We start from the raw sequence: 288,358 nt of genomic DNA, 5'->3' as shown, positions 1-288,358 counted from the left end.
TGTTCCCACTGTCAATTATCTGGACAACTGGAAGGCCTTTCTAGAAGGCAAACTCTTTAGGCGCTGCACAAGGAGGTGGGAGAAGCGATGTTTCCTTAGCCTTATAATAAGACTGTGAGGAGATGTTTAGACTTAACCGTGCCCACGGGGAAGTGGGCCCACAGCCAGGTCAGCAAATCATGAGTTAGTCTTACGCAGAGCACATGGCCCAAGTTTATAACAGTTTGGGTCTTAAAATACCAAAAACTCTCCATCGCTTGTATCTATTATGCGTTAGACACCTTTTTAAAAAAATTTTTTTAGGGTTGTTTTTTGGGAGGGGGGAGGTAATTTGGTTTATTTACTTTTTTATTGGAGGTCCTGGGGATTGAGCCCAGGACCTTGTGCATGCAAAGCACATGCTCTACCACTAAGCTATGCCCTCCTCCCTGCATTAGGCACTTTATTATAAATGCTGTCTCATTAAGTTTTCCCACAACTCTGCATGACAATCTATCTGCAAGGTTGGTGATTATGCTCACTTCAAAGATAAAGAAACCAAGTGCGAGCAGCAAAGTGACCCCTGCTTCTGCTCTGAGGTTTTGTGGCTAATGGAGCCGTGATCCTATTTTTTATCAGCTCACTTGGTCAGTAGTGCGGTCTTGCTTGAAAGCTCCAGCCTCCTCTCAGTTCTGTGCAGGGGCCCGCGGGCAGGGCTGTGAGCTTAGGGCAGAGCCACGGGGTATAGACACAGAGCATCCCCTTTGCTTTGGCTCGAGCTTGCGGTGGTTGAGCCTGGGGTCATTGTGAGGGAGCCTCAGGGGACAGGCAGCCTCAGAGGACCAAGAGGTCACTCCTCACAGAGATTTCTGGCCCAGTTCCAAGTTTGGAGTAGCCAAGTGTGGTTTTTAAGTGAGGAAGCCAGTTTTTCCTTTCCACTTCTCTGCGCTGAGAACTGAGACATTCTGAAATCGACTGGCAGTTATACGTGGCACCTGCGAGATGTGCAGCTCCCAGTTCCCTGTTCCCTTACACGTGGGATGCAAATAGTCCCACCTCCATCAATGAAGTCAAAATCTCTGGGGGTCAGGCCTCAGGCGCTGGTGCTGTTTAAAGTTCCGGGGAGAGTCCACTGTACAGTTAGGGTGGAGGACCACCCCCCCCAAGACCATCTGGGGAGAATCTTACGTATGACAACTAGACTCCCCAGACACTGCCCTGTTTTCTCAGCTTCCTGTTCTTTCCTGCCCTTAACTACTCTCTCCGGCTTTGCTTCACGGAAACCTCAGAACCATCATCATCAACTCCCCCATAAGCACTTAATCAAATACGTCGATTTCTATAGAAAAGACTATTTAGTCACAGCCAGAAACTGGTGAAGTAATTTGGCAACTGTTTTGAAATATAAAAAGAGTGGATCTTTAGGGACAGATAAAAACATCTCAATTATGGACTCATAAAAGGATCAGAAATAGTTACATAATTGTATAAATAAGTAAATCTATCATATCACCAAGAAATCTAATTACCTAACTAGGAAGAAAATAAAAGAACCTTGGGTAGAGAATTGTGTTGATCCTAGACAACATAATATGTTGGAAAAGTAGAGAATGGCATTTCTTCCCAGCTTTCATATTTAAGATAACAGAAAAATCGACTGCACTATGTTGCATACATTATGTTTGAAAACCAGGCCAAATTATAACACTGTATGTCAGGGTATAGCAATAATGCTACAGCCCAGAAAAAGAAGAGAGCAGTAAGTGCGCATAACGTCCCCAGTGTAAACAGCAAAGCTGTAAGCTGCAGAATAAGTAGTAAGTGGCATTAACCTCCTCTGCCCCAAATGCCCAGCCCACAGAGAGGAAATTATTAAAAATTCCACAGATGCCCTTTGGCTAGCTGAACCCTTAGAAAGAAGTTCCATACCAAAAAGCCCAGAAATGCTGTTGAGCATAATGAATGAAGATAAGCCTCAAGGTCCTTTCAAATCTGTCACTGGAGATATTGCAGGACTGTGATTGTGACTGCAGCCATATTTTTAGAAAATAAAACTTCTAGTAAATTCATGGTTCTAGTGAACCAAGAAATGTGAAGACTTTCTGGGAAACAGGGTAAGAATCGAATTTACCAACTGTGCTGTATCCCCTATTTTGTCCCGTAAAATCAGTCAGGCTGGGCAAGGAACAAGCCAGACCCCACACACGGGGGGTTTGCTGCACCATCTGCACTTGCTAATCCTAGAATGCAGTTGCGGGCTGGTTCCAGGCTGTGAGCCAAGCTGTGAGTGGGTGATAAGTGTCCCTCTTCCTGATTTCCAGGTCCCCCCACCCCCCGACGCCAGTGCATATGCCAAGTGCCCTGTCTGCCATCACTACCTTTGGCCGGGCGGACAGAGCCTCTTGCATCCTTCCCCCATCACATGCCCCACCCCTCTCTGCCTACTGCCAGCCTCCAAGACCAAGGCAGTAACTCCTGACGGGGATAAACTGGCTGTGTGATCATGACAGAAGGCACAGAACCTGTCCTAGCTTGAGTAGCGTCCCCACCCCCCAAATTCGCTTCCTTCTTGGAACCTTGAATGTGACTGTACTGGAAATAAGGTCATTACAGATGCAAGTAGCTAGGATAAAAATCATCCTGAAGTAGGGTGTGCCCCTAATCCAACATGACTGGTGCCCTACTGAGGGGAAGAGACACAGGGACACAGACAACACAGAGGAAGACAGTGTGAAGAGAGCAAGAGATGCCTGCCGTGTGAGGACACGGGCAAGATCGCAGGATTGCATCTACAAGCCAGAGAACACCAAGGATCGCCAGGAACCACCAGAAGCCAGAGGCACCCAGAACCTTCAGAGAGAGCATGATGGCCTGACTACACCTTGACTGTCGGACTCTGAGCTTCCAGAACTGGGAGAGAATACATTTCTGGTGTTTTAAGCCACCAATTTGTAGTACTTTGTCGCCCCAGCCCGAGGAACTACTGCAGAGCCTTTCAAGGTAAGCGTGTGCTGGGCTGCTAACCACAGTCTCCTGCAGACTTGGGGTGGAAAGTAAGTTTCATCTCATATTGTGGCTCATGTTGCTTCCCGGGGGCCACTTAGTGCTCTGCTTGGAGTTGGGCTGTGAGGCGGTGTCCAGGCTCTACAAAGAAGAATGCCTTTGGACACTAGTGTTCTCTGCCGTGAACCCAGAAGAGGGAGTGACAGCCCTAATGCCAGCTCAGGGCTCAGAGCCTCGGTACCCACATTATAGTCAGCGGCTCCCACGATCACCCGCTGTCCTACTCTGTTGAAACATTTTCTGGTTTTCCACTTTATGGGGGGAAAAAAGGAAATAACTACAAATAACACACTCAGAACCTTTTTCAAATAAATCTAATCTCTTAAAAAGGTGGAATATGAATTCTTAAACAAACACACTGAATATCGGTTAATTTCATCAGTGGAAACTTGGTTAGGAAGCCAAAGAATGTTGCAGAAGGGTCTTGCGAGACAGGACCAGCTTATAAAAGTTTGAATATTTAAGATATAAGGTTGATGTGTGAATATATGTATGTGTATGTATGACTGAAACATTATGCTGTATACCAGAAATTGACACAACACTGTAAACTGACTATACTTCAAATAAGTAAGTAAGTAAGTAGGTAAGTAAGTACATAAATAAACAAATAAATGTGGTTTCAGAAAATGTGTGAGGCTGGAAAAAATGGTTTTTAACCAACAGGATTTAGATTATAAGATTTCAGAAGAAAAACAAAGGAGGATTTGGCTCACTGTGTAAGCTTGATTTCCCTAGTACCTAGCTCGGGATTTGGCAAGCAGCAAATTCAGTGAACAAGTACACGACTGCATATGTTAATTTAAAAAAAAAATAAAGGTATTTAAATACCAAATGCTATTTGGACATAAGAAATATCATCTTGATAAGCTGTAACTCCTCTATACTCTTTTCCTCAGCTTATTAAGAGAGAGACGCAGAACCATTTCAACATTCTGAAAGTCAGCATTCAAGAATATTAATACTGCTACTGTAATAACAACAGCAACACATGGCACATGTAACCCTACTAAATGCCAGCTACTGTCACCGTTGCTTCTGTTACATCTACTAACTGTTTAATCCTCACAAAAACCCATCATTTTGCAAATGAGGCAATGCGAACACAGAGAGGTTAAGTAACCTGCCCAAGTCACACAGCTAGTAAGGGGCAGAGCCAGCCAGTGTAGCCCCCTACATCATGCAGCCTCTCGTGAGGAGTCATTCCTTCAGCAAAGGTTTATGAAGTATCCACTACATGCGAGTACCCAGTTTAGCCATCACACGGAGTCTCTTTGAGATCACCGCCCACTCACATTCCTCCAAATCCAAGCTTCTGACACTGCACAGCCTCCTCTGTAAAGCTGATGTTCAGACTTGGCAAGCTGTCACTTACTCAGCTCTCTCTCCCTCAAGGCAGGTAGGTATGGAGAATCCTTTCAGATATAACACCCTATATCCAAGGTGTGAATCATGGGGCATTAACTAGGAAGGACCTAGTGCCAGTGGCTTGTCTTCCTAAGGGGGAAAGTCAGTGTTTGCAAATAAATTCCTTTAGCCTATTTTAAAAGCCAAATTGTCTGTTTGCTTAAGTAGCTATCTTCCCAGATGTCACATTTCCCCTGGACATGAATGGAATGGCCACAACCGAAATTACATTTTAAACAGACAAGCAGGAGGCCAGCAGCAATGATTCTGTTTGCAGGATCAAGACTGATGCCTTCCTTTTGCCAAACCTCCTGGTGATTTTAGTAAATTTTCTGAATACACGTGAGAAATCAGAATGAGAATGAGGGATTTTTGCTAATGGGGATCATTTGCTTGATGTGGCCAAGATAATATGTGGGTCATGTTTCTTTATGGACTCCCTACACCATCCCCAGGATACCTCCCAGGCTCTAGCTAGTTAGCAGAGCTTTTACTGGCATTAAACGTTATCTTGAAACTATTCAGAAAAACTTTAATCCATACATTATGTTTCTGGGAAATAAATATCACACATGGATTCATGCAGCACTCATTTCCATCTGGCCCCTGAGCTACACGCTCTGCTTATGCACCTGCTTGTGTATCAGTAACACAGCGTGTGTTCATTAGAACAGCTAACTGCTATGGCCAAGCCCCAAAATGTGTACCAGCCCCACCACTACAGATGTTCAATCTGTGCTGACATATTAATCCTGGATGGATGAACAGCCCTCCTCCCTGGCAGCCTCCTCCATGCAGTCACTTAAAATATACCCAGACCCATGAGAGCTCTTCCATGCTCAACTCATGACTTTCAATGTAGCCCTAGGTTTGGAATCAAGCCAGGCCAGGAAACGGTACACATCATATTCCAACAGGTAAGACTCGGTCATGTGGGCCACTCCTAATTGCAAGCTGTGATGTTGTGATTTATGAGAAATAAATCATTCAGGTGACCAGAGTTACATTTCTCATTTATATTTGGCTTCATCCACAGTTCCTAGTTCATAGCTCCTGAAACCGTTGGAACTTTGTTTCAAGTGTTGAGAGTGATTAAGGTGTCTTTCGTTAGGTTAGTAAGTTGACTTCTGGAAAGCACCTAAGGATGGGGGCTGGTTGCCAGTACAGTCAACCCTGTTATTAAAAGGTTAGAATTTTCAGTCCCACCCCCAAGGTCCAGGAAGGGGAAAGGGGCTGGAGGTTGAATCAATCACTTGCGCCCAATGATTTAACCAATCGTGCTCATGTAATGAAGCCTCCATAAAAACCCCAAAGAACTAAGTTCCGATAGCTTCCAGGCTGGTGAGGACGGGGCGGTGCTGAGAGGGTGGTAGGCCTGGAGAGGGCACAGGAGCTCTGCCCCTCCACCATGCTCTGTGCAACTCTTCCTTCTGGCTGGTCCGGAGGTCTATCCTTTTATAATAAACAGTGCTCTGGTAAGTAAAATGTTTCTCTGAGCTCTGTAAGCCACTCTAGCAAATTAATTAAACCCAAAGAGGGGTTGTGGGAACCTCTGATTTACAGCCAGTCGGTCAGAAGCACAGGTAACACTATGGACCTGTGATTGGCATCAGATTCAGGATTGAGGTGGGGCAATCTTGTAGGACCGAACGCTTAACTTGTGAAATCTGATGCTGCCTCCAGGTAGACACTGTCAGAATTGAGTTGAATTGCTTGCTGTTGTGTGGGAAGCTCCTCGACACATGCTGGAATTGGGTCCAGAAACTCAAAAGATGTGAGGACCTGGGAAAAGGTGTTGAGCTGAGAACTTTCTGGGAAGGAAATGAGAACACAGGTTTTGATGAGCCCTTAGCATCTTTGCTATACAACAAGTTGTCTGATTCTGGACAAACCCTGATCCTTATTTTCCACTTTCAGTAACAATGTACCATTCTGATGCTGTAGGCTGCATGAAGACTTTCAGTTAATATTTTCAAGTTCGGTTTTTAGGGCTTTTCCAGACAAATAAAAACTGACAAAAATCTGAACCATTGCAGTAATCCATATTAAGCCCTGGAGTCTGAAAGACCTGGATTTGAATCTGAGCTTTGTCCCTTAGGAAGTAGCTGGTTGATCTGGGCGAGACATTCAATTTCCATAGCCTCAGTAAGACAGGTGCAAGGACAGCCCCTCTCTGGTGGAGGTGCTGGGAGCAGGGCTTGAGATCACACCCTTATGACAGTGATGAACCGGGCCTGGCACAGAGTGAGCCCTTGTCACAGGATTCAATCATGTTTCACGGAGACCCCAAATGACAACAGATACCAACTGCCAAAGAAAGGGGTGCAACCACCGTGTAACAAGTAGGATTGTGGGGGAGGGGTCATGTAACTCTCCAACCCCTCTCTCCCGTTAAGGGTATTAATAGCAAGGGGTTGGAGGGGAGCGCTGCTGCTGAGAGACCCCCTCACCCACCCCCAAGAGGACAGGTGACGGCGCTTGGCCCCTAACTTCAGAGCTGAGGGGGGGTGTTGGGGACACGGTGGGCTAGTGCCTGAGTCAGGCCTAGGAACTTAACTGAGCCTGGCTGGCCAGCTGCTGGGTCAGCAGAGCAGGAGGAGAGGGCTGCGCGGGGATCAGTCACTAGCCCAGAGTCTGTCCAGAAAGCATGTGTTTCTGTGAACCGAAAGTCAGCATCAGTGAGAACCAGGGGCAGCGGAGAGAGAGCTGAGGCAAAGGCTGGCCCCTCCCTGACTGGAGGGCCCTTGGGGAGGGTTTGGGAATCTCAGCATAAAGCAGCTGAAGAAGTACTTCCAGGGATCAGGGGCCATGGAGCAAAACTGACCAGAGGCCACAGAGGTGTTTCGCCCACTTTAAAGAGCCGCGAGTCAGAGACCCCAGTGATATGAGTTTGGGACTGGGCTGGGGGAGGGGGAACTCCCACCAAGTCACAAAAAAGCATAAAAATAAAAAGTTAGCTTTCCAAGCTGATCAAGTTCAGAAAAGTGGTGCATTCCTTTTTAATTCATACATTCCTTCAACAAATGTTAACTGAGCACCTATTATCGCCAAGAGCTCTTCTAGGTGCTTGGGGCACATCAGTGAACAAAACACTGATCTTGCCTTTGTGGAGCTTATCTATTAGTGGGAGGAGACAGAAAAAAAAAAATAGATATAGCAAATAAGTAAAATAAAAAGCATGTTAGAAGATGATGAGTTCCAAGGAGATAAGATAGCTATTAACATAAACAAGAGTAGGGCTGCCATTTTAATCATGAAAAGTCAACAACAGATAAACAAGTTTCTTCTGTAGAGCACAGGGAGCTATGTTCAATATCTTGTAGTAACTTATAATGAAAGAGATCATGAAAAGGAATATATGTAGGTATATGTATGACTAAAACATTATACTGAACACCAGAAATTGACACAACACTGTAAACTGACTATACTTCAATTAAAAAAAAAAAAAAAACTGAAGTTTACTCATGATGCCAAAATTTGGGGAGCTTAAAATGAGATACAGATATCAAAAAATATAGAATGCCTCTTTTTTTTATTCTAAATCTAGACATCTAGAAAGGACTAGATTTACCCAAAAAGAAAAAATATATACATCTGAGGAAAACCTATATATTCTAGGTTGGATTCCTCAGGCTGCTGTAACAAAATACCACAAACCGGGAGGCTTGAGACAACAGAAGTGTATTCTCTCACAGTTCCAGAGGAAAGTCCAAAATCAAGAGCCGCAGAGCTACAGCCCTCTGAGATCTGCAGGGAAGAAGCCTTCCTGCCTCCCCCACTGCTGAGGGGAGAGGGGGCACCTAACCTTGACACTCACCGTCCAGTAGCTGGAGTGCTTCACATCACATGGTGTCGTGAGTCTGTGGTCTCTCCTCTTCTTATAAGGACATCAGTCACATTGGATTAAGGGTCCTTCCAACTCCAGTGGGGTCTCATGTTAACTAATTACATCCATCACACCCCTATTTCTAAACAAGATCACATTCTGAGGCACTGGGGGTTAGGAGTTCAACACACGTTTTGGAGAGGACACAGTTCAACCCATAACAACCTCCCAATTCACTTCATAATTACTATAAACACTATATATAAATTCTGATATTTAGCACGAGACTCTTAGATAACACACTTGCAGAAATATTCCATTTGGGGGGTTTAAATTTTGAAAACATTTGGTTGAGTTAGCGCTGAGGAAGCCTGACATTTATGCTGCACTCCTTTGGAAGGAAAGTAGCAACCCTGAGCAGAATACTTCCCAGAGGGTTCCAAAGCATTTACTTACACATGAAGGCTCTGAGGCATTGCTGCTTCCCACCACCATTGCTCCACATGTGGTCCTAGCTGGCTCTGGTCCATCCTTCCAACAGAGGAAAACCTGTATGTTCTAGGTTGGTTTCTGCAAAATACTGCAAAATTTCTTAAAGCAGAAAAGATGTTACCTTCACCCTCCTTGAGACAGCAGTAGCCTTCTGATCACTTAACAGTGTGTTCAGTTATTCCCACACTCTCCTGGAAACACTATCTTCAAACAAGTGGATGCTCTAATTTCACTGATCAGCACAGTATTACACAAAATTACTCTCTGCTCAGAACACCAGAGCTACAGGGCATCCATCAACATTTCAAGTCTCTTTAAAGCAACTCATTTCAAAAATATCTTCTTGGTCAGGTGGGGGTCCTGCTTTGGGTACTGGCTACATAATTCGGGGAGGGGGCTTAGTGCAAATGAAACTGGGATCCTTGTTCAAAACTTATCATTCACTTCAAGACAACATTAGCGGAGTATTAAACCACGTCTGAGGCCCAGCCTAGCACGGACCCTGCACATGTCACGTGCCCCCTGAGGCCAGCCTTGAGCTCCACCCAGCCTAGGAACTTCCTAGGCAATACAGCCTCTGAGTCGGTTAGAAGCGTTGACATCAGTTTCATTGTGAAACCATGTTTAATTCAGGTGCAAAGCCATTTGTCACCTCTTAATTCTAGGCATGCAGGTTCTGAGCAGAGAATCCTGACTCCAACTTCCTCCATTCTTTCTTTTTTTTTTAATTTGTTCAGCTTTTTGGTGGGGGGGGGAGGCAGGTAATTAGGTTTACTTGTTTTTTTTTAGAGGAGGGACTGGGGATTGAACCCAGGGTCTTGTGTATGCTAAGCATGCGCTCTACCACTTGCGCTGTACCCTCCCTGCCCAACTTCCTCCAAATGTAACAGAAAAGAACAAATCTGACTCCGTATTAGATCTGTTTCTTTGGCTTTAATCCTGTGCCCTGTTTTCTAGGCTTGGTCTTGCTGGCTCTGCACCTTTTGTAGAGGAATGTTGCCTTTAGCCTGAAATATACAGGAAAGCCTATCCTCAAGGCGTTGACCTTTAAGGATATTAACACTTTTGTCCTTATATAAAGATAACAAGTTGCAGAATAGAAAATAACATTTGTTTTGTTAGAGATTTTACAGGGGCACCATGACCTGACCCACGTGGACAGCTACAAGAACAAAGAATTCAAACACCAAGGAGTTTACAACAACCAACCACACTCCCTCCACTTTTTAGTATAAAAAGAGCCTGAATTCTGACTTGAGTAAGATGGTTCTCCAAGACATTAGTCTGCCATCTTCTTGGTGTGCTGGCTTTCCAAATAAAATTGCTATTCCTTGCCCCAACACCTCGTATCCCGATTTATTGCCCTTGTCGTGAAGCGAGCAGAACGAGTTTGGACTCGTAACACAAATTCTCCCCAGGCACCAGTTACCTGCCAGCAAAGCCGACCCTGGCAGCACCTCGTCCCTGCCAGCAAGAACTTACCCAGCCGGCAGCCCTCAGGGCCCCAGGAAGGGAGCATAGCAGACCGTGTGTATATTAAATTCAGCTAGAAACCAAAAATAGATTTTTTCATGTGAAATTTCCTATTTTTAAAATATTGTCCACTGAATAAAAATTTAAGAAAACTGTGCAAGCAAAACAAAAGATAAGTCCTATTCAGTCGTGAGCTGCAGTTTACCAATTTGTCTCATTGGAGGGTTACTTCCACAGGACCTACACAGCCCCTCCCCGAAGCCTGCCTGTGACAGTGTCCCCTCCTTAAGGCTGCACTTTCTTCTCCAACAGTCACTCCTGGGTCACAGAAAGGTGTGAATGTTACCCATGTGCACACAGAGCATCATAGGATGTGTGTCTGCTCCCTCAAATGCAGAAAAGGTTTGGAAGGTGCTGTGGTCTCTGACAGGGGCATGAGCGGGGAGGACCTTACCAGGTTACAAGCCTGGAGCAGAAGGTGAGGAGTTGAAGCCTGGGGTGTCTGAACAAGCCAGGGAGACTGGCCTTGAGTGAAGCCAGCTGGCCCCGGGTGGTTGGGGACCAGTGGTGAGAAGGGTGTGGCCGGTGGCACAGAGCTGGTGAGAGGAGAGGATGGGGAAACTTGGAAAGGATGCGCCAGAGGAGAGAGGGCCAGAGGAGGGAGACAGTGAGATGAGCCCACCCACAGCACAGCTCACCAGGCTGGCCCCTGGTGTCCAGGCCTCATCAGAGCACTGGTCACAATGAGGCTGTGGTCCTAGTTGATGGATAGCTCTCCTGGAGAACAGTGTGCCCTTGCAGACAGTTCTAAACATGTCTCGTGATTGTGACTTAGAGTCAGCCAGCTGGGCAGCCCAGTGTCTCTCCAAGAGCAAGAAGCACGAAGTGCTTTCCTTCCCTGGCAGCACTCAGGGGAGCAAACACTTGGGGAAGTTGTTCATACCTCTCATTGTGGGTTTCTGTTTGATGAATTCCACGTTCCCAGGAAGTTTAAGTAACACAATAGCTCTTGTTGGGTATGGGTGGGGCAGGGTGGGGGACAACTTTGTAAAGCACCTGGTTGACACCATGAATAGAAAAAGGCAGTCGGACACCAGCCCATCCCAGAATGTGCTGTGTTACCTGGAGCTGTCTGAGTGGGCCAGCTCTGAGCAAGGGAGGAAGAGGAGGCAGGAGCTGGAGGGGTGGACAGCTGACCCTGCCCCGACAGGCAGACCTGGAGTTGACCGTAATCCTCAGGGAAGACCTGAGCTTCCAAGGAGGCCTGAAAGGACCAGAATCATCCTCCGTTAGGCCCTGGGGCTCAGGTAAGTTACCAGAGTTGCCTCAGACCACCAAAGGCCACTGTCAAAGGGCACTTAGCCAAGTCCAGCCTGTTCACAGCATGAGCATCAGTGCATTAAAAGCCTCAGTGATCTGAGGTGGGTAGTGACGGGTGCTGTGTGTATCCTTCTCCAGGAACTTTTGAGAACATCTTTCCAAAAGTCTATCCACGTGATATGGAGCCAATTGAAAATTTGGCAGCTATGGTGTCTTGCAGGTTTAATCAAAGTAGATGAAGTATATTTTCTTGCCTAAATTACCCAGTATGGTTTCAAACACTGAATACATTAACCATGTAGATTTTAACATTCATTTCTCCCTAAATTGTTTGGATCCAGGGCAAATATTTAAGTTGGAGATGGCTTGTGTTCTTAAACATTTTACAGGAAACGTGTATATACTTAATATATATTCGCTTCGCTTTGATCTTTATCAAGTAATAGAATTAATTCTTAAAGAATTTTCCACAGTTTTCCATACTCATGGCCCATAAAGCAAGACAGAATTTCCACTAAATAACTAAGTGCCTTAAACACACTATTTAGAATGCTAAAGATGGGCTGTATAATCAGTGCCAGTGTATAAGAGTGCAGAGAAGGAGGACGGCAGAGGGAGGAAGGACAGGGAGGAGGCACGAAAGGTTCAGTGTCTCATGCAGGTGATGCAGACTGCCCCGCATGGCCAGGGGCCCCTCCTGAAACAGAGAGGAACGGCAAGGCCAACTTTTTCAAAGCCAGAGGGAAGCAGCCCACGACTGGACTCCAGCTGTGGTTGTCTTAATGACACAGCTGAAGTTATTTACAAAACAGAAACAGACTCACATAGAAAACAAACTTGTGGTTACCAAAGAGGAAACGGGGTAGGAAGGGATAAATTAGGAGCTTAGGATTAGCGGATACACACTACCAAATATATACCAAATAGATAAACAGCAAGGACCTACTGTATAGCACAGGGAACTATATTCAATATCTGGCTCACTCAGGCATGGGGTTGCCTGTGTCTGGGGCTAGTTTGTTCTGATGAAGTAATGAATGACTCACGTTCACTTCCCCAGTGAAATGCAGACTTCACTGCTTTCAGTGCTTTCTTTCAGTTGCCAAGAGAAGATTTGGCCTCTTCTGTGATTTCGCACTTGCATCCGTGTCTCAGCATGCCAGCTCTCCTTCTGGGGTTGATGAAGAAAATATTTCACTAAGTACAAAGTCACGGCATCCCCATCAGAGCCGTCGGGATGCTGGCAGAGGTAAGGAGCGTGGAGGTCCACGTCAACCTGGGGGGTGGTGGCTGCCTCTGAGTCCTGATGGCAGTGATAGTCACTGGTGAGAGGGGTGAAGGGGGCTGAGAGCAGGCAGCAGAGGAGCGTGGGGTGGAACAGGACAGGGGAGCACGTCTTGGGGCAGTTCCAGGAGTGCAGACACCACTGAAGCAAGAAACGGATGCAGTCTCTCTACGCGGAGCATTTGACCAAACCATGGTGATTCTCCCTTTATACCACAGACTTTTACTTCTACTCTATATGATGCTGAAAATACTGTTAGAACTGAAAACACAATACTATGGATTCTCAAAGAACCAGTAAAATGAAACTTCCTGTGCCATGTATATTATTTATTGCTGCACAGCAAATGATGCTGACAAACTTAGCGGCTTAAAATAAATATAAACATTTAATGTCTCACATAGATTCTGGAGGTCAGGATTTGCAGAGCAGCTTGGCAGGGCTGACCCAGATCCAGTCTCTCATGAATTAGAGTTGGGGCTGCAGTCATCTGAAGGTTTGACTGGGGACAGAGCATCTGCTTCAAGATGGGTCACTCACGTGGCTGTCAGGTTGGGCTGGTGCTGGCCGTCCAGGAGGTCTGAATTCTGCCATATGGATCTCTCCACAGCATGGCTCAGGTCCTCACAACCCAGAAACTGGTTTTCCCTAGGGCAAGGAATCCAGTTGATTGGTGGAAGGTAGAAGCCACAATGTCTTTTATAATTTAGCATTGGAAGTCACACCCTGTCTCTCCTGCTATATCCGACTGTTTAAACAGGATTGCTCCCCTATTTACTGTGGGAGGGGACCAGACAAAAGCATGAATGGCATGAGGGGAAGATCCCGGGGGCCATGTCAGGGAAAATGCATGTCTACGTAAGAACATGGCAAACACAAATACATTCTTGGGGAAAATGATAACTGAAATCCTCAGAAAATCCAATTGTTTTCACGTTTCAAATCCATCCTGCATCTGAACCAGAAATGCTTGTGGCAGAAGTGACAGAACTCCACTTTCCTTTCAACCTTCAGTCCATCCCTGAGAGATGAGGACTAAAGGCTGCAGAAAAGGCTCAAAGGGGAGACCTGCAGGAAAGAAGAGAGGAAGGAACACTATTCTCTTCTCTTGCAACTGATTGGAACGTATATTACCACCTGCTTGAAAAGTGCCACCAGGATAAAAGACTGCTCTTAATCAATAAATCAAAGGTAAGAAATAATTGAAATCCAGTGAAATTCAGTTCTACTATAAAGACCAAAGGGGCAGTTTGCTAACATGACACAGATGAGAAGGGATAGCATCAAACTCAGAGAAACGAGCGCAGATAGAAGAATGAAGGAAAAACGATTTGATGTTAACAAAGTCACTTTCACACAATGTGACTGGGAATCCTAAGTCATGGTGGCCAGTGTGAGAACAGGTAACATTAGTATCGTTTGTTAAGTAGCAAAGCATTCAGGGAAACTTTCCTTTCACTTAATTGCAATTAAGATTTATAACCCAAGGGTTGTGTGTGTGCACTGTGCTCATTGCTTGCAGAAGAGATTTGGAGACAAAGAAAAACATGCCCCCAGTGCTCAGGGAGCTATTACTTTAGAGAGAGAAATAGACACGTACCAATAAGTGACCCATGAGTTCCTACAGGGAAGTACAGGCAAAGGACTATGGGAGTGCTGAATATAGATGATTTAAGGAGGGGTTCCCAGAAGAGGTGGCTAATGAATGGGGCATTGTAGGATGCACAGGTTGTTGATAGGCAGAGCCAAGGGGGAAAGAGAATGGGCAATAGAGCAACACTAATGAAAGATCTGGAACAATGAAACAGAGGTTGGCAAATGCAGGATTTATCTGGAGAACAGAAACAATCTACACTGTAACTAGAGTGAAGGGTTGACATGGTCAGTAGTGGATGGTTGTCCTTGATGGGAGAAGAGATGGAGAGAGTACACTGGGACTAGGACTGGAAGGGTCGTTGCTATTAATTTACTTGAAAGCAATGGAAACCATATTACTAAGGTTCAAATCCTAGCTTTGCCACTTACCAGCTATGTGAACTTGAACAAGTTCCTTAAAATCTCTGTTCCTCAATTTCTTCATTGGAAACAGGGCATGATAATAGTATGTAATTCATAGGTTATAAGAGTAAATGACTACATATACATAAAGCAGAAGAACGGTGCCTGGAACAGTGTTTTATCTTCATCATCATCGTCATTGTCATCATTTGTTTAGGGAGAGAACTATGGCAGTTCTGTGAATGGCAAGTGGGGGTAGGTCTGTGCAACGTTGTGAAAGTAGACTGGAAAGGACTAATGATCAGTCAGATGTGAAATTATGAAGTTATGAGTCCAAATATGTGCTAAGTTTACACTCCCAGGTGAACTAAGGCTGGAGAGTGTGTGGTCATGATAAGCAAAGCTAAACTGAAGAAACAAATTAAACCCTCCAAATCCCAGACCCAATAAAGTAATGAATTATTTCTCACATGGGACATACCCTACATTGGCTGGGGGGAGGTTCTGTTCTGCTCAGTCTCCCAGGGACCTGATGGAAACCCCACCATACTGGAGCTCCCCTCTGGAACAATAGCCTCCTTGGTCACTGGGACAGGGCTAAGGCTGTAGATGCCCACAGACCAGAGCTAGCGCACAGCCCCACCTGACGGCAGGTGGACAGCTCTTCCAGGGGGAATTACATGGATATTAAATGCGCAGGAAATGCCTCTGCTGCAGAATGAATGGCTTTGAACAGAAAAATAACAAATTTGGCTTTGGATGTGGTATTAGGTTGCAAGGGCTGCATAAGAGATTACCAAAGATTGGATGGCTTAAGCAATAGAAATTTATTTTCTCACAGTTACAGAGGCTAGAAGTCCAAGATTAAGGTGTCGGTAGGTTTGGTTTTCCCTGAGGCCTTTCTCCTTGGCTTATAGACAACTGCCTTCTCACTGGTTCTCACATGGCCTTTCTTCTGTACCCAGCCCTGGTGTCTCTTTGTGCATCCAAACTTCCTCTTAAAAGGACACCAGTCAGGTTGGATAAAAGCTAAGCCTAATGGCCTCATTTTAATTTATTCACCTCTTTAAAGTTTCTATCTCCAGAGAGTCATATTTGGAGGTACTGAGGATTAGGGCTTCAACATATGAATTTTAGGGGACACAATTCAGCTCATAGTAGATATGTTCAGTTTGACCTATCTGAAGGAATTACCTAAAGTTTGTCTTAAGAATAAATTATTTTTGTTAGATTTTGGAAAGTTTTACCCTAAGTCAAATGAGTCCATTCACTCTAAGAAACAGTGAGCATGCTTGTTATTTCTGTTCAGTTTTTGACAGAACCAACAAGTTAAACATCCTAAACATGAAACAAAAGGAAAAATTCCTCTTTTGTAAAGAAAGAAAAAAACCTGACCTCTGGAATATACAAATGTTAGCAAAGAATGGAACCATTCATAGCTGCGAAATGAATAATGGATTTAGCCTGGCATTCATTAAAAAAATGGAGGCCTCAGTAATGATCCTAATTAAAATAAAATTAATCTCAACGTCATGCAGTAAACACTGACAGAAGGCAACATGTCCACGATTATCTCCTTACAGCTTTCATTAGCGTATGATTAGAAGCTATCATTTGCCATGTCTCAGTCTACATGCTGCCAACATTCAAAAGAACAGTTTAAAATTCAATCCTGCAAAGTAAGCTAAAGACAGGCAGATGACTGAATTTTTCTCTTTGTACCCATGTCTCATCACCACAGAAAAAAATAGCCAGTGACTAGAATTACAGTAAAAAGTGCTTTATGAACTTTCAGTGAAACTCCAATCAGGTCAAATATGTTCTCACCATACTACTTTATGAAAACCAAACAAACAAATACACTGGATATGTTGTGAGCTACAGTTCTAAAATACAGGGTGGTTCCTTCATAGATTTTTTTCCCCATGATCGGCTCCTCCGGGTGTTGTAAAATCTTCTCTAACAGTTCCATCTCTGCCCCATACAATTCAGCACTTGCTTCCTTGACCTTGTACTAATGGTCCATGCATATACATTGCCTCCTGCATTTTGAGAGGGGTATATGTCACATGTTTTAAGTCACAGTGCCCTGTGAGACTGAACAGAGCTGGCCCTAGGGAAATCCTCATTACTACAACATTAGGGGATAGGTTATATGTTATAAAGTACAGGGCTATTCTAGGTCAGTGGTTTTTAAACTTTCAAACAATGTGTTCCAAAATCCACTCTAAATTTTCCCTCCTCTCCAGAGTTTGACAAAAACCATCTTTTTTTCCCTCCCTAACCAGGGAGACAGGAACTCAAGGCTGGGTTATGAATTAGGAAGGTCCCTGATCCACCTTCCTGTGGTATTTGCGAAGAATGTTCTGTGTTGTAGGTCTAACATCATCCCCAGACCTCAAACCACCAAATACATAAATGTAGTCACAGCGGCAGCATGTCATAAACCCTTGTGGGAGATTAAGAACAATACTGAGTGTCCAAGAGCCCACCCCCCAGAAGATACAGGTGGATAAACCACGGCAGCAAAGAGGAGCAGGAATCCTATCACACTTACTGTTGGACTTAGAGCACAAGCAAGAGCAATTATCTTAATTGACAGAAAAAACTCAGGTCCCACCTAGACAATTTCATTATTTTGTTGGTTGAGAATCACCAGACCATATGACTCCTCATGTCATCCCCTAGTCTCTGGGCAGTCAGTAAATTCTTCTCAGTGGATTGGCAAACGAGAAGACCAAAGGCAGGGAGATGAGGTAAGAGGCCATCTGTGGCTACAATCCAAGCAGGAGGACATGAAGCCCTGAACGATTCTACCCCAATGAACAGAAAAGAGAGGACAGACTTGAAGTTTAGAAGGCGGTAGAGTTGATAGGATTTCACAGCTGGCTGACACAGGGAGGAAAGTGGGGAGTGAAATGGCTCCCTCCCAGTTTTCTGACTCTGTGGGTTCCGTTTATAAGTCCGAGAAGGGAAGAGGGGAAGATTCTGGTGTCGATTTCTGTCTTGAATAGGTTATACTGGAAATCCATAGTGGAATCTTCTAAAAGGTAATAAAGTTAATGGACTCTCAGTTCAGAAGAGAGGCCGAGATAGAACTTCAGAGTTGGGAACTGTATAGATACCCAGGGTATGGATAGGATCTCTTGGGAAGAATACATACCTTGCAAAGCACCATCATTGGACGGCATTCAAAAGTGAGACCTGCTGGTAAATCTTCACACAACTGGAACTTTGTATCCTTTTTCCTAGCTTTGAGCAGATTAACTGAGAAGAACATGCTCTACTAAGATCCCTACTGAGAAAAATCCAAAACCAAGGCTGAAGCCAGTGTCTAGGTATTGTCATTCTCTATCTTGCTGACCAGAATACTGTCCCCCAAAATAATGCTGTGTGGTGTCACTGCTTCCCCATCTGAATCGGACATCTCTCGTTTACCATTTTGGATTCCCTCAGCCTCACCTACATTTTATTTCAGCCTCCACTGGGGAACCAGCTCTGGGACAGCTCAGTCAGTTTCACCTACACCTCAAGGCTCTCATCACTCAAACCAAAACCTCTTTGTTGACATTACAGGGTGGGATGCCTCAGGAACCGACTTGGTGCCTGCGCATTTCCAACCTGCAAGATGAATAAGTTAACACCTTACAGGACAAACCTATGATCTGCAGAGAACAGCAGTGGGTGCATAGTCCTTTCTCCTTTCTTCCCCTGATGGACAGTCCTGAGATGCATTACATATGGCTCCTCAGGTGGTCCCAGTGAACCAGTGGCCACTGCTGCCGGCAACTCAGTAACACAACCTTCCTTCCTTCCCTGGGATCACACTCCCCAGTAAGATCCTCATACACAAGCCTTTTATTTAGCCTCTGCTTTCTGCAGAACCCAAGGTAAAACACAACGGAAATGAGCAAGTGAAGAAATAAAACTATCCATCTGCTTTTAAATATTCAACTATGTGGAAAAAGGAAAGAAGATGACATACTTTTGGAACTAAGTACTACCAGCCCATTCTGAAAACTGGTTTTTATAATCTAGGTCAAATTACTTCCAGCAGAGTCAACAGCATGGTTTATTTTAGATTTTATATCCTGACATTCATGATTTCAAAATGTATTTATCAGGAAGTCAATTCAACACATATTGCCTAATGACCCCGTTTATAGAATGTTCAGATACTTCCAGTCATTTTCAGGAATTTGCTCATCCAGCATTTCAACCGCTGTTCATTGGTACAGTCAGTACACACTCCTTTTCCTTCACCTTCTGTCTTGTGCACAATAATCATCTATTCTTTATTTTTCTTTCTCTGTCAATTTCTTCTCTCCTCTGACTGGTCATACTAAGAGCTAGCAGCTGCCACAAAGTCCCTGAAAATAGGATCCAGGGAATCACATATTTTGGGGGCCCACCTATGAGGCTCCAGCCACTACCCCTTTGGGAAAGAAGCAGGTAAGGTGGGAACCCAGGAACAGAGAGGTCAACCACCAGCCCACCATGGGCTGGGCCCTGACCTGCCTGAGGAAGCACAGAGAGGACTTCCAGGCAGAGGGAGACATGTCAAGACCCTTTGGTGACAGAAAGGCCACATTCACTTATTTGACAGGTGGTTACTGTGTACCTACTCCATGCTAGAGGACACATCACTGAACAAGACAGGAAACTTTCTGCCTTCGTAGATCCTACCATTGAATGAGGCCACAAGATGCTGCTTGCCACAGTCAAGACCCCCAAGAGGAAACAAGACCCACGGATGATGACCCCCATGGCTGTTGCAGAATTCAGCTTCTTGCCCTCTGCCCTCAGGTCTCGCCCTCCACCCACTGGCCACACTAGTCAGCTCTGTCTGAGGCCACTCAGCCCACCCATGCAAAGATGCAACTTGGCTCAAAGGTAACATCCTGATGGAGAGCTGTTGCCTCATCCTTGTGCGTGGCTACAGCTTCCCCATCGAGCCCCTCACCTGGTCTCCTCTCTTGTAGGTGTTGTCCCAGGATGAGAGAAGCCCCTGCAGCCCTGCTTCTGACCCCTGCAGAGATCGGTGTCCGAATCCAGGAAACTGCTGAGTCCCACGAGTCCTGCCCCATCCATTGGCCATGGTCCTGCCCCTTTAAATCAATGACCTTCAGAATTCTTTGATCCTGATTCACAGAAACATATATAACATATTGTCAAAGAAACTTTTCATCAATCTAATTCTGAACACATTTCAAAGTTGTTTTTACAATCCTGCTGCAAAGGAAAGGCCTCCAGGAGCCCACTCAAAGATTTGTGGTGGGAACATTTTATAGAAAAAGAAGATGGTTACTATTAGACTAACTACTAAGAGAAAATAAATCTTTGGGAAAAGGTCACTAGACTCTTGACTGATACTGACAGTCAACTGGGTAAGTAGGTAACCAGTTTCCTTGAGCAAATCTTAATCCCATTAAGTTCATCAGAAAACCATAGCAGTGTTCCATCAGGACTGCTAATTTCTTCCCAGAAGGAGGTTGTGAATTCCATCATATTCAAGGTTTTATCCTGAAATTTGAGACAATTTTCCCTTTACAGTTGCAACCCAGAAAGCACAGGCATGTATCATTGAAATGGAAGTCCTAAGATATGTTTCTTACTCTTCCCAAGTCTAAAGAATTTGAGTTTTCCTTTTATTTTCTATTTCCTAAAAAAAACCCCAGCATTTTTGTCTTTACTATATACTGATAGTTCCCAGTCTGCAATATGAAAAACACTGCTGTGGACTATTCTGTTTGTGTGCCAAGGGGAAAGATAATGACAGAGACTCTGCCTTACAATGTTGTGATTTACTTACAAGAAAGATGCCATTCAAAATTATCATCATTCTTTACACTTGAAATGTTTGATGTTCCGTTATTACTCATCAAGGTCCAAATGCTTTCCAGGAAATACATCTGAAAGTTTATAATAGGAACCAACATTAAAAGGTAAGAAAGTTCATAGCAGCTTTACTTATAAAAGCTAGAAGCCAGAAACAGCCCAAATACATTGAGACTCAAAAAGATCAAGAGGTTTTTCAAAGGTATACAAATAATTCATGACTAAGCCAGACTAGAACTCAGATCACCTGAATCCAAATCAAAGAATCCTTCTGCAACCATCAGCCATGTCTCCTTCACGCAAGGATTAAAGGAAAACCCTAGGAAAACTCTCACTGCCATCTCCCTCTGACTCCCCCTGAACTTACACAGAGGAATGACTGCTGAGTGATAGTTAACTGGTAACTTTAAATAAAGCTACCACATATTCCATGTATATTGCACGCAAGCAATGTGTTCCCCATTGTCACAACTGGTTGACTCCTCTCAACAAACTCATGGTAAGTGTATCTGTCCCCGCTTTGCGGGTAAAGTAACTGAGACTTAGAGAGATTCGGTAACTTGCCCAAGGTCATACGGCAGGTAAGTGGAAGGCCTGACTAATTCAAACCAAAGTCTGTCTGGCTCCAAAGTCTGTGAATTTAAACAATAACACTCCTGCCTCCTCTACCAGGTTTTAACAGAAAGCATTCTTCCTTAAACGCATGCAACCACATCCCATCTCAGACCTGCTTGTTGCTTCAGCCAGTGGGCAGAAGGGTCACCCGGTAGTTCTGTAGTGTTTGGATCCCAAGAAAAGAAATCCCTCACGATGCACCACGAAGATGCTGAGGGGTGTGGGAGGAACAGAGAACTTAGAAAGGCAAGGCTCTTGTCATCATTTAAATAAACCCAGACCCATTTATTTGGGCAAAGTTAGAGAAAAAACATATTTCCACGTTCCCATACAAGCAGAACCGACTAAAATGTTAAATGCAAATTTTACCTTCATGAAAGAACATTTGTGTGTTGAGAAAGTAACCTACATTTCAGGACCAAGTGTCAAGGTAGGTTTTTTCAGTTTGCAGCTCAAATGTCATTTATCTGCCTCCTGCGGTTACACCCAAATCAAGGTTGAGGCCGCCCTACAGCTCTCTGTGACATGTTGGTGAGAAAGAGACAAGCCCTGGACCACCAGGAGCTGGCCTGACACCCACAGCAAGGCCCTTCCTGATGTTTTTCTGTTGAATAAAAATAATTTTGCAGAACATCAATGCTAGGTGTGACCAGGATGGATCAAGAGAAAACAAGGCTCTCTCATAATCATATCTGAACACAAACAAACATGAGAACATCGCTTGAACAAAAGGGCCAACATCTCCCTGTCCTAGTTAATATGAAGGGAAGCTGTTTCTTTACCAATCACAGCTCTAGGCTCCTGCGTTCTTCCTGCCTTCTAGGTAAGAATTATTAAGATACCCAACCATAGAATTTCCCCCACTTCCTGACAGCATCCATTGCAAAGCAAAACCATCCTTCCTCTAGCCCTCCCCAGTAGCACCAAACACAAGCCCAAATCCTATCAGTTCTTTCTCACACCCCATTGTGGGTGTCCTCCCCCACTGCAATGAGTAAAAATTCCCATCTCTTCAAATATAGGTGAGTTCCTGATGGATTTTGGCCAAAGAGTGATGTCACTGGCTACTTGCCATCCCACGTCATTGAGAAGTATCATAAATTTAGAAAACCAGAGGAAACACATTTCATAATTCATAAATCAATTAATCCTTCTTGAAAGATCAGGACTTCTGTGTAACTACATTATAAACCAATGTCAAAGGGTGTGAGTGGAAAGGTAAGTGCTTTTACCTGTGAACACAGATTTTAATGTGCACTTAAATAGGTACATTATTTAATGCTTAACATAAGATGAAGGGCAAGGGGGCTGATGAAAAGTGTTCACACCTAGGGGTCAGACCCACGGAGAGGCATGCAGAGGCCCTGCCCCAGCAAACGGAAAGAAGGAAAATGTTAAGTTCCCCACTATTCCAGGCATGAACTCAGCAGGAGCGGATGAACCAATGGAGGTTACATTCTCAGCAGGTGAGACAGAAAACCAAGAAGCAAACAAATAAACAGAATAATTTCAAACAAGAAAGGTGAATGAGACTAGGGAGTAATGAAAGAGAGTCTCCCTTCTATGGAGTAAGCTTGTAAGAGGTCAGTTCTAAGTAGCTGAAGGGTTATCAAAAGATGATGATCTGTATCTTTTCCCTATGATGCACAGATAACTGGCCAGATGCCACCAAATGTCTGGGAATTTCTGTGAAGGATCAGCCACATGTTTTAAAGCCGTGGCTTATCACGTGGCTACTTTGAGCTGGTTGTCGACTGGGAACTCTACTGGCGCCATCAGCCAGGGACCCAGAGTGGTTGACCACAGCTTTAAATACACGTGTGGACGACCCTTCCTCAAAAGGAGCATGGGTGCTGATGTGCTGAACTGCCATAAGATGCACAAATCCTCAACTGCTAGATAACACTACTTTATTGTAGCTACAGGATTGCTCACCTGGGGTGGGGGTGGGGGAACAACACTTAGGAACATGCATGATTTGGTCATGACGATCTGGGATTGTATCTTTCCATACATTTGCTCCAAATCACTTAGTTCTTCAGAATTCCTCAGCCTGGAAGGTTAGTATGATGGGGAGGCAAAGCCACCATCCCAAGAACAGTGACCATCTGTGTCTGTTTAAAGGATACGTGCCGCCAGGCCATTCTCTGAAGCTTAATGTGCAAACTCTCCACAAACGAGGTTGTTCAGCTTCCAAATGGTAATAGAGGGAAGCATGAGCTGAGCTAGCAGGATTCAGAGCAAATCACAACTGAGAAGCTACTTGATGGGGTTGGAAGTGTTCATCATTCACCATCACACAGAGTTGCCTGGCAACGTCCTTGACTTTTATAACTTCTTTCTCACTCATAGTTCTTTTCCCATCAGCCACAGCCACTTGCAGCCTGAATCAGGTTAATGCTGCCTGGCTCCACTGATAATCACCCCCACAACGCCATCATTTCCAGTAAGCAGGAGAGGGGCTTTGCAGTCACCCTAGACCAGATCGTTACCCACAGTCTGCACGCTACTCCTTCCAGCCACCTTTCGACAAGTCCAGGACTTCCAATGACTCCCCAGTGACCATAAAGGAATTCAGGCACCTCCACATCTTGGTTCTGAACTTCCTTCCAACACGGGTTTCTTCCGGCCAACATCAGGCCTCCTTTATTCCGGGCTTTCTCCTCTTCCTGAGCCCTGCACGGCCTCATTCTGTGCCTTGGTCCTTGCTAGTCTCCCCCCACCCCCAAGGATGTCCCTCAACCTGGACAACAAGACCAAATCCCACCCACCATTCATCAAGTCCTAGTTCTCGGGCTTCCTTCCCCCAAGGCTTTCTTGTACTGTCCCAGCTGAGACAGATCTCACCACCTCTGAGCCCCACGGCACTGGCTCTGGGTTTCCATTTTCCACTTATCACCATCTACCTATATTACCCAATTCAGCTCGCCTGGCAGACCCTGGGTTCCCCAAGTCTAGTTCACGTATGCTTCATCCATAGCAAACAATGCAGTTCCTTGTCATGGCTAGAGTATTTAACAAATATTTATTGCATAAATGAAAGACTTTAAAGTCACTGCATATAAGACATGTGATATTGGAGGAATGTATATGTGTTCTATTACTTCCTTCTTTGTTTTGCTTATTTATTTGTTGTTGCCCGCATTTTAAATTGAGCACCTCTGTCCCCAAAGCTCCACTTTTAAAGTCCACTTGTTCCAAGAAATCTGTTTCCTCTTCTTCAGTTTTTTTCTCTAAATGTAAAATAACAATCTTTGACCAGAACAGACAAAAATACAAAGAACGAAAGAGCCACAGCTCAGGAAGAGGTGTGATTTTACCAGGGGCATGTCAGGATGCCATGAACTCTACTAACGGTTTACAAATGTGTTAAAGACCCTGGTAAGATTCATATCATCCCTAATGGGGTCTTCCTGCTGCTCAATGTCAGGAGTCTTTCTAAGACCCCAAATCACTCCCCACGTTTTAACCTCTTTATCAGTTGAGGTGGCCAAGATCCAGGCTGCACCCTCTCCCGACAGCAGCCCCCTCCCACCCTGCTAGGGCTGTTCTCTCCCCCAATTTCCTAAGTCAACTCAACCATCCCTCTGCTACCTCCCTCCTCATTTTGTTGCATTTTTGCAAGGAAGTAAGGACATAGAGCCTTTTTTTGTAAGTGCTCTCATGATGGGAAGGCAGGGAAAGCAGATCCCAGCTCAACAAACATAGCACATTTATAAGGATTCGAGAAGTTCTGCAGTCATGGTTCCTGATCTTCAGGACTCAAGCTCCACACCTTTTTAAAAATACTTATTTTATTTTTCTAAATTTCTTTTGTTTAATTTGGGGGGATATAATTAGGTTTGTTTACTTATTTTAATGGAGGTACTGGGGATTGAACCGTGCATGCTAAGCACATGCTCTACCACTGAGCTATTTCCTCTGCAGCTCAAGCTCCACTTCTGAGCTTGCACATAAGGCTTCCTCCTCCCATTACCCTCCTCCACCTTTCCATGAAAACCAGTGAGTCCTTCCTCCACAGCAGCCCCTGCTCCTAAGATAATAAAGCAGCACAGGTGTGACCCTCTCTATCAAGTGGGTGATCCTTTGTCCATTTCCACTCAAGGAAACATAATTAGAAATGCAGTCAAGATTTCCAGGTGGGGAAATTTGATTAGTTGTTAGAAATAATAACCCAACTGTTACACAGCAGTTACAGAGAACAGTGGAATCTCCTTCTCCAGGCAGCTTTTAAAATGGGTAGAATTCCATCTGTCAGGAGCAATTAGGTATCTCTCTCCAAAGCCAGGGAAATAAAAGAACCACTTGTTCAAAGTCCTCCCACCCTACAGCAGCCACTATCTACATTGACAGTTTTCTTTTATTTATTTGAATATTCATTCCTTCTAACCTTCTAGGAATGTGTCTTCTTCATCACTAATTTGTCAGAACATGTGTCAAAGCCGTTGGGACTATACCAACAGAAACACCTTTAAGAAACCAATGGTCACAAAGCAACCAATTCACTCTGGCAGAGGGGCCAGTGGGTGGGCTGTCAGTTACTGGGGAAACTGTTTTTTCACCTGGAAGGCTTCCCAGGGAAATCAGGAAACCAGGCAGAACAGCACAAAAGTGGGGCAGCTGCCACACCTGAGAATAGCAGGATCTACCTCATCACTTAAGCCACTTAAGAGTGGATTAAAGGCTCCACTTCCTGCCAGGTTGAAAAGAGAGAGGGGTTCTGTATGTAAGAGTCCATCTTCTCCCCTGTGAGCAAAGACTTGGGCGATGCTTTAGAGAAATTAGCTGTAGGAACAATGCATTTTAAGGGGAGAGAGAGCTTCAATAGCATAATAGTTAAGAGAAAAAGGGCTTTGGGCTCAGAAAGCCTTGGCTTGGATTCAAGGTCCAGCTCTACTTCACAACCTTGTCCCAGCTGGTTAACATCAATAAGTTTCATTATCCCAATTTCTAAACAAAAATAAAACAGTTCCCAGCTCACAGCATGGTTATGGACCTTTATGAGAGGAATCCATCTAACATGCTTAGCCCAGCTGCCTGCACATGGTTGCGGTAAATAAATTTGGCTATCATTATTACAGTGATTGGTGTGATTGTGACCTTGTCGTGTGTATGATGCACAAGTAGATGAGGACTATTGGTATTAGTATGACTGTTATAATTATTATTGTGTCACATATATGATGCTCCCAGGAAGTTCCACCTTGTGGAGGGTGGCAGGGAAAGGATTTGTCCTTGGACTAATTGGGAAGTGGTAGTGAACTAAGAAAAATCAAAGTGGCCACACGTGCTCATGCACAGGTCACCAGTGTCTTGATCCAGACATTCCACAGACTTCTCAGGACTCATGCTGATGCCATGGGTCCAGAGGAAGACCTGGACAATAGCCCCAGACCTTAAAGGGGTTTCTAAGCCTTTTCCTCTCAAGGCACTGATTGCCAAGTTTTAAAACAATAACATAGACCTAACTGAGCACAGCATCGAAAGACTTGCATTAAACTAGACTTTGAAGTCTCAGTAAATAACCCAGCTTTACCCTGCCCCTCTTTGGTGCTAGCGAGCCTTGGTTGAAGTAGCTGTCTCCCTCTCCCTGGTAAACACCAAATCCAGCTTTGTTTTAATAAAAAAATAAATGAAACAAACTCAAAGAAACAACACAACAGTTGGCCACGCATGGACTTTGGGGCATCTTCCTCCCTGTATCCAGACTGAAGAGAGTCAGGGTGTCACGGGCTCCTGAAATGCCCCACAGGGGCCTTGTGAGAAATATTTCCACATTCCACATCATTTTTGACACTTTAATGATGAAATCTGTGGGCAGATTGAAACGGAGACCCCAAACTGGTTGGTTTCCAAAGAAAATCACCATAAGTTGGAAACCTGAATATAGCCATTCATCCTCTAGCCTTGGGATATGAATGGATCATTAATGAGAGCCAGGAAAAAAATGGCGCTGTCTCAGACAGGCTGGCCAAAAGGAAAAGTCTTCCTGACCAGCGTGTGTTCCTTGCAGGCAGGGGCCATGGCCAAGACACGGATCCCTGGCGGCCAGCCCAGCTCCAGGCACATGGTAGATGATCCACAAATGCAGGATGAATGAGTACAAAGTTGCTGTCAAAAGATGTGGGTTTGAGCTCCTGCTTTGTTTCCAGACAGCACAATCTTAGGAAAATTCTCCCCAGATTTCAGATTTTCATCTAGGTAAAGCATAGATTAAAAACAACACAAAAGAAGAAAAAAGAAAAAAAAAGTTTTTTAAAGGGGGGAAGGTATAGCTCAGTGTAGAGCACATTCTCTGTAAGCCTGAGGTCCTGGGTTCAATTCCCAGTACCTCCATTAAAAAAAAAAAAATTTTTTAAGACTGTTATAAGAAATAATACTTAAAAAAAGAAACCAGCAACACACTTCTCTTAAAATCTTTGTAAGAATTATATAACCTAATACAGATGAAATTTTTTTACAAGCCACCAAAAGAGTTTGTCTAAGAAAGGGAGAGGGGAACTTAACTTTCCCTTAGGACCCGTTATTTACTAAGCAGACTGACAAAGACTGGTCACACTTGTGACTTCATGTAAAAGAATGTCAAATAGATTACTATTAGGTATTCATTAATGAATATGTCTTGATTGGCTTTTTTTTATTGAGTTATAGTCAGTTTACAATGTTGTGTCAATTTCTGGTGTACAGGACAATTCTTCAGTCATACACACATGAATATACATATATTCATTTTTACATTCTTTTTCACTGTGAGCTACAACATGATATTGAATATATTTCCCTGTGCTATACAGTATAAACTTCTTTATCTATTTTATATATACCTGTCAGTATCTGCAAATCTCGAACTCTCAGTTTATCCCTTCCCACCACCCTCCCTTCTGGCAACCAGAAGTCTGTATTCTATGTCTGTAAGTCTGTTTCTGTTTTATATGTAAGTTCATTTGTCTTCTTTTTTTTTAGATTCTACATATGAGTGATATCCTAAGGTATTGCTTATGGCTTACTTCACTTAGAATGACATTCTCCAGGGACATCTACATTACTGCAAATAGCATTATGTTGTCATTTTTCTGGCTGAGTAGTATTTCACTATATAAATATACCACAACTTTATCCACTGACTGGATTATTTTCTGATTGGATTTGGTTACTTCCTCCAAAGCCACCATCACTTTGCTGGTGATGGGGGCTATTGGGGACTGGTGTCACTCAGAACTGGCCTGTGGTTCCCACTGCACAAGGTGAGCAATGTCCCCAGGATGAGAGGCTCCGCAGGGATGCTCAGAGCTGTGGGCCTTGCCTGGGTGTTTCATGCACCTGAATGTCAGGAGACCAGGGACGACACAGCTAACCCAATCCAGGGGACCTGTATCAGGGTTTATCATCAAATGCTGAGGGGCCTTGGTTTATAAATCTAAATTTGTCTGAGGTATTATGCAAATTACATGAATAGGTCACGCTAACTATTGACTAAGAGTTCAATCATGAACCTGAAAACAGACACCTCAGATGACATCTTAGGCTCAAACCAAACTTTTATAAAGAGCTGTGTGGCTTCCTCCTCATCTCATCTGCTCCTCGCCGACTCCCACGTCCCTTTTCTAGAAGAAGATAAGAGGATCTGCCGACAAGGAAGATTCCTAAACTCATTCAAGAAAGGACAAATACCCACCTACCAGTATTGCTGTGAGAACTAAACGAAGGCAATATATTTAAATAAAAATAATTACTCCCATTTACTAAGCACTGTGCTAGGTGCCTTATGTGTGCTGCTCTGAATAGGTATTACTGTCCCCATTTTACAGATAAGGAAACTGAAGTCTGAAGAAGATAAATAATTTATCTTAGGTCACAAAGGTATATTAAATAGTAGACCTAGGATTGAAATCAAATCTGTCTGACTCTTAAATCTGTTCTTAACCAATATATGACTTCTGTAGCCTACACATCACCACTTGTGCTTACAACCACCCAGTGAATGTTATGTCCACTCTTCTCCTTTGGAAAGGCCAGCAACATACAGCTGCAACAATTTCTTTCCAATCAATTTAAACGGGGGGTGTGTGTGTGAATGTGAATATGTGTGTGTGAATATATCTGTGTATGCGATCGCTATTGATCTATTTGCTCACTGATCTACTGGTAAATCCATTTCCCATGAAGCCTTAAACGACAAGATTTGGCAGTCACACACATTCCAATCACTTTTTTGGGTACAGAAGAATAAATTATGGGCTTACAGTATCTGACAGATTCAGTTTGAATCCTGATTCTACCCCACACTGGCTGCATCAGTTGGGTTTTCAACTGCAAACAACAGAAGCCATGTTTAGCAGAAAGAGTCTGTTGAAGTCTCGGGATAGGCAGGAGGGCTGGAGATCCAGGCTTGCAAAACCGCAGGGACCAGGCCAAGCACAGCCCAGCCAGGATGACCCCAGGAGCATTCTACTTAGAACGCCACACTTGCCTCACTGGACCTCGCTCCACGCAGCTGCCGTGAGTAATCCCTGACTCTCCCTGCGTGTGGCCACACTGTTCGAGTCGGAATCCCAGGCAGAAGCATCCAGGCATCAGACTCAGGCCACAAGCCTGCTGCCTGGTTGCCGGGGAGCTGAAAAGAGATTCTGCCCTCCTTGGTCCACTCCTCATCCTGTGGAGCTTAAGGGAGAGCCGTGTTTGTGTTCCATAATATTAACTCCCTTCTCACCGCTCCCCGTCCGGCCCACGGCCACTGATGGCCGAGGCTCACTCTGTCTACCGGACTCTTGCAGACAGCCCAGTCGCTGGCCCGCCTCTCAGAAGCACAAGCTGGCTGACAGATCTTGACACTCCACCCTCTCTTGTTACAGTGGTGACTTGCTTTCCTGGGGCTTTGCTTCCTTGCTTTTCATGCAAACTGTAAGATTTTCATAGTCTCTAAACTGTTTAAACCACCAAGTCACAGAAGATGTTAACTCTCTGCTGGAAGTTTAATCACGGAAAGGCAACAGATCAGTGCAGGCCACATTCTGAGAATTTTCGGCCCTCCTATCTTGACAGTTTGCCCCCTCTTTGCTAGAGAGGCCGTCTGCTTTCCTGTGGCCACAGATTGTAAGATTTTCATGGTGTCTTCTGAACTTCCTTCAGAAGTAACAAGAATGCAGAGAGAGCAATGCACTTGACATCGAGTGATTTGGTTTCAAATTCAAGATCCCTTACTTGAGCCTGCCAGTTCACCTTTCCATGTCTGTGCCCTCACCTAGGAAATGGAGGAAATAGTTTTTCTTGACCAACCTGCAACACAAGAACCAGGTAGGGACCATGGAAAGAGCTGCCTAAACAGGAGTTTGGCTTTGCGAGTGAGAGATACAGTTGTAGAAAGGAAGGACAGAAAGGCAGAAGGCATCAAATTTCCCACCTCACCCTTCTTGGCTCAGTCAAAAGACAGCCCGGTATAGGCTTCCCAGGCCACGTGCTCAGCCTGCCTGCAAGGACACACCTCTCCCTCCCTACAAACAGTGGTGCCGGTGCAGAACCCTCCTCCTGAAAACTAGAGTCACTCTCTCCACAGACCTTCCAATGGCTTGTTCTGATGCACAAGCTTTTTAAAAAAAAGTGTCCTTTTGGTATCTCTTTTCTTTTGCTCTGGATATATCATACTGGTCTCACCTTGGAATAGTTAACACAGCTAACACATTAGAAGAGAAATTGCTCCTACTCCCAGAAGACCACAGATACATTCTCATCCATTCTCACATAAACAGAGGGGTCACCCTGTAAAAAGAGTGAATTTATGCCACCACCTCCCCAGCCTGAAATGAAGTAACCATGTTCACAGGAAAAAAAAAAAAAAAAGGCACAAGAGTAACTTAAAAAAAAAAAACAACTCACAACATCAAGGTTTGTTTCTTTCTGAAGATAAAATATAGTTTAATAAAATAAATAGCAGCTCAAATTTGAAATGTTAGTCCAAAACACACACTGCAGTGGAGCAAAATATTTCTTCCCTTCTTAAGATATTTTGGGTCACCTTTTTTTTCAGAAGTCTTAAGTTTTAAATTAAAAGATAAGAATTTATATGCCCATCAACATTGCTTAATTCCAAGAAGCAATTTTCATGCTTATACTTTCTCCTGAATTTTCTACTGTAAATCAAATAACTTGCCAGCTGCATATCAGAAAGGAACTACTGAGGTGGGAAGCCCCACGAAAAAGTCTGGCAGGACCCCCAGGCAGGGCCACTACTCTCCTGCCAGCACCATCCGCTTCCCTGTCCCCTCCCTGGGGCATGCTCGCTTCTTGCCTCTGAAACTGCTTGCTTCTAGGAAAGCGGAACTTACCCCTAAGATTCTATTGGTTCCCTGAGCTAACTACTGATTGGGCCATTTGTAGCACCTCATTTGCATGGAGCTCACTCCTGATTGGTCCATTTCTATCACTCCCGATTGGTCCATTTCTATAAAGCTCATTCCTAATTAGTCAATTTTGTTACACCTTATTTGCAAATGATGTTGCAAAAATCTAGACTGGCAGCCTATAAGAGCCTGTGTAAACCTACAGATGGGGTCTAGAGCTTGGAGTGTTAACTCCTCTGGGCCCATCAGCATAATAAACCTGAGTGCTCCAACCCTCCAAGTGCTGCCTGGTCTCTCATCAGGATCCAGGTTGCTGTCACAACTGAGCTGTAATCCTGAGCTGTAACACGCTTTGTTGCAACAATACAAAGAAAAGAAAAAATCCACAATTGTTACTGAATCTCCACTGCCACTCCAATGACTTTTTAAAAACACAGTTTTTAACAATGTGAATCTTTTCAAAATCCAGACATTAAAGGTCAACAATGATGATAATATAGAGATGGGGAAAAAATCACTTGCTGAACAATAATTTTATAAACCATCTTCAGAGAAGCTCAACTATAAAACTTAGCTGTATACATAGGATTAGACTTTCAGAGCCTCAAGAAGCCTTGTTCCACCCCCTTATTTCATATCCAGATGAGCGAACTTGACTTGTAGAGGTCAAGTGACTTGTCCAAGGTCCCCCAGCAATAGTGACCAAGAGAGAAAAGGAACCCACCCACCTCTTCTGACACTGGTGTTCTTCCACTGCCCCACCTGTATGCAGCAGGAATTAATTTACTACCACCCTACTTGCTACATGGAAGGTAAAATATATAAGAGGCACTATACCAGGACACATGAAGCTTACTTAATAAAAAGAGTGTCAGAAAACATTTGGCAGGAAGAGAGTCATTTCAGGTGATGACAGGATGTTGTCTAATTTATTTTGCAGGGAGAAAGATGCATCGATTTATTCTTTCTCTCAACCCAGTCAGGCCACTGGCCTTTCATCATCAGACATATCCATTTGCTAAATGTTCCTGCCAACCATAATTTTTGTTTGTAAATATTTCATCAAAGTTTAAAAATCTGCTTTGATCATTATCATTATTATAACTTCAACTTACAAATAGGTTGCATTCAAAAGTCCTTTTGCATGTCATTTTAGAGCCTAGAACTTGCTTTCTATCAGAAACAATCCTACACATGAATTAGGTTCCCAGCTAGTCCTTCCCAGGGCTCTAACCCATAACGCCCACGAAGTAGCTTACAGCACATAGCACGCGGGACCCTGGAATAGGAAGTCCTGTCTTTCTGACTCCTCCATCACTCCTCTGAAGAGCAAAACTATTCCATTCCTTTCCCTCTCCCAACCCCTGCTAAAACAAACAAATAAACAAACACCAAATCTGAAATTTAAACTCTACCATCAAACTAAGAGTCAACTCTGCAATGATCATGCATTTTTTTTTTTTTTCAGTTTGGATTCCTTGTGCTGCTGGGTGAGAAAATCCCCAAACCTACTGCTCAGACCAACGGGCTGTGGGCCTTTTGCATTAGAAATTTAGGCAATGATTGTTTTATAAATCTGACACTGAAAGTCCTAAACATGTTACCACTTTCCTTCTAATTTCAAGGTATCTCGTTAAGCAGTTTATGCATGCTTCAGTGTATACAGGCACCTAGAGGCTTTGGAGTCAGACCAAACACGAGTTTACATCCCTGCCCTCCCACTTTCTAGTGTGCCTCCTACGTAAGATATTTAACCTTTGGAAACTTTCAGATCAAGTGTTCGGTGCTTCCCGCGGTACTGCACTGATCTCCTTTCCCGCTTCACCTTCCATCACTTTCCTGCAGTGGCTGTTTCTACCTCTTCCCCAAACCCTCCATGCCTCTGGTCATTTCTTCATTTGGGCTGACACCCCTGCCCCATCACGTCTCATCTTCCAATTCCCACTTCACGTCTCCCTCCCGCATTCAGCATTTCTGACCCTCAGATGTGATTTCAACACGGTTCTGATTGCACTCTAGTTGCTGGTGTTATTTGTGTTATTTATTTACTAAAAATAAGCTTCTGGAAGACAGCCTGTGGCTTGAACATCTTGTACTTTCTGCTGTGGCTCCCACACTGCATCTTTGATGCCAAGGGTGTTCACTAAATATTTGTTGAACTGAATGAATCGTGATTCCTAACTTAGACTGCAGCTGGTAAATGCCTTGTCTCCCATAAATTCAGCCAGTTAGAAAGTAGAGGAAGGTAAAATAATAAATACTAACCAAAGGAAGAGCAGTCTTTCAAGGATTTCTTCTAAGTCTCAGCTGTTCAGTCTGGTGGGGAGGAGACTTGAAGAGGGCGGTGGCTCTGTTTCATAGAAGGATGGAGGAGGAACGAAGGAAAGAAGGGTTCTTCTGTCTCACCCTCATCCAGGACTCCCTGTTCACCAAGCCTCATTCTCATTATGAGACTGGTTCCCCAAGTGTGTTGAAAAGAAGGATCACAAATACTCTGTGCATCCCTGGCTCACTGCAAACCACTATCTGCCTGGGCTTCACCCCACCATCAAAGGGATTTTAAACATCAAGGATTTTCCCTGTGCTAACGTGGAGGGGTGTACATTTAATCACGTGCATTTGTTTTACACAATTATGCATTCACTCCTTTCCTGGTAAACTTATCCCCTGATTTGTCAAGACCCACCTCAAATGCCACCACCTCTGTAAGGCCTTCCATGATTCCTCATTCATTTAACAAACATACAGTAAGCCCCTACCATGTGCTAAACCCTGTGCTGAGGGCTAGAAATACAGTGCTGAGCAGAACAGACATGGTCCCTACTCTGTGGAGTTCATGTCTCATACAAGGTGACATAGAGGCTTGTAACTGAGAGATCCAACTGCGGGCAGGGAATTAAAGCAGGCTTCTCTAAGGAAGTGGTGTTTTACACTCTCCCCTCCCCCCCTGTATTGCCCTTGTCTGTTATATCTGTAATTGCAGAGATTTGGGACTATCTGTATGTGTTAAAAATAGGGATATATGTCAGTAACATCCTGACCACAGAGCCTGGCACGGGGCCAGGGCCAGTAAGTGAAATGAGAGAACCAGCTCTGAGGCCCAGCCCTGCTTCCGGGAGTAGACGATGGTCACTTGGTAAGGACAAACATCAGCACATCACATCCTAACAGAATCAGAGAGGCCACGGGTCAGCTCTTCGGGAGGTATTTAGAAACGGCCCTGTGTGACCTCTCAGCAGACTGAGGTAAGAGTGACCCCAGTTACTTAGCTGTCAGATCATCAGCCTCTTGTCCTGACAGAGGCAGAGCCATGACTCTGGTGATAAAGTAACACCTTCAAGTAGAATGCTCTGAGTTTGAGATGAGAGGGAGCCCAGAACTCAAAAGCATTAAAGTGACTCTTCCCCAGCACGTCCCCTCCTGGTCACTTGCCAGCAGGTGAGGTGTCAGAGGCAGAGCTGTGCCTTCTCTCCCTGGCATGACTGCAGGGGGTGAGGGGTCACACTGCTGCCCTAACAGACCTTGCAGACCAAGCCAGTGTGCGTCAGGGTGTTTATCAGCCTTTCTAGAGGAGGTCCGGTTCTGGTCACAGTTATTTTATCCCGCAGAAGGAGAGAACTCTTGGGGACCGTCACAATCTTCTCTGAGACCGGCACGACCTGCAGAGTATTAGCTGTCTTTCCAAAGGGAACAGAGAATTAATTAGTATGACATTAATTATGGGAAGGCTGAAAACAATTGCCCACCGACAAGCTGCTTTAAACTGGCCTATTCCTACACAGATCGTGCGTTTTCTTCACAAGACCCTGCTCCATCAAGGAGCTTTCCCGCATGAGGCTCAGCGACAACTTCAGAAGGGCTGGCTGGGGTGGAGCCAGCAGGCTCTAAACAAATTTCTAAATATTGTCTCAGTGATATTTGAACCTCTACCAGCTGGGATGGGGCCAAGGCTGTTAATAGCTATAAAGAGGGAGACTTGACAAGAGGTTCTAGAGAATCATAAGCCAGAATGAATTTCTCATCTGGGGCCTTAGTATCTTAAAGTATTATTTATTCATTCATGCATCCACTCTCTCGTTTATTTACAGACTTCACGAGTCAAATATGCATGGCTTCTAATCTCATGGTGTTCTCAACCCATCTCAGGAGACAGAGGAACGGGGAGGAAAGTGAGGAACCCCGGTGTGCCACATCACAGGAGCACCACGGAGGGGTCCCTTGGCTGGAGGGCCCCTGGGGGAGGTGACACAGAGCTGGATGGTGAGGGACAGGAGTTCACCAGCCAAGGCTGGGGGAAGGCATGCAGACAGAAGGACACTCGAATACAGCTCTTAATCTCTACACTCTTCAATAGCTTATCTATAAAATGAGAGAAGGCACAGCCCCACGCTAATGACACTCCTGAGAGGACTGGAGAGCCTGGCTGAGATGGCGCCTGACAACCACCCCGCACTCCCAGGTTACACTCCAGCAGACGCGGGTGCCCAGCAGTGGGGGTGCATTGACAGAGATTCCATCTACCTTTTCCTCTTCCTCTTTCCATCTAGTGGCCCGGGAATGCCTTTCTACCTTCCATGGGCCAAAAGGAGGAAGTGCAAGTCTGTAGCCAAGGAAACAAAACAAAACTTAGCAGTGGAGGGAAATCGATGAGTCACCAATCACAGACCGTGCAGATAAAACAAGTACACTCGCAGGAGAGTAGAGCTGCTCACAGTAAGCCCACTCTCACCCCTTATCAAAGTGCCGTCAAGCACTGGATTCTAGCGTCTGGATTCTGTCCTTCTCTCTTTCTTTTCAATTGTGGCAAAACACACAGAATTTATCATCTTACTTTTTAAGTGTACAGTTCAGTGCTATTAAACACATTCATACTGTAGTACAACCATCACCACTATCCATCCCCATAACTCTTTTATCTTGTAAAATTGAAATTTTATACCTATTAAATAATAACTCCCCACTCTCCCCTCCTCCAGCTCCTGGCAACCACCTTTATACTCTGTCTTTATGATTTTGACTGCTCTGAAGTTCCTCATGTAAGTGGAATCATACATTTGTATGTGTGTGTGTGTGACTGGCTTATTTCACTAAGCATAATGTCCTCAAGGTTCATGCATGTTGTAGCATGTTGCAGAAGTTACTTCCTTTTTAAGACTGAATAATATTCCATTGTATGGATGTAAAATATTTTGCTTATTCATTCATCCATTGATGGACACAGGTTGCTTCCATGGCTTAGCTATTGTGAATAATACTGCTATGAACGTGGTACCAAAATCTCGAGACTGCTTTCATTTCTTTTCAGTATATACCCAGAAACGGAGTTGCTAGATCATACAGTAATTTTATTTTTAACTTTTCAAAAAACTGCCATACTGTTTTTGACAGTGGATATACTGTATATATATTTATATATGTAATATATATATTTTATATTCCCACCAATAGTTCATGAGGGTTCCAATTTCTCCACACCCTCACTAACACTTGTTGTGTTCTGTTATTTTGATAGTCATTTTAATGAATGCAAGATGATTAACTCACTATAGTTCTGATTCACATTTCCTTCAATGATTAGTGATGTTGAACATCTTTTCATGTGCTTTTTGGCCATTTGTATACCTTCTTTGGAGAAATGTCTGTTAAAGTCCTTTGACCATTTTTGAATCAGGTTGTTTGTCTTTTTGTTGTTGAGTTTTAGGAGTTCTCTATATAATCTGTATTTTAATCTCTTATCACATACATGATTTGCAAATATTTTCTCCTACTTTGTGGGTTGCCTTTTTACACTGTGGATAGTGCCTTTCAATACACAATTTTTAAAAATTTTCATGAAGTCTAATTTGTCTATCTTTTCTTTTGTTACCTGAGACTTCAGATATCCAAAAAATTATTGTAAATCCAATGTCATGAAGCATTTACTCTGTTTTCTGCTAAGAGTTTTATCGTTTCAGGACTACAATTAGGTCCTTGAGCCACTCGGAGTTAATTTTTGTATATGGTGTTAGTTAAAAGTCCACCTTCATTCTTTTGCATGTGGATGTCTAGTTTCCTCAACACCATTTGTTGAAAAGTGGACTCTCTCTCTTTTCATAGCACTTCAAACTTCACCTCACATCTGTTATCTGGTTTGATCTTTCTAACAGCCATACGAGGCAAGTACAATGGGTATTTGTATTTCTTTATTTTTAAATGCATTTCTTTTTCATTGACATATACCTGATTTACAATACCATGTTAGTTTCAGGTGTACAGCAAAGTGATTTGGCTATATATATACATATATATGTATGTAACTATATTCTTTTTTTAGATTCTTTTCCATTATAGGTTATTACAAGACATTGAATATAGTTCCCTGTGCCGTACAGTAGGGCTTTGTTGTTTATCTGTTTTATATATGGTAGTGTGCATCTGTTAATCCCATACTCTCAATTTATCCCTCCTCCTTCCCCTTTGGTAACCGTAAGTTTGTTTTCTATGTCTGTGAGTCTATTTCTGCTTTGTAAATAAGTTCATTTATATCACTTTTCAAATTACATATAAGTGATATCATATAGTATTTGTCTTTCTCTGTCTGACTTACTTCACTTAGTATGCTAATCTCTAGGTCCATCCACATTGCTGCAAGTGGCATTATTTCATTCTTGTTTATGGCTGAGCAGTATCCCATTGTGTGTGTATATATATACACCACATCTTTATACTACTCATCTGTCGATGGACACTTAGGTTGATCCATGTCTTGGCTATTGTAAATGGTGCTGCTATGAATATTGTAGTGCATGTATCTTTTTGAATTAGAGTCTTCATCTTTTTCAGATATATGCCGAGGAATGGGATTGCTGGATCATATGGTAACTCTATTTTTAGTGTTTTAAGGAATCTCCGTACTGCTTTCCATAGTGGCTACACCTAATTACATTCTCACCAACAGTGTAGGAGGGTTCTCTTTTCTCCACACCCTCTCCAGCATTAAGTGAATTTCTTTATTGCTGAAGGACTGAGATATTAAATCCTTTGTTCAAGTTACACAGTTGGTTAGTGGCAGAGCAAGGTCTAAAATTATGGACAGCCCTGCGTTCTTCATTCCCACTAGATTGCACTTGCTCTGAATTTTCTAGTTGGCTATGGCTGGGTTTGGGAGTAGGAAGAAATAGCCAAGGTTAAAGGAGGAAGGTATAGAAGCCCAAATCACAACATAAATTAAGTTTCCTCTTTGTGTTTTGGTTTCCTTTTATGTCAACTGAGATTGTTAAACAGAAACTTCAAATGTTTCCCCTTTAAATACCACTAATGGCAGAAGAACATGAGCAAGCATTATGCTTCACATCTAAGGACACAGAAACCCAGCCCAAAATAGCCCTCTGCAAAAGATAAAGTTCTTCGAAGTTCTTTATTTTCACTAAAAAATACTCATGTGCAGTTCTGCATTTTACTTCATAATATCCTCAGATTTGTTTTAACATAAACATAAATTAGTTCAGCTTATCCCATACAAATTTTTTACAAAAATGGGTTCTCTAAGGCAAAGCACAAGCTTATCCTGTGGTTTCTTGTACTCCCTGTCACTCAGCACTGGACCAACAGGTGCACACACCCCAGAGTGAGATACAGAGAGTTACCTCTTAAGTTTCCATCCTCTACGTCTTATAGTCCTACATCTGGGCTTCTAATAAAAGGTGTGAAGTCACACTAAGATTTGTTAATGAGTACTGAAAAGTGAACAATTAAAAATAATGATTTTTACATTTATACAATCCCCAAAATGGGACAGACCCTCGATTTGTACCCACTCCAGGCTAGCCCAGACCCCAAGTAGCCCCTGAAAGAGGATCAGTGAGGTAGCAGGCAAAGAGTCACCCACCTGATTATAACAGCTGTTCCATGCTGAACAAAAGAGTACACCACAGATCACCAGGGTAACATGCAAGGGCTAAAAATTCAGATCCAACGCGACACATCACTCCATCATTTACTCGTCACTAAGCAAGACTATTGTCAGCTTCTAATGAAAAGCATCCATGCTTCTTCTGATAGCTCCTGGTAACCAAAAGGATTTTTTAAATTGTATTTAAGCCCTTCCTTTCATGGAAGTAGCTACTGCACTGTATAGGTATCTGCTCAGTTTTTGGAATGTTCATATGTCAGAGCCTACAGTTACAGTGAGAGAGACCTCCCAATTTTCTCAATATGCAGGGCTGAGATTAAGATGGAGGGTGGTACTTAATGGAAACCTTTTGTTATGTACGAGACACTTCATTTGCCTAGATTTCCATTATTTCTGAACTACAGGGCAGTTTACTGTATTATAAAAGGCCATTTGCAAAAAGATCTTTATTTGTTCCCTTGGACTTATGTTAACTGGCAAAAAAGAGTACAGGACAGAATATAAACCCTTATCACATAAACAGATATTGAGAGATAATCTACAAGTCCCATGTAGAATTTAACATCTAGTCTGTATGGAGCTGCTTGTGTTTCTAATTTTGTAAAATTATCATCTCTGTGAGAATTTGAAATGGTTCAGTTAATGAATACAATTTCAATGAATTATATTTCAGTTATTACCCATCCATCCTTATTCATCTCCAATGTTTATTATAGTCTAATGTGCATTTCTTTAAACCTGCATTTTCCTTGGGGACTAGAGTCACTGTGTGTATACTGCCACAAGGCTGAGGTATTCCCAGGAGTCCTCTCCCTAAGCCATGTGGAAGTCTCCTGTCTTGACACACTGGAAGCAAATACCACACACCTGGAAGCGCTTCCTATTGCATAAGAATCCACAACAAAAGATGGTTTTTGCTTCTATTATTTGTTTTTGTTTTATCAACACGACACTTTAAACTTGATACCAACAATCCAGGTGAAATTAACAAAACTGAACACAACCTCTCTTCCCCATCATGCACGTCCTGGTAACTGAAGACTAAATTAAGTAGCCTTTTTCCACGTGGTTTTCATGACAGACAAACATCCTGCTACTTTCACCTCTTCTGCTCCCACTTTTTTCTCACCCCTTAAAAGGACTGTCAAAGCTTAGCCTTACTTTCTCCCACCTCACTCTTTAACTCAAGTGCCCTCTGGTGTTATCCTTGATTTTAGCAACTACAGTCTTGTTTCAATGGTGATAGTTCTATCAGGCTTCTCTTAAGTAGCAGCTAAGGCTAAATTAGACTATAAGACTTTGTTTTTAAAAAAAGAAATTAAAAATTAGAATGTCTATTGTCATTCTAGGTGAAGTAAGCCAGAAAGAGAAAGAAAAATACCATGATATCACTTATATGTGGAATCTAAGAGGGGGAAAAAGAAGACAAACGAACTTATTTACAAAACAGAAACAGACTCACAGACATAGAAAACAAACTTCTGGTTACCATGGGGGAAAGAGGGTGGGAAGGGATAAACTTGGGAGTTCAAGATTTGCAGAGACTAATTAATATATATAAAATAGATAAACAGCAAGTTCATACTGTATAGCACAGGGAACTATATTCAATATCTTACAGTAACTTATGGTGAAAGAGAATATGAAAACGAATATAGGTATGTTAATGTATGACTGAAGCATTGTGCTGTACACCAGAAATTGACACAACATTGTAGACTGACTATACTTCGATAAAAATATACCAAAAAATTAGAACGTCTAGATGCCAGACACTCCAACCTGCTTACTTAGTACAATTCTTCCAGGGCCTCACTTTCTCCGGTCGTGGACTTCGAGAGTGTTAGCGCAGAAATTCACCTTACAGCGCATGTAAGACAACGCTCATCTGAAAAACAAAGAAATCAAGACTCAGAGAAATTAAGAGACTTGCCAAGGTGAGAGAATGAGGGTTTAACACCTAGATCTTTTGCCACCATATAATGAAAAGAGTTAAAATTTCTTCAGTACTTACTACGAGCCGGGCACCATGCTAAATCCATTATGTGCATTATCTTATTTGAACCCCACAAAGATGTTTTAAAGTAGGTAATATTCAATTATACCTATTTTACAGATAGAGAAATACAAATTTGAGAGAGACAGTGGGGAAACGTGTGCTCCAGATCACACAAATACAGGTTTTAAACCAGGCAGCCTGATCCCAGAAACCATGTGAAGTCACAACCAATCTTACTGCCTTTACAGAAGCTGGAGACATAGATGCAGATAGACAGGTATATAGGTATAGATGGATATGCATGTACTAATGTATATATAAGAATAAGCAAAATATAGAATTATTTTGCATATCTTAAAACTTTGAATAGCATCATATTTTAGAATGAAAAATGAAAAACATTTGGAAGACACAGTTTCCTAAAAAATGGGTGACTCTAAACTATAGTGGCTAAGAATTTTGCACTTGGGTGCAAACATAAGGTAGTGGTTACTTTTAGGGGAAGGGAGGAGGTTCCGTTGGGATGGGGTACTTGAGGGAGCTGCTACGGTGGCTGCAGAATTCTGTTTCTTAACCTGGATGGCGGATACATGGGTGTTTGCCTTATAACAACTTGTTAAACTCATTAAGCAATACCAATTTTTCTCTATATGTTTCCATCTTCCCTTCTCCTCATCTGAGCAAATAGCTTTCTGAGTTCTTTCCCTCTGGGGAGATTCATGGAAAAGCAGAAAATAGAAAAGACTCCTTTCTTTTTTCCAAAATTCTAAGCTCTGAGAGAAAGTCCTAGACAGTGTCTTCAAGAAATACAAAGAGAAGATTTCCCCCACACTAAAGAAAGCCCAAGGATATGAAAATAAAGCAGTCAAAGACCTCTCGGACACGTGTTCGTCGTATGAGTAACAGTGGTGCACCACCGAAAACCTGTTTATGACTCATAGGACTGATTCTGTCTTGTGTTTCTTTCCCTTCTTCCATTTTTCTTCTCCTTCTCCTCTCCTGTTCCAGGGCAGATCTCGACCACTCATACAGTGTGACCCATCCGTTCTCCTTCCCACCAATGGCTACCGGTCAAATGAGTAACCTGGCTTTGTGAGAAAATGAACGCTACTTGTAGTAAACTTTGACTCAGCCATGAAGGGCCAGTGACTGGCTTAATGTTTTCCAGGAGGGAAACTGAGAGGCTAAATATTATAATCACAAAGATGAATCTTATGGCTCAGACTGAAAACAAGGAAGAGTCCTTACCAAAAAAAAAAGAAAGAGGTCAGGAAGAATTCAAGTTACCTTGGGTAAGAATGTTCTGCAAGCAGAAATCAGACTCCTTTGGCAGGAGTCTTTCAAAGGAGTCTTTGGGAAGTCAACACTCCTTTGACATAAAGTTTACTTTTAAGAGAGATAAGAAATATTTTGATAGTAATTTAAATGGACGGCATTCTCTTGACAGGAGCGATTTTTTTAAACATTCGATATTATGGGAAGAAAGAAGAGAAAATACACACCAAAAAAATTCAAACAATGGTAAACAGAATTATCATTTGATCAGTTAAATGTAGGTACAATTAAATGTTTAACACATGCCTGCTAATAAGCAAAACATTTTCATGGTAAGTGCTTATTACTACCTTTCCCTTTATGCCCATACACTTTTTTTTCAGGACAAATATTACTTCCTTCTATTGACAGCTTTCATCCACGATTGCGGAAATCAGAGGCTTAACTGTTGTTCGCGTTTGCTGCTATTAGCCCTTGTTTGTTAGTTCATCGGGAGGAGGAGGGACTTGAGTCAAAACGTTTCACAAAAGGAAATGGGAAATCACTTGATTTCTATCAGAAAAGCTTTGTGGTTTTTCTCACTCTGCTGTTGCTATGTCACGTGGAGTCTGCCAGCTAGAGCTCACAATTTTGGGGGGCAGAAAGATGCCTGTATGGGAGAAATTGCATCCCATGCGGTAACTCTAGTAATATTCATTTTCATTGCTCATTTTTGCTCTTAAAAGTACAATTCTCCTGACGTCATATTTTCCTGTAGTGCAACTCTGTCTGTTAAATCCGAAATTAATGATTTTTCCTTAAAGGCAAAATGTTACTGTAATTCACACTGTCCAAATATATTCTAAAAATGTATTTTAAACTATTTTAAATTATTCATTAAGATTCTGTAACAGTGTTAAAACTACCTAGTAATATCTGACTAATTCAGTTGAGTTCAGTGTTTAACGGGTGCTGTTTTCTACAATGTGGCTGTTTTTTAAATTTTTATTTAATTATTTTTTAGCAAGTTAACCTCTTTATTTTTCCTCCCAGTTTTACTGAGATACAATTGACATACAGCAGTGTATGACTTTAAAAGGTATACAGCATAATGCTTTGACTTACGTACACTGTAAAATAATTACCACAGGAAGCTTAGTGAAGATTCATCATCTCAAACACATACAAAAGAAAAAATATATTTTTCCCTTGTGATGAGAACTTTTTGGATTTTTCCCTCTTAACAACTTTAATATAGAACATACAGCAGTGCTAATTATACTTATCATGTTGTTTATTACACCCCTAGTACTTATTTATCTTATAACTGAAAGTTTGTACCTTTTGGCTACCATTATCCAATCCCCCCTCCCCCTCACCCCAACTCACCCCCAATTCCTACCCCTCCCACCCTCCCACCCCCACCCCGCCTCTGGTAACCACAAATCTGATCTGTGGGTTCTGGCCGGCAGAAGTCCCACTGAGACGGAATGAATTACTCGAGACTCTGTGGAAAAAGTCAAGAGAGCGAGAGGGAGTCGGGAGACAACTCCACGAGCCTCTCAAATTCTCCCACATTTATTGTGTACAATCAAAGGAGAAATCACTTAACAGTTGTGTGATGGAATGCCAGAATTTAGGGAAAGACAGAGTGGGATGGAGATTGTAGAAGCCACAATGAGTACAAAGTCTTTGTTTATCTTTAGGGAAGTTGTGGGGAGAGGGGAACAAGGTACATTCTTATAGATACGTCAAAGCAGACCACCAGACCAGCCAGTTTCTTGTTTTGGGGATAGAAGACTATCTACCAGCAGGCACGCCCAGCCCAGCGTTTATAGCCGAGGGCTTGGGTCGTTGCTTTGCAATTAGCAGAGTGCTACCTAAAACCTCAACTATGCAAGCAAGGCATTGTCTCCGCTTTTATGGCAAGGAGACCGGAATGCAAATGCACAGGCGCCTGCTTGGAAGACAGTTACTAAGCAAGTTTGTTCTTCTTTAAGGAGACCAGCAGCTGGGGTCTGTTACAATTTGTTAACCCAGTCATGGGCTCCCACACTGATCTCTTTTTTCTTTTTTTCTGATCTCTTTTTCAGAGTTTGTTATTTGTCTGTTTGTTTTTAAAAGCATAACTGACCTACAATACTATGTTAGTTCCTGGTGCACAACATAGTGATTTAACATTTCTATATGTTTCAAAATGATCACAACCATGTCAGTCAGTTTGTCACCATACAAAGATGTTACATTACTACTGACAATATCCCTCATACTGTACTTTTCACGCCCTTGATTCGCTTATTTTGTAACTGGGACTGTGTACCTCTTAATCTCCTTCGCCTATTTCTATCATCCCTCCATCCCCTCTGGTAACCACCTGTTTGTTCTTTGTGTCTGTTGAGTGTTTCTGTGATGTTCGTTCGTTTGTTTTGTTTTTTAGATTCCACATGTAAGTGAAATCATACAGTATTTGCTTTTCTCTGTCTGACTTATTTCACTTGGCATAATACCCTCTAGGTCCATCCATGTTGTCACCAATGGCTGTGGCTATTTATTTTTTTAAGTCTAGAATCAGTGTGTTTCCAACGACTAAAGGGACTGGATATTTCATTAAACTATCTATCATACTTGTAGTAAATCTAATATATGGCTGACCTTATGAAATTTATAAACTATAAAAATGATAGTGAGAGTTGTCATCTAGGTCTGCCATTCACTTTGTCTGAAATCAAGTGTTCACTAAGGAAAAAATGATTAGTTTTTTCATTTCTGCAAACTTGAAAATAGTACTGCTTGGTACTGCAAGGTTGGTTAAGATGTTTCATGACTGAAGGAATTTCATTTGCCTTGTTTTTACTTCCATAGTTTAGAAACATGCCTTGTAATGTTGCCAAATGCCTACATGTTTCTAATACATGCTAAAAGATAAAGGACTTTAAGCTACTTCTATTCAAAAAGAAGAGGAGTATTGTCTGTAATTATATCCGGATAAATTTGATTCACATAAAATATGGAAAGAGAATAACAGCTGACTAGCACTAGCTGAACAAAAGAAGAACAATGAACTTGTCCCACATATGAGCGCAGTTGCTGCTCTATTAGTTGTAAAAGTTTTTAAAACCCTCCCCTCACCTCCATGAGGCTAGCCGGCAGCCCAGCATGGTACAAAATTTACTTGAGAGAGATGGCAAAGAGCACAATCTTCCAGCTCCCTCCTTCAAATGAACCCTGAGACACGCAGAAATAAGAAGGAAAGAGATCCGCTGCAATATTAACAGCAGCCCTGGAGAACCAAGGAGTATTATCGTCAAAGACTGAAGGAAAAGAGCTTTGGGGCTAGAACTTTATATCCAGACAGATTTTCATTTAATCAGGAGGATGCAGGCATTAGCTCTCTATTTTCTCCATAACATATCATCACAAACCTATCTGCTTAAATCAACACACACTTAACTATCCGTAGGGAAAAGACCTGGGTGGGCCCTGTTCCTTTCTCTGATCTGGTTCTCACAAGGCTGAAAGCGAAGTGCACTGTCACCATTTCGCTTTCTGGCCAGCTTGGCTCTCGACCAGAGGGCCTGAAGGAAATCCACTTCCTAGCTCAATGGAATCCAGTTTCCTGCAGTTTCAGGACTGGTGACGCATTCAGACCCAGGATGGGGAAGGGGGTGCACCCCGCAGCCCGCGGGGGTTGGAGATCCTTCCTGCTGGGTGGTTTCCCCACCCCCTCCTCATTCCCCTCCTTGGGCTCTACCTCCTCGGTAAATTCTCTGGGGCTGGTGGCCGCCCTCCCCGCTAGGTCAAGGCCGAAAAAGAGAACACTGGCAAGAAAGTAATGCCTGGAGGGTAGCAGGTGGAGCGGGGAGAAGAGGGGAGAGGGCGGGGCAGGAAATGCTGCTGCAGCCCCCCAGCCCCCACCAGCACATTGAGAAGTCCGAGCCCCTGGAGACGGGCTGGGCAATACCCAGACATACCCCGGAAAACACCTCTCTCCACACCCCCTACCCGCGTCCCCACAACACTGCTCTTTGCCAGCGACTTCCAAGACCGAAATAGCGGTAAACCGCAGGTACAGCAAAGGCTCTTCGTTCTCCACCTCACCTCGCACCGTTTATAACACATCTCTTCCGGGCCCAAGAAGCCCAGGGTCTCCTGTAATCACACCCTCCACCAACCGGCATCCTATTCCCCTTGCCTGAGGACACATTCCAGCCAAAGCCTAGGAACCCGGCCGGCAGTTGCTGAAGGAGAAGGGATGGGAAGTACAGCTTCCCAGAGTCTGACACAGGCAGTGAGGGTGAGGACGCGCGCTCCCCCTTCTACCTTTCGGTCCCAGACCTGCTAGGGACACAAGCATCACAAAGGTCACTGATTTAGGCAGGAGTCTGCAAGCTGTTCCTGTAAACGGAGGATAATGAATAGCTTCGCCTTTGCAGGCTGTTTGGTGTCTGTCTCTGTACCAAGTAGTGCAGAAGCAGTCAAAGGCAACATGCAAACAAATGGCGAGGCTGGGGTGGGGAGGAAGGCAGCAGATGTGCCAGTGTCCTAGTTTGCTGACCCCCCAGATTTAGGGTATATACTTGCCCCAGATATGGGTGCCACACTCTTAGTGAATCTGCCCAGGAGTTCCTCAGCCTGGCTTTGAAGAGCTCTGTCCTGGCCATGGCTTCTGGGTGGAGTGAATGTGATAGGCACGCACGTGTGCCGTAGAGGGGCTCCTGGTCCAAGGTGCCACAGGGACAGCTCATAAAGCCGGAGGTAAGAGCAGAGGGTGAGCTGTAGTGCAGCATTTCTGATGTGGGGTTTAGGCCACCTGCTGGTGCAGCTTGCTTGTTCCCTGTGGCCCTGCTCATGACAACTGGGAGGAATCATTTCTGTCTTATAACCACTGGGTCTGTCTGGCCTAATAAGCAGTGGGCCAAGGAGCCCACTCTGGGCAGCTCTAGGTTGTATGGTCACTTGATACCCTATGGCCAGAGGCCTCATCTCTACCAGGTCCCAGGACTATACCAGGAGATACTTTAAAATGTGTGGCTTTCCCTCCTGCAAGTGGCATGGCCTTGCTTCTGACCCTACGCGTTCTGTGTTGTGATTCTCCAGTGAGGATGCCATAAACTGCACAGAGCATCACTTCCCCCCTCATATACCTCTGTGTCATAGGATCTGTTGAGTTGTAGGGTCCTAGTGGCAGGTCCCCCCACACTCATTCATTCATGTCCTGTCCATGACCCCTTTCCTGATGCAACAGCTGAACTGAGTAGTTGCAGAGGGGCCTAGGTTCTGCATAACCTGAAATATTTAGCCTCTAGACATTACAGAGGTTCTTTGGACCAGGGTGTTATAAAATGGAGCTATGAGAGGGATCACACCCCTGCATCATTCTGATTCCAGATGTTTACTTCTTACTGTTCCTTCTTCCAGATTTTTTTTTTTTTTTTTTTGCATTTCACTTGTTCTGTTTACGGAAAGCCTTCAATACCATCTCAAATGTCAAGTCCTGAGAGACACTTCTTACCATTATCTTCATGAGTCACCTCCTCTTCTGCCGTGGCATCAAATCACAAAGAATAAATAAATCTTTTTCCTTTATCTGTCCCTTGGGCACAGCAGGTCCTGAACACCTTGCTCTAGAATGTTGCATCAAGAGTTCTAAACATCAAAATAAAAAATAAGAGGAAATCCCCATCCTGTGACTCTAGTCCCTTTGGTCCACGGGGGCTGGTTACCTCTTTTGCTGATACGAAGAGTAAATGACTACAGAATGGGGAGAAGACCGCCGTGTGAGACAACCACGAGCACAAGACTTCTGAAGACAGTACAGTCTCCTGTGCAGAGAAGTCGCTCCCATCTGAACTGCACACCGAGGGGGCAAGTTGGCTGTGAGTTCAGTTATACTCTCTGATGATGCAAAAAAAAAAAAAAAAAGTATTAAGTTTCACAAGCTGGTTGTACTCAAATATATTTTCTCAGTTTCAGATCCTTGTCTATTTTATTGAGTGGAACGTCTTGAACTGAAAGGATTCAAGAATAATGTTGCATTTCCTTGTCTCAGGAAACACTTTTTATGATAACTTGTCAGATTGTCTACGAACAAACTCACTTTTTTAGGCATTATTGATAAAGTCTTTTCTTCACGTGATATTTTATGCAAGAACACTTCAGATGTGTTATTAGATGTGACTGATTTTAACAAATCCTATTAGATTTGTATCAACTAGTTACATGTTATATTCATAGTCTTTCGTGAATCATCGCCTTTTTGTTTAAGAGATGGCCTATTTTAACCCTTTGTATAGGTACATTCCTATTTTTGTGACAAAAGAACATTTAAAATTGTCCTGAACAGAAAAATAATGGCTATCAGAAATATGTTTTGTTTTAGTGTGAGTTACCGTTACTGTATTTGTTTATTTGAAGGTGGAAATTTAGCATTCAGTGCAGTTTTCAATAAAAAGTAATAAAAAAATCAAACAAGCAAAAGGCTGGATGAAAAAATATTTAGTCTTTCAAATGTGTGAATGAGGACTTCGGAATGACATACAATAAAAGTGGCCACCCAAATCCAAACCTCTCCACATTATCAGTAAATAGAGAGCAACAAAAGGGGCAAAGGAAACGTCTGTCTTCAGCAGGAGGAAGAGACTGAAAACACCTGAATCCATCTGACTCTTTAGCTATGAAGGACAATACAGGTAAAAATTGAATTGTGTCTGAGGTTTAAATGGTAGTAGTGTCTGAGTGTGAAAACTATTTTGGTGATTGCATTGTAATTATGTAGGAAAATACCCTGCTTGCATTTTTGCCTTCACTTGGAACTAGAAATTCTGGTCTCAGTCCACCTAGCTTTTTCTAGCGAGCAGTTACTTGGTTCACAAAAGGTCTTGGGCTCCACTAGCATAGAAGATGCTTGAAAACATATCGTTGGTGACACCTACCGGTAACGGCTGTCTTCAGTCCCTTTCATTAAGCCAGGAGAGTTCTCCGGAAAGAAAATACTGAGTCTTTAAAGAAAAGAAGGAATGACTGTGAAATCGGGAGTGGAGACGGGGAACGAAAAGGGGCCAGAAGAACAGGGTGGAGAAAGGCTGAGCGGCACTAGGACCAAACTTCCCAATCAAGAAACTGACAAGGGCAAGCGAGGGAGCGCTCACCCCTTACATAGGACGTGACACAGGACGTTGACGAGCGTGGGTGGGCGGTGCCTGGGACGCCGGGCGATCTTAAGCTATTAGACGGAGATTCACCGCTCCCGGCACAGTTGCGTCTCTCCAGAGGCTAGCGATGGTGCGGACCAGTGGCTCCAAGACCAGTTTTCGCTTCCTGCGTCTACTACTCTCAGTTTACATGGTGTACAGCGGTAAGTTTGTGAGGTCGGGCGAGGTGGGGGGCATCTGCAGAAGGTGAAGGGATTCGGGGGGGGTCGGGGGGCAGGAGATGTCTCGCTACGGGGGAGGAAGTTTGCCGGGGTGGGTTTCTGCGGGAGTTACCGAAACTTCTTGCTGGATGGGTGCCGTCCAATCTTCTTCCCCGAGGAGCAAAGAGGCTCCTCCGTGGCTTCCCGGGGATCAGTTGCCGCTCTCCGAGCCAGAAAAGGGGCGGTTTGGGAGAAGAAGTAAAGCTGGGAGTGTGAGGTGGAGCGAGGAGAAGAGGAAGAGAGCGCGCGGCAGGAAAGTCTGCGCAGCCATGCAGCCCTGCAGCCCTCAGTCCCCAGTCCCAGCCCCCAGCCCGCCCCTCGCGAAACCCCAGCCCGGGAGCTGGGCTGGGCAAACAGGAGGGCGTTCCCCCAGGGACGCGACCCAGAACACCGGCAAAAGCAGCCACCCCTGATCTGCTCGCACAGACCCTTCTGGTCCCTGCTGCTCTCTGTCCTTGAGTCATCCCAGGGGTAAATTTCAGACGCATCCCCAAAGAGACGCTAATTTTTTTTTTTTAACAGAGACGCAATTCTTAACCACTTGTGAGTCAATTAGTTCCTCCCAGGAGGCTCATACTGTAACCGTTTGAAGCTACTACATGATTTAAGTTCTGCTCACCGCTGGAAAGGTCCACGAGTGGTGGCAGAAAAGGAAAAGTTGGTTTATTAAGGAGGCCTGTACCTTGGGAAGATGGTGAACTAATGTCCTAAGACTGTCTCCAAGTTGCCAGATAAGGAGATGATTTTAAAGGCAGTGCCAGGGACGGGGCTAAAGTGTGCGCCCTCAGCTTGTGCACAGCTCTCCGGTTGGTTGGCATCAAGGTGAAGTTTCAAGCATCACGCCATCTTATGTTTTCAACCAGTCCAGGGGTCTATGAGCTTGCATTCAGCAGTTTTATCCGGTGGGGGTTGGCTTCCGGGACATGTAATTTGGGAATGTGGATCAGATCTTTATATCTTTCAGAAACTCGGAATTCAGTGACACTGCTATGTGGCTAGTCGATAATCTAAATTGTTATCACTTTCCCAGCCCAACAAGTATTCTTAGTTTCTCCATCTTTACATATATTAATCTTTAATTGGGGGGGGGTATAGTTAGGGGTTTTAAATTATTTATTTATTTAAAATGGAGAGACTGAGGATTGAACACAAGACCTTGTGCATGCCAAGCACCTGCTCAGCCACTGAGCTATACCCTCCTCCCCATCATTAACTCTTGAACCAGACTTTTGAGACTCACAGGAGGCCTGGTAGAGGCCTTTAAAGCTTTTCTACAAACACTGGACAGGCAGGGGATATGGTGGGCTGGGTGTCTGTCCTGAGAAGGCCCCACAGGGTCCTGCTTGGTTATAACACTATTCATTAACCATCTCTCCACCGTCCCAAGGAGCCCAGTGCCTCCAACACCTTCCAATCTGTGAAGGGATTCTAATCACACCTTCTATCCAGCTGGCACCTTACCCCTTACCTGAGGACACATCCAAGCAAAAGCCTGGGAACCCGGCCCACGGTTCCTGAAGGAGGAGGGATGGGAAGCACAGGTTCCCAGCGTCTGACCCAGGCAGTGAGGGTGAAGACGGGTGCTCCCTCTTCTACCCTTTGGTCCCAGATTCATATTGTCTAAGGACTGGGGAGTCAGCATCCTGTAATGGTTATTGATTAAGACAGGAGTTGGCAAACTTTTTCTAAAGAAGGCAGAGAATAAACATGTTTGTCTTTACAGGCCATGTGGTATCTGTCTCTGTGCACCAGGGGCCTCCACCTTTGTAGGACAAAAGCAGCCAAAAACAATATGCAAACCAACGGGGAATCAGATTTGCCCACTGCCCTGGTTTTGCGACCCCAGTATTGGGTGCCCCAGCCCCGAGGGAATCATCCAAGGGGTGCCTTACCTGTGTCTTTTATAACCAGGACCTTGCCCTGTCCCGACTGTGGCTTCTGGGTGCCGTGAATGTGATAGGAGCGTGGGTCCTGCAGATATGGGCTAATTCTACCCCTCCTTTGCTATAGAGTGGCTCCTTGGTCCAAGGTACCATAGGAACACTCGTGAAGCCATAGGTGTGAGGATAGCGTGAGTGGTCCTGTGACATTCCTGGTGTTGGGTCTCGACCACCCAGTGGAGCAGCGTGTTTGATCCCTGTGTCCCTGCTCATGCCAAAGCAGATAATCACTTCTATCTTACGACAGCTGGCCTCTCTGATTAGTGGGTTGATGAGCCCAATTCATGATGGGCAACTCTGACATTCCATGGCCAGAGGTTTCATCTCCACCAGGCCCAAGGACCATACCAGGAGATACTTTTAGATGGTGTGGGTTTCCCCATGCAAACGGCATGGCCTTGCTTCAGAACACTAGGGATCTGTGTTGTGAGCCTCCAAGTAGAAATGCCATGTACTGCGCATAGCACCTTTCCGACCACAGGTACCTCTAATAGCATGCGTTCTACTGGGTCCTCTGCCCAGGAAGCAGGTCCAGTCGCACACTATTCACGTAGTGTCTGTGACTGCTTGTGTGCTACAACGGTAGCTGCAACAGAGACCCATGGTCTGCAATGCCTGAAATATTTACTACGTTCCATTACAGAAAACCTACGGGCCACACTGGCAATTAAATGGAGATAGGGTAGGGACCACAGCCCTGCATCCTTACAGAGGTTATAGGCTGGTACTCACTTCTGTCATTTCCTCCAGACAATGATATTGTTTTCCATGTGCAACTTAAGGGGTGGCGAGGCAGTGTGAGAAGCCTGAATTTGGAAATCACTACTATAGTAGTCCTCACCCACAGTAATATACTAACTACAAAGATTTTCTGTTCATGTTACAACTCCAGGGCTTGTGAAATGACTGCTGTGTAGATCTGTGGACCCTGTGGCAACACTGTAAGCGGGACTGGAGACAGATGTCTAGTCAGTACCTGGCCCTTCATACATCACCTCAATAACAGGAGGGCCATAATGATGCTTCAGGTCCCTGGGCAGGGCATCAGTCACACACTGGGTCCAAAATGAATCTGTGGGTAGCTTCTGCTTCCGAGTGTATGCCTACCCAAGTCATTGGCATGTGGCTCCCAAACATGGGGAAGGCCAGAAGGACTTACTGCACTCTCTGTGGTGATCAAAGGGCCCTCCTCCTTGGAACCTGGCCTGTCTCTCTCTAGTAATGGATTCTGGGTGTGAGAACCAGCTCAGTTCTGGAAACTGGGCCAAGGATCTGGATGCTTGGTTGGAATGGCTGCATTCAGCCTCCTGATCACACATCCTTATGTTTTGTCTCTCTTTTACTTGTTTCAGTCAAGCAGTTTTCATCCAGACTGGCTGCCCATCTGTTGCCCCCTGGGACCAGCCTGCTCTATCAGCCATCACCGTAGCTGTCTGCAGTCAGGCCCCAGCTGACCTTCTGGCCTTTCTAATCACTGGGAGCATTGCACCTGCTTGGCTCCTGACCTGGAGCACCTCCACCTGGCTTCTGCTATGTCAGCATTTTCCATCTCTGCTACCGCTGGAAGCCCACTGGGAACACCATCTCCTACCGCCATTCCCTGACCTTCAGCAAAAGTCACCCTTGAGCTGTTTGAGAGGCTTCTCAGCCGTGCTTTCCTCACAGACTTGATAGGAGTCCTTCACCCTTTCCCTGTGGAGGGTGGTGGCTTGGACACTTTTCTGCACTTTCCTATGATGTCCGCCCTGGCGGATTCACTTCTCTGGGCCTTTTAATCCCCTCCTCTCATACCTACCTCGGAAGTTCTGGATGTTCTGTGTCATGCAATGTGGGCCGTGCCTTTTTCTAAGCTTCCAAGGCTCATCCTACTCGAGATGAGCAGCATCTCCCCGGGCCTTGCTTAGTCCCATGACCTGTAACTGTACACTCTCCCTTCTCCAACTCTGGGTTCTCTGCTCATCCATCCTCAGTCTGATCAGATTCCTCAGAAGCAGCCCCTTCAGGCTCTCCATGTCCCCACAGGACGCTGAGCTGGATTCCGACGATCCTCTGGCTTCTAAGCTTTTCCTCCCACAGCCACCCGGCACGTCTCTGGAAAGGTTATGTGTCGGCTGATGCTGGGTACCGACCTGGTAGACAAGGGGATATATCCAGCATGTGTGATTTCTTGCCAGGCGGGAGCCGCCTCCTTCTCCCCAAAGAAGAGGGGGCACTGGCCTGTAACTGGTGGGGGGAGGGCCAGGCAGGGGCAGTCCTTGCTCTGCCAGCCCAGCCCCAGTTTTTTTTGCTGTCACCAAGAAGGGGGAGGGTGCATGAGTGCTTTCCTGCCAACCTCAACCCTCACTGGCATTTTTCCTTCACAGCTCCTCACTCTCTTTCCTATAACTTCACCATCAGTCCTAATCCCAGACCGGGACAGCCATGGTGTGTGGTTCAATGCCAGGTGGACAAAGAGTATTTTCTCTCCTATGACTGTGGCGCTGCTAAGATCCAATCCATGAGTCTCCTGGGAGAGAAAGTAAAAGGCACAAAAGATTGGGAAGGACAGATGGAAACACTCAGAGATGCTGGGAACGTGCTCAAAGAGCAATTGCCTGACATTGTGCCGGAGGAACACACTCTCAGGGGTAAGTCAGAAAGTCTGGGTGCACAAGGGAGCAGATTGTGGGGTTAGGTTCCTTCATTGTATTCGGGTAAAAAATAAAATAAAATTGGATTTTGCTCCTTCCCCAGTAGGCAGCAGAAAGAACAGGCCTTAAAGGAGAGAGCAGCACCAGATTAGATGGGCCCAAGGGAGGCAGACACCAGGTGGGGGCAAAGAATATGTCAAAACTGGAGGCTTACCTCTTTCCCATGGTGGGGGGCAGATCTTCTTACCCTGCAGGGTATGATGACATGTCACAAGAAAGCTAATGGAGACAGGGGTGCATCCTGGTACTTTGGCTTCCATGGCCAGATGTCTCTCACCTTTGATCCGGAAAATGAAACCTTGACATTGGTTCATCCTGAAGGCAGAAGGATGAAAGAGAAGTGGGAGCACAACAGGGATGTGACCAAGTTCTTCAGGAAGACCTCCATGGGCGATTGCAGGGCCTGGCTTGATCGTTTCTTGGAGCACTGGAAAGAGATACTGAAAACAACAGGTAAGGGTGGGGGAGGACGTGATGGTCCTATCAACATGACATTGACCTGCCCCTCTGTGTGTGTGTGAGTGTCTTTGAGAAAGTGATTCATCTGCCTTGAATTGTTCATGGGAGAACACAGGGATGTTCCAGCATCCTTCCTTTCTCTTCTCACCTCCTGACTCTCTTCCTCACAGCACAGGCTCTGGACCATTCACCGTGGATTCTTGCTGACCCCACACATGATGGCATCATTCTGATTATAGAGATTTACTTCTTATTTTTCCCTGTCTCCAGAATTTTTTTAAAATCTCACCTGCTCTATTTCTGCAAATCCACCAATACGACCTCAGATGTCAGCTCCTGAGGGGACTTCTCTGATCACACTGTCACGTGTCACCTCCTCTTCTTTCATAGCAGGAGTGGGTGGTAATACTATACCCCTCGTTGGCCCCATTAGCTGTCTGATCCTGGTGGAGACACGGCTCTTCCCTCTCCCTCTTTCTACGTCAGGACCCGGCACTAGGGCTGCCATGTGGTGGGTTAGAACTGTCTGCATAGGAGAGGCACCTGGGCCAGGGGCGCTGAGGAGGCATCTCCTCAGTTTTGGGGTCTGAACAAGGGCTTTCACTCTTCCTTTCCTCTGCAGCATCACCAACCACGGCCACCCACACAACCCGGTCCAGGGCCATAGCCGTCATGCCCACGGCCTGCCTCCTCTTCGTGGTCTTCACCTATGGGGTCTTCACCTATGGCATCCTATGCTGAGTCCTTTTCACTAACAGGTACTGAGGGCAGAATTCAGGGGGAAGGAAGGGGCAGAGGGCCTAGTGTGGGGATGGGAAGAGGTGAATCCCAGCCCAACCCCTGCCCCCTCACTGACCCTTTTCATCCTGGAAATGAAACCAGGTGGAAAAGACCTCATACCTCTCAATAGCCATAACTTGGACCAATTCAGCCCTGAGCGCTAGTAGCTCCTAAGTATCGGGTGGCAGTGGAAAGGGGATGGGCCCTCACCAAGGCTCAGAGCCTGTTGATGCTCAAGTGGTTTAGCAAAGTCAGCCTGAGCGGCACAGGCACCTGTGTGGCAGGGCCCCGTGGGAGGTGGTGTGGGGCCAGCAGGCACACAGGGCACAGGCAGGACTCACACTTGGGTCAGAGCGGTGTGGTGGTTCCATGTGACGTGTCAAGGGGAAGGGGACACATCCAGGAGGCTAAGAGGAGAGGGGCCTGGGTCTTATCCCAAGAGGAAGGGATGGGAAGGCTTTACAGATCCAATGCCAAAGGCCGGAGTTTGGTGCTGGTTCCCATGGAAAGTGGCTTAGGTCACAGCAGACAAGGCAGAAGGCCGGCCATACAGACCGTGCAGGATGGAATTAGGAGGAGGCCAGTTCTCTGTGGAGCAACAGGAATTCTGACTCCGCATATTGCGTGCAGCTGGCACCAGCCTCCTGCAGACTCCAGCCTGAGCCCTGGAGCAGCCCCTGCTGTGGGCAGACGTGACTCAGGAGACGGGTGGGACTGAGCTGCAGTGGATGCTCCCAGCTGGGCTGGACCAGGAATAGATGGGGCCAGGGCAGGGACCATCATACTGACAGAGATGCGTCCTGCTAGCTAAGAGGCTGGGAGAGAAGGGAAGAGACTCAGGCTTGCCTGCAGCCCTCCCTGAAGCTCTCAGGGTGGAAGGCCCCTCTCCATCAGAACTGCCACCAGGTCCTTTAGGCCCTCCATCAGGGGAGGATCAGGACCCAAGGAAAGAGGGCAGACTGACTCATTACTGGCTTCAGTCCTGAGCCCAAGCCCAGATATCAGGGCCTGAAGCTGATTCTGTGATGCAGTAAAGGAGAGAAGAGGTTAGGACAAGCTGCTGGACCCAGCATGGGGTGGGAGGGTGGAGAAATCACATGCCCCTCAGTGAGGGTGGGGCTGGAGGTGGGGAGAGACTGGGGAAGGGTAGCCCCAGGAAACTGACAGGATTTCCTCAGCCACGTGGACCAATACCTGTTTCCCTTCTGAAGGCTTATGGTGCTACCACAAAGCCCCTGACAGGGTGGTCTGCCTCAGAGACTCTGCCTTTTGCTTGGCCACCTTTGATCTTCTGCCGTTCATTTTAGACCACCACAGATTCACACCCTGCAAATCCCAGGGCTACCAGCCGATCCCGATGACACAGTAGATGTACCATCTCGTGTCCTTTTTCAATTTGGTGACTGTTCTACTCAGAACATTTTTTCTAAAACATTTTGCCACGTTCTCTTGGTGCTACTGATGGAATTCCTGCACTGAAACATTCAAATGTTTGAACAAGGAATCGCAACAAACAGGACCTTTTCCATCTTCTTCTAGTTTGTGGAAAACCAGACTCTTCTCTGCATCTCGTGACCTTGTTCTTGCAAATGATGATGCTGCCAGAAAAATAACATGTGCTGCTTATTACAGAACCTCAGGAATTCTTTCTGTGTCTGGGGAAACAATGTGAGGGTATTTAAGAAGAATTCAATCTTATTTATGATTGTATCTATTAATTTATTACACTAGATGTAATTCCTTCAGATTTCTGTTTTATCTTTTGGTCAACTTATCTTCGACAAAGGAGGCAAGAATATACAATGGAATAAAGACAGTTTCTTCAGCAAATGGTGTTGGGAAAACTGGGCAGCAGCATTTAAAACAATGAAGCTAGAACATTCCCTTACACCATACACAAAAATAAACTCAAAAGGGATCAAAGACTTAAACATAAGACAAGATACAATAAACCTCCTAAAGGAAAACATAGGCAAAACATTATCTGACATACATCTCAAAAATTTTCTCCTAGAAGAAATAAAAGCAAGAATAAACAAATGGGACCTAATGAAACTTACAAGCTTCTGCACAGCAAAGGAAACCAGAAGTAAAACAAGAAGACAACCTACGGAATGGGAGAAAATTTTTGCAAATGAAACCGACAAAGGCTTGATCTCCAGAATATACAAGTAGCTCATACGACTCAATAAGAAAAAAATAAACAACCCAATCCAAAAATGGGCAGAAGATCTAAACAAGCAATTCTCCAAGGAAGACATACAAATGATCAAAAGGCACATGAAAAAATGCTCAGTATCACTAATTATCAGAGAAATGCAAATCAAAACTACAATGAGGTATCACCTCACACCAGTCAGAATGGCCGTCATTCAAAAATCCACAAATGACAAATGCTGGAGAGGCTGTGGGGAAAGGGGAACCCTCCTACACTGCTGGTGGGAATGCAGTTTGGTGCAGCCACTATGGAAAACGGTGTGGCGCTTCCTCAAAAGACTAGGAATAGACTTACCGTATGACCCAGGAATCCCACTCCTGGGCTTGTATCCAGAAGGAACCCTACTTCAGGATGACACCTGCACCCCAATATTCATAGCAGCACTATTTACAATAGCCAAAACATGGAAACAGCCTAAATGTCCATCAACAGGTGACTGGATAAAGAAGAGGTGGTATATTTATACAATGGAATACTACTCAGCCATAAAAACCGACAACATAACGCCATTTGCAGCAACATGGATGCTCATGGAGAATGTCATTCTAAGCGAAGTAAGCCAGAAAGAGAAAGAAAAATACCCATATGAGATCGCTCATATGTGGAATCTAAAAAACAAACAAAAACAAAGCGTAAATAAAGGACAGAAATAGACTCATAGACAGAGAATACAGCTTGTGGTTGCCAGGGGGGCGGAAGGTGGGAAGGGATAGACTGGGATTTCAAAATTGTAGAATAGATAAACAAGATTATACTGTATAGCACAGGGAAATTTACACAGAACATTATGGTAACTAACAGGGAAAAAAATGTGACAATGAGTGTGTATATGTCCATGTATGACTGAAAAATTGTGCTGAACACTGGAATTTGACACAACATTGTAAAATGATTACAAATCAATAAAAAATGTTAAAAAAAAAAAAAAAAAAGAAATAGTGCAGGCTGGGTTCCAGACCATGACAATAAAATCCCAACAAAGGGAGTCACATGCATGTTTTGGTTTCGCTGTGCTTGTAAATTTATGTTGACACTACTCTGTATTCTGTTCAGTGTACAGTAGTGTTATCTGTAAATAAACTGTATATCCCTTAATTTAAAATAATTTATTGCTAAAAAATGCTATCATCTGTGCCTTCAGCAAGTCATAATCTTTTTGCTGGTAGAGGGTCTTGCCTCGAAGTTCATGGCTGCTGACTAATCAGGTGGTAGTTGTGTAGGTTGGTGTGGTTGTAGCAATTGCTTAAAATAAACCAACAATGAAGTTTGCTGCATCAATTGATGCCTCTTTCACAAACGATTTCTTGGTAGCAGGCAATGCTCTTTGGTAGCTTTTTACCCGTAGTAGAACTTCTTTCAAAGTTGGAGTCAGTCCTCTCAAACCCTGCGGCTGCTTTTTCAACTAAGTTTATGTCATATTCTAAATCATTTGTTGTCATTTCAGCAATCTTCCCAGCACCTTCACCAGGTTGGAATTCCATCTCAAGAAACCACTCTCTTTAAATGAATATATGTATATATATATAAGTGTTGGGACATTGTACTGTATGCCAGAAATTGACACATTGTAACTGAAGGTACTTAAATTAAAAACAATTTTTTTTAACTAAAAAAAAAGTTCTGTGTAAGATCCATGACTATGACAGTTACAAGATAATAAACTTTCCATAAAAAAAAAAAAAAAGAAAGAAAAAGAAACCACTCTCTTTGCCTGTCCATAAGAAACAACTCCTCACCAGTAAAGTTTGATCACGGGATTGCAACAATTCAGTCACATCTTCAGGCTCCATTCGGTCTGTGGTCTTTTTTATGGCAGCTCCTGCTGACTAATATGGGTTCCTGGCTTCCTATAGAGACTGGGAGATGGGGGCACATGACACTTGCATTTCAAAGAGATGGCTCCCAGGACTTTGAGAAAGACAGTCCAAAGTTGTAAGACTGTTGAGAAAAAAATTATTTACAAGGTTTTGAAATAAAGTGTTCCAAGAAAAGGGAGGTCAGGAAAGAGACTATCTCAAGGTTCATCCAGCTGAGGGAAGATGAAGGATGTCTTGGTCACATTTGCCAAAATGCTGACGGTGGGAAACCTCACAGCAGCTTGTGTTTAGAGGAAAAAGCTGTCGACAGCCAGGATAGAAGGAGGTCGAGAGAGTTATTCCTAAGCCAAAGTCTCCAGAATGTCAGCAAGATACAAAGACTAGCAAATGATGGTCACGATCGTGATGATGACCGTGAAAGGTGAGTTATTTCTATGGCATCGCACAGATAAAAATGTTGGTTGAAATTCAGTCTCTATGAAAATATCCTGTTCCCCCAAAACATTCAGCCCATAATTTTAGCATCTATTGATGACCCTGGACTGATAACCATTTTATTAATACCAGAAAAGGGACAGCTAGTGAACATGCATTCATTCAATAAATATTTACTGGGAGCTCTGGCCTGGCTGGGAACTGGGCAGGCAGGAAGACCACGACTGCCCTCGCTGACCATCTTAATGTGGCCCAGGATCTCTGTGTCAGTTGGGGCTCCTCATCTGAACCATGGAGCACAGAAGCTGATTTCAGCGGCTGTTTCCTCAGTTCTCCCAAGATTATACACAAGGCGATAAACTCATACAGTGGTTCTTCCAATTAATTAGATGGATGAAATCAGATGTGAAGGAGATCAGTTGCCTTGGGAGATCATTTTCTTAAGCGCTGAGTACAGACTGTGAGAAATTGTATGACTGGGAGGAGTCCCAAGCCCAGAATTCCCTCTTCTCGCTTCTGCTGCTGCTGGGGTCCCACCCTCCCACCCAAAATAAGCACAGGACCTGGAACATCAGGAGAGGGCAGTGGCTTCAGCCCTGGCCTCCCACCTGCTTCCTCCCCACCCCACCCCCCATCATGGTGATGCTCCTGCAACTGCTTTGGCTTGCAATCACTGCTGTGGGGGCTTTTTTCTTTCTTTTTCTTCTTGTTTGGGGTGGGGGTTGTAGTTAGCTTTAATTTTTTTTTATTTGGAGGTACTGGGAATTGAACCCGGGACCTCATGCATGCTAAGCACACACTCTACCACTGAGCTATAACCCTTCCCTGGGATGCTGTTTTGAAGTTGCAGTTTCCTCTCTCTCCTTGAATTTGTCATAGCTCGGCAGTGCTGTGTCCCATCTGTCCTGGAGCTGGGGGTTCTGTCTTGGTGAAGGAAGGACATGTGTCCTTTTCATCCTTTTCTAAATCTTCTGAACCAGGTGCTTAGAGCTTTGCCTGTTTTTTTGTTGTTGTTATTGTTGTTCAGATGTGTATGGATGTCTCTGTCTTTCTTCCATGTGTGTTTAGTGAGGCTTGTGGGTTAACAGGGAGGTGCCCGGGGTAGCTGTCCCCACCCAGTGTTTGGAGAACCAAGTCTACTCTCTAATCTTGCTTCTTATCACCCCCAGGGTGGAGCTCCCTCCTCACAGGATATTCTGGAAAGCAGGGCCTCAGTTTAGAACCCCTCCCTCCAATCTTCCTCCTCTTCACTCTTGTTGCTAAGTCCCACCTTCTTCCCCAGGAGGCCTCTGACTGCCCTGAGCCTGGTACTCCTTTACCACACTTCCCAGGTTGTTTTGCCTGTTCACCTTCTGCTGAACGTCCTGTGTGTCCAGACAGACTGTGAGCCTTGAAGGACACACCTGATCTGGTACTGTTGTAACTTGCCCTGTACCTGGCCACATGCTCTGCTCACAGTAGCTGTTCCCCCAGAAGATTGGCCAAACGAATGCATTTGGCAACAGGGCACACACTCAGTGGTCTGTAGAATTTGCCATTCTTCCTGAACATCAGAGAGTCGGAGGGGACATAGGGCAGAGGACTCAGTGACTGAGGATGCTGGGATCCAGAATGGAGGCTGCTCCCTCTCCAGCCCAGCCCTTCAGAGGTTTCCTTGTGGTGTCAGGGAGACTGAGGACCTAAAATATCCTTTTCTCCCCACCTAGCCCTCACCAGTTTCTCTCTCAGGTGCTCACTTCCTTTGCTTCCACTTCACTGTCATGACTCGGTCCAAACCTGGACAGCCCTGCTTAATTTATATATTTTGATTTTCAACTTGTAATTAATGTATTCAAGAAATAAGATTGTCCTATAGAACTGTCATATTTTGGACTTGGCTGATTGCAACCTGGTACCTGTCTATATTATTTTGCTGACAATATTTCTCGTAAACCAATTAAATCCAGAGGATTGATTAGATTTAGGCTCATTTTTTAGCAGGGGAGGGGGCAAAACTCTTTCTTGTAAATATCCTATTATATTACATCAAAAGGCACATAATGTGCCGGAGCCTGCCGGCAAAACGAACAGGTCTGAAGACGCGGTCACCACAACTAGGAAAAAAGAAGAGACACACACACAAAGAATGGGATCGAGAGGGACGGGTCTTGCAGCCTGCCGAGGCAGAGACCTGACACCGCCGCCGTGGTTTATTCACTGATTCTTTTTATAATGCTTGAGAAGAAAAAACATTGCATACCAAGGAAGATTACATAGTGTGCCTCAAGATCTTTTACAATGCTGTTTTGGACATATTTATTGTAGTCATAAAGTTAAGATGTCAAGCTTTCCTTATCTTGTTTTCCTTGGGCAAGGAAGAAAGTCCAGATCCTCTTCCAGGACAAACACCTGTTAATCTACAATCTTTAAGGTGGGGTGTCGGGACAGGGAATCTTTGCAGAGCAAGTTTCCCAGGGCTATGTCTTGCAAACAGGGTTGTTAACTCCTGAGTGCTCGACAAGATACTCGCCCTAGGTAGCTAGGTGCTTGTCAAAGGAATGAATTCAATGAGTCCAAATGTTTGCTTCCTCCCATCCATAGAAAAGCACTAAATTCTTTAACTTGAGATGCCTGTTTTTCTTCAGATAACAAATAATCTCTTAATGTTCCATCCACTTGGTCTTTGTTGTAAAGCTCCTATATATTCTTAGCTCCTCCCCTACCTCTTCGGAGCAGTTGCTCAGAGCAATATGAGAGGCTGTCACGCTGGCTCTAGTCCTTCCGCCAAATAAAACATAACTCTCAACTTTTAGGCTACGCATTTATTTCAGTTGACAGTTATGGCGACCATGACAAGGGACCCAGAGCAGACTTCTCTCCTTCGCCTAAACTCTACGAGGAACTGGAGACTTGGTACCAGCAGTGGCCCTTTGTGCCCATCTGCCTCCTCGTGGAGTCCAGACGAATTTGGGTGAGTCTCTCCTGCTTCTTGGATTTCCCATATTGGTTGATGATCGTAAGTTTTGTTTGGCAGTGTGTCCAGGTACCTGACCCTCCAGCTGAAAGATACTGGGGGGAAATACCCACCCAGTGGAGACATGCTGGGTGGAGCCTGGTTCAAAGATAGCGGGAAATACCCACCTAGCTGAGATGTAATAGGTGTTGGGGGGGGTGCTGACTGAGAGACACCAGGGAAATCCCCACCTTGAGGAGCTGTACTTGGGGATGGGGGGCAGGCTGGCTGAAAGACACCAAGGAAATCCCCACCTTGAGGAGACGCCCTAGGTGGGACTGGTTGAAAGATACCAGGGACATACCCACTCAGTGGAGACACCCCGGGTGGGGTGCGGTTGAAAGATACTGGGGTCTGGATTGAGTGATTAGGTAAGAGGCTGGTCTAACGCTTTCCTCAATTTGGCTACCTCCATTGAATTTGTTGGGATAAAAGTAAAAATCTTAAGAGGAACCTTTCAACTCCAAAAAAGGAACCCTCCTCCTGGCTGGCAACAGCTTTCTCAGGTGACTGAGAAACTTGCAGGAGTGACAGAGGCAAAGACCTCATGCCGTGCAGTTGTCCCTGCAGGAAAACCTACTAGGGATTTTATTCTGACAACCCGACCTTAGAATGGGGAATAGAACTTTCAAAACAAAAGAAAAAGAAATGACAGATTGCCAGCCTCCAGCTAACACCCCGGCCAGGCTGATGTATGTACAAAACTTACAACTTTAATTGGGAATTTAAAAAACTCACCCTGAAAATAACTAGCCAGGCCTGATAAAAACATTTTTTGGAATTCTGACCTTATAAAAACAAAAGCCCCTTTAGGGGGAACTTGGATTTCTCTTCCTGTGTCCTTGAAATGTAAATATTTTATCTTTCTCTGGACGTTGTGTTTGTGTGTGTGTGTGTGTGTGTGTTTCCTTTTTTTAAAAAAAGAAAACTTGGACTCTGCCATCCAAAAGGTACAAGTTATTGTGTACATATGACGGCCAAGCAGGCAAATTGGGATTCTCAACAATCCTTTGATTGTACCAATTTTCAGGCATTTTGCCATCTTAACCTTTGTTGCATCAGCTTGGACCAAAAAGGCCTTTACCTTTTGGGGAGTAAACTTTTGAATTTTATTATTATTAGGTGACACCCCCCACTGTCATGTGGAAAAGCCTATTCATTTTATTGGTTTAAAGTCACTGTATATATATAGTGTATATTATGTGTGTGTATGTATATATATAATATATATATATATATTATATATAATATACACATAAATATAATTGATGGCCGTATGATGGACCCTTTAATTTGGAGAAACTTCTAAATTGGTGAAAGTTGAGACAGCTCTCTTTATAAACAGCTGTCTTGTTGGTACCTATTAAAATAAATCAAGTTTAAAGGTGGAAAAAATATATCTAATGGTTAACCTGAGAACTTAGTTAAAAAAAAAAAAAACGGTTTGGAAAGCTACATTTGTGTTTTTCCTTTCCCCTCAATGGGTTTTAGAGATGCTAATAAAAGCATTAGAATAATTAATGTTAATTAGGTTGAGTAACTTGGAAAAGGAATGTAAAAGAATGTCAAAAGATTTTTTTCTTAACAAGAAAAAAATAAGGAACTTATCCCAAATGGATAAATATTTTTAGATGGTTATTTTGAATGGGATAAATAAAATGGACATTTTGGATTAAGATACAAGGTTTTGATACTACACTATGTAAAGTTACAAAAAGGACAAAGGGATCACCTACTTGTCCCCAACATTAAAGTTCAAACAAGTCTGCTTTATTTATCCCAGTTTAAAATGTATATATTTATAGGGCTGGAAAAAATATATAGAGACTGAGATACTTGATCAATGGTGCAACAGACTAATGAATCAAATTAAAAATTGACAAGGGCCTAAGTCCTTTGGCTCAAACTTGGGGATCCCAGAGACTTTTATATAAAATTAGAGAAAGTGGACAAGAAATAAAAGAAAAAGGCTTCTGGCACTCCTTCTAGAAATAAAACTTATTGATTAAACCTAATAAATATTAAAATTAAAGATATATGAGTTGATAAAATTGAGATAAAAGTTTGTAAAATTGGTGTATTTAAATGGGCTTTATATAAGCCTCTTGTGCTTCATTATGTTGTGAGATAGATATGTTTCGATGGAAAAAACGCTTCCCCTTCTTGGTATTATAAAGCTGGGCACATATTTGTCCCCCAGAAAATATTAATTAAACAAACTAAAGGAAACCAGTAGAGTTACCTGAGCCGTCCAATATAAAGTAAAACTAAAAGCTAATATTAAGGGCCAATAAAAAAATAATAAGTGATTTATCCTGGGTTTAACTATAACTCAAGGAAAAGAGACCTTACTAAATGCCTTCTGCAAGCTTTTGAAGACATGATGAAGTAAATCTTAAAGTTTTAAAACATGGAATTCTTTGTTTAGTGCTCTCCTCACTGTTACAGAAGAGCAAATTGAGGAGATACAACTGGGCCTAGGTGACAGACCAGTTCTTTGGGGAACTGGAAGCAACTGTCTTTGTCTTGCAGGTCAGAAATGTAAATACAGCAAACAATGACCTGAGACTGAGCCTAATCAGCTCAATGAGATAAAACTTAAGGCCAAAGAAATTTTTGGCATTTTAGAACTCAGAACTTTGACGGGTCCTTCAGACTTTGTCAAGGACAAATAGAAATCTTAAATGTCTTTTTCATAAATAGTAAGCCTTAGTGATTTGAGCAAGCAAATTCAGCTTACTCCAACTGTTACTTGTAAGCCGTAAATTTATATTGTAATACCTAACTCATAAGTAAGTTTTAAAGTGAAGCTGTGAGATCTCTAGCTTTTGTCTGTTTCTAAGTCTGTGTACACATTATAGATATATTTCTACTGCTAAGAAAATCAAAATCGAAGAGCTCTGCTTAATTGACTTAAAAATAAGAGCTTACAAATTAAATATTTCTAAAATAAGAACTGACCAAATTGACTTTCAGGTTCGCGTGAACTGGAAAACATTCAATATTAAGTTAATACTTGGTATTAAGTTTAGTTTAAGTTTGTTCTAATTAATATAGACATATTTAGAGTCATCAATATTAAGTATACTACCTTTACTGTACCTAGGTTTAATGAAAGTCAAAAAAGATCTTGTTATATCTGTTGCAGATTTGTCAAAAAAAAAATAATAGTAATGTGGTGTGATAAAATTCTAAGTAAATTAAAAGCAAATGAGATGAGAGCTTTTGGGTAAATTCTTTAAAAATATATTTTTAGAAATGTATGCTTAAGATAATCTCTGTAAGTATTTGGTATCTTTAAATTTTAGAGTTGTGCTAAATTAAGTTAAATGATGGGAGTTTATTAAATAGCTATGCCATTTTCAGATAAAATAAGATTGAAATATTAATTACTCAACATTTGACTTCCTCTTACAGAGAAACTAAAGGTGTTTAGAAATATTAATAAATGGTTGGTGCCACCCTGAAGTATTCTCTACTATTAAGGGAAACATCTCAGTATCCTAAGAAAGGAAGATGAATATGTAAGGGGAGATAGAAGGAATGGAATTATATTTTCTTAATGGAAAATAATGACTTTGTCCTGAAGCTGGTTACTTCTGAATGGAAGAGAAAATAAAGGACAAAATAATCTGAGTATAGAAACTTGTGGAAGGTTTGTGGAAGAGGAACCCTGAGGAAAGAGTTTTGTACATAGTCAGGATTGGCTAAGTTTAGGATAAATTCGTTCGAAGTAAATGAATCTCAGAAGTAAGACAGTACAAGATTAGATTTGCTTTCTCTCTGTTAAGGGGACAAAGTTTTTTTCAAATATTAATCCACCTTCAGTCACAGATTGTAAAGCTTCTTTACCCCTTAAGTGATCTGTTCTGCATTTACCTTTGAAATATTTTCTTGTTAATGAATAAGTAGTATTTCACAGTGATCTATACTTTTATCTGACCAAGTGTTTTGAAACCTTTTAACAAGCTTTCCAAATATCAACTTCTGATTAAAGTTCTTTTGACCTCCAGTTAACGTTGGGATGCTACAGAGGGCCCTGAAACATCCCAAAGAGAGATTTTAAACTAGTCAGTTTCATTTGGTATGTTAAATAACATGGGAAGTATTGTCAAATGAATAATAAATCTTCCTAGGTTATATTGTATGAGAAAATATTCTTAATATAGATATTGTAGAAATTATATGGACTCCCTAAAATTCTGATATATCTGAAATGTTACCAGTCATAATTCTGGTTATTGTGACCAGGTTTCTTTATCAATTACAGTGTAACAGTGTTTAATCATGCTTTTAAATCTTTTTGTCATTTAAAGACAGTTATTGTTTATTCTGATGATTTTGCAAAATGCTTTTTCCTCAAGGAGATTTACTGATTTCTAATAAATTTCAAACTATAGCACTGAACTAAACTGGGCAAGAAATTTTAAAGTTCTGATAAAATGATTTCATAAAACTGTTAACAAAAGGATTAGTTACATGAGACTGAGTAAGCGGATAAATATGATTATAATTTTTGATTTTGTCTGAAATATGACTGGCTTTTAATCTGTTTCCCAGACATAAAAAGATCATATTTTAGTGGATATTAAATTCTAGTTTTGTTGATTGAGGTCTATATTTACTAAGACACTTCCCAGATCATTCCTTGCTGTTATGTTACATTGCTGCAGAGTTTAATTGAATTATTAAAAGGACACTCTAGGTTTGTTTCTGAAGCTCTGTAATCTTTCCTGGGATGAAGGTCCAATGCCCCATCACCTGCAACCAGGAGATTATATATACTGGAACAGGCATGACTTCAAGAACTATCTCCAACCTGAATGGAAGGACACTTTTTCAGTTACTCTTAGCTAGACCATACACAGCAAAAGCTGAAGGAAACTTGACTTTTGGATTAGTTTCCAGTCAGAAAGAGCCTCTGCACTGGGCTGGCCTATAGAGCACTGCTCACCTTAAAACAATGCTCAAATGGAGAAGAAGCTACCAGGCCAGGATGAGAAGACAACATCTGAGGTAGACAGCTGACCCAAGACACCGGACCAGGCCTGTTTACCAATTACTTTGATAATTGCTCATACGTTTGATTATGAACTCATCCAGTTGTTAGGTTTATGGTACATTACCTCTATCTAGTACTTCTGTGTTACCTTGGTGGGTTTCTCGACTCCAAGGCTCTAACTAGACAGCCCTCAGAAAATTTATTCTAAAAACAAAGTATAGTTCTGTTTAGGCCACTATTGACATTACAAGGTGGGAGACCTCACCTGGCCAATTAATAATACCTGCTCTGAGCCTGACCACGAATATGAATTTTCTTACAAGATCACTTAAGCTCAATCAGAAACACAAGCAAAATTTTAACCCAAAAATATAACTTCTCGACTATTAAATCCTTACTCGTGACTTTATTCACGTTACTAGCTGTATCACTTATATCCTGTCTATTTTATAAGATTGTTGTCTCTTACATTTCCCAACGTGTAACTAGGCCTCCAACAAGATTGATGATGGCTAAACATCTTGAGGAAAAAGATAAAATGTATCACCCTGCATAGAATAATTGTAATAGTGTGATTCTAGGTGTGGAAATGAGCAATGAGGGGTAAACATTTCCTGGATCATAATAGCCTAGTAAGACAAGTGATCCAGAGAATTTTTAGTATCAACAGGGCCTGATCCAAAAATTAGACTTAGAGTGGCATGTCAACAGAATCTTCACCTGATCTAGGAATGAGACTTCCTAGCACCGTGGGACAAAATTGGTCATGAAATGTCTCCCAAAATATTGGTTGAATTTAGGACCAACGAAGAGCCCTGTGAACAAAAAATACTGCAAACTATATCTGTAAACAAAGAATGCTGAAACCATCAAGGCATCAGCAGCTGCCGCCACCCCCAGTGAAGACAAGCCTGCAGTCCAGCCTCTGCAGCCACTCACAATGGTGCCCTCTGAGGGGACACAGTATAAGAAAGGACAGGATACTGGCCCTAGATAGCTAGGTGCTTGTCAAAGGAATGAATTCAATAAGCCCAAATGTTTGCTTCCTCCCATACATGGAAAAGCAGTAAATTCTTTAAATTGAGATGCCTGGTTTTCTTTAGATAACAGGTAATCTTTTCTTGTTCCAACCACCTGGTCTTTGTTATAAAGCTCCTATATATCCTAGCTCCCTGCCTACCTCTTCAGAGCAGTCCCTCAGAGCCATCTGAGAGGCTGTCATCCCGGCTCGAGTCCTCCTGCCAAATAAAACATAACTATCAACTTTTAGGCTGCACATTTATTTTAGTTGACACCAGTATGCATAATCTCCTGGTTGCAGGTCATGGGGCATCAGATCTACATCCAAAGACAGATTTCTGAGATAAGCTTCAGAAATAAACTTAGAATTTCCTTTTAATAATTCAATTAAGCTTTACAATAATATAACCAAACAGCAAGGAACTGTCTGGGAAATGAGTCTTAGGCCGTAAATACCAACCTCCATTAACAAAGCTATAATTTAATATTCACTGAAACATAATCTTTTTCTCTCTAAAGTCACCCTCATTTTTTACCAAATAGAGCAAAATCAAGATGAATTTGTTTGCAAATTAAGTCTGAGTACTTGATCATATAGGCTCCTTTAAACTGGCTGTGCTGGAACTTTTCATAAGGAGTCTTTGGCTGAAATTTTAATAAGGTCTCCTAGGGCCAGGAGAGCCAAGTCAAGGGCTTGTGACAGATTTTGCTTTACATATTTAGAGGAATTCTTCTCTTTTGGAGGTCCCCAAGATACCTTAAAGTTCCTATACCTGTTAGGAGGTGGTCTTCCTAATTTATCTGATAAAGCCATGGGGAACCTGAGAGTTTCCAGTCTCTGGAGGAATCAGATAGAGGGAAGAGATAACTGTTCTAAGTCTGCCGACATAGGTATAATCTACCAAATTGCTGTGAGTCATCATTAGCTTAAGGGGAAGGGTTTCTTTATATCTGGAAAACACAGATTGAAAGCCAGTAATGTTTCCAACAGGAACCATAAAAATTATAACCATTATTCACTGGTTCACTCAGTCCTATGTAACTGATCCTTTTTGTTAACAGTTTTATGAAGCCATCAGATTTTCCATTGGAATTCTTTAATTTCTTGCCCAGTTCAACATTATGGCTTGAAAGATGTCAGAAATCTGTACTTATCACAGAAGTCTTTTCTTGAAGAGGAGGCATTTTGCAAAGAACATCAGAGTAAACCAGAACTATCCATGAATGGTAAAAACCTTCAGGCACAGTTAAAAACTTGATTACAATGCAATTGACAAGAAATTTGGGTACTGCTGTGACATACAACATTTTAAGTTAATAATTAGAATGATGACTCATAGCGTTTTATCAGGATATACCAGATTTTTAAGAATTCCGTATAATTTCTAGAATAGCCATATTAATAATATTTTTCCTAATATGACCTAAGATGATTACTTATTTGACAATACTTCCTATTTAATTTAACATACCAAATGAACCTAATGAGTTTAATATCTCTTTCTGGGATGTTTCAGTGGCCCTTTGAAGCATCCCAATATTTGCTATAGGTCAAGGAAACGTTATTAAAATTTGATTTGGGAAATTTGTCAAAAAAATAAATAAAAAAGGTTTTGAAACACTTTGTCAGATGGGATCATAGATCACTGTGAAACAATACTTACTCACTTAGCCAAAGTGATAACAAAACATTTCAAAGGCAAATATGGACATTTATAATAGATTTTTCATTCAAGATAAAAGAAACTTTATAATCTGTTATCAATAACAGATCAGCATTTTATGAAAAATTTGTCCTCTTATCAGGGAGAAAAACTAAATTCAAGTTTTGCACTAGCATACTTTTAACAACTAAATCCATTTACTAACTTAAATTAAATCTAAATTTAACTAATCCTGATTATGCACAAGGCTGTTTTCTTAGGGTCTGTTTCCACAAACTTTCACCACTTTCTGTACCTGTATTAGTTTCCCCCTTATTTTTTTTCCCATCCAGAAACAACCAGCTATACGACAAACCTACTTTTATTTTCCCTTAACAAAATGCAATTCCATTCCTCATACCTTCTCTACTGAGTCACACATCCTACTTTCCTGCTGTTTATTGAAATGTTTCCTTTATTTTTCCTAGTAGATTTAAGTAAAACTTTAAAATAGAATCCTCAACTCTTAAAAATCTCAATTTCTAATGAAAACTAAGAAGTAAGCAATTATGAATTCTTTTACACTAGTATTCTGTAGATTAGCAAACATAAATACCAATAATAATTTCTAAAAACCTTGTGCATCTTATTTTGGCACTAAACATATTTATTAATAGTCCTAAATACCTTTAGTTTCTCTGCAAAAGAAAGCCAGTATTCAGTAATTAATGTTTCAGTATCTTACTTTATTTGGGAATGACCTAGCTATTCAGTAAACTTCCATCATTTAACTTGATTTAGCACAACTCTAAAATTTTTAATAGTTTATTCATTTATTAACCATTTTTAGTTTATGTATTTATCTTATAATACTATATTTTTAATTGAAGTATAGTTGATGTACAATATTATATGTAACAGGTATACAGTATAGTGATTCATAATTTTTAAAGGTTATACTCCATTTATAATTATGATAAAATATTCACTATATTGTCCATGTTGTACAATACATCCTTGTAGCTTATTTTATACCTGATAGTTTGTACCTCTTAATCCTCCACCTCCATCTTGCCCCTCCTCTTTCCCTCTCCCCACTTGTAACCACTAGTTATTTCTCTATATCTGTGAATCAGTTTCTTTTCTGTTATATTACCTAGTTTGCTATTTTTTTTTTTTTAGATTTCACATCTAAGTGATATTTTACAGTATTTGTCTTTCTCTGTCTGATTTATTTCACTTAACATAATGCCCTCCAAGTCCATCCATGCTGTCTACCGGAAACTAATACAACATTTTGAATCAACTGTACTTCAATTAAAAGCAAGCAAACAAACAAACAATCCATGTAAAATACGGGCAGAAGAACCAGACATCTTTCCAAAAGAGGAAATGCAGATGGCCAACAAGGACATGAAAAGCTGCTCAACGTCACTAATATTGGGGAAATACAGATCGAAATCACAATGAGACATCATCTCACACACATCAGAATGGCCATCATCAAAAAGACACAAATAACAAATGCTGGCAAGGATGTGGAGAAAAGGAAATCCTTGTACACTGTTGGTGGGAATGCAAACCGGCCTAGCCACTATGGAAAACAATATGGAGATTTATCAAAAACCCAAAAATAGAACCCCCACATGGCCCAGCAACTCCACTCCTGGGCACATATCTAAGAAAAACAAAACATTAATTCAAAAAGATATACACACCCCACTATTAACAGCAGCACCACTTACAATTACCACAACATGGAAGTATCCCAAGTGCACATCAACAGACAAATGGATAAAGATGATACAGCACATATATGGAACAGAATACAACGCACCCATTAAAAAGAAAGATATTTTGCCATTTGCAGCCCTTCATTCACTTTTTTTTTCCTCTTCAAAAACAAGAATTTTATAAGTGGCATAAACATTTCCACTGCATCAAAAACAACAAAATATCTAGAAATAAACTTTACCAAGGAGATTAACTATACTCTGAAAACTGTAAAACACCAATGAAGGAAACTAAAGATGATACAAAGAAATGGAAAGACATTCTGTCCTCTTTGATTGAAAGAACCAACACTATCCAAATGGCCATACTACCCAAAGTAACCCACAGATCCAATACAACCCATGTCAAAACACCCACAACATTTTTCACAGAAGTGGAATAAAGAATTCCAAAATGTATATGGAATCACAAAAGACCCCAGATCACCAAAGCAATCTTTTGCTCCTGGTTTGCTGGTGCTGAATTCTTTTAGATTTTGTTTATCTGTGAAGCTTTTGATTTCTCCATCAAATCTGAATGAGAGCCTTGCTGGATAGAGTATTCTTGGTTATAAGTTTTTCCCTTTCATCACTTTAAGTATATCATGCCACTCCCCTCTGGCCCATAGAGTTTCTGCTGAAAAATCAGCAAATAACCTTATGAGAGCTCCCTTGTATGCTACTTGTTGCTTTTCTCTTGATGATTTTAATATTTTCTCCTTACCCTTAATTTTTATCAATTTGATGACCACATGCCTTGGTGTATTCCTCTTTGGGTTGATCCTGTGTTAAACTCTCTGTGCTTCCTGGACTTGGGTGACTGTTTCCTTTCCCAAGTTAGGGAAGTTTTCAGTTATTATCCCTTCAAAAATTTTCTCAGGTCCCTTCTCTCTCTCTTCTCTTTCTGGGGCCCCTCTAATGCAAATATTACTCTGTTTCATCTTGTCCCAGAGTTCTCTTAAAACAACTCTAAAATTTTAAGTTACCAAATATCTGGAAAAATTATTTTTAAGTAGACACTTCTAAAATATGATCCCTGCTAAAGAATTCATCCAAAAGCTCTTATCTCATTTACATTCAATTTGCTGTTTAAAAATTCACCATACCAAGTTATCTTTCTTGCGGACAAATTTGCAACAGATATAATAAGATTTTATTTGACTTATATTAAACCTAGGTACAACAAAAGTATTATATTTAATGTTGATGACTCTAAAGACATGTCTATATTAATTAAATCAGCAAACTTTAATACCAGATGTTAATTTAATACTGAATATTTCCCAGTTCACATGAACCTGAAATTCATTCTGGTCAGTTTCCTTTTATATTTCTGAGAATTAATGTGTTTAATTTCCCTTAGGGTAATTAAGTTGAGCTCATTTACATATTAATTTTGATAATGCCATCCAAAGGTAAAGACATATAAAATACACAAATAAGCATATAGGCAGACACAACCAGAGATCTCATAGCTTCATTTACTAAACTTAGTCATGAATCAGGTATTACAATATAAAACTCACTAGTTTTAACAGTTGCAATAAGCTAAATTTAAAAGGCTTCTCCCTCTCTCCCTCCCCCACTACCCCTCCCCCCCTTTTTCTTTCCTGCTGTCTCAGGAATTGGAAATGGTCCAGATGAGATAAGTGTTCCTGAGAGCCCGGGTCTTAAGGCACAGGGAGAGAAGAGCACGTTCTCCTAGAATTCTGAACAGATTCTCTAGGTCTGCTTTTAGTATCTGGGAGAAGTAAGTGAGGCTTTCAGGATAGCCCTGTGGCATTACAGTCCATGTATATTACCTTTCATTCTAAGTAAAGGCAAAAAGATCCTGATCATGTGGATGTATAGGAATACTAAAAATGTGCTACAGAGATTTATTACAGAAAAGAAGCCACTGTTTTTAGGAATATAAGACAGTAAGGTATGGGAGTTTGGCACTACAGAATGACAAGGAATAATAATAGCATTGGTAGATCTCAAATCTTGTACAAATCTCCAACCCTTGCCAGTAGGGTTTTTTCACTTGGCAAAATGGGAGTATTACAAAGGCAGGTGCAAACTACAATAAGCCCTTTCTCAGTGTAAGTGGATATCAAAGACTTTACTCCTTCTGTGGCCTCCTGCCTTAATGGATATTGATGAATATTGGGCAGGGGCTCGTTCTCATCGATAGTGATTTTAATGGTTGATGCAGAATGTATTCTTCCAACATTGGGAGAATCAAGTGCCCATAATTCTTTAGGTACTAAGCCTAGCAATTAGTTTAGTTCAGCATCATCCTCGTCATGGGTCACAAACAATATATGATGAAGGAAGTCTTGATTGGTCCTTCAGATCTAGAAACATTTATCCCTTAGGAGTAAAGGAAACATGGGCTTCATAAGTTTCCAATAGATCTCTGGCTGTCAGGTGAATAGGAGCGCTTCCTGCTAGAAAAAAAGGAGTACTTTTTCAAGCTCCCCTAAGTAAAACTCTAAAGGTAATGATTTAAAAGCCTTAATAGGTGCATTAGAAACCCCTACAACTGAACTGTATTACTTTGAGGGAGAGAGCCTGTAATTTTGGTGGGGTTCAGAACTGAAAAGGTGGCCCTTATACCTGTTTGGGCTTTAATTATTTCTCCTTGTATAATCATTTCTACTTCTCCCAGGGTGTTAGAGAGAAGAGGAAGGACTCCCCATGTTCTCTTGGAGCAGCCCTGTTCTTATTCAACTCATAATTCTGGTCTAAAATCCACTTTTCTTTCCAGGCTTCTTTTTCATAACTTAGAATTCATTTTCTGATGCCCTGTTTTTCTGCAGTAAAAGCAAAGTTTGGTTTTCTCATTCGGTTGTGGATTGAACAGGACTGGTTAACCTTTGACTGGCATTGAGTACTTAATTGGTGCAACTGAAGGTTCATGATTTTTGTAGATATCCCCCCCCTTTTTTTTTTCTTTTTAACAAGGGTGTTTGTAATGTGGACCAACTTAGTTTGTGTCTTTTGACTAGAGTAGTCAATTCCTCACCTAAATTAAAGGATTATTTTGGTGATTAGAGAATGATTCAGGTGTAAAGCCAGAATATTGCTTGAAAGTTTTTTAGACCTTTCATAACAGTCGGAATTGTTTCATCAGGTCTTTGCTTGCACTGCTAAATCTTTGTCCAGTCCAGTTTTTTGGAAAAGGCTCTGGGATAAGTTCGAGTAATTTTCAAGCTAATCTGTTGCATTCAGTGTTAGTCTATGGACTATGCAATTGAAAATCTGTTAAAGGGCATTTCCAACCTGCTTTCTCCATCCATTCCCTTGCTTTGCTTTCAGAAACGGATAGCTGTATTAACTGGCATAGGCCTGAAAGCCCAGGCCTGTAGGTCCAGATGGTTAAATCAGACTCCTTAGCAAATACCAATGGATCGTGACTTGGACTGGGAAATTCCTTAGCCAAGACTCTAGTTCTGCTTCAGTCCAGGGTGTTGTACGTAAACACTCTTCCTGTAATAGGTTTCTCCTTAAAGGGAGCTATCATCACCTCTGACTTTTTTTTAATCCTTCTTTAGCAGGGAAGAGGGAACAGCAGAAGGTGGAAGAGATGGAAAAGAAAAAGAGATAGCGTCTGGACCAGGCAATTCAGATAAAAGAGGTTACCTGGGAGGACCAGAAAGAGAGACTGTCAGTGCTAGCAACTGTTTTTACTTCTGATATAGTTTCAAGCAATTTCTTATTGGTTTCCTGCAAAAAATAATTACTTTTTCATTTCTTCTTTTAGAAGCTTCTAAACACCAATCAAGTAAGCATTCCATTCGGTCTGCTTGATCTTATGGCCAGCTTTTTCTAACTCTGCATGCAAAAATATTAATTTTGGAATATCAGAAGACCCCCAATTTGGCCATTTTGATCAAGATCTCCTTTAGATAATTTCCCCAATTAAGTAGGTACTTGTAAGTATGAGCTCTCTACATGAATCTGGCTGGGGTGTTAGTTGGACATTGGTTTTCTGACACCCCTGTTTCTCTGTTTGAAAGACTCTGTTTCTCATTTTAAAGCTGAATTTATCAGGGATAAAATTTCACTTTTATCCCTGAAGATTTCTACTGAGGTAGCCAAATTAAGGAAAAGCATCAGCTCAGCCTCTTACCTAACCACTCAGTCCAGACACTGGTTTCTTTCAGCCAGGCCTCACCCAGCACATCTCCACTGGATGGGTATTTCCTCCCAGTAGCTCTCAACTGGAGGACCAGGTACATGGATACACTGCCAAATAAAACTCAGGATCATCAACCAATATGGGAGATCTGAGAACCAGGAGAGACTCACCCAAATTCATCTGGACTCCCCAAGGAGGTGGACGGGTGCAAGGGGCCTCTGCTAGTACCAAGGCTCCGGTTCCTCACAGAGTTCAGGTGAAGGAGAGAAGTCCGCTCTGGGTCCCTTTGTGGGGTCACCAAAACTGTCGACTGAAATAACATCACACAATGTGAGAGTTGTGGGTTAAGTTTTATTTGGGGCAAAGTGAGGACTATAGCCTGAGAGCCAGCATCCCAGAAAGCTCTGAGACACAATTCCCAAGAGGCGGGAGAAAACTCAGTAGTGTATATGACTTCAGTGGAGGGGGGACATGCAGTCAGGCACACGTTTAGGCAGAGGCTGCTGCTGGTCATGGGGAGCAGATGTCACCGTTAATGATTTTAGTGCTTTTCTAGATATGAGGAGATGCAAGAATTGGGGCTCATAAAATCTTCTCCTGAAAATATCTCACTGTCTGAAGGCCTATTCTACCAGTTTCTCCAGAGTACCTCTTTTTTGGGGGGGGAGGGTGAGGAGCAGTAATTCGATTTATTTGTTCTTAGAGGAGGTACTGGGGATTGAACCCAGGACCTCATGCATGCTAAGCATGCGCTCTACCACTTGAGCGATAGCCTCCCTGCAAGAATAACTCATTTTTGATCTCCACCTTGAACTCCTTTTAGGGTGTGTTGGAGGCCAGCAGCTGCAGCAGCTCATGATGTAATACAAGCAGAGGTAAATGGCAAGTGCCAATGTGATCCGATCCTTGTATAGGCAGATGACAAGTGCCGATTTTTAGTTGGTACAACAAATGGTGCTGGGAGGACAACTAGACAGCCACATACCAAAGAATGAGGTGGACCCCTTCCTTACACCATATACAAATTTAACTCAAAATGAATCATAGTCGTACATAATAGAGATAAAACTATGAAAGTCTTAGAGGAAAACATAGGAGTAAATCTTTGTCTTTGGGTTTGGCAAAATCCTCCTAAATACACCAATAGCATAAATGACAAAAGAAAAATATAGACTACGTTGACTTTTTCAAAATTACAAATTTTGTACTTCAAAGGACACCATCAAGAAAGTAAAAAGACAGGGGAGAGGGTCTAGCTCAGTGGTAGAGTGTGTGCCACATGCACGAGGTCCTGGGTTCAATCCCCAGTACCTCCATAAATAAATAAATAAACCTATTTACCCCCCCACTATGGAAAAAAAGCCAGCAAAAAAAAAAAAAAAGTAAATAAATAAAAAGACAATCTACAGAATGGGAGAAAATACTTGCAAGTCATGTATCTTGTGACTGGTATTGAGAATATATAAAGAACTCACACTCCATAATATAAAGGTAATAAACCAATTTTTAAATGGGACAAGAATTTGAGTAGAAAAGAAGTACACTAATGGCCAATAAACACATGAAAAGAGGCTCGATATCCTCAGCTGTCAGGGAAATGTAAATCAAAACCACGGAGCTTGCCCTGTACACCCACAAAAAGACAGAAGGTAAAAAGCCTTAGGGAGGATGTGGAGAAATTGGAACCCTCCTGTTAGGCTGGGATAGAGCTGATGGAGACGGGGCGTATTTTGTTTCCAGGGTGGCAAATTAAGCTCAGAAAATGAGACTGCCTTTGCCGATAGTTTGTTTAACATGGGTTCACCGTGGAAATTTCACTAGCTAATAGCATGCAGGTTAATATCTCTTCATAAGCCAATAAAGAAATAACATACTCCAAACACATGGTTGATGAAACATACTATTGTTCCACGCAAGGGGAGATGACAGAAATAAAGTCCAAAGTTTGTCGGGGTGTACGTTTTATATGATGGTTCCTTCAAAGTCCAGGAATTGCCGGCTTAACCAACCCGGGGCTGACTCAACGGCCGGTGCAAAATGACAGCCCCTTGTAGCAAGAGCATCAAGGCTCAAGTATTTGCGGCAGGTAGGTTGCACGAGTAAATCTGTAAGTTAGTCGGCGACGAGTGCCTCCCCAAGGCAGGAACTCATGTCCCTTCTTTTCCTGAGACGGCTGCATCCTGTAACACCACTGCCCACCAAGAGAAGCAAGAGTCTGAAGAACTTCGGAAAGCTAGATCAGCAAAGGGAAGCTTTTGCCCAGTCTGAAACGCTAGGATACTCCTCACAAACCCTCAGTATTTGTAACCTAAATGTTCCTTCGCCATATTTGCTTCACCACACGTTCTTCTGACAATCCCAACAGGCATCTTCAGCAGCTGAGCTGCTAAGTGCTTATGAACCACAGAGATGAGATGATGACATTCTGACACATCTTTCATCATTCTTGTATCAAAACAACCCAAAACTAAATTTTTGTCTTAGTCATGAACAAGTGGATTAGAACAACTTCATTTAGGTCATAAACAGGTAGATTTGAAATCAGATCAAATCAATACACAACAGAGTCAGTGTGGGTGGCAGTGTGAAGTGAGTGGGTGCACGTGTGCTGGGGGAAAACCTGTGCATCTGTGACCCTGGAGATTCAAGGGTGAATGTGGGGACCACTATAGATGAGGAGCAGGGGAGGAATGTTGCCAGAGAGTGGAGGTGGCAACCTGCTCCCTCTCACTTGTCCTGGCCTTGGTCGCAGATAACCTAGAACAGAGTCACGGTGAGATTAATGAAATCAAAAGTGGGGAGGGAGAGTCAGAAAAATAAATTAGATTCATGGTGTCATGTACTTTATTTTATCTATCTATTTATTTAACTGAATTTACAAGGAATCCCATCCAAGAATGACTGTCGTGTGGCAGCAGCCAGGTGGGTAGGGAAAAGTGCGTCAGGAAGTATTTAGGAAACACGGTAGGGGGTGATAGAAAAGTGAGGGACAGGGCCACAGGTCCTGGAAATAAGAGACTGGGAAGTCGTTAGTGCTTCCCTTTGCCGGTCCCTCTCTCCAGTCCAGGACCCCAAAGCCCCGCGCAGGCAGATAGGAGGAAGGAAGCTCGTGACCGTCCGGGCGTCCCTGACGCGCCCCTGCGGCGAACCTCGCACTCGGGTTCTGCTCCAAGCCCTCGCGAGCCTCCCAAGGCTGTGTGTTCCGGCCCCGCGAGCCTCACCGGAGGAGTGCGGTTTCCCAAGCGCCGCGGCCTCCGCCCGGGCCCCTCTTCGCAGCCGCGTTGGGTCGGGATCCCAGCCAAGCCGCTCAAGACGCAGTGGGCCCATCTCTGGCGGAGCCAGGGCCGCGGGACGCCTGGGGGTGATGCGAGAGAAGAGGGATCCAGATTGAAAACCCAGAAAAGGGAGTTTCCGGAACTTCTCTCGGGGACGTCTGCAAATGCCGACGATCTCCTAAGCTGTGAGAGCAACTTTGGGTGCACCGGGACAGGCGAGGACCGCCCTCGTGGCCCGGCTGCTGCCTGCGGGCCCGGGGCCTCCCTTGTCAACGACCGCGCCCTACACACAGGAAGCGTTGGACCCCGGCTGCGGGTGAGAAAGGGAGGAGTGGACGGCTAGTAGGACCCCTGGGCTGGTCCCCCAAGGGTTCCGTCTTCTCCCGCCGTCCCGAAGCCACCAACTCCGAGCCCCGCGGACTTTTACCCACCTGCTCGACTGACTGCCTGGGCGAGGGGGTTGGGAGTTTGGGGGTGGGGTGGGGGGAACAGCTGCGGAAGTGGGGATGGGGGGCGCTGCCGGGCAGGAGGGGGTCGGGGCTGCCAGTCAGTGAGGAAGAAGGGGAAGTCCTACACCTTTGCTTTGAGCTTGCGCCTCCCGTGCCTTTCGAGGATTTTGCTACTTGCCGGTGAACAGAGGCTAATAACGCCTTGGCTTTTCTTGTTTCTCGGCTCTAACAGGATTCTAGGACTCTATCGTACTTGTGTTTTTTCTTTTTCACAAACAAGCACGCGCTAGACCACGAGCCAGAAGACAGCCGGCTCGCCACCCTGGGTACGTGCCGGACGTGCAGGGAGCGGCGCCCGCCACCGTGGCTACTTACCGGGCGCGAGCGCGCGGGCGGGGGCGCGAGGCAGGCAGGCGGACGCCGGGACCAGATGGCCCTCAGCCGAGGAGAGTGCGGCCCAGCGCCCGCAAGGAGGCGCCAGGCACGGCGGTCCATCCGTCTCTGATGCACCGGATGCCAGCGACCTGCAGCTAGTTTGATTTAACAGTGGGGTGTACTTGGTGAGAGTGAATCTGAATCATTAAAGAGAAAAAATTTGAAAGGTTAGGAGTGGGAGAGTGGAGGTCGGAGAAAATATGAGAAGACGGTGGAAGGGGGACAGAAAAGAGACAAAAGAAGCTGCAAAAAACCAAAACAAAACAAAACAAAAACCAGAGGAAGTTATCTCGGAGGTTAGAGGAAACGGTGAGTGGAAAGAGAAGAGAGGGGCTCACATTATTTTGCTCCAAGAGGAAAAGGGTTTTGGGAGTTGAGGGGGTTGTAGAGGGGAGGAAGTTTATTCAAAGTGAATTTACTTTTAAATGTTACCTCTTTTTTTTTTTTTTAATGAGGAATTACGTTCTGAATACTTGCAAAACACTCCCGTGGTATAATTGTTCTTTGCATTGTTTTTCAGTAGAGCTTCCTCAGTCATCTTGGACTGAGGACTCGGGGCAGTGCTCAGAGGTGAAGGTACATAGATGCACACCAGGCCTCTTTTGTAGGTTACTGTCCTAAAACTGCTGGGAAGAATGTTGCCGACATCTCACGCTACACGTCTTCTTTTGCTGATACTGCAGCTTATAAAACTCGACAAGACTCTGGGCAGTGAGTGTCCTGGGATCCAGACCTGGCTGGGGAGAGGGGAGAATGGGAGGGAGAGAGGGAAGGGAAAGGGCACCACACTGGTGGGTGCGCATCCAGGTGCTCACTTAGAACAGTGAGGGTGTGGTTCAGCTGGGCTGGCTGCCCAGGATGTTACACCTGCTTTGCCTGGCCCCAGCCAGAGGCGTTATCCCTGCTCCAGTGCTCCTGTGACAACTCTCTCCCTGTGGGCAAATCCTACCTTTTACTCCAGGAAGCCTTTAGTGATTACTGTATGTGACATGTGTCCTATGGTGTCTTTTCCTTTGTGGAAAGTCCTGCCTGTTCATGCAGATTTTAAGTCCCTGGAGGATAGAGACTGTCTTGTACTTTTTTGTACCTCAGAACTTGGAACCTAACGCTAAATAGATTTGTCAGAAGAATCCTCCTGGCAACATTTTGTGCCCCTGAGGGGTCCATGGTAGCATGAATTTTTTTTTATTAATCCTCAGTTAAAGGTGAAGTAGAACTAAGGATGCAGCAGATGGAGGGTGTCTGGGATGGAGACTCCTCCCTCTGCAGCCAGGCCCTTCAGGAGGCGTCTCTGGGGACACCCCTATGTTTCTCTCTCACAGATGCTCATTCTCTCTGCCTCGACCTCACCATCAAATCACAGTCCAGACCTGGACAGCCCTGGTGTGAGGTTCAGGGCTCGGTGGATACAAAGCCTTTCCTCCACTATGACACTGACAGCAACGAGGTCAAACCTTTGGGTCTCCTGGGGAAGGAAGTAACTGCCACCAAAGCATGGACAGAATTGAGCCAGACACTGGCAGAGGTGGGGCAAGAGCTCAGAATGATGCTGCCTGTCTTGAAACCACACAAAAACAAGACCAGGGGTAAGTGTGGGAAGTGGGTGGGGAGATGGAGACAGTCAGCAAGAGAGGGGACAGAGCACAGCACATGCAGGGAAGGGGCTTTATTTGAAAGAACTGACCACGGGTCCAACCATAGAACACGATGCACTTAATGGGCAAGAGCGGGCAAGTCATGGGGAGAAGAACACAGGCCCCTAATGTGCAGAGACACTTGAGCCACTGGGGAAGGATGGGCTCCGGAGGGTCCAGGATGATTCTTTTTGTGGGATGGCAGGTCCTCCCACCCTGCAGACCGAGCTGTGTTGTCGGCGTGAAGCAGAGCGATGCACTGGTGCGTCCTGGCAGTTCAGCGTCGACAGACACACAGCCCTCCTGCTTGACGCCATGAACATGAAGTGGACAGTCATTAGTCCTGGAGACACAGGGATCGAGGAGTGGGAGAACGACCAGGTACTGGCAGAGTATTTCAGGAAGACCTCCGTGGGAGACTGTAATCACTGGTTTCAGGAATTCCTAGAACACTGGGAGGAAAGGCTGGAGCCGGAGCCCACAGGTAAGTGAGCAGAGTGTGGAGGAGGTAGTAGCTCTGCCTTCCCTGTGCAGATGTGGTGTGTGTGGAATTGAAAAGATGATGGATTGACTGAGTGATTGATTTCTTAGTGGTCTCCCTGTCTGGAGAGTGAGTGACGGGCACAGGATAGGATTTCCCACCATCCTCCTTTCCCTTCCCACTTCCCTCAGCTCAGGAGCCCCGAGCCCCCTCCCCCCAATAACCAATGATCCAGTCCCCCTGCACTGCTAGATGATCCCCAAATGTATAGGCATCACTGTGCTTCCAGGCCTTCCTTCTCTCCTTCCTGTTGTGATCTTTATCAGCTCAAATGTCACTTCTTACGAAGCCCTCACCACCTTCCCCAGACAGAATTAAGCACCCCCAGATCTGTCCTCAGAAAGGTCTTTCCCCAGCAAGCATGTCTGCCTGAATGGTAATCAGATGGACATTTGCTGCCTCCCTCAGGAGAGATGTGAGCTCTATGAGGACCAGGCACAACGTCTGTTCATCTTCCTCCCCAGGACCTGGCAGGGTGACTTCACATAAAGAGTCAGTCACTATGTGGGGGGACATGTGCTCTCCGGGAACAGAAGGTGCTGAGGAAGGTGTATTTTTAGATCTGATAAGGTTTTTGCTTTATGTTTGTTTTAGCACCAACATTACTGTCCTCAGATAATGAGCAGTCTACAGACCTCCAGTTAATGGCATGGGTCATCCCATCCATCTTCGTCAGTTTAGTCCTAATTGGCATCACCATCAGAAACCACAGGAGGTCACGTACCACCCAAGGTGAGAAGCAGGCTGGCCTGTGGCTCTTGGGCAGGTCATGATCTGGCAAGGACTTGGGAGAGGTGAGCCACAGGCCTCCCCTAAGCTCTTGTCCACTGATCCAGCTCTACATAGAAATGCACTTTCTATGTCTTGAGCCCCCACACTCCACAGTCGGGCTGGGAGCAGAGGCTGGTCTGGGCAGCACAATAGTGCAGTGAGGGGAGGGGCAAAGTACCTTCTCCTGTGGGGGCCAGGGTCAGAGTTCTACAAGGCCTATGGTGAGTGTTTTCTTGATCTGGTCTAACCCAGGGCTCCCCTGTCTTTTGGTGAAAACGTTTTTTGTTCTCTGAGGTCAGCATTATTTAGCTCAACAATTTTCCTAATGTTCTAACAGCTGTTCCATTATCTGATATTCCTTCTCCGGACCGTGAGAAGGTTACGATGTTTCACCACCTCTTACTGGCAAAACCCAACCCTTGATGACAGTCTGGCTGCCGATCCAGGCAGAGAAAAATATGAGAAGGGCTTAACTACCTCAACCAAGCCAGTGGATTTATGCTGCACTCCCAGGAGCAAAGGGGGTTGGGGAGCCAGGAAGGAGGGAAAAGGCCACTTTTAGAAACTAGGTCTCACAGTGAGGGTTTCAAGGAGGCTGGGCCCCTCCAGAGGACTGGGTGCTGCTGACTCAGCCTCCTTCTGGCTCCCTGAGCCTGAGGGCTGTAGGCCTGCATGTTCGGGCAGCAGCAGGTCAGGGCCGCTCCAGTGAATGTTGGTGCCACAGCTGAGCTGAGCAGAGGTGAGGGGCAGGCCGCCCCAGGGAAGCACGTGCTAGACTGAAGGGGGAAGAAAATCTTCCTCCGCCTTTGGGAGGGGCCTCCCTATAGCCTCTCACAGGCCTTCCCTTCAGTGGGAGCGCCAGCACCTGAGAGATTTTGTGTGCCCGTGACACACTCCGACTTTGTCTTCTTTGGCCTCGTTTGACTGCTTTTGCTGATGTGACAGGTGAGAGAATAACAAACAAGAAGACAAAAAGGTTGGTGGGCAGCATCTCAGATCAGGAGACAACAGGCAGGAGCCCAAATGATCCAGAATGTAGCACAAACACCTGTTTCTTTTCTGAGGGTAAAAGGTGGTTCCAGGACTGAAGAGCATGTCTCGACTTTTCACAACCCCTTAGACTCTGAGAGAAGCAGGAATCATGTGCACAGAGGGGTGCAGAGCCAGGACCCCCTGACCTGAAGGGAGAAGCAGCACCTGGGACCAGCTGCCTGGGGCCCAGGCCCTCCTTCAGGCCCAGCTGCCCTTCCTGCCCTGCCTGTGACACGTCTCACAGGCCCACCCACTGTGACCCCTTTTCCCCAGGCCAGTCTGAAGTGAGTGTCTCCTGTTCGCAATCCACAGAGATTTTACCAGGACAAATCTAGATCACTCAGCTGCAAGGCGTACAAGCCCATGCAACGGATCCAAGGAGGAGGCCCGGGAGGCGCCCAGGGGAGCCGCGGGGACTAGGAAGTGGTCAGGCAGCTCCTGCCTTCACTCTCTCCCTCTCTCAGGGCTGTGTGTACCCCGAGCTCTTCCTGCCCCTCCCGCCACTCCCTGTGTCCCCTCTGCTGAGCGGCTCTTCTGCCCCATCGTCCCTCACAGGATCCCACCTGGTTGCCCAACCTGGTGGCCCCACCTGGTTCCCAGCTTCACTTCCCTCACTGGTTCCACTGTCCCTCGAATCTAAGTTCTGTGTTCCTGGGAGACAGTGTCTGATCGCTGGGCTCGGGACAGGGGTTCCTCATGGGTCCATCAGCAGTGGACGGGCCTGGGTCACCTGGGAGCTGGGGCTGCCCCTCCAGGGATGTGGGCAGAGCAGACGCCATGAAAAGGGTGAGGATGGGAAGGAATCTTAGTGCAATGACGGCTGGGCTGGCGGGTGTGGGAGATTCCGGCTTCAGCTGGTTATGCGTCTTCTAATTGTGCAGAAGCTTCTTCATTTCTGTGGGGCCTGGGTTTTTTACCTGTAAAATTAAAAGGAGGAATGTGATATAATATTTATTGGCATTTATTGAGCATCTTTCATGAGTCAGATGCCTTTCTAAGCACTTCACGTGCACTAGTTTAACTTTTTAAAATGCCTATAAAGCACTTAAGTCAGTCACTAGGATGACAATCTGATTCCAACACACAATAATCTACCAACAAAGTGCAAATCTCAGTTTGCTGGACCTTTTCCCTTAATAATCTCAATTCCATCTATTGGAGATCATTAAAATATAGACACATCTCCATCTATTCAGATCACAGTCCTGAATTTATATCCTCACATAAAAATTCTTCTGTCCATTCATAAGGTTGTGACATTTAAGCTTTCAAATCAAAGATATTTTATTTCTAAAAAACTGAAAGGAGAAAGAATTAGAATTTGGAGATAATTTATTTCCTTTATCACAAATCACTGTAAAATATTCAAGTGATATAAAATCTTACGAAGTCAAAATGTGAACATTCCCCTTCAGTGCTCCCATCTGATACCCTAGAAATAACCACTCTTAACCGTAAACAAAACATTGTCTTTTCCACTTTTTCAAAAGATTGTGAAGTTAGCGAGGTGGGGAAACTTTGGCTGTGCTGGAAGGGCTTGGACATGTTGTCCCTGAGAAATGCAGTCCTGTCCCCGTCTTTCTTGTCCTCCCACCATGGAAGAAATGAGCTGGGTCTCATTCTGTACTGAGGCTCCATCGTTGTCCCTAAGATAGGAGTGAGGTCACGTGTCCATCTAACGCCTTTGCAAAGGCTACATGAAATCATGTCATGAAAGAGTTTGCAAACTGGGAGATCATATACAATTGTTAGTTAACATTATATTATTATATCTGTTTATTTTTAATACTTAATAATTATTATAATAACTAGTTTTAGAAGTTTTGCTGGGTCTGAATACCTTCAAGGAGAATTTCACCACACGTGAAAATTTTTCCTCATAACGAGCTTTCTCAGGCTCTGAGGTGTAAGGCAAAAAGGAAACCTTACGTTGCTTCCTGGGCATCTCAAAGTGGCTGCAGTCGTGTGGGGTAAACGTCTTACAGCGGAAGAACCTGGAGCCCAAAGTGCTGGCCTCCAGACACAACCTTCAGGGCTAAGAGGCCTTTTTTTCTTTTTCCAGCCTCAAAGTCACTCAGAAACTTACTGTATGTTTCGTGAATGACAAAAATATTGTGTTAGTTTTTTTCCTTTTCTCTTTCTATTTTTACCTTCTAATTCTGCCTCCTACTCTGTTCTGGACCTGAAAGCTGTGGGTTCCCAAATGTCAGCTCTGGAAATAAAAATTATAGCAAAGACTTCTATTTTCCTATCCAGTGATTTATTCTTGCCCTCCTAAAAAACAGAGACACTTAACAATGTACAATTCACGACGTTCAAGTTTCTAATAAAAAAACTGTCAAAAGAAGAAAATATGATTCATAATCAGGAGAAAATTGAATCTACAGAAATGGGCTCAGAAATAAACAAGAAGCGGGAGCTGGTCACAGGCAGCTAGACTCTCGGGTAGCATTACCTGAATTGGACATTTTCATGTACCTTATTATGTCGTGTAGAACACAACTCTGTAGATCTTGCAAGACCCAAGATGATGGCCTCTGCTCGCGCTGTAGAGAGGACTCAGAATGGCCTGTGTTCAGACTTATAGTTATGTCTGGGTAAAAGTGACTGACTGCGACTATTATTTGTGTACTTTTCCACAGCGCCGCCGCCTTACGTTGCCCCCGAACATCTTGGGGACCTAAGATCGGGAGAGTCAGGGACGTTGGGGATGAAGGGTTGAAGATGGTGCCTGGTGATCCCCGGTTCCTAGCTGAGCACGCCCTGCCTCTGGAGCAGGCCAAGGATTTGTGAACCCCCTTCCCCTTCTCCCCAAGCGCGCGTAACCCTTTGAGCTGACACCCAAGGAGGACTGACTAATAACGCGCAGTGCGTTAAACACAAACCCGGCCCAGACTCGGAGGGCAGGGGGCGCAGATCCCTCTAGGGGACGCTCTCCCGCCAAGACTACTTCCCTCAACCGCGAAATGGGTGGGTGTGGGCGGGGTCAACGGGAGCAGAGAGAGGGCGTGGTGGGCGGGGCTTGGCGCGCCCCGCCCCCGGGCCACTGTTCCGCCCCCGGGCCACTGTTCCCTCCCCGGGTGCTGATTCTCGCCGAGGTCGCCTTTTCCGCACCAAGCGCCCCTCGGCTTGGGGCAGACAGGCGCCGCTGCGCCCAGAAGCCCCCAGAAAGGACTAGAGGCGGTGCCAGGCCGGGCTGGCCATGCCTCCAGCTGCTGCCGTTCCCGCCGGCGACTGCGCGCCCGCGGCCTCGGGGACGCAGCCGGGCCCCGGGCGGGCCGCTCTCTGAGGCGCCGGGGCCTAGCACCCGCCGCGGCAGCGCAGGAGGGCCGCAGGGCTCGCGCTCTCCCGCCTTCCTCGCGCTCTGCGGCCCCGCCTCGGCTCGCTTCCTCTGCTGCCGGTCGCCATGGCCTCCGCCGCCCGGGAGAGCGCGGGCTCGGGGCGCGGACGGCCGCCGCGGCACCGGGCGCTGCGCGGGCTGCTCCTGCTGTGCTTGTGGCTGCCCAGCGGCCGCGCGGCTGGGTCGCCCTCCGCGCCGCTGTCCGAGCTGCACGCGCAGCTCTCGGGAGTGGAGCAGCTGCTGGAGGAGTTCCGCCGGCAGCTGCAGCAGGAACGGCCGCAGGAGGAGCTGGAGCTGGAGCTGCGCACGGGCGGCGGCCCGCAGGAAGGCTGTCCGGGCCCGGGCGGCGGCGGCTACAGCGCCATGCCGGACGCCATCATCCGCACCAAGGACTCCATCGCGGCCGGCGCCAGCTTCCTGAGGGCGCCGGCGGCCGTGCGGGATTGGCGGCAGTGCGTGGCGGCCTGCTGCCTCGAGCCGCGCTGCTCCGTGGCCGTGGTGGAGCTGCCCCGGCGGCTCCCGGCCCCCGCCGCCGCGCTCAGCTGCTACCTCTTCAACTGCACCGCCCGCGGCCGCAGCGTCTGCAAGTTCGCGCTGCACCGCGGCTACAGCAGCTACAGCCTGAGCCGGGTCCCGGAGGGCGAGCAGGAAGGCCTGGAAGCTGGCGCCCTGGCCACCGGCCGAGCCGAGCTTCGGCTGGGTAAGCGCTCCACTGGAGAAGGCTGGGGCCAGGCCGCTTGGGTCCTGCAGTCGCTGTCCTTGGACCTATTGGTAGCAGCATCTGGGAGACCCGCCTAGGCAGGAGACCTGGGACCTCCTCAGCCGAGTCAGAAAAGAAACACCCTCGATCCAAGTTAACTGACTTACTTGCAGGCATGTAAAGGAGTGGCTTTGATTTCTCACCCTAGGGATGTTTTCGGAGAAACCCCAGTAGACTGGGCAGAAGTAGGCACGGTAGGCTGCTTCTGGAATTTTTCTAAGCTTAGGGAAGGAGGCTGATCTGAGAGGATTCACGAATTTAAAGGAGAAGAAAAGTTCAGGAAACAAAAAGTTTATTTTATTCTCAAAGATTCTTATAAGTCATGGTTTGTGTCAAGTAATTGCAAGAGCAAAATCTAATTAGATGCCAGGCTGCTCATAGCACACCCTGATTTCTTAGCTTGGCTCTCGCCCTATGATTCCACCTATAGTTGCTTTCATCAGACATAAATGGGAAGAGACACGTGTCAGGTTATTTTGAGGTAGATCCAACTGATTCCCATGAAGTACGCTTTTCTTTTGTAAAGAGGGAAAAGAAGGGACTTGATTAGTTGAAAATAAGAAAGCTTAAGGCACCTTTTGAAAAGGAGCTTAAAATGATGCTTTGCATTCTATAGTTTTACTTTCTAAGAATGCTCAGAATGAGAATCAAGACACATACTGGAGACACACAAAAAATTGTAACAGCTGGAGATTAAGGTCACTGAGGGACTAAAACCTTGATTGGGTCTGCTTGTGGTCAGCTCAGTGTATTTGACTGCACTCTGTTGCTGTTTACTTTGTAATAACCTAAGAGTGAAACCATAACAAGATTAGACGGGCAGAGCCTCAACCACTTTGGACATCTGGAGTCTCCATGACCTTTGGGTCTAAAGAGAAGGATCTGGAAATCTGTATCTACAATGGCCCACCTCACTACCTACCTCCAGGGGAATAAACATTAAAAGGTCACCCTAAGACTGCTCAGCCTTGACGCAGACCCTGGGAAGGATCCTAGAGTTTTCTCCCTGAAGTGGAGGCAGGAGGCGCTTTCACTGGGACCCCCACCAGCATCCCTGAGCACACCCATGGCTGTTACACACACACACACACACACACACACACCCCTTTCCTCTGCCCAAACAGGAACTCAAAAATCCCAGCCACAAAGAAGCAAAATCCCTTTCCCTTTTTCTCAGTGCCCATCTGGAAGAAACCGACATTGCCAAAAGGGAGAGCTCCTATAAGCCAGGGGAAACCAAAAGGAAAATAAACAAGGGAAGAATATGCCTGTGGGGGGCGGAAAGTTCAGTTTACTAGTAGAAGATTCTGAGTCATTTTTTCTTCCACTTTCTTTTTAGCCCTTCCCTTCATTGGGGAGAGTTTGTCTAGAAATTCAGTTTTCTAGATGGTCAAGGGTACATATAAATGGCCACTGGGCTTGGTCTTTATTCTGGAAAAACACTGTCTTGCTCACACTTAGATCCCCAGTGGTATGGATACGTCGAAGCGTGCAGCTCAGACCCAGAGCACCCTCATTCTGTCTGCAGGTAGGGCAGAGGTTACCCTAGCCAAGTGTTCTGCGTTTTCCCTGCCCAGACCCTTAACCTCTTGAAGTTCTTTGTGCTTCTGAGACTAAGTTTTTCCTTCTTGAGTGTTTTTGTTTTCTTTTTTTGAATCTTGTGAGCAGGTGAAGTTTAAGGCTAAAGTAGTAAGAAAACGGTTTTGAAAAGCTCTTGCAGAGAATCTGTTAGGGGACTGAGGGGAATGGGAAGATCATGAGGAAATGGTGAGGGGCCAGGTGGGATGGGCTAGCACAAATTTATAGCGGGTCCCATCAGCCCTGTTTGTTGCCACCTTTATTGAGTTTGGCACTGTTATAAGCTCCTTAGACACATGAACTCTGTCCTCAAAACACCTCAAAATCTGGATTCTTATTATAATCCCCACTGTACTCAAAGGCTTAGTGACAGAAAGTAACTTTCTGGAGGGTCTCGTAGCACATGAGCTGTGGAGCTGTTCTGTGAATTGTGAGCTGTGTTGGGTGAGTAGTGAGCTATGTTATGTGTGTTGTGTTATGTGAGTTGTGAGCTGTGTTCTGGAGCAGCTTGAGTGCTTTCTCCAGCAGCACCAGGCCACCTGGAAGCAGACACATCCATGGTTGGGTTTCCATGCTGGGACTGAGTAGGTGGCCGTAGGGGTTGTGGGAGAATGTGGGAATGAGTGGAGGATGCTGGAGAGAGGTGTGTTGAAATGACAGCATCTGCCTGCAGTGTGTGCAAAGGTCAGAGTAGGGGGCTTGAAGCTCTTCCACAAGAGGGTCCCTGCTAATCCTCTTGGGCCTTGAGTGCTTTCCTTGCCTTCCAGCCAGGCTGCTGTGAGGATCAATGGTGGACGTGCTTTGTGAATTATAAAGGCAGCACCCATGTACATGACGTTGTTATATGACCCTGGTTAGGTTGCGTGGCTGACTGGAGAGGTTGGGCCACTGGGTTCTCCGATGAATGTGAAGAACAGCAGGAGAAAGAGACAGGAGTGGTTAGGACCCCAGAGGAATCTGAGAATAGTTTCCAAGGGCTCATGGACCAGAACCTCTATTGCTGTTTCCACTGGACATTCAGCTTGAATACTGGGATCTCTGGGTAGACCCTCTGTAATTTAAGAAGTCAGGACTCTTTCTGTGTTAGGAAAAATCAGAGTTTTCAGGCAGTGCTCTGTCCTCCCCTCTGCAAGCCCACACACTGCCACCCCCAAGTACAGAGGAAGGAGTTGATTTAGGAAGGTTCAAGACTAATCTCTCCACACGTGCTCGACCTATCTCACATTTCTCACATTTTCAACCTGTCCCTTTTGTGTTATAAATAAACATCATAGAAGAGTAGCAAACAATTGTGCTTAATAAGTAATATTGAGACAACTGGTGGGAATGGTGGGGAAAATACATTTAGACCTGCAACTCTGATCACGCACAAATGAATTTCCAGTTGGGTTAAAGAATGGAATTTTTTTTTTAAATTACACCATAGGTTACTCCATACATAGGAAGATTTGAAGGAAATAAACTTGCTCTTACACATATGGGGGGAAGATAACTTTCTAATCAAGAGATCACAAAGAGAAAGAATGTGTTATATACACATTTTTAAAACTTCATTATGTCAGGAAACAAAAGGAATTGCAAATGAGTCTGAGAAAATATGAGATTAAAGCATTTATTATATTAATAGAAAGCTTATGTGAATCAGGAGGAAAAACAAAAAGAAATGAGCAAAGGATATGAACACAGTTCCCAAAAGAGGACATGTAGTTGATAATTATGAAAAAATGTTCAACCTTTGAAGTAATCAAGATGCAGATAATACCAACTTATACTGATTAAATTGGCAATAAGTTTACTCTGAAGTTTACGTTTACATTGACATGCTAATGGAGAACTTAATATAATCTTACATGGTCACTGAAAGTGTAAATACCACTTTTTTGGAAATCAGAGAAGATAGCAGAGACCATTAAAATATTCATTCTCCTGAAGTACTTTTTTTTTAGGAAAACTATGCTAAAGGAAAAGTATGAGCAAAGAAGTTTATTATGGCATTATTAATAATGGTGAAAAAAAGTGGTAATGAAGTAAAATGTCCAATAGTAGAGGTTGAGAAACTGTTATGACAACTGTGAAGTTTATACAGTGACACTGGCAATGCTGGGATATATGAATAAATATCAATAAATAGAATATATTAATAAGTTAGTAGGTTAAATTCAGGATGTATCTTTATATTTACTATTTAAAACCAGAATATACATCTAATGCCCCCCAAGTACAGGGGAAGGACAGAACTTTTCAGTTAGACAGATCTGGGCTGACATTTGGACTAACAAATTTATCACTTGTGTGATCTTATGCAACTAAGCTAGCCTCTCCGACCCTAGTTTCCTAATGAGTGTGAGGCAGATGACAGTCCCTGCCTCAGAGGCTGTTGAAAGTTGAGCAAAACCGTGGCTCAAAAACACTGCCTGGTACAAAGAAATCACCCAATAAATGGTAGCTGTTAATTACTATCAGCTGCTTAGAAGGAGAAAGACTAGAACAGTACACACCAAAAATGAAGACAACCATATTGGGGTTGTGAGTAATTTTTTCCAAAATTGTTGCTATTAAGAAAAATACAATGAAAAAAAAAAAACAAACCACAAAAGCAAACAAACAGAAAAACCAACATGGATTTTGACCCATAATACCTAAGCCTCCTGCCGTTAGTCTGGCCCCACTTCTGTATCCTCAGCCTTGGCTGTATCATTTGTGCCCACAAGGTAAAACCCAAATTACAGACCTCTTTCTTGTTGTTAAGGCTCTGTTCAGAGCAGTGTTGTAAATCAGAGTAGTTAACAATATCTTTCTCCATATAAAATGCCACCTTGATGTGCTCCATCGAAACTGGAATGAGTTTTATTTCACCTCTGTGGAGTTTATCAAGTGTGCTCAGGTTTCAAAGGAAGTCAATGTTTCTATAGTACTTAATGTTGGTTTATTATATTTTTACAATGAAAATTCAAAGTTACATTTATCTTGTTTTTCATCACAAATTGTTTAATGATAGCACACCATTTCCTCTTCTTGTTGTCATTTGTTTATTTCTAAGGCCTGTTTCTGGGTAGATAAGCTCTGGCTTATTTTAAAATCCATTATACAGTGTAATTTGCCTGGACTCAAACTGAGGAGGAAATGTAGTTCTGTTATTTCAAATACGACAGGGACCAATTTAGAGAACATGAGGATTTCACTGTGTTCATAAATCACACCTTAAGGCTTACCTAAAGAAAAGTAAATGACTAAAGTGATGAGTTTTTTCTTCCAGGAGGGCCAGGATTAATTAGTTTTATAATATGTGGGATATTTCAGAGATTACCTACCTGATTTTTCCATCTTAAATATTTTTGGTTAAATCTTTGAGGACCTAAAAATACGTTATTAGTGTCATTGCTGTTTATATCATATAGGTATATTTTAGTTTGTCTACTTAAAAATGGTATTTTAAAATAAGTTTTAATGCAGATAGCTGCTAACTATAATGTATCACTGCTGAATTATAAGATTCCAGAATTGTTAAGTGGTAAACCATTGTGTGGAAAGTGAGAACCTTCCAGAAGCGAAGGAAAGTTCTCTGTAAAAGTGTAAAAGGGCCTATTAGTAATGTAATTGCCATCTCTCTCCTTACCTAGGAGAAGTAGAATAAAGACATTAAGCATCGGATCTTTGCTCACGTGTAAAAAGGCAGATCAAATTTCTTCTAAAGCAGGGGTTGCTTATGTGGGTTATTTAATTCGGAGTTACGGGTCCTCATTGTTTTCAGTAACTGTAAAAATGGGACTTACCTTCTCGATAGGTATGTGTACCCTTTGGCAAGCAAATGTGCTTATTCCTTGTAAACTTGCTCATTAAAAAAAAGAAGTCATCTGTCTTTGAGGCTGGCAGCGGCATTCTCATTCAGAAAAGCCACAGCTCTAAGAGCTGCAAGCCCCTCCTGACATAAATCCTGGCACTGGGACTTGAGAGGAGCACTAGATGACGAGATAGGGCTGCACAGGTAGGTCAGGTAGGTCTCTGGACATCCCCTGAAGCAAGGAAATGACCCAATCAGATTATCATTCCAGAAGAGTCATCCAACTGCAGTGACTACCCTTTGTTGCCTAATGAGAAACTAATAGGATTGCTGCTAACCCCAAATTGCTCACTGGGCATCTGATTGACCCTTAGAAGTTTACTTGGGAGGAAACTTTGGCTGCATGAGAAGAAAGCAGTGTCTTGTGCAACATCATTCAGAATAAACTAAGGAAGAACTAGTCTAAGCCAGAATTTGGACCAGAGCTTTGGCGCTGGAGGAGGGAGGAAATAGTGCAAGCCAAAAAGGATGCATTAAAAAACCTGTAGAGTTTGTTTTTTTTTTCCGAGCTACATTACATTACTACATTTCTTTAAAATATATGTGCATTTGGGTAAGATGCTTAAATCAATTAAAATATTCACAAATTTGCTCTTAGAAATTCTTTCTGTATCTGATAGCTTCTATGAGTCATCACTGAAGTAGATGTGAGTTAAATATTACTATTTAGTGAACACTAAATATTATTTAGTACCATTAATGATCAAAGGTAAATATATCCCTGTTTGCTATTTTAGGGTATCTCAGAAACTCTTTGCCAGCTTCTGTTAAAAAAATTATTACAAGCTATGAACCTCTTTTATTTCCATCGATGAGAAATTGGATTCCAGAGAATTTCTATCTGGATTTTATTTTGTGTGTATCCCAGAGCTTGCCTTAACTTTCCAAAATTTAATTTATTTCCTTTTCCTTGAACAGCTTTATATTATTTATATTTTTAAAACTTGAAGATAAGAAAAAAAGAAAATCTACATCAGAGGTAAATTTTGGGGAGGTTTGTTTCAAAATCTCTTTTAAATAAATTCATTTAATTCATTTGAACTTAACTTATTTATAAATTAAGTGAAAATTTCATTCTAGAGAATAAAACTACTCCTCCAGATTGAGGGGCCTAGTACTGTCTCATACCCACAACTTTGTCCTTGCTACTGCTAATAGCTAACACCCCACACCTCCTCTTCTGCATGTATTATCACTAAACTCTATATTCATAGTATATTTTATTGTTTATTATGTGAAGAGAATACAGTGAAATAATTAAGAAAATAACTTGCACTTGCTATACATTTTCTTGCTAGTTCTTTTGCTGGGCTATATCTATGCTAGCAAACAGATACCTCTCTTAATAAGTTAGAAACAAAATAGGAAATAATCTCTCTTGTGATTATTTTCTTTCACAGAAAAGGACGAGCCTCCACTTAGCAAGGCCGGGCAGGATGTGGTTTTGCACCTGCCCACAGATGGGGTGATTCTGGATGGCCGTGAGAGCACAGATGACCATGCCATCGTCCAGTATGAGTGGACACTGCTGCAGGGAGACCCGTCAGTGGACATGAAGGTAATTCATGTAGTCATTGTAATGAAAACTAATGTTTCAGTGACGTGGTCTTTGGTAATATCCCTCCACTTGTGTTCCCAACATGTCTATAAGCTAGCAGAAGAGGTATAAAATAGAGAAAGCATAAAAATGATGGTTGAAAAAATGTTTTATTACATGAATTTATTTTTCTACTGAGGGAACAGTGATCTTAATCATTTGTTTTGAAGCTTACCCTCATTCTTGATGCTCTTTTGTTGACTTCTTCTGAACACAAAACCACTTCAAGAAAAAAGACCCATGCTTTGTTTTGATGACTCAGCTTACTTAAAAAATTTTTTTAATTTCTTTTTTTTTTTTTGGTTCAGAGTCTAAGTAGAAAATTTGAAAAAGACAAAGGAGCATAAAGAGGAAAATAACAATAGAATGAACTCATTCTTCCCATGACCTAAAAAGCAACCACCTTACCTAGTAGTCAGGCCTGCTTGAGACAAATGAGTTAATAAATGAAGGGGAAGGTGGCACCAAACACTCCTATTCAGTGTTCCTCACTGATTTCCATCAGTCTTCTCTGAGCTGCGCTGGGATTGCTGCAGATGGGAATGTATCACTTGTTCTGTGGCTGCCTGCACACGGGGAGTCTTTTTTTTTTTTTTTTTTATTGAGGTATAATTGACATGTAACATTATTTTAGTTTTAGGTGCACAAGATAATGACTCGATATATCTTGTATATATTGTGAAATAATCACCACAATAAGTCTGGTTAACATCCGTCACTACACATACTCACAAATTTTTTTCTTATAATGAGAACTGTTAAGATTTAGTCTCTTGGCAGCTTTCAAATACACAATACAGTGTTGTTAAGTATAGTCATCATGCTGTACGTTACACCCCCATGACTTATTTATTTTATAACTGGAAGTTTGTATCTTTTGACTCCTTTCACCCATTCTGCCCATTCCCCACCCCCTGCCTCTGGCAACCACCAATCTGTTCTCTTTATCTATGAGCTCAGGTCTTTGGGGGGGGGGTTGTTTTTTCAGATTCCATATAAGCGTGAGATCATACAGTATTTATTTTTCTCTGTCTGGCTTATTTCACTTAGCATAATGCCCTCAAGGCCCATATATATGCACACCACATTTTCTTTATCCATTCATCCATTGATGGACGTTTAGGTTGTTTCCATATCTTGGCTGCAGTGAACATGGGGGTGCATATATCTTTCTGAGTTAGTGTTTTTGTTTCCTCTGGATAAATATCCAGAAGTGGAATTATTGGATCATCACGGGGAGTCTTGAGTTTTGAGGAAAGTGGTTTTTTATTAACCCTTTATAGATAAGAGTGTTTCCTGGCTTAGGCGGATAAATCTCATCCAGATCACTTCAGTCAGGGGAGGTGGGGAAAATCGGTACTGGTTTTCCGGGGTTGCCGTAACAAAGTACCACAGACTGGGTGGCTTAAACAACAGCAATTTCACACAGCTCTGGAAGCCAGAAGTCCCAGATCAAGGTGTTAGCAGGCTTGATTTCTTCTAAGACCTCTCCTCTTGGTTTGTAGTTGGCTGTCTTCTCCTCCCTGTGTCTTCACAGGGTCTTCCCTCTCTGAGGAAGCACTGATTTCTATTCTATTGTAACAAAAACAAGAGCAATAATTAGCTAGTCCTTCAAGACTGATTCAGGTACATTGATTTACTCAACAGTTACATAGTCTTAGAACAGGACTGGACCCTCAATCAGCATCTCACCCAGCCTCCTGTCCATGTAAGATCCCCTGCTGTTGCATCCCTTCCAGTGGTCATCCAGTCTCTGCCTGGTATTTCCAGAGAGGAAAGCTCACTATTTCACATCATGTTGCATGACATCTCTAATCAGCTCTAATTGTTGGGCCAGTAGGGTGTGCCTCCCTGTAACTTCTATGTATTGGTGCTGGGTCTTCTTTTTGGAAAAGCATTGAACACATCTTTTAGTTCTGTGTATCAGCCAGTAAAGTTTTGTTTTGTTTTGTTTTGTTTTTTAATGAATGTCACCACTTGGAATAGTCTTCTCAGAGCTCAACACTCCCAGTTCTTTCAGATGTTCTTCATATGAATTGATTTTCACACAGCCCACCATTCAGCCTCTTTTGGCTTTTCTCAGATTCATCCATGCTCTTCTTAAAATCTGACATCCCTAATTGAAACCCGTATGTAAATTGTGGCTCTTCCTGACCCGGACTATTACTTCCTGTGATCCAGATGTTGTCTTCTGTTCTACTAATGAAGATTCGTTTACATAAACTATGTTAGTAGCTGCTTCACACAGTAGCTTCATGTTGAGTTTTCCATTAGCAGGATCACCTAAAACCTGCTTCATCTTTCTACACGAACTGTTCTGATGGCCTGCGGTGATGGATTCCTACGTTTGTGTAAGTGATTTATTGAACCTGAGTGCAGGACCTTATATTTATCTTTTTTTACATTTCAGTTTTTGGCTTTCATCTACAACAGAAATAATTCTGAACTTTGAATGTCATCCATCTTATTGATTATTCTTCTGTGCATTGTGTCAGCTGCAAAATTATTATATCTTTACTGAAATCTCTGAGAACTAAGATCGATCAGGAAAGATGCACGGACAAGTCATTGCTCAGACCACTCTGAGCGCTCTCTTGAGATGGACACTGACTGTTAACGGGCACTCTTGGGATAGATTTGTTCAAGCAGCTGCAAATCTGTCTCTATTATCATTTAGCTTTTCATAGTTGCTACTAAAAGCTTTATTCTGTAAACAATGAATTGTGCATATGAGTGCTGAGTAAAACTAATGCTGATGATTCAGTATTTAATTTACTGAAGATATTTATAAAGAAGAAACAGAATTAGGCATTTCTTAGAGGCTTTTAGGGCTGACTGCAGTGCCATCAAGAGGAAAATCTGTACTGATTCCCCAGCCAAGCGTGTAACAGTGATAGCAGATAGACTAAAATTATAAAGCCACCATCTAAATGACAAAGTCTGCAATAGAGGAGCTGTTGGGTGCCAAACTGCACCTGTCTTATAATGGTGTCCATTCATGAATGCCCCCAAAGTTAACTCATCCCACCATGACTTCATCATAATAATAGCCATTAGTGATTGAGTCCCCAGTCAGTTTCAGGCAATTTAGACATATCTGAAATCCTGAGAATAACCTCAAATGTAGGCTCATTCTCATTTTGTGGATTAAGATTGTCAGAAAAAAAAAATAGTGAAAGACTTTGAAATGGCAAGAGGATACTTAGTACCTTTCAATTGAATGCCAGCATTGCCTAGCAGATCCTTCAGAGTTAGCATTTATAAACTGCAGAAGACTGACAGTAATGCAAGTGATTGTTGTCCATGGAAATGCAAACCATTTTTTTTCATATAGAGTTGCAATTACTTTCCACTCTGCAGAAAAGAGGGTTCCAAACATGAAACTTTAGCACCCGTAGGTATTAATTTACTATTAAATCCACTTCAGTACCTAACAAGTACTAACAGCAAACTTGCTTCAGTTTTGCATCTACTAGCAACTCATGTCAGCATTCATGGCTCTGTATGTCTGTCCTTCAGATTCTCCTTCGAGTCAGTGGAAGACCTGTTGGTTCTCTTTCATTAATGAGTTAAATGAAATCTGTGGCACACGTTCATATATACTGTGTGAGAGTCAGTTTTAACATCGTGAAAGCTTTCCTTTAACAGTAAATAACCACCTTGACAGGCTATCCTTCTGATCCCTTTTACTTGGGCCGTCTGATTTTACACCCTAAAATTTCTGACAGGAAAATGGGGACCCTCAAATCAAATCACCTTGTTTCTAAGAATGGGATCCAGCTGATGAGAATGTTCGTTTATATACTTCTTCAGGCTACAGAATGGGGCTCACCTGGAAGGTTGTTGGGAACAGAGGAAGGGCAGCTATAGCCCAACAAAGCAAAGCGATGAACTTAAAACCCAGTGTTGGATATCCTTGTTCTTCAGCCCTGGAGCCTCCCCACCACTCAGGAGCTCTCACTGGTTGGGCTTTCCGCTGGGTGCCTATCCCAACCCCTTCGTGAGCCCTCTCCTCTCCACCTCCCTTTTTTCCACCATCTGCAGAGTCCTCACCCCTTTCTCTCATCTTCTGTGGTAGCACAGTCAGCCCTCCCTTTATCTTGTGAAACTTTAAGACCAGGTTTCAGACCTATCCTTTCATGTCCAAACGACCCATTCAGGTGTTCAAAAAACAACAAAAATCAATGAAGTTCCCACCCTAAGAGGAACTGTGCTGCCAGCTTCATTATGATAAAATTAATAGTAACCTTTTTTAGCCTCTAGTGTGTGTTCAGGACTGTACTAAACACTTTCCATTAACTAAGCATATGGGAAAGGTCATGTTCCTGACTTAGTTTCTTCATTTATGAAGAAAATGAATAGGAGAGATGATTGGTCAGAACCAGGAGGCTATCCACCAGGTTATAAAGTTAAATAATCTCTGCCCTTGAACAGGATATTCTACATCCATTTAACTGAATATTAATCTACAATACATTCTTAAATGTAAGAAGACACATTTTTCAGATAGTCCATTAGATGACTGAGTTTCATAATTATTCAACATAATGCGTTCAAATCTGAAGTCAGAAAGTAAAATATGACATTTAGGAACATGATGTAGAATATAAAGATTTTCAGGGAGATTTGGAATTCATGAATCTGTAGGTTGATTTCCATTCATCAGTTGTGGAAAATTTGACTAAACGGTTTTAGAAGACCGTGTGTAATGGAAGCTTACTAAAGGGTGGATATTGTGTACACCAGTAGCTTCATTATTAAATTAAAACCAATTGCATGCTAGCATGCCTGCTGTACATAATTAATTTTTAAAAACAGGCGCTAACAAAACAAAATAAAAAATCAGATAGGTAGATTATCATCCAAATTGGAACATGTTTGGGAGTGAAAGGAGGTGGTATTAATAATTACACCTGGACCACAAAGACAAACCGGGGATGTCCTGAGCAAACAGAAACATGGATCCTTCTTGATAAAACCCAAGTTTCATGAGACTGGATGGTCTATATTTGGCCTCCCAATTAGTCTCATTTTAGACCACCTTCAGCAGCTCAAAATAGTATTTTAAAAGTGAATCTTGAGGGAAAAGGTTTTCTGGGAAAGGAACATAAATAGAAAGAAGAATATTGACTTTTTTTGTCACAGAGAAATGTTACTGAACTCAGGTTTGGCTACTCACTGCTCAAAAGCCAATAATTCGGGAGGCAAGTGTCAGTAGAAAGGGAAGGTGTTTTAATCAGGACAGCCGGCAATCTGGGGAGATGGTGGGCTACTGTCCAGAGACCAGCTCCAAAGATTCTGCTCAGCCCCGAAGATTCTGCTCAGCCATGACAATTTTTAAAGAGAAAAATGAGGGGAAGAATTTCAGTGAACTATCGAGGCAGGAGGTTGGCTTCTGCGTCACTCTCCATTGGCAGGCGAGATTCTCCCAAGGAACCCCAGCCCCAGATACTCACTCCATGTGCTCACCAGTGCCCAGAAAGCCTTCAGCAGGGAACAAAGCCTCACTCCTCAAATGCCTAGAGAGGAAATCCTTCAGACTCTGGTCTGAGTCAAAAAAGGGCTTTTAAAAAAAGTACAGTTTTTGACACTGAAAAAGCCAGAGGGCCTGGGTGTTTCCTGGGGGTTGAGAGCAAAGGCAGAAGGAGAGAGGGAGAAGCAAAAAATACACCACCACCCCCTCCCCCAGCAGCAAAAGAAATCTGAACCTCTGCAAAATGTCGCCTACGTCACTGCACCTGTTATTTTATTCACCCGAAGCTTCGAATAAAGGACGAAAAAGTTACGGCATCCCACAGGGCATTTTTGAGCTGAAGATTACCAGGCCTGCAAATTTCTTAAGTAACACATGGGGATAAGTTGGTGCACATGAATGAATAGTCCATTGTGGCTTTAAGAATTTCTTTGTATTTTGCTTCAAGATGAAGAGTGATGTCAGTTAGGGAAAAAAAAATCAAAAATCCCCAGCAAATCCTAGGACTGACTGCTCCAGGTAAGCAGGGAGACACATGAGAGCATCATAGACTGAGTAATAGCTTCACATGGGTCATGTTTCAAAGTTAACCGTCAGCCTAGATGTAGACTGCCCTTAAGCATGAATTCTTTTTACACAATAGCTCAAGGCCTTGAATATTTAATTGCATTTTTTTCTTTAAGAAAATTACTTAAAAGGAAATGTTGAAAAATAATCTCCCCAGAAAAAAAAAGTACAGACTTCATGCAAAATAAATCTGGGTAAACCGAGTTGTGAGAGAGCTATTTCAGTAGCAGCAGAAGCTTGGAAGTCATTTTCCTGTTCAGAAACACTCAATTTCCCAGACAATAAGTTTGCAGCACAATAGACTTTCTGTATCACAGGGCTCTGCAGTCAGTCTGGGCTTTTGGTTCTCGTTGGGTTTAAACCACCAGACTTTCTGTCACTCTCCCTTCAGAGGTCCTAACACTTCTATTGCTGTGGTGGGGGGTAGCGGGCAGGGGGAGGAAGTGCTTTTAGAGGTTTTTAAACAACTTGTATGTGAGTGGGTGTATATGTGTGTGCGTGTGTGAGGATTACCTTGCTTTTTCTGACCATAGAAGCTAGCCGGTTTGTAGTATAAACTGTGCCGGAGTTCTTTCTAAGAAATGATTCTTGGTGTGAGGGCCCAGAAAGCCTAACCCTGCTAACTGGGAGGGAGAATTCTACGGTGGCTATGAGCGTGGAATTTGGAATCAGATGGTCTGGGGTCAAACCCGGTTTTGCCAATTCCCTAGCAGGGTGAACTTGGGAAAACTACTTCATTCTTTAAGCCTCAGCTTCCTCTTTTCAAGTAAAGAGAATATTACTACCTGAGAAGGTTTCAGTGAGGGGTTAAAATGCGGGGGGGGGATAATGCAAATAACATGCTTAGCACATTGCAGAGCATAAACTGAGCACTCACAGAGAGGTAACTATTACAGCTCATTCTAAACAGCCTGGGGTGTAAACTATCTGTGGGGTCTCTTTGACCAATAGTTTAACTGAACTAAATTCAGAATAAATTTACTCACTTGTATGTAAAGCAGACAAAAATTATGAAAGTCTTCTACTGGCGAGGAGCAAGGGAGTAAGGCGCTGTGAAGAATTGGTGGAGGATATTGCCCTCAAGTAGCTGACTCCTGTTGAGGAAATCAGATGTGCCCCTAAATAACAATAATACCAGGCAGAAGGTAGCAAGGCCAGAAGAAAATATAAACAAAGTGCTTCCGGAATTCAGAGGGAGGGAGAGATAACTATATATATATAAAACTGAATCACTTTGCTGCACACCTGAAACTAACACAACATTGTAAATCAACTAGACTTCAATAAAAATAAATTTTTAAAAACATCTAGTTGAGGGGAGTCAGAGAAGACTTTGCAGATGACGGTGCTATGGTACACATCCCTGTAATGTTAATATTTTGACAATAGGATTCATAGTTAGATTGACTTGAAAATTTCAGACTGGAAAGATCCACATTCTGTAGTGCAGAAATTTTGGGCACGTGTGAGAGCGTTATAAGTTCAGTGGATATCCTCTGATTACAGTAACCTAGGGCCATAAAGTCCGTAGACATTTAAAATGAGAATCATGTTTAGGCTTTCCCCAGAGGACAGTTGCCCATTTACCCCCGTGGTCTGTGCAGTAACATACTTTTACAAACTTCCTTGGTTTGGAAAGAAGGGCAGGGAAGTAGGAGAAAAAGCAAGAGGGAAGCGGTGCTGACCTTTCACCTGTAGAAACTCTGCATTCTGGCCAGATGTCAAGAAAACCGGCTCCCATCCTCAGGGAACATTGTCCTGCTCTTGGTGAGAACGATGAGAACTTTAGCCTTACTCTCTTTCTCCGCTCCTGTTCTAGCTGTCTCTCGTCTTTCCTGTTTGCCATTCTGTTCGCTCTTTTGTCCATTCATTCATCAAACATTCATTAAGTTTCTAGTCTCAGAACTTAGCACATTGGAGGTAAGAAGAGAAATAGAGCAAGATTCCTTGTTCCAATCACCCTCGTAAGAGAGGCTAGAATAGCTTTCACCCAGGACCTGGGGAGCGGTGTCCCTATAAGAAATGCCTGAAAGGTTGGCTTTTTCTTATATTGCTTCTATTTCTGTTTCTACACACTGTCAGGAGCCAAGGCTGCCCCGCCCCTTTGATTTTATATGCTGCTCCTTCATGTTCCTAGCCCTTCTTCCTACATGAGCGGCTTTGCTTATATCTCAAAGCATTTTTAAATTTTAGTATAAAAAGTGATTCTTCTCTGATTGGGCTAAGTTAGAGGCATGAAAGGGAAATGAGGGAAGAGTTGGGGAAAACTGGTTGTGAACATATTCTGAAACAATAACACGGAAGTAAACCCTGGTTGGGTTGTAGAATGAAGATTAAGCTCTGGTTCCCCATCTGTTAGAAAGATCTCAGTCCAAAATATTTCTCCCTTTGATGCCTGAAATCTCTTGATAAGCAATTTAGTTCTATTTTAATTACTGCCTTCTTAGGTTCTCTTCTTTTAAAAATGATCCTCCTCTGGTTAGGATGGTAAGGGAAATCCACAACTCTTGAAGAAATGCTCTTAAAATCACCTTCCTCCAGAATTGAGGACAATGGGCACATCAGAGTGCTGTTCTTTGTGAATATGATCTAACTCCATTCATGTGAGTGAGTACAACTAGGAAAGGACAGGCTATTGGGCTCCTTTTGCTTCTTTTTATGGAGCTCTGGGCCCTATCCATGTTGGAAAGTAAGGAAATAGGAAAAGGAACATGTAACTGAAGGTCAGAGCCTAAGCATGTTCACCTGAACTATCTAGACAGCTGTGGTACCAGTTTATGTTCCAGCCTCTGCTGATCAGGACAGTTGCCTCTTGTGTCTTTTTCACTGTCTGTATGCACTGGGGGAGGTGGCAATGGATTACAACAAGGGTTGTAATTGTCTTCAAACCACAAACAGAGCTCGTGTCCAGTTTTGCAAGTTGGATTAGTTGACATGAGACATAAAGCTAGAAAGCGTTAGCGTTCGTTGGCTTACTGAAACATTTTGTACCACAAGTTGTGTCACGAAAGGGATTCAAAAATGAAATCAATGTTTTATCATTTATGGCTTAAAAATGTAAAAGAATTGTCTGCTTCCAGGAAATAAAACAACAGCGGGCAAAAGTAACTTGAAATGATGAAATGCAAAAAGTCAGAGTATTTACTTCCTTTTTTTAATGAAAATGATACAGCGAAAGCTTTATACAAATTACTAGAAAGGAGGGGGGGTTAGGCTTTTGTAGAGGAAATTTCACAGGAGACTAACAGGATCTTATTAACCTTTTCAGTTATCAAAATAAGCCTCAAACAAAGACCTTGGTATTAAGTTACTATAGTTAGTTTCTGTTCATAGAGGCAAGGCCTACAGATGTGCACTGGTGCCAAATGCAAGCCCGCTTTAGAGGCCCTTTGGGCAAGATCCACGCTCCGTCAGCAGTTGTCAGTGTGTCAACCCCTTTCCATTGTTGTCCAAACCCAGCAGCTCTCGGAGCTTTCCTGTCGAGACGGCTGATCATCACTGCGCCTGTGGATAGCTGAGCTGCACAACCTGACACAGCTATCCTTCCCCTGCAAGCAGATTTTTCAAACTCTATTTATCTGAAAAAGGTTTTGAGACAAACTTCTACACACCTCCACTCTACTTGTTAGAATGCCCTGGCCCCACAAGAGCCAGGTGGAAATTTGGCTCATTAGAAACCATGTTAATTCTGCCAAGTGAATAAGGAGGCCCAGAGCAGTCATTTGATGACGATCACCAACTCACACACACACCCACACACACACACACACACACTCACTCACTCACACACACACACACACTCACTCAGACAAGCCAGGGAAGGGATATTTAATCTGAAAAGACCTAAATTTGAGTGCACCCAGGATGTTGAAGGTGATTACCACGGTCTGCATCTGGATCCAGTGTCTCCTGCACTGGAGAGGAAGTACTGAGGAAGGCTGGAGGGCAGCAGCCAAGGCCCAGGCCAAGGGACTGGCCCTTTAGGTGGGGGATGCTCTGTCCTTCCAGCCCCAGCATTCCAGCCCTGGGGCTTCCCAGAGAAGGCCCCCAGAGTTTTAGTTTGGCACTGGCATGCTGAGTGTCAGCACCCAGAAGCCCAGTGACTTGCCTTTGCAGAGATCTGACTGGGGCCTGGGTGATGACAGTGTCTGTGTGGATGGCCCATCCAGCCCCAGCCTCATGGCTTCCCTGGTCTTTTAAAATCTCCACTAACTTCATCTCCGCCTTACTCCTATGGCCACACTCAGTGTCCCCCGTCACACCCACCCTACAAACCCCAACTCTGACTCACTTCTACAACCTACCCTCTCTTCCCATACACCCAGGGCAGCGACCCCCGCCGTTGCTGGCCTTCGGCAGTCGCATGTCTGCATTCCGGCAGACCTTCTAGGACAGAGCCTCTCTCACACCACCTTGCTCAAGGCTGCAGGGCTCATGTCAGCGCACTCCAGTGTGGTGTTCCCATGCATTCCTGTCTAAGTCCCAAGAAGCAGGACATAGTGGTGTAACCTGTTGCTGCCTAGCAAGGCTGCCTGACTCTGAGCCAGAGTTGGAAAGAGTAAGAGCCTGCCCTACCTACCACCTCCACGTAGGCAGATCCGTGCTTCACCACCCAGGCACTGTCACTGGCTCCCCTTAGGTTAGCCTCACATCCCTATGGCCATAGAGAGAGGTCTTCACTGACCCTTCCCTTGCAACCATGTGGACAGGAGTGGGAGAGAAAGTTTCTAGGAGAAAGGGTGTGTCAGGCCTCAATCCCACTGGAGCTCAAGTCTTCTGACCCCTGCAATGACTCAGGCAAGAGACAGGACGGGCTCAGACTGGGGTGGGCACAGTGGACGTGATGGTTTTTAAAGCAGAACCAGCAGGATTACCTGATGGATTGTATGTGGAATGAGAAAAAAAAGAGGAGTTAAATATGAACCTGAGGTACCAAACCACTGTTCTTGTCTCATTTTTAATCTCACTCTTCGGAATCTCTGACCTTCTCTGACTGTCCTCAGACTGACTACCACTCTCATCTCAGTACGGTCTTGTTTCTCGGGACCAGTTCCCACTCCAGGCTCTTCTAAAGTTATCTTATTATCTTCCCCTCTCTGCTAGGCTTTTAGGTAGTGTTTTAGTTCTCATGTAAACGACCCCGGTGTGATATTCTCTCGGTGCAGCTGGGCCTGAAGACAATGTAACAGGGTGGCAGTGATGCTCTCTAACATCTCTGAAATAAACAACAAAGGGCCGGTGGCCTCCTTGCCAACTTCTGCAAGGAAAGTGATGGGACAGCTTGTGGACTCCTTTACGACGGGAGGTCTCAATTCTGTCACTGCCTCAGCGAATGAAAGTCACTTTACTGAGGTTTTGTTTCCTTATCTATAAAAATGGTAATGTCATTCATCTTGACATGAGAATCAACCAATGGAGATAGTGGATATATTTAAGCATTTACTATATTAAGCTTTTTATATAAATTTAAAAAAATTTATATCTATAATTTCTATTATATTTAAATTCTATATTATGCTCTTTTTACATGGTTATCTCATTTAATCCTCATCAGGCAGGTGCTAACATTACTTCTATTCTTCAGGTGAAGAACCTGAGGCCCGGGTAGATTAAGTGACTTGTGCAAGGCCGCTCAGCCAGTGTATGGCAAGGCTGGTGTACAAACCCAGGTCTGTCGGATGCCAGGCTCTGGGCTCTTAACCACTTTACCCCTGTTTCTTCCAGTGTGATCAGTGCATCACCTGGGTGTGCTTGTTATGTGTCAATTCCCAGACCCTGCTCTCCACACCCACTGACTCAAACGCTGAGGCTGGGCCCAGAAATCTGCACTTAACAGGAGCTCTGGGTGATTACTGAGCAGCCTAAAAAACACTGTATTTCATTAAATTGCCTCTAAATGATTGTAAAGCATTCTACTCGTGTGTATATATAGTGCTCTTAGACAAATCCTCTAAGCCAAGCTTATGTGCAAGAGTCCAAATTCTAGAATTCCATAAATAAGAACCAGCAGATGATACTTATAATAGGGACACTCTCTGTACCTTCAAGTCCATTCATGCATCAATGTAATAACATGTGTAATGGTGAGAATTCGTTTGTAAACAGTAACATCCAGATTAGTTCATTTAAGCAGAACGGGATTTTCTTTTACAGTTGATAGTATCATTGGGATGGCTGAAAAAAACAGCCCTTCAACCAAAAGTGACTCCCCAAACTGAGCTCTTTCCACAACCAGGAAGCTGCCTGTATTGTGGCAGGAGGAGAGGATCAGGATGAAGCCCTGGGTTCAGGGATGTGCGGGAGTGAAGCCCATGGGTGATCAGCAAGGAATAGCTGGGAGAACTTGGACACAGAAACAGAAGCCAGGGAGGTAGAGAGCTTCATAAAACAGGAGTGCCCAGCAGTGCTAAACACAGTTAGAGGGCCAGCTAAAATTTTTAAAATATTTTATGGAAAAAATATATATTATATCTTAATATATTTTTTAAAATTAGATTTAAAACATATGTAGAGACTGATGAGTATTGTTGACCATGATGACTGGATGACCTTTGCTGGGTCAGATAGTGAGTGAGTTTTACCAGCACAGTTTCAGGGAATGGTGGGGAAGGAGGCCGGGCGTGTGGGATAAAGAATAGCTGGGAAAAGAGCAAGTGAAAGCAGCCGGTGCAGCATGAACAGCCCTTTCAAGAAGTTAAGTTGAAATGGAAAGGAAGTAAGACTGGCTAGCAAAGATCTTGGAGGGTTTTTTTGTTTTACTGTTTGTTGTGTTGTTTGTCCTTTAAGTCAAGAGAAACTTGAGCGTAGTATTAGCAGAGACATTTGAAAGAGAAGTTAATTAATTGGTAGGTCACTGTACTGAAGGTCACAGAGGGACAGGGGCCAGGGACTAGGTGGAGGGATTGGCCTGGAGGGAACGAGGGACAGCTCATCTTATGGCTGGGGGAAGGGAGGTGACAATGGGTACAGATACAGTTACTTCCCAGGATGTGAGCAGTGGAACCATAAATATGGCCATAATTATGGTCCTAATTTTTTTCTTGAAATAAATGGGGTCACGTGCTGAGTGGGAATGGATAATGCTGGGTGTGGAGCTTGGGTGTGGAGCAGGAAAGAGGTACAGGTTTGTTAGCACTGCTGCCAAGGACAAGAGAAGGACTGTCAGTCTAGGATGTTATCAGCCCAGATAAAATTGGAGACTGTGAAATCAAAACAGGATCAACCTGCCAAAACAGTGTGTGATTTAGTATTTTGCAACCTTGGACCAGGAGTGGACTGGTGGGTCATGGGGCTGCTCCAATGGCAACACTGATTTCCAGTGCGGGATGATGTTGGACACTGTGCCTCAGTTTCCTGATTAAATACTATGTTTCCTATTTGGGTATCAGGTGCCTCAGTCAGGAACCCTGAAGCTGTCCCACCTGCAGGAAGGAACATACACCTTTCAGCTGACTGTGATGGACACTGCTGGGCAGAGGAGCTCCGACAACGTCTCGGTGACAGTGCTTCCCGTGGCCTTCTCCACAGGAGGTGAGAGGAAGGCCCTTCCCTTGCAGTCACAGTGGCCCACAGAAACAGGCCATTGATGGAAAGATGGCATTAGACGGGCATTTTACATCCTATGCACTGCATGGGCTCCTCCATTTTACTTCTGGCTGTTGTTGAATGAGAAAGTATTTACTAAAAACATGGTGACAAAAATCGGCTTCATTATGTTTGGGGCTAAGTGACACTGCCATATTGGGATTGTGAGGGGAGCAATGCAGGGGACGAGATTTGACCATATGTGCATGGGGACCTTGTAGATGCTCCATCTTTCTGTGACTCGATTTCATAAACTACAATCATCTGGCTTTTTCAGGAGAGGATCTTGCTTAAAGGAGGGTGGTCTACTTGATACCTATGTTCAAAGAATGCAGCTAAGGAGTACATTTAAAACACATTAGAATATGTGAAGTACATGTGTCGATGTAAAAGGATTATTGAAAATTTTTCATGGATACTTTACACAGATGCGCAGATAACATAGCTTGACATATGTCTGAGGGCTCTACATTCTGTTGTACAATGTAAACTCATTTATCTGTTTCTTACTTTCCCAGACACTTACGTTTCTAAGATTAACTCATCAAGTTAAAAACAAATTTAGATGAACTTGGCAGCACTAAAGATACAGGGGTACTGCAGGGGGAAGCTCCCCACCCCCCCAGCAAATCACTGTGGGAAGCACTGAAGTGTTGGACGTGAGCGGGTCCTATCACTCGGTCGGCGGGTCTTTTCTCAGCGTCTGCAGTGTGCGGGAACTGTGTGTGAGGCCCTGGGCACAGGGTGGTGCACTCCACAGCTCTGGTAAATGTGTAGCGTGCCTCCTACATCTTTGATTCTTCAGTACTTGGATGATAATTAAGCCAGCAATCAGAAGAATAAGAATAAAAACATTGGAATATGGCTGTGATTTACTTGTACGTATGTCTGCTGATCTTGTCTTCCACCAAAGATGTGGGTCAGTATGCATATTGGAAATGAAGGAAGGAGACTTTAGAATCCAAGGACAGCCTTGATAATTTGCCTTCCACAAGGATACAGTGCATGAGCAGCATTCAAAATCAGGTTGGCTGAGGTTTAAGCTTACTGTGGGGGAGGAGGGGTGAGTGCAGATGGACAGACCAGGTCCCAGACTCTGGCTCATTGCAGCACCTTGAGTCACTGACAGTGACTAAGTGGAAACATCCAGCCCAGCCCACATTCGAGCAGACGCTCTATTTTTTAATTTATTGCAGCTGCACGGAACAGCCACACAGGTACTCAAGATATACCTTGAATGCTGGCCATGCGCCAGGGCCCTTGGAAACACAGCATCTGCTCCAGCTGGAATCACTGCCAGCAGGGGACTGTGGGTCCCAGAGGGCTGCCCTTCTGGAACTAGGGCTCCTTGGGCAGGAACCAAGTCAGGCACTGATTCCGGGAGGAAAGTGTTCATGGGAAGCTGTCATCCCCCACAGAAATTGGAAAAGGGTTGCTTTTGTACAACTGAGGTGCCTCAGAGGGAGAAGGGGCCCCGAGCTGACGGAAGCAGAGGGCTGACCACTCACCAGCCACTTGTTGCGCTGGTTTATTTACTCAGGCTGGTTTTCCAGAGCTCCCAAGGCAAGTTGCCAGTTGTACATTTCTGGCCTTTCTCAAGATGATAGTAAAGTGTATTTGAAGCTGCAGAGACTAATGGAGTCACCTTTGATTACTGAAAGGCCAACTGGGTATAGGTCTTATGTAAGTGACTTTATGTAGAAAATAAGAAAGAATGCTGTGTGTACTATCAACTGCTGTACGGAATCACTCACTGGTTAGATTGGAATAACATACTATGAATTGAAGTTCATCAGACACACACAGAGACATTGAGAACCAGAGGTGGGGCACTGAGAAGCGTTTCTGTCTCCTCTATTATATACAGGAATCTTGCCGTTAAAGACCAGCTTTCGTGGTAACCGAGGGTAACGCCTTCTGGGGTGAACAGGCAAGCATGTACCCCTGCTTCTGTGGTAATAACTTGGTTCAGTTTTGGATGTAGAGCCTGCATGTTCTCAAGCTTTGCAAAAAATAATCTATTCAAATAGCAAGACAACAAACCCCTGTAAATTTGATCCAGATAAGTGGCCTCCAAGTAGGAACCCCCAGAGATGGTCAAGACATTTTTAAGATGGAAAAGAAGACACTAGAACTTATATCTTTATTAATTTTTAATCTTTAAGTTTTCCATCTGTTTTATAACATGTATAACATGTTAATAGTGGTACATGAATATGATTTATAGATTGGAGATACGTGTGGTCAAAAAAATCTGGAGACCACTAACACAGAAATAGATGGATAAATTACTAATACGGATTTATCTCCCAAACTACCAAGGAGTAAGTAAAGGCTTGAGATATTTAGGATTTTCATGTCATGAATTTTATAAATATGAGCAGAAGCCACATCCTGCTTGGTAGTCACAGTTTGCCTTCACTTTTCCTCCCAACTCTTTCCTGTGACTGAAGCAGATTCTCCTTTCTAGGCCAAGTTCTCAGCCGTAACTGCGGGCTCCTTGCTTCCTCTTTCTCGGGAGCTTCTTCTACCACTTCTTTTTTTTTACCCTCTTCTTCCTCCAGAATCAAGATATCTTCAAATTGCCTTCTACCCAGATGGACTCCTTTCCCAAACTTTTAATTGAACTGCTTTCCAGTAGGTTATGTATCCAAGATTTCGTGTGGGCATGTATGCAGTGCTCAGCCATTTGTCTCAGAGGGGTATCATCATTTGCCACTCTTCTGTGTCCCAAGAGAATTGTCTAGTCCATCTGTACCTGGGAAATTATGGAACTCCTATGACCTACGTTTAGCCTGGTGCCTTTAGTCTGTATTACCAGTGTCAGAAAGCCACCCAATTGCTATGTAGCTAAGTCTAGTAAAGTTGGCTTAATCTGGAGTTGGGGATGCAGAGAATGCCTTTCAAGAACAATACATGTAGCTTTTACAAATTGCACTGCAGGCTAAAAACTCCTAACAGCTCAAAAAGGGAGAGAATTTCGTTATTTGTAGAAAATAAATTCATACCAGCTTGTTGCTAAAGATCCTGCTTATTCTTTATAGCACCAAAGATGTACGGTAGTCAGCAAATAGGGTTCAATAGTTGGAAGTTGATCTCAGTAAAAATTAATACTTAGGAGACATGAATGCAAGATGTAGCATCTGAAAAAACACGGTCAGTCAGCCAAGTGCTGTGCAGGGGTTAAAATTGTGTGGTGTCGGGGGCCTGCTGAGGAGTTGGTGGGTGGGATGAACAAATGAATGCAGAGTGAGTCTTCTTAGGGAGGAAACCCAGGGCTGGATGGGGAAGACCAGAGCTGAGGCTTCTCCGTTCCCATCCCTTAGTCATTGGCAGCTTGGAGAACAGCTCTAAGACAAGAAGTCCATGGTGATTCCTGAATATTAAGTCAGGAAGGTCAAGAAGAAACCCCCTAACCTTTCCAGAACCTTTTGCTCCAGCACAAACTGTCAGGTGCCTCCTCTTTGTCTGCATCTCTTTACCCAGATGCGTTTCATCATATACACAGTCTCTGTTAATCTTGACACAGTGGAAATCTTAGCTTTCCTGCCCTCCTGTGACTTGAGATTTGTTTACAAACAGGATGCTCAAACGCTTGCTCGCGCTACCACTTCTTTTGTGATGATGGCTGTTGCATTGACATCACACTGGCTTGCGACGGAGTGGAGCAATGTCCCGACGGGTCTGATGAAGCTTTCTGTCAAAACTGTGAGTTGGCTGCATCACATTTTGCCTGTATTCTCACAGTTAATGCAAACTCAGAGGTGTTGTTTTTCTGCCTGGTTTCAGGTATAACTTCACATGAACAAGCTATGCCTTAAATTAAATTGAGCATTTACTATAAGTCTTTCATATGAGTCACAAATGTCAAATTTTTTATATTACTTACATTTTTAAGAGATGTTTTCAATTTTCCAAAAGCTTCTTCCCCATCCTAAAAATGCTATTTAGCATATGCTTTTTTTAAAAAAAAAAAACAAAAAACTGAAATGAGTTCACATTTTGTTTTGATAAATTTTTTAGAAAATTTATGGCATATTAAGATGTGGCTAAGTCAGAGCTGTAAATCAGTCTTGTAATATTGTGTGTATAAACACGCACCGCAAGAAAGAAGGGCTGTGGGAAGGTTACTGACGTACTGGTTTGAGGAAGGATAAAGAATCTCAAAACCTGAGGTTTAAGTTGTGTCTTTGCCAATTTCTTTACGTGAACTTGTAGAAAGCTAATCGTTAGAAGAGAGAACTGATTCCCATTTGAAAACAGGAGTGAATAGCTTTTTATAGGGCTCTGATGTATCTTGGATGGGTTATCATTCCCAAATATCCATGACTTTAAATCTATTACAAATTTAGTGGTTTTAGCTAAAGTTCAGAAAAGAAACTCAACAACTGACAGTAGCTCTTTCACGCTCAGTAAGCCTTGACCGCAAGATGGTGACCCACACGGCAACCGCACAGCCTAGAACCACAGGACCCGGCAAAGAGGCAGGTGGGGGCTCCTTGTTGGAAAAGTCCCAGAAAGTCACTGCCCCCAAACAGCCACCTGTGTTATCAGCCACGGAGAAGAGGAATCATTCCACTTTTTGGGGACCAGAGAGTCGCATTGATCCTGGGATGCCAGGTAAGGACTTGAGGCAGGTTTTCACAAAGCGTTTCATTTTCTGTTATGACACTTGGCTCAAAATGAAGGTTCTATTTGAAGAGTGTTAAGGAAATATCTTAAAGGGAAGAACAAAGTTAAAATTAAGAACTTTCCAAAAAGAAAAAAAATCTATCTTCTCTGATTATTTATGGTAAAGAACACCTACTAAATATGTTCATACATACATACATACATATGTACCCCAGAGGAATCAATATATTTACTTGTAAATAAGTTAGAGTTTTAAAGTCTTAACACCTATGTTGAGGAAACTAATGCCCTAAGTGTTAAATTTTAGATCATTTTAAAGTGATGCAGCATAACCCCTATAACATATTTATGTAAATCCTCTTCATATTAAGGAAGTGAATGTAAAGAAAATATTATATTGAAATGGTTGCATGTGCTAGTAATTCAATATTATGCCTCCAATTTAACCATCTATCATACTTTTGTTTTTTAAAAATATGGCTAGTAATATTTTAAAATACAGTCATACTCCTAAAGCATTACAGGGTTCTATTGTTTAAAAAAATTTTTTACATATTTATATTTGTGTGATTATATGACATGGGAGACAGAGATACAGATTATCACATTTCTATGTGCTTTTGTGAACGTCTTTTCAGTACTCAACTCTGCATACATTTTAATGAAATAATCTGTCACTATTTCAATAACTTCTTTATGAAAATTTTTTTGTTCATTATAAAAGATACAGAAGATGCAAATAATAAAAAAGGAAATGGCTTTAAAAACACCCCTTTATTGAAAACAACTTTTAATATTTTGGTATATTTCCCTCCAATCTTTTGTTAATCTACTTTGTAGATTTTAAAGTGCCTTGATACAAATATGTCTACAAAATATCCAAGGAAAGGCTTTTCTTCTGGACAGGTTAGGTTAAGCACACTTCAGATGTCTGCTTTTGTCTTTTCCTTGTTGGTACTGCCACCTAATGGGAGAACTTTGTCACTCCATCCAAGCCTTGGGATTTGTTTTAATCCATTTTCTCCGTATGGAAGGGGAAGACAGCCACCCAAGAAAGAGAGCCAGGGGAGACCAAGTATTTTTGGCAGCAGGGATGAAGAGTTGATGGAGATGACTGAGTTCTCAGAGGCCAGGATGGGCCTCTGAGCATGAATGAATTAGCTGAAGGCGGAGTGGAGACTAAAGGCCAGTCTCCTTTCTTAGGTTCTAGTCTTGGCCCTGCCTTTAGGACCCTGAGTAGTTGCTTCATGTCTCTGGACCTCAGTTTCTTCATCAGTTAATAAGGGATTCAAACAGATGGTCTCTAAGTCCCTGTGTAGCCTGGTGTGTTTCAGGGAAGGTAAGTAGCCTGACACTCATGCAAGTCTCCGTCAGCCCTTATCTGTGCCAGATATTGCTCTGTGATCCCAGCTCTGTCTCCTGGGGAGGGAGGACTCAACCTCAGGGTCTTTTTGAAAATAACGCTCCAGGCTGCCACCACTGGTTAATGGGAGCGGGCACCCAATTTGAAATATATTTGCAATCTCTATTTCTGTTCTTTTTGATAATAAGCCTTTGACTTGGGCTATGAAAATGTAAGGAGTGGAGATTCACAGATGCAGAGAGATTAATATCCAGTTATTATTCATTATGTGTATTATTTTTCCTAATTATTAAAGTAATATGTGTTTACTATAGAAAATTTGGGGAATACAGAAAAATATAAAGAAGAAAATTTAAACCATCTAGCAAAAGCTCATTATTAACATTTTGTTGCATTTTCTTCCAGTTACTTTTACTTATATACATACATACACACATTTATTCACTTTTAACAAAATTAAGATAATATTATTTTTACAAAACTTTTATTTTTCTCACAAGCATTTTCATGTGTTATTAAATGTCCATCAAAAACATAATGTTTGAAAGTCCAGGGTGAAGAAAAGAATAGAACTTTGAAGATGTTAGAAAGGGCCCCTATGGCACATGGTTTCCATTTGGACAGCAGCCCTCTCCTTCCTCCCCTTCTGTTATCCGTGAGACCATCAGACTAGAATCCCTGGGCTCTGATCTCATGTGAGTTGAAATTATGTTATCCACAGCATAACATAAATAGACTTAAAATGCATTATTGTTCATGGCCTAGGCCTGAGTTTCACAAGGATCATCAGCTAGTACAGTAAATAGGGACAAGTTAAATTTTCTGCTGCCTCCTTCCCCCATAGACACGTTACAAGGATAAATAAGACTTAACTCACTGAAGACATGCTAAAGAGATACTAAGATTAATACTAATAATGCAGTACAGAAAGTAATGAGATTATGGCAGAGGTGAAAAAGTACAATAATTAATCTTACAAGAATACAGAGGAACAAGTCTCACATACTTTTAGTGGGATTCAAATTAGTCCAGTCTTCCAGAGGGCTGTTTCTGAAGCCTTGACCCAATTATCCTACTCTTGGGAATTTAACCCAAGCAAGTAACTAAGGATAAAGTTGCGGGTGTGTACAGATATCCAGTTCCATGAGCGAATGAACGAATGCACACTCCAACCTCTCACAGCCGTGGGTGAGGATCCACCGCAGGGGTGCTGCTGCTTGCTCCCCACGCCAGCAGCACAACGGCTGAATTGTTGTTGGAGGTGGTTGCAGCTGGAGGGCCAAGTGATCTATTAACAAGGCCGTCCTCTTGTGTCTGACCCAGCCGGAGGAAAGAAATCTGGTTTCCATCTGTGCAGAGTGCTAGAAAAATGGTGATGTATCACAGTCACACTGAATCTGTTTTTTTGAAACTTGAGAATTCATGTTTAGCCCAACAGGTCAGCCAAATCCCTCAAGGATCCAGACTGAAGCATGGACTTAGGAGAATGCATGATTTCTGTACAGAGGTGAGGGCTTCTGCCTGCACTTTCTCAGCTTCCCTTGCTACTTATGCCAAAGCCTGGCTGTTTAGCTTATCTCTGGAGGTAACTAGAGTGAGCAGCCATGACCTTTGCATTATTGTGGAAAGAATTTTATTGAAAGAGGATATTCTCATAAAGAATGTTTAAAAGGGTGATTTTCACATGCCCCATATTTCATGTTTTTGTTATGGTGGACTGTCTTTATTCTAATTGTGAAACCATTCTGAAACTATAAAACATTTCTGGGAAGGTGGTTTGAAATTGTTGAAGCCTGTTAAGCAGCACAGGTGAATAGCCTGCTACGCTCCGGTGTGGCAGGGACCACCTGCATCTCCATGAACGGAAGATCCAGTTACGGGAAATTTACTTATCACAAATGAAGATAATCAAATGGTTATTTCCACTAACTTATTTTGAACTAACTAACATGGACCTACTCATTTCTTTGGAAAATGTCATTTAATCAGCTATAGTCAGCAGATGCCTTTAAGCATACCCAGATATTCTGCGGCACTGAGAGAAACAAACATGGGTCTTGGAAAAGGCATCCTCTGCCTTCTACAAGGTGTCAGTCTAAAAGCTTTGGTCACTGTAATGGGGATTACATCATTTTATTATTTGAAATCTATTGATGGCTTATGCAGTAAATTCTATTCTATAACATCTGATCCACTTGGGTCAGTCCCAAGGAACCATGTGGTTTCTTGGTATTAAACAGAATGACACAGTTCATTTTATCTAGAAGCTAGTTGAATACCTCCAGTATTCTAATAGGATTAAAACATGTCCCTCCAGCCAAATACAAATATAAGGTGATAATTTTCTTAGCCTTCCATCACCCATGAAATTGGAACTCCTTTTAACTAATCTTTGACAAGTTGTAAAGGCTTTTTTCAAAGCTGCCTAGTGTAGAAACAATATAATAATGAGCAAAGAGAATATCAACGAGGAGGTTATGGCTATAATGAGGACTGAGTAGCATTTCCAGGACAAGCAGATACGCAAGCCCGGCGTCATGGTTAACTGTAATCTGGCCCTAGTACCATCTCTAGAGCATTTCTTACTGTTTATTTTTACTTAGTTTTTTTTTGTGGCATGATAGCTCTTTTTATGTTTGTTTTGTTTTGTTTTTTGGTTAGGGGAGGTAATTAGGTTTACTTATTATTTATTCTTAGAGGAAGTACTAGGGATTGAACCTGGGACCTCATGCATGCTAAGTATATGCTCTACCATTTGAGCTATACCCTCCTCCCAGTCTTTTTTTTTTTAATTGAAGTATAGTCAGTTTACATTGTTGTGTTAATTTCTGGTGTGCAGCACAATGTTTCAGTCATCCATATACATACACATATTTGTTTTCATATTCTTTTTCATATTGAATATAGTTCCTTGTGCTATACAGAAGAAACTTGTTGTTTATCTAGTTTATATGTAGTAGTGTCTGCAAATCTCAAACTCCCAGTGTATCCCTTCCCACCCCATTTCAGAGCATTTCTTGACGAGAGCTCCCTCTTACCTACTTGGCAGACACACAGTATTGTCTACCAGTGAAAGGACAGTTGTGTTGTCCACATTATTTGGCAGGTGGTCACAGGAATCTACAGAGCACTCTGGGAGGCAGGCCCATGTGGTAGCCAGTTTCCCAGCTGGCTTTCCAGTTTCCCTCTAGAACATGCCTGTATGTTCTACGGCAACTGAAAATGAGATTAAAATAGCTGCCATCCAGCTTCCAACTCCCTCTGTGAATGTGTAGCTATGTATGTTCGACATAACCCAATATATCATTCAGAGGAGGGAAAAAAATTTCCTGAAACATTAACTCTTCCAAAAGGATCATTACCAAAGTGAATTATTCGCAAAAGTAAGCGATGTAGTCGTCTTGTTTTGTTCTGACTTGCTGCACTGGTTAGAGCCTGTGATAGGATGTGTGGAAGTGAGGCATTTCTCTGTGGCATTCCATATGCTGCTGTCTGGGACAAGTGAATCAGGCAGTCTAGGAAATTACGGTCAATTCCTTCATAAAATGTAGAAAACAGAAATTCCCATTTCAAATACTAAGAGGGCAGGGCGGGTGCCCTAGGAGATTCTAGAGTCCTTGGCAATTGTGTCTTCTGAAATTTCCTCTGGGGACCGCCCTCTCCCTAATTACCCCATCCGTCCCATCTCTCCCACCTCCTAGATCGCTGGCTTCCTCCCCCAGGGCATGAGGGCAGTTAAGAAAATACTCTTCAAATTTGACAACTGAAGATTCAAAATGAACTTGTATGGTCCCAGCGCTACACCAGCCCTGTCATTTAGGTTGAGTAGTCCCTGTCCCCATCCTACTTAGGTGCAGGTCTCCAGCCCAGGTGACAATCCGTTTGCTCTAAGGGCTGAGCAGCCCCTACACCTGGCAGCCCAGCCACTGTAATGGCTCTTACCTGGCCGTCTCTCTCCCCTTTGGTTCCAAGGTGGTCACTGCCTTCTCTTCAGTCTCACACTGGCTGCTCTTCTTCCTTTCCGTCCCCTCACTGTGGGTGGCAGTGGGGCCTCCACCACTGCAGTAAAGTGGACACTAATAGAAGTCTATTTGAAAGATAAAGCTGATTCCTAGCCCACAAGAAATTGCTTATGCCTTATTCTTCCCTTCTCTTTAGGCTCAGAGTTTACGAAGGGAGCCCAAATGACCGGCTCTATTTAGGCTGGCATGCATGGGCTTTTAGAGGCACAGTAGAAGGTTGCGAGCCTGCTGGTCTTGGTCGAGAGAAGCCAAACATGGGCTGATCTCATGGCACTGATAGTGAATGAGTAGGATGCATATCCTTTGCAGACACACTCCAGTAGGAACGTCTAAGAGCAGAAAGGCCGGGGAGGAGGCTCTTGCGGTTCCCGAGCCAAAGGTGATGGAGACCCAGGGCTGCGTGCGGCAGTGAGGACAGAGAAGAGGGTCTGCGTGATATGGTGACTGATGGGTTGAAGGGCTGGGTGGAAAGGGGCATTAAGGATGCCTTAATGAAATAAACGTAGTTACAGTCCCTTCTGTTTAACACGTGGCTGCAATGATCATTTACCATCATTGCTTTATCCGGCCCTAGTGGAAATCTGGAATACCTTAACAGTTTTCCATTTTGCAGTTGATTCCATGATCCTTAGTAAATTCATGAAATTCATGTATATTTCTTATTACAAATGACCAAAGAATCCCATGCACTACTTTTAAATAGTCTTATTTTAGTTGCAGGTTATTTTGAACATTTCTGTTGATGCCATATGAGTAAAGAAGCTTAAAAAAATTTTTTTTGGTTTCTTCATAAAGTTCCTCATGTCAGCTGATCATTTCCAATTCTTTCCCGTTAATCATTGTATTATCCAAAGAAGTTGCACTACAGCCTGAGGGTAACTCCACTAACTCATTAATTATGATACTGTCAATGTGGTAGACACAAATGCTATGAATTCCTAGATGACAAATAGAATGACGCAGCCATGGCTCATCAGAACCTGGGATAAAAATCCTAAAATCTGGTCTGTCTTTATATTTGTTCTCAATAGTAAATTATAAGTTAATAGAATAGTTAAAACACAATTGATAACCTATCATTAAATCAGAAGTGCTGGTTTCCACCAACAAGCAGTTAGACACACCTGAGTTTCAATCCCAGCCCTGGGCCCCACTTACTGCTTGAATGAACCAGGCTGAGTGCTGAACCTCTCTGAGCCTAACCAGAAAAAAATGGAGCTATTACTGTCTGCTAAGCAGGGCTGAGATAAGTGAAGTAGCATGTCTGAGTACCTTATGTATGAGGTGTGCTTATGAGTGCTTTACATTTGCTCACTGTTCATTTTCTAAAGAAAAACTTTTCTGGATCGTGTCTGTTTCTACGTTATGAAGTTCAGAGATGACCCTTGACTTTCGGCTGAGGCCTTTCCTTCCTTCTCTGGGTAGGGGTGGAAGTTCTGGGACAATGTGCTTGTTCCCCCTTCTCTGCCCCCTGATTTTGTACTAGCCTCTCACTCTGGTTTAATTATCTCATGTTTTACTATCAAACATAGGCCTATGTTTATTGGAGAAATAAAGTCTGTAAGTGCTTCCTTAAAAAATAAATGAGGCTGTATTTTCGTGTCTGTTCCCTGAAGTTTCTGATGTACCTTCTGTATGTTTTATTTATTTTCTGCAGGTAGTGGTTCCTCAGGGAAGAATGGAAAAGAGAAAAATTATATTTTTGAGTCAAAGAGCAGTCAAAGAGAACACCCAGCCCCAGAAGCAGGTAAATATATACCTTGGAAATTCATTGCAGAGAATAAGCATTTGCAGAACCACACATCCTGTAGCTGAGGTTATTAGATGAAGCTGCAAGAGTTCATGACACGAACAGGGATCTAGTGGGTCAGAAGAACCAGTGCATTCTCTTCTCCTACACCATGTTCGTCTTTGGGCTCTTGAACCAGTATCTTCACATCTTTGGGCCTCAGCTTCCTCTTCTGTTAAGTTAGTTGGACTGGATAATCACTATAGTTCCTTCCAGGTGTCACATTCTATGGAGCAAATAATACTCAGGACATAGTGGTTAAGAACATGGACTTTAGAATCAGATGCGAAGATTCACATCCTTGCTCCCCAACTAAACTCTAAGACCTTGGGCAGGTTATCTCTCTGGATCTCAATTTCCTCATTAGTCAGATGGAGATAATAACTGTACCTGCCTTACAGAGCTGTTAGAATAGAGGGGACAATTAATATAAAGCATTCAGCACACTGCTTGCTCATGCAGTGAGCCACATGAATGGCGGCTATTGTGACTGTTGTTTATGGTCAACAAGGGCGAAGGTCTTAGTGTGCCCAGCTCTCTCTCGAGGTGCTCTAGGGACAAAGGACAGAAGACAGCAGGAAGGGGGAAAGGGGGTCGGAAGGAGAGGGAGTACTTAGCAGGCAGGAGAAAAAGATCATAATTCCATCATTTTGGTTATTTTTAACTAGAAAGAAAGCAATTTCAACATACATACTCTCACAAACTAATTAGTAAAAGAATATTAAGAACAAAATATGATTCTCAAGTTATATATCTAAACATTGAGAAAACTTTCTTTACAAGTATTTTTTGTAATATCTGAACAATATTCAAGTATAATTTTTAAATAATAAATGACTAAAATAACCCAGAAGTCAAGTTCCTGGATGCTGCCCAGTCTGTCAGCTGGCCTGCTGAACTTAGCCTGTCCCAGGATATTTGGATAAAAAGATCCCATCCCCTGTCAACATAACAGAGAACCGGGCTTGTCCCTTGCTCCCATGGCCAGCTGTATCCAGAGAGCTTCAATTCTGATTGCCTGGTGCCTGTTCTAACTGTTACAGATTTGAGCGTCACTCCAGTCTTATGAACAGAATACCTAATTCATCCTCTTAGCTCGTTTCTGAGAAAACTATCGTGATGTGTTTTAGAAGGAGCTGGGAAATTTTAAAGTCTCAAATTACCCAAACTAAAAATATTGAAGAAGCTATGTCAACTGAGTAAAAGTTGAGAATCATTTTCAGTCTCCTAGCAAGTACGTTATGGGAGACTTATCTTGTCATCAAAGCGTTAATCAGGAATCATATCTGACAGTTCAGCAACTTCGTATCTGACTTTGGCAAACAGAAATCCTCCTAGATGAGGTGCTATCATTGTAGCCATAGCTAAATCTGAGCCCCAGACTTGGGGTGGGGTCTTCAACCACAGTTCCCTTCCCCTGGAGCCTGAACGCTGGCACTCATCTTTAAACACATTACACATATCTAGAAGCGCAACCTGCCCTGAACAAATAGGATCCGGGCTGGGTATTGGGCTCCAGTTTAAAACAAATGGTTTTGGGTTCCCAGGGTTTTTGTGGGGGTTGACCAAAGTCTCTCTGTTTTTCTCCAAATCCTTTGTAACAAACATATCCAACTTATGTCGCTCGTACAGGAAGATGCAGAAGGAACTGACACCTCCAGGTTCAGTTAAGCCCTTTCAAAACTTCTTTCCTCAGGGTTGCCACTGGGAGATGGGTATGTATGAGGCAGCTCTAGAATCCAATTCTAGACCATTGGTTTATCATTGATTTTTATCTTTCACAGTTCTCTATGGGAATACTGGCCTCACCCAAAACTTTGTTTTGTACCCGAGTCACTAACACAGCTTCCCCATCCCATCCTCCTGAACCCAGACACTTCCAGAGTACTCTTGAGAATCTTCTTCAGGAGGTTTACCTAGGATTCTACAAACACACCAGAGGTTGAAATGCCATTAGTATGTACTCAGCCCCAGGTCCTCTTGTCTTTGAGAGGAGGCCAGCTATACCTAGGACTAGTTTTAAGCTCAGAAAGTCAAAGTTATCAGGAGGGAACTTCCTCAGTTACTTACCCGCAGATGTAAACGCCTGTCTGTACTCACCGTCTCTTCCTTTCCTTCAGCACTGAGGGAAAAGGTATCTCCTCTTTCCAAGGTCAGTCTTTCCCCCTGACCTGGATGCAGCTCCTTATCTCTGCAAGTCTGTTTCTCCATCGTTTGTTAACTCCCAGTGTTTGTAATCTCTCCTGGCTCATTCCCCCAGACACATTCAGACACATTCTGATCTCTCAAAATATGTAGAAAACAAAACAGCATCCCTCAGCCTTCGACCTCCCTGTAAATGAATTCCAGTTGCCGAGTCCGGGCTTCCCCCCGCTTGACCTCTGCTTAGCATTTGGTTGTGCTGACCGCTTTCCTTTAGAAATAGCCTCATCCCTCTGCTTCCAGGACCCCCCTCTCTGTTGGATGCTGACCATTTCTCTGACCTCTTTGTGCACTTTTTGGTTCTCTTCTCGTCTGCCCTTTTAAATGTTGGTATTCCCTAGGGCCTTGCTCCTGGCCCTCCTTTCTTCTCCTTTTCTCTCTGGCAGTCTCACCCACTTTTGCGGCTGCAACCATCACCTTGATGCTAAAGGCCCTCAGATATTTAGGCCCAAATAATCCAACAGTCTAACAGAAAATTCCACCTGGACTGGCTGTAGGCATCTCAATCTGAAACTGTCAAAAAATAAATTAATCTCTCTCACTCATCCCAAACAAGCCCCATCGCATCTAAATCACTCAAGCAAAAATCCTACAAACCGGATACGTGGACCACTCCTTTTTATATCTGTACTTCATATATAATTCTATCATAGTAACTATAAAAGTTTATTGCATGTTTTCATTTAAATGTCTATCTACCCAGACATGAAGTCATTAAAAAACAATCTTATTTAGCTTTGGAGAAGTAGTGGACCACAGTGGTTCTGGAACTGCTGCCTGGGGCTGTATCCTGACTCTGCCACTTACCCTATAAACTCAGACAAGTCACTTAATTCTCAATGCCTTAGTTTCCTCATTTGTAAAATGCAGGTAATAATAGTGCCAACTCATATGGTGGTTGTGAGAACTGCTTAATCTATGAAGCACTTAGAACAGTGCTGGCACACTTTATTATCTTTGATTACCAGTATTCGGCCCATGGTTGCTAATTAATGCAAAATGAATGAATAACTGAATGAAAGAAAATGTTATAAAATCAGCTTATGCAATGGAGATTTTTGCTCCTCTAGTTCCACCAGTTGGCAAGACCCCTGTAGCTAAAAATATTTCCACCATATCATCTCCAAGCCTGGCCTGACTACAGGGTAGATCAGACTAAGAATAGAGCCTGCTGAGCTTGATAAGAAAGACTGATCTGGGGTACATTCTGTCCCTTCCAGACTCCTGAAAGGCTCTAAACGCTGCTTCTTGTCTACGTGTCTAGGACCAGCCCCACAGGAAAAAGCCTCTGAAGGAGAACCAAAGAGGTTTTTTTCCTTCAAGTTGTCAATAGTGGTTCTCCTGGCTGGGAGTAGGTTTCCTGGATTTAGGAAACAAATTCCTTAAAGCCCTAGCCAGAACAGGAAATGAGGAGTTAGTTCATACTTACGTTAAGAGAGAATGATCATATATGAATCCATAAATGTTAGCTGCAACTAAAATGAAAATATTTCCTATGGTCACAATGTCTTTACAGTTCTAGTCATAAAATATCTATTACAATTGGATATAAGGATGATCTAACTGTGACATTTGTACCCACTGGTGGCATACAAATCTTTTAGGAGCCTGGCTGGTACAGAATTTGGTTTTAAAGAAGTCTGGGTTTGAGACCTAGACCTGCAATTTACAAGCTATGTGCTCTTTGGCCAGTCATTTAATCTTTCTGCATCTCAGTTAATCTGCAAAATGGAGGTAATACAAGTGCCTACTTGAGTTGTTCCGATTAAACAAAATAGTGCATGCAAAGTACTTACCATATAATAAATTGTAGCTGTGATTGTTACTAACCACTGATGTACTCTGTTTGTCTCTGACCTTTGCACAGGTGCAGTGCTGCCCCTGGCCCTGGGTTTGGCAATCACGGCTTTGCTGCTTCTCATGGTTGCTTGTCGACTACGACTGGTGAAACAGAAACTTAAAAAAGCTCGTCCCATTACATCTGAGGAATCTGACTACCTCATAAATGGGATGTATCTATAATAAGTGTAATTTAAATAGCTGAGGTCAAGGACATGTTGCACTTATAATTTATACATATATTGGGTTATATAATACATATATTGGGTTACAATATATAATTGTAAACTCTTCTGTTTTTAACTGGGCTAAGAAAACTACTGAAAACCCTAGAGATTCTGCAAGACCTAAATCTTTGTTTTTATTTATTGATTTTCCTTGGAAAGTATGTGAACTATTTTGAAATTTAGAGAGAGGAGTCCATATGATTAAAGACCTTTACATAGCTGATTCTGATTTATATAAGGTATCCCTAAAAACAGAAATTTGTAGTTAGCCAAGGCAGAAAATTCAGTCTCTCAAGAGGTGGCCTGCGAAGGGCAGTGTTAACTCTTTACTTTCTGCCCTGCTTCCCTTGTTCTGTGGCCTCCTGTTCCTCACGTTCAGCTTCCAGGGCTCTCTTTTCCCTTCTCCCCTTCAAACCTGTTTCTGAGGATGGATCTCAAGTGTTTATACCCTCAATGAGATGGTATCTATGGCAGGAATATCTTAATTATAAACCTAAGGAGCAGATCAAAGAGGCCTCGGGGAAGGTGAATATGGGTTCTTCCCAATGCCTCTGACATCATTAACTTTGGGAGAAAAACTCAGACTTTGGATTACGTAGCTCTGACATGGTCATTAAATGAGATAGGAAATCAAGGTGGAAGCAGAGAACCCAGCAGGTCAAAAATTTTAACAGAAACTTAGCTGAGGGCAAAATGAGCAAAGAAGGTGATTAGTTCTTTCTTATATCTACTCAACTTGATGGTCCAGAACACAGTTGTTCATATATATAGTCACTGGTTTTCAACATTAGTTATGTGCTGAAGGAAGGAAAAATGCATTCAAATTGAAAAGCAGAACACTGAATGGATTTCTGGGTACGGCTTTTGTAAAAACATCATGTGTTTAAGTATCAGCAGTTCTTATGTCCAGTGGAGTGAGCCAGTTTTTCCATTATTTATTTAATGCTCTAAAATGTTATAATGTGCAAACAGCTAATGCCAGGCTTATGTATTCCCAGAGCATAAAGGAGTTTTGCACAAATTCATCTTTACAGAAAACCAGCATCTAGCTTATTAGCATCTTTTACCTTTTAATCTTCAGGATTTTAAAGGCATATTATTTCCATCATTGCTTAATGCTGGGATTATGCACATTCTAGAAATTATTCTACTGAGAGGAACGTATGTTGTGATGTTCCTATTCACATAATATGGTTTTTTACTGTTAAGTGGCAAATCTTTTAAAATTCTTGAAACCCTCTAGAACACTTTATTTTTAGACTGAACCTGATATAGGCTTTTCCTTTGGCAAAGGACTTAATTTGGGTCACAGATATAACTGAATACATTAACAAATGGATGAGTAGTTCTAGGAAAACAAATAAATTGGTTATTTTTATTTCCTGAGAAACTCAAGCGTTTTGTTGAATTTTAGAATTGAGCAGATTTAAACTTTTCCTCAAGGAGTTTAGAGAAATGACTGTGTGAATGAACTGAAGATTTTGTACTCTGTATATGATGCTGTGCAGTTTGTTTTTATATAGAAGGATGTCACCTACAGCCATACCCAATAAAATAAAACCTGATGAGGCATGCATCTTTCAGCACATCTTTTATACACGAAAAAATTAAACACAAGTTAGTATTGGTACGGTGTTGAAATACTTGACAAAAGATGTCCCATATCTATATGTACAATATTCCTTTAATAAATTGTATTATATTTTAATCCTTTTTAAAACAACTTTTTAATATAATCACAGTTGCTAGTACAGATAGTCCCTGACTTCCATTGCTTTGACTTACTTTTTTTTGACTTTATGATGGTGCAAAGAATACACATTCAGTAGAAACTGTACTTGGAATTTTGAATTTGGATCTTGTCCTGGGCTAGTGATATGTGGTACCATCCTCTCTCATGATGCTGGACAGCAGCAGTGCAAGTCTTTTTCCCCAGAAAATATCCTTTTATCTTGATTTAAAACTGATACAGTATTGCTAGCATGGAAATGTTTCAGGCTCTTTGATCCAAAATGTAATTTCTAGGCAAAATCCTGACAGATAATCACCAAAGACCCAAATAAACAAAGAGTGCTGATAAAAGAAATTCCTCGACGCGATCTTTTAAAGGTCACGGTAAAATGTTCAGTGCGTGGGAATTCAAATACAAATGTCCTCAGCTGCCCTTAGTCCCTGGATTGCTGCCTCAGTAGTCCATCACCTGCCCTGTGGACAAAAAAAAAAATTATTGCGTGATGCCCATCCTATTGGGATACTCCACCCAAGTGAGAATGATTTCTTCACACCCAGCAGCCAGAACTTCATCTTATGTTAGGAAAGGAAATGAAGGGAAAGGGGCAAGAAGAACAAAGAGGGGAAAGAGAGTGAGGGTTTCACTGGCTCCTACAACACTCTATGCGGACTAAAGCAAGGGAGCATGTCACAGTCCTGGCCAAACAGCACAAAGTCAATTAGAAAGATGAAGCCTCAAGTGGGGAACCAACCACTGTGGTCATAGCAATGATATTAGGAAGGATTAAGGATAAGGAAATTATCAGACTTTTTTTCCTTTTTATTATATTATAATACATAAACACAAACTTCTTGGGCCCCATGGACAGCCAGTTAGTTCTCTTCAAGTAGGATTTTTTTAGTGGCCCTCTTTGTGAACCACCCTTTCAGTACAACGGGGACAAAACATTGTCATCTTCCTGGAAAATGGTAGGAGAAATTGAGAGACAGGAAACTGAAATCTGATTAGAACTTGTTTACTGAATGCAGCTCTTTAAGAGCACAGTAATTTATAGGAAATGATGATTTATACTCAGCAAGAAATTTATTACTTACCTAAGTTATTAGCTTTTTGAACCCCACTTAGAACATTTAAAAAATTTCCTATGTTTGTTATTTCATTTGCAATACTAGTTTTCCATTACCATAATCAGATGAGTTATTTTAGGGCTGTACCAAACCATTAGAACATTTGTTAACATTTGGTCAAAAACCAGTAACACCTACCTCTCTAATGAAACAAAACTAAGGAGTTTTATTTCTAGGCTGACAATCAGATGCCAAGAATAGCTTCAAAGAATTCATGAGTATTAAGTTATTATTAAAAAATATTTTATATTTTAAAATACATTGAATTTTTAAGATGCCCTAGTGTAAGTAACTTATAGTCAATTTAAAAGTATAATCAGCTTTTTTTGAGTAATGCAACTTTCAAAAATTACAGCAATGGGATTTTAAATATTTGCAGAATGTCATTTCTTTGAATACTAGTTGGGAAAGAGCTGAAACCCTTATTCAAAACTAAATTCTTACTTTAATTCATAATTGAGAGCTAGATTTGGCTTTAATAAAAGCAGATCTATAAAAATCATCTTGTATCAACAGGATCTCACTACGCTGGAACTTTTAAAAATCTTTTTATTGTTGTCCTTCATATTATGTAAAGGAGTGACTTATATTAAGGAAAAATGAAATGCTAAAATATTTTGGAAGTTATGAATACTAAAGATTAAAAAGAGATTTCTTCTCGGATCAAAACATACATAAATTCAATTCTTTTAAAGAGAAAAGTTCACAGATCTAGTTAAAATTTTTTATTTCTATCTCTACCCATTTATTGATGCTACCCTAAACTCCATTCCTATTTAACAATTTTAATTCACAAAAGTGTGAAGTCCAAGAGCAATGCTTGGCCCAGCATTTGTCTGCACCAATCAGATGCCTCTTAGGTTGTCTTATCAGATTTATAAATTATCCCCTCAATCAGATTGCAAACCCCTTGAGAGTAAGGGCCTTTTTCTATCCCCAAGACCTAACAAAGGGACTTACATAGAGTAAAATGTTGATAATGGCTAGGAAGGATACAGACCAGTGCATAAGTTGAAGAATTGGTTTAATTTTAATTTCTAAAGAATACCTGAGTCCAGAAGCAGTACCAACAACAGCAAACTGAAGCCAGCATTGAACTCAAAACTCACACATTTTGCCCACCTACTAATGCTAGTTTCCTATACCTAAGACTTGTCCAAGAAGAGACACTAGTGAAAAGACGTATGCATAATTTTTTAAAAGCCATTTTCAAAGAAGTAATGTTTAAGACTTTAAGAGGTGAGGGAGGGGTGTCTCACACCCTCACTAAGGCTCTACTTGCCAGTCATACGCACAACACTTGCACACAACAGAGGGAAGGGCTTTGCTGGGAGTGCTAGTTCTGCTACCTCTAGAGTTTCTATTTCTTCAGGTTCTAGAACCCTTAGAAAAACTAAGATCCTACTATAAAAGGTATTTAAACAAGATCCCAATGTGCTACTGTCTTCTTAGGAACTCATTTTACAGTTGATATAGTAATAAATCTATTTATAGGTGATGGATGGGTTTTGGTAAATTAATTCTCAACCCTGTTCTTTCTTGACATTAAGTCAATTCATTCATTCATTTGGCACTTACTGTACATCTACAAGAGGACAAGCCCTGTGTTAGGCAAAGAAAAATAATAAATGAGGTGTCATTCTTGTCCTCAAGAAACATAGTCACATTTTACAAATGTACAGTTAGATTAATGCTATTAACCCACTTAGATTTCACAAAATGGAGCATCAGAGGAACAAATTTTTTCTCTGTAATCTTAGCTCTCTGCACCTGGTGACATGAGGTTCTTCTATATTCAAACACCACCAATGCCTCTTTCACTTTTAACTTTATTTGGCAAAGCAGCACTGCATAAACTGTTCAGTAACTAGGACACAGCTTATACAGCATGTTAAATTCATATACATTACCAGCAGCAAGAGAAACAGAAAAAAACAATACTGAGCTACAAGTCTCCTATAATTTTTAAAGAGAGAAAGGAAGAACTATGTCAGTTATGTCCAATGTGAATAGATGGGTGTTTTAAGGGACATCACCTGCCATCTTCTTAAGTTTTAATATTTACAAATGCTTAGTTTTAAGGTAACAAAGCAGCTGATTGTATCTACAACATGCTATTCTATGACACCACATCAAAAGCTTTAAAAAGGAAGCTCATCTGTATTTTCTTAGTAGCATCTAACAGACATCCAAAACCCAAGAATCTTAACTTGTGAATGGTGGTGTTACCGGATGCACAAAAGCAATCTGATAAATTAACAGCAGAACAGAATTGTGTCTAAGAAAAGAAAAAAACCACTCCTCAAAATCAATTGACGAACTAAGTTCCTCATTTTGCAGAACCCCTTCTTTTAATATTTAAAGTAAACTGTGGGCATGTTAAAGTAATAATACACAAAATTATACTTTGCACCCTTCTTCTACCAATTTGGCTTCTGTGCCTCTTTGAAGAATCAGAAACTTCACAAAACCACACATTTTCATGCTGAAAATAGTGTAAGAAAGTCCAAAACAAGCTGTGATGCTGTTGATTTTCGAAAAGCTTTGAGGACTGAGATGAGCAATCCACTGTAATATTATATACTGGTCAAGCTGATGTTGCTTTTACAGTTCGTCCCTGGGGAGAAAAAAGAGAGAAATACATAAGTAGGAGTTACATACTACCAAACTTGGCTAATAGTTTAGGTATAACTAACAAATCAGTAAAAATGCACTGATTTTGTATAAAAATCCCCAAGCGACATATTATTTAAAAAACCAAAACTGAGCAAATGATCCCAAGTCAAAGCAAAAATGGAAATCAGCCATTTCAAACATCCTTCATGCTACTCCGGAATGAAGAGCGAAACCTAGAGGGCTTGAATTCTTTATTTTTTATTCAAAAGTAACTTTCTTGCTTTAAGACCAAAAATTCAGACAAATGATAAATTTTAGATCTAGGATCTTGCTAATACTATTTATTATAAAATTATAACGAGTAGTTTAGATCATTTTTTTTATAGTTATATTCACAAAATTGAACAAAAATTTAGTCTTTTGCTTAGGGTATCTGTTAGCAATTGTCGAGTGGGTCAATCTCAACCCAAACTCTGGGAGAAAAAGCATCATCTGTAGGTATAATATACCTGTCAGCTGATTTCATAAAGCAGCTTTATCAGCTCCAAAAGAAACCATTCGCTCAGCCAGGTGCAGCACTGTACCAGCAACTGCCAGTGAGAGGAAGGAAGGAATAAAAATGCAGTCTAAAATAAATTGTATGGTATATAAATTATACCTCAATAAAGCTGTTAAAATTGAAAAAATAAAGCTACCAGAAAAGCCTAAAAGCTTCATATTTGAGGGTAACTGAGTGGCAAAAAATTGTTTAACGCTCAAGTACTTTAGGGGTAAAGAAGTATGGTGTTTGCAACGAAATCTCAAATGACTTAGGAAAAAATATTACATATATGTCTATATGTAGAAAAAGAGGGAGTGAAAAGGAATGTGGGAAAAAGTTAATAATTGGTAATTCTGGATGAAGACATTCAGCTCTTTGTTCTATTTTTGCAACTTGTCTGTAATAAAAATTTTTTAAGGTTTTAAAAAGTTGTTAAAATAAATTTGAAGGGAAGGTAAATAAAGAGCTAAAATTTCCCAGGTAAGTGGTGAATTAAGGGATTATTAGACAATATTTTTAATTGAATTTTATAAATTGTACAAGAAAATATTTCAAAAATCACTTCTTCCATAATATGCCTTTGTCATACAGCACTGGATTATCTGTTAAACAATAAGTTATCAGTTCTGGTTCCTCTTAATATATTCCTCTAATTTAAGTACTATAATTCTCATTAAACAACTTTTACTTAAACTCATGCAAACATTAAAATATTTAATCTTCAAAGAGTTCACTTGCAAAGTCATCTATTCATAAATTAAATTCACTTGTGCTTTTTAAAATACAAAGATACCATTGTTGTTCTTTTAAAATAATTTTACCATATTTTATTTACCTGTTGCAAGGCATTAAGGATACTGTCAATAAATATCTTTATTGCCAAACAACATGGTACAGTATTTCCAAATAGCCTCTCCACTTAAAAAAATTTTTGAAAAGGGAAAAAGATAAAAGCTCTCAACAAACTGGGTATAGAGGGAACGTACCTCAACATAATAAAGGCCACATATGACAAGCCCACAGCTAACATCACATTCAACGGTGAAAAGCTGAAAGCTTTTCCTCTAAAATCAGGAACAAGACAAGGATGCCCACTCTCGCCACTTTTATTCAACATAGAACTGGAAATCCTAGCCAGAGCAATTAGGCAAGAAAAAGAAATAAAAGGCATCAAAATTGGAAAGGAAGAGGTAAAACTGTCTCTTTTTGCAGATGACATATTATATATAGAAAACCCTAAATACTGTACCAAAAACTGTTAGAATAAACTAATTCAATAAAGTTGTGGGATATAAAATCAATATACTGAAGTCAATTGTGTTTCTAAATACTAATAATAAACTATCAGAAAGAGAAATTAAGAAAGCAAACTCATTTACCATTATATCAAAAACAATACCTAGAAATAAATTTAACCACGGAAGTGAAAGAGCTGTATACTATTGAAGATGATACAAATAAATGGAAATATATTCTGTGCTCATGGACTGGAAGAATTAATATTGCTGAAGTATCCATACTACCCAAAGTAGTCTCATTCAATGCAATCCCTATCAAAATTCTAATGGCACTTTTCACAGAAATAGAACAAAACTAAAATTTGTATAGAACCATAAGGTATCTTGAACAGTCAAAGCAATCTTTAGAAAGAACAAGACTGGAGGCATCACACTTCCTGATTTCAAACTATATTATAAAGCTATAGTAATCAAAACAGTATGGTATTTGGCATAGAAACAGATACAGAGACCAATGGAACAGAATAGAGAGCCCAGGAATAAATGGTCAGTTAATTAAGGAGCCAAGAATGTAAAATGGAGAAAGAACAGTCTCTTAAATGGTGTTGGGAAAACTGGATAGACACATGAAAAAGAAAGAAATTAGACCCCTATCTTACACTATACACAAAAATATTAACTCAAAATGGATTAGAGACTTGAATGTAAGACCTAAACTTACTGTGGTGATCATTTTGCAATATATACATATATCAAATCACTATGTTGTACACCTAAACTAATACAGCGCTATATGTCAACAAATACAATGCTATATGTCAATTGTATCTCAATAAAACTGGAAAAATCATACTGTTAAAAAATATTTAATGATGTGGGACAATGTTGATGACATTTAATTAAATTAGAAAAGGAGATTACAAAATAATGCTACTGTATGATCTCAGAATTACAAAAGAGATGTATATAGATCTATGGATCTGAAATGTTAATAAGTGGTTATTTCTAGATTTGGGGATCATGGTTGACTTTTATTCTTTGTATTTTTTTCCTGTTTTTACAATGCACATATATTTCTTTGGTAGTCAGGAACAATATTGTTAAAAACAAATAGAATGAAATCTTTACAGCACCAAAAACAAAAACAAAAACAAAAAAAGGAAACAGAATTAAGTTTATAGGCCTGAATTGTAACATTCAGGGCCCCAGGGAAAACCAAACATTTGCTGCCAGTGCACATATAACCTTGTCAGATCCTAATACTCCAAAATCCATATAATCTTCAAGTTATTAATTTTTCCTAATGTTCAACATTTTATATAACCATATCTTTCTTTATCTGGCTTAACGAACATAGAACATTTACAATAAAAAGTAGTATGTCTTAAATTTCTAGAAATTTAAAAAATTACTATATCTGTGCTATTCATTAATAACTGTATATATTTCTTTGTTGTATAACATATAATTATACATAATTTAGTTACTTATTAGGTTAGTAACTCTGAGCTACTAACATTTAGTTTTATATACTCTTTATCAAGGACAAATGAAAAGATGTACCAGGAAATAACAATCAAAATCCATTAGTGTTTTCTAATTAATGGGTTTTCTTGGGTAACAAAAGCTTTGTATAATTAACTTTCTACAAAGCATTATAAGAGACATAAAAAGAATTCCAAAAGCAACAGAATATATTCCTGCCTCTGCATATGCAAAATATATCATAATGTCACAACATATGTAAAGAAATTAAAAAGGGACAGTTTTTAAATTAAATTAAAATTAAATTAAATTAAGAAGAATAATATGGAACAAAGGATCAATTGGATACCCCAGGACCTATACTGACAATCCAAGAAATGCTCAGTCAACTCACAACATCTTTTGCATGTGTACATGGCACTTCACGAAGATATCTACAGACAGAGCACTGTGAAATGAGAACCCTGAAACATTCCTCAGTTTCATAAACCAGAGATGGACTTATTCCACTGACTCTTGTAGCATTAAAAACAAAGATAAAACTTGTCAGAAGATTAACAAAATATTGATTTCTAGATATATAAAATAAATATACTTAAATAAAATACAAATTTAAAAATCATTAAGAGTTTATGAAGCAACTAATACAACTATTACACATCCACATTCATGAACATGATACCACAGGTTCTGGGTCTACAGCCTATGCATCTGGCATTCTCTCCCCTTCTACTAATCCAACAAAATTGCAAGGAATACTTTTCCAAGTTATAAGGGGGCAAAAGTCTACCTTCAAGTTTGGGGTTTTATTTGGCACTAGAATTCAGCACACCCACTAGTTCTTTTTTTTTCCATCTAGTTTCTATCACACCTCCTCAGCAAAGACTGGATCTCACTCACGGAGCACTGCAACAACTCTGCATGCCTCAGTAAGAGAAGGATGGAAAAGCTGGTGAGAAATCAGAGACTGTTTCATAAGAAAGCACCAGGATGTGTTCTTAAATTAACCCTGAAGAAAATTTAAAAGAACAGAAATTATCTAGCCTGGCAAGAAACTAAGGAGCTGTTTAGACGATAATTCCCAAATGTGGAAGAGCACTTAGAAAATGGTAAATGATCCTTTTAACCACATTCTATACTCACTACCACTGCCTTAATTCAGGCCACCATCACTGCACCTCTGACTTGTACAAGCACCTCCTGTTTCTGACCCTAGTTTTAACCCTTTCCAATCTACTCTCTACCCCACTGCCAGAGTTATCTTTCTGAAAGGTAGTTCTGATTACTTCGCTGCCTGGCTCCTATACTTCCACTGCTCCCCACTACCTCAAGGCAGAGTCATCACGCTATACTCTTAATTGCCTGTTTGTCTTATCTTTGGATTTTTTTTTTTTTACATCCCTGTCATGAACTCACAGAAGTTCCACGAGAATGGTCAGTTTCAGATTCACAGCTATGTATTCCTGGCTCTATAATCCCCTGCATAGTGGGTACACCCATACTTTTTGAATTAATGAGTGCATTAAGGTCCTCAAGCTGAAAAATATTTAACAAATTTAACAACAGAACAAACTGCCCAAGAAAAGTATCAGATGTTGCTTTTCCAAAGGTAATTTTAAAATACACATTTTTTTTTTCATGTCAAGAACAGTTTAAGCACAGATTAACCTGAAGGGATGGGAACAGGGCACGTAAGAACTAGATGTCCCTCAATCTATTTCAGACCTAATTTTAAAAAGAAGCAGGGATATCTGCTGCAGAGGAAGGAAGGGGTAGGAGGTGGTGGTGAGAGCTGATTTCAGACTACATCTGTAACCTGGCTGCTTCCTCTCAACTTCCGGTTACATCTGCCCCATGTGACGCCCTGGTAGACAGAAGAGGGCAGGAGGAGAGAAAACTGACGTGATTCATAGTTCTCGGAGTAGCTGCTTTCCTCTGTCACTACAGCTTCTGCAGAGATAGTTCTCGGAGTAGCTGCTTTCCTCTGTCACTACAGCTTCTGCAGAGACCACACCCAATCCTACTTCTGCTGTCCTCTGCTCTCAGTGGTTTCCAGTAAAACTGTTTACTTGCCTTTAGGTTTAGAGTGGCAATAGCTTCCTGCTATCGTCCTGGGTATGACCAGTCCCTGGGTATGTCAACAGCCTTTAATGGTTCCCATAACCTTTCCCATATTTCTTTGAACAGTCCCTTCATTAAAATCACTTCAAAATCCTAGCTGAGCACACTTCTGCTTCCTTCCTGGACACTTAAGAGTTTACGAATACAAACAAATAGATTAATGGTCTCTTAAGATCTTAATTTAACTGTTGATGTTTTTACCCTTCCAAACATCCTATTTTCTAGTGATTTCTTTCAGTACAATTTTATTTTAATGTAGCAGTTGTTTTTTTCCAATTTCATTCCCAGACTTTGTTTTACTCTTTATATTCTTTAAAGATTTACATCTAAGTAAGTGATTATCTCTGTAATTGGAACTACATCTTTGGATGTTAAAAAATGTGTTTGAATAGAAAATTTGCAATAGAAAAAAGTAGAAAGTCCTCCTACTACAACTAAAAAAACATTTCCAATGATGCATACAACGAAAAATTACTCAATGTTTTAAAAAGCTGAAAGCCAAATAGAAAACCAAGTACATATGTGTGTGTGTGTGTGTGTGTGTGTGTGTGTGTGTGTGTGTGTGTATAAATAAATGTTTGGTGTATATATTTATGCATGACTGGGACATTGTGCTGTACACCAGAAACTGACACGTTGTAATTGACTATCCTTCAATTAAAAAATAAAAATAAATATTTGGTAAATGACTGAATAATTGTGCATAGATTTTTAAATTATTTTAAATTTAATACAAAAGTTTAGCCTTATCAAGAGTAAATAAAAGTGTGTGGATGTCTGAAGCTTATATAATTGGGTTAAGGGGAGAACCTCTCTACGAAGGGAAAAAAAAGGCAGACCAAAAACAAGACTATGCAAATAAAATTAGGTATAAGGCCATGAAGTTTAAGTTTCATTAGCTTCAAGCTTAATCCACCTCTGGTTATAAAAACAAAATTCCTTTTTGTAATTCCTTCATCATTAAATTACAGATGGAATGTTCAATACTAATATTTAACGTGTATAAAAAGAGAAATTTTAAACTTACTAATGAAAATCTAAACTCTTACTTGATACCAAATTTCTGTTATTTCAGTGACATGTTTGCCCCTTTTATACAACAGCAAGATCACAATTATGTAATGGTATAACCACATTAGAAGCAAAATGAAGGGAGGTCATAATTAGTTGTTAACAACTGTATCTGATCCTGACTACTAAGACTGATAGCTTTTTAAATTTTTTTTCAAGAAGTGGCTGTGCTCTAGGTTAGAATTCAAAGAAAATAGCCAGAACTACATCAGGTGAGGAATTAAAATGGAACTCCGAGTAAGCTATCCCAGAAATGGCCAATCATAATTTAGTTAAAAGTGAAATCTAGCTTTGAACAAACTGAGTTAGATTCATTACCATTTCTGCAACTGAACATTCATCCAAAAGGCACCTTTCCTCTTTAGAGAAAACAAAATTGAGAGGTCTATTGAACTTATAATCACCATTTTACTTATTAAGAAATTATCTTAAAATAAGTACCTCTGTCAAATAAAAATAGATTCTAAAACAAGGAAACAGGCTTTTCTTATTTTGGCATTTAATTTCAAGTAGTCTTAGCTAATGTCATTCTTACTTATTGATCTCACTCCCTCCCACTGGAGGGAGTGGGAAGGGCAAGAAGGAAGAGAGGAAAAAGAGAAATCTTGGCTTCAAACAAAATATTCAGATTATGCTGAGACATAAAAACAAAAGTGGGCGTTAAAATGAGCCATGCTGTGCTGAAGATTATGCTGCATGCTGCTGGCCCTTTGGGTGGGTGTGTGAGACCTGGGCACTCGCTCTGAGCCTAGAGAATCCCCTCTTCTCCACAGGAACTTAGAGTAGCTTAAATACTGGCCAGCCTGTTCTACAGAATGGTGAGAAGTTTATTCCTTACAGTGGCTCTGAAACAACAGTGGAATGTAAAACAGGCACCGATGGAAAGAGAGAAATCAAGCTGAGAGGGAGAACATCCTCTCTGGGATTTTGACACCTTCAAAAACTGGGACAAGATATTTTCCCTTCTTTCTCTTCACAACAACGGTATAATAGAGAGTGAATGGGGCAGGAAATGACAGCCCCATCTCCTCGGATGAGAGCCTTTGTTTCCATGATCATACACAGCTATAAAAATTGAGCTGTCAATATAGAAATAGAGTGGCCGAAAATAAAATACCCTTAGAAATACTGAACTGTAGCTGAAATCTTCTTTAAAAAGAAAAACACCTTTGTGCCAACCAAGTCTCACCCCCCTTGCCCAAAGATGAGTTAAGCCAAAAGAACAGACCATGCAAAACCTTTCTACGTTTTTAATGTAGTGAATTTCTGATGTTAAAATGGAGTAGCATAAAGGTGACAACCAAAAAAGCAGCTCTTGTAGTCTAATCTCTTAAAATCCACACCCTTTCACCTTGCATGTGTGGAAGAAGAAAGAGCAGAAGATAAAATCACTTCCACCTGGACCACTGCTTTTCTTTATCTGTTAAAGGCACGTATATCACTCCCATCAGAGGTTTCATTTTGACACTGCCATCTTGTAGCTTGTCATACTGCTCCAACATCTGGTTTCCACCTGCAGGACCAACTGGCAATATCAATCTTCCACCAGGCTTTAACTGGTCTATTAGCTGAAAGAAAAAGTAAAGCACATACACATCAAGTTATAGATTTTATATTAATAGTCATTTTATATCACTATAAACAACAGTCAGTGTCCATGGGCAGAAAGCAGAAATGTACTTCATTTAGTACATACATACTTTAATTATTAAACTTATTACTCAATTACCTACCTCCTCATTTACCTATCGACCTCCCCCATTACAGTACAACTTCTCTGACAACAGGGACTGTGTCTTACTCATCTTTCTGCCCTTATCATCTAACATAGTACCTGGTACGACGGCAATGCTCAAAGTGTGTGAGTTGAACCACATAATATAGAGCTATCCTCTTTGGGAAGGCCAAAGGCAAAGGAGAAAATTTCGATGGCTTTATGCCTGTTCTGAATCTTTGTGGTTTGGAGGGGAGGAGCGAAAGTACAGAAAATCAGCAAGGAATCCCTGCCCTATCATAGAATTTATCATAGCATCACTGAACCAAAGATAAGGGAGCCTTGGTTTTATGACTGAACTTAAGATTACTGGCACCATGACATAGTGAAGGACGATAGGACTGGAGTCCCTGCTGTGTTAGGACAAAGACGCCCCTGTTAATGAAGAACCGAAACTACTTAATGAAAGCCCCTCCAGTAAAAATTTTAAGCCCTATCCTACCATTTGAATGTAGCCTTACAGATCACCACTAACCGAAAGCAGTAAGGAAGAAACTTTACTTTGGACAGTATTATCCCAAGGAAGAGTGCCTTCAATTAAAATTTTGGTTGTCAGCAAGTCTTATTTTTTCCTTTTTAATTTTTCTAAATGCCAAAGTTTTTAATGAAAAATAGCAGACTTCTTCCCCCTACTTCAATCTTGCTCCCTAAATCCAGTCATTTAAAATACTTTTTGCTGTGTCTTTTTGTAGTGCTTAATTCTGAAGCATGTCTTCTATTTTTTTTATTGAGATACAATTGACATATAAACATTGTATTAGTTTTAGGTTTTATAACATAATGACTTGATATATGTGTATATTGCAAAATGATTACAATAAGTTTAACCAACATCAACTATCACACATAATTTTTTCCTTGTGATAAAACAAACTTTTAAGATTTACTCTTGGTAACTTTCAATTATATAATATGGTACTGCTAACTATAGTCATTATGCTGTATAATATTTCCTTTTTTATTTCAAATTACATGTTAGATCAGGACTGAATTATCATAAACTGGGTTCTCATAAACAGTTGTCTCTTGGTATCCAAGGGTGATTGGTTCCAAAACCTTACCTCTGATACCAAAATCCACAGACCCTTAGTTCCTTTTATAAAATGGTGTAATATCTGTACATAACCTATATATCCCATATACTCTGTTTGTCTGTTTATGGGGGGAGGTAATTAGGTTTACATATTTAGTTTTAGAGGAGGTACTGGGGATTGAACCCAGGACCTTATGTGTGCTAAGCATGAGCCCTACCACTTGAGCTCTACCCTCCCCGCCCCCTTATCTCATATACTTTAAATCACCTCTAGACTACTTATTATACTACAATGCAAATATTATGTAAATAGTTGCCGAGTGCGACAAATTCAAGTTTTGCTTTTTGGAAATTCCTGAAGTTTTTTTCCTGAATATTTTTTATTTGTGATTGGTTGAATCCTTGAATGTGGAACCCCCAGATACAGAGGGCCAACTGTATTCTGTTTCTTTCCTCCATACCAACCAATATCATAATTTTTTATTGGAACCATTTTCAGTTATGACTGTGTAAAAATAATCCGCAGTTGAGCCAAAAGGCAACCGATGACGGTTTCCTTTCTTATGTAATAGTTGTTATCCTTGCAGTTAAAAACTGAAACTTTTTTTTCATTCACATTTTTTTGGTAACTGTTTCTAAATCTTTGTACCCACCCAACAGCTTCTTCATGAAATTTTCACACAGTCAAACCTATCTAATTAGTGTCTTCTTTTTTTCTTTTCTTTTTTTTGGGGTAGGCTCCCTTCTAGTACCTGCTCCAAATCTGGACTGGTTATTCTCCAGGCCCGCTGCATAGCTTTCATACTGGACTTCCCTTTGCAGTAATACGGGAGACTCTTACCATTTCTCTCCTGAACAAGATGTGCTACCTTCCTACATCCCATGGCTTCTTGTTTTAGGTTTTTCCTCTCTCTCTCTCCTCCCTCATTTTTTTGATGATATTATTAAAGCAATTCCTCCAGAAGTATTCAGTACATGGAAAGTGAAACAGTACCTGGGAATATTTCTAAAGAGAGGGACTGAGATTTGCAAGTCTAAAATTATCTTTACTGGATGTATTTAGCAATATGTGTGGGTACAGAATTCAAGATTGGAAATCACTCTCAATTCAAAATTGTGATGGTGTGCCTCTGACTTGTTCATTCTAATGCTGCTTTTCTAGTCTAATGCCTTTCTGATTACCAATCCTTAATGGATTATCTATTCTGTTTTTCTGGAGACTTTCAGAATATTCTCTTTATCCCTAATATTCTGAAATTTCACAATGATATTGTAGTTCTTTTCCCCCTCCCCCTTTTCAAAAAAAACTCGTTGTACTAGGCACTTAATAGAGCTTTTCAAACTGTAAAATCATGTCCTTCAGTTCTTAGAAATTTTCTTAGGGCTAAGGGCTTATTGTTCCTCATAAAGAATTTTAAGTAGCACCCCCTCCTTTCAGGCCAAAGCTTCATCTCTGATTTCCAAGGTCCTAATGCCTCTAATATCTAAGCTTTCTCTGAGTTTTGCAGAACGAATTGCTTCTGCATTGATACTCCCCTCTGCAGTCTCTTTGGTTCAACTTCCTCCACCCTTCTGGGTCACTTATTACGCCATCTGCTTTCTGTCTTCACACACTGTAGAGTTCAGGATTGCAAGTATAATCTCCTAGATAACTGAATATGGAGTTCATGTTTCTGTTTCTTGTTTTTCCACTTGTTTGGGGGGGATATCCAAAGGAGGCATAAACACCTTTTTTATCTTAAAACTGGAAAGCCCCTTCAGCATGTCTATCTTTAAATTTCATCAGATGTAAAGACTCCTATAATACTTGCAAGTGCTACTACAAGTGTTCAAATTCATATTGGGCTAAAGCCAGAAATGCCCTTCAAGATCATCTTAGGGTCTTAGTGGGGGGGAGATGAGACCTGCACCCAAGACCTTTCATTTAAACACAGTTCTATTTCAGTTTTTTGTTCCTACTAGGCTGCCAATATATATTTTTTTAAGTTTAAAAACCTACTGGTCATGTGTTCCTATGTGAAAATTCATTGAGTCATTCATTTATGACTTGTACACCTTTCTATATCATGTTAGTATTTCAATTAAAATGCGTTAGAACCACTGGTTTGCTTTTTATTTTTTTAAACAGGTAACGGGGCCAGAGAAAATAGGTGATTTTCCTAAAGTCATTCAGCAAATAAACAACAAGTCAATGACCAGAACAAATTTCTCAGCTTTCAGCTTCTCATAACTGTCTACACATACAAAAAAGAACACTTCCGGTTGGGGAGCAAATGAGGCTTGGCAGAAGACACAGGGTCACTTTTAGCCCCTTGTCATCTAGTCAAGAACCATGTAAAAATCATATGTAACAGAAACCTAAGCCAAAAGATTATCTGGGCTGACATAGTTTATCAGAGTCTTACTAAAGTGAAAAATTAATTTGATACTTAAATATTTCCTTGACTATGTAACACATATTACTGGAATATCTGCCCTCTCGCTGCAACTTTACAAACCCTATTATTCTTTTTTTTTTTCAATTGAAGTACAGTCAATTACAATGTGTCAATTTCTGGCGTAGAGCACAATGTCCCAGTTATGCATATACATACGTATATTCGTTTTCATATTTCAAATCCTACTATTCTTTAAGATTCAGTTCAAATTCCATTCTTGTATGAAGTCTCGACTATTCTATGCAAAATTCTCTCCCTCTCTTAACTCCTGCAGTACATATTGTCTTTTTCCTTCAGTATCTATCACATGTTAATGATATGCTATCATATCATTAATTTCCCTGATACATGTATGACACATCTCTTCTATAGCATAAAGTTCCTAAGATGTATGATAAATACTTCCTGGTGTTACCCATGTACCTAACATAGTCTTGCAAATTCTGATACTGAATAATACACCAAGTGATTATCAGGTCATGAACTCCAGAGGCATTTTCCCAATTCTACTGGTGTACTATTTTTTAGCTGGATCAAATTCTGCTCCAAATAAGATAGTCATGAGCTAGGGTTTAGTAATCTTCTTGTCATTTATATAATTGTTTGCATATAAAAAAACCTGCCTACCATATACAATTAAAATGCACATGTTTCAATTAAAAAAAGTTGAGCATCATTATTCACCTCCTAAAATAAGGAAGGAAAAAAAAAAGCATAATGTAACATAGGTGATATTTTGACCATCACCTAGAAGTCACTTCTCTATAAATCTTCTAGAGCTTTAGCTGGATAAAGCATATAAACACAGAAACAATTTCAACTCACTGCCTGGGGCACAACTGGGGCTGCAGCTCCTACATGAATAGCATCATAAGGTGCTTCTTCGGCATATCCCATTCTTCCATCCCCCACTGAAAGAGTAAGAAAATGCTTTAAAAATCTGTTCAGCTAGAACTACCCAATGTGAAGAATTACAGGAGATTTAAAGCAAGGAAAGAACAGATGTTTAAATAAATGATGCTGGGACAACTGGATATCCAAAGTAAAAATAGACACTTGGACCCCGAGCTCATATATACACAAAAATCAATGTCACAAAGATCAAAGATCTAAATGTGAAAAGCTAAAATGATAGTGCTCCTGAGAAAGAATATAGGGACATATCTTCATGTCTTCAGAGTAGCCTTAAACAGGATACAAAGCACTAGAAGAAATTGGTAAGTTTGACTACAGTGAAATTAAGAATTGCTATCTATCAAAAAAGTACCAATATAAGGCATGCCAGAGAGTGGGAGAAGAGATTTATAATATGTATAAATAGACAAAGGGCTAGTCTATAGAAGTCCTACAAATCAAAGAAAAATATAAATAACTTAATATCCGAATAGCCATTTCACAAAGAGGAAATCCAAATGGCCAAACATATGAAACGGCATTTAATCACTAGTTAATAGGAAAATACAAAATTAATATCACAGAGTTACTGCCATACGCTAAGAGGGCAACAAGAAAAATCTAGTAATACCAAGTACTGGTAGAGATGTGAAGCAACAGGAGCCCTAATACACTGCTGATAGAAATATAAGTTAGTTCAATCAGTTTAAAAAACAGTTTTTACAGTATCTATGGTCACTCTATGAACCTGCAACAACACTGCTAAAGAAGTGAGTGCCTGTATGATAAGTGTACCTATTATGCATCTGGACTTACGTATATTGTGAATATGCAGCATTGTGAATATCTCCAAATCAGAAACAATCCGAAATATTCATCCAGAGTAGGATTAATAAATGCATTCTGGTAATGTTCCTACAATGGAATGCTGTACCACAATGAAGATGAACCATATGCACAAAGAAGGATGAATCTTACAAACATAATATTGAATGAAAGAAGTCATTCATCATTCAACATATACTGTATGGTTCCATTTAGCTAAAGTTCAAGATTAAACATCATTTATGGAAGTGCAGTTAGGTAGGAAATGCATAAAAGTAATGATATGAGTCACTACTAGGGAAAAGGGAGGTAGTTACGATGAGGAAAAAGCCAGCAGAGGACTTGCAAGGTACCAATAATGTTCCATTTTTTGATCAGTGTGGTGATTAAATAGGTGTTTGCTAAGCTTCACATTTATGTTTTATGCATATTTTGATGTCTGTTATTTTTCACAATATACAATGTACTCACATGGAAATATTTCCATGTTTACTACTGAATGGAAAAAAAGCAAACTAAAGGACAATATGTAGGGTATGGTCAATTTAAAAACCAAGTGTGTGCAATTTATTCATATGTATATTTACATGTCTAGAAAACTTAAGAGGGAAGAAGAGGGGCTTTCTTTTCCATCTTACACATCTCTGCACTGCCTAAATTTTTTATATTCAACACTTGTTACTTTGATATTACTCCTTAAAAAGCAATGAAGAAAGAACTTAGCATGGCATTTTCTGAAATAGTTAACAATCATGTCACCCATGATCAAGACAGAGTCAGTGTAACATTTAGAGTAACTGTTCTTCTTACTTAGTACTTAAAAGTACATGTTTTAAAAAATGCAGCAATTAGCTCTGCGTATTATTTAGCTTGCATGGGATTTTTCTGAAAATAGAAACCCTCCAGAGAGGAAATTTTTGAAGTTTTCTGATACTCACCAACCAGCTGCACTCTCCCTGAAGACAAAAGCATTGGATCGTCCTTTCTGACATTATTTATTGAGTCATCTACTAGCTCTTTAATGTGGTCAATTCCTATGACTTTTCCACTAGATCCAACCTGGAAGTGAGAGAATAATTCAATAGTTCACTGTTCTAAATTTGTTTTTCAAAGTGTTTCTTTATCCAAAGTCATATTCTGCAATGAGAAATCAAGACAAATAAAAAGCTTAAGCCTCCAATTAGACTGTTAAACACTCAGTTTACTATAAATTATTTGTCAAGTACAAACTTCTCGACTATAACCTCAAATGAATAATGATATTTCAGTAATTAAGAAGCTAGAATAAATTACAAAAACTTCTAATACTAAGAAAATAGTATTTAATATTTAAATCCCATTTAAAAGTGTGACTTTAAATATAAAAATGTTACATAAAAATTTTTATAGGGATTTCTACACCTGATTCTACTCCCATATTTGGAAAATATAAAAATACTAAAAAGGTCCCAAGTATAAATATTAATTGTAAAATAAATTTAACACTATAAAGGCTCTGAAGTCAGACTACCTGGATTCACATATAAGTTTCACCACTTACTTATAACTGCATATCCTTGACAAGTTATTCTATCAATCAGATTCCTTAGTTGTAAAATGAGGATACCTCATAAACGATGTGAGTAGTAAATAAGAGAATACATGAAAAGTGTTCAAAACAGTGACTAGCACATGATAAATGTGTGAAAACCATTAATTAATACCATTTTTGAAAAGATAACACAGAAATCTAATGACTTTTTAAATTATTATGCCTCTGAAACCATAAATATGTTAGGTATAGAGAACAAGTCACTAATTAAATAGCATTCCTAGTATTTAATTATATCCCATTAGTGAGGGTTTAACTTATACAAAACAAGTCAAACAACAGAAAAGAAATATTTGAGTCCTTATTGTGTGCCAGGCACTGTTCTGGATGCTTAGGATACATCAATGAAAACAATTCAGACAAAATTCCCACCTCCCTGGAGCTTACATTCCGGTAGTCCGTCGATTATGTATTCATAGCAAAATAAATGGATTCTAGTCCAAAAAGGATCCATAAACCATAATTTAACTAGACCAGAACCTTCCAAGTTGGCCTCCAGGAAGAAGATTTCTCATAATCAACCTCATTTGATTATCTGAGCAGAGATGAACCTTTACTACAAGGTGCTTGAGTAGGCCTCCAGACTTACACTCTGGATAGTCATTTACTAGATAAAGACTCCGGTGATAAAATTTGAAGTATAAAGAACAAGGCATTTTCCTAAGTGCGTTTTTCTTAATGTAAAAAAAGCTCTCCTTCAATCCTGATAAACCTGTAGGAGTGTCTGGAAATCAGGCTTTATTATGTTCTGCTAGATGAGAACTGGGAAGAATGAAGTCTGGGAGCTACTGGTTGTCACTCTGCAATCACAGGAGCACATACGATAATGAAGCCAACAGAAGCCAACATGTGGAAGAAAGCAAAGTCAAACCAAGAACTGGAGAGAAACCCATTATCCATAACATCATCTCATCTTCTTCTGAATCCAGCCATACAAGAAGCCAGATATACCTCTAGACTTTTTCATTATATAAACCAAATAAATTTCTTTTTACTTCTGCCAGTTTGGACTCAATGGTCTGTCACTTCAACCAAAAAAAACCTAAGTGATACATATTCCAACTGCTATCTTAATAGAACTTATAAAGAAAGGAAGAAAAAACCCTTAAAACTGCTAGTGAAAAAAATATATAGCCAAATCACATAATATGCTTCTGTCAGGCCAGAATGGAAAACAAAGCTCTTACCATACGTGCAAAACATGCAGTAAGGATTCCACTTCCAGATCCTACATCAAGAGCTTTAGCTCCTTCATGCAATTGATCAAAGAGAAGTTCTAGTGCATACGCATGCTGCCAAAAGAAAACAAAGCAAGTATTCTTTTTTTTCAAGATTCTATAAAGTATACATACAATGGCATATAAATAAAGTTGCTAGCTTTATACCAATTTTCCTACTATTGTCATCTACCAAAACAATGAAAACATATTATATACTTATACACAGGAATTACATAAGAAAATTCTTGTTTGATTAAAATTCTTGCATTTAGATAAAGTGTTTCAGTAATTTTAGATCTCTAGTGTGTGAATTTTATAATTTAAATTCAAATTCAAAGTCAAAAGCTACAAAATGACTTACAATAAAAAGTCTCCAGCCTACCCCTGTGAGTCCACAACCAGTCTCACTTCCTGAGGGCAACCAGCAACCAGTGTTACCAGTTTCCTGCGATTTCTTCCAAATGTATTCATTTTATGTATATACTAGCAAATACATATGCATTTATAAATTTGTTAATCTTGAGGGAGCTTCCCTGTCAATACTTAAACAGTGTGTTCACTCTTTTTTATGGCTGAGGAGTATATTCTTCTATAAATACATTATAATAACCAATATGCCTAATGAGAGATATTTAAGTGGGCTTCAATCTTCTGTAACAAGAGATGAAATAATTTTAAAAGGTGTATCTGTAAGATAAATAATCTTTTTAATAATCTTGTAAAGTGTATCTGTAGGATAAATTCCTAGAAGTGGAATTAAGGGGTCCAAATGAACATGTTTGTTTACAGTATACATAAATTGTAAATCAAATAAAATCATGTTGGTTATGCTTTGGATCAAACCAAGAAATAAAGCCTTATCTACTCCATCCTCTTTATAAACTTACATTTCAGTGCTTTTCCAAAATATGAGGTTAGAACTAATAAATGTTATCTCAAAAGCTGTCCTTAAATGCCTGGTATGTTCATTATTAAAAATCATCAGAGCCAGTAGCAATAGCACATTCACTACCAGCTCTTGGTTGACAAAAATACACATCCATGAATCCACAGCGGTAATAAGTAAATACATTCTTTTATACATACATAAATGGAAAAAAGGGGGAAACTGTTTCCAACTGTTTCAAATATAGATGGAATGATGAACTTAGGTTGCTAGTTGGCAATTATTTCAGTAATAACTGATTCAGGTAAAAATCATAAATGGATGCTAAAACTGGTGAATTATCATTTGATGAGTAACAGGATATTTACATCATCTCAAAGTGTTTGCCCAAGACACATTAATTACAAAAGGGAAAAATAGTAACTTTACAGTGGAGTTCAGAAGTTTCTTGGTAGAGAAACCTGACTGACTAGAACTATGTTAATCAGATGATTAAAGTTAATATCAACAATAATGGGACACACTGTTATCACATGACATCTGCTAAAATACATCACTTATGGGATATTTCAGGCAAAAATGCACAACTCATATCTAATCATGAAGAAATATCAGACAAATCTAAATTGACAGGCAATCTATAAAATAACTGGCCTGTACTCATAAAAACTTTTGAGACCATGAGAAAAGACTGAAGGACTTTTCCAGATTAAAAAAGACTAAAAAGACATGACAATTGAATGAAATTTCTGACCTGCGATTTTCTTTTCCTATAAAGGACACTACTAGAACAACTGATATCTAAATAAGGTTTGTAAATTGGCTAACAATGTTGTATTGATGTTAATTTCCTGATTTTGAGGACTGTACTGTGATTATGTAACTGAATGCCCTATTTTTAAAGGTAAAGAGCATTCTGCCTGCAAATAACTCCCAAAGAGTTCATAAGATACATACATATTTATGAATTATGTGTGTGTGTGTATATATTTATATATATATATTTATGGAGAGAAATAGTGAAAGTAAATGATAAAGCAAATGCAGTAAAATGGTAACATTTGGGGAATATGGGTAAAAAGTATATGGGAATTTTTTGTACTATTCTTATAACATTTCTGTGAGTGTGAAATTATGTCAAAAATTTTTTTTAATTTTAATTATCAGGAACAGGTAATATTCAAAATGGAGAATAGAACAGAAACTCCTTATTCTGGAAAACTAATTTAGGTGATAAAAGCTAGAATACTGGTTACCTAGAAGATGGAGGTTGACCAAGAAAAGAAACCTTTCTGACTGAGGGAGCCTTCTAGGGTGCAGGAAATGTTCTGTATCTTGATGTGCATAGTGGTTACACATTTGTACACATGTAAACATTCATCAAGCCATACACTTAAGATTTGTGTACTTTATTGCATCTATATTATAATTTAACAAAAATGTTTTGAAATACTTTTATTCCAATCACTAAAAGTGGGTGATCAGATATTTGTGTATGATGTGATGCAACAAAAGAACCATTAGGAACTGTTCTTGAAAAGAAAAAAAAAAAAGAACAAGTTAAATACCACTAGGTAACATTTATCCATGTTTAGAATACGGGGACTTCTATAGGACAAATGAACAAGTTTTGTCAATAAATAAATGGCATTTTTAAAAAGAGGGACTGTTAAAATTAAGAGACTAAAAAGACTAAAAAGGTGCAATGGAAGGATCTTGCTTGGATCCTGATTTAAGCAAATTAACTGTAAAAGAATTTTTTGAAAAACCTGGCAAAATTTGAACACGGACTAGGTATAAGACAATATTAAGGAACTATGTTAGGTACGATATGGTATTGTAGTTGTGTTTTTAGTCTCTCAGATTTATACTAAAGTATTTAGGGGTGAAATAATATTACATTTGGGATTTGCTTTCAAATACTTCAGCAAAAGAGAAACAATTAGATAAAACAAAATTAACAAATTGTAATTACTGAAGTTGGGTGATGGCTATGTAAGGGTTCATTATACAATTCTACTTGCATGTGTGGTGTTGGAAATTTTTTCCATACTAAAAAGTTTTTTTTTAAAAAAGAAAGAAGTTAAGGCTATCTTTTCCCACAATAGCATAAAAAGAGAAGGCCACTGATAGATGCAGCCTCATATAACACAAGGATTTTCAAACCATGTTCTAGAAAGTCATTAAGGTTCCACAGAAATGTAGACTGGTGTGTTTGGGAAAAGAGTAATAGAGAAATGTCTAAATTTATCAATTTTTCATATAGACTTTTTTGCAAAGAGTTTCTTGCCTAATGAGTAAAAACCACTAGTACTATGAAAAAGAGCCCTGGATTAAATGTCCCGAGTACTAGATTCTACCAGTTCTGCATTCATTAGCCCCATGACATTTGAAATTATTTTTAGCTCTTTATTCCTCAGTTTCCATATCATTAAAATGGAGAGAAAAAAGTTGCTCTGATTCTGCCTTCTCCACAGAAGTACCATTGTAAACAGAAGTGATGAAGTATGGAAGTATGTCATAAACTCGAAAGGACTTACAAATAAAAGGTATAACATTTACATTAATGAAAATTCAACTATTACAGCACAATGACCTGATGCTGCTATTCTTCAAGGTACTTCAAAGTCATTTATACAGGCAAAATTAAATTAATCGACCTTTTACTTCCATTTAGTGTGTTTTTGATAAACTCTCTCTTAGGAAATCTCACATGTAACTGTCAGACAATCAGTGGCTTCACACTTTTGGTTAGAGAACAAAATGACTTGGTTAATAAAATATTCTGGTTACTCCCCTTTCCCTTTTCTCCTGCTATCCTGCCCCATCTGTTCCCTTTCTAAACAAGCCAATCCTAAAGCCACTGAGTTGGGCTGAGCAAGGTAGTTAGTTGCCCACGCCCAGGTGGCAGAGGGGGTAGCTACAGCGTCCAGGTAGAAGTGTCAGAGTCCAAGCAGGGTGAGGAGGGCATCTGTGTTTACATATGGGAGCAGATCCAAATAGGAGTCAGAATCCAAGCTAGATGAGGAAGCTTTCTGCACAACACGGTGGATCAGTGCCAGGTGTCAGACATAAATGGTGGAGAAGGTAGAGTAGGAGAGGGGTGGGGGGAAATTGGCTATATACCGTGGGATTGATGGAATAAATATATTAAGGAAAAAGGAACCAGGTTTCTCACTGTTAGAAAAGGTAGTTAAATATAAAAAGAGAGAAAATAAGAAACTATTAGATCTACAGTGGAGAAGGCTGGCAGACACCACCTTAATCAAGTGAGTATCAGCAGTAACGGGACAAGTCAAAACTGTACTCTGTCTGACACGATGTAATGAGAACCCAGCATCACTTCTGTGATAGTCCCACCAAAGAGGCATAACCTGAATGGAATCATGAGGGAACACTAGACAACCCAAACAGAAGGACATCAACAAAATAACTGGCCTGACTTCTTCAAAAGAATCAAGGCCATAAAAGTCAAAGAAAGGCTGAGGAACTGGTTCAGATCGCAGGAGACTAAAAGAGTAGTGATTCTGCACTGGATCCTTCTGCTATTGAGGACACCACAGGGACAACAGGAAAAATTTGAAAGGAGTTTGAACATTAGATGGTAGTAATGTATCAATGTTCATGTCCTGGTTTTGATGGCTATACTGTGGTTGTGTAGGAGAATGTCCTTTGTAGGAAATACACTACACTCTCAAGTAATTGAGGGTGATGGGGCATCATTTCAGGAATTTGCTTTCAAATGGAGTAAAGAAAGAAAGGTTCTTCATAGTGTACTTGCAAATTTTGTCTAAGTTTGAGATTGTTTCAAAATTTTTAAAACTCTAACCTATCTTTCTTTGATGTTTCAAAATGATACAGCAGGATACTAACTCTGAATTATTATGAACATCAACCAGTGGAACAAGAAAGTGTCAATTAATGAGGTTTCTATGAAACACACTGGATTAACTTTTACTGAGGAGACTGCTGGAGACATTTTATTTAGTCAAAGCTATTGCTTTTAGACAAGAGGCTTAGCCCAAAGGATGGAGTCTCTAATAACAGAGAGTTTGTGAACTTTTTTCAGGAAGAAGATCTGTAGCTTTTATCAGATTCTTAAAAATGATCTGGAGTCCCTGAAAAGTTTAATTTCCATTAATAAGTATCATATTTGTATGAAATAAAGAAATAAAGTAACTGGAAATACAATGAACACCCTTTCTCCCCATATAGTCACCAACTGCTTATATTGTACCATACTATATTACCAAACCATCTGAAAATATGCTGTAGACATCATAATACGACACTTCTAAATACTTTAGCATGTACCTGCCAAAACCAACAAACAAACTAGGACATCCTCCTTTGCAACCACACCACCATTACCACACTCAAGAAAATAATAAATTTAGTATCATCCAACATACACACCACACTCAAATTTCCTCAGCTGTCCCCCAAAACTCTTCTCTGTTTTCCCCTCAATCCATTCAAAGTTCATGCACTGCATTTGCCAGTCCAGAATATTCTCCCCGTACCTCTGTTTCACCTACCACTTTTCTTTGTTCATCAGAGTACTGGCTCCTTTTAAAAGTCCTGTCCAGTTGGCTGCCCTGCATAATAATTCACATTCTAGATGTGTCAATTTCCTCACAGATTCAGATCAAGGACCTTTAGCAAGAACACCACACAGGGCACCTCCCACTGCACCATATCAGGATGCACATAACATTGGGCTGTCTTACTGCTAAACTTGCCAAGCTTTACCACTCAGTAAACATGGTAACTACTAGATCACTCCATTTTCAAAGTATATTTTTCTCTTTATAATTAATAAGTAACATGTAGAATAATCATTCGAGACTACATGGATATCTTCCCCCAACAACATTCCTCTTAATGGTTTTAGATTAATTGATGATCTTTGCCTAATTCAATTATTATGTTGATGATTACAAAAAAAACTGATTTTTTTTTTTTTTTGAGCAGAGAAAGGTTTATTACAGGGCCAAGCAAGGAGAATGGGTGGCTCATCCTCGAAAAACCCAAACTCCACAAAAAAATGATTTTTAAAATTCTATTATTCCTTCCACATTTATTAATTGGTATTCTCCTGTTTTTCATTTTTTTCTTGCCTTGTTTTCTTTTTTTTTTCAATCTCTATTGACTCTTGGATTTTTGTTTCTGAATTCACTGTGTTACAATCCATTATGTTCACTATCTATCATTTTTTGATTCTCAAATTGTCTCCCATTTGGCTTCTGGGAGTCTCTTCAAACCTGCTCTCCTATGTCCTCCTGACATTATCCCCATTAGCCTTTGAGTACTTCTTCACTTTCTGAAATTTAGTCACTTTTCCATGAAGCTCTAGTCTCTTTCAGTGAGAAATGGTATTTGGGATTCAATATCTGGAGGCTAAGTATGCTCCCTACTACCAGGATGCCATTTCACATTTTTCTATAATTAAGACTTTGGAAAATATTCTAAATCTGTGACTTTGAGGTTCAATAAACACAGTTATAGAAATGGTCAATAAGCACATGAAAAGATGTTCAACATCATTATTATTAGGGAAATGCAAATCAAAGACACAATGAGACTCACTTCGTAGCTACAAGGATGGACAAAATAAATAAAACATACAAGTGTTGAGGAGGAAGTGGAGAAAGTAGAACCTTCACATATTGTTGGTGGGACTGTAAAATAGTGTAGCCACCTTGGAAGTTCCTCAAAATATTAAACATAGAATTACTGTATGATCCAGCAAATTCTACTCCTAAGTATATACCTAAGAGAACTGAAAATATATGCACTACATGAAAACCTATATATTAATGTTCATAATAGCATTTTTCATAGCAGCTAGAAAGTGGGAACAATCCAAATGCCCATCAACTGATGAATAAACAAAATGTGGTATATCCATACAATGAACTATTACCTGGCAATAAAAAGAAATGAAGTACACATGCTACAACATAGATAAACCTTGAAAATATTGTGCAAAATATAAAAAGCCAGTCACAAAAGGCTATATATTGTATTATTCTATTTATGTAAAATGCCCAGAATAGACACAGAAACAAAAAGTAGATTACTAGTTGCCAGGATCTGGGCAGAATGAGAGATGGAACTAACTGCTAATGGGTACAGAGTTTCTTTCTGAAGTGATGAAAATGTTCTGAAATTAGATGGTGGTAATGTTTGTATAACTTTGAATAGATTAAAAACCACAAACTATGTACTTTAAAAAGGTAAATCATATCTTAATAAAGCTATTATTTTTGTTTAAAAATGCACCCTTTGCCATGGAGTTACAGCTATGTTTCATTTGGCAGTGAACTGAACACTCAGCACCAAACTTCAAGGAAAAAAAAGAAAACTGACACTGTATTTATCTGAAAACATACCCGTCTGGGTAATTTCCCAAACATATTGGGTACCAATTCTCTAAAACAGCTATTAGGATTAAATGAACACATAAATCTTTCATTTTAAGGAGTTCAAACTGTGTGCAGGGATCTTAAGAATACATTTTTTTTTGGTTAATTATTAATTTCTTCGAATAGGTAATGTATACAAAAGCCATTCCTATCCTAAAGCAAAAAAAAAAAAAAAGAAGAAGAAGAAGAAGAAAAAAAAGAACCTGATAATATACAGAAGGTATACAATGATAAGCAGATCTCACCTCCACTCCTATGCCTCCAATCATCTAATTCCCTACTTTAGAAGAAATCATTTTTATTTTTCACACTTATAGGAAGTTATGTATGTGTATTTATTTGATTGTTTTATATTACAGAATACTCTAAAAATTCTTCTGCATTCCACTTTTATGATACTTCTTGAAGAATCTTGCCAAATTCGTATTTACAGAGCTTCTTCATTTCAGTTTCACAGTAATTCACTGTACAGATATACCACAATTTATTAACCATCCACTATTAGTGGACTAGTAATGATTACTGGGTTTTTTTGCTATTATAAATAATGTGCCAGTGAATGTCTTTAGTCATTTTGCCCTTGTGCAAATATATTATGGGATAAATATCTTGAAATAAAACTGAGAGCCTAAGGTATATTTATTTCACACTTTATAGCTACTGCCAAACTGCCTTCCAAAAACACTATCAATTTACTCTCGACCAAAAAAAAATATGTTGACTTTCAGTTTCCTTTTTGTAATACAAAGTTACAAATTTTTTATTTCTAATGATAGGGAAAAAATGGTACTTCACTGTAATGCTAATTTGCAGTTGACTTAATCTAAGTGAAGATGACAACTTTTCATCTGTTTAAATGCCAATGTCAATGTATTTCTTTCTCTATGGATTATCATTCTTGTACTTTATCCATTTTCTTTTGGGTTTACTGATATTTTACTTCTTAATTTATAGGATACACACATACATATATATACTCCATATACATATATATATGGAAATTTGCCCTATACTGTCATATGCATTTCAAATATTTCCCTCAGTTTTTCTTCTTTGAATTTGCTTGTAATATTTTCTCTCTGCAGAAATCCCAGATTTTTATGTTACAAAATATATTAGGTCTTTTAATGGCTTCTGGGTCTTTGGTTACGTTTTAAAGTCATTTCTATTCAACATTTATAAATAATTTTCCTATTTTTTCTTCTAGCATAATGATCAGTTCATTATGAATTTATGCGCAGAATTTATCTTAGTGTAAAGAAGACTTTAAGTTTAAATAAGAATTTCTCCAACTCCAAATACTTGCAGAGAATCAGGAAAGCTACTGTTCTTTTCACCAAAAACCAACAGAGCACTTATTTAAATAACTGACATTTAAAACCCAAGAAAACTCGCAACAGATAAAAAGTGCAAACTTAAAACAGGTCGTTCTCAAAATTATACAGCTAGACATAGCTACTATACTCGACCAGTACCTAATGAATATGAAACAATATTACACTTGCGATTTCTTTAATATGTTCATTATATTATTTAAAATATTCTCTCCCTTAATTAACTCATCACTAAATAAATAACCTTTTATATCCAACTTTACATGATCAGATTAGATACTAATGACAACCACCAAAAACTTTAATGACAGCTTCTACCAAAAAGAATTCCTTCTATACACCTTGTATTAAGAATAAGATGCTTGTTACCAATTTCTATAATTCAGATGATAAAACCGATATGCTTAGAAGTTTAAAATGTTCTTTAAACCTTTTTTACCGAAGAAAACAGTCTTAGAGGAAAAATGTGATTCATTTGTACCCAAATGACCAAAGTTAACTTACCATATGTGGAGCACTGATTGTTGCTTGGAACCCTGCAAAAGAAGAGAACTACTGATACATTCAGCTGCAAAAACATATGAAGTACTCCGTGTAATTCCTTTTCTAACATCCATAAGTTATTTTTCTTTTTTTATTTTCTTTTCATAAGTTATTTTTCATAATAATTATTTTTATGATCTCAAGAAAATAACACTTTGATTTTGTACTTTAGAGTACTGTCATTACACAGTTACAATTAGAGAATACAATCATGCCAAAGGCTCGTGTACTCATCTAACAGAACAGCCCCACTATTTCCAAAAATGTCTTCTCCTATATAGTTAGCTAAAAAAGGAAGAAGTTCATTAAGTTGAGTTGACAAATTTGTGATGTTTTGTCTTCAGATTTATAAAAAGTAAGCTTCCACATATCACTGAGTATGCAAAATCTTCACAAAATTAAATTGTTTCATATTTTTGGCACCTTTAAAAATTAGAACAACTGGCACTCAGAGCAGCTTGAGATTAATGAACTACTTCAACTTACTCTCTATACTATCACCTGATGTTAATTTATACAATCTTTTCTTAGTTTCTAGCTTTTAGTTTTTTCTTCCAGTGTTGCTCTCTCAAAGCTTATATACCTGCTTCTGCATCTGAAGCAATTTTCACTGAGCGGTGGTAGCAGGTGCCTTCGGGGTTCAGAAGCTCCCCAGGATCTTCTCTGCTGACTGTTAAAGTGCTTCAAAAGAAGACAGCATGGCTGCTGGCCGACAGAATCCTGAGGCACCTCTAAGCCTCAAAGACGCCCACTGCCAAGGCTCAGCAGTTCAGCAAAACCTGCTTCAGGAGAAGGACTTAAATACAGAACTTTCTAAAAACAAGCACAAACCAAAAAATTGAGGGCAAGAGAAGCAGGGAAGTCAGTAATAACTTACTTACACATTCTCTTTAATGTTGATTTTAAAAACTGATGCTAATGCAAAAAAACCTTAGTCAACATTAAGAACCCTAAAAGAAAACTCAGCACGCAGCTTAAACTCTAAGTTCTCATTAAAAGTATATTTTAAGAAAAATTTTATAAAATTCTTATATATATATCACATAGTGTTTAAGAAAATAGAAAAGACACTTCATATACAACATTTTATTTAAATGGTTTGGATTATGAAACTTACTAAGACATAAAATTCAAATTAGTGAGGTAATAATAGATACATACCTGTGTCCCACTCTATTTTTATTTACAAAAATTATAGAGTAAATGAGTAAAACTTGTGACATTTTCAGAAACTCAACTCTTACCTATTGATTGTGGAGAATCCATATAGGGGTTACATTTTGCATAGTGGGAGCGGTCTGTGGCCAGCATTACTTCAAATACTTTATCTGTCTTGATGATTCCATTTTCTGAAATGAATGAAGCAATATTTTAAGGTGGGAGTGGCATGATCCAATGCATTTAAGAATAATTACTCTGACTACACTACAGAGACTAGGCTGGAAAAGAGCAAGTCTGAAAGCTGCTGCAATGGCCCAGGTAATCACAACTTGGTCTTTAATAATGACAGCAAGGATGAAGAAAAGTAGAAGGATTTGAGTTATATTTAGTAGGTAATGTATACCTGACTGACTAGGTGTGGAGGTGGGAGGGGAGTAATGGTTGGGATGCTGATGTCATAAACAGATCTGAGAAATCCTAGAGAAGGATCAAAGCTAAGAAGGAAAAGGGTAAGTTATTTATTCAATTAAGGGCTATGGACCATACACATTGAGATATTCAGTGGTCAGTTGGACACATGGATCTGGGGCTCAGGAAAATGATCTAGGATAGAGACATAGATTTCTAGTTGTATAGATGGCAAATGAAGCAATGGAAGTGAACTAAAGTGCCCAGGGAAGAATATGCAGCAAAGAAAAGCAAAAGTGAACATTTAAGAGAACTGCAAAGGAAGTGGAGCCTTCAAAGTTTATGACAAGGAGCAGCCACAGAGATAGATGAAAATCAAGCAGATATACTGTTACAGAGGCCAAGAGAAACAAATTTTTCAAGAAGGAAAGCAAGGTCTATATGCTCTTCCCTCAGTGTTCATGAGAGATTGGTTCCAGGACCCCAGCAGATAACAATATCTGTGGATGCTCAAGTATCTTATCTAAAATGGTGCAGTATTTGCGTATAACCTATGCATATTCTTCTGTATACTTTAAATCATCTTTAGATTACTTATAACACCTAATTCAATTTAAATGCTATGCAAATAATTGCCAGACATGCAACAAATTCAAATTTTGCTTTTCTGAAATTTTCTGGGATTTTTTTCCCAAATATTTTCAGTAGACAGTTGGTTGAACCCATGGAGACAGAACCTGGAGATATAGAGGGCTGATTGTATATATTTGGCTCCCCAACTATCAATTTTTTGATAAAGCCCTTATTAACTCATTATGTTTACTGACTATCTAACACATACTAGACACAGTGCTACATGTTTAGGATAAAAATAAACACAACACCATAGTTCTTGTCCTTACCTAAAATCTGTAAGATTAAATTACAAACTTGATTTTAACAATCCAGAAATCAATTATGTAAACCAAAACATGCTTTGCTTAATTTGGTTACATTATGAACAACTATTTTTTTTCAGATTTCTTTTTTTTAAATTAGGTATAATTGAAACACATTATATTAATGTCATGTATACAACATGATTCAATATTTGTATATACTGCAAAATGATCACCACAATAAGTTGAGTTAACATCCATTACCATATAGTTATAGAATTTTTTTTCTTGCAATGAGAATTTGTAAGATGTACCCTCTTAGCAACTTTCACATATGTAATACAGTATTATTAACTATACTGGCCATACTGTACATCCCCATGAAACTTACTTTATAACTGGCAGTTTGTATCTTTTGATCACCTTCACCCATTTTGCACCCCACCCACCTCTGACAACCACTCATCTGTCTCTGTATCTATGAGCTTGGTTTTTTGTTTATTTTTTTAGACTCCACATGTAAGTCAGATCATACAGCATTTGTCTTTCTCTGTCTGCCTTATTTCACTTAGCATAGTATCTCCAAGATCCATTCATACTACAAACGAAAAAAGTTCACTCTTTTTAACGGATAAATAATACTCCATTGTGTGTGTTTTACACACACACACACACACACACACACACACACACACACACACCCCACAACATCAATCTATTCATTCATGGATGGACATTTAGGTTGTTTCCACTGTAAATAATACTATAATGAACATATGAGGGTGCATATATCTTTTCAAATCAGTGTTTTTGTTTTCTTTGGATAAATACCCAGAAATGGAATTGCTGGATCATATGGTGGTAGTATTTTTAATTTTCTGACGAACTTCCAAACCTCCACTGTTTTCCAAAGTGGCTACAACAATTTACATTCTCACCATAGTGCACAAGGGTTCCCTTCTCTCCACAGCCTTGCAAATACTTATTATTTCTTGTCTTTTTGAGAATAACCATTCTCAGAGGTGTGAGCTGATACTTCATTGTGGTTTATGATTTGCATTTCCCTGATGATTAGTGATGCTGAGCATCTTTTCACATACCTGTTGGCCTTCTGCACGTCTTCTTTAGGAAAAAAAAGTCTATTTAGATCCTCTGCCCATTTTTTAAATTTGATTTTTGCTACTGAGTTGTATAACTTCATATATTTTGGATATTAACCCCTCATCAGATATATGATTTGCAAATATTTTCTCCCACTCAGTAGACTGCCATAACTATTTTAAAATGAGACTTCTGTAAAAGCATCATGAGAAGTTTAAAATGTTTATGCAAACTAATTTAATTTATTCAACAACAGTGGAGCTTCTAGATTCTAGAGGATAATGGCAGCCACCAGAATCTGAATTTCCCCACCTGGCCACTCAAAAAAAAACCCTAAACTTAAGATCAAGAAGGAGCATAAACAAAAGCACACATGATCCATGCTTTCACATCACTAAGAGACAGAGAATATCCAGACTTCAAATTATCTATTAGTAGAAAAATAAACAAATTCCAACAAAGTTCTTGCTTTTGCTACAAGGTGTATCTACCCCTATATAGGTAGGGGGTGAAGTTTAAAAGACTAAAAGAAGGAAGTAGGGTATGCAGATGAAGCACAGACAAAATCTTTCCCAGAAAGAGGAAGTACAACACTAAGTACTAAAACAGTGAACACAGGTCTGGGACTTAGAAGTTCACTGCACTGGCTACAAGGAAAGAATTTAATATTCAGTGGGTTAATGACAGTTCCAATACCATTCAATGATGAAAGAATAGTCTTTTTCAATAAGTGGTGCTGAGACAACAGGATAGCCACATGAAAAGAATAAAGTTCAATCTTTCCCTCACACTAAATATAAAAATTAACTCAAAATGGATCAAAGATCTAAACACTAGGGCTAAAATCATAAAACTCATAGAAGAAAATATTGGGGTAAATCTTCATGACCTTGGATTTGGCAATGGATCCTACATATGACACCAAAAGCATGAACAATAAGAGAAAAAAACAGATAAATTGGGTCTCATCAAAATTAAACACTTTTGTGCTTCAAAGGACATTATCAAGAAAGAGAAAAGATAACTCACAGAATGAGAGAAAATAATTTGTAAGTCATATATCTGAAGAAGGAATTCTATCTAGAATAAAGAATTCTTACAATTCAATGTGAAAGAACAAATAACCCAATTTTAAAATGTTCAAAGGATCTGAACAGACATATCTCCAAAGAAGATATACAAATAGCCAATAAGCATATGAAAAGATGCTAGATATCATTATTCATCAGGGAAATACAAATTAAAAACCCAGTGAGATACCATTTCATATCTACTAGTATGGCTATAATCAAAAAGTCAGATAATAACAAGTGTTGACAAGAATGTTAAATTAGAACCCTATGTACTGCACGTAGGAACATAAAATGGTACAGCCACTTTGAAAAACAGTCTGGCAGTTCCTCAAGTGGCTAAACATATCAAAGGCCCCAGCAATTGTATTCATATGTGTATACCCAAGAGAAATGAAAACACATGTCCACACAAAAACTTGTATACGAATGTTCACAGCATTATTAAAAATATCCCCAAAGTGGAAACAACCCAAATGACCACCCATTGATGAACAGATACACAAAATGTGGTATATATCCATACAATGGAATATTATTAGGCCATAAAAAAAGAATGAAGTAGAATGAAGAATTGATCCGTGCTATTACAGAGATGAACCTTGAAAACATTATGCTAAGTGAAAGAACTCAGTCACAAAAGATGACACATTGTATGATTCTATTTAACGTGCAGAATAGGAAAATCTACAAGATAGAAAGTAGATTAGCAGGTGCTGTCGCTGATGGGTTAGGGGAATAGAAAGGCAAAACAGGCTATCTTTTTGAGGTAACAAAAGTATTAAATTGACCATGGTAATGGCTGTACATATCTGTAAATATGCTAAAAAACCATTGATTTGTACAATTTAAATGAGCAAATTACATAGTGTGGAATTAGATTTTAGTAAAGCTATTTTTTAAAAAATGTAGTGGGACCAGATGTGGCAAGCACAAGAAGCACTTGTTTCATACAAGCAGGGAAAGGACAGTGCCTCTTGATACGGCAATGAAGGAAAAGAAGGAAGAAAAGTAAGGATCCTACAGAAACAAAACAGCAATAAGATATGCCAACTCCCCCCCCATTTCCCACCACTATTACCAACATCATCATCCATTAAAGAAACTGCAAGTCACTACACTGACAGAAGGTGCTCTTGAACTGTGGCCACAAAATGCCTAAAAATAGGAAAAAGAAAAAGAAAAACCAACTCCAGTCAAAGCTACTGTAAAAAGAGAACAATACGCAAATCAAAGCAATTCAGCTGATTAAACATACAATATTTAAAACTATATTCTAAGAAAACTTAACAGGAAGTAAGTAAAATTATTACCAGAAACAATCAACTTCCAAGATACATACTAATAAAACTATCAGACTTTAAAAGCAAGGAATAAAATTCTCAGCATTTCAAAGCAAAAAAAATCAAATTACCTAATAAGGATTAAAAAAAAAGCAGGCAACTATCAGGTTTCTTAAGAGCAATATTCAAAGCAAAGCAACTATGAAGCAGCATTTTCAAGAAATTCAAAGAAAGAAAGTACAAGTTAACAATAAAAAGGAGCAATGATACACCCAACAACATGAACAAATCTCAAGAATACTAATCTCAGTGAAAGAAGCCAGACTAGGAGATTTTACACTATTTGATTCCATCTATAACAAACTCTAGAAAAGTCAAAATCATAGTGGCAGACGGCTGATCTGCAGTTGCTAGGGGTTGAGCTAATTCCTGTTCTATATCATTAGGGTTGTGGTTACACAACTGTATCTGTTAGTCAAAATTTTCAAATTGTAATCTTAAAATTAGGAATTTTTATGTAAATTATACCTCAATAAAGCTGAGTTTTTAAAAGTGTAAGCCAGGGATTTTACACCCAGCCAAAACTGTCCTCCAAATAATAAGGTTATAGAAAAAAAGTCTTGAATGTGCAAGAACTTCGGGAATGCTGCACACACAAGCCCTTCCTGAGGAATCTTCTAGAAGATGTACTTCATCTAACTAAGAGATGATCAGGGATACATTAGAAAAGGACACATATCCAACCTTAGAGCAAAGACTAAAAGGATGGATTGGTCTGCCTTCAGCAAGAATCCTGTCAAGCTAGTTTAGCCAGAATCCCCCATAACCTCTGATGTTTCCTCTTAGTAATTTTCTACCCACTGACCCCCACCCTGCTCCTAGGCTATGAATCCCCACTTGTCCATTCTGTATTGGAAACTGAGTTCAGTTAAAACTGAGGTCTCTCTTCCTCTATTGCAATAGCTTCTGAATATAATCTGTTTTTAACTAATTTTTTAAAAGACCAAAAGGGTAAAGACATGAGTTGAATAAAAAAACTTAAATGCTGTATATGTTCTGACAAAGTAGAAAGAATGCAACTAAAAACAATGGGAAGAGGAAAAAGAGGGAAAAGTAGAATTAGATCATTGACTGTGGACAGGAGGAATCAAAGGATACCATTTAATACTGACCAGACAGTAAACAGTTTAAAAATGGTGGTTTAAAGACACTATAAAAGGTATAAACACAAACTCTTCAAATAACAAAAGAATACTTATAAAACAATGCATGCCAACTAAAGAAATATTGTAAATAGTTACAGACTGGCCGACAAACATATCATCTTTCCATTTAAAAATATTATAAGTTTTGGATGAATTAACCCAAATAGAAAGTATTATCTCTACACAAATAAGCTTAGGCAAACTACCTGTAAAGGTTATTAAAACAGTAAAAGTATTTTTTCAAATGTTTTAAAAGCAGAGTAATAATAATAGATATATAATTTCCTAAATATTTATCATGTGCCAGACAAAATTCTAAGCACATTACATGACATACACTATCTCTTCTGAGATATAAACTTAGGAACTATGAAACAATCTTAAATTGTCTCTAACAATCCTATAAAGTAAGCACTATTATGACTCCATTTTACAAATAATAAAATTGAGTGTAGAAAGACTAAGTAGTTCAAGATCACAGAGCAAATAAGGGGTAGGGCCATTCAAATTGAGATGTTAGATTCCTGCTGACCACTTCACTGTACCGCTACTACCGTATTAAAATAGCTTAGTGACTTCTACTAATTCATTTCCCAAAATAATTCTTGAGTGGTTCATTTGCCCTGTATTCAATTCAAATTCCAGAGGGGTGATTCGTAGACTCTCATGGTCATAAGGGGCCTGAGAAGCCATCAAGTCTCACTTCTTCATAAATAGGTACCATGATCTCTACTTGAAAAGTTGCATTAATGTGGAACAGCCCTTTCCAGATTCAGACCACACTAATTATCAGAACACTTCCCTGTATTAAGAGGAAATCTCCCTCTTTATAATTCACTTACATAAACCCTTAGGCCTAGATACTCTCTTAAATAACAAAAAAAATACTGAATTTTCTATCTAACCAACACTGTTTACACATCTGAACATATCATGACCACTTCAAGTCTTATCTTTTTCATGTTAAACAACCTCACTCAATACTTCAATTACTGTCATATATTCACTTACTCATTCTTCTCTAGATGTATACTTAAAGTGTGACACTTAAAATTAAACGTGTGGTTTATAAGCACATTAAAAAAATCAAGTAAATTAAAGAGATTACTTCCCTTAAGCTAGATAATATACATCTTTCAAACTCATGTCAGTTTCTCTGGCTGCTTTCTTACTCTGTAGAGGCATACAGAATTTATTAAAAACCCTAAATTGTTTTAAAAGCATGTCACCAGCCATTAATTAAAAAGCTGAATACATCAAGGCTCAGGATAAAGCTTTATTAAACCATTACTGGGCAGTTTCCAAAATTTTCACCCCAAGGTTTTTATTATTTGCTTTTGCCCAGGATTCTATATTTTGAAAGATGCATAAAGCAAGATACATTTACTAAGTTATTAAATAATTTTTCCATTTTTGGTAAGCTGACATATACAACTGCCAGTGCCCTGAAATATTTCTAGCAAACTGCAAAGTAATTTAACGTTTCACTTTGAGTGTATAGCCTAATTATGAGTAAACATGCAATTACCATTAGGCTTTCTGAATTAGTGAACAGCTTTAGAACCACCCATACTTAATTTTCATGCACCCTAAGGACCAGGGACCCTAATTAAATAATTATAATAATGGCTAATGTTGATCTAAATATGCAATTGATCCAAATGAGAAGTTAGTAGAATTCAAAAAGGAGAATGCAATTGAAACCAAGCTGTAAATCAAATAATAAAAAGCTTGAAAAATTACAGCCACATTAAGAAGGAATCTGCTTCTCTTCTCAGACTTAAGGAGTGGGGAAGGGTGAAGAGGGAGATAAATTACAGGAAAAAAAAATACTATACAAGAGTCATGATTTACCCTAAGAAAACTAAACTGTGGCATTAATTGACGAAGTGTAAAACAAGGAAAAACATTTGACTATTCCTCTTCAATAGTAGAGAGGTCTGTGATATTAGAAACAAAGAACAGAGAATAAACTCATGGCACACTGCACAGCTCAGCAAAGTGTTAACTCAGTCATTAATGCTTGTAATGATGGTTACTAATCTTCAACACTTAAAAATAAACATAGTGCAGATTTATTTACTGCCCAGAACAAAACAAAATATTACCAACTTTGACAATGTAAAAGAGCAGCTAATAAGTTGCAAAATGAGTATCCTTTCTGACAAAGTGGAAGGGTTAAGGGATACTGTCAGTTTATAAATTGTGGAACAAGAAATTGAGGTTAAAGTATATTACTTAAAGTTAAAAAGGTAACCACAAAAGAGGAAGCAAAAATTGCAATATAACCATATGTGGGGAGGGGGGTAAGTTTATAGGGTGTAAATACTCATCCATCTTGGCAGATGATGATGTCTAAAGTTGATAAAACAAGAAACAGCAGTTTAAGCATATGATTTAGAGACATGAAGACAGTCACCAGAAGGACCAAATACATAGTTAAAAGTGGTTCACTCTAAGCAGTCTGGGAGTGGGGAGGAAGAGGGCTAGCAATTACTATTTTTCATTATAAGCCCTTCGGTACTATTTTATCTTTTAACCATGTATATATATTATTTAGCTAAAAATTAATCTTAATTCTCCTAACGTTACTACCACAGGTTGATAATATTTATATAGATGTATAAATACAATGTGTGTTTGCTCTAATAAGATGTAACATGTGGCAGGGACTCTTTTTCTTTCACAATGATAGAATTTTAATTGGATGCATTATCTAGGCTCTCCGTAGTTATGCACAGTCTTACAATTAAGTTCTTGTCAATGAGAACATAGGCAGAAATTATGTATGCAACTGCCGGATCATGCTCTTAAACTGATGTGGGTTTCCCCCTTGCCCCATTTTCCTCCCCACCAGCTAGAATATGGAAGTGTTGAGAACTTTAGGGAACACAACAAGAAAGAAGGAGCCCAGGTCTTAAACACCATGGAATTACCATATTAGCTCCGAACTGTTTATATGTGGATTGTTATGAGAGGCAGAAACTTTGATTTTGTTTAGGCCATTGTTATTTTGGTCTTTATTATAGCAGCCGAACGGGTACCCTAAAACACAAGGTATATGAAGAGTAAAGTGAGATCAGTCTGAAGAACAGGATTGGAGTTGGAGCACAGGAACAGGTTGCAGAAGACCCTTAAAAGGCCTGAAAGCTAAGCAAGAAGTGTTTATACTTGATACAGTAAGCAACAGAAGTCTGGGCAGAAAAGTGACATAACAGAAAGCAGTACACTAGGACAATCGGTGTAAAGTATAGAATGAATGTGAGAGGACAGAAATTGAAAGTATGATGACCAATCAGACACTTGGAGGCACATCACTCCAAGTTAAAACTAAACCTACGCCAGGACAGTATTGATGAAAATACAATGAAAGAAGGGACTACAAAAGGCATTTGTAATAACTATTGAATTAATTTGGACAGAATTAATTAATTCTGTGAGAATCAATGACTATTCCAAGATTTTTGATCTGGAAAATAGAAGAACAGAATCCTGGCAGAAACGGAAAAAGAAGAATGTCTGTGTTGGTATGAAGCACTGAAAACACAGGTAAGAAAATAAACTGCAGATGGATTTCAAGTCATACAGAAACTTTCTCTAAGTTTCTGTAAGTAACTTGTTACAAAGTTACATCTCAATAAAAGAAATGTTACATTATTATATTATTGTTTTATGACTTGAACAGTTTTTAATCATCTATTCCCTATTTCTTCTCGACTAACAAAATGTTGAAGTAAACAGTAAGAAATGAACAAAATGATCATCTTTCACTTCCCATCTAGAACGATTAGGTGTGATAAGAGGTAAGTAGAGCTTGAGACACTTTTGGTACAGAAAGTCTGAAAGGGATTCGTTTTAAATTCACACTGTAATCACAGAATTTTAAGTGATGGCAAGTTATGATAAAGCCTATCATCCAAGTACCAGAAATTATTCAAAATACATCTTTCTCTAGACCATTGTCACTCTTAATAGATACATAAAGTCAAGTGTTTTGACACTATTTCCCAAAGGAGGATGCTCCTGGGACTCCTCAGATCTCTGACAAACTAAAATGTTATGCAAAACTCTAAAATATAGGTAATCAAATGTTAATTTCTGTGGCTCTCTTCTAAAACACAAACACACACACCTCACCGGTGACTTCACGCAATCTAGGATGCAATTAAAATTACAGAATCTTGGATTTGAAAGGGTCCTCAGAGATCTAGTACATAGTAAAAGCTGAGGACAAACTTCTTCCACAATATCCCTTATGGTGAAATAGTCAACCATTCTTTGCTTCAATACATCCAATGACAGAAAACAATACTTTTCAAAGCTAATTTTTTCACTGTTAGGGCAGCTTTGTGAATAATTCCTTATAATAAGCCAAAATTTTTTTCTCCCATTGTCCTGGTCTGACCCTCTACTAAATGACATTTCTTCAAATATTTATATATTATTCCTCTCCTTAGCTTTCTCATTGCTAAATCAAACAACCTTTATCTCATCAAATCATCACATAAAATGCTGTTGCTCTTGTCATCTTGATCACCCTTTTCTGATAATCTTCAGTTTCTTACTACTACTCTTAAAGCACGTTGGCCAGAACTAAATGCAATACTAATAAAAACATGTGGAACAGTACAATGGAACTAAGACCTCATTAAGTAGACTGTAATACAACCTAGCATCTAGATCTAGTGCTGTCCAATAGAATTTATGATGGTGGAAATGTTCTATATCTACCCTGTGCAACAGGTTAGCCACTAGCCTCAGGTGGCTACTGAGCTCTTGAACTGTGGTTAGTATGAATGAGTGGCTGAATTTTTTATTTCAGTTAGTTTAAATTTAAGTAGATACATTTATATTAAATCACCCCCATCATAGCTATTAAATCTTATTCAATGCACTGTAAATTTACTTACAAGTATGTACCCGGAAGACTGACTAGATGTAAGTTAAAATGAGGATGTATTCTTCTGGATTCTAAATGAGGTCCACTTCTGCTTCTTTGTTTTTATGAGGGGGGAGGTAATTGGGTTTATTTATTTATTTATATTTGGAGGAGGTACTGGGGATTGAACACAGGACCTCATGATGCTGAGCATGCGCTCCACCACTTGAGCTATACCCTCCCTGCCTAAATGAGGTCCAAATTTCTGAAAACAGTCTCTTAGGATTTTATCACCTGGTTATATTTGGCCCACAAATGCACATGATAAAACTAATGGAATATTCTCTTTTCCACTAGTCATGCTACAAGTGGCTAAGAACTGACATTCTAAATAGAATGACAAAATAATTTCAACTTATTTGCAGAAATAAGGATATAAAAATTATAAATTATCATTATTCTTACAAATTAAAGTGCCTACCAAGGATCTTCACTTCAATATCTTATAAGCAACTCAAACCAAACGTTCCCCCAAATAAACTCCTGCTCTCCCACACATCCTTACGTTCCCCACCTCCCCCAAAATCCCTGCTGCTCACTCATCTATTATTTCATACTCAGAAAATGGCAAATCATTGACATTGCCCAGGTCTAAAACCTTGGTGTCATATCCTTGACTCCAATCTTTCTCCCACACCCCAAATCCACACCTAGTACATTCTGTTCTCTCTGTCTCAAATGCCTGTCCCCCAGTTCTATCTGAATGGCTTGTATTTCTTCCCGGTCACCAAATCTTTATTCAAATGACACCCTAGTGAGGCCTTCTTCTGCAAACCTACCACCCTACACTCCCCATCCTTCTTCTCTACCACTTATCATGTGATTTATATTTTATTTATCTGCTCCCATTAGAAGTAAGCTACAAGAGAGAATAGATGTTTGTTTTTCACGGCTCAGTCTCCAGCGCCTGGCATATAGACAACAGCCAAATATCAGCTGACTAATTCTACAAACTATATATATATTATACATGCAAAATGACACAATCAAGAATGCAAAGGAAATATAAGTAGAAATAACTGATGCATTAGGGTAGCGACTGAATTTTTTTTCACAAATAAAAATACGTAAAAGAACAATTGTTAGCATTGTTTTAAGAGGCCAATACAGCATTTGAAGTCTGTTAAGAGTTAACCTTCCACAAACCCTTTGGTTTAGACATCCCTGCTCTAGGATACAGCCTTTCTCAACCTCATCCACTCTTGTCCACTTCTTGTCCTAACTTTACCATGGCATGAAATTATCCCAATAAAAGTAGAAAATAAATCCTAATATAAACATTGCTTGAATTGTCATATTCCCTGGATTAAGCACTCACAGTTGTCTTAAGTTAATTTGTTTCATGAGCACATTATCAGTCTATAACTATAAAATAACTATATTTTTCATTTCTATAGACCTATACTGTCCAACATGTGGCTAATGGTTAAAGTTAATTGAAATAACACAAAAATCTAATTCCTCTTAACACAACATTGTAAAATGATTATAACTCAATAAAAAATGTTTAAAAAAATCTAATTCCTCAGTTGTACTAACCACATTTCAAATACTCCATGCCCCACGTAGTAGTGGCTACCATGCTGAACAGCATTGATACAGATATTACAGAAAGCTCTGCTGGGCAGGACTGCTATAGACTTTTTTCCTAAAATTTTATTTTAAAGTGATTCAGCTGAAACACTGGTAGGGTTTAACCTTGTGATTTTCAGTTCTCTATAGTAGTGATTCTCAAAGTGTGGTCCTTGGACCGGCAGCAGCACATTATTGTTGGAAATACAAATTCTTAAGAGCCCCAGCAAAATATCTTAATTTGTTTTAACAAGTTCTCCAGGTGATTCAGGAGATTGTGAAGAATGTTCAAGTTTTAGACCACTGTTCTCAGTTACTTAAGAGCAGTTATCATCAAAGTATAAACTAAGACATATTATGAGATGTACCATTACAGTCTAAAAAAATCAATAAATGATATATCAACTATGAAATCATAAACAATTATATTTTTGTCTTAAAAAACCAAGTAGATATTTTAAAAAAAATTATAACAGTATTAAAATGAAACCAATCATGAACTTTTTTCATTAAAAAAATTAAAACTGTAATTTGCTTTTCTTTCAGTTTGCAGATCCCTTTTCACTTCAATATCAGCATAATCATGTTTTAATCTTTTTCTATAGAATCAGTTAGAAGCCTTTAAGTTAGGAAGAATACATAAAGGCAGAATAATCAGTAAAGAGTGAAAATTTTTCAATTTGTGCTAACTGAAATTTTCAAATGAGCAAACATTATTTTTACAATAAATTAATAAATAAAATGAAATCTATTAGCTAGAATTAATTCAGCAAAGTGTTGAAACAAAAGTTGCAAGAGTGTTACAAAAGAGGCTAAACAATTTATTTACTCTCACTTCCTCTTATTTCCTCTTACCAGTCATAGACCTAGTATAAAACTAAACTGTGCACTATCAACACCCATGTATGTTAAATATTTCTCATTAAATTTTCTGATTAAAAAAATCCTTAGATATTTCAGCTAAGAATAGTAATGCAATACATTAAAGTGATTATAAAACCACTGGGAGAAGATCTAGTCTTGGCTTACTACAAATTCGACCCAAAAAGGAGAGACTTTAAGAGCCCGATTGATTACAAATTTCTGCTACAGCCAAGTGTCTACTGTGATAACCTACCAGTGGAAAATTACTTAATCACAATTCAAGTACAGAATATTTCAGGTGTGTATCCTGCAACAGCAGGCACTAGATCATTTCAAAAATTTTTATACAAATATTTATAATATATTGAGCTTATGTGCAATCCGTGGGAACCTAAGTCACGATAATATTGTCTCAGCACATAAACTTCCACTTTCAAATATTCTTCCATAAAATGAATACTGGCAATGCTTGACAGAATTTTAAAATCTAAACATTCTTCATTACTAAACATTAAGGACACAATTTGCAAGTTTTAAATATTGTTTTGAAAAAAAGTCAAATGATGAATATTAAGTATTAACCATGTACCAGACAATGCTATTTACTTCTCTCACTAATCTTGATATTCCTAGCACAGATCCAAACATATAATACACATTTAATAGGCATTTATGAAAAAAGGAATGATTTTTAAGTTTTGAGAGGATTCAAAAAAAAGTCCCAGGCCTCAAGGAGGTTACAAATCGAATTAGGAAACATGACAAACACATGAAAAGCTAAATAATCTATAACAATTAAAAATGTCACATGGCAGGGTATTATTATTTGCAAAGTCAGTGGCAAATAAGAGAGCTATAAATTCTGACCAGAGTGAAATTATTACGGACTGCGGTCCTTCTGGTCTCCCGACTAGACGACAACACTGTATTTCGATTTAAAAAAAGAAAGTGACACAGCACTCGTCCCACCCTAAAATTATCATCAGAGGAAGGAATACAATAACTAAAGTGAATGGTGTAAAGAAACTTCCATACAAGGCTTTTAAAGCATATGGTAGCCCTGAAAAAAGAACATTCCACACACAAAATCGTTTGCTGGATCCCAAGACCTGTAAAGGCTCCTGAAATACAAGTCTCTCAGGAACAGCATCCCCTGATTATTTCTTCCTCCGCCCCCCGTGAAGCTTTCCACTGGACAGCCGCCCCAGAAATTTCTCTCAGCATCCGCAACAATACTCTCATCTCCCTCTCCCTCCCCTCGCCAGTATCAGACGGTGGCATCTCCCGCCAGAGGAAAAAACGGAGGGCGGGGGAGGCAGAATAGGGGAGAAAGCTTGCAGCTCGGTCGATTAAGACAGAGGAGGAGGTGAAAAGACGCGGGGGTCGAGGGTGGGGTCCCCTCAGCTACAGCCCAGACTCAAGGAGGCCCGGCCAACATCCCACCTCCAGGGCACTCCCCTCGCCCGCTGTACCCGGACGAGCAGGCGGCGGACTCAACTGACAGTCCCACAACCTGTGCCGCGCCCCCTCCCCCAGGCCCGCGGGGAAACGCCTGCCCCTGCCCCACCAGCAGCGGCCCCTGGCTCCTTCTCCCCAGTTCCCTTCCACATCGCCGATGAGTGACAGGTCCCGGGGGAGGCGATCGCAAGCGCACACCGTTCAGAACCGCTGGTGCAACCCTGCGCCGACGCCCTCCGGCAGGCACGGGGTGGGTAGACAGAATGTTCCGGGCGGCCCAGGGGGACCCGGTCCAGGCCTGGCCTTTCCCAGTGGCCCCACACCGGGCGGGGGTGGCACTTACTGCGGAGGTTGTGGATTAGCTCCGAGTGGCTGGCGCCGCCGGATTTCCAGGCCATCGCTAAGCACACCCGGAGCAGGTACAGAACCACCTTCAGCGCGGCGACGGTGCCTAACAGCTTCCCCAAGAGTGAGACCACCTCCCACACGGTCACCGCCCCGCTCGCGTCCCCGTTGTAGCCGCCGCTGTGACTGCCGTCGCCGCCGCTACCGCCACTGCGCGCTCCCGGCATTCCCCGCGGCACGCATGCGCTCTGTGACGCCGCGCGGCCTCGGGTGCGGTCGGGTGGGGCCGGAGGCGGCGGTGGCCGCGTGCCCGCCGCCTGCGCGGGGGACCTCTGCGGCTCCCTGACACTAGCGGGTTGGCCTCGCTGAGTCAGCGCCACTGCCGCTGCTGCGTGGCCTTTCTGAGTCCTCGGGCTGCGCAACGCCTCCTTGCTGGGTTTGGCCTGCGGCAGGCGGAGTGGGCCCCCGCGCGGTCGGTCGCGTGTTTCGCTGAGGTTCTGATTACCCAGCGCGGTGCCGGCATGGAAGGGCCGATCTGGTTCCGCCGCTGCCGGTGGCTCCACAGTCGCCGCTGGGTCAGCTGTTGGGAGCGGCGGGGGTGCTCCTATAGCTGTCCAGATTGTTAGACGGTGGGCTTCCTCCGTCCTGCTTCACCCAACCCAGTTGACTAATATTTAGGTCGGTTAGAGTCAGAACTCCGCGTGGTGGAGCCTAAGCCGGAGGGCAAGTGCCCTCTAATGCGAGTACTCTAGCCTCTGGCTTGTGACAAGTACATCAGTGGTTAGCAGAGACTTTGGGACCCCGGTTTGTTCTAAAACACAAAATCAGAGTGGCTGAATACAGAGAAACGGAGTCGGGGGTGGAGCGTGGGGAATGCTTTGCTCTTTAGAACAATGCAGGTAGTTTAAAATACCACAATATCCTATGGCGAATGTGTTCCTTTCCCAACACAGGTATGCGTTTTCAGCTAATTCAGCTTCATAAATTCCATTGTTAGACTAGGCACCAGCATTATTGCTATCACCTATTCAAGACATTGAGAAGCTGATAAGAAACATTGCCTGTAGCATCCAATTTGCTGACTCCTAATCGGAACTGAGGCTGGAAGAATCCAGTCATCATTTAGTCCAATAAACTTTTAAGGAAGGAAACAAAGCTATGTCAAGACATCGATGCTACTGCATCAGCAACAATTTTCAAGTTCTAGTTTTTACCAGACCTTGTCAAATGTGTTACGTAGTCTACTTTCAATCCGAAATATATATTAACGTTTTCCTGGGATTCTGCGACAATAAACGAAACAGTGTTCTTTACTTCAATGTTGGGGATGAAATTGTCGGTTTGGGACGCTAGTGATTTTCTATCTCATCTCTCTGCAGTTTCCTAATAGTCCTCCAGTTTAAAACAATACAAAATATCATTCAGTGTTCAATAAGAACCTGATAACTCTCTCTAAAGCTTATCCAGATGGATTGCATTTCCATGTGGTGCTTCTATAAACTGTTGCTGTGAAATAGGACTACCAATATCAAATGGAAACAAAATCATGGCCCCTTTTATATAGTATAAAGGAGATTTTTTTTTTAAAAAAAAAGATGAATAAGCCTTGTATGCATTAGGGATTTACATTCCAAGTGGGGAGATTTGCGTCAAAAGAAAACTAGCGACAGAGGACAAAATTTAAGTACTATTAAAGGTATAGATATTAAGTGATATGTTTATTTAGATCATCATGGGCTGGAGTAATAGGAAAAGATGGAGGAAGGAATTGGTCCTTGAAGGATGAGGAGGATTTTGAGAAGCAGAGAGGAGTTAAAATAAAATAAAATAAAATAAAATAAAAAAAAAAAGATACCATAGGTCAAATCAAAAATACAGAAAAAGGAAGAGCTCTGGCTCCCCAGCTGTTGACGTTGTAGTTCAAAATCATTCTTAATTATATACAAAAATGAACTGAGGAACGTTACACAATGAATCAAAATTGGAACTGGGGTCTTCAGAATTCCAAATTCAGCTTCTGACACTGTGTATTAACTTTGAAGAAAAGGATTTGTTTTGGAGGGCATGAAGGGAGAGGTTTTGAATAATAAATTGGTATGTCAGTCACGTATTTCCATGAGAATTAAAGAATTTTAAATCTTTTCTATGCGCGGTGAAATGCAAGATTCAATGCTTAGGTGTGTCTACTGAGTGGTTTCTCTTACATTGATTTTGTTTTTGCCCTTAAATTTGTCCTACATTGCGTAATTATTGCACAAATGTATTGCCTCAGTATTCCTGTACTGACTTTGCAGATTAGGAGCAGGTACTACAGCACCGGGACCAGCACACTCTTGCCTCGGTCAGAGCCGCTGCCTTAGCTGCCTTCAGGAAGGGCGTCCCATCTGCCTCCCGCTGGCTCGTTCGTTCCGCACCGCAGACGGAGGAGAATTGGTTCTCTGCAGCCACCGTCCCCCTTAAGGTCCGGTCCAATCAGGACTCCGCGGGAAGGGGCGGGACTGAGTGGCGCGCGGTGTGCTTCTTGCTGTACGTGCCGCGATTGTTTTCGGCATGGAGGAAATTTATGCTAAGTTTGTGTCACAGAAAATCAGCAAGACTCGCTGGCGACCGCTGCCTCCGGGGAGCCTACAGACCGCAGAGACCTTCGCCACGGGGTCCTGGGACAATGAGGTACCCCTGCTCCCAGGCCGGGGAGCCCTGCCTCCTCCCTCCTTCCTAGAGCCGCGCCCCCGGCCGCCGGCGCGCGAACTCTCTCGGCTTTTAGCTCCTCTCGTCCTTCTCTGTGCCTCGAATGCCCATCTCAGACTCGGTTGCCCTGTACCTCAGAGCCATCGATAGGGTGCCTGAGCCTTGAATCTCGTTGTGTTTTTAATAATCATCATGCCATTTTCCTGAGATGCTTTTAAAGCAAGGTTGACTGTAGGCAATGCAAATTTTAATTTTAGAGTTTGACGTATATATCATTTCAAGATAAAACTTTCTGCTTTACAGGAAAATTATGTCTCACTGTGGTCTATTGGAGATTTTGGGAACTTGGACCCTGATGGAGGGTTTGAAGGAGACCATCAGTTATTGTGTGATATCAGACACCATGGTGATGTAATGGATTTACAAGTAAGTTTGTGTAATATACAAAAATTAACTTTTAAAATACTGAGGGTACTACATTTAGAGACGTAAAGGGCCTTAAAGTTTGTCTAGTCTCACCCTGGGTTTACAAGAAACTGAGTTCTCTGTAGGTTATGATTTGCCAGAATCAGGACTGAGGAAGGGGATGCAGAATTAATCCTAGCTTGTTTGTCTGGTTGACCATCTACTATTTACCACGCACTGTTTGGGGAGCTTTACATAAGTTAATTTAATTCTCAGTAACTGCTTGTGAATCAAGTATTGCTATCTCTGTTTTACTAATGAGAAAACTGAGACTAAGATCTTTTGAGCATATACTATGTGATAAATACTATGCAGGGCACTTTACATATTTTTGCTTTTTGAATTTTCATAACAACCACCTAAGTAGAGATTAGTTCTCTGCTTTGCAGGTTTAGCAAGGCTTAGAGAACATAACTTAGCCAAGGTCTAAAAGCCAGTAGTAAGTGGTGGGAATGGGATTTTCAGATTCTGATCTGTATGACTTCAAAGTCCCTGTATTTTGTTCTGTGGAAAATTGCCTAACCCTGGGAATGATACTTTCAGGTGAACGAGTTTAGAGAGAAAAAAATTAGTTATTCATTCTTAACGAAAATACTTTTATTTGTGTGGACCTATCACATTTTACTTGCTTAGCATTTACAGGCTCTTTGCATTTTAAAATTGTTGTACTACTAAATGAGTTAAACAAATAAGCTTCCTCCTTATGAATATTTATGAATCTATAACAAGCAGGAATTTTTTGTTTAGTTTTTTGACCAGGAAAGAATTGTAGCTGCTTCATCAACAGGATGTGTAACAGTTTTACTTCACCATCCAAATAACCAGGTAAAGAACTTTTGTTTGAAAACTGAAACATTTTAATTATTTGCATTTTAATTATTCTTAGGAAGTCTTAAATAAGATTATACTTAATAATGACACAAATAATAAAATTTTATAGTCTCAAAACATGAAGGAGGAAAATATCTATCTTTTAGTAGATTAATTCTAGGGCTATGTTTGTTTGAACTATGATTGAAATTGGGTATCTCTTAAATTCTATTAGATTAGGTCTAGCAATGAAGTATTCTGGCAAGTAATTTTCCTTTAATTCTCTCTTTTAAGATCCTGTTCTGGTCTTTTGAAGAAAGAAAGAGCACCTTCTAGCTCAGGTATCAGGAGAGAGAACAGGACCAGCTGCTTTGCTTCTTTAGATAGAACCTAGGTTTTCACTAGAAGAGAAGACACACTGTATGAAGGGTTGACAGTTTTTTCAATACCTTTCTTGTGTGCTAAAGCCTAAGAGTGCTGAGCGTAGTGATAAGGGCAGTCCTTTAAAGTAGCCCAACTTGAGGTAACAGTTTTAAGTTGCTGGAAGAGAATGCTTATTTAGATTTTGGAGTTAGTAAAGGTCATCTTACTAATAGAAGCGCTTGGTAAATGTAAGATCCGGATCTTGTTAAGTATTTTTCTTAATGGAGTCATTTGGAAAGCACTACAGAGATTTATCTCTTAGATGTAGGCCAGTTCACTTAAGAATTTAGAGTTGCTTTTGATCATGTAGTTACCTGATACCCAAAAACCATTTTTTTAGCTTGAAGTAAGTTTGGAATATTATAAACAGCCTTTTTTGGGGGAATCTAATCTGGTATATACAGAGCTTTGATGGAAGTAGCTTCTAGACTTTAATACTTGGAAATATGAAGGAAAAAGAGTATTCTTTTTCTAGAAGGGTGTGAGACAGAATTTTAAACATTTTAGTTGGGGAAAGTGGTATTTTTTTGGAGCTTTGGGTTGATTAATCATATCGTCATTTCTGACACCTAGACTCTGTCAGTCAGCCAGCAGTGGACAGCAGCTCACTACCACACGGGCCCGGGCAGCCCTTCCTGTAGCAGTGCACCATGCACGGGTGTTGTGTGTAGCAACCCAGAAATTGTCACAGTTGGAGAAGATGGTCGAATAAATCTCTTCAGAGCTGATCACAAGGAAGCTGTAAGAACTATAGGTAAGAAAAATCATATTTCTTTTGTCTATCACATAGTAATCGAGCACCTACTATGTGCTAAGTAAACACAACGCTAGGTGTTCGAGGGATTTAAAAATATACAAAGCAGGATCCCTTTATCAAGACTGTATGTTGATAAGGCATGTATGAAGGTGGGACTAGAGGAAAGAGAAATTTGGGTGAGAGAGCTGGAGGGGATTATCAGATAAAGAATTGAATGGCAGGTGGCAATTAATTTAATTTAGGGTCTAGACATAAGTAATGCTAAAAGATGGCACACCAGAAAAAGAGGACAGCACGGAAGCAGGGTAAGACCATTCAGAAGATGATAGAAAGTGTAGTTTGACCTGACTTTAGGTATTTGTATAGAAGAAGTGAGAGGTGAAACAAGAAAGGTAAATTGTGGCCAGGATGTCCATCAACAGACGGATAAATAAAATGTGGTATAAACATACAATAGAAAAAAAAAGTTGTGGCCAGGATGTATAGAATCTAATGCACAGCTGTAGAAGTTACATTTTGTTAGGTGGGCAACTAAGGAGCTGTTGAACGTTTTTGAGCAAAGGGTGATGTACTCCCTATCATGCTTCGGAAGGATTGTTCTAGTGTAGTAGTTCTCAACCATGCTCTGCACAGACTTGCCTGAGCTGATTTTTAACAGCCCATCACCTTAGACTTCCTGAATCAGAACCTCTGTGGATTGAGCCCATGAATCAGTTTTTTGTGTTATGATTTTTAGATCTGAGGATCACCATTTGTTTAATTATTAAGGACCAATGCCTGGTAGCAGTTTGGAAGAGTGTCACAAAACAAAAGTCCATAAGTATATGCTAAATTATGTGGCATAAACTTAAACATTCAAGGACAAAGAAAAGAACTATTAAAGCATTCGAGAAGGATTTCATGAGGAATAAGATGAGTAGACTTGCAGTGAGTCAGCACTACAAGGTCAGAGTGAACTCTGGAGGAAGCGCTGGAGTTTGGTCCAATAAAATGGAGGCTCTGGGTTAAGTAGTGGGAAAGAAAATTGAATATAGAGGAGCTTGAACAGCTCTCTCAAAAATGGAGGGTAACAATGTTAAGTGGAATTAGAAATATGTGAAAACTCAGCCCTCTATTTAAAAAAATAAACAGTTCAGGTGTCCTGTGAGTGATACAGTTTTTCTATCAAAGGAGAGTCCATTTTACATATATATTACTGTGCATTTCTCTATAGAAATTAAACTGTGACTTACTTAAATTTTGCTTGTAACATTGCAGTCAATAGAAGGAATGCAATTTAAGATTTTCATGGAAAAGGCAGACCCATTAACACACACTGCTGTTTTCTTAATTTGTAGACAATGCAGATAGCAGTACCCTCCATGCTGTAACCTTCCTTCGAACACCTGAGATTCTTACAGTAAATTCCATTGGACAGTTAAAAATATGGGATTTCAGACAACAAGGAAATGAGCCCTCTCAGATATTATCACTGTAAGTTTTGATTTGTGATTTCAGTAGTATAAAGCAAAGTTTATTTGATTATTTATAGCAACTGACTTTAAACCATATTGTATTTTAATTGCATGGTAGAGGATAATCCCTGATTAAATTTAATAAAGCAAATATGGTTGACCCTTGAACAACATGGGGGTTAGGGTCACTGACCCTCTAAACACCTGAAAATCTATGTATAATTTATAGTCACTGCTCTATATACCCAGAATCCTCTGTATCAGAGGCTGCACATCCCCAGATTCAACCAACCGTGGATCATCTGTACAGTAGTATTTACTAGTGAAAAATACTTTGCATATAGGTAGACCCATGTTGTTCAATAGTCAACTATATAATTTGATAAGCTTGAAATTACCATGCTGCATTTAGTAAATATTTGTTGTATTGATTCACAAGTTTATGTTATCTCTTTGAAGTTTATATTATTTAATGGAAAACTTATTTTTTTCATCAAATTAATAGTGGGTGTAATACACTCTAGAAGGGATTGGGAGAAAAATAAAATCCAAGATATTTTTCCAAAGCAGAAATCCCCTTTCTATGTGTACAACCTTATCTTCTCTAATAAGAAAATAACATGTATCAAGCTGAAAAGAAAATTATATAAACTAAGGATTAAATAAGGGAAGCAAGGAATATGCTGTTTAGCTGATATGTAATGTTTTTAAAAAGCCAAGAAATGGAAATCTTCTGTATATCATCAAATTATTTTGCTCCTTATGTCTGCAAATTGAAGAAAGAAAGAATAACTTTGGCCTTTAATCCTCTCCCCAAATTCTAATGTTTAGAAATATATTGAATGTAGTTAGTTTTTTGACATAAGTTCAGCCAGTAGCTCCAACCACAAAGTTACCATTTAGTTACTGGACTGAAACATGTTTCATGGATTATTCAAAGATAAATTATACTTTACAATTGTTTGAAGTCCTTGTATCTCCCATTAAAGGACTGGTGACAGAGTGCCCCTCCACTGTGTTGATAGACATCCCAACCAGCAGCACGTTGTAGCTACCGGTGGCCAGGATGGAATGTTGAGTATTTGGGATGTTAGACAAGGTACAATGCCTGTGTCCCTCTTGAAGGCTCATGAAGCTGAAAGTAAGTGTTGTGGAGATATATAAGGTTTTGGTGGGTGAACTGCATGGTATATTGTAAGTACCTTTCCATAACGATATATATGGATCATTCTACATCAGAGCTTTTGACTGAATTGTATAAATTTATAATAATTAACTAATCTCTTTATATTTGACATTTATATTCTTTAACATGTTTCATTATTATACAGAAAACCGTAGTGATTATCCTTATATATTCATCTTTATGTGCTTTTTTCTTAGGATAATTTTTAGAAGTAGAATTGATAAGCCAAAAAGTTTGTCATTTTAAAGCTGTGATTCATGTTGTCAGATTGTTCTACATAAAAATAATACCAGTTTATATTGCTATATCCAATATGTGAGAATGCCCTTTTCCTATGCAAATGCAGGCTGTTGATTTCAATATTTGTTAATCTGTGTGTTCTTCAGTTTGTATTGTACCTTTTTTTTTCCTTTTAACAAGAACAAAAGATATAAGCTCTTGGTTTTTTTTGTTTTTTTTTTTTTTTCATGTTTGTCTTTTGATTTTGGTGGAGAAATTTTGGCTGAACAGGAATTTTTCATTTTACCACCACATGCCAGGTGGATTATAGTTTTGAATTCTGATGTAAGAGAAGTTGGTATTAATGTTTGAATAAAAGTATAAAAGAGTAAACATTATACCAGTATTGCAACTTCTCATTTTAAGTTTCACATTATTACTTTGGGAAAATAAATGATTTTTAAGATATTTAAGAAACAGATAAAGGGATAGAAATTTTTTGCCTCTTCCAGAGATAGCTATGTCCAGGAAAAAAGAAAAAAAGAATAGGGCATGCCCTCAGTCTGATGTTACTACCCAGTGGTAGCAGAATTCCAGACTTTCAGATCTCTTCTTACCTGCTCGCTTTTAACTGCTGGCCTATATTGTTAAGCAAAACACACAGCTGTCATGGCTTGTAGTGTATTTTGAATTCATCCTGACTCTTGGCTAGAAATGAAATAAGATATTTTATAGAGTTTGTTTTCTAATTTGAAAGTACATTAATACACTTTCAATAATATTGAAATATATTCATAACTATGTAAGAATGTACATTTGGGCAGTCTGCTAATGGCTCTGCAGGCTGTTTTGTTTCAGTTTTTTTTGTTGTTTTGTTGTTGTTGTTTCACTTTGTTTTAATGAAACAGTAAGAATGTGCTTTACGCAGGGTCTCACCCAGAACACATTCTTTTCCTCAGGAGGGTGACCTTTTGGTTGGTGGCATGATGTTTAATTGTGGTAACCGTCAGAATGAGAATTGCCAGCTTACAAACACGTGCCTTGCACTTTTTAGGCTGCACTCTGGGCACTTTCTCTGCTGCCTCTTTCAGGTCACCTAACCCAGAATTACAGAACCCTTGTTCACAGACTATACTGTTTTACCTTCATGGTGTAGATAACTTCCTTAGGAGCCTTGGCCAGTCCTGGGCTCCCAGATGTTTGTTGGTACACAAAGTTCCCTTAAAGTTTAGGGCTTGAGGAGTCCCTAGTCCCAAGCTGGCTTCTTAAAAGCCCTTCACCTGAAACTGGATCCAGACTTTCGGAGCATTTCCAGGTTTGGGTTTGCTAGAAGCTAGTTGCTATTTCTGTGACACAGGCCAGAAGTATCTAGATCCTGGCATGAGCCAAAATTGGACTCTCCCTCTTAGAAAGTCACTTGTATACTAATTTTATAGTCTTCTCTCTCTGTTTCCAATAATATAATCTTCATAGGTTAATGACACAGGAATTGAAAATAAGAGAACTTAACAATTTTTTAAAAATCTTTTCAGAATTATCCCATTGTCATACTTTCCCATTAAAAAATGTAATAGGTCAGATGATTAGCATTTATTCTCATTCACTTGCTAGCCCAATACACAATTAGATTTACTTGGCTTTTTTATCCTATATACATGTTTTAGCCATTTGGAGAGCTATATTATGTCTTCTCTTTGATTTTGAAGCCTTTGATTTTTATCATAAGCGTGAAGTTTGAAGGTGTGTGATGGAGGTTAATTGAAGATGATGTCTAGAGACAGGTTTTTTACGTTTATTCAACTTATATCTACACAGGAATAAGCTTCCTGGTTCTTATCTTTTAGTGTGGGAAGTTCACTTTCACCCATCCAACCCAGATCATCTATTTACTTGTTCTGAAGATGGATCTCTCTGGCATTGGGATGCCTCCACAGATGTACCTGAGAAATCATCACTCTTTCACCAAGGTAAAAAGTTTTAATGAAGATTCTTGTATGTAACTTTATTATATTTTTAAAACATCAAAGTACAAATTCTCATATTGTTAACATTAAGGAATGACAAAAATGTTTCCACTGTCTGGCCTCAGGGTGAATTCTAGTATCACAGAGCTTGCAATCTGACTGTCAGCCACTTACTGCCATACTGCTCATGACTAGAAATGCTTATTAGGTGGCTAACTGCAGGTAGCCAAGGGTCTTATTTGTGAGTACACTGTTCTGGGCCCTCATACCGTAAGATAGGCACTGATAACTCTCTTATGTTACATTGTCAGGGGTGTATGGCAGGACAAAAGTCGGTCTGTTATGTATTAAGGTACTGCTTTCTCCTCAGACTAAAAGACCCTGTCTCCTGATTAAAGACAGAGGCAAGTAAAGGTCAGCCAGAAACTATATACTTAAAATTAAGGAGTATTTTTGTTTCTGTTTTGGCATTTCCTAAGCTTCCTTTTTTTGAGTTTGTCTGTGGTTCCAAAGTTTATTCGTTCATTCATTCAGCAAACATTTATCAGATGCCTGCCACATGCTGGCACTCTTCTAGCTGTTAGAGCCCACGACAGTGAGCAGAAAAGCCTCAAGGCACATAGAGCAAATATTCCAGTAGACAATAAATAAATAGATAGTGTTTCAGCGAAAGTCCAATCAGAAAAGCAGAACCTACCCTAGATTTAGAGGAATTGGTTTCACATGGGTTAGAAGGACTAGAAGAACAAAAGGAGGGATGCTGGAACGGCAAACAGCAAAAACGAGTAATGCCCAGATATCAACAGTTGTTAGCACCTCTGCTGCTGTGCTGTTGGAAGTGCTGTCAAAGTTGGTCCTGGGTCAGCAGAAAAGGTGCCACCTCAGCTGGGGCTGGTATTACTGCCCATGTGGTCGTTGCCAAAAACCTGGAGCTGCTCCCCTGGTCTGCCTTCCCATCACCCACAGCAGTATCTCCCATGGGCAGGGTCTGCCTGGAAGGCAGATGGCAAGGGAACCTGGAAAATGGAGTTTGTCTGTATGATACATAGTAGAGCATAGAAAAGTAGGAAAGGAGACTGAGAGTAAAAAGGAAAAGAACTGGACCAAGTACTCTGATGACTATGAGCAAGTGAAGCAGAGTGGGGGGATAAAGAATTAATTGGGGGAGAGGCCACTTGGCAGAGAGAACATCAGAGCAGAGACCTGAAGAAGTGAAGTTGTGAGTCATAGGAAAGCACTCCAGGCAGAGGAAACAGCACATTCCAAGGGCCTGAGACAAAAAGGCAAGGAGGCCACTTGGCTGCAGCTCAACATGCGGGCGACAGGTGGGGATTGGCTGAGGAGCAGGACTTTGGAGACTGTGATAAGGACTTTAGATTTTATTCCAAGGGTGATAGAAGCTACTGGAAATTTTTGAGCAGGGGAGTTGCATGATCTGTCTTATGTTTCCAGAGAAACTAATAATTTTATCTAAGGATTAGCTAAGCACTTGGTGTTTATTTTTCTACTCTTATGCCCACTATCTTGCATTTGAAATTTTACTGTTTGAAGAACCTTGGTTAGACTGGAAGTAGCCTTTGTCTAGTATTGCAAGGGACAGTACTAGACTCTGTGAAAAGGTAAAATAATCTATGCAACCTGCTCTTGCAAAAAAAGTGAAAGTGAAATCATGATCTAAGACATATTATAAGGTAGTAAATTTTTTTTTTTTAACGGAGGCACTGGGGATTGAACCCAGGCCTTCTCATGCTAAGCATATGCTCTACCACTGAGCTATACCCTACCCCACATAGGTAGTAAATGATTAGTGGTGCATACAAGTGTTGAGGGTTCCAGGAAAGAAAAGAGAAGCATGAACTAGAGTCATCTTCAAATTCTTCTTAGAAAAGGAAGTTGAGCTGGACTTTCAAGGATCAGCAAGATTTAAACCCATAATCTTTAAGTTTCAAGATATCAGGGACTTTACCTTTTTCATTCCCAGCACTTAGCCCAGAGCCTGGCATATAGTAGATACTCAACCATTTATTAAATAAATGAAATCTGTCCTTATTTGGTTTGGCAGAAAGTTGAGAGGAAAGAAAATTGCAGATGATTGCTAAGATTGAAATATACTGCTTCTGTACCACTTAATCCTCTATTAAATACAGAGCACTGTCAGAGATAAAAGTTTATAATCTGGTAGTGTTCTAAAATTCTACTTTTAAGAACATTTACCTAACATAAAGGCTAACAATAAAAGATCTAAAGCAAGTTGATTATATTTTTAGAAGTATGGAAATAAATATATTTTTAGAAATACATCCAGAAGTTTTCTCATGATCACTTCATTTTTTGATTACCTGACAGCTTAGATTTCTATATATTATCTTCATTTTAAATCTCTTTTTCTCTTATTGTCTTTTGGCCATTTTGCTACATTTCTGAGGCTTTTCATTAAAGAATAAACAAGAAAACAGGGTCAAAATGAATCTTCTGCTTTGCTGAAGATTTCAGGTTTGACAGCCATAGTATCCCATGGAAACTTGAGTATTTAATACCCCTAAATAAACCTTTGGTCAAAAATTGTGCTGTATAATATGGAATTATCAGCCTGTTAGTCTTGAGAATTAAAACATGTTTAAATCATTGCCTCTTAAAAATACTGGAATTTCAGGTGTTTACTAGTATAAAATTAGTCTTGAAAGATGTTTTTCCCTCTTCTTTTTTTCCCTCAGGAGGAAGAAATAGTACTTTTTTGTCTCACAGCATTAGTAACCAGGCTAATGTTCACCAATCTCTGATAAGTTCCTGGCTCAGCACTGATCCTGCCAAAGACCGTATTGAAATCACAAGCTTGCTTCCCAACAGGACTTTGTCTGTGAACAGTTTGGATGTTTTAGGTCCTTGTCTTGTTTGTGGAACCGATGCAGAAGCAATTTATGTTACTAGACAGCTTTTTTCATGAAAATACTATAAGATTTCATGTAAAACATACAGTTGGAACCTTTCAAATTCCAACTTCTATGCAAATTTTCATTATTGGAAAATGTGAAATTTGCAGGGGAAGCATCCGTAAACTGTTGTTAATGTCGATGCCCAGTTTTGGCTTTTGTTAACTGAATCCTGCTCTAACAGTTAGTCGCTAGAGTCTGATTGATGACTAATGGCAAAATAATTGGAATGTATGGAAGAACATCAGGAATCCTTGTGGTCATAAATGCACTGCCTTCAAACAGACAATTCTGGACAGCTTATGGAATCAGCTCTTCATTTTTTGATGTTGTAGAGCTTAATAATGTCATACAATTTAATAATAATGCTACCAAGGAGTTTCTAGCCTTTTTATGAATAGTATATGGGGCATACCGCTCCCTGGTGGCATTAGCCAATGTTAGTATTTATTCTTTTTACTGCAAGTATTTTTTTCAATTCTTCCACATTTTATTTCCTTAATAATTTCAATACACTTTTTCCAGAAAGAATTGAGTAGAGCAAAATTGACAAATTTTTGTAGTGTTCAGATTTTTTTAAAGGTGAAAATGTTTTGACAGATTCTCTTAGAATGGATTTGAACAGAACTCTGTCAACTTTGTTTTTATTAAAAATAAAGACCCAACTTTATTTTTATTAAAAAGGAAAAAGACAAATACATTTTTTTCTAAGGATTTTTGCTCTTATTTGATTTTACAACATAGTTGAAAATTGCTGAACTGGATATTGTACAATAAAATAGAACTTGACATTGATAAGTGAGACACCTTTTGAACTTAAATTTAGCAGGTAACATGTATGAGTCTGGTATGATGATACAGTAAGAGTAAAGAGTTTTGCCATCTTTATCCTTATCCAAAGTGTTAATGATGACCTAACATGTAGTGTTTTAAGATAATTTTATGATACTGCCTTTCTAAAGTTTGTTACATTAAATGCATTATTGAACTGATAAGACCTTAATGACAAATCACTCGTATTACACAATTGAAGTGTATGTCTATTTACTTTACAATCCCAATAATAGTAATTTTCAAGTTTTGTTTTTCTGCCCCAATAAATATTTTCAATTTTTTTATGCCACCTTACCTCAGGGTTTTTTGAGTTTTGTTTTTTTGTTAACATTTTAAAATGGAGTACATATACACATCTGCTGTATACATTTGGCTCAAACTATTTCATTAAAGATAATTAGTATCTTTGAGTTTCAAAGAATTCGAGAAGGAAAGAAAATATTGCTAATAGGAATTTGTAATTTATTTATAGTTTTATTGCTGGGACTAATTTTTAAACTTCCTGTTATTACAAAAAGTCATTCATTACAGGAAAAAAACAATCAAAAGAAAAATTTAAGTACTTATAATCTCAAACAGAGATAATTTGTTTCATACCCTTTTCTATCCATCAATGTATATAATTTTTTTAATGCAGTATACCATACATGTTATATTTGTGGATGCACATTCTCTAGCAGTAAACAGATGGATTCAATAATAAAAATATAGCTAAGAATTTTCCTTTGACTTTATATTTCCCTTTGTATGAATGTCTTGCTGCTGTGTCCCTCTTTTCACCCAGTACAGGACTCCTCCCATTCTATGGAAGAGGCTAACATCCTTGCTTTGAGTGGGCCCAAAGCTGATCTCACTCCTGGAAGACCCTAGTTCCCAGGTGGCACATTTTCCATGTTCAGTGAATGGCAAACTTGTGCCTCCACTGTGATCCATATTATTTGTTGCTGAAAAGTTTAAAGGTTTCACCTTCTCAGCACCCTCTTCAGTTTCCAGCAGCGATGTATACAATTTCCCTTGATCCTTTCAGTAAATAATTGGTAGACGGAGGAAACCAGCCATATAGGCTTAGAATACTAACTTGGACTGGAAACAAGTTTTAAGTTTAAAGCTTTGCTTTGCTTTAAGTGTATTTGTAACAGTAAATGAGAGACAGTACATTTGAATAGTGTTACATTTTCAATCAGTTGATGAGTTTTGCTAGATTTAATAAGAAACATAAGCTTTATATAGTATAAATAAAACCCTAATATATGAATTTGTTCATTGTCACTTACTGCCTTTATTCATGAAACTATCAAGTAGAGTTTTTTGAGGGCTGTAGGAACTCAGAGGTGGAAGATAGCTCAGAGGGCATCTCCAACCTAAATTTAATCATCACTTCCACAGCATTCCCAGCCAATTATCCAACTCTACTTGAAAATGTACCATGATCAAGTTTCCCATTTTCCAATGCAGCCTCCACATTTGGACAGCTCTGATAGAGCATTATGGCAGGGTTTTCATGTGTGAGTGGTATCCCAAACAATCCTATAAAAAAGGGTAGAATCATGTTATTGTGGGTTAATGAAATGATCATGGGAACCTACTATAAGACAGAACCAATCACCAATTTATCAAATTTGCATTATGTTGGGGTCTTTTACTATAAGATTTCACTAAATAAATGAATGTTCACGTAAACTGAAATTTGCTTTCACTTGTCTTCTTTCCTCAGGAGGCACAAAAAATTTTTCAATTTCTTTCATCATATATTCAAATATTGAAAATACAGATTGTAGCTTCTTTGGGGTAAGCTTTTAAAATCCCTTCAATTGTTCCTTGTGGGCAAGGTTCCCTTCCCCGCCTTTCTTGCCCTTCTTGGCTAAATCCTGCATACCCTTCTGGACTCCTTTGAGGTGTCATTTTCTCAAGAAAGCCTTCCCTTGGCTAAATTGCACTCTGCATCAAGAGCCCATTGTGCAGAGCATATATTGTGCTTACGGCCATTTGTGAAAGCAGGCTGTCTCCCTCTGCTGGACCACAAGCTCAAGAACAGAGCTCATGTCTGAGTGTAAACTAAACTGAACTCACAATTCATGCACTGAATCAGTGTAAACTAAACAACTCACAATTTTGTCTTCCCTTTAAAAAATACCTCATTTGCCAAAGGCCGTCATTAAAGTGTGACTTCCAAAATGAACACTTTTCCAGTGGTGTCTGCCTTGCTGATAGTATGACAGAAATCTATTCTGGTTCTGGGTACAATATTCCTCTGCAATGCTGTTTCAGCTATTCTGACATTTGTTCAGTTAGACTGATGACTAGTTGAACTTAAACCCTTAATTTTTCATACCTGATACTCCCTAAGCCATAGTTCCGTATTCTTGAGTTCATGCAGGTGGTTTTGATCCTTTGCTGTTGGTCCATACTCCTGTTTAAAAAGACGGAAATTTTATTTCACTGTAGGAAAGAACTAACAATCATGACTGAATCTTTTCTGCAGAAGCTGATCATTTTCAGAATTTCCCAACGTGTTCTCCCCACGAGGAGATAGGTTAAATGGACTGAGTGCATAGGCCCACTCCTAGAGTCTTCCCAATTATCAGTGGCACATGAAACGTTGGTATTTGGCTACTGCTGTGAAATATTTATAAACCAACCTAATTTATTGACAGTCTGCCCCATTCATTTATCTTTTTCACAAGGCTACTGTGAGAAAACTCCCATGGTATAGCTATCATCCTACCAAAATTTTGGCATAATTGAAAAGTTCCTTGTCCTTTGTGAATAACACTTCTACTTCATAGTATTGTGGAAACATCCTTCTAATAATCCATTCTGGAACTTGTCCAAGAAGCATACTAAATTCACTTGTGTATAGTTTATATCAAGCCTTCATTTAAGCTTATGGTATCAATATGGTATCTAGCTTAGACTAATTAGATGGTCTGAAGAGTAGCAGTACTCTTCTTTTACAGATAATGAAACCTGGGGAGATCCAAACTATGATAGGCGACTGTTTAAACTTTCACTGGTATTATTCTGAATGGCAATTAATGTTAAGTGGCAATATAGAATAAAATAACTAACAGCCTAGACTACAATCATCTGATCATCAAAACAGTTTCAACATTTCACTATATTAGAAGAGGGAGAAAACCACGAAGGGGGGTGGGAGTGAGAAGAGAGAAGTAGAATGACTGGACTCTAGCTGATCAGGTAAAAAAAAATTAATTAAAAATAAACTAACGTTCAATTCCAAATTGTCATGACTGGACTTTGAGGGGACAGTAGCTGAGAGACCAGCCTAGCACTGCTATCAGAAATGCATCAACTGTCAAAACAATTTTTGTACAGGCTACGGATATAAGAAGCTAAATTGTAATTAATACTAGACTGTAAAATACTAGCTGCAACAAATCAAAACACAGATCTTACCCCTGCATAGTATGAAATCAATTTAAATTTTAAAATTTCTTAGCCAAAGGTATCTCACAAACAAGGATTACCCCAGTAGCCATGAACATGCCTAGAACCCAGATTTGTTTTGTAATACTGTTCTCCAATAAAAGGAACCAGGGCTCCTTGAAGGGGCAGGAAATAAAATAGGTGGCTTGTAGCATCTTGTAGCACCAGAAAGTAATAAAGTTAAAAAAAAAAAAAAAAGCCCACAATGATGGCAGTGTCATAGGGACACAGAAGCTAACTGGAAGAGCTCCAATAGCCAAAGCTGGAACAATTTGATCAACAAAATATAGAAAATATCCAAACTATTAAATAAATATCCATGAATCCACACTGATAAGAATAAATGTTTGAATAAAATGGACAAGAGACAAGTCTGCTCAGAACTCCAAATAATTTATGTAGATTCTCCACTCTCAAGGAGGTAGAATACCATTCTCCACTCCTAAGTGTGGTCTGCTCAATCTAGAGACTTCCCCTAAGATAGTATGAATTCGTGGGAGGGCCTGTGTTCTCAGGACCACATTGCCCTCCAGGCTTCTTCCATGTGTGCTGCCTCTGTTCCTACTGTCACCCAAGCATGAAATTTGGCCCCCTACACCCATTGATAAAAATAAAAGGAAATAAAAAATCCCTATTCAATGAAGCATTGAGGGGTTGAGTAGGCTGAAGCTGGACCAAAGATTTTCCATCACAGCAATACAAAGACCTTTAAATACAATGGCAGATACTGCCATTCTTAGACAGCCAGCACCTCTAGTAAGCATTTCCCTGGTCTTTCACCTCCACCCCTTCGCAGAGTCTCAGCTACTTTTCATCTTGGTTGTTTCTTCTCTCCTGACCATGCCCTCTCTCCTTTCCCTGCTCTTTTCTTCCCCTACTTCACAGGAGTAAACCTCTTGGTCCTACCAGAGCAATTTAATGAGCTCCTTGAATTATCTTGGAATTTTCCCAAAGACAGTAGTTTTTGGAGATACCTGCCTTTAGGTTTAGAGAGAATTGAAGAGCTTAAATGAAGAAGTTCTGAGGGTTGGTGACAGAGGTGACAAAGTGTGGGAGGCAGTATGCTGTTCCAGATATAGAATCCTTCTGGAAAGGGCAAGCAGGACTCTGAACATACTAGATTCATATAACTCATGCAGTTTTGAAGCTGAAAGATACTTTGCAGGTTACCCAGTTCTCCAGTTGAAGAAAGTAAGACCTAAGGCTATTAAGTGATTCACTTTGTTCTATCTTCTACAAACTCTGTGCTTGTGAAATACAGGTTTTCAACCAAGTGGAATGTAATCTTTTAACAGAGGTTTTCACATTTGAACTCTGGATACAGTAGCCGGCAACAAATTCAACATCGGGGGGGGGGGGAAGTCTTTAATTGAAAAAAAAAAAAGTTATAGTTAGTGTCTAGTAGAAAAATGATGAAAGGAGATATTTGAAAAGACTAACTGCATATATTTTCTAGAGGCAGAATTGGCAAAGGCGCTCTTTACAAAGAGTGGACAGGACCTTCAAACATCATACACCCAATGACCCCACCCCCAACTTCCAATTCAATTAAACAAGAAATAAAGCCTTTTCTCTCAGTCACCGTTATTCCAATTATGGCAATAATGACTTCCTCTTCTTCAGATTCAGTTGACAGATTAAAAATCTCAACTCTCTGGTCCGTTCTGGTTCGAGAATGTATTCATCTGGCTGATTCATAAAATACTTAAACTCACAGATTTACGTGGGAAAAGCAAAAATCAATTTATTTCAAAGCCACCAGAAATCTCGAATCCCGATGTCCACATCGAGGTGTCAGAGAGCAACACACTACTGTTTCCTTTTGAGAAATAAACTCCAGATGCTCATCTTTTATTCTCTATTAGTCCATAGAAACAGCTCAATTGAAAAAAGAGAGACATCGAAATAAATGAGTGGGCTTGGGAGAGGGAGAGCCTGACACCACCAGCCGGGGCGTCACCTGGGCAGCGCAAGGCGGGGACGACGCGGGGCGACGCGGGGCGACGCTCGCGGACACGCAGAGGAGCGGGCGACTACGGGGAGCCGGAGGCCACAGGCGGCGCGCTCGCTCCCCGTCGCCGGGCGGGCAGAAGCCCCCAGTCCTCGGCCCCCGCGCAAGCGACGCCGGGAAATGCCCACATCCGGGAAACCTGCAGCGGAGTGCGGCGGCGGCGACACCGAGTGGAAGGCAAAATGGCGGCGGCGGCGGCGGTGGCCTGGTGCTAAGGAGAGAACCAGGTCCCCGCGACCCCCGCGACGGGCCGCGCTGGCCCGCGGCAACCCCCCAGCGTTTCTGCCCGCCCTGCCCCACCGGGGATACTTGGGGTCCCTGGGACGGGCTGCAGCCTCCTCGGCGCCTGCCCTCCGGCCCGTGGCCGCTGTCCAGGAGCCCCGCTCTCCCCTGCAGGTAGGTCCGAGGCTGGCGTAGCGGGTGGGGCGCACTCTCTCCTCCCGAGCCCGAGTTGGCCGGGCGGTGGCCGCCGGGGCCCACGCCCATCCCCGCTGGCGGGGGTCCAGGGGCTGCTGCATACGGGCGGGCCGGTCCGGTCCGGTGCGGGCCCAACTTGGCTGGTTGCATCGACCTGAGCGGAGCCCTGCCCTGGGGAAGCGAGGGTTGGCCGCGCCCGGGGCTGGAGGAAGAGCCCCAGGCTTTGCGGCCTTGGAAGTTCAGGTTAGGTTGGGAAGAGCCTGGAGGCCTTGAGCGGACTGTCTCCCTCACACCTTCACCCTTATCCCCAACACGCACGGGTCATCGGTGTCTAGGAGGGAGGGAAGGCGAAAGGTGGTTTTGAAGGAAACTTGCAGTGAAAGAGCCACAGTTCTTTGCATCCCAGAGGAACCCGATCTTAGATAAACCTTAAAGAAATACTGGGAATTTCTGTTTACAGTTCACTGTAAGTAGGTTACTGTTCGTAGTTGGAAGGGGTAGGAGAAATGGAGGGGCCTTTTTGGAGTAGAAGTGTGTGTAAAAATATAGAGAAGGAAGGAAATTAAAGGAACATTGTTTATTGTAACTTCAAGAAGCGTTTGTATCACAAAGAATAACTTTCAGGTGACTTGATTTAACCCCATTCTTTCCAGTTGAAAGTTATTTTCTTCTCCAATTGTAAGTTCTTTTCTAAGGGAATAAAATTTTATGTCTGTCGACCCATATGTTAGTGTAACTCAAAATATTATATCTTCGTATAGAAGTTATTCATAAATCTAGTGAGAAATAAGTATAATCTCACACACAAATAATGTATGGAAATGGATTTGAATCATGAAGCTTGTCAGGCCTTTATGGATTATATGTTGAGGCTTAAGAATTTTTTTACCAAATATCCTCCATCTGGAGGAAAAAGATAGGACATTATAATTGGAATGAATGTTCTGTCCAAAGTTATATACACTTGTGATTTAATTAAGGTGATTACTTTAGTAAGTTGGCAGACAGGTAAAATGGGCTAGTTGATTCCCTAAGGCAGTGGAGGAATTTGATTTTAACAGTAAAAGTAGCAGCATTGTGCTCTGATCGGCTGCTACTGCAAGGAACTAGATCATGATACACGCTTGGGGAGGCCCAGTTTTTTCTTTGCCTGAATATGTACTGAATATATCACTTGCCACTCTCCAAAAGCAAATAATAAAATACTTCTGCTACGTATTTTTGGTATGCTATGTGGATTTCCTTCTATAGGTTGAATTTTTGTTTTTAATCCTCCTCCTCATTACTCTACACAAATGTAGTCTTGGAATAGTTCCAACTCTGGTGATTCAGTTTTCATTCTAGATGTTGTATTTAGATTAGTGGGGGATTTTTGTAGACCACAAACGTTACTTAGTCATTGGAGAACATTTTTATCAAGTAGAAATGGCCATCATTTTTCAGCATGAAGATAAAATATAGTGATTGTTTTCACTTTTGGTAAGTTAATTCTTAGAAAGTGAATTGGAGAAAATGTAATCAGTATGCAGAGATTCTTGAATGTTGCTGTATGAACAACTAAGAATATGCTGCTGAGACAGCTATTCTCATGACTGATTTAGTCAGAGCATTGAGACAGGCTATCTTTCTTATAAACCTGATTCAAACGGTAACAGTTTGAAATCTTCTTATATAATGGGATCTGTTCTCCTAAGTTGGACAAGGTATCAGCAATATTTGTTTGGACTTACTAACATTCTTGCATTTGATGAAGGTGTGAACTTTCTAAGAAATGAAGGTTTTGTCTGTTCAGTCTAACCAATTTAAGTATCCCTTCAAAGAATGTGAGTGAGTCACCATCCCTTAGTTAGAAAAACTAAATATGTAGGTATGGTAAAAAGAGCCCTAGGCTGGCTCAGGATGTGTAGAGTCCATTCCTAGCATGATCTCCAGCTAGCTATATGGTCTTAGGGGGGCCACTTTACCTCTCTGGATCCATTCCCTCATCTGACTATATATATATCTCCAAGACACCCGTGCTCTGTCAGTCTGTGATCTAGTAGGAAAAATGAGACAAGTGCAAGAATAGGGCAGAAACAAGTTTTATTTGACCGTGCAAAGTGCATTTGGAATTCAGAGGAAGATAACAACTGGCAGTTCGATGAAAGCTTCATGATGAAGCATTTGAATGGCACCTTAAAGGTTGGATATAATTTCTACAAGGAGAAATATGGCAGGGGTTCTCCCAAGAAGAGTAACAGGAAAAGAAAGAACATGAAAGTAGAGAAGCACAAGGTATGTTGGCTGAGAGCAAGTATATACAGTGTATGTTACATGGGGGAGAATCTAGGTAAGATAGTGGAAAGAGTGAGAGGATAATAACATATTTATTGAGCCAGGCACTTATTCTAAACATTTGACATGTATTAAACCTATTTAATGCTTAAAATAACCATATTAAATAGGACCATTATTGCCCACATCTGAAGATGAAGGAACTGAAGTACAGCTTGCTGAGATTACAAAGCTGGTTACTGGTAGAACTGGGATTTGTTCCCTGCTGTTTGACTCCAGATCTCTGCCTTTAATTGCTAAGTTAAAGTAGGGTAGGTAGGGAGGTAACATGATCAAAACTATGTATTAGTTGTCTGGCACCATGTAACATGGATTAAAAAGGTAAGCTTTTTAGCATTGAAGACTTCTTTCTAAAATTCTCTTTATTTATTGAGTTTTCACATATCATATCAGCAAAGATTACTAAAATTTGTTAATGCCAGTGTCAACCAGACCTTGTTGGAGGGATTGTAAATTAGTCCACCTTTCTGGAAGGCCACCTTACAGTAAGTATCAAAATTTTAAATATGTGTTCTCTCTGACCCAGCAGTTCCACTTCTGGGAATTTATCTTAAGGGAAATGCTCAACATTGTGTGCACAAGAATTTTTATCATCACATTTTTTATTAACTAATTTTGATATGTACAAGGAATATGTATATACACGTAAGCTGTGAAGTGTAACAAAATGAACTCACCACTGATCCTCAGAACTAGAATGTTAAACCAATACAATTGAAGTTATCAGTGTTTGAACGTTATTTATAAGAGAAAAAAATTGGAACTAACCTAAAGGCCCACCAGTAGGGGATAGATAAGTTATGACACATCCACATGATGTAATTCAATATACAGTTACTTTAAAAGATGAGGTTGAACTGTCTTATTTCCTCAGTTCCAAGACACTGTTAAGTCTATAACAAGCAATCTATTTAGTAACGATTTTTCAGGGGAAGAAAATAAATTTATAGGGGGAAAGGTGTATCTCAGGGTAGAGTGCATGCTTAGCACGCACAAGGTCCTGGGTTCAATCCCCAGTACCTTCCTTAAAAGGTATATAAGTAAACTACCTCCCCCTGCCAAAAAAAAACCAGACACACAAACACAGAGAAGGAGAAGAATGGGAAAGAGCAATTGCTAATAAAATAGTTTAAAAATCTCCATAGGCAGATCTTGTGAAAGCAACCAGCCTTGGAGGAAGGGGAGATTCCTTGATAGCGCTTTGATTCAGTTATCTGGAGTGGGGAACTCCTCCCTCCATTGTTCTCTGTAACTGTTGGCCATTGTTCTCCAAGAACCTTCTGGGAATTCTTCTTCCATTATCATCCTTGGCCACATGAAATGTGAACTTTTGGGGAATATTCCCTCTTTGGAAGGTGCAAATCTTTCTTGACTAAATTACTGCTCATAGAAATTGAGAGCCCAAGAGCTTTAGATTTTGAATAGTTAAAGGCTTTTTTTTAGTTTGAACTTGAGTAGTTTTTTTTAAAAAGTTTTTAACAAAACAATTTCCTCAAAGTTAGTTAAGTCTCTGGTATGTTTAGGTCCAGTCAGTTGTGTTTCAGTAACTATAACCAAAGTTCACATGTGTTAGTAACCTCATCCAAAGACTTGAGAACTCTTACTTCTCTTCTCACTTGGTTATTTGAGGGAAGGCCGTACCGTTAATGTTGTTTTTTAAAACACTGAGGTACTTGAGTCTGCTAAGAGATTTCGGTGGACATCTGTGCTCAGAGTCTTTGAATCCTACCCCTTTGTGTTGGGGTCTAAAAGCAAGCTACTTTTCCAATTCCTCAAGACTAAGTTTCTGAACTCTTTCTACTCCTCTCTATTTCTGCTGGCAAATAAGCTGCTTTCTTGACCTTATCATTTATTTATAATGCTTTGCCAAATAGCCAACAGAAGCCAACATACACTTCTAAGATTCTCTTTTCCAAACTCTCTTCATAGAATGACAAGTTCAGTAGGTTCCTTGTTACCTTATAAGTTACAACAGGCAAACCATTTTATCAAATATTTTGCCACTATGAAACATATTTCCAGCCTCCATTCTCAGTTTCCTTGAAGCCCTCAGACTGACCACTTAGCCAATACCATATTAGGTTTATATTATAGCAGCACCTCACTTCTAGGTACCAATTTCTGTATTAGAATAATGAGAGACTAAATATACAAGTAGACAATGGCCAGATCATATATGAAAATACAGCTCTGATTCACAGCCTTAGTAGCAATAGCAGTAATTGCAAGCTTCCCTCAGGACCAACCAGAGAAAACCAAATATGCTACCCAAAACAATCACATAGGATGCCCCATTTCTAGTTAGCTGGCCTCCAGCTTCCTTGTGGCAGCAATCTACAGAGCACACCTGAAGTCTTCCCTTTTTTTAGTATAAAACTTCCATTCTGCTACCTGCCTTTGAGTCTCTTCCATACGTGAGTGACAGTGGGTAACTCCCTTGCTATAGCAAGCTCTGAATAAATAGATTCTACTTTTATTGGACAGTCTTTGTTTATTGCCACAATGATATTAGGCTGTTTTGTGGTAACAAATTAGAAAATATTAATGGCTTAACACAATAGAGATTCCTGTCTTGCTAATACAAAGTCCATTGGGGGTCAGTAGTAAGCCATCAGTGGCTTAGGGACCCACATTCCCTCTATAATGTGAAGCTACCATCTCAGAATGTGACCTGGATGTCATTGAAGAAGGAATAAGACAGAACTGACACACATTATAGATCTCTACTCAAAGGGCTTTGGGAAATATGGGAGATAGAGGGTAGTATGTGAATATGGTCCCTGCCACAAGGTTAATCAATAGTGACTGGATAAAGACATACCACATTTCTTCCATGTCATCATTTCTGAAATCAGATGATGCCAATCATCTTACAACTGAAATGAGTATTTAAATATAATGTTTATTTCCCTTGAAAAGCTAATGTTGAAATGATATTGTTACATGGAATCAATAGTTTCTTTATAGAAATCCTTTGTGTTTTACTGTACTTCGTATTTGAAAAAGAATAATTTGTAGCAGAACCATTCCAAGATCCACCATAGTCATTTCCTTTTCTTTATTTTCTAACTTTCTGTTTTGGAAAATTCAGCATACATAAAAGTAAAGGGAATAGTACGGTGAACTCGCAGGTACCCATCACCCAGCTACAACAATCATCAGTTTATCACTACTTTTGTCTCATCTGTATTTCCATCCACTTCACCACGAAACCGGATTATTTTGAAATAAATTCCAGGCATCATATTTTATTTGCAAGTATTTCAACATGTACATGAAAGAGATAAGCATAAATAAATTATTCATTTATTTGAACCTGAAACACACTATCACACATATCCAAGAAGTAATTTCTGTGACCATTGTGCACTCGCTTGAATGTTAGGAGTGTTAGTAATTGCATTATCAAAGTACAGAGTTATGGAATATAGGACTAGAATGAATCTCTCTGGTCCAGCATTTTCTAAAGTATATTATGTAGAGAATGAATCTCATAAGATGCTCTGGAGAAAAATAGTTCTTTGGTCAGATGAGTTTGGGCAACATTACATTCTCTTCTTGTAAATTCACATAATTATGTAAGAGGATGGCATATTTTGTGTGTTTTGACCCCATCTTGATTAAGTCATATATGCTAGAATATGCAGTATTAATAATGATTGCATTCGTTTCCTGTGACTTATGTAACAAATTACTACAACCTTGAAGGCTTAAAACAGTATAAATAAAATTTATTCTCTTACAGTTCTGAAAGCTAGAATTCCAAACAGTATCACTGGCCCAAAATCAAGTTGTCAGCAAGGCCACTCTACCATAGGAGGTTCTAGGAGAAAAGCAGTTCTTTGCTATTTCTAGCTTCTCTTAGCTGCCAGCATTCCTTGGCTTCTGACCACACCCTCCAGTCTCTGCCTCCATGGTCACATTGCTTCCTCCTCTGTATATCAGATCTCCCCCACCTCTCACGCATGTACGGCTCACTGAGATAATCCATGATAATCTCCACATCTCAAGATCCTTAATTTAATGATATCTGCAAAGTCCCCTTTTCTAAATAAGATAACATTTTACAGATTCCAGGGATGAAGAAGTAGTTATCTTTTGGGATGTTATTATCCAGCTACTACAGTGATTCTCTGTTGAGGAAGGGAATTATGAGGGACTTCTGCTTTACATAATTATATAATATTTGAATTGTTCAATAAGGTGCATCTTTTTATAATTAGGGGAAGAACCAAGATTATATTTTCCTAAGAGTAAAAAGAAAGTCGAGGTGGAGGTTATAGCTCAGTGGTAGAGGGCCTGCTTAGCATGCACAAGGTCCTGGGTTCATTCACCAGTACCTCCATTAATAAATAAACAAATAAACCTAATTTCTCCCCCCTTTCCCCACCTCCCCTCCAAAAAAGTAAAAAAAGGAATAAGTCACCTGTATTTATTAGTTTAACAGATATTTTTGCACTGTCTACTGTTTACCAATTTGTGTGTTGGGAGGATGGAAACATGCTATATCTTGACAGAGAGAAGCAACACTATGCTTATTTTGTTTTTTTCCTCTCTGTCAAGGAGAATGATCTTGGAAATAGTAAAGTAATGATAAAGTGATGGCTAACTTGGAGTTGAAATCTAAAATAAGTGATATATTAAAGGAATACCTAGATGCTATAAATGAAAGGCAGCCCAGGTGCTAAGTGAACTGACATGTGAAAGTGCACAACCACTGTTGTTAATCCTCGATCATGGGGAAATGATAAGTTCTAGAACTGGAAATGGAAAATATCTTCCCTTTTGGAAAGGGCAAGGAGGTAGATTCTGCAGTTTTAGACTGGTGAGCTAAATGTTAATTGTAGAAAAACTCATTAGTAAGCTATTAAATTAATATTCTGGGAAGGCTTATCATTCGAGACCAGCTTTCTTCATGAAAGCACAAGATGTATCAGTCCTAATTTCATATATGAAGTAATTATCATTAGACTGGGTTATGTTGTAGACAGACATAACAATGACAAAGTTCATTATTTTTGTTTTTACAGAATGAAGAAACTTGGGCTGCTTATCAAGTAGAATTTGATTGATTCATAACTAATTTAGCAATTATACCACAAAGTAGAGGTGATGTCATCAGGAAACTGTGCCTCTAGTGGTCTGCTTCAGGGTTTCATCCTGTCTCAAGCTTTCTGCAAATTTTCATGTATGCGTATATATGTAATTAATATCCATAAATATAATTTTTTTAAATAAAAAGGGTTTCTTTTTAATAGCTATAAGATACAGTTTATACACCATAAGGTTTACTCATTTAAAGTACACAATTCAGTGATTCTGTAGTATGTTTACAGAGCTGTACAGCCATCACCATAATCTAATTTTAGGATAGAAAATGGCTTTATTTTATACATAGTGTTTTGAAATTTGCCCTTTTTGCTTAAGAATATTAAAGAATATTATGAGTATCTGTTCATGAACTGCATCAGAAGATCTGCTTCATCACATATAGAGGTACTATAAATTCCTCAATTACCAATGAACATCTAGGTTGATGTCATCTTTTGCTGTTATAGGTGGTATTGCAAGGGGCAGTCTACATTTTTAAACAATTGTGTGTATATTCCTTTAGTTGTATTGGGTTGTTCTTCTTAATCCTTGTTCAAGCCGTAAGGTAAACCTTCTTACTCTAACTTTTTTTGCCTCAGGAGGCAATTTTTGAGAGAATTAAATGCCCAAGTCCACATTGCTAATAATTAACAGAACAAGGACTTGAATATTTTTGTTTGCTTTTTCATTACAAATGCTGTGCTTTTCTGGCAAAGCAGGATTTTGACAAACCAGAGTGTATCCAGAAGAGGATGATGAATTAAAGAACAGTTTAAGGAACTGGGATATTTAGGAGACATGTTTATTTCATTTGGTCAACATATATTTATTGAGCACTCAGTATGCGCCAGGCTCTGATATAAATGGTAGACAGACAGTGGTTATGAGACAAATAATGTCCTCCACTCTTACAGAGTTTTTATTTCAGTGAGGGGAGGTTGACAACAAGTAAACAAATAAGATAACTTTAGATAATGATAAGTATTGAGAAAATAAAATGGGATAATTGGGTAACCAGGGAAAGGGTCTTTGAGGAGGTAACACAGGTTTACTATCTCTGCTTTGTAGATGAGGAAAGTGAGGTTCAGAGAGTTTGGGTGAAATAGTTTGTAACTGGAACCATGGGGATATGAAACATTGCTAATTATCACCTACTGAGAGCCTATTTCTATTCTCATTAAGTGTAATCACCACTCATGTTACGTGATGGTTGCATAAGAATGCGGATAAAGTTGTTTAGCACCAGCTGTAACAGGCTCTAAATATGCACGGAGATTTCATGGTGCTCCACATAAAACACATCTAGAAATTGTTGCAAATGGAATGGCTTTCTTGAGTTAGTGATTTCCCTCTCAGTGGGGACATTTAAGTGGACTTTAGGTGATTGTTCCACCAGTGCATTGTAGAAGCCATTCATGCATGAAATGAGGAATAAGACAAGTCCTTAGAGGTCCTTTCCTCATCCTACTGTCTTACTGTCTCTAGAGTCCCAGTCCACAGTTTGAGAAATAAACCTAAGCATCTGGTTTTGAAGCATAAATGTGTCTTCTAGACTAGCGGTTTAAAAACCGTTTTAAAGCAGCAGTGCCCTTCCTTTTAAAGCAATCTTATACTTGAAGTCTAATTTGTAAAACCTAAAATTGGAGCCACCAGGTGAAGTTGATAATAAGAGGTTGCCCATTGTATTGTTCACTAGAAATCCCTTGCATTTGTATATACCATTGACCCTTGAACAACACGAGTTTGAACTGCACAGCTCCACTCCTACGTGGATTTTTTCAGTAGTAAACACTGCTGTACTACACAATCCACGGATGCAGAACTGTAGGTACAGAGGACGGATTATAAGTTACACCCAAATTTTCCACTGTGTGGAAGGCTGGCACCCCAAGCCCCTGTGTTGTTCAAGGGTCAGCTGCACTTTATGTGCTTACTAAAGCACTCTTAAAATTATTTTTTATCATCATAACCAGTACTTGAGGTAATTCTGTAGATTAGGAAATAGGGACATGTAATCCTTCATGGAGCCATAACTATAACCTAGGTCTCTTAACTCCTAAATCAGTGAGATTTCTCCCCCTGATACAGTAGTCTTCCCTTATCTGTGGTTTCACTTTCTAAGACTTCACTTACCTACAGTCACCTGTGGTCTGAAAGTATTAAATGGAAAATTCCAGAAATAATTCATAAGCTTTAAATTGTGCACTGTTCTGAGTAGCATGAACGTAATCTCACGCCATCTGGCTTCATCCTACCCAGGAAGTAAGTCATCCCTTTGTCCAGTGTATCCCACTCATAAGTCACTCAGTAGCCACCTGGGTTATCAGATTGATTGTCATCATATGCAGTGCTTGTGTTCAAGCAACTCATGTTTTACTTAATAATGGCTCCAAAGCACAAGAATAGTGATGCTGGCAATTTAGATATATGCCAAAGAGAAGTTGTGAAGTGCTTCCTTAAAGTGGAGGGGTGAAAGTTCTCAATAAGGAAAAAAAATGATGTGCTGACAAATCTGTAAGTGAAATTGTGTAGAAAGAAAGAGAAATTCGTGCTAGTTTTACTGTCAAACCTCAAACTATAAAAGTTATGGCCACAGTATATACATGCTTAGTTAAGATGGAAACGGCATTACATTTATACAGTAAGGTATTTAGAGAGACAGAAACTACATTTGCATAACTTTTATTACAGTATATTTGTTCTATTTTATTATTAGTTGTTAATCTTTTACTGTGCCTAATTAATAAATTAAACTTTATCATAGGTATGTACGTATAGGAAAAAACAGTACAGTTGACCCTTGAGCAACACAGGAGTTGGGGTGCCAACCCTCCAAGCTGTTGAAAATTTGCGTGTAACTTTACATTCAGCTCTTCATATCCACAGTTCTGCATCCTCATATTCAGCCAGCCTCAGATCATGTAGTACTGTAGTATGTATTTATTGGAAAAAATCTGTGTGTATGTGGACCCATGCAGTCCAAACCTGTGTTGTTCAGGGGTCTACTGTATGTAGTAGGGTCGGATACCATCCAAGGTTTCAGGCATCCACCAGTGGTCTTAGAAGGTATACCCCATGAATAAGGGGGTGACTGCTCTATATGGTACTACTTTATCAATCACTTTATAGCTTTGTTTATTTTTTCTTTTCTTTAGATTGTAAAGAACATTCCTGGGGACTTCTACAAAGGATCTTTTTCAGTTTTGTTCAAGGGAAAGCTTTGACTCTATCAAGTATCTCTTAAAGAAGTCCTTTGTGGTGGTTATATATATAGATGTTTCATGAAGAGGAGTGAAAAGCCAGAAGGATATAGACAAATGAGGCCTAAGACCTTTCCTGCCAGTAACTACACTGGCAGCAGCCGTCAAATGCTGCAAGAAATTCGGGAATCCCTTAGGAACTTATCCAAACCATCTGATGCCGCTAAGGCTGAGCATAACATGGGGAAAATGTCAACTGAAGATCCAAGACAAGTCAGAAATCCACCCAAGTTTGGGACGCATCATAAAGCCTTGCTGGAAATTCGGAACTCTCTACAACCATTTGCAAATGAAACAAGCCGGAGTGCTTCAGAAGTTAATCCACAAATGCTTCAAGACTTGCAAGCTGCTGGATTTGATGAGGTAAGAATTTTTAAAAACAAAAGGAAAGGATTTTTCTTACCTTATACTACATAACACTTTTTAGGTGATCTCCTGCCTTAATGTTTGAGAGAATTTAACCGTGTATGCATATTTGTATATTCTATCAGCAGAGAATGTTGTTTACACTTCCACTAATTATTAAAACAAAATAATGATTATTTGTTTAGTTTTCTCTGTGGTTCTGGGATTTGAAAGGTCGTGGCATGAAGTCAGAGTGGAAGTGCAGGTGAGGAAAGCCACAGGTTAGGGCAGGGTAAGGACATCTGTGTGTGACAGGAGCTCTGGTGAGCTGAGTGGCTGTTGTAGAAATGACAGCTCTAAGGACATGAAATTTAAGTTTATCCTACAGAGAAAGAAATACAATTAGATATCATTAAGCAGTTATGTTCACATCACTCTCATACCCAAATCTTAAATTCACAAAAACTAAAAATTTACTTGTTGATCAAAGGTTTATTTTGATGAAATTTCAATTTGTGTTAATTATGCTGTCTTTAATATTTACCTTCAGAACTCATTTTTGAAAGTTTTTATAGTCTGTATATTTAATCATATCTTGTTTAGGTCGTTAATAGAATTTATTTTCCATGATAACATAATTTATATGAATATTTTAGTTGGCAGAAACCATTTTAGATAAAAATTGGCCATGGAAAATATAACTAAATGTGAATAATCAAGCACTGATTACATTTTCTTTCAAAATTCTAGTAACTTGTTTCCTGATTATAAAAGTGATACCTATTCCCTGTTAAAAATTTAAAAGTATGAAGGGGAAACTAAAAATTACCTTTAGCTCCACTACACAAAAATAATTACCCTTAAAATTACTTCACCTTGTTAGTAATATTTTAGTGACCACATTTTCAGATATCTCTCAATTTAAATTAAAAAATGAGAACCTAAATATGCATTATAGTAATGGATTTGAAAAGGGAGATTTACAACTAAACTAGGAAGAAAAAAAGATTATTCTTTCTGGCTGATTCTTTTCATCCATTTGATTAATATTACTTCCTATTATTTTTATACTTAACTATTCTAAAAATATTGAATTTGCACCAGGAAGTACAGAGAAAAAGAGGAGAAGAGGACCTGGTATGTTTTTCTGGTTAGTAGTTGGAGGATTAAGGAAATGGCTTGAACGGAGATTCTCTAGAGCACTTTCTTCCTAATCCCTTAGCCTAAAGGCAAGAATACAGAGAAGGCTGAATCATTGCTCTTCATCTTTCCTCTTATATGTTGCTGGAGAAAGGAAGTTTAGAAAATCACATGGCTATGAAGGCCCTTAAGTAGTAATGTGTATGTTAGATAAGTCACATCAGTAAATATGTATTTATAAAGCTCTTACTGTGTGTGAACCTGTCAGTCAGGATAGTGAATTATACCAAAGATGGTCCATACCTCTAAGGAACATAAAAATTCTTTCTAACATAGACAGCTTTAAGAAGTGTCAGATGTTGGTCAATGCCCTATTCTTTATTTGTTGGCCATAGTAACAATAATTGTTTTGCATCACAAAATATGTTAGCTTTACTGAAATCACACATTTCAAAATTGTTTACCTTATGACATTAATAACCCCTTAAGCAAGGTTGCTTTATTAAAAGCATTTAGATGTTTATCAATCCTCATTTATCCAAATAATGAAGGAATGATATTATCTATACTCATAGTGGTATAAAGAATATGGCAATTTACTTCTACTACCTCTTGAATCATTGATTCTGATAGCTTCCCATTATATTGCAGAATTTATTCAAGATCCTTAACCAGTTTTTACTTCATTGTTTTTATCATTTCATAAACCCTAATCTTTTCCTTTACACAAAGTCAAGGCAGTTGCAGTATTTTGAGAACATGTTCCTGGTGCTCTGTAAAATTAAAACCTCAAATATTTCAAGATTAATTTCTTCGTAGGAATAAATGTTAAATAGGATTGATGCATTCTTGGGGCACATAAATCTACAATCACTGGAGTGAATATTTGCTTCTAAGCATGAAAAACAAAAGTATGGTTATATGGACATAATCACATAAGACTTCTATTTCAAAGTTACTGATTTGAAGTTACTCTTTTTCACACTGGCACTAACACCCCACTTAAGGGAACAATTGGTTGATATTGTTACAGATGTAAAAAGTATTTTAACATACAGCAATAAAATTCAAGAATAAGTCCCAGCATAATAATCACTAAAATGACAGGTTGAAATTCTAGTGCGTTTAAGACTATGGTTTCCACAATGTTGAAAAAGGATGGTGGATGCCATTTTTCTTATCAACTGAGATGGCACTGCCATGTGATAATAGCATAAATACAGTTACAGTTGACTTAGTTTAACCAATTTTAAAGTTAAGAAAGTAAATAAATAAATAAAGTTGTGAATTTTAATTTAAATTGGATGATATGTATTATTTTAAATTTGCACGTAAAGGGAGACTTTGTATCTCACTACAAATTTGCAAACTCTGATTAGCATAAAATGTGACCACAATATACCCTTTTACCAGTTAAGGATTGAGTTTGGTTGCTTTTAATAAAAATCCAAATAAGAATGCTTTAAACTAGGGGGAGGGGGTTGGAAGGGATAAACTGGGAGTTCGAGATTTGCAGATACTGACTGGTATATATAAAATAGATAAACAAGTTTATGCTGTATAGCACAGGGAAAGATATTCAGTATCTTTTAGTAGCTTATCATGAAAAAGAATATGAAAATGAATATATGTATATTCATGTATGACTGAATAATTGTGCTGTACACCAGAAATTGACACAACATTGTAAACTGTACCTCAAAAAAATTTTTTTTTAAAGAATGCTTTAAACAAAATAGTGATTCAGTTTATATAGCTAGTATTGGTTCAGTCTCTTAAAAATATTCAGAATCTAGGACTCTTAGGAATCTCTTGAATTTTCCTTTTGGTGGCAACTTGCTGTAGCACAGGTGTCATATCTATTGTCTAGGAAACAAGATGCAGGAAGGACAAATACCTAAATCAGAGATAGCAACATTCTTCCAGAAATCCTTGGTTTTTTGTCTCATTGGTCAGAATTGTCATGTGGCCAGTGTCGGTATAAGGAAAACTTCTTCCAACAAAATCAATAACTTTTTCCAAGAAGGGAGAATGGATCTTGAGTAGGCAACAAGTCTCTGCTGCAGTCTGTTTTTTGGTTGCTCTTGTAATCATCTCTGGGCATTTCACATAAGAGGATCATCTATCAGTAGCCTGTTCACCCATTAGTCTTACTAAGCCATTTCTCATTTTAAAATATTGTTTGAAATACCTAATCCTCTAGGACAAGTAAGTAGCTGCCTCCCTCTTGAAAAATGCATGTCAGTATACTTTCTGCATGGTAGTGTATAATTTGTGTTTACATGTAACATAAAGGACAAGGAACAGAGCCAGGAGGACAACCCATATCTGAGCTCCAGACACTGTGCTTATGTGCTTTTACATGTTTTCTTATTTAATCCTCACATCAGATCTGTAAGTGAATTACAGATGAAGAAATTGAGCTCTGAAATGTTAATAAGTAAGTTACCAAAGTTCACATGGTTCTAAATTGCGGCACATAAATCTACAATCACTGGAATGTATTTTTGCTTCTAAGCATGAAAGACAAAGTATAGTGATGAGAAGCTGCTAGAACTCAAACTCAGTTCCATTTGATTCTGGACTCCCTGCTTTTTCCTTCGTACCATCTAACCTTCTAAAGTCTTCATCACATTATCATATGTATATATATAGTCTGAATGGTTTTCTTCTACCATTTGTCCTGTATTTGTGTCCCTGTAAATAAAATTCTCTGAAAATGTAAGCTCTTAAGATAGGAACCAGGACTACATAGCTCTTTTACTAGTAAACACAGTGGCAAAGATGCTTTAAAAAGTGCTTTAACAATACGAGAATGCTTCCCAGTGTGTTGATTGGTGCCCTTCTAACAATCTGATAGTCTCTGTTTGTTTACACAAGAATGAAGTTAAGAATGAGAGATTTAGAATCATGTTGCTGTGACTGTAGCTGGAAGAAGAACCCTAGAAGAAAATAGTAATTTGTTACATGAAGGTGAAAATATTAAAGGACCATTTGAAGGATTTGAGGGCTTGTTTTGTTTTCTTTAGTAATTTGAGATCGTATGGTTTTTATAGTCGTTCTGTGCTGTACACGATACCCTTGCAGCTTATTTATTTTATGCACAATGTAAAGTAGTCTGTTCTTCTTAATCCCCTACCTCTCCCTTGCCCCTCCACCCTGTAGTAGTTTCATAATCAAGACATTAATATTATGGCTTGGGGCCTTGTTCTTCAATATTACGAATTTCTCTAGTGGAAGTTGTAGTGTTCTTTCCTTCTTATTAATTATAAATTTAAATTTTGTTTCTTCTTTTTTAACTTCTTACCAGGATATGGTTATACAAGCTCTTCAGAAAACTAATAACAGAAGTATAGAAGCTGCAATTGAATTTATTAGTAAAATGAGTTACCAGGATCCTCGGCGGGAACAAATGGCTGCAGCAGCTGCCAGACCTATCAATGCCAACATGAAGCCAGGTGATTAATCAAGTGTTTTTCCTCGTCTCTTATCTTATAATATTTGAAAATATTTAAGTATATAAAATGTTTTGTCTTAGGCATTGTTAAAAGCATCACAGTGTAAAAGCATCACAGTGAGTGAAAGTCTTAAGCTAGAATAATAACATTATACAGTGTCACACAAAAACGAATTTGCAGATAGGGCAGTAAAGTTCCATGGATAATTCTGAAAAGCAGCAGTCTAGGTTGAGAACTCCTTGATTGGTTATAATGCAACTAACATATTTCTTTTTGACCATAAATACCATCATTCAGACTCTTCCTTTTTTATATATATATAATCTTCTTTTTGTAGTAAAACATGTTCATCATAAGTATTTAGAAAGTAAATAAGCAAAAAGAAAACACCACTATTAATACCCACAAGGTTTTGTTATGTTTTGTTTCTCAGTCTTTTCCTGTGGAAAACCTGAGTGCGTTTATAAGTGTGTATTTCAATTCTTGTTTAAGCAAAAAAATGGCTTCATATTAAAACCTACTTTATTCACTTAGTATACCATCTATAACTTTCCTTATTATTAAATGGCCTAAGTAATTAGCTACATTTAGATTTATCACATACATTATTTAACCATTCTCTTACTTTTTTGACATTTGCCTTGTTTCCTTTTTTTTTTTTTTTTTTTTTTTTGCCATTATAGACAGCACTGCTGTAAATCTTTGTACATTCCTGATGATTTGGTAAAAGTAAGTTTTCAAAAACTTACAAAAATTTATCAAGTTTTTCTTACAGGCGTACCTCATATTATCGTGCTTCTTCACTTTATTGCACTTTGCATATATTTCATTTTTTTTAAATTGAAGGTTTACAGCAACCCTGCATTGAGCAAGTCTGTCAGTTCTATTTTTCAAACAGCAATTGCTCACTTCATGTCTTTTTGTCATATTTCAGTAATGCTCGAATATCTAAACCCTTCACCAGTAAAGATGACTTGCTGAAGGCTCAGATAATGGTTAGCATTTTTTTTGCATAAAGTATTTTTTAATTAAGGTATGTACATTGTTTTTTAATTATAGTGCTATTTATTGCCCACTTAATAGACTACAGTAGAGTGTAAACATAACTTTTATATGCACTGAGAAACCAAAAAATTTGTGTGACTTGCTTTACTGCAACATTCACTTTTCTGTGCTGGTCTGGAACCAAACCCACAACATCTCCGAGGTATGCCTGTATTGCTGTACAGAAAGATATTACCAACTTAAATTCTCCCAATCAGTTTAATATGAGAATGCCTATATTTGTAAATCCTAGATATTATCCTTTTTGGATATATAATGGCTGTGAAAATACTATCATTTTACCTTCACACTTCTTTGGTCACTGGTAAGGCTGAACATTTATTTATTGATTATTTGTAAATTGACCTTTTAATTCTTTCTTAATCTTGTGTTTGTCTTTTTAAATTGATTTATAAGAAGCCTAATTTATTCATTGTTTCATTCAACAAATTTTTATTGATCAACCACTGTTTCACGCCCTTTGCTTAGCATTGGGTGTAAAGTTCTTACCCTTTTGTGGAGCTGAGATTCTAGTAAGGGAGCTCAAATACTCACACAAATACATGTAGAATTATGACTAAGTATGAATGAAGAGGGAAAATGTATGTGGTACTATAGACCCATATAATAGAGGGATTTTGGACCTAATAAAGAGTGCAAAGAAAACTTTCCTGTGAACTGATAATGGAGCTGATATCTGAAGAAAGACAAGATTTAATGGGGATGGGCTTAGTGAGGAAGCATGTTCCTCTGCATGGCTTGTCTGGCAGGTTTTGATGCCACATTCGAAGAAATGAAAGTGGCTAGAGCACTGAAAACAAGAGTATGAGATATGAATGGAGAAGTACATAGAGGCCTGACTATACAGGACTGTATTGATTTTACCTTAAGAGCAGCAGGAAGTTATGGAAACATTTCAAGCAGAGTAATGATATGATTAGATTTGTGTTTCAAAATGATAGCTCCAGTGGATGAGAACGGATCGGAGAAAACAAGGGAGGGTATCTGTATAGACTTGATAAGAAATAGTTTACAGAAAATGAAGGTTATCTGGACTAGAGTGATGGCAGTGGAGAAAACTGAATGCATTAGGAAGGAGATAGGAGGAGTAAAGTTGACAAAGACATGGCTGTAGATTGCATATAGGGGTGATAATGGAGTGGGATGACTCTTAGGCTTTTGGCTTAGAAAAATGGATGGTGATACCTCACGTTATGAAAGGGAATGCTAAGGGAGGTCAAGATTTGGTGGAGAAGGATCGTAAGTCTGGTTTTGGACTTAAGGTTGAGTTAGGTTCATAGAGTGAGTTATCCAAGTGAAATGTCAGGTAGGGAGCTAGATATATATATATTAATTAGTCTTGCGTATGAAATAGGTCACCTAAGGGAGATAACATAGACAAAAATGACAAGATGGCCTAGAACCAAGCCTATTACTTAGTAGCTTGTAGGAGAGGATAAGCCTGCAAAGACAGAAGAATTAGCTAACAAGGAAGGAAAAAAAACTATTAAGATTTCTAGTGTCTTGAAAGCCAAGGGAAGAGAATGTTTCAAGCGGAGGGAATATCAAAAATGCCAAATACTACAAAGAAAGAGAGGTCAACCAAGGTGAGGACCAGAAAATATCTTGTTGGCTTTAGTGACTTGGTACATTAGTTTGCTAGGGCTGCCATAACAAAATACACAGACTGGAGGCTGGAAGTCTGAGATCAGAGACAGCAGGTTTGGTTTCTCCTGAGGCCTCTCTCCATGGCTTGCAGATGGCCACCTCCTCACTAGGTCCTCACATGGTCGTCCCTCTGCATGCGCATGTGTCTGATGTCTCTCCGTGTCCAAATTTCCTTTCTTATAAGGATACCAGTCATATTCAGTTAGGGCTCACCCTGATGACCTCAGTTACCTCTTTAAAGGCCTTATCTCCGACTACAGTTAGATTCTGAGGTATCGGGAGTTAGGACTTCCTGAATTTTCGGCAGGGACACAGTTCAGCTGATAACACATGGGATAGCTTGTTTCTGTTTCAGTCACAATATCACAGTTGGTTGAATGGTGCTAAGTGTTTTATATATTTAAATCTGTCAGTCTTTTACTGTATGTTCTCAACCTTTGTCATACTTGGGAAGACCTTCCCAGGAGGTACAGAGAAGTACCCCAATATTACTGAATGTTCACTGGCTTTTTCCTAGTATTTGTATGGTTCCATCTTTAACATTTAAATGTTTAATCCTTCTGGAATGTATTATTTATATGTATTGTATTTTATACAAATGTATTTTTAATATATGTTAAGTGTATTATATTGTTCTAAGTAGCCAGACTATTTTAAATGCTTCTCTTTTTTTTTGGTGTCATATGTTTTCTTGCCTGTTTAATTTATTTGGAAATTTCATTAAAGAGAGATTTTGTAAAATCTCTATCTTATTTAGTGTTCAGCTAATTATCTCCCTGCTGTCTTTTTCCTGTTGTAAAAGCCATACTGGAATGTATTTAAAATTAGTGTTGTGTCTATCTAAATTACAAATGGACACATCGTTTGCTCAATGATGCCACTTCTCTAATAATGAATCTACTTAATATATATAAATGAAATGATGTCTATACAAAATTTTTCATTGCTTTTTTGGGGGAGGCAGCAAAGGGTAATAATGCAAAACACTAGAAACAATTTTAATGGCCATCAGTGGAGAGACATTAAATAAATTTGGGTACATCCATACAGTAAAAAACTATAACAACATTTTTTTAAAGTGAGGAAACACTTTATGTACTGATACAGAATCTTAACATTTTCAATGAGAACCAGGCATAAGAGTATGTATGGGAGGTATACTATCTACTTATGTATCCCTAAAATTTCTTACTGATGACATTGATTACCTTCAGGGAAGGAAACTGGTTGGCTAAGGGACAGAGTTGGGTATCCTTTTGCACCTCTTGAATTTTGAACTATGAGAATGTATTACCTAGTCAAAAATAATTAAAAATTTAAAAGGTAAAATAAAACCACATACTTGAAATTTGATTTTTATGATTCTTGAAAGAGAGTTATCATTTAGTAGTAGTAGAATTCCAAGCTAAATTCTTTAAAAGTAGGAGGTTAAAAACATTTTTTTTTCTGTTTTATTACCATAGGGAGTGTGCAACAATCAGTTAACCGCAAACAAAGCTGGAAAGGTTCTAAAGAATCCTTAGTTCCTCAGAGACATGGCCCACCGCTAGGAGAAAGTGTGGCCTATCGTTCTGAAAGTCCCAACTCACAGACAGATGTAGGAAGACCTTTGTCAGGATCTGGTATAACAGCATTTGCTCAAGCTCACCCTAGCAACGGACAGAGAGTGAACCCCCCACCACCTCCTCAAGTAAGGAGTGTCACTCCTCCACCACCTCCAAGAGGCCAGACTCCCCCTCCAAGAGGTACAACTCCACCTCCCCCATCATGGGAACCAAACTCTCAAACAAAGCGCTATTCTGGGAACATGGAATACGTAATCTCCCGAATCTCTCCTGTTCCACCTGGAGCCTGGCAGGAGGGCTATCCTCCACCACCTCTTAACACGTCCCCAATGAACCCTCCTAATCAGGGACAGAGAGGCATTAATTCTGTTCCTGTTGGCAGACAACCAATCATCATGCAGAGTTCTAACAAATTTAACTTTCCACCAGGGAGACCTGGAATTCAGAATGGTAGTGGTCAGACTGATTTTATGATACACCAAAATGTTGTCCCTGCTGGCACTGTGAATCGGCAGCCACCCCCTCCATATCCTCTGACCCCAGCTAATGGACAAAGCCCTTCTGCTTTACAGACAGGGGGGTCTGCTGCTCCTTCATCATATACAAATGGAAGCATTCCTCAATCTATGATGGTGCCAAACAGAAACAGTCATAACACGGAGGTTTATAACATTAATGTACCTGGACTGCAAACAACTTGGCCTCAGTCATCTTCTGCTCCAGCCCAATCATCCCCAAGCAGTGGGCATGAAATCCCTACATGGCAGCCTAACATACCAGTGAGGTCAAATTCTTTTAATAACCCATTAGGAAATAGAACAAGTCATTCTGCTAATTCTCAGCCCTCGGCTACAACAGTCACTGCTATTACACCAGCTCCCATTCAACAACCTGTGAAAAGTATACGTGTATTAAAACCAGAGCTACAGACTGCTTTAGCACCTACACACCCTTCTTGGATACCACAGCCAATTCAAACTGTTCAACCTACTCCTTTTTCTGAGGGTACCACTTCAAATATGACTGTTATGCCGCCTGTTGCTGAAGCTCCAAACTATCAAGGTCCACCACCACCTTATCCAAAACATCTGCTACACCAAAACCCATCTGTTTCTCCATATGAATCAATCAATAAATCTAGCAAAGAGGATCAGCCGAGCTTACCCAAGGAAGATGAGGGTGAAAAAAGTTATGAAAATGTTGATAATGGAGATAAAGAAAAGAAACAGATTACCACTTCACCCATCACCGTTAGGAAAAACAAGAAAGATGAAGAGCGAAGGGAATCTCGTATTCAAAGTTATTCTCCTCAGGCATTTAAATTCTTTATGGAACAACATGTAGAAAATGTACTCAAATCTCATCAGCAGCGTCTACATCGTAAAAAACAGTTAGAGAACGAAATGATGCGGGTAAAACCTTTTAAAATGTCCATTTTTTAAATACTTGATCATGTATTTGCTTGGTGCTTATTTTAAACTATTGTGGTCTACTATTTTTCTTTCTTTTTATGCTAAATATATTACCAATTATTTAAAAGTCAGTAAACATTAAAGTACTTTTGATTATAGCATTTCATTTAGTATTTCAAGATTTACTCAGAATTTCCTATAATAAAGTTGTAATAAATTAAGAAAGATACAGTTTACAGTGTGCAGTTAAGGTATACAGAATCCCTTAATGGAAGCTAGAGCAAAGGTTATTTTCTAGAGTTTACACATTATCTTATAACATTTTAAGTTAAACTAGAAATATCTGGGTCCCATCTCCTGATAAACTTATGAAACATTTATTTTTACTTATAGTAATTTTGGGCTTAGGGGTTTATTCATCAGGTTGGTCTTATTAGAAAGTGTCAGAGATATCTCCTTTCAGGTATTTCCCCTTCTAATTTTATTTTTATAATGTCTGGGAAAATGTGCTGAAAGTATTAAATCAGACTCTACTGAAAGGAGATCAGAATAAGTAAACACTTCAGACTAGTATCTACTGTGATTCCATATAGATCTCCTCACTAGATACTATGGTGGTGCTATCATTATTGTTTTTATCATATGCTTGTAGTTCAAAGGTTTGACTCTGAATCTTGTATCTATTGCTTAAAATCCAAGAGGCTTAAATTTGATAAAACCTCCTCATGTAACTTGAGAGACCATTCTTTTAAAATCATTTTTCTAAATCTAATTTCACAGTATGGTTATTCCTGTTATAAACTGAATTTTGTTAGATTAGAAATACCATGATAACCTGTATGACTTATCCATATTTTTAGCTCTTAGGATTTCTTACTAAAGTCTCTCTGTATGTATTTTCTTAGTTTATTTTTCCTTTTTCCTCTTCACTTCCACTAATAGCTGATTTAAACTTTTATGGTGTTGGAAGCTTTGCTGACTTCTGTAGCCTCCATTACTGTGTAGGCAAGTAAGATTTTAAGAGAAACAGTTATTTACTAAGTCTGGCATGCCACCTCTCAAAAGATTTTGCATGTAAATGCGCATCCTAACATAAGCATGAAGTTGCTATATTTTAATTAGTCTTGCATTTCTAGAATTATACTCTCCTTTTCAAATCAGATTCTTTTTTTAAATTTAAACCCTTAATTAACTCTTTATTAACTAGTGAAAAATAAACTGCTCCTTCCTTCTAAATCCAGGTATTCCATGTCTACTTAGAAGTTGGTTTTTGTTTTTATCTGGTTTTGGTATCTTCATAAGTCACACTGACTATTCTTTGAAACGTTCCAAAATATCTAAAAGATTCCTTGTAATAAAACAAGTTGTCCCTTTTAAATAAGGTAGGACATACATACCCTTTGCATTTTGCATTAGTGGTGGCTGTGAGTCTTACCCTTACTCTAGTGCTTTGGGAAAAATAAAAGACTATTAATGAATGGTTAGGTTAGAGAATACACTCTTTTATTCTTAATACATCAGGTTTTTTTTTATAATAAATGAAGCTGGAGTGGAAGAATTTCTTTTCATGAAGGATAAAGTGAAAGGAAGAATATTTGAGGCGTAGGCATTCCACAAAGAGAAGCATATAATGAAGGCAATCTAATTGTGTAGTTTGTGATGAATATGCATGGAGAGATAGATGAGGGTGCATGTTAACATGTTTGGTTACTGCACATTGGGAGCATTTTTTGAGTGCATTAGAAAGGAGTAGAAAGCTGACCATTGGTATCATCTTCTTGCTCTCCACAGCAGACTCTGCATATATACCTACCTTGTGTATCCTGTTAACTATCCCTTAAGCTGCACTTTTGATAATTAATTTTCTCTGAAATATATTCTAGATTTCTAACATGCTTTATTAAAAACTATTATGCATTTAACCTATAAATATATGCCTGAATTTCTTCTAAGTGATTTCTTAATATTCAGTATAGAAGATCATTCCTCATTTAATATTTAGTTTATTTGCCTAGGTTGGATTATCTCAAGATGCCCAAGATCAAATGAGAAAGATGCTTTGCCAAAAAGAGTCTAATTACATCCGTCTTAAGAGGGCTAAAATGGACAAGTCTATGTTTGTGAAGATAAAGACATTAGGAATAGGAGCATTTGGTGAAGTCTGTCTAGCAAGAAAAGTAGATACTAAGGCTTTGTATGCAACAAAAACTCTTCGAAAGAAAGATGTTCTGCTTCGAAATCAAGTTGCTCATGTTAAAGCTGAGAGAGACATTCTGGCCGAAGCTGACAATGAATGGGTAGTTCGTCTTTATTATTCATTCCAGGATAAGGACAATTTATACTTTGTAATGGACTATATTCCTGGGGGTGATATGATGAGCCTATTAATTAGGATGGGCATCTTCCCAGAAAATCTGGCACGATTCTACACAGCAGAACTTACCTGTGCAGTTGAAAGTGTTCATAAAATGGGTTTTATCCATAGAGATATTAAACCTGATAACATTTTGATTGATCGTGATGGTCATATTAAATTGACTGACTTCGGCCTCTGCACTGGCTTCAGATGGACACATGATTCTAAGTACTATCAGAGTGGTGAGTAAAATCATAAAATTTGTATGTGTTTATATGATTTATTAATGCAGTGAAATGTAAGATGGTATCACTGGATGGGAGTCAGAAGTCCTGGGACAAGTCTTGACTCCATTGGATAAATGTGGATGAATCCTTTAGACACTTAGACTTATAAAATGAAAGAGTGTGTTAAAATCAATTATTTCTAAATATCATTAACATTTTTGAGTTAACCTCTTTACATTTTGTTAATTTGAAATATGTCAGACAAATAACATTTTGAAAATAATTTGGAAATGAAGCCCCATGCTCACCATTCATCTTAAGAATTAGATTATCAGTCCTTTTTAAGAATTAGATTATCAGTCCTTTTGAAGTCCCAAAACAATCACTTCCTTTTCTTTCCTCCATAGAGGTAACCTTTATTTTAGAACTCTATAATCAAGTTCTTTACTTTTCTCTATACTTTTACCACATATGTTTATATCCCTAAACAATGTATTATTTCCTTTTGCCTACTCTTGAACCTTTATTTAAATGTAATCATTTTATATGTATTCTTATTTGAGATTCATCTATGTTACTGCATGTAACATTTATTTTCACAGCTATTTAGGACTGCATTGTATGAGAATTCACAACTTGTTTAAACACTTTACGTACATGATTCTGTTTAATCCTCACAGCGTCATTGTGAGGTAGAGTGAAGAAACTGAGGCTTAGAATAAGAAACTTGCCCAAGGTTAGACAGAAAATAAGTGTAAGGGCTAGGCTTTGAACCCAGGTTTATCTGCTTGCAGGGCCCGTGTTATTTCTATACCACACTGCCTCATCAAGGTCCCTCCAAGCACTAATGGAAGTATAGTTCAATGTAACATTTGTTAAATACTTATTACTGACTAGGTGCTTTATGTATATTCTAATTTAATGCTCACAGCAGTCCCCTGAAGCCTGCTGTGCTTCTGTGAACACAAGTAGATTGACATTAAGTGGATAGAACTGAGACATCTGAACCTACTTTAATGTTCAGTTTAATGTAATTTCACATCTCCCTAGATTCACTTGAATTACTTAGTGTTCTGAAAAGTACACTTCTTAGGCTCTACTCCAGTCTTCTGATTGAAAATCCCCACTCGAAGGTAGAAATTGTATTTCAATCAAACATCCCAGATGATGCTTACTTTTAGGTTAATTTCAGATATTTTTTTCCTAAGTGATTTCATCCAGTCATGGCTTTAATTACTGTTTCTACATCAATGACTTCCAAATCTCTCTCTTCAGAAATGGCCTCTTCCTTTCACAAGGATTCCTAATAGGCTTTTCAAACTTAACATTGCCAATAAACAACTTTTAGTTTCTCTCCCTCCATATTGTTTCCCCTCCAAATTACCCCATTTTAGTAAACTACCACCACCATCCACCTAGTTAACCTTGATTCTCTTTTCCCCATACCCTCCACATCTAATCCCCAGTAAGTCCTGCTTACTCCACCTCTGAATATATCCTGAATCTGTTTACTTTTTTCCATCTGCACTATTACCATCATAGTCCAAAGCTTAACTGTGAGCCTCTTACCTGGTCTCTTTTCACCCTTGTCCTCTCTGTAATCTATTCTTTACACAGCAGTTTTCTTTTTCAAACATAAATCAGACCTTGTCATTCACTTGCTTCAAACTCCCCACTATCTTCCCACTGTACTTGGAGTAAAAGGCAAACCATTTCTTTTGCTTGCAAAACCCGTGTGCACTGACTTCTGCTCCATTTCCTACCATTCTCCTCTTTACTAACAACACTGGTCTTCCCTCTTGTACTGTTGTGAGTATACAGAATGCCTTGCTCTAGCTTTCAAATGGTTGAGTTCCTCTTGTTTTTTAATTTTATTTTTTTAACAAATGTCATCTCAGTTGGTCTTCCCAAGCCACCTGAGCACATTTGCCTTATTACCCCATGTTGATTCTCTGTATGTGATACATCACTATGTTTCTTATTATATGCATTTGTGTGTTGTACTTCTCCCCTGCAGAGAAGCTGTCTGAGAGAATACTTTTTAAATATATTTTTTATTGAAGTATAGTCAGTTTACAAAAGAATACTGTGTTTATTATTGTCATTTGCTGAATGAATGAAATACAAATCTAATTTGTTTGAAACTTTGTCCAGAGTAGTACTGGGGAAAAGTCTGAATAACATTTTCAATCCTGTTTACTCATGACTTTTATTATCATTTAATATTGAGTAAATTACTGCATCTTAGGCTAATTTTTCTTAGTGTAGAACTTGTCCTATTGATATCTGAGGAGTGCAGGTCTAGTCATTAATAAATACCATCAGTGATTTGGCATACATCGTCTTAGCTTGTCAACAAGGGGAGAATGTTGTTAACTGTAAACCATGATGTCAAAAGATTAAACAGACTTTAGGTATACTCTTGTTCTTGTTTTGTTTTGTTTTTAACTATATAGGTGACCATCCACGGCAGGATAGCATGGATTTCAGTAATGAATGGGGTGACCCCTCTAACTGTCGATGTGGAGATAGACTGAAGCCACTGGAGCGGAGAGCTGCACGCCAGCACCAGCGATGTCTAGCACATTCTTTGGTTGGGACTCCCAATTATATTGCACCTGAAGTGTTGTTGCGAACAGGTAAAATGTTTATATCATAATCTCAATATTCCTTTGCACCAGCTCAAACTTACGTATGGCTTATTTTGGGGTTTTACAATAAAGTATTAGTTTTACAGTATAAATTGGTGACTTAGTATTAATTTTGATTGTATTAACTGAGCACTTTTAAGTGCTTATGAATAACCATCACTTTGGTATCTCATTTTAGGCCATTCACAGTTATGTGATTGGTGGAGTGTTGGTGTCATTCTTTTTGAAATGTTGGTGGGACAACCTCCTTTCTTGGCACAAACACCATTTGAAACACAAATGAAGGTAAGGTATAGAATCTATACCAACAGAATTGTTAGAAGTCCCTATACCATAGACCTTTATCAGTCCTTTACTTGGAGCATCATAATCTAGAATTAAAGAATGAACTTGTAAGGATCTAGGAACCCATTAAAATTCTATGCATGAACACTTATCTCCACTGTATCACTGTTATCATACTCTTATCTGTCCTCATTCATACACTACACTCATATTTCATTCTCACAGAAGTTTTTAGTAGTTTTTGAAGATTTATTCCAGTTTACTCTTTGTTTTTCTGCTAGCTACTGGCTTTGTTTCCTTCCATGCACATTCTAGCCCTAGACTACAAACAAAGGTCTATATCTCCACTTTAAATTATCTCTGCCACTTAAGTGAGAAGCTGCTCACAGTTTTGACCATAAACTGTCCCATTAAAAAACCCTTTAATGGTTCCCTTTTCTTTGGGTTAAAGTTCAAATTTGTCCTCTGTCCCTTTGTTCAGACCATCCCCTCTGTCTGGGATGTCCTTTCTCTGCCACCTTCCACAGCCATCCCCACCTTCTGGTTCACTCCTGATCATTTTTAATCACTCTCTGAGAAGCTCTTGAGATGTCATCTCTTCTGTGATGTTCTCCCCAAGTTATAACTTCTGTCTTTGCATTTGATATATTTAAAACCTCCTTTAGAATTTCTTTTAGTACGAGTCTACTTGTAATGCATTCCCTCAGGTTTGTGTCAGATTTGTTTGTTTGAAAGTGTCCTTATTTTGCCTTCATTTTAATATACATGTATATATATAAATTTATGCATATTTATAAATACATATATATTTGTATGGATGCTGTGTGTGTGTGAAAAATTGAATGCTTTTTCCCTAAGTTCAAGAACAAGGCAAGGATATTTGTCCTAACCAGTTCTTACTTGACATAGTTCTGGAAGTCTTAGCAAAGAAATAAAAGGCATACAGATTAGAAAACATTAAAACTTCCTTTATTCATAGATGACCTAAAATTTTCTATATAGAAAGTCCCAGGGAAAAACCCCACAGAACGAATAAATGGGGTTAGGAAAGTGGTAGGATATAAAGGTAATACATAAAAATCTATTGTATTTCTATAGTCAAGCAATGAACAACTGGAAACTGAAATTTTAAAACACTAGTCATTTACAGTAGTTTCCCTAAAATGAAATACTTAGGTATAATTCTATTGGGTATATTATTAGGTTATATTATACCTATAGTTCTATTAGGTATAAATATGATAGATAATGAACAAGATCTGAATGCTGAAAGCTACAAACTCTGATGAAAAAAATCATGGAAGATCTTAATAAGTGGAGGAACACACCATGTTGATGGATTGGAAGACTCAACATAGTCAAGCTATCAGTTCCTCCCAAAACTAACCTAAACTTAAATCCAATAAAACTTCCCAACAGGAATTTTTGTAGATATAGATGAGCCAATTCCAAAATTTATATGGGTGGACAAAGGAACTTTAATAATGAAAACAGTTTTTTTTTAAAGAAGGACAAAGAAGAAGCAACTACTTGATTTTAAGACTGACTATGAAGTTATAGATATCCAGACAGTATGATACTGGCAAGAGGATAAACACACAGATAATGGAACAAGATAGTAAATGGAGAAATAGGACCACAAAAATAAGGCCATTTGATCTTTGACATAGGTGCAAATAGAGAAACAACAGTATTACAACAAATGGTGATGGAAAAATTGGCCAGCCATAAACAAAAAATCAGACTTTACACAAAGATTAACTCAAAATGGGTCATAGATCTAGAGATAAAATATAAATCTCTATGGCCTGGTGTTAGGTGAAGAGTTCTTAGAAATGACATCAGAATCATGATCCATTAAAGAAAAAGTTGAGAAATTGTACTTCATCAAAATTAAGGACTTTCAGTCTGCCAAAGACACAGTCAAGACAATGAAAAGACAAGCTACACTTTGGGAGAAAATACTTGCAGATCACATACCCAACAAAAGGCTTATATCTAGACTATGCAAAAAGAACTCTCAAAACTCAAAGAAAAACAGCCTAAGCCAGTAACCTGATGGAGAGCTCCTTCAATGTCTGGCTCAAAAAAGAAGTATGCCTGTCGCTTTAAATATTCCTAAGAGGGTCAAAAGAAAGGCATGCCTCTGAGCTGGTCCCTTATGGAATCACCAAGACCAACCAAAATGCACAACCTCAGATTTTTAGGAGACAAGGTCCTTACTGCCCACCTTGGCACCATACAGCCATTTCAGGAAAATGGGCTGCCCTTTTCATAACCTCACTGGGGCTGAGGAATGGCAAACGGGAGTTGGTTCATGCACACTCTGTGTTATCAAATTTTAGCAGGCTTTCCCTTCATGAACACTCCCCTCTTTGCTGTGTCTGGTCAGGTTCCAGAGTTCCAAAATGGTTGATTATGATAATAGTTGAGTTTTTCCCCAGTTTTTGTTTTTTTGTGGAGGGACTGACCACTGAAGCTTCCTCTTGTCCATTTTCCATGAGATCTCCCTTTACTGTATTTTTGGATTACTATCTCTTTATATAGTTTTGTTAGAGGTTGCTCTAGTGATTTACAAAATACATACTAAGTTTTCACTGTCTGTGTAGAATCAATAGCTTAGCACTGACAGTTCAGTATAGAACCTTACTACCATATACGTCCCTTTAGTCCCTGCCCTTTATGTTTTAGTTATCTATACATTGCATCTGCATATATTTAAAACGTCAACAATGTTACAATTTTTGTTTTTAACCATTGACTTATTTTAAAGAACTAAAGATGAGAAGAATAGTCATTTATGTTTACTGAGATAGTTAGCATCTTCCTTGTATTTCTTACATTCTGATGTTTCAAGATTCCTTCTATATCATATCCCTTCTGTCTGAAGAACTTCCTTTAGCAAATATTTTAGAGCAGGTTTGCTGACAACAGATTCTTTTAGCTTTCCTTCATCTTGAGAATGTCTTTATTTAATCTTCCTTAGGTTATCAGCTGGTAATAGAAGTCTGGGTTTCAGTTCTTGTTATCTGCTTCCTTGTAGCCCCCAAAGTTTCTGATGAGAAATCAACAATCATTGAAATTGTTGTTCCCTCAAGTAATACATCATTTTTCACTAGCTAATTTCAAGAAATTTTCTTTGTCTTTAGCTTTCAGTATTGTAATTATGATTGGTTTGGGCATGGATTTCTTAGCTCTTATCCTGTTTGGTGTCTCTGAGCATCTTGAATTTACAAGTTTGTCTTTCATCAAATTCGGGGAGTTTTCAGCGATCACTTTTTCAAATATGTTTTCTGCACCACGTAGTTTTTCCTTTTGGAACTCTAATGATACCAGCATCAAACCTTTTGATATAATCCCACAGGTTACTAAGGTTCTCATATTTTCAAACCTTTTTTTCAGCTTTTTTTTTTAAGTTTGCTAATTCTTTCCTCTGACATCTCCATTCTGCTCTTGAGCCCATCCATTGAGTTTTTATTTTGGTTACAGTATTTTTCGGTTAAAAATTTCCATTTGGTACCTCTTCATATTTTTAATTTCTTTGCTGAGACTTTCTTTCATTTCAAGAGTATTCATCCTTAGTTGGAACATTTTTATAATAGCTACTTTAAAATCTTTGTCAGATAATTCTGACATCCGTGTTATCTCAACACTGACATCTGTTGATTTTCTTTTCCTATGTGGGTTGAAATTTTCATGATTCTTTGTATGCCAAGTAGTTTTGGCTTGTATCCTAGACATTTAGAATATTATGTTATGAGACTCTGGGTCTTGTTTAAATCTTATGGGCAATGTTGATATTGTTTTGGCAGACATTAAACCTCATTGAATTCAGGCCTCAAGTTCCAACCAGCCTTTAGTGGCTTGTGATTTCAATGTAAGTTTCATCGTCAAAGCCTTTGCATTGCTAGACAGATCTCTCCCTGGTCTGTGGTCTCTTCTTAGTTCAGTTCTCAAAGTCTTTGATATGCTCTTTAGAATTAGATCCACACAGGTACAGTTTGGAGGTGAGCCCAGCAGTTTGTAAACAAGTTTTTGGTGTCAATTTGCCAACCTCCTCCTTCTTTGCCACATCCCAGGTACTTTCTGGTCCCTCAGACTCCCCTTTTCAGTTCTTGGACCAGAAAGTGAGGCTTTATTCACCCTACTCTGCCATACATGTCTCATGACTGGGCCTGTGTCCAGGACAGGGTGTGAGAGAACAGAAAGAGCAAAAAAGTGACAGAGATTCAGTCAATCTTCTTAGGATCATATGCTATATGATTTGATTTCCAGTTGGAGAGGAAAGGTCCCCTTTCAAAGTTTTCGATGGCCTTTACTGCACCTCTGTTGTGGCCAGGAAATTCCTTTCCCACTCCCTGAGCCTGAGCAAAGGGGCTTTTCCTGAAGCTCACTCTGTGCGAAACCTCTTCAGGGTTTGAGTTTCCTTGAGTCTAGGCCAGAGGATAGTAGAAGAAAAAAATGGTAAACTCACCACTGGTTGAATGGTATTTCAAATTCTTGTCTTTGTCCCCAGTCTCCCTGTTACTGTTTACTCTTCAGGATCCTCAGGTAGCTGCTCCCTGCATTCTTGTCCAGTTTGTATAGCTGCATTCAATAGGAGTATATCAATTACTCAGTACTGGAACTTCTGTCTCTGGCTGCTTTTAGGGTTAGTTTTCTCTTTAACTTTACTGTTCTGCAATTTCACCATGATGTGCCTATGTGTAGTTTTCTTTGTGTTTATCTTGATTGAGGTTCACAGTTTCTTGAATTATGGGTTGATGACATCCGTCAATTTTGGAAAGTTCCCTGTAATTTCCTCTTCAGAGATTTTTTTCTGCTTCCTTCTGTCTTCTGGGACTCGAATTAGTATTCACATGTCTATGTGGTAAACATTGGATATTGTCATATATGTCTCTTATGCTTTATTCTTTTTTTTTCTATTTACTTTCTCTCTGTACTTCAGTTTACATTGATTTCTGTTGATCTATCTTTGAATTAACTGAATCTTTTTTTGCTATGCCTAGTCTTTTATTTTTACCTTTAACTGAAAAATCCTGAGTGTAACTTTGTTCAGCTGATTGTATATTTTCATTTCCCCTATCTGAAATAGATGTTGGAACCAGACATAAATAACTACTGTTGTATCATGATTTTTTTCCAAAAAGAATTCATAGAAGTATTTTATTATTAGTTGAAGCATCTCCTTTTTCTCAAAGACTTTAAGATGAAGAGATACTAGAGGAGAGGCTTTCATTTTCTCCCTAGTACACTAGCTGATAAGCACCTATATTAATAAAGAAGAATGAGGTTCATTTATTCATTTGTTTAACAAATATTTATGGACTACCTACCACCTTCCTTGTTTCCCTCTTGTCTTTCTTCCATCCCTCATTCTAGCTTATTCAGAACAAGAATAAATATATATTGAATATCTATTAATTATGTGCCAGGCAATTTGCCAAGCACTGGGAAATACAAAGACAAAACATGGTCTGTAGCCTTATGGAATTTTATACTCTAGTAGGACACAGACATAAATAGGTACCACAGAGTATTAGAGATAATTATGATACAAGTAAATACATAGAACTGGGGAGGCACAGTAGAAAGTCATTTCTGCCACAGGCAGAAGGGCTTAACAAGGGAGCTAAAACTTAGTGAGTCATGTCATATGAATATAAGTTGCCTGGAGAGGGGGAGATGGGAGGAAAGGCTATTTCCTACCAATGATTCATTATTAAAGGTAAGGAAGGCAAAATACCAGGAAATTTATTTTTTTAAAAAACACAAATAGTCCAGTAAGACTTTTTCATATAAAACTTGGAGGAAATTTTTGTTTTTCTTACTTACCTCTTTCCCCCTAATTTTTAAAAATCTTCTTTCAAGGTTATCAACTGGCAAACATCTCTTCACATCCCACCACAAGCTAAATTGAGTCCTGAAGCCTCTGATCTTATTATTAAACTCTGCCGAGGACCAGAAGATCGCTTAGGCAAGAATGGTGCTGATGAAATAAAAGCTCATCCGTTTTTTAAAACAATTGACTTCTCCAGTGACCTGAGACAGCAGTCTGCTTCCTACATTCCTAAAATCACACACCCAACAGATACTTCAAATTTTGATCCTGTTGATCCTGATAAGTTATGGAGTGATGATAATGAAGAAGAAAACGTAAATGACACTCTCAATGGATGGTATAAAAATGGAAAGCACCCTGAACATGCTTTCTATGAATTTACCTTTCGGAGGTTTTTTGATGACAATGGCTACCCATATAATTATCCAAAGCCTCTTGAATATGAATATATTAATTCACAAGGCTCAGAGCAACAGTCAGATGAAGATGATCAGCACACAGGCTCAGAGACCAAAAATCGTGATCTAGTGTATGTCTAACACACTAGGAAATAATTGTAATGAGGATTTGCAAAAAGGCCTGAAACGCAGGGTTTTTTTAAGCTCTGAGAATAAAATTATGCAACTATGACAGAGCTATGTATGTGTGCTCTGTGTACAATATTTTATATTCCTAAATTATGGGGAATCTTTTTAAAATGTTAATTTATTCCAGCCTTTTTAATCAGTAATTTAGAAAAAAAAAACTGTTATAAAGAAAGTAAATTATGAACTGAATATTATAGTCAGTTCCTGGTACTTAAAGTACTTAAAATAAAAAATAGTGCTTTGTTTAAAAGGAAAAGCCTGGTATCTATTTGTACATATGCTAAATAATTTTAAAAGACAAAAATTTTTGAAAGACAGTTTTAGTTTTATCTTGCTTTAACCAAATATGAAATATACCCCACATTTACAGAGCTCCTTTTTTTTCTCCCCCATATCTTTGTTTTTGGTTAAAAAAAAAAAAAAAAACTATAGAAATTAAGCCATCATGGTGGTGAGTGTTCCTAGGCTGATGATATTCTGTGTAATTCACATTTTGGAACTAAGAAATACAAGATCGAAACAGCATGCTTGTAAGAAGGAAAAATAATGCAGTGTATCTATCTTTTTTTCCCCTCTGTAGAATATTTAATTTTTTTTAACATTTATATATCAAGAATTACTGGCTTTAAAAGAAGCAAAGCACTACTATTTTTCTTTCCATAATGGTATTTTTAATGCTGCTTTCAGTTTTAAAAGGGAACCAAGCTGTCATAAATTAAAATTTTCAATACTAAAAGCGAAGGTCTTTCATATTTTTACTTTGAAAAAATTTTTTTAAATTCCATATCTTAAACAGAGAGATTATTTTCAGTTTCATACAAAACTTTGATTAGAAATTATTTGTGGGTACTTACTAGAAAAGTACTGTTTCCATATAGTGACAGTTTGGATTATGTCATCAGTAATGTTACAGGTTTTCTCTTTCAAGACAGTGCTGCATACATGGATTGCTACTGGCAAAGGAAAATCTGGCTATTTGGCAATACATTACCTATGGGCAGATTAATTTGTGAAAAAAATATTTAACTATAAATTAATGTGGCCATTAGTAATTATGAAAAATTACATAGTGGTCTTAGTAGGAAATTCAAATCCTCCTAACTTATTTAAGGTTAAATAATGTTTTTCAGCATTCCTATTATATATAATACTTAGTTTTAAGAGTGACTTGTGGTTTCATACCAAAATACATTCAGATTATCTTTTGGGAAGGGGAAGAGGGCTCTATTCTGACATTAGAAAATTTGTATTTTATTCTTTAAGTTCCATTGATTGGGAATTGTTTTGGGTAGGAAGCATAATTTTAGTGATTTTCAAACTTTTAGCTTTCCTCATATAAAAGCTAATGGAATCATGTATGTAAGTAAAATTAAAGGCAAACCTTTTCCAGTTGGGGAGGGCAAAGAAAATTTTTTAGCTCACACTTTCTACTTTTCTGTAGGTTGCCTTCTCAGAGCTCAGCTTGTAAACCACTGCATAACTCACTCTCTAATGGTGGGTCTTTGGGAGTCATTGGTCCTTTAGAGAATCTGATGAAAGCTGTGGGCTCTCTTCTGGAAGAATGCACATCAGCACATACACAAAATGTTGCATGTAGTTTAGGGATTTTGGACATGTTGAAACCTGTCACAAACTCTTGGTTAAGGACCTCTGTCCCATAAGAACACTGATATATTAAATTAGGAATTTTGCTTTGAATTTACTGATTAGTACTCAAATAGCACATCTCATATAAACACTGATAACTTGTGATGGGAAAGGTCTGTACCGTGTGATAAGATACCCCTATGAATCCCTCTCTTGCTGGTACAACACAAACACATTTTAAACACTCTTTTGAGGGCACTGAAATATATGTTTGTCTTATTACAGGCTTGATATAGAAATATTTCTGAAGGACTTCTACTCAGAGAATTGTAAGAAAATGCACTATATAAGATGGCAGTCTTCACTTCGTGGAACATTTGATTAGTCCTGTAAAATTCTTTGCAAAGAAAATTAGTTCAAGAACTTTTAGCTCAGTACTCAAATTTTTAAGTTATCCCTCTCCTTCAGGCTTTCTCAGTCAGATTTATTTAAATTTCCATTTAGTTGTTTTACTCTGGACTATGGTGCAATACAGTACAAAACCAACTTTGTTACATTTACGTTGTAGGAAAACTAAGGTACTGTCTTTTCCCCTTCCCTCCCCAAAGTCTGTGCTGCCCTTATTCCTCAAAAGTAACACACTACAAATATTGTATTCTTTTAAATTTCCTCTGATGGTATAAGCTTTTGGCATTTATCTGAAGCAGTGTACAAGCCTTTAGTATCTGCATTTTTAATAGTTTGGATATACTTCATTAGCTATCTTATTCCCAGACTATATCCAATTCTTCCAGCATAGAATCTGGTGCTTCCTAACCAAAAAGATGAGAACAGCATCAAAAATCTATATGCTCTCAACTGAAACGGAGTGAAAACATTGGTTACTCCTATTTTCTTTTTAAAATAATTTTCCCATTCAATAAAAAACTTGCTGTCTTTCTTATACTTACCCCTTTTTATGCATATCAATAGTATTTATGAAATGTGTTCTATAATTATGTAATAATGGTAGATACAGTTATGTATTGTCCAGTGACGTCCTAAGGCAGGCCCTATTGCTGTATCTTTTCTACCTTATTTGTAATAGAAACTATAGAATGTATGACTAAGAAGTCACTTTGAGATTGACTTTTTTAAAAAGTTATTACCTTCTGCTGTTGGAAAGTGCAAAACTGTGAGTGGAAATGTTTTATTCTGACTTAATAATATGTTGAAATTAGAGAATACAGTGGGAGGATTTTTTAGATATTGCTGCTGCTGTTACCTAAGGTACTTTAGAAATTTTTCTTTAATAAACAAAAATCCCTTTGGTATTTAAAATGAAACATTTAACTTGTTTGTTTTAAACTAAAACAAAAAGTAATTTGGGTCAACATATCAGTATATTTGTAAAGCGCCTTAATATATCCCTTCGTGAAGGCACTATACCACAGTTTACTTTTATATTGTATTGTGTATATAAGTATTTTGTATTAAAATTGAATCAATACAACACTACAGTTTTATAAAATAATGCTTTGTTAGGAAAAGAAATTACAGCTTTGCAATATAACTAAATTGTTTTGCATACTTCTGAATGTAGTAGATACGAATAATCAGCCTGTGTTTTTAATGAATCTATTTGTATTTCCCCAGTCATTTTCTCTAGTGTAACATTTGCTGGGATTATAATAAAAAAAAGGCAAAATTGAAATCTTGAAATTATGTGTGGAAAGCTGACTTTAAAGCTGCTTAGTTATGTTGATTTTTTAATTCAAAAATTTATTTTAATCTTTTTATTCTCAGAAAATTTACGATTAAAAACTTGATGCTTAGAATTAAAATATATATAGCTAATGATAACAACACCTACTTACAGTAAACTGAATAGAGTTAGTGTAACCCAGTAAAATGTTTCCTTTTGTCCAACATAAGTACAATAAATATTTCATGTTAAAGGCTCCCTTTAGATCAGCACAGATTTAAACCTTTTTAATTATTAAACTTTGATTTGTATTATTTGAATCCAGTTTATAACTTTTAAAATGTGTAGTGGCTAATCTGTTTTCCTTTATTTATAATCTTTTACTTTATCACATGAACTGCCTACCAAATAAAGTACATATGTTGATGTTATATCTTAAATCAACTTTACATAGATTAACAGATATTTAGGTTTTTTCCCCCTTTTTCAAGTGTCACCATAACCCTTAGGTCTCCTCTTACCCTTTTGTTTGCACTCACTTGTAAAATCATATTTGGTCTACGTGATGCTGTTGTACAGCTGATGCAAAGTGCATTAGGCTTATGATTCATTTTACTACAATTCATAAAAAACTCCAATTAATATATTTATTTATTCTTTTATTTAGCTGGCATATTTTTGGTAGGTGGGAGGTGACAAGGACTTCATGCAATCCAATTTCCTTTTTAATTCTATAGTTCTGATTATATGTTTCCAGAGAAAATGTCTCATAGAGTGTCTTTTGCCTTCATATGTCATAATCCTCTTGGCCAAGTTGGCTGTGGTTTCAGCAGGGCTGCACTGTAATTTCACTTCTTTCTTTGTCCAAGCTACTTTCCCCTGGCTTCCACAGCATCTTCTTGTAGAAGACTGAGCAGTGAACATACACTGCTGGTCTTGGAGAGCCTCCCGGAGAGGTGGGGGGGCACTGTGGCTCACCCTGGGGACACAGACGCTGGCAGCAGCTGATCCTGGGAGCTGACGCATGGATGCTGGTGCTGGTAGGCACCTCCCTTTAGCTCATTAGCTCCTCATTTTACTACATTTTGGATCCATGTTTGGCATGCTTAAAATTGTGACTATACCTTGTTATGCCAAAGGAAGATACGCAGAAAATATATCTGCTTACGTGTTTGAAGGGTACAGGGAAGATGTCAAGTTTATGTTTGAAATACAGGCAGTTACTGTCCTCCCTAGTACCTAATCTTTCCTTCTTCCTTCCGTAGAGTCACCGACAGATCCTGACCTTTTTGCTGGATTCAGAATCTGGGTGGGAGCTGATTCTCCTAGAGAAGGGTTAAATTCATTCTGTGATGGAAAAGATTCTTATGAGTACCCAGCTCCCGGAGGGGTTGACTGATGACACAGGCTGCTCTTGTTTTCCAGCTTCCCTTCCCTCAGTTTTCCTTTTGTTAATAGAACCCCTATCGCTGTTCATGTTTCAACTGTCCCACAAGAGCCCATGTTTCTTACATTGCCTTGTAATTAGTTGTGGCCACATGACTAGGTTTTGGCCACTGGGATATGAGTAGACATGATACATGCAAATTCTGCTTCATACACTTAAAGTTGATATTGTGATACTGCTTGCTGTCCACGTGCTCTTCCCCTCTTCCCACAGGATGGAACATGGACAGAGTCATGCCTTTACGTTGACCATGAAAACTAGGAAAACACCCTAGTGATGATGGATTAACAAGTAATAAAGCCTAGTTATGAAAGATTGTGAAGCAGGGCTGTCTGTCCAGCCTGCTCTGATCAAGTGCAAAATATTAGAGAAGAGGGAAAAAAGGTATATACATATATTATATATACATTATATATATATACACATTATATATATATATATAATTTGTTACTGTTGCTGAACTTGTACCCTAATTCAGTGTATAATTTGTGTTAATGTATAATCTGATTTGCAAAACAATTTAAGAAGGTCATTTTTTTACCTTAACCATCTCCCATGCAATCAATATGAAATTCAGTTATTTACCTAGTACATTTTTCTCTAATTCATCATCTTCATCCCCATTGTTTGGTTAAACTAATTTGGTTAAGGCCTTCATCAAATCTTGCCTGAATCATTGTAATAATTTTCTAACAAGTCTTTGATGTCATTCTAGTCCTTCAAGTTTATTATCCAACCTGTCAACCAAATGACCTACTTGAAAGATAATTCTAGATTCTGCTTCTAGTATGACCAAGTTAGCTCCTGACGGATTGACTTTATCACATATAACTACAAACTCTGGAAAATAATAAAACAACTACCTAAAGATACTCAAAAATATAAAAAGTTTTAAAAAAAAGATACTCAAGTGGAACCAAGAGCAGGCAGATTCTGGGTGGAAATCAACGCTTGGAAGAGAGGAATGGCACTAGATAAATGTCTCATTTTCATGATACCTTGTCTGAGCAGGGCCCAAATCTAGCTGACTCATGAACCACATATGTGTGGGGAGGAATCCAAGCATCCAATCGAAGAATCGAAGAACTAAACTGACATTTGAGATGCTGCTCAGAAGAAAGCGAATCAAACCAAGTTAATTGCCTGCTTAACAAAACAAAACACCTCCAGAGGCGTATCACAGAATCCGAAGCGTAACATAACATATCCAGTATCCAGGACACACTCCAAATTTACCTGACATAACAAAGATAGGACCTAGTCTCAAGAGAAAACGCAATCAGTGGCTGTCAACCCCGAGATTCTATTTCCAACATCTGGAATTGGTAGACAAAGATATTACAATGGCTCTTATAACTATGAGCGATGATGTAAAGAAAAATATTCTCATAAATGTGAAGACAGGGAATCCCAACAAGAAAAAAGAAGTTATAAGAAATTACCAAAAGCAAATTTTCCTTGATTGAAGACAGTTTAAACTGGCAGATTATGAGAAAGCTCATGAGAGACCCAATAAGTTACATTATATAACTGCTTATATAATAAAAGTTTCTCTGGAAGGTAGTTAATGAATTTGATGTTATTGTCTCTGGGGATGGGACTGGATTTTTAAGGTAGCAAGAATAGTAGAAAGGCTTCCTCACTATATAAACTTTTATATCATTTGAATTTTGAACCATGGAAATGCATTGCTTATCCAAATACATAAAATGGAAATTTAAAAAAATCTTTTAAGTTCAAGTGGAGGAACTGGGCTTAGACAAAGAAGGACACACTTTCATTGAGATAGGAGGCAAAAACCAAAGGGCACGTGTGAATTAGAGACGTTTGTAAATTGGAGGTCAGAGTATTGGGTTTAGGTTACGCTGTGTATGAAAAACCCAGAACAACCATTACTTAGACATATAGTATGTAGAGCTGGCAGTCCACACCTGGGATAGCAGCTCCACAGCGTCAGCCCACACTTCATCTGTTCAGTTCTGCTACCCTCATCATATAGCTTATATCCTAAAGGTCATTTATGGTCAGCAGTTGGCTGCTTATACTCTGTCCATCTTTTCTCTGTTCTAACCTGGTGAGAAGGGGGTGGTGTGGGTGGAAGGGGGATTTTCAGGGCCTCTCCCTTTAAGGTACCTTCCTAAAAGTTCTATACAACACTTCTACTGGCCAGAAGATAGATCCACGGCCACGCCTAGTTGCGTGAGAGTCTGAAAAATGTAGTCCTTATTCCAGGTAGCTCAATTTCATCAAGCTAGGTTCTGTTACTGAGGAAAAGGAGTATTCGGCAGGCAGATGGCAGTTCTGCCTCAGGGATCAAGTTGAGGGAACTGTAATCTGATAGCTTCTGTTTTTCTCCGAAGATGAAGACATGGTGATTTACTGAAAGGGCAGAAAGGGCTATGTGCCTGACCTGTAGACAGTGATGAAAGTTTGAAATAACTAACGGGAAAAGTGAGAAGAGAGATAACTGAGGTGGGACATGCAGAAACATATATTTCAGGTGGATTATAAGTCATGTAATTGCGCATTGGTCTTCAAGGTGGTATGTTTTTTCTTTTTTTCCTATGGCATTTAGCAATCTGGGAGTAGCAGGTCTGTGATGGAAGCTATTATTCAGGAATAATGTGTATAAGGCTAGTGAACAGCACTGGGGAATCTTTCCCATTTTGCTACTGCAAATACTGTGACATAATCTAAAAAGTCAGCAGATTCTTAATCATGGTTACAATTTCCTCATCTTATACATATGCTATACCCCAAGAGATAGCTCAGATTTTTGAAATAGGTAGAGGAGGACTAGCAGATGCAATAAATAGACCAGGTGAGTGAAACTGGTCCTGAAAGTCCTTTTAGATTTCATCAATGAAAAGTGTCATAAGTGCCTCCAAATTCTTTTTTAATGACTTTATTTATTCTACGAATATCTAATGCCTACAATATGACAGACATTGCTCTACTCAAATGGAGGAAGTTTCTACGTGTAAGATTATCTACTGGGGCAAGAAAGAAAACAAATGCATAATGTCAACAAGCAGTCTTCATGGTATTCCCTTCTGTGTAATTCCAGAGGTCCAACACCTCTTGCAACAGTCTCCCCCTGTTCTCTGCCTCTTCCAAACCTTCCTACTCACAGCTGCCAAATTAATCTTCCCATTTCCTGTATACATTTTTGCCTTCATGTGTACATGGTTTAATGGCCCCTTTGTGCCTGCTGAACAAAAACTGGTACCTATCTTTTTACCTACTTTTCCATAACTTTCCTTCATGCGTCCTATGATCCTGCCAAATGAATCCCACTATTCACCAGGAAGAAATAACCTCCAATTTTCTGAGTCTCAGTTTCGACACAATCATGTTATAAGGATGGTTGTAGAAGCCACACTGTAAAGGAAGAAATGTCTAGTGTAGAGGTTATGAGGGCAGTACACAAATATTCTGTTTCTCCTTCAGGGCACGCTGTAGAGTTCAACATCCCATCCCTTTGAATTCAGTCTTGGCCACATGACTTGCTCTGGCCAATGAAATGTGGAATGAAATGTGAAATGAAATGTGGGCAGAAGTGGACTGTATCAAATCCAGGCCGAAGTTATTCAAGTTATCTCATTTTTTTCCGTCCTACTGTCAAGGGTCCCAGTGCCTACAGCCACTCTACCATGAACACACAGAGTAAATGAGAAGAAAAAAATTCCTGTTGTTTGAAACCTCTTTGATTCAGAAGTCACTACAACATAGCCTTCCTGGACTAGTACAACTAATGAAGACACAGAAGTAGTAAATGTAAGCCACTCTTTGGTGGTTGCTTTTTACTTTAAAAATTAACTTCATTGAGGTATAAATTATGTACAATAAAATGCATCCATGTTATGTGTATTGTTCAATGAGTTTTAATAAACATATACACCTATATAATGACTACTCTAATTGAGATATAGAACATTTCCATCACCTCGAAACATTTCCTCCTGCCTTTTTGTAGTCTAATCCTTTCCATTTCTCCCACTCCCCAATTCAGTCTCAAGCAAACACTGACCAGTTTTCTGTTACTATAGATTAGTGTTGTCTGTTCTAGAATTTCATATAAATGGAATCCTACAATATGTATTCATTTTGTGCCATTTAAACTATAAATTGCCTTTATAGTTCAACATAACTCTTCACTCGTATTACAAAAAAAGGTTGTTAAGCCTGACTAGGGTAATTAATCTGTACTTCCCTGAATTGACTTTTTACCTTAAGAAGATACACTAATTATAGTTTCCTGTGGTCCATTACAATAGAGTTCATATCCACCATAGCAAAACTAATATTTTATACTTAGCTGAGAATTTTACAAGGCTTTTAACTCCAGGAAACATTCTACTTTGTTGACTACTGCATACTCAGTGCCTACAACGCTGTTTGGCACGCAGCAGTTGCTCAATAAATATTTGTGGACTGAAAGGATGTGTTTCTCTTGAATTGCCTTTATATAAGTCCGTGTTAAATTAATGGGATGCTTTAAATTTAGAATTTTAATTGCCACTCACTCCTAGAGGAAAACGTGTCTTAAGTGCCTCTATTCCACCTTAGGTGGAGGCAGGGGATGGATGTTGAGACTGGACGACGCATGGCCAATAGTATCGTTGAGTATGTACGTACCTGTACATCGTGGAACATCATAATTTTATGTGTTGTCTGGTTGTTTTAAAATGTTGATCAAAAAAATCAAGAAAATAAAATTCCACCAGTAGCGTGTCCGAAATCTTTGTTTACTCACTCCCTGTTTTATTCATGTTATGCCTTGACAAGCGCCTCAGCCAAATTCTAAGTATCTGGTTCTAAAACAGGATTTGTTATAAACGAATTGTTTGACTCTTGACACTTACCTGTAAAACAGACACTCTGACCCCCTCACCTCTGAGGAATATGATGAAAATCAAACGGGAGGAAAAGTGAGCAAGCACTTCGAAAAAGATTTTGAGGAACGCGAGGTGCCTGTACTAGCTTGCGTCCCTACCCCTCCCATTCTGTCCCGCCCGCCGGCAGGCGGTGGCACGGGACTACACAGGCGCGCCCCCGCTAGCCCCGCCCCATCGCCGCCGGCCCCGCCCAGCGGGTGCTCGGCGCGCGCACGCCGCCCGGCGTCCTCGTTCCCGGGGCGTCGCCCCGCGTGCGCCCGAGTCACCGCGGCCGGTCCCGGCACCGGAAGTGACCCTGGCGGGTTTGCCTTCAAATTCTTGGCGAGCTGAAGCATCGTCGGGGGCTGGTGACGGTTGGACCTGGCAGGGCTGGATCCGTGAGCACAGAGCAGGGTGGTTGGGGCCGGACAGGGCCGGACCCCACTCCCTCGCTGCCCGGATCCCCGCTTGGCCCTTCGTCTCCGCCTGGCGCTGGGCAGTTTCCCGAGGAGCCTCAGACGCCGCAGGTGAGTGCTCTCTCTCCCGGTGTTCTGGGGACCCCCGACCCCCATGGCCGGGTCGGCTAGGGACTCGGGAGCCTGGGATGCGAGCCCGCTGCGCAGCCGGCTGTGAACCTGCCGGTGCCTGCGCTGAGGTCTTAGGTCTTGCTGTTGTCGCTGATACCTGTGGCTCGTGACGGTCCCCCTCCCTCAGGAATCCTGTCTAGACGGTAACTTTTGGGGACCCCTGCAGATCCCACTCTAGGCCAGTGTCATTAGAGAAGTCTCCGGCCGAGAGAACTTGGTTTTTTTGCTGAACTTTTTTGATCGGCCGTCTCCCCGAATTCGTCCACGCCCCCGCCCGAAACTCTTCCCTGAAAAACCCCAGAAGCCTCTATTTGGGGAATGCAGCTTCCTTTCTTACATTTTGTTAGGTGGGTGTGATATTGGTGAGGATGTTATTTCTTAGTTTATTCTGGAGCTGGGGGTCCCCTGGAAGACTTATGGCCCTTTTTGTTTAGAGTTGGTACCTTTTAAAAACTTTGTTTCATACAGTGTATTATACGGTGATGAAGTTAGAGATGAACGTGGATCCTTAATGCCTTGCAGTGGGTAGTCTCAAACCCTTATTTAATCAAAAATAAATTTCTGTTAACAGCGAAGTGCTATTTTTATATCAGTTACTAACTTGAAGCAACATATTGTTGAACCCTTGTCTCTCTCTCTTTTTTTTTTTTTTTTGCACTCTTCTTTCCTGAGAGCACTCATTTGTCTTCCTCTTTGAAATCAGACCTTTAGTTACTGTTGAGAACATTCCTAATGTTTTAGAGGGTGTGCGATAGATCTTTGCCGCATAGTCACAATGATAGAACACCAAGGGGTCAAGAAAGATTCTTGTAATTGTTCATACAGGCCTAACTATCTCAGTGTGCAGCCCTATTTTATTTTTCAAAGGAGATGTTCTCTGTAATCAGTGAGTTCTCAAACAAAGAAATAGTGGCAAAAGTCTTTGTCTTGTATTAATACTAACTTGTGGGCTGTCTCATGCCTTTAAAAAAGGGGGCAGTGCCAATCAACTTTCCAACATTCCTAGACTATGAAAAGCTATATAAAGCTCCTTTATGGCATTGATTATTCATGAAGCTTTTACATTTTATATATTCGGTACTAGGCTACAACAGATTCTGCATTTTATTTTGAAACCGTTATCAATGCTTGACAAATACTAAGGATTAGATAATCTTGTAGAATTTACTGTATTAACAACAATGTTGAATTTCTATTTACAGCAATGGTTTGTGGTTTTGTTTTGTTTTTAGCTACTTGACTGGTTAAAAAGATAGTGTCAAATCAGTATGATCAGTAGTGATAACATGCTAAATAGATTTTGCTTGTAGTGTTAATTGATATGGCTTGAATATGGCTTTTAAAGTTACATTTTAATTGTTACATTCACTGATTTATTTTTGTTTTATTCAGGGTAAACTGAAAGAAAGTTTACCAAATACATATATTTGTTTTTGTTTTCTTGAGCAGATTTCTTTTTGGTGCTCTTTTTGTAGTGATAACTTTCTCGTGCTTCTTGAGTATTTATCATATGATGGTTATGAAGGTAAGAAGAATGTATGCCATGCTATAATTGGTCATGGGTCACTTATTTATTGTATTTATTCGTAATCATCAGTGACTGACTGTAAATTAGCATGGTAGTTGCTTTCATATCCTAGAGATGAACATTCTGAAAATTGCTTAACAGTATAGTGTCACTTGTAAAGTTATACACACTTGGCTTACTGAAATTCCTTCAGGAAAATGCATGATTGAAGTTCATCTGTTTTTGTTTAGGACATTAGTTTTGCAGATAAATATTTTTAACATTGATGCTGATTTTTTAGCCTTGCTTAATGCTGTGTGCTTGTTTCCTCCTACTAAGCAAAGAAAAAAACACCTAGAATAAATGAAATGATACCCTTCCACCAAACTTCAAGATTTTATGTTTGTCTTCAGTACAATTCCTTGCACCTCAGTATGTATACAATATTTTTTAATGAATGATAATACTGTGCACATTACAGTAAAAACTGCGATAAAAGTGGAACCCAGTCTAAAGTTCCTTAAAAATTAAGTGAGTATGGCATCCTTTTCGATGTGGAATAGGAAAGCCCCCGTATTTGTCTTAGGGGAGAGAATAGGCATCTGAGAACTCAAATATTTGAATCTGTAGCCTGTTCTTTTTCATTCTCTTTGATCACTTCTTTTCCCTCATCCTGGAGGAGAAAAAGACAATTTAAGTGTCTTTGTGAGATACCACACAGCATCACATATTAAGTTTACTACAAATTTTGCTGTAATAGAGCTTTTAGTGTTTTAAAAATGTGACTCTGTTACTTGAATTAAAATTTCATGTTGCATCTTAGTTTAAATAAATGCATTTAGTCATTAGCTGAAATAAATACTGAAGCCATGTAAGCAAAAGGATGGTTTTCTGAGAGGAAGGATCATGTAAAGGAAAAGCTTGCTGTGAGATGAAGCGTGCATCACCTATGGTTACTTTTCTCTGTGATAATCTCTCTTTAAAAACCGACTGTCAGAGTTTTGGGCCAATCTCATTTTTGTAAGTGTTCTATTAATTGAACCAATAGTGTTTGTAGTTCATGGTGGTTAAATTTTGGTCTACATAGGCTTTTCTTCCCATATATTTATTTCTTCAAGTATTGCCAGATATTGTTCCAAGTAGACCCAGTTTCTGTCTTCCTGCAGTGTGATTTTAGCAATGATAAGGATATATTCTTGAAAATTGAAGAATCTCATAAATTTGTAGTGTTGACATTTGAGAAGAATGTCTTAGAGATGCTACAAGAATAGGAAAATTTACTTTTGTCTAACATTTCTTCAAGTCATGGTATTTTGATACATTTTCAGTAAACTCATTGTTTCTTTGATAACCAGGAACTTTTCAAGTCATTTTTAATGTGGCCTTGGATTGACTTTACATTTGTTTGTTAGAAAATGTCAGCTCATTGGCTCCTAAGGAATTTTATCTGACTGGAAAGAAGTATCCATAACACAGAACCTTCAAAGAAGGCCTGGAATGACTTCTGTGAGTTTTGGAACATTGAGTCATGGCCCACCAAAAAAAAAAAAAAAAAAAAAAATCCACCTACAAATAAGTAACAATTTAATAAGGGAAGAAAGATCTGGAGGGAAAGATGGAGAGAAGGAAAAGACATGGGAGTCTTGATATCTGCGTTCATCCAGATCAACTGTGTACTGCCAGTAGCTGACCCCAGCTGTGCTCCCTGACACTGCTGCTCAGACGAGGTGTCACTACAGGGCATGTGTAGCTTCAGGGCAGAAGCAGCCACATGGTTCTGGTAGAGATGCTTTGAGGATCAAGGAATGTGAGAGTGCTGAGGGTCAGAGGTAAGAAATTTTAGTAGTTAAGACAAAACCTGGCAGTGTTCATTCATTCAAAGATTTACTGAGTGTCTACTGTGTGGAAGGAAGCATGGTTCTAGGTACTGGGGTTATTTTATCAGTAAAATAACAGAGAACCATGATCTTTGGACTCAGTTGCTCAGTCTTAAATTACTTATAGACCTCAATTCATAGCTGTATTGCTTCATAGCAAATTGCCCTAAAACTTGATGGCTTAAAACAACAAAGATTTATTATCTCACAGTTTCTTTGGTCAGGCGCTGGACATGGCTTAGCTGGGTGCTTCTGGTTCAGGGACTTTCACAGGCTATAGTCAAGGTACCAGTCAGGGCTGCAGTTATCTCGAGGGTCAGCTGAGGGAGGATCCCCTTCCTGGCTCCCTTATATGGTTGTTGACAGGTCTCAGTTCCTCTGGACTGTTGGACTGAGGGTCTCAGTTGCTCACTGGCTGTTGGCCCGGGGCCTCCATCAGTTCTTTGCCATGTGAGCCTCCACACTGGGCAGCTCACAGCATGGTAGCTGCTTTCCCTTAGAGCAGGCCAGCAGGAGAGCAAGAGACAGTGAGCAAGATGGAAGTCACAATCTAATCTCAGAAGTGACATTCCGTCATTTTTGCGTATTCTGTTTGTTACAAGCTCACATTCAAGGGGAGATGATTACATGAGGGTGTAGATACCAGGAGGCAGAGGTCATTGAGAGCCATCTTAAAGGCTCTCTAATTATTGATGGTTATAAGGCACTTCTTTTGTTGCATTCATTTATTTTTTTGTTTCTCCCCTACCCTTCATCCTCTTTCTTCACCCATATTTCCCTATCATACCTTCCATAGACAATGTAATGTATTTAATATATATTCTTGGATGTGTGTGTAGCTTTTTAAAAAAGAGTGTTTTATATACCATATGTAAATACAGCATATTTTTAAGTTTATAAAATGGTATTGGGACTTAGATCTTATTCTAAGTTCTTTTTTCACCCAACCCTATGTATTGATGATCTATCCATGTTGCTATTTGTAAATTTTGTTCATTGCTTCCATCTGCTATGTAGTATTCTATAGCATGCATCCACCATATTTTCTTACCTGTCTCCCTAGCAGAGAATAGACTATCTCCAGCTCCTTGATTTCTCGAACAGTTCTGTCATTAACATCCAAAAACAAGTTCCCCTGTGGGTCTGTGTGAAACTTCCTCTGGAATATTTATAGAAAGGTAGGGTTGCAGGGTCATAGGATATATGCATGCAAATTTTGTCAAAGTACTGCCAGATTGCTCCCAAAAATGGTTATACCAGTTTATGCGCACAAATTGTACATGAGGGTGTTCTTTTCTCCCAGTCCTTGCCAGTACTTAGTATTACTGGACTTACTATTTTTTTTAATCCGGTTAATGTAAAAGGGGCCCCTCATTGCTTTATTTACATTCATCTATTGCTAGTATCTGTACTCGTTAACCTTTTGGGTTTTCCCTTCCATGAATTGCCGCTTATACTCTTTACCCATTTTTGTGTGAAATCCTTTTGTCCGTTAGTATAGGAATTATAAGGATGGATTTTCTGATCTTAAGTTATCCTTGCATTCCTGGGATAGACCTTCCTGATCATGGCGAGTGTGTGTGTGTGTGTGTGTGTGTGTGCACGCGCACACGCGCGCATGCATGTGTGTGTGTTTTGATATATTGTTAAGTTAGCTAGTCTTTTATTTAAGATTGTCATATCTATGTCCATAAGTGAAATGGGCTTTGTATTATTCTTAATTAGTTTTGAAACTGAGGTGGTCCTCACCTCATAAAAAGAGTTGGTCAGTTTTTCCCTTGTTTCTGATTGGAAATTGTCTCCTGCTGAGAAGGTAGGTAAAAACCTACCTTTAAAAACCCCTTATACATATATCCATATCCTACTAAGTAAAAAGACTGTGCTTGGTTCTTGTATATGGAAAGTTTCAGGGAAAATGCATTTAGCACTTACTGAAGACCCACTCTTTGCCAGGTACTATGCCAGGTACTTTAAACCGTCATTTATTCCTTATAGCACAACTCTTGGAATTAATTACTATCCTCATTTTACTGATTTAAAAACTAAGCCTCAGTGAAGTTAAGGGGCTTGACCAAGGTGGCAGAATTAGAGTTCTAACCAAGATTTTTCTAACCGCAAAACATGTGCTTTCTGCTATTTCACACTGCCTTCCAAAAAATGATCTAAGACTTGTGTGTCGTGCACTGAGGTTACAGTCTCAGACTTCCTTCTGCAAATCATGTTCTCAAAGAACTTAGAGATTCAAGGTAGACAAGTGCTTTGAGGTGAAGGCCCCAGTAAAGTGCTGGGGGAATTTGAATGGGGGGAGCTCATTTTGAACTGAGAATTTCAGAAGGTAGACATACTGGGAGAGTTGCCATCTGAGTGGGGCTTTGACACATAGATAGGATTTGGCTGTGGGAATTAAGACATTTCTTTTAAGGAGTAGAAATTAGCATGATCAAATGTATAGAGATGGAAAGTGCAGTGAGTGGTTGTAAGCAGGGATCCTTGGAAAGTATACTTTAAAAAACTCTTTGTAGTGCTTATTTTTAAGAGACAAATAATATGATATTTTTCTTTCTTTGTTTTTAGCTTATAATGAGCATGAGTCTCCTTATGATTAGTGAGAATGTAAAATTGGCACGTGAATATGCATTGCTGGGAAATTATGACTCTGCAATGGTCTATTATCAGGGAGTTCTTGACCAAATGAACAAGTATCTATACTCAGTCAAAGATACATACCTCCAGCAGAAATGGCAACAGGTAAGAATCACGACTGCTGTTTGTTTTAATGGTTTAAAATACTCAGAGGAAAAGATTTAAATAGTTAGTGCTTTTGCAGTTATATGTTAAGAGTGTGTAATTTATTGCATGGATTTGTATATAATGTTACTTGAAGATTGATTTATTATATTAGTAATAGTCCATATTCACCATCATCAGTATTATGAGTTCTACTCAATTATTCTAATTTTCAGAATCTAATAGTAATTGTTTTGAAAGTTTTTTTCTAGATCACATTGTTACTTGGTAAAATATACATACATATATTCATTTTCATATTCTTTTTCATTATAGGTTACTAGAAGATACCGAATTTTTAAAAATATTTTTTTGAAGAGTGTTTTTTTAGAAGTTTTTTTTGGCGGGGGGGGTGGTAATCATGTTTATTTATGTATTTATTTTTAGAGAGGGTACTGGGAATTGAACCCTGGGCCTTGTGCACGATAAGCATGTGCTCTACCACTTGAGCTATATTCTCCCCTAACTTCCTAATTTGTTAGTTACTTGGAATAAGAACCGTAAGTCAGTAACATGGCTTAATTAGCCAGCATATTTAATTCATTTTATCAGAATTAATTTTGCAATTGAAAATAAGAATTCATGAACCATTAAAATTTCAACAGAATATTTTGGTATGATTTCCTGAATATCTGATGTCAAAATGGAGGCTTCTAACATCTTTAATAAATGGCCTTAATCTAATCTTGGCAATGTATTAGTTATAGGAATTTAAAGAACCATATTCTCTTTTGAAACCAGGTTTGGCAGGAAATAAATGTAGAAGCTAAACATGTTAAGGATATCATGAAAACACTAGAGAGCTTTAAACTAGACAGCACTCCGTTAAAAGCTGCACAGCATGAGCTTCCAGCGTCTGAGGGAGAAGTCTGGTCCTTGCCCGTACCTGTTGAACGAAGGTAAGTAGAGACCCTTTAAGAAACAAAGTAGCGCAGAAGACTGACAGCATTGGGTTATCTAGGAGGAGAACTAGGGGACTGAGAGACAGGAATGGGAGGAGGTTTTTTACTGAATACCTTTCCTAACTCTTAAATTGTATATCATGTAACTGTATGACTCATTTCGGTAAATTAATTTCAGATGGAAATAAACCAAAACTATGCTTTTGTGAATGAGCTTAAAGTAGTGGAGTCATTGTTATGGAAGGAACATGGGGCTGGAGATGGAAATTTCTGGACTCTAGTTCTATCTTTGCCACTATCTGTAGCTTTGGAAAGGCATGTAACCTTTCTTGGCCTCAGATTTTTATTGTGTAAAGTGAGAGAATTAGACCAAAACAGTGGTTCTCAAACAAGCTATCGCAGAATACTGCTATTTATCAAGCTCTGTACTGCTGCTAAAGTTGAAAAATAGGTTTTTCAGATCACAGAAGAAAAGGAAAGATAAAATGTCCCCTCTCAGTTATAGGTTTTTCTCCAACATCCCCCCCCCCTTCCTGGTGCCAGCAAATGAACAATTAGTGAAAGTTAATATTTACTGAAATGTCCTAAACAGCTTATAATGCTTAGTTTCATTGCATATTTTTTAACTGACAAATGTGTAAATGGATGTCATTTATCTTTTTTACTTACATACTAGATTTCCTAGTTTGTATTGTGGGTTTAAATATGTGTGTGTGTGTGTGTAGTATAAATAGATGTATTTATATTCTGCAAAGAACACTGACTTTCAGGTTCTTTGACCCTTAACCACTTTGAGAACCTTGCATTAACACATCGCTCAGGTGTTTTTCAGGTGTTTGAGTCTATCATCATAACTTAATTCTTGATTGTATTTTATGATAGGTGCTAGATATTGAGTGTTTACAGGGTTCTGAGCACTAAAATAGACTATACATTTTATTTATGTCTCACAATAAGCTGTCCAAAGAAGTCATATTTTCCCTGTATTTCAGATAAGATAGCTGAGATACAATAAGGTTAGGTAACTTTTTCCGATTATCACCAAGCTAATAACTAGTGGAGCTAGGATTTGAACCCAGATATATTTGATTACAGAGCTGGCACACTCTGCCATGCCAGTGATTCTCAAACTCTGACGTACATAAAGATCTCTTGGGGCACTCATTAAGAATGTGGGTTCTGGGGTTTCACTCCCAGAGAAGTATGATAGCAGATGAAGCCTAGGAATCTGCAGGTGATCCTGATACAGGTGGTCCATGGATCACACTTTGAGAAGTACCATACCAAATTGTTCCCCCTCCAGTTTAGCATCAGCTAGTGAGTATTGATTGTTTCATAACCACTGTAATTTTCTTAAGCTCCAGGTAAAAATACTAATGTTGTTATTTACTCTGATAGTTTACAAATATTTACTAAATTTTCCCCTTACTTATAAGTACTTTTTTGTATATTTCCTGTTTTATTTTAGAATTCACTAAATCACTAAAGAAAAAAAAAGCATAGCAATAGGCTAATTAAAGGAAAAACAGGAAAATGCATAAAAGTAGTAAGGGACATCACATAGTCCTCCTAGTACAACTTCTGGTGTTTTATGCATTGTTTCTTTTCATGCTTGCAGCTGTGCTCTATACATATATAGAACTTTGTACCCGTTTTTTTCAAAAAAATCCTAATAGTAGGCAATAATAATCATATACTTACTGTGTGCTGAGTACTGTGTTAATTGCTTTACATATACTGTTTAATCCTCAAAACGGTGTTAGAAGGTAGGTACTAAATTTGTAGCCCCAGTTTCTGTTGAGGAAACTTAAGCTTAGATAGGATAAGTAATTTGCTCTTCATATTGTAAACATTGATAATTTATAAGCCATCTCAGACCTTACTCTCTGCTGCTTTTAAAGGCTTATTTGCTACTCTTTTGATAGGATATAACCTGCATAACCATGCTCTTATTGGTCATTTTCCCCTTTGTTATTATAAATAAAGTGGGTATTTTCCCACATTTATGATTACTTTTTTATTAATTTCAGAGGTAGAGCTAATAATAGATGAGTCTAATTGTGTGTTTCTTTTCTATGAATATGCTTTACTCCTAATTACTTTCTTTTTTTTTTTTTCCTTCTTCTGGAGTCATTATTTGCCCATATATTAGTCTCCTTTGGCTGCCGTAACAAAATACCACAGACTGGGTGACTTAAACAACAGAAAATTATTTCTCACAGTTCTGAAGGCTAGAAAGTCCAAGATCAAGGTGCCAGTCAGCTTGATTCCTGGTGAGGACTCTTCCTAAGCAGATGACCTTCTCTCTGTGTCCTCACATAGCAGAGGGAACAGCAAGCTCTCTGGTATCCCTTATGAGGATACTAATCCTTAGATCAGGGCCCCACCCTTATGACTTTAACTTTAATTACTTCCTTTTTCCAAATGATCACATTGTGGTTTAGGAGTTCAACATAATGAATTTTGGAGGGACACAAATATTCCATCTATAACAGCCCTGTAATTCCTTTCTCAGTTATTGGTAAGAACTTCCCAATGAATAGATGTTCCCAGTGAAAATTCAGCTAATTTGAAATTTAATGAACTATTTGGTTGCCACAGTCTTAACAAGCAGAGGCAGAAATATTCTCTCTTAGGGGTAGTGGAAAGTTGAATTAAATGAGCCTCTTCATCCTGAAAAGTCTTTGATGATGAGCCCTAGTGTCCCTTAGTATTGCTTCTGGCTTTCTTCGGTATTTTTTTGTCTCTGATTTTCAGTGCCCTGAACTACTACTACAAAGTTCTCCTCTTTGGCTTTATTTGCTGCATCTTTCTGTTTCTTCCTGTAATTTATTGTACTTGCTCCCTCAACTGGATATCCCTCAAAATTCTTTATTTTTCTGTTGGTCTTCATTTGTGCTTATGCTTAAGAGAGCTTATTCTTTCCACTCTGTTGGTGATTCTAACCTTGACATCGCTGAAATTTTAGTCCTACCTAAAGAACAGATTCCACTGATCCAGTATTCTCTTCTAGGGCTGTGCACAAAAATGTTTGTTCAAGGAGGTTCATTGAAGCCTTTTAGAGGAAAATTTAGGAATAGCTTAAAAGCTTTAGGTATGATTTTTTTTAAATGTCTTTTAAAAGTCAGCTGATGTCCGTTAAATATCTTATCATCCTCACTTAATAAAACCCAAAGTTTTCCACATGTCTCTCAATGCCACCTTATGAGATCTGGTTCCCCACTGCCTCTGTGACCTAAGTTCTTAGAGTTCTCTCCCTCAGCCGTCTTGAACAAGTCAGACACAAATGTTTCCGTTCTCTGCACATGCCTTTCCTTCAATTCAGACGTCTGATGGCTTGTTTCTCATTTCTTTCAGGTCTCTACTTAAATATCACCTCAGAAGGGCCATCTCTGATCACCCTACCTGTATCATCCCATAGCCCCTCACCTTCTTTGTTTCCTTAGCACTTAGCATCGTCTGATGTACTGTTAATTTCTTCATTGAAATGCCCACTCCCTCCCATACACACTTGTATGTAACCCTATGAGAGTAAAGACTTTTATTAAAGTTTTTAAAAAATTTTTATTTCAAATGCAAAGTAGTGCCTGTCAATAATAATAGTTTAGTAAATTATTTTTTAGATGAATGAATCGCAGTAAGAAGTGGATAAAGTGTGGCACATTTTATGTGATTGCCATCTAGCCATTAAAAGTCATTTACAAGGTGATGATAGAGGAAAGGATACAGGAAATGTTTCATGATATAATGAGCAGAGAAAAATGTGAGTGTATGTGTCTATAATGATTCCAATTTTGTTTAAATGGAAGTCTATTCTAAGAATATAATATGGTAAGTGGAAAACTCTAGGTCGTGGGGTTACAGGTGACTTTTTAAAATTAAACTTTGTTATATTTCAGTATTTATTTTATATTATTTTTCTAGTAAGGGGAAAAATAAATATATATTTTAAAGCAGTATCTCTCCTTGGCTCTCCAAGTTTCTGAATCCAAAATTGAACCCTCATCAGTCCTTTCACATATTTATTGTTTTGGCTTTACCATTCTCCCAAATTCTCATTCGCAACCTTTCACATCTAGGAGTGTCTTTTTCAATAGCATGTCTCTTAGACTTTCATCTTTACTCCTTAAGCTAGGCCCTCATCTCATGCCTTGATAACATCTCTCTGCTTTTTGTTTTTCCTTCATCAGTATATTTAAGTATTAGACTGATTTTTCTAAAACCTTTTCAATGACAGTCAGCTAAAGACCAGGCCTGTTGTTGAACTGGCAGTGTTTAGATCTGCTCACTGAACCACTTACCTTTTCAGTATCATCTCTTAATGTTCACCATTGTCTTTATAGTTAGTGTCTTTATAACTTCTGCATAGATTAAGCTCATCTTGCTTTCTTTGCTTTTCTTCACTGGTTTTCTTGTCTGCAATTGTACTGTCTTGTTTAGGTTAACAAGGTTAACATGATTCCAGGCCCAACTTATTTTCTGTCTTCAAGGAGTCATTCCCATTGCCATTGCATTCTTTCACACTTTCTAGTATACTTGCCTAGTTTTATGTACCTTCTTTCTTAACTGTACTTGAGGTATTTGAGGGTAGGACTCCCCTACATTTTTTATTACTCATTTTACTTGCCCTAACCAAGTCTGGGAGCATAGTAGGGGCCTAGTAAATATTTGAGAGGTCTAAATCCTGCCACAGAAATGAAGATGAAATGAGGTGATCTGTGTAAAGGTAAAGCACCATGCGTGAGTTCTTAGAGGTGGCCAGAGCCAGTGCTTACATCAGTTTTTTTTTCATAGGAAGATGGTTACATTTTATTAATTAAAACGTGAAAACTATGATACACTCAATAAATTGGTACCAAAGTGTGCATGTGTCAGTAGATAAATGAGTTCTACACCTGTGCTTTGGTTCTTGCTCTTTTGATAAAATTCTTCTCTGATTATCGGTCTCTTTTCAGTTTTTAAGAATCAGACTAATTTATCCTTGATATGCAACAGATATTTCCTTTCAAAAGAGATGATGATCATTTATCTTTCATTGTTTCTACCATGTAACTATATTGTGTCCAACTTAAATGTAAAATCCTAGATTTCAGTGACCTCAAGTTTATTCACTGTCTTGTATTTAGTTATTGCCTTTGCTTCTTTAATTCATTGACTCTAACTTACATCCTGTATGTGTTCATCTATATTTGGACCACTCCAAGAGTTGATCATGATTTTCATGATCTTGTGTTTGATTAGACCCTCACCAGGACCTAGAAAACGCCAGTCTCCTCAGTACAGTGACCCTAAACCACAAGGTAACCGTCCAAGTACAACTGTCAGAGTTCACCGTCCATCCGCACACGGTCTTCACAATGACAAAGGGAAAGCTGTCCGTTGTCGGGAAAAGAAAGAACAGAATAAAGGAAGAGAGGATAAGGTAAATGTTACTGATTTTCGTAAATGAAAAAGTTATTTATTAACCTTAAAAATGAAGACTGTACAAATTTTAATAATTTTTAATCATTAAATCTGCTATTATAATAAAACCGTAGTCATACTCGACCTGGGCTAGAATTTTTCCCACTCACTGTTCAACAAATTTTTTTTTATAACTTTGTATCTTGATATAATGTCAGACTTGCAAACAAGTTGTAAGAATGATATAAAGAACTCTCATATATTCTTTACCCAGTTTTACCAATTATTAATATTTTATCCTTATGCTTTATCATTTACTCTCTGTATGTACTTTTTCCTAAAGCATTGAGAGTAGGTTGTAGATGTCATGCCCTTTGACCCTTAAATTTTAGAATTGATTTCCTAAGTACTAGGACATTCTTTCACATAAGCACAATACAGTGATCAAAGTCATAAATTTTACATTGACACAGTACTGTTATCTAATCCATAGACCTTCATAAAATTTTACCAGATATCCCAATAATGTCATTTATAGTTTTCCCCCCACCATAATCATGCCGGGATCCAATATAGAAGCATACATTGCATTTGGTTGTGATATTTCTTTCAATGTAAACATTTCCTTGGCCTTTATCTTTTCTGGCTTGGTGTTTGAGTTATTTTGTAGAATGTTTCTCGATTTGGGTTTGCCTGGGTGTTTCCTCATGATTAGATTAAGGTTGTGACTTTTGGGCAGGAATACCGCTAAAGTGAAGTTTTGTTCTTCTCAGTGTATCATATAAGGAAGCACAGGAGGTTTATTTTTTCTATTACTTGTGATTTATTTGTTCTATTACTTGTGACAAATTGGATCTCTTGATAGGGTGGTGTCTGCTGAGTCTCTCCACTATAAAGTTACTCTTATCCTTTTATATTAATTTGTGGGGAGATACTTTAAGATTATATAAATATCCTATTTCTCATCCAAATTTCGCGTGCTTGTTTTAGCATCCAGTGATTGTTGCCTGACCAGTTATTCCTTTGACAATCAAAAAACCATTTTCTGATGCCATTATTGCTTCAACATGAATTGACATTGAACTATAATAAAAGCTCTATGTCTTCCCCTTTATTTAACTTAATCAGTATGGACTCATGGATTCTTATTTTAGTCCATGAATTATAATGTTACTATCTTTCTGATGCTTAAATTGTTCAAGACCTGAGGAGTGGGAGACCTTTGAAGCTGAGTCTTAAGTCTTTTTGACATGTACTCACCATTCCCTGAGCATTTCCTCATTTTCTGGCACAATAGGATGTTCCAGGCTCTTCTTGTATTTCTCCCATTTCTCCAGGGAACCCTGCTTCCTATTAGTGAGGAATGGTATTTGTAACCAAGATTTCAGTGCCAATTAATATTATTTGAGGGCTTACATACTCTCTTGTTGTAGGAAGCATATAGGAATTTAAGAACTTAGTTTCTGTCCCCTCCACTTCTGCCTTTCCCAGTCCCTTGCCCCTGCCACATAGCTAGTCTATGAAATGGTAAAGTACAGGCTAACTTTTGTTTTGTTGTACCAAAAGGACCCCTCCGTACCACTTGGGCAAAGTAGAAACTGGGTTATAACAAATGTAAAGCTCCAATGCTGCCCATCCATTCCTTTTCAAAACATCACATCAGCCCCTACTTCAAGTTCTTTTTCCTAAATTTGCAGTCTAGCTTTGTAATTCTGCTTAAGAACCTCATCCAGTAACCAGCCAGGCCACACCTTTAAACACAACTTTCCTTGATGATGAAGATACAGATGTGCATTTAGCTCTTGATTTTGTGTCATCATCTTAATTTCTCCTCTTCCTTGTACATCTGGACAGTCAGTTCCTTTGGGCCCCTCTCCCCATAGTTCTGTAGTCCTATATTTCTGTACTTTCAGCAACAGCAGTTCTGTTTTAGTTCCTGAAACAAGGAAGAATATGGTAAAGGTGGCTGATGCATCTGACTTCATGCAGTATTATCAGTAACAAGGTTGCTCTGGCCTGTCATCTAGGGTTTGGGTTGTAAGCCTTATAACCATCTGTGGTTTGTAGAGCTCAATATCCTATACCTTTTAAATTTTATATCTATAGTTTTATACCCTGAGAAACGATGTGTAGAATCTGAGGTACTATAATCAGCAAATCAGTTGTCCAAGATAAATTAAACTGAATTAATATGATTTGCTTGTTAAAGCAGGCAAATATAAAGCTTTTCACAAATATAGCATGATGGTTAAGAGTATGGGCTTTGGAATTAGGTAGACCTGTATTTAACCAGCAGCCCTGCTGTTTCTGGCTGTATTACCATAAACTATTTGGTCTTTCTAAATTTTGTTTCCTCGTGTATAGTTATTTTTAACACCTGTCTCATAGGGGTTTTGTCGGATAAATGAGATAACATTTTTCGGTACCTAGTACATAATCAGTAACTATTAGTTATTCTTTCCGAGACATTCCAGGTAACTGAGATTTTTACTGTATTTGCTGTTAGCTTAAACAGTTTTACCATTGCATTAAAAATTTTTTTTAATGAAATATTTTAGAAGTTGATGACTGCACTCAAAATACCCTTTAATTTATCTAAATCCAAAAGTAGAAACATTAAAAGTAGGATAAAAACAAATTGACCAAAAGGAGGCTCACTTAAAAAAAAATAAGTTCTTATTTATCAGTGAAAGTATTTTAGCCTTCAGTTTAAAACATACAGTGTTTCCACCAACCTTTGGTTCTGCATTGTTTCAGGAACAGGGTAAGGGGAGAGAGTATAGTAAATAAACATAAAATTGGCTACAATAAAAGGAGGTCTTATCTGTGTCTTTGCTGAGTATAGACATTGCTTACTTGCTGAAATCCTCAAGAGTTGAGTAGCAAAGAACAGATGTATAGAATAGGTTTTTTCTAACTAAATCAGCCACTGTGTCTTTGTTGAAAATATATGCCCAGTGTTGAGAAACTTATATCTGGGGAGACCAGACTAATATATTTCAAACAATTATAGAACAATTAGATGCTAAACAGTGATGGCAGCTAGTGACTAAACATAGCAGAATTCTTGCAAGGGGAATGTGGTACTCAGAAAGCTTTATGGAAGAGATAAAACCATTAAGTCATAAAGGATGAATAGATTTTTTTCCAACTTAAAATCTTTTATTACATTCTCATTAGAAAATAGAACAAATAAAAGAAAATTCAGACTCACATTCTTATCCACTCAGTGTTTTGTTAATGTCATGAATATGCTTCTAATTCTTTTCTATATGCATGATTTTTTTTAGCAATAACTAGAATTATAAAGTAGCCTGTTCTGTTCAATAAACAATGCATTCTGACAGTCTTTCTATGTTGAGCTACTATTCTTCTAAATAGTAGCTGTACAATGACTAGAGAAAAGGAAACGAGCACAGAACAATCTCATTTACTGTTGCATCAAAAAGAGTAAAATCCTTAGGGATAAGTCTATCTTAGGAGGTAAAAGTTCTGTACTCAGAAAATGAGCTAAGGTAAGATATGGTAAGATAAAAGACACTTACGAAAGAAATTGAAGACAACATAGATGGAAAGATATACATGCTCATGGGTTAGAAGAATTAATATTGCTAAAATGACCATACTATCCAAGACAATCTACAAACTCAATGCAATTCCTATTAAAATACCAATGACATTTTTCACAAAACTAGAGTAAACAATTTTAAAATTTATATGGAAACATAAAAGACCCCGAATAGCCAAAAAACCTTGAGAAAAAGGAACAAAGCTAGAGGTATCATGCGTCCTAATTTCAAACTATACTACAAAGCTACAGTCATCAAAACAGTGTGGTACTGGCACAAAAACAGACACATAGATCAATGGAATAGAGAGCCTAGAAATCAACGCTTACTTATATGGTCAATTAATTGATGACAAAGGAGGCAAGAACATACAATGGGGAAAAGACAGCCTCTTCAATAAATGGTGCTGGAAAAACTGGACAGTGCCATGCAAAAGAATCAAACTAGACTACTCGCTAACACCAAATATGGAAATAAAGTCAAAATGGATTAAAGACTTAAAAAGTAAGACCTGAAACCGTAAAACTCCTAGAAGAAAACATAGGTAGTACTTTCTTTGGCACTGGTCTTAGCAGTATTTTTTGGTTGTGTTTCTTTAGGCAGGGGAGACAAAAATAAATAGGACTACATCAAACTGAAAAGCTTTTGCACAGCAAAGAAAACTATCAACAAAATGAAAAGGCCACCTACTAAATGAGGGATATATTTGCAGATGATATGTCTGTATTAGCTTTTTCAGTGGTTGCTCTAGATTTTATATATATGGAATTTGTAGTGGTACTGGTATTGTCATGTTGCCAGTTTGAGTGAAGTACAGGAATCTCTCTATATCTCTTTATCCTTCCCCATTTGTAATTGTTTCAAGTATTTTCTCTACATTCATTTAGAGCACCATCTGTGTTACAATTTTTGCTTCAACTGTCAAACATAACTTAGAAAACCCAAGAGGAAAAAGCCTTTTGTATTTACCCATATTTTGCTTACTGTGTTCATTCCTCCTCCCTGATGTTTCAAGATTCCTTCTTAACTATTGTGTCTTTTCTGTTAAGAGAACTTCTTTTAATCTTTCTTTTGGGTTGTTCTTTCCTGGTGACAAAATTCACTTTTCCTTCATCTACATATGTTTTTATTTCTCTTTCATTTCCGAAGCATATTTTTGCTGGGTAGAGGATTCTGGATTGGCAATTCTTTTCTTACAGCTCTTTAAAAATTTTCTGCCTCTTCCTTCTGGGGTTCTTGGTTTTCAGGAGAAATCTGTTTTATATAAATCATTTTCCCCTTTAGGCAGGTATTGTTTCTCTAGATACATCCTTTTTTTTTTTTTTTTTTGTCTTTAGTTTTCAGAAATTTAGTTATAATGTGTATTGAAATGGGTTAATTTGTTGTTTTCTAATTCTTTCTGAGATTTTCTATTTTTTAGTTTGTTTCAAACATGTTGAAACAAACAGTGGCTTTTAAATCTGTCAGAAAATCCTAGTACCTGTCATCTGAGTTTTGTCATCTGTTGATTGCTTTTTTAAGTTTCAATTTGAGATTGTGGTTCTTGGTATGACAAGTGACTTTTTTGTTGAAACCTGGACATTTTCGTATTGTGTTATGGTACTCTAGATCTAAATTTAAACCTACTCTTTTAGCTGACACTGCTCGGGCAGGGAAGGTTAGGGGGAGGAGGAGCCATCCTTGCGAGGTAAAGGTAGAAACCCAGGCTTCCTCTTCCCCAGCCTCTGTTGACACCTGAATAGTGGGAGATGTCTTCTTACTGCCACTGAGCTGTGGTAAAGGCTCTCCGTGTAAACTCTAGTGAGACTGTGGCAAGTGGTCGGGGCCTTATACTGTCTCTCTACTAGTCTTCCTCTGACATAGTCTCAGTGCCTCGTGACTGCTAGGTGGGGTGGAAGGTTCCCTCTGTGGTCTCCACTGACTGAGTGGGGATCTTGTTACTGGTTGGCAGGGATGAAAATTCCAGCTCCCTACTTGGCCTCTGATACCACCCTGATGGGGGTTTTGGATGCCTCATAACAGCCTCCCAAGTGTGGAAATCTAGACTTCCCACTTGGCCTTTGCTGGCCTGATTAGGGCTGGGCCACAGCCTTTTCTGTGGTGCTTTACTGGAGTAGAATGTCGTTTGCCAGCCTGTCCCCTTCTTGGTCTTATGGCTAGAGAAAGCAAGCTTTGGTTGGGGCTTTCTTTGTTTGCCCATGTTGTGGTTTCTGGGTTGTTGGCTTCTTCAGCCTCAAGTCTGGATATATGAAAGAAAAAGAAAACCCAGAGAAGTCACCACCAACTTCCATCCAACTTCCCTTTCTGGTCTGCCTTGTTCCCTGTACCTTTCAAAGTCTTATCTTGTCATAATGTATGATGCCCAAGGGTCTTGGTTCTCCTTAGCAGAGGGAGCAGTGACGAGCGCGGCTGCTCCATCTTCCTGTGAGAGAAAGCCCTGCTGTCATTTTTAATTAACTCTTTTGAGACAGTGAAGTTGGATTTTGTGTTTCTTACTTTGCCAGCCTTTAAAATAACTGAGTTTAAACCCAGATAGTCATCTCCTGATCAGCTGGCCCATCTTCAAGTTTATGTTGAGCACTAAAAAGGAGTCTGCCTTCTTTTTCATCTCTCTGTTGCTTTCTTTCCTCTCCTGGTAGTTGTTAGTAGTTTCACCTATTGAATCTGTGTGTGCCTAAAGGAAGTTGTACTAGTTCAACTTATTAAATAAAATCTGATGTGTATATATGTCATATATATATGACTGAATCACTGTGCTGTACATCAGAAACAATCACATCACTATACATCAGAAACCAACACAACGTTTAAACTAACTATACTTCAATTAAAAAAAGCAATCTTTTATGAAATTAAGAATAAATAAATAAATAAATAAAAATCCTATTTAAAAATATTAAGATTTGAAATTCCATTCCAGCTCCCCTTGGCAGACCTACTATAGAACTGTTTCTCTTTTCTGCCTAGCTTAAATTTGTTTTGCTGTGTCTGCAGACATTCCCCCAGCACTGTGTTCTAGGAGAAAAGAAAGAGAACTAGAAAGTGCCTTCTGTTTGTGCCTCCCTGGGCTTACAGTGTAAGTTCTCCGTAGTCAGGGACAGTGTCTTCTTTCTGTCCCCCACGGCTGCTAGCACAGAATAGGTTCTTGATAAATATCTCTGAATGATTAACTTCATAAATAAGAGATAACCTCCTCTTTTAAATGTTACACAATACCTTCCTTGAATTTTTATGTCACTATTGGATATTGAATATGTAAATTGTGAGACGAGTGCTTCTTTGGTCATCCGGTGTGAGACTAAATATCATAAATATTGGCTGCGTCTAGACTGACTTAACTACAACTTTAGACCACACCAGTGACAAAGAAATTGTCATGTTATGGGCAAAAAAAATGTTAATGAAGATGGTTTACCAGTCCTAGTACCTAAGACTAAATAAATAATCATTTACACTGATGCAAAGTTTCTTATATTTTCTTGACTCATTAGATTCATGAGTGTCTCAGTAATTTTTTTACAGCAGCTCTAGGACAAAAAGAAACCTATCCATTTATGAAGTTAGGTTCAAATAACTGTTTATGTCCTAACAACACGTGTTGGACACTGCACACTTTCTCAGACTTTGGAGGCAGGCATTCCACTCTCACTCTTCTTCCATACTGATTTTCCCCACTGTATCTTCTCTCACAGCAATTGCCAAAAACCCAGCTTCACAAAAATACGGCATCATTGAAAGAAATTGTGACAATTGAAAAGATTGTGACAATCTTAACGTGGGGGCAGGGGGTAGGAAGGGACAGACTGGGATTTCAAAATGTAGACTAGATAAACAAGATTATACTGTATAGCACAGGGAAATACATACAAGATCCTGTGGTAGCTCACAGCGAAAAAAAATGTGACAGTGAATGTATGTATGTTCATGTATAACTGAAAAATTGTGCTCTACACTGAAATTTGATACAACATTGTAAAATGACTATAACTCAATTAAAAAAAGTTGAAAAAAAAAGAAAAAGATCGCAACAATCTTAACGTAAAAACTGAACTACCTCGAGCTGAAAGTTCACCCAATGTTCAAACAGATGTTACTGTGTTTCCCTCAAAAACTAAAAATATCCTGCAGTGCCCTGTGAGTTTGCCATCGTGCTGTGGGTTACTTTAGTGCACAGCTTGAGAACTGCAGCCCAAATGGCTGTCATCACAGAAACTGGGAGGGAATCCATCTAAGGACTGAGGTGTCTCTTCTGATTTTCGCTAGTAACCACAGTGTATCTCAGAATCAATTTTTTTATTCTTGTCAGTTCATATGCATAATATTTTTATTTTCTTTAACACTATTGCCATACTTTTTATGTAAAAATAAAAACTGAGTATGAAACTCTGAGGTTGATGTAGAAGGACGACTTAGAGTCTTTGATTCTTTCCTTATTACTTGTACTATTACATTAGCTTTTGAAAAAATGTCACTTGAGTTCAATCTTTGTTTTTGATTCACATAAACAAAATGTAACTTTTAAGTCAATCAAAAGCTCTTGTTTTTTCCTTTTTCTCTATTTATGTAGAACAAATCACCTGCTGCAGTTACAGAACCAGAGACAAATAAATTTGATAGTACTGGATATGACAAAGACTTAGTAGAGGCTTTGGAAAGAGATATAATTTCTCAGAATCCCAATGTTCGATGGTAAGTTATATCACAACAAAGTAATTGGGTACTGATGATGCTTTTTGAAATAGAAAATGGAGCAAGTGTGGGCATGCACTGAAGACTCATCCTTGAGGATGGAACCCCAGAGTACATGAAATGTGAGCATGACACATAATGAAAAACTTCACTGTGGTTCAGGCTGTACCAGTTTTTGTCTGATATTTTTAAATTTAGTGAAATAAGTAGTAATAAAATAAATTTTTTATTAAATTTAAAAAATCCTATATACAGAATGGGAACAGGATCACAAAATTTTATCATCTTTTTGGGACATCCTCTAATGGTAAAACAGCGGTGACTCTTATGCATATTATCTGTAAGTTTATCCAATATATGTTGCTTTTATTTCACACACACATATACTCCCAGTTAGATAGAAAGAAAGAAAGAAAGAAAGAAAGAAAGAAAGAAAGAAAGAAAGAAAGAAAGAAAGAGAAAGAAAGAAAGAAAGAAAGAAAGAAAGAAAGAAAGAACGAAAGAAAGAACGAAAGAAAGAACGAAAGAAAGAAAGAAAGAAAGAAAGAAAGAAAGAAAGAAAGAAAGAAAAGAAAAGAAAAGAAAAGAAAAGAAAAGAAAAGAAAAGAAAAGAAAAGAAGGTGGCATGATAGTACTTAAGAGTAGGCCTATAACCTGTGTTCTCATTCACCAGGTAAAAAATCAGAACTGCCAGGAATTAAAGATTCAGATTGTGTTCTTTCCACATACTGGTTGGCATAGCAGGCCTCAGCACATTGTGTTAGCTCACCAGTGCTAGGGAGAAACTTAGCATTCTGTCAGCAATGTAAAATCATGTGCTTCCAGTGAATCTCAAGAATGACTACACAGAATTAAATATATAATCTAACGTTGTTGGTAAAATATCTTCTCTTTCAGGGATGATATTGCTGATTTAGTAGAAGCTAAAAAGTTGCTTAAGGAAGCTGTGGTCTTACCAATGTGGATGCCAGAATTCTTTAAGGGCATTAGGAGACCATGGAAAGTAAGTGTACTGCTGTTACAGCACTGTGAAAGCGAATGGCAGATGCATTGCTGTAGAAAGTCAATGTTTGTCTGTATTGTGGGAAGTGAGAAGAGAAAATAGAGTATTAAGTAAAACAAATTTTAAATTAAAAACTATGTTGTGTTACACAGAACTTTGCTTAAACCAAAAACTGTTGTGTGGTTCCCAGAATAAGAAATAGGTACAATGTGATCTTTGGAAAATTGGACACATAGCAGATTTATAGTGAGCTTACATTTGCAAGTATAAACAAGTCACCTAATGCAAAAATATTTCATTTTACATGTCATGGTACGGAACTTGTATCTGTATTTCTTGGAATTGTTCTTAAGAAATTAATAAGACATATCTGCATCTAATGAGTTACTTTTTTAAAGTCATGTGCTGATTTGAAAAGAGACTGTCCAGAAACTCTTGGATTTGGAAAACATGCTAATAGCTAATTCTGTACTTATTTTTAAAGATTCTTGAAATGTTAAGTGATAAGCAAGATAAAAAGTTATAGTCATGCTTTGAGTACAACTATGTAAAAAAAAAAAACAAAAAACTAATTTGAGCAGAAAGACCAGCAGGAAATATATCCAGATACTAATGGTATCTGGTATGATATACAATATCAATATTATATTGATTATGTTTTTCTTATTTCTTAGTTCCAAATTTTTAATTATGTTGTTACTTTACTTTTGTAATGGAAAAAGTAAATGTGTGAAAAAGTATTCTGTTTACCTTTGTCTTTTATTTGTCTTAATATTTTTAAAAGTTGGTTGAAAATTGATCCTTACTAATGGAATTGTTGTGAATTAGAACAATGGCAGGTGAATCCTTTGTTGATGCTGTTCTGTTCCCAACAGGGAGTGTTGATGGTTGGCCCACCTGGCACAGGGAAGACCCTCCTTGCTAAAGCAGTAGCTACGGAATGCAAGACAACGTTCTTCAATGTCTCTTCATCAACTCTGACTTCCAAGTACAGAGGAGAGTCTGAGAAGCTTGTTCGTCTTCTGTTTGAAATGGTGAATGTTTGAGACAACTCTAATGATTCTTTACCTCTGAAAGGGGAGAAAGTGAGTTGTAACTATCTCCAGCACACATGTAGAATCACTGGCAGGATGACTTGTGCCCCGAGTGTGATTCCTGTGCCCTTGCAGCCGGAACTTTTTTACTAACATGAATGACTTGCATTTCTCTTTGTCTCCTCTCCTCTGGAGGACGGGCTTTTCTCTGTTAGCTCATGGATGTGCTCACATTACAGGATCTGCATTGTGATACATACTGATCGGCTCTAGCAATGTGAAATTATATGCTTTTTCAATCAGCAGACTTGGTTATAATATAGTAAATGCTGTGTTATAACAATCATGAGAAAAAGATGAAAATCTTAAGTAGATATGGAGCTTAGATTACCTCCAATATATTAACTATACCAAATACCCCGACTTTAATGACCCAGTCTTTGGATTAAGTACATTGAGTTTTTTTTCCTTCTTGCCCCACCACACAACTGAGTATCAGTAGAAGTGTAATTCAACAAGTTCTGGTTGAGTGTTTGGATGGAATTCAACAGCTTTTTCACTTCACAGATTATTTCCATCTTACCTTATTTAAGAAATTGTGTATTACATGCATGAGGACAGAGTTATGCATATTATATAGACAGTGACAAAGCTTTATATTCTTAATCATAGTGAATAAAACCTTAAATGACCATGCTAATATTATACCAGATCTTCCTTCCTAGGCTCAGAGTAAAACAAGCAAGCAAACAAAACCCCTCACAATTTCAGGTTATCCATTTTCTGTAAAAGCTTCTTCCTGTTTCACTTCCCATTTTCTTTCTTCTTGAACTTCGATAATTTATAAGGCAGGATGCAAATTCTGGTAGGTTCTCATGGATTATTAATAGTCTACCCCACAATAGGAGTCTAATGGAGAACCTCTGAGATCATTTGGAAAATTCACACGCTATTTGCTTCAGGGAAGAAAATTATATTGCCAGAATAACTAGGCCTTTTTAAAATGTAAGCTAAATAGACTGGCGAAGTGTGGAGTCCTTAGAGTTAGGTGGCCTGGGTTTAGTTCCCACCTCTGTCACTTTCCTAGCTAGTTAACTGGGAAAATTCCTCTCCCAGTCCTCCCAGTCCTCAGTTGCTTTATCTACACGGGGAGGACAATAATTTAGGACCTACCTCTGTAGTGTTCAGAGAGTGAAATCAGCTAATACATGTACACTGCTTAACACAGAGCCTGACTCATAAGGGCTCATAAGTATTAATGTTGCTGTTTGAAAATTATTTGATATATTTTTTAACGTAGGATTTTATATTTGGGAAAAATGACCATTTTCTTCTTTGAGGGAAAGGCTCTTACAGAGTGCTAATTTAAGTATCTTTTTATAGTGTGGTTTATAAAGGCTTATCAAACAGCTTATGTTTGACTGGCTTCCCTAGTATTGCCTAGGAAAATCTTAACCATCTTTTTAAAAAATCCTTGCTTACTTAGAGTATGCTCTTTGAGTTGCTCACTTCAGCAGTGGCTCAGTCACAAACCAGTGCCTGCAGTTTGGAGCTTCTGCCTTTCTGAATTTTGGTTATGGCCCATTTGAAACCATCTTGATTTTTTTCTGTATGTTATATGGACTCTCTCAAGGAGTAAAATTGTACTGCCTCTTATATCTTGGTTTTGACTTCTCTGTAGATAACTGCCTCTCTCTTGAGTGCCCCTCACCAAGAATCCCTCCAAGTGAGCATGCTTCAAGGCCTATATTTTGAATGAAGCCAATTAAATATTACTAAAATCTGTCCAGAGTTTTTCATATGACTTGGTAACAAAGCATACAAAAACTTAATTGTATAATTTTTGCTGTATTGTCAAGAACTTTTATTTTCAAGTGTCAGAAATCTAATCAAATGTATTCAAACAGAAAGAATAATATATTGGGTCACATAACTGGAAATGATCAGAAGGTGCATTTTAGAGTTTCAGGCGTAGCAGGACCCAGCAATTCAAGTATCCTCAGGAATTGTTTCTCCCTGAGCTTTGGGCTCTTTTTACCTGTGGGTTGTCCTTGACATTGGCAGGTCCGTATGGTGACCAAGATAGCCGTCAGAAGCCTAGGCCTAATTTTTGTTTTCCTTATGGTAATCCCTGAGAAATTAGTCTTCAATTCTCGGTTGTTCCAAGAGATTTAACATTTGGCCTCTTTTGAATCACATGCTGGACCTTTCATTCTGGCTAGAGATTTGGAGTGATCTGATTGGCCGGGCCTGAATCATACCCTTGGGACTCCAACAAAGTTGGCTCTCTTGGTGGAATAAGAATGAGAAAGAGATGATTTACAAATGAAAAAGAGAGTTTCTCTTACCAGAAGAAGGGGTGCCCTGCAGGCAAAAACAAGTAGTGTCCCCTTCCCAGGTCATCCAAAGCCAGTTTACATGTGCCACACAGCTTCAGCTTTAAGTCAGACCATTCCACACACCCTCAGTACTGGGAAAGAATCAGTCTAGTCGTTTCTGCTTGGTGTGGCAACAAACAGATTGAAAGTTAATTTTTGTCAATGTAGGTTCTCTTGGTAGCTGGTTGCTAGCTAGAATTTCACTTACAAATTTTCTTTCATGTTTGCTTTTTTCTTTCTTTCCCTCCATCCAGTTTTTTTTTCTTCCCCTCTGTTTCTTGAAAAGAAACTACAAAAATGTTTGTACATCATACCTAAAATCCAAATAAAGATGTCTTACTCAAAATGGTATTATCTTTTTAGAGGGGATAGATGACTTAGAATTCAAATTTTTAACTAGAAAAGAAAATGAGATTTAAATATGAGGATTTTCTAAGTGAGCAGACTAAAACTAAATCCATATTTTGGAGGCACAGTGCTTTCAACCCAGTTAATTGCCTCATAGAGGATACTAGATTGTAACCTCATGGCTCAAAGAATTGAGAGGCCCAGTACACTTGGCATGTTCAAGTCTAATGTTCCCTTGCTGTTGTGGACTTCTATTTTTAGAAAAACCTTTAAAATGCTGTTTGTTCACTTAAGCTGTTTTGAGAAATCTTTGTCATCATTGAGGTTCAAGATTTCTTGTGCCATGATTCTATAAGTTTGGATATTTTGTTTAAAAATTATTAACAGTAAGCTTTAGTTACTGTAATAAAATGCTTCTTTTAGAAAAGGGTGATACTATTGAGTCCTGACACAACTATTTACTAGATTAATACTTGACTAGATCTATTACGTAATAGATAATTTTCCCCATCCTTTGGTTTAAGAAAGAAATGCATTTAATGTTCAAAAATAAACTTAGGGAATATTATTCAGCCATAAAAAGAAATGAAGTATTCCATCTGCTACAATATTGACCATTGAATGTTGCATACTGAGTGAAAGAAGGTAGACACAGAAGGCCCCATATTGTATGACCCCATTTATTTAAAATGTCCAGGTTAGGCAAATCCAAGAGACAGAAAATAGATTAGTGATTGCCGAGGGCTAGCAGGAAAGAAGTGCAGGTTATCTTTAGGGGACAATGTAAATGTTCTGGAATTTGATAGTGATGATGGTTGCACAACATTGTGAACATACTAAATACTGAATTATACACTTTAAAATGGTTTAAATGGTGAATTCTATGTTATATGAATTTTATCTAAAAAAAAAAAACCAAAAACCTTAGGCCATATAAATTGACTGTTAAGGATATCCTTAAGGATTGTCCTCTGAAGGATAAAACTCAGCTGACCCTTCAACAACATGGAGGTTAATCCACATATAACGTATAGTCAGCCCTCTGTATCCACGGTTCGTCTGCATCTGCAGACTCCGCCAGCCGCAGACTGTGTAGAACTGTAGTATTTACTGTTGAAAAACATCCACATATAAGTGAACCTATGCAGTTCAAACCTGCATTGTTCAGGGGTCAGCTGCGCTTGTGTCAGCCAAATGAAAAATAGCTATTTAATTAGAATTTCTTAGAGGGAATCTATATGATTTTATTTAAGGTAATGATTCATTTAACAAATTTTTTTCTAGAACTTTAGAACACTTACCAATATCTGTACATGTTTTCCCACCATTGTTACCCATATCATTGTTGTGACAGGATAATCCTGTATTTATACGACTCATAAATAAATATAGCCAGTTATAGTATTGAATAGTTATAGTATTGAATGGTACAGAGTTGCCATGTAATATTTAAGTATATAATTCTATGTTAGAAACTGTATTTCAGCTGTTCCAATTCTGTCCTTTCTCCCCAGAATTAGGACAAGAGGGAGAGATGTGCAGTGTGGCTATGTTCTAATTGCTAAACTATAGATTATTTTTAGATGAAATAAAAACGTGGTGTTGCATGGTTTCTTCCTTCAGGCTCGATTTTATTCTCCAGCCACCATATTTATTGATGAGATAGATTCCATTTGTAGCCGCAGAGGGACTTCTGAAGAGCATGAAGCAAGCAGAAGGGTGAAAGCCGAGCTGCTGGTTCAGATGGATGGTACGTGCCTATGTGTGAACTGACTAAGCCCCACTCCTAGTGCTAACCACACAGCTCCAGACAACGAAGTGGGGGGGGGGGCAAGGAGGTCATGGAGGTGGACAGCAGTAAATCGGGCACACTGACAGTGGTGACAGCAGAAATAATGGCTGTTCATTCACAGGGCACCCTTTGGCGTATACACTCATCTTATTTTTAGCCATAAAATCGAAATAAATGGAGATAAATTGGCTTTAGAGAGGGATATGTATGGTTTTGAAGAATTTTCTTAATTGCTATGTAGTTAAGCTGAACTGATTCAATTTATTTTAAGTCATATTTTTTGCACACTATAAAAACTCACTTTTCTTGGACAACAAATTCATATATGTACCAGTTAGCTTTATAAGTCTTAAGGAGGGTTGATGATTACATTGCCTTTTAATGTTGTGAAATATTTGATAATCTTTCAGTAGTTGAGATCTATTTTGTGTCTTTTTACTGTATTCTTACCCTTCCCTAAGGTGTTGGAGGTGCTTCTGAAAATGATGACCCTTCCAAAATGGTTATGGTCCTGGCAGCTACTAATTTTCCTTGGGATATTGATGAGGCTTTAAGACGACGCCTTGAAAAAAGAATCTATATTCCATTACCATCAGGTATCTTCATTTGAGTCAGAAAGTTCATGTTAACTCTTAGGTAGTTTTGCATAGAAATTTTAAAATTTGGTATTAATTACTTAACTTCCCTTTTAAAGGCAAACGTAGGATGTCTTTTATTATTATTAACTAGTTTGGCTATATCTAGAGCCTAAAGCCTTGATACTAGGAAATTTAAAATTCAATGAAATACTTCAATACAAAAATTAAAATTAATCAAAATCAAAATTTTAAAAATAAAATAAATGAGGAATAACTCTTACATTTTTTAACCAGATGAGCTCTAAGAATTGGAAAAACAACTTTTTGAAGTAGACTTGAGAAAAGTAAAAAATTGTTTATGTTACATTTTTTAAAAAATCTTTTTTTCCTTTTTTTTAAATGGAAGTACTGGGGCTTGAACCCAGGACCTCCTATGTGCTAAGCATGAGCTCTACCACTGAGTTACACCCATCTCCTGAAGGCTTACATTTTAAAATTTGTTTCTACCATTAGCAAAAGGCAGGGAGGAGCTGTTACGAATAAGTCTACGTGAGCTGGAATTGGCTGATGATGTTGACCTTGCGAGTATAGCAGAAAACATGGAAGGTTATTCAGGTGCGGACATTACCAACGTGTGCAGGTATGAATTATTTTGGAAGCATAGGTTTTTGTGGGTATAAACTTCTATTATGAAGTTTTGTGTTGAATTAAGATGGATGAAGAATGAAGACCCACATTATAATCTAGTCTGGATGAAGAATGAAGACCCACATTATAATCTAGTCACAGACACGAGTTTTGGTACTTAGTGTTATCTGGTGCTGGTAAGTTATTTGGGTATCTTGCGTGTCAGTGAAGTGTCATCAGTTCATTTAAAAGCTGCAGGTTCAAAAAGCTAATGGTAGAACAATTTGTATAAAATAGAAAATCATTAATTGTCTTGGATTAGAAAAATTAATGTTGGTACATTCGTTCAACATACTGTTAACAGAGGAAGTATAACTTGAAATAGATTGATTTGGCCTGACAAAGGGGAATACAATCTCATTTTCAGTGAAAATGTCCTAAATGTGATAGGAAGAGCAGTAAAAAGAAGAGATGGTCTCTAATCCAGCTGACTCAAGTAAATTTTGTCCTAATCTAAGTGTTAGTTCAGACACTTACTAGCGAGGTATTTGACTGCACTAGTTTTCTCACCTCTCAGGTAAGCATACCAGGCAAGGCTGATGTGAGGTTTAGTGATAACGTGTGTATGAAACAGCTGTGTTTGTCCCTTTGCACATATATAGTGGCTGCTATTAAGGATGAAACTGGGTGAAAGGAAAGAGGTAGTTGAATCTGAAGTTTCCTCTTTAAAAAACAAAAATAGCATTAATACAGGAGGCGGGGGAGGAAGGAGAGACCATCTGACTTAGTCATTTAGCTTTTCTTACACATGTAGTAGAAAAATATGTAGTCTTCTAGCTAACAGTTTCTCTCCTGTCTCTATGGTGCTTATGTATTTATGGTACACTTTTAGTAAAATTCAGTTGCTATCTTATTATATCCTTTTACTTCTTCTTGGGCTTCATGCTTAGTGTCAATTATTTAAGTTGATTAGCACTCATATTTCATCATGGAAGATTTAACTGCTAGAAAACAACTCAAAACAGACCTGTGGTCCAATACTAGATTCTGTGCAGTGCTACATATGTATATGTAATAACAGAATAACACACGCACGGAAAAAATGTTGTTTACGAGTTTTTACTCAACCAAAACATCACTTTCTGGTTTTTTTGTTTTTGTTTTTTAAATGTAAAACCTAGGGATGCATCCTTGATGGCAATGAGAAGGCGGATTGAAGGTCTGACCCCGGAAGAAATCAGAAATCTTTCCAGAGAAGAAATGCACATGCCTACCACCATGGAGGATTTTGAAATGGCTTTAAAAAAGGTCTCCAAGTCGGTGTCTGCTGCAGACATTGAAAGATACGAGAAATGGATATTTGAGTTTGGATCATGCTAAATTCTCACATGTAAACTGTGAGAAACCTGCATTCAGTGTTTGAATAATAATTAAATGTAGTAGTTCATTGCACCAAGCGCTATATTTTTTTAAACTTTCATAATGGTAAGATTTTTTTAAAAAGTATGATTCTGAATAAAGGCAACTTTTAAAGCTACAAGCAAATTTGTTTTACTTTAACATTATTCAGTTTCTCTTTCACTGACGACAAATATTGCAGCACAAATACTATTACTTAGCTTGAAAAGGTGTCTTTATAGCACTTCTGAGGGTATCATCTTCTCTCCCACTGCCTGCGACCGTTGTTCCTGCTGGTGAGGAAGACTGGCTCTGGCTCCATAGGTGCCAGTGGGTAACTGCAAACTCCAGGACGTCTTTATACAAGTCGTCAACTGATGCATGAAACCACACCCGGCGTGCTTTCCTTCCTGCCTGGTGGTGTGCTGGCGTCCCTCCTCTTCCTGGGAGAGCTGTAAATACCCTTCATTTTACTTTGTGTTTAAAAGGGAAAAAAAATTACATCTATGTACAGCCTTGCCTGCCTGCCTGCCTTCTGCCTACGTAAGAGGCTGCCCTATAGGCAACTAGATACCTTTAAGGCCGTGCTGCTCACTCTACTTGAATGAAACTCATGAACCCATCACTCATGGATACAAAGTGCGAATAAAGTAGTAGTTGATAGTGCAAGTAAAAGTTAATAAAGAAAGGTTAATGGTATAAAATTTTAGGTAAGATTTCCATTTATTGTTACTTGTAAAAAAAAAACTTACTGTATCATCCCAACCACTGAAAACAGCTTCAAGGAGACTGAGTGTCTCGCCACAGTCCTAAGCCTCACAGGTAACGAGAGGGCAGGATGGGAATTGCTTGCTGACTGCAAAGCCTACAACACTGTTCTCCTCACTAGAATCTACAAGCCATGCTTAATGGGTGAAATAAGACGCTGTCATCACACAGAGTTAGAATTGGTGATTTCTAGCAATGTAGAGAGCAAGGAAGTACATAAAAAATATGGTGTTACTAGCTGGGTGACTCTAGGATCAAATTATAAATTGCATACTATTCGTCTATAGTATGGAGATAGTACATTACACAGGGCTGTTATTCCTCATTAAAAACAGCAAGGCAGAATGAAACTTCACTCTACTGCCTGTCATCCTTCCTCCACATTAGGCTGTTTAGCCTACATCTGAGGTGTTTTTAAAAACCAGTCATTTCTTTCTTGAACAATGTGTTTGTTTTAAATGATGAGTTGCAATCAATCAAAAAAATTTTAATAAAACAATAGAAAGTATCACATGGAGTAAAGATAAGTACTATATGTAATGGATCACAATGTAAAACATACTTCAATATGGGTAATAGTTAAAAAAAGACCAAGCACTGTTACAGGGTAAATAGGATTATACTGAGAACCACAAGCACAAAGGCACGTTGTAATTCCATGATATTGACAGACTCATTAACTGATTTGCCCCTTGGTTTCAGTGAGTGTCATGTGAAAGGAGCTGTTATAAGTAATTCTCACGTGGGCAAAGTTTTTATTCCAAAAAGACTACTTTTTTTCTTCAAAAAAAGTTTATTTTAGAGTGAGAACATGTCACTATTTTACAATCTTGGTTCATTCAAGGTTAAGTAGTCTTGGTACAGGATACAATCAAATCATGATACACTTCAGTGATTTTATACTGAGTCACATAATATAAAGGCACATTTTACTGAATAAAAAAATAAGTGTTCAGTTCTTGAGCTTTTAAATTAGAATTTCATAAAGTGCTTTTCATAAAGTCTTATATATTACAGTAATTAAGTGGATATAATTTCCCTAACAAAGGCACCTTGAAAAGTATTGGCACATGGCATTTTGTCTTGCCTTTTTTTTCTTTTTGGTAGTTTCAACTTTTTTCCACGTCTTCTCTTCCATTTCATTTAAATTTTCCTTAATAATTGATCATCTGAACAGCCAGTCCTATTACAGAATAAGGTGAAGTTTAACTGTCACTGTAAAGGTCAAGTCTTAAGCAGTTTTAGGAATTTAGCAATTTTTCTAGGGTACAAACTGATTCTTAATGATTTCAAGAAAATTATATTCGAGTGGCAAATTTGAACCAATAGACTAATTCTGAGTCCGTGATTTAAGATGGTGTTTTAAACACGTGTTTTATCTTCAAGATTTTCTGCTGTTTTCTCAGGACCATCTGGATATAAGTTGACAGCTGTCACAGGTATAATATTCACTTTATCCAACTGAAGAATTCCTCTGAAATATAAAAATTAAAATTAAGCATTTCCTCTGTCTATAGTTTGGAAGTAAAACAGGGCTGCTTCGAAGTTGTAATTAAATATACACCTGTGGTTAGGTGCTTTTGCTTCATCTTATTTAGTTCATGAGGGTTGTATGAACTTAAGTCCAAAGTTCACTTCAACCAAACTAATTGAGAGAACAGAAAGGAGTAAGAGAAGTTCCTTACCTGGTACTGCAGGAGAGGACAGGGTAAATACAGATCCCCAAGGCAGACAGTCCTAGATATGCACCAGTTGGGAAGAAAGACTGGCCCAAGCAGCTTCCTAACCAGTACTCCACTGGAATGCTACCTTACATCTTTAGACAGCACTTCTCCTCTGTTACTGAAACACCTGACCAGGGAGAGCTTTGGATTGGATCCAAGAAACTGTATTGCAAGTTCAGTGTTACCTCAATCAAAACATGAACAAAAGTTAAGTGTGTAGAACCGAACAGGCCGATTCTAAAGTTCACAAGGGAGAAACTGCAAGAACAGCTGTAACATTTTTTCCAAACAAACAACATGGAGAAGAGGCAGCTGCCCTCACTAGCTACCAGAGGTTTTATTAAACCATATTAATTAAAACCATGCTACTGGCTCAGCAACAGACAAGTGGATCGGTGGAAGAAGAGAATCCAGAAACAAGACTAGTGTATAAGGGAATTTAGTTCATAATAAGTTAAAATTCTGTCAACGGGCAAATTACTAACAGATCAATGGCCTCTCTGGTAAACAAAATCAGAACTCAAGTCAAACTATACACAAAAGTGACGGTAAAAAAATGTTTTAAGAAAACAACGTCATTTCAAGATGGGAAAGGTCTATTTAAGAAAAATTAAAATCCTAGAAGCCATAAAGGGAAAACATTAATTGCTGTGACCCCAAATTCAAAACTTCCATATGATATGGAATGCCATAAATAAAAGCAAAAGACAAACCATAATCTGGGATTTAAAAATAAACATATAGTGTATATTTATGCATATTATGTATGTATGACAGGAGCTCCTATATACTGATGATTACAGAAGGCAATACAATTGAAAAACGGACAAGGGCTATAACAGGCATGTCACAGGAGAAACATATACAGCTAAGTACACAAAGACGCTAAGACTTAGACTAGTAAAGATGCTAGTAAGAAGAAAATGCAAATTAAAATGAGTTTTATCCACAGTATAAAAGCAAAAAAGATTGCCATCAGGTGTTGAGAAGATGTTAAAAAAAAAAATATATATATATATATACACACATATACATACACACATACTCTTTGACCCAGTAATTTCACTTTTTAGGACTCTATTCTACATAAATACACCTGTGCAAAGAGATATATGTACATTTAAGAATATACACTAGAGCATTATTGAAAGTAACACGAAATTGGAAATCACCCAAAAGTCTACTGGAGGAATGGTTATATTACGGCATAGCCATACTGTGAAACACTTTGCAGCCAAAAAGAGAATAAGTAAGCCCATATACGTATTAATAGGAAAAGATCTTAAGTCCATGGTTCTCAAACTGCACTGAGACCCCTGGGGTAGCTCAGAGAAGAACTACAGAATATTAAAAATTTTTAAGACTCTATGTGTAATACTAGCTTGAGGGTAGTTCACGATTTCAACATTAGATCGTACTATACAGTCTTTTTTCAATGAAGTCATTTGCAAAGCTGGACTTTAGGCAGTTATTGGGATAAAAAGCAAATACTGTACAAACAACTAGTGTTGAACAGGAAATGAAGGTGGCAGTGTCCAATCTGATTCCAAGGTAAGAGTACTGTGTAGCACGCATATCCCATCTGTAAGCTAAGAATTATATAAACATACTTTTCTTTCAGTTTTTCTTCTGGCCTAGGTAGGGGCACCAGGAAAACATTCCTGGCACACTAAGAGAGCTATAAACCAAGAAAGTTTGAGGGCCTCTGTTATAAATGAATAACATAATCTGTGGGACAGATAAGAGTCTAGGTTGAGAAACAATTCTAATTATCTAGTATACAATTTCATCAATATATAGGATTTGGATAAAAGATCCATACCCAGTTAACAATTATTACCTCTACATACAAGAGTTAGAGAACACAGAAGTGAAAAGTTTTAACTTAACTGCTCTCAACATTTCTGTATTATCAATTTTTTACTACCAGAAAGTATCCTTAGTACAATTGCCATTGATAAAGTATACTGAAAATTTGGTTCTTAATTTTACATTGCATCTTTTCACAGAGGAGGCCCAGGGCAAATGAAACATTTTGTAAAAGAACAATAAAAAAATTTACAACACTGTTTTCTATGCAGATTTGCATAATAAAGGCCGAAAAAAGTTCTGACCTTCCTGGCAGCCAAAAGGAAAAGAAAAAGGAAGTAACTATTCAGCTATAGAATTTTCATTAGCAGAAAGAAACGTGAAATGTGAATTCTTCAGAGAAAACACAAACTAAAAGGCAGGGGCACTAATACTTCTTTACTCTCAGGTGTTTTTCTTGCATTATGACTTTGACCTTTAACAATCCTTTAAGGGGAGGCATTAGTTCAATGTGACACATGAAGAAATGGGAATTTTGAAGACCTCTTGACAAGCAAGTGGAAAAAAAGCAAATGTTTAATTTGGGTCTTTTTTTTTTTTTAAATATAAATCCTATGGTCTTTCCAACACAGTACAATGTAATTTAGCTAAGACAAGAACTGTAGTCATGTGTATTGAGATTTAATTCTATTAAGACAATTAAAATGGGCTCGCGGAGCCGCTTCCCGCTCACAGCCCCGTGCCTCGCTCCTCTCCAACATGGCAAAACTATCCAGCCCTCGAGACTGAGCAGTGCATGGAGTCTCTGAATGCTGTTTTCCAAAGGTATGCCGGACGGGATGGTAGCAGCTGCAAACTCTCCAAGACCGAGTTCCTAATCTTCATGAACACCGAACTGGCTGCCTTCACAAAGAACCAGAAGGACCCTGGTGTCCTGGACCGCATGATGAACAAACTGGACCCCAACAGTGATGGGCAGCTAGATTTCCAGGAATTTCTTAATCTTTTTGGTGGCCTGGCCATAGCTTGCCATGACTCCTTCATTAAGGCTTCCCATTTCCAGAAGTAAATTTGAGGAACCTTGGGGCCTGGTCTCTAGACTCAGCCTCTTTCCTTCCAGCCTCCCAATTACCTACTCCTCACAGCCCGACATACCCTGAGCCCAGTGCACCCACACCCCATGCAGGCCACTCCTGCTTGTTATAATAAAACAGTATTGTTTTTTAAACCCCTCCCCCCAAAAACAAAAAAAAAACCAACTAAAATGATTTGTAAAAATAGTAAAAATAAATTCATTTTTAAATTTATAAAATACTTTCTTACAGTTAAAAAAAAAGCTACACAGAAAAGGAAAAAGGGAAAGTCTCTCCACCCCTGCTCTCATTCCCACTCATTAGAATAACATTTCCTTTGTCATTCCCGAAATTTTCTATGCATTCATATACATTTACACACACTACTTCTGTTTTACCCAAGTTGGATGATACCATCAGACTTTCTTCCCCCCCATCTAATACATCTTTGGCTTCCTTCATTTACAAGGTGCACAGAATCTCACTGCATGGTGAACCGTTAATCAGCCCCCGTGTTCACATGTCCTCTTTTGCTTTTGTTTTCTGTTACAAGCAATGCGGCAGTGCATATCCTGCTAGTCTTCAAAAATTTACATCATTTTAAATTGATACTTTGGGGTTGAAAATACATAGTGAAGCCCTCTTGTTTCATTTCTTTCTTATTATTACACACATTACATTTCCCATTATAGGTATTTGTTTCCTTTCTCTAATAAAGTTCTTACAGAGTAGAGTTTGTCTTATCCATATCTGAATTCCCAAGACAAGTGTCTTGACCATACTACGTACCCAATAAATGTCTTTTAATTTTGCTAAAGTTGGAAGATGGGATAGAAAAAAAAATATTGTTTTCCCTCCCACTTGTCTTACCCTTCCTAAATAAAAAAGGTTTTATATTTTCTACTCTAAAATATAGTCAATACAACTTTTTCATCATTAAAAATACTCGCGTTGTTCAAAAATAATACTTACTTGTATTCACAAACTGGGACGAGCACCTTTAAGATGGTTATTACCACAACTGCTCCTGTAATTCCAACCACCATGACGTTCAAAAACATAAAGAATATGGGGAAAACACTGCTCCAGAACCTGCAGAGATCTTTTCTGAACTTTTCCATCCACTGACACATCACCTTAAAAAAAAAAGTTTTGATTAGATATGCCAGTTTCATTTGAGCTCTAAGAAACTTTAAAAATTATGTTCTAATTTTGGGGTGATGATAAAAAATTGTATTATATCTTGACTGAGGTGATGGTTACATGGGTGTCTACACTTGTCAAAATTTATCTGACTCTACACTAAATGGGTGCATTTTCTTTTTAAATGTACCTCACAGTTATTTACAATTTAAAAAGCAATGTTCTAACAACCGAGGCACAGAAATGTCACTATGCTTTACAATTATTTATACTGTTGTCTAACTAGAAACCAAGTGAAAATAATTGCCAATTGACAAGAAGGCAGCTAGTTCACTTATATAAAATGGACCAGTCAACTGTGGGTTTCTAATAGCTGGAGGACAAGAGAAGAAAGACAAATTTATCAGTAGCTTTGGAACAGATGGCATTCACTATGCACAAAACACATTTCTATACTTAAGAGTCACAAAAGAAACTCAGGCATGCACTGAGGGCACAGGCTTTCAAAAGTCTGTTGGTGGGCCTCCCTCACTGAAGGAGGTGGGGTGGCCAGTGAGGGCGCTAGAGTTCAGGCAGCAAAGAGTTCTCTAGCAACCCAGAGGAAACAATCCTAACTTTCAGTGAGACCCTTGTCAAAGAACCATCTCAGGAATCCTTTGAGACTAACCACAAACCCTGCTCATTTAAACTCGAATTATTTTGAGTAAGGAGTCTAGCTAACATATATGGAGATTTGAGGATTCTCTCTCTGAACCCTGAATATCTTCAGTCCGCAGTGTAATGTCATTGGTAACATATGAGTACTAAACAGGTGCCAATGCACATTTACATTTGTACCTGTCTTATTTAAATCCTTACAACCTCATGAGAAAGGCATTACTGTACAAACTAAGTGGGGCCCCACTGTACAGATAAAGAAACTGAGGTTAGAGAGGCTAGGAACTTGTCCAAAATCACACAACTAGTAAGTGGCAGAGCCAAAGTATACTCTTAACCAAGTGTGCTTAGTCACTGTACAGGATCCTGAGGGGACTGTGTGTGTGTGTGTGTGTGTGTTAGAAATCACAGAATGAACAGACAAGTGGGGATATGAGAAAGACTTTGGAACTGAAAATCCCAAACAAAATTAAATCCAGTGCCCTGATAATCACTATCTGACTATATTATTAAGTGGAACTTGAAAAGGAAAATACGAATACCTAAAAATACCATATTAACACACTGATGAGTTCACTATTAACAGTGTCCCACAGATTCAACCCTCATGGTTTCCACTTCATTTTAAATGCTGGTATTTATTTTCTTTACCATAACCATAAATGCTTGTAATATATATAAAGATAATCCCAAATACCTGCTTTACCTTATATGAAGATGGAGGCTCTGCTCTAAGAGGAGTTTCAGGTAACTTGCCAGGTAAAGCGTCTTCATCTATGGTGGTTTCCACATTCCTGATAAGATACTGGCTGGTGGTCTGCAGCGAACTAACACTTTCTCCTGAGGAGGAAGAGCCAAGTTAACAAAATGCTGGGCACATGCTGGTGTCTCTCCTACTAGTCCTAAGATTACTATATCAGTAACATTTCGAATAACAAGAACGTAAATTTTTCCATGGGAGGGAAAAAAAAATTTGTTGTTTAGATTTAAATGCCAGAAAGGAACCCCAAATTAAGAGCTATAGGGAGTTACAGTAGTTATGACTCTGTCACACAGAAAGTCAAATTTTTTAAATTTCTGTGCCAGTGGGAAAAAATGGATGCTTCCTCTTCTAAATGAACAATATTCTTACTATGTATTTTGTGATGATTACCCAGAGAAAGATTAGATGGATGATTATAGCAAAATGTTGATGTAATCAACATTGATCATATTCCATAAAGACCTCAAGTGGATATATAAAGCAAGACGTTATAAAGCATTTTTGAAAGCTTACTTCTAAACATATTGACTATGATTAAAAAGACAACAAATGAAAAATAAACAAAATTTTTAAAAGTTATCAAGTAAAGAAATAATTTCCTTAATACTTTAAATAATGGTCTTTTAAAGTACCTTTTTTGGAGAGGTTGGGAAGGGTAAATACAATGTCATTGTCTCGGGAAATTGAGTACAGCATGCTTTCTTCCAAAGGTAGGGTGTAGTTTGAATGTCTGAGTATTCCCTGATTCTTAACTAAAATATCAATTTCAGTAATGTCCTTTTGTTGAGCCTACAAAAAAAATAGCAATTATTCTTTATTTTAAATAATGGCACAATCCAGTAAGAATCTAAAACTGAACTTCTCTTTCTGATTTCTGAAAGTAAAAACTTGTCCTACTCAAAATTCTTCTTTGTTTTCCCCTCTCCTTTGATGCATTTAATTTGCAACTTAGGAGGGGGAGGGTTTAGCTCAGTGGTAGAGTGAGTGTTTAGCATGCATGAGGTCCTGGGTTCAATCCCCAGTACCTCCATTAAAATAAATAAACAAACAAATCTAATTACCTCCCCCCAAACAAACAAAAATTTGCAACTTTAATCACACTCCTGTGTGCTTTAGCACTCACTACTATAAGCTTGCTCCCAGTTTCATTTCATTGACTTAGAGGCACAGCCAGAGGAAATGGCAGCAGAATTACCAGCCACCATCTCTTCACTTATTTGTTCTGCTTAATGACTTTCATAATATTTTAAAGTGATATAAACATGTATGAACATTATCTTTTTAAAAATTAAGACTTCAAATGATAAAAGATTTATACTAAAGTATAAAGTATTATACTAAGTAAGTATATATACTAAACCAAAAGATTCTAAATGATTGGATACAGACAACATTAGGGTACTTTTTTCTGTATTAGAAGTCAGAATAAATAAAATAACTGAACGCATGTGTAACAGTGAGCACAAATCTTTACAATTTAATTCCCAATTAATAAGCATACTATCTTACTTGTTTTCCATCAATCTCTACTACCTCCTCTTGAATGACAATTAGTTGCAAACTGGAACCAGATGTCATAGGCCACTCATGAACTAAAATCCTTACACTGATAATTCCAAAATATTCTTTTTCCTCCAAATTTTCCAGATTTTCATCCTTCACTATAAAAAAAAGTAGTGACAGCTTTGAACAAAAAAATGCCACCAAATCAGTTACTGAATTTGATTATTATGATGACATTTACATGGAACAAGACAGTTGCAGACCAACATCTTTGTCTTTCTTCATTTCTGACCTCACTGATGTTTCAGATTTATGACAACAAAGACAACTTGACAAATTCTCACAGTGCTTACAGTCATTTGAAAAGGGAAAAGTCCTAGATTTTGTATGAACCCCACACTAGCAGCATCATTCCTATTCTACATATTTTGTCAGTGAGGAACCAACAGGGCATAACTCTTTACGCAGACACTCCCACATTTGGGATTGTCAAAGCAAAGTGAGCACGTTCATCCATCCACCCATCCATTCATTCACAAAACCCAGCGATGGACGGGGACCAAGCAGTAAGGATACTAGAGGTTTTTTTTTCTCAATCTCTTCCCCAGTAAATGAATTGTTCTGTTGCAGAGGGCAGGAACTGGGAAGTGGGTGGGAAAGCCCTGTAATTATTCCCTACTAATGGATGATGGGGTGGGGTCAGCTACTGGCCATGATCCTCTCTAGCTGAGAACCCTCACAATGACCCCAGTGGAGATGGGGTGTGGAAACTGCAGCTGGTTCAGAGAGCCAACAGCTACTCTATTACGGCAGAAAATACTATAGAAAAATATAAACCAATGAAACTGCTGCAAAAGCAGCATTTTGTTTCTGTCCCTCAAATGTTATTGTCTGAGGATTACTTGCCAAAAAGGAACCCAGATGCATGTTCTGCATAGAGACCCATCTGTTTAAACTGATTCGGTGCCTTTATAGAGCTATTCCCTTTACCTACTTACTCTCCTCCCATCCATTTTTTAATAAACTTCTACTTAGGTAGTTCCACATACCATATCTCTACAATGCTCAAGTTCATGCCTTTTTTTTTTTAAAGCACTAACTTTCCTGCAGTGTAGCTCTTAGTTTATAAACCTGTCTCAACTAGGCTGAGTTCCTTGAGAACATGCATCAAGTTTATTCTATAGCTTTTGCGAAGCAGTGATTTCATCCAGAATTATAAATACATAATTTAAAATAAATATCCTATCATAAATTATCAATAATGTTCAAATACCTGGTCTAGTGGTTCTAAATCCTAACTACACATAAGGATCAATTGGGGAACAGTACAGATGCCAGAGCCTCACTCTAATCCTAATACATCAAAATCTCTGGCGGGTATTGACTAACATTTACAATTTTTTAAACAGGTACAGACATTTTTATTGAGAATCAAGTGGCCTAACCCTTGATTTCACTAAGTCTTCACAAAACTGTTCCTCCTCCATTTTTCCGTTTCTGTTAATAAACCCACCCTTTTGCCAAGCTACCAAGGACAAAAACTAAATTACCTTTGCCTTCTTTACCCTCATCCTCTATGCCCAGTCAGTTGCTTCCTCTAGGCCATTCCAACTCCCAAGTATCTCTTTTGTCCTTTCCATCTCTACCTACCTCCCCACTCAACATCTAGTTCATTCGCTACTTACTATTACAATGCTTACCCAACTATCCTCCCTCCTGTATCGCTCCCCCTTTAAACCGCGCACAACAGGGCCAGAGTAATCTGACCACAACAGAGCAGCATCCACACAACCCTTTCGGCGGCTCTCCGCCTGGCTTCCTCCTTCAGCCTCGTTATGGTGTGCTTGTCGCTCCTCTCTCTCATCTGCCTAACCTCCCTCACGCCCTCTGAGGCTCCTAACTGGCAGACTTCCCCTCTCTCATGGTCTATTTCAGTGTTTTCACAGTCTACCCATTGGTCTCCCTCAAGAAACAGCAGGCTCTTTGCCAGCCTGCTTGTATGCCCAAAGGCCGGTGCACTAGGACGCAAGAGACTCAACAGATGAGAAAATGCGGTCATATAAATACATCAAACTGCAGACTCTTCAGACTCCAAATCTGGTACCAATGCTATAGAATACAACTAAAAACAACAGAAGTCCTTCATTATTTGGACTTTCTCTGCTCAGGTAGACAGCTTTCCAAAGTGGCTCTCAATGACCCTTGCCGCCTGACACTCACTTCCTTGTGCAATTCTCTCCCACTGAGTGCGAGCTGGACCTAATAACTTGCTTCTAATAAACAGCAAAAGGGCTGAAACGGCACTCGTGTGATTAGGTAATAAAACATTGACTTCTGTCGTGCTGGCCCGCTTTCTTGCTGGCACTCTCTCTTGTACTCCCACTGACAAAGCCAGCTGCCACGTTGTGAGATGCTCTGTGTGGCCAGGAAATGAGGGAGGCCTCCAGCTACCATCTTGAGAGGAGCGGAGGCCTCGGTTCAACAGTGCACATGGAAATGAATGCTGCCAACAGCCACATGAATGAGCCAGGAAGCAGATCTTTCCCAGCTGAGTTAGAAGCAGAGGACCCAGCAAAGCCAAGTTCAGATTCTGAACCTATAGGAACTATGAGATAATACTGCCAGAGGCTACTTAGTTTGGGGTTAAATTGTTACATAGCAATAAATAACTAATCCATCTACCAAAGAAGAATTTTTTTAAAAGAATTAAGCATAGAAGACTTTTTTGTTGTAGCTGCATTTAGTGTTTTGAAGATTCCTGTGACTGATAAGATAGGCTTTTACTTCAGCTTTCAGGGAAATAAGCTCAATGCAACAACAGGGATGACTTGAAGGATGAGCACGATACACAGAGCGGCCAGACTGCACTCCATGTCAAACTCCTCATGAACACAACATCAGTGGAACAGCATTCAAACCAGTAATGCCATTTCTCTTCCCAGCTGTGATGGATTACCTCGTAGTACACCCACTCTCTCACTGAGAACCACTAGAAAAGATGTAAAAATACAAACACACACACACACATACACTCAAATCTGCACTAAAAAAATACTAAGGGGAATTCTTCAGGAAGAGGGAAAAGTACCCCAGAGGGGAACACAGATATTCGGGAAGGAATGAAGTGCCTCGGTGAAGGTAACCATGCAGGTAAACATAAATGAATACTGGACGACAGAAAAATATTAGGAACAACTACGTTGCTTAGGGTTTAAGAACCCAAAGAATTAAAGTACATGACAATAGCGACACAAAAGCAGAAAGGGAATAAATGGAGTATAAATGTTCTAAGTTTCCTGCATTATTTGGAAAATAATAAAAGTATTAGTTTACTGATCTCAAGGGTAACCATTACAAGAATACTAAAATAACATAAAAACCAACAAATAGAGAGGAACGATGAAACAAAAAGTAAATAACCCAGAAGAGGGCAAAAAAGGAGAAGAAAAAGAAACAGAATAGGTGAGATACAAATAGGAAACAAGATGGAAGATCTAAATCCAAATATATCAGTTATTAACATTAATGCAAATAAATTAAAATTCCAATTAAGACAGATTGACAGCCTGAATTAGAAAAAGAAAAAAGAAAAAGAAACCTCAAGTAGGTGCTGCTTGTAAGACATTCACCTTAATTATAAGGACCCAGAAAGACTGAAAGAAAGTGGACAGATGAAAAGATACCACAAAGCAATCCACCTCCCACCCCCATGCCCAGCCAAAAAGCAGTTATTGCTAAAATAATACAGAGAAAGCTGATTTTAAAGCAAGAACATCACTAGAGATAAAGAAGGTCATGTGATGATGAAAGAGTGGATTCACCAGAAAGACACAACAGTTCTAAATCTGTATGAATTTAGTAATATTGTGTCAAAATATATAAGGCAAAATTGACAAAACTGAAAGAATAGACAAATATATATTGTAGAGATTTTAACATACCATAACACCAGGAATTGACAGAGCAAACAAACAAGAATCTGTAATTTCCATAAAAGACTGAACATGATTAACAAATTTGACCTGACATATACAGAACACCATATCCAACTAATTATATAATTTACTTTCTTTTCAGGTACACATGGAAAGCAACATTTACTAAAACTGACCACATGTTAAGCCATACAGCAAATCTCTAACTTCAAAGAGTTAAAATTATACAGCGTATATCTCTGATGACAGAGGTGGAATCAGTTAAAAAAAAAAGTCCCAAAATATTTGAAAATTAAGCAACATACTTCTAAATGATCCACAGGGCAAGGAAATATCACAACAATTAGAAAACACCATGAATGGAATTATAATAAAAATCTATAGTGAATCTAGCACAGGATACAAATGCTTAAAACATTTACTGCTTTAAATGCATATATTAAAACAGGTAATAAGAATACAATACAAATTTCTCATATTCTTTATTTCATTCAAACAATAGTACATTCCAATGTAATACATTTGCTTGTCTTTAAACTCAAGATTTTACAAGGTTAAAAAGGAGAACGTTACAGACATAAAGGCAGAAGAAACTGAAATGTAGAAAATCAGAAAGACAATTCACTTTTCTCTGTTTTTTACAGTTGTGATAGGCACTCCTCCCAAGATTTTGACTCTTGCTTGTAAATCTCCATTCACCACCTCTAGGCACATTCTTACATAGTTATCAACCTGCCAGACATGCAGTTCCAAGCAATACCAATCTCATGACACAGAAAATGTGACCATGCCAGAAATAATCAATGTGAAGTAGGAAGAGTTTTAAATACATTAGTGTTATTACATACTCCAGTAGTGACATATATTATTAATTTAAAATGGAAATATAGAATATCCAAGAATTGTGTTTCACTAATTTAGTGTTATTAAAAATAGAACAATTACGGAAATAATTTAGCAGTACTCACCTATCAAAGTCTGACAGCTTATTCGGGTTACACCACTATTTACAGGCAAGTCATTTACATATACCTGTCCACTCTCATAGGTTATGTTAAGAACAACCTTAAAATAAAGCAGTATACACATTAATTCCAATGGTTTACAAATGATGACAAACTCTTCATGTCAAAAATACATTATCTAACTAAATTGGATGTGTAGATAAAAAATAAGATAGGCTGCATAATACTTAGCTCAGTGATAGAATAAAAACATAACCAGAGGAGACAAACCTGTTCTTTAGATGTCTCCCCGTCATCTTTCAGGGTAGTTACATTAACTCTGATGCTGTCCTGCAAAACAAATATCACACAAGTTGGACAGGTATGCATTTCCCAAGCCGAGAATAACTCAGCGCTTTTTCTTCTCCCCTCAATTATATTTAGTGTAGAATCACTTATGACATTAAAAGACCACTTAAAAAAACTCATCAACTTCATTTTTACAGAGTTTTTAATGTTCTTACTTATAACTCCAATTTTTCATAATGTACATATTTTTCCATTTAATTATAAATTATATCACATATCTGAACATATAACATGCAAACATAGTTTAAAAGAGAAGATTAACACTCATGTGCCTACTACCTAGGTTAGAAACGAGAGCGTCATCCACACCTTGAAGTCTCCCACACGAGCCTCTCCGTCACGTTTCCCTCCTGCTCTTCAGAAGGAATCCATACATTGTCTTCTATGTTAACATCTCTTGCTTTTCTTTACAGGTGAATTACTTGTACATCTCTCTCTAAACAACACAGTGCTTAGTTTTATTTGTTCCTGAGCTTTATGTAAGTAGAGTAATATTGTATGTATTCTTCTGGAACTTCTTTTATTTAAAAATAATTGATGCATGCAGCTGTAGACATTTATTTACAGTGCTGTGTAATATTCCATCAAATGATCACCAATTTACTTCTCTGTTCTACTATCAGTGGACATTTGAAATGTTTCCAGCTTTATTGTTTTCATGAACAAAGCGGCTCCAACCTTCTGTAACGTGTCCCCCAGTGCCCCTGAACAAGGACTTGCAGTACAATCAGTTTTAGTGCCTCTCAAGGTATGCTCAAAAGCTGTCTACTCAAATAGTTAAGTTTGCTCAGGATATGCTTACTATAGAGAAGAAAGCACTATTTTAAGTATTCAGGGTCACAGGAACTACAATTTGTCATTTGTAAATCAAATTCTTTCCTAAGTTTATTCACAGACGGACATTGTTACCTGAGAATAAAAATAAAATTCCTCTTAAATATTTTTGTCTTGGGGTATTCTTAACTTTGAAAAGAGAAAAATTATTCATAAATATCAAACTAATACACAAGCATATTTCTTGGCACCATGAGCATCCCCAACACTTTATATATTTCTAACAAATGAGAGACTAAGACTGAAGTGATCTTATGAGGCTGACTTGACTCCTGGGACAACTTGAGGAATAGGAGTTTAACATGTAAGCCCACACCATTCATTTAGGATGACTTTGTACACTTCCTAACTCTTATAAGAGCCCAGGAAGCTTTAGGATAGTGACTCCTCAGACCTAGCCTGGCTTTCTCCTGGTCCATTCTAAACTAGAACTAAGTGTGGGCTAGAACAAATATATTCATCTCTAGAACAAACCAACATTTAATAAACCATCAAATCAATGGTTGTATTGTTTTATGCCCAAATTCCAGCCAAGAATTCATTCTTTATCCAAACTACAGGATCTGTTAACTGTAGACTATTGTTCTTATAACAGCCCAGAGATAACCCTCCAATGATGACATTCTAAGAAATCTTTTTATAGCTTCTGCCTTTCAAGAGAGAACATACACTATATTGCCAGTGGTTTACTGCATTTACATACATCACTTGCCCAGTAGAATATGGAGTTTGTAAAAGAAAATTAACAGACACTAGCACACTACATTTTCCAGAGAACCAAGTTCAATTAAAGTCTTTTTAGTCTTCCTGAATTACTTCATATCAGGAGAAACTCTCATCCCTTACTGCCTCCTGACCCAAAGTTCTGAGCCAGGTCATATTCCCTGCTCCTCCTGAGAGCCTCTGCCTAAACTGGAAGTTCAAGCTTGTGAGCCAGGGCAGTGTGTACTTGGAAAGCAGGTGGCAGAACTGAAGTTTCTCCCTACCCATTTTCAATTCGCCTCTAATTCCCTCACTCACAAGATGCCCATCTGAGACACAATGGCTTCCTAAGGGTAAAGGTAATAGATACCTGTCTTAAAGTAAATGAGTAAGTCTGAGGGAAATATATGTAACAAATATTTACACATATAAAAAAATAAGTGTCCTCTAGATGCCTCTCTTTGGTGACCAAGTTATTTTAATATTAGAAGAATATGCTGTAAAATTTTTTATTTCACAATCAGTGTAACCTCAACTTCTGACAACTACATATGTAAACAGTGGATGAAAAATGTCACCTGCTGTACAGTAAACAAAGGACATTGCAGCCATCAAGCCAACAGCCACTTCCGTCACCCTCAACTGTGCACCCTAAGGGGACTCAGATGGAGAAAAGCAGGATGCTGACCCTAGACAGTTAAGGTGCGTATCAAAGTAATGATTTAATGAGCTCAGACTCTTGCTTCTTCCCAAAGGTAGAAAAGTGAGCTAAATTAACTTGAGATGCCTGGTTTTCTTTAATTAACAGTAATCTTTTGATGTTCCGACTACCTGCTTTTGTTGCAAAAACTCCTATATATCCTGGTTCCTTCCTTATCTTTTCAGAGCCGACTCTCAAAGCTATCTAAGAGGCTGTCCTCCAGCCTTAGGTCCTCAGTTTTGTCTGCCAAATAAAACAAAATTCTCAACTTTTAGGTTGTGCCTATTTATTCAGTCGACAAGAAAAAACAGAAAAATGCTTACAATCCAATAAATCTGAGTCACTAAGGAGAGAACAGGGAGAATTTTCCCCACTCCAACCAGTTTTCTTACATTTAGATCAGCCTGGATACAAAGATGAACAAGTGAACAGATGTGTGATAAAATGAGTAAATATAAATGGTAGTCTAAGTTTGCATTATTCAATATGGTACCCACTAACCACATGTGGCTATTTACATTTAAGTTAACTAAAACTAAATAAAAATTTAAAAACTCAGTTCCTCAGTCGCACTGGCCACATTTCAAATACTGTATAACCACAGTAGTCTGGTGACTACTGTCATGGAGAGAGAAGACATGCACCATCACTGCACAACGGTCAACCAGACAGTTCTTATCTAATATGCGTGACCGCTATACAAATTATTTTAAGTGTTCTGTACATTTGAGAATTTTCACAAAACATTAAAAAATTTTTAGATCCAGAGGCCTCAGCTTCCCACATACACATTTCCAATGAGATTCTCCTTCTGGCTGCACGGCGTTCATTTAATCTATGAAATTCTGAGTGTAGATCTGGACTTTCCAAAAGTGGAATGAAGTCGTAAGGAGAACTAAAATGAACTCACTAACAGGCCACAGTGTGGTGTATTTTCAGCTTGCAGTCAAAAAACAGTTTCTTTCAGATTATAGGGACAGACTCAAATGTCTTTCTGGTTCATAAGTAACTATGATTAATCTTCAAAATCTGGAAAATTGGGAAAATTCCAGAACTTCAGGAATTATTTCACTTTTATTTGGCCTCTTGGTCTCATATTCATAACTTTGAACAGCTGCAACTGTGGTCCACATATTTTAGATATAAGTGGTTCTTAGCACATGGGATGGTGTGGCTTCTTGGAATGTCCCAACAGAACTGAAACCGAGATATGCTATTACAATACCCAGGGAGAGTAATGTAATTCGAAAACATTGAAAGTAAAAAAGTGACGTTTGTGGGGGAAGGTAAAAACCTAATTACCCTCCCCAAATTTTTTAAGTGACATTTATGGTGTCAGTCACCCCTGAATTTTGACTAGTAAGAAAAGCTGCTTTTCATTCTAGGAAAAATTTGCATTTTAAAGTCTTCAAACTTTTCCCTACCACACATTAAATTGATGAAAGGCAAACACTGGTTAAAGTCAGCACGATTCCACACTGGCAAAAGTAGTAAGAACAAGCCACCCTTCACGACAAGCATGCAGTGGTTCTCGAACTTTAGCTGGCCTCGGAATCACCTGGAGGGCTTACTTAGACTGCAGGGTCCCCACCCCAGAGCGTCGGATTGGTGCGTTTCTACCAGGTTCCCAAGGGATGCTGATGCGGCTGGTCCCACCAGCCTCGAAGATCCACCCCTCTAACAACACCCGCCAAAGGGACGACGTCAGGGTCAGGGTTGGTTGGGTTCTCCGCCTCTCCCCTTCTCCCGTCCCATCGACCCGGCTTGCGTGCACCCCGGAGCCCTGCGCGCCCGCGGAAGGCATCCTCCCCTCCGCTGGCCCGAGCAGACAGGTGGCCTGGAAACGCTCTCGCTCTCTCCCATTAAGCAACTTCCACATTTCCCCAGCACATAAACACTGCCTTGACCCAGAGCCCGGCTCTACCCCAAGAAGGCGCCATAACAAAAGGTTGAGATCACTTATGATCGGCTACTTTGACGGCAACCCCCCGCCAGGAGGGCAACAGTTTCGACTGCTTAACAATCAGTCTCGGGGCACCGGCTGAACCACACGTTAAAGAGCTCCCTTTGCTCTCTCGCCTCCTCCCTCGCCTGCCGCCCCAGCGTCCTCGGGTGCTTCTCCCCACTTCTCCTTTGGGGGCCCGGCCCCCAGCCCCTGGCCTGCCTGTCCTAGGTGGGAGGCGTCCAGGGGGACGCCGCAGTCCCACGTCCCGGCCCGGGCTTCCCCCAAGGATCCCGGCGGAGGTGCTGCCAAGCCGCGCCCGCCTCGCCCTACCTTCGGGGCTCTCTGTGGCAGCGGTGGCTCAAGGGTGCCTGTCGTCAGCCAGCCGGCGGCCGGCAGCACCGCGAGCAGGAGCAGCCGGAGGGAGAGCGGCGCCCAGAGAGCGCCCTCCATCTTGGTCTGGCAGGCGGCGGGCTGCGGGCGGCGGGCGGGGGCGCGAGGCGGGGAGGTGAGGGCGGGGCGGGCCCGAGGGGCGGGGCGTTTGGGGGGCGGGGCGATGCGGGGCCCGGAAGCCTCCGACAGCTTCGGAGGTCTGGGGCTTCGGGGTCCCGCGCAGCGTTCAGAGGCCGAGGGAAGTCACAGAAAGCCTGATCTCGTCATTAGACCGGCACTCTGATTTGGAGAGAATTTCCTCACCTAAACAAATGTAAATACTTTCGTTGCCATTATTTTTGAATTAGCATATACTGTATACGTACACAGGTATTTCTCTGTACATATTTACATATGTCTATAAAGTGAAAATAATGGTAATGTAGCAGAAAGCTATTGTACATTGAAATAAGATATATCACCTTTAGGGGGGAAATTTCATTAAATTGGTACTTCCTTCTACGTTTTGGGAATTGCCTAAGCACTTTTAAAAATTGCTGATTCTGGTGTATTTGGGGACACCTGAGTTTCTGATTTAATTAGTTTGGACTGAGGCCCAGGCATTGGTAGTTTTTAACGTTCCTCAAGTGATTTATTGTGCCAAGGCTGAGGATCAACACTGTATTGAGTTGAACATTCAGCAAATCACTGGAGACCTGGGGGAACTACACTCAACTGGGAGACAAACCCTTTGGACACTTAGGGTCTTTCTAGTCAGTTTCTTAATCTATGAAAATAAGATGATAGATTTTTCTTACCCCTTTCAGAATTAAAAAAAAATTATGAAACCTTCCAAAGCAAGATGTGAAAATAAATAAAAGAAACCTCATTTAAAGTGAGGTCTGGGAGGTGGGGGAGGGGAAACTGGATGAAAGTTAAAAGATACAGTTATAAGATAAATAAGTACTAGGGATGTAATGTACAACATGGTAAATACAATTGGCTCTGCTCTGTATTATAAGTGAAAGTTATTTGAGTAAATACTGAGAGTTCATATCAAAAATTTTTTTCTATCTCTTTAATTTTGTATATATATGAGAAAATGGACGTTCATTAAACATACTGTGATAATCACTTCATGATATAAGTCAAATCATTATGATGTACACCTTAAGCTTATACAGGGCTATATGTTAATTATGTCTCAATGAAACTGGAAGAAAAATAAACAAGATAAAATAAATAAAATAAAATAAAATAAAAAATAAAATAAATAAAATGAAGCCTTTAAGCCCTGGAGGGGGCGCTCTCATGCACCATCACTCCTTGTGTCTGCACACCCCAGAGAGAGAGGTACCATGCATCTCCACAAGGAAGACGCTTACCCTCTTACCGCACTACCCCAGCAAAAGGAAGATTTTCTCCTTACCCAGCAATAGCCCTGGCAATGAGAAACTGCCACACACAGCCAATGAGAAGTTTGAACTCCTGCTCTCTCCAGTGGACTTTTACTCAAAACAGCCCCTCCCACCTTCCTCCTTTTTTCTATAAAAGCAAGCCCCTCTCCTTTGTTCTCCAACTTGCCTATAGTTCCCCATAGTTTGCATGTGCCTTAATGCAGTTCATCTGCTATTCCTGAATAAACTCATTTTGCTGGTAAAAAAAAAAAAAAAAAACTGGGTATTTTATTTTTAAGGTTAACACAGAAAATGCCAAGAAATGCAGGCATTTCAGGTTAACAGGGTTGCAGATTGATTGAGAAGAACTTGGAGATGCCATTCATGGAAAGTAAGAAACAGTCTTTCTTTAAATTCAAACTTTTGACATGAAAAACACAAATCTGTTTCTCTCTTAACTCCTTTTCCTCTTTTATCAACCCTCCACCCATGCCTGCATAGCTAGAGTAAACTACAAAATCTTTGGCCAAAATCTCTGTACAATAAACTACAATCATTCAACTAATTTCTTGCCTATTATGACATTCAGCACAACATTATTAACGGACAAGTGGATTCTACAGTGACGTCTCATCCACTCATGGGTTCCAACTGTAACCACCGGCCTTTTCACTTTCAGATGGCTAGGATTAAAATGAATCAAATTCATGGGTCAGAACACATATTTGTTCTAATTCATAATTCGAATTAGTAATATACGTATAAGGTTCCAAAATACATTTGAAAGAAAAAGTAGTTGCGGATGGTAAGATAGTCTGTATCTCCCAGCAGAGCCCTCCCCATTGTTTGAGCATCCATTGTTCTTTCACTTGTTTGCCTCCAAAAGAGTTAAGTTTGCCTACAGAAACTCAGTGTATTTCTGTGCACATTAGATGCTTTATGTTCCTTGAAGTTAATTTTTCATATAACAGAAGATATTCTAAAAAAAATTTAATACATAGAATATAAGGCATATAAGATGTATAAAAAATACATCTTTATTCTCATACCAAATAGTACTCAGACTCTAAACTTCAATATATCTCCTTTTTCAGCAACTGAGCCCATTATTTTTATCATTCTCAATCAAAACTTGAATTCCTCTTTTTTCTGTAATCCAAAAGCGGGCTTGGCACCAAAGGGAAATCTGGGACATAATCTGTATCTGTTTTCAATTTCTGGGAGAGTCACTGCATTTCCATTGCAACACAATCTACTCCATTACTTTCCAGAGTTACTCAACTGCACATTTTTCAACTTTTTGAAGGTTCAAAGGAAATGATGAAAATAAGATCAAGAAAGAGAGAAAGATCAAGGAAGTGGGTATAGGTTAGTGGTAAAGTATGTGCTTAGCATGCAGGAGGCCTGCGTTCAATCCCCAGTACTGCCATTAAAATAATAAATAAACCTAATTACCTCCCCCTAAATAAATTAAATTAAAAAATAAAAATAAAATAGTTGGACAAAAAAAAAGTGGCTGACATACAATAGACATTCAAAAAACAGGAAAGATATTCCTTTTA

General features: G+C 39.4%; 9 protein-coding genes, 2 long non-coding RNA genes and 1 pseudogene across 37 annotated transcripts; 7 read left to right on the top strand and 5 right to left on the bottom strand.

Moving 5' to 3' along the window:
* Positions 1 to 41,312: 41,312 nt before the first annotated feature.
* On the bottom strand, positions 41,313 to 49,825 carry LOC116665440. The gene is made up of 3 exons (XR_004322059.1): positions 49,713 to 49,825; positions 48,504 to 48,675; positions 41,313 to 41,415 (listed from the first exon to the last, which is right to left on the bottom strand). It is a non-coding gene; the product is annotated as an uncharacterized LOC116665440 (long non-coding RNA).
* Positions 49,826 to 49,998: 173 nt separating this feature from the next.
* LOC102504173 (UL16-binding protein 1-like) lies at positions 49,999 to 58,123 on the top strand. Of its 3 annotated transcripts, none has more exons than XM_032485153.1 (5): positions 49,999 to 50,134; positions 54,495 to 54,758; positions 54,999 to 55,274; positions 55,903 to 56,038; positions 58,075 to 58,123. In XM_032485153.1, the coding sequence occupies exons 1-4, from the start codon at positions 50,059 to 50,061 to the stop codon at positions 56,019 to 56,021; spliced, it is 735 nt and encodes a 244-aa protein (XP_032341044.1). In that variant the 5' UTR covers positions 49,999 to 50,058; the 3' UTR covers positions 56,022 to 56,038; positions 58,075 to 58,123. The 3 variants fall into 3 exon arrangements, with proteins under 3 accessions (XP_032341044.1, XP_014415431.2, XP_006185540.2); XM_014559945.2 differs by lacking the exon at positions 58,075 to 58,123 and adding an exon at positions 57,368 to 57,907; XM_006185478.3 differs by lacking the exon at positions 58,075 to 58,123 and adding an exon at positions 57,272 to 57,907.
* A 21,810-nt stretch (positions 58,124 to 79,933) lies between these two features.
* Positions 79,934 to 88,048, top strand: LOC102503920 (retinoic acid early transcript 1E). 16 transcript variants are annotated; one of them, XM_032485146.1, is made up of 7 exons: positions 79,934 to 80,676; positions 81,090 to 81,135; positions 81,853 to 81,955; positions 82,567 to 82,830; positions 83,084 to 83,362; positions 84,014 to 84,151; positions 85,263 to 86,172. In XM_032485146.1, exons 3-7 carry the CDS (start codon positions 81,880 to 81,882, stop codon positions 85,370 to 85,372), a joined length of 867 nt encoding a protein of 288 aa, XP_032341037.1. In that variant the 5' UTR covers positions 79,934 to 80,676; positions 81,090 to 81,135; positions 81,853 to 81,879; the 3' UTR covers positions 85,373 to 86,172. The 16 variants fall into 16 exon arrangements, 15 of the variants coding, with proteins under 15 accessions (XP_032341037.1, XP_032341036.1, XP_032341032.1 ...); XM_032485145.1 differs by having other exon boundaries at positions 81,090 to 81,553; positions 81,765 to 81,955; XM_032485141.1 differs by having other exon boundaries at positions 81,042 to 81,135.
* Positions 88,049 to 88,487: 439 nt separating this feature from the next.
* Positions 88,488 to 136,728, top strand: LRP11 (LDL receptor related protein 11). Of its 6 annotated transcripts, none has more exons than XM_032485133.1 (8): positions 88,488 to 89,262; positions 96,142 to 96,299; positions 109,767 to 109,908; positions 113,545 to 113,670; positions 114,376 to 114,582; positions 117,388 to 117,464; positions 121,637 to 121,726; positions 135,635 to 136,728. In XM_032485133.1, exons 1-8 carry the CDS (start codon positions 88,629 to 88,631, stop codon positions 135,797 to 135,799), a joined length of 1,599 nt encoding a protein of 532 aa, XP_032341024.1. In that variant the 5' UTR covers positions 88,488 to 88,628; the 3' UTR covers positions 135,800 to 136,728. The 6 variants fall into 6 exon arrangements, with proteins under 6 accessions (XP_032341024.1, XP_032341025.1, XP_032341027.1 ...); XM_032485134.1 differs by lacking the exon at positions 135,635 to 136,728 and adding an exon at positions 125,838 to 127,744; XM_032485136.1 differs by lacking the exon at positions 135,635 to 136,728 and adding an exon at positions 123,401 to 124,187.
* LOC116665439 lies at positions 114,733 to 122,179 on the bottom strand. Its single transcript, XR_004322057.1, has 3 exons — positions 121,739 to 122,179; positions 119,900 to 120,016; positions 114,733 to 117,318 (listed from the first exon to the last, which is right to left on the bottom strand). It is a non-coding gene; the product is annotated as an uncharacterized LOC116665439 (long non-coding RNA).
* Positions 129,903 to 173,615, bottom strand: PCMT1 (protein-L-isoaspartate (D-aspartate) O-methyltransferase). Of its 4 annotated transcripts, none has more exons than XR_001366123.2 (9): positions 173,216 to 173,463; positions 158,178 to 158,282; positions 156,895 to 156,926; positions 147,710 to 147,814; positions 145,870 to 145,990; positions 144,038 to 144,123; positions 139,366 to 139,535; positions 132,021 to 132,101; positions 129,903 to 131,512 (listed from the first exon to the last, which is right to left on the bottom strand). XR_001366123.2 is itself a non-coding variant. In XM_006185450.2 (8 exons), the coding sequence occupies exons 1-7, from the start codon at positions 173,442 to 173,444 to the stop codon at positions 139,356 to 139,358; spliced, it is 858 nt and encodes a 285-aa protein (XP_006185512.2). In that variant the 5' UTR covers positions 173,445 to 173,615; the 3' UTR covers positions 129,903 to 131,512; positions 139,319 to 139,355. The 4 variants fall into 4 exon arrangements, 2 of the variants coding, with proteins under 2 accessions (XP_006185512.2, XP_006185511.2); XR_004322056.1 differs by having other exon boundaries at positions 139,319 to 139,535; positions 173,216 to 173,462; XM_006185450.2 differs by lacking the exon at positions 132,021 to 132,101 and having other exon boundaries at positions 139,319 to 139,535; positions 173,216 to 173,615.
* A 2,087-nt stretch (positions 173,616 to 175,702) lies between these two features.
* NUP43 (nucleoporin 43) lies at positions 175,703 to 188,633 on the top strand. The gene is made up of 8 exons (XM_006185448.3): positions 175,703 to 175,887; positions 176,209 to 176,331; positions 177,118 to 177,195; positions 178,177 to 178,357; positions 179,698 to 179,833; positions 180,804 to 180,955; positions 183,064 to 183,186; positions 185,898 to 188,633. Exons 1-8 carry the CDS (start codon positions 175,768 to 175,770, stop codon positions 186,125 to 186,127), a joined length of 1,143 nt encoding a protein of 380 aa, XP_006185510.1. The 5' UTR covers positions 175,703 to 175,767; the 3' UTR covers positions 186,128 to 188,633.
* On the bottom strand, positions 188,352 to 193,333 carry LOC116665438. Its single transcript, XM_032485139.1, is given in 4 exon segments — positions 188,352 to 188,474; positions 189,280 to 189,357; positions 192,355 to 192,935; positions 192,937 to 193,333. Coding segments are annotated over 4 exon segments (723 nt in total). The 5' UTR covers positions 192,973 to 193,333; the 3' UTR covers positions 188,352 to 188,446.
* On the top strand, positions 192,524 to 229,375 carry LATS1 (large tumor suppressor kinase 1). Of its 2 annotated transcripts, XM_032485132.1 has the most exons (9): positions 192,524 to 192,801; positions 200,187 to 200,344; positions 203,403 to 203,870; positions 208,303 to 208,450; positions 212,626 to 214,139; positions 216,155 to 216,737; positions 219,179 to 219,361; positions 219,552 to 219,658; positions 225,530 to 229,375. In XM_032485132.1, the coding sequence occupies exons 3-9, from the start codon at positions 203,529 to 203,531 to the stop codon at positions 226,037 to 226,039; spliced, it is 3,387 nt and encodes a 1,128-aa protein (XP_032341023.1). In that variant the 5' UTR covers positions 192,524 to 192,801; positions 200,187 to 200,344; positions 203,403 to 203,528; the 3' UTR covers positions 226,040 to 229,375. The 2 variants fall into 2 exon arrangements, with proteins under 2 accessions (XP_032341023.1, XP_032341022.1); XM_032485131.1 differs by lacking the exon at positions 200,187 to 200,344.
* A 6,545-nt stretch (positions 229,376 to 235,920) lies between these two features.
* KATNA1 (katanin catalytic subunit A1) lies at positions 235,921 to 266,303 on the top strand. Its single transcript, XM_006185445.3, has 11 exons — positions 235,921 to 236,209; positions 242,228 to 242,401; positions 243,182 to 243,339; positions 248,584 to 248,764; positions 256,882 to 257,003; positions 257,901 to 258,006; positions 258,882 to 259,040; positions 263,390 to 263,516; positions 264,020 to 264,154; positions 264,650 to 264,776; positions 265,945 to 266,303. The coding sequence occupies exons 2-11, from the start codon at positions 242,234 to 242,236 to the stop codon at positions 266,141 to 266,143; spliced, it is 1,482 nt and encodes a 493-aa protein (XP_006185507.1). The 5' UTR covers positions 235,921 to 236,209; positions 242,228 to 242,233; the 3' UTR covers positions 266,144 to 266,303.
* Positions 266,304 to 267,702: 1,399 nt separating this feature from the next.
* Positions 267,703 to 285,485, bottom strand: GINM1 (glycoprotein integral membrane 1). The gene is made up of 8 exons (XM_032485129.1): positions 285,361 to 285,485; positions 280,772 to 280,831; positions 280,505 to 280,601; positions 275,608 to 275,759; positions 274,731 to 274,887; positions 274,042 to 274,175; positions 272,508 to 272,671; positions 267,703 to 268,403 (listed from the first exon to the last, which is right to left on the bottom strand). The coding sequence occupies exons 1-8, from the start codon at positions 285,478 to 285,480 to the stop codon at positions 268,292 to 268,294; spliced, it is 996 nt and encodes a 331-aa protein (XP_032341020.1). The 5' UTR covers positions 285,481 to 285,485; the 3' UTR covers positions 267,703 to 268,291.
* LOC102522823 lies at positions 271,222 to 271,717 on the top strand (annotated as a pseudogene).
* Positions 285,486 to 288,358: the final 2,873 nt, after the last annotated feature.

This window comes from Camelus ferus, chromosome 8 (genome assembly GCF_009834535.1).
Source record: "Camelus ferus isolate YT-003-E chromosome 8, BCGSAC_Cfer_1.0, whole genome shotgun sequence".
Classification (NCBI taxonomy): Eukaryota; Metazoa; Chordata; class Mammalia; order Artiodactyla; family Camelidae; genus Camelus; species Camelus ferus.
Note: the sequence above shows the minus strand (reverse complement) of the source record. Positions and strands in the feature narration are given on the sequence as shown.

Excerpts from the sequence above, each read along its gene's own strand:
- LOC102504173 (XM_032485153.1), top strand. The coding sequence starts at position 50,059 with ATGGTGCGGACCAGTGGCTCCAAGACCAGTTTTCGCTTCCTGCGTCTA. Across the intron at positions 50,135-54,494 it reads AGTTTACATGGTGTACAGCG|CTCCTCACTCTCTTTCCTAT; the intron begins GTAAGTTTGTGA and ends TTTCCTTCACAG. Across the intron at positions 55,275-55,902 it reads AGAGATACTGAAAACAACAG|CATCACCAACCACGGCCACC; the intron begins GTAAGGGTGGGG and ends TTTCCTCTGCAG.
- LOC102503920 (XM_032485147.1), top strand. The coding sequence starts at position 81,880 with ATGTTGCCGACATCTCACGCTACACGTCTTCTTTTGCTGATACTGCAG. Across the intron at positions 83,363-84,013 it reads GCTGGAGCCGGAGCCCACAG|CACCAACATTACTGTCCTCA; the intron begins GTAAGTGAGCAG and ends TGTTTGTTTTAG. Across the intron at positions 84,152-85,262 it reads GAGGTCACGTACCACCCAAG|GTGGTTCCAGGACTGAAGAG; the intron begins GTGAGAAGCAGG and ends TGAGGGTAAAAG.
- LRP11 (XM_032485133.1), top strand. The coding sequence starts at position 88,629 with ATGGCCTCCGCCGCCCGGGAGAGCGCGGGCTCGGGGCGCGGACGGCCG. Across the intron at positions 89,263-96,141 it reads CCGAGCCGAGCTTCGGCTGG|AAAAGGACGAGCCTCCACTT; the intron begins GTAAGCGCTCCA and ends TTTCTTTCACAG. Across the intron at positions 113,671-114,375 it reads TGAAGCTTTCTGTCAAAACT|TAAGCCTTGACCGCAAGATG; the intron begins GTGAGTTGGCTG and ends TTTCACGCTCAG.
- PCMT1 (XM_006185449.2), bottom strand. The coding sequence starts at position 173,444 with ATGCCGGGAGCGCGCAGTGGCGGTAGCGGCGGCGACGGCAGTCACAGC. Across the intron at positions 156,927-158,177 it reads GGATTCTCCACAATCAATAG|GGTTCCAAGCAACAATCAGT; the intron begins GTAAGAGTTGAG and ends CTTCTTTTGCAG. Across the intron at positions 144,124-145,869 it reads AGGGAGAGTGCAGCTGGTTG|TGGGGGATGGAAGAATGGGA; the intron begins GTGAGTATCAGA and ends TTACTCTTTCAG.
- NUP43 (XM_006185448.3), top strand. The coding sequence starts at position 175,768 with ATGGAGGAAATTTATGCTAAGTTTGTGTCACAGAAAATCAGCAAGACT. Across the intron at positions 175,888-176,208 it reads CGGGGTCCTGGGACAATGAG|GAAAATTATGTCTCACTGTG; the intron begins GTACCCCTGCTC and ends TCTGCTTTACAG. Across the intron at positions 177,196-178,176 it reads TTCACCATCCAAATAACCAG|ACTCTGTCAGTCAGCCAGCA; the intron begins GTAAAGAACTTT and ends TCTGACACCTAG.
- LATS1 (XM_032485131.1), top strand. The coding sequence starts at position 203,529 with ATGAAGAGGAGTGAAAAGCCAGAAGGATATAGACAAATGAGGCCTAAG. Across the intron at positions 203,871-208,302 it reads AAGCTGCTGGATTTGATGAG|GATATGGTTATACAAGCTCT; the intron begins GTAAGAATTTTT and ends ACTTCTTACCAG. Across the intron at positions 219,362-219,551 it reads TGAAGTGTTGTTGCGAACAG|GCCATTCACAGTTATGTGAT; the intron begins GTAAAATGTTTA and ends ATCTCATTTTAG.
- KATNA1 (XM_006185445.3), top strand. The coding sequence starts at position 242,234 with ATGAGCATGAGTCTCCTTATGATTAGTGAGAATGTAAAATTGGCACGT. Across the intron at positions 257,004-257,900 it reads CAGAATCCCAATGTTCGATG|GGATGATATTGCTGATTTAG; the intron begins GTAAGTTATATC and ends CTTCTCTTTCAG. Across the intron at positions 259,041-263,389 it reads TTCGTCTTCTGTTTGAAATG|GCTCGATTTTATTCTCCAGC; the intron begins GTGAATGTTTGA and ends TTCTTCCTTCAG.
- GINM1 (XM_032485129.1), bottom strand. The coding sequence starts at position 285,480 with ATGGAGGGCGCTCTCTGGGCGCCGCTCTCCCTCCGGCTGCTCCTGCTC. Across the intron at positions 275,760-280,504 it reads AAGCTGTCAGACTTTGATAG|TGAAGGATGAAAATCTGGAA; the intron begins GTGAGTACTGCT and ends TTTTTTTTATAG. Across the intron at positions 274,888-275,607 it reads TAGAGATTGATGGAAAACAA|GCTCAACAAAAGGACATTAC; the intron begins GTAAGATAGTAT and ends TTTTTTTTGTAG.